Consider the following 282,008-nt stretch of genomic DNA (forward strand, 5'->3'; position numbering starts at 1 on the left):
TTGGGATGTACTAAGGAAAGTACTTGACTTTTGGTGTCTGATGATGTAGGGTTTAAGTGCTGGCTGCACCACTTACTTAGGAAATTTCAAAAAGGTATTAAATTCTTATAAATGGGAATAATGCCTACTTTATAAGGTGTTTCAAAAATTCAGTGATAATGTATGTGATATACACAGCACAAGGTCAGTCTGTTGAGAAGGACCCTGCCGGTCGTGGCTATGAAGATGATAAGTACCCATGGGATGTCATGAACAGAGCAGTCACCTCTACTGACCTCAGCCACAAAACACCAGCCCTTCTAGCTTCCCTGGATCCTTTGCTAACTGTGCTTTTTTCTAGGAGAGTATGTGTTTCTCTATTTGGCTTGAGAACTGAACAATCCTTCAAAGGGTTGAAGTATCTTTATTATATATACGGTCTATGCTTTATCATACTAATTTTTTTTTTTTTTTGAGGCAGGGTCTCACTCTGTGGTTCAGGCTGGAATATAGTGGCATGATCACAGATCACTGCAGCCTTGAACTCATGGGCTCAAGTGACCCTCCCGCCTCAGCCTTCTGAGTAGCTGGGACTTTAGGTGCACACCACCAGGTCTGGCTAATTTTTTTTTTTTTAGAGATGGAGTCTCACTATGTTGCCCAGGCTGGTCTCAAACTCCTGGGCTCAAGTGATCCTCCCGCCTAGGCCTCTCAATGTATTGAGATTACAGATGTAAGCCACCTTGCCCAGCCCTAAATTTTTTTTCTTATGGTAAAATACACAAAAATGTACCATCCTAACCATGTTTAAGTGTGCAATTCAGTGGTGTGAAATACATTCACATTGTTATGTAGCCATCACTACTATCCATCCCCTGAACTTTTAAAAAAGTCATCCCAAACAGAAAGTCTATACCCATTAAACACTAACTCTCTATTCTCCCCTACCACCAGCCCCTGGAAACTACTTTCTGTCTCTATGAACTTGCCTATTCTAGGTTCTTCACATACATGGAATCATATATTTGTGCTTCTGTGACTGGCTTATTTCACTTAGTATAATGTTCTCAAGGTTCATCTATGTTGTAGCATATATAAGAATTGCACTTCTTTTTAGGCTAAATCATAGTCCATTGTACATATATACCTCATTTTGTTTATCCATTCATCTATGGATGAACATTTGGGTTGTTTCCACATTTTGGCTATTGTGACTTTATCCTGTTTTACATTCTGCAGAAATTTACATCTTTATTTTCAGAACTATTAAGTTTCCTCATACTAACAGTCACAGGGAGAGAGTCATGAAAGACTTTTATTTGACTTCATTTTTTGGTCATTTATTCTTTTTTTTTTTTTTTGGCAGCCACAAAGACTGGGATTTCTAATTCTAGTTATGATAAGTAGACAATTTAAGCCATTTATCCTTTTTTCTGTTTCCTTTTCAAGAAAAGAAAATAGTATTTTTATAAAATATGATCGTGTCAGTTTGGTCTATTTTTATATGTGTTAAGGAGAGCAATAATAGTCAAAAGAATAACAATATAACGATTAGGTATTTAGTTTAAAAAAAAAAAGTAGAGGATGGGGCAATAGATAGCCTGCCTCTTCTCTAACCAATTTGTTAACTGTTTAAGAAATTGACAATAAAGAATATGGCATATGGAGGCCAGAATGTTACTTTTATCATGAACAAAGTTGATTTCAGAGAATGCAGCTTATCTCTACTTGCAGGCAGATGGCCATCTTAATTCTATATCCCAGAATTAAACAGGTCTCCCAGCCACTCATACACATGTCTCCTGCAGGGAAGGAAAAATTATCGACTGACAAACAGTCTGATTAAATGCTTGTCTTTTATACCTGCTATGGTTTGAATGTGTCTCCTCCAAAACTTAGGTGTTGCTAATGTGACGGTATTAAGAGGTAGGGCCTTTAAAAGGTGATTAGGCCACAAGGGCTCCTGTCTTGTGAATGGGATTAGATGCCCTTATAAAAGGGCTTCAAAGAGGGAGTCATCCCTTTTTGTCCTTCTGCCTTCTGTTATATGAGCACACAGCATTCTTCCCCCACTCCTCAATACGCAACAGTCAAACTGCTATCTTGGAAGCAAAAAGACCAGACCCTCACCAGATAACTGAACCTGCCAGTGCCTTCATCTTGGATTTCCTGACTTCCAGACCTGTGAGGAAACAAATTCCTGTTCTTTATAAATTACCCAGTCTGTGTTATTCTGTTATAGCAGCTCAAAACAGACTAACACAATGTCCTCACCCCACCTCTCTGCCTTGGTACCCATCACATTGTGTAGCAATGGCCTGCCTTGGCCTGTCTCTTTTCTATGAGCATGTTGCCTTCATCCATTCTTCCACTCACTCAACTGGTTTTACTGAGTGCCTATTTTGGGCCTAGCAATATGCTAGGTCTTGCATTCAAGTCTTCTGTCAACAGAGGTGACAGAAACTGACATAACACCTACCCTTAAGGAAAGCAGCATAGAAAATATTGTAAAGGAGACAGAGTGCAGCATTAGACAATAAGAAGGGCAGAGTGACTTAACAAACTGGGAGAAGGCTTTTCTTGGGAAGTCACATTTTTGATGACACCTCGAGGTCAAGGAGTATACTTCACCTGTATATTATACTCTGGTGTCCAGTAGAGGCATAGTACATAGCAGAGCTCAGTAAATGCTTAACAAATTAATCAATGAGTGATATATGTGAAAACACTTTATATGCAGTCAAAGTACCACACAGATGTTAACTATTATCATATAGTTAATACGGAGAGATCTACTTTTGTTCAGCTTCTCTGGAATACCCAAAAAGATATATGGCAGTGTCTGGAGACATTGTGAGTTGTCACAACTGGAGTTGAGGGGAGATGTGGTAATGGCATCTAGTGAGTAGAGACCACAGTTGCTACTAAACATCCTACAATATACACAGCAATCCCCCAAAATGTCAATAATGCCACTATTAAGAAATCCGATTCTGAAAAAAGGTTCCAAGATGGCCTAATAGGAACAGCTCCAGTCTACAGCTCCCAGCGTGAGTGACGCAGAAGATGGGTGATTTCTGCATTTCCAACTGACCTTTGAAGAGAGTAGTAGTTCTCCCAGCATGGAGTATGAGATCTGAGAATGGACAGACTGCCTCCTCAAGTGGGTCCCTGACCCCTGTGTAGCCTAACTGGGAGGCACCCCTGAGTAGGGGCAGACTGACACTTCACAAGGCCGGGTACCCCTCTGAGACGAAGCTTCCAGAGGAACAATCAGGCAGCAACATTTGCCGTTCTGCAATATTTGCAGTTCTGCAGCCTCTGCTGGTGATACCCAGGCAAACAGCGTCTGGAGTGGACCTCCAGCAAACTCCAACAGATGAGCAGCTGAGGGTCCTGACTGTTAGAAGGAAACCTAACAAACAGAAAAGACATCCACATCAAAACCCCATCTGTACGTCACCATCATCAAAGACCAAAGGTAGATAAAACCACAAAGATGGGGAGAAACCAGAGCAGAAAGGCTGAAAATTCTAAAAATCAGAGTGCCTCTTCTCCTCCAAAGGAATGCAGCTCCTCACCAGCAACGGAACAAAGCTGGATGGAGAATAACTTTGATAAGTTGAGAGAAGAAGGCTTCAGAAGATTGGTAATAACTAACTTCTCTGAGCTAACGGACGATGTTCAAATCAATTGCAAAGAAGCTAAAAACCTTGAAAAAAGATTCGACGACTGGCTAACTAGAATAAACAGCATAGAGAATACCTTAAATGACCTGATGGAGCTGAAAAACACTGGAACAAGAACTACAAGACACATGCACAAGCTTCAGTAGCCGAATCGATCAACTGGAAGAAAGGGTATCAGTGATTGAGATCAAATGAATGAAATAAAGCAAGAAGAGAAGTTTAGAGAAAAAAGAGTAAAAAGAAATGAACAAAGCCTCCAAGAAATATGGGACTATGTGAAAAGACCAAATCTACGTCTGATTGGTGTACCTGAAAGTGACGGGGAGAATGCAACCAAGTTGGAAAACACCCTTCAGGATATAATCCAGGAGAACTTCCCCAACCTAGCAACGCGGGCCAACATTTAAATTCAGGAAATACAGAGAATGCCACAAAAATACTCCTCGAGAAGAGCAACCCCAAGACACATAATTGTGAGATTCACCAACATTGAAATGAAGGAAAAAATGTTAAGGCAGCCAGAGAAAAAGATCGGGCTACCCACAAAGGGAAGCCCATCAGACTAACAGTGGATCTCTCGGCAGAAACTCTACAAGCCAGAAGATAGTGGGGGCCAATATTGAACATTCTTAAAGAAAAGAATTTTCAACCCAGAATTTCATATCCAGCCAAATTAAGCTTCATAAGTGAAGGAGAAATAAAATTCTTTACAGACAAGTGAATGCTGAGAGATTTTGTCACCACCAGGTCTGCCTTACAAGAGCTCCTGAAGGAAGCACTAAACATGGGAAGGAACAACCGGTACCAGCCACTGCAAAAACACACCAAATTGTAAAGACCATTGAGGCTAGGAAGAAACTCCATCAACTAACAAGCAAAATAACCAGCTAACATCATAATGACAGGATCTAATTCACACATAACAATATTAACCTTAAATGTAAATGGCCTAAATGCTCCAATTAAAAGACACAAACTGGCAAATTGGATAAAGAGTCAAGACCCATCAGTGTGCTGTATTCAGGAGACCCATCTCACATGCAGAGACACACATAGGCTCAAAATAAATGGATGGAGGAAGATCTACCAAGCAAATGGAAAACAAAAAAAGCAGGGGTTGCAATCCTAGTCTCTGATAAAACAGACTTTAAACCAACAAAGATCAGAAGAGACAAAGAAGGCCATTACATAATGGTAAAGGGATCAATTCAACAAGAAAAGTTAACTATCCTAAATATATATACACCCAATACAGGAGCACCCAGATTCATAAGCAAGTCCTTAGAGACCTACAAAGAGACTTAGACTCCCACACAATAATAATGGGAGACTTTAACACCCCACTGTCAACATTAGACAGATCAACGAGACAGAAAGTTAACAAGGATATCCAGGAATTGAACTCAGCTCTGCACCAAGTGGACCTAATAGACATCTACAGAACTCTCCACCCCAAATCAACAGAATATACATTCTTCTCAGCACCACACCACACTTATTCCAAAACTGACCACATAGTTGGAAGTAAAGCACTCCTCAGCAAATGTAATAGAACAGAAATTATAACAAACTGTGTCTCAGACCACAGTGCAATCAAACTAGAACTCAGGATTAAGAAACTCACTCAAAACCGCTCAACTACATGGAAACTGAACAACCTGCTCCTGAATGACTACTTGGGTACATAACGAAATGAAGGCAGAAATAAAGATGTTCTTTTAAATCAATGAGAACAAAGACACAACATACCAGAATCTCTGGGACACATTTAAAGCAGTGTGTAGACAGAAATTTACAGCACTAAATGCCCACAAGAGAGAGCAGGAAAGATCTAAAATCGACACCGTAACATCACAATTAAAAGAACTAGAGAAGCAAGAGCAAACACTTCAAAAGCTAGCAGAAGCCGAGAAATAACTGAACTGAAGGAGACAGAGACACAAAAAACCCTTCAAAAAATCAATGAATCCAGAAGCTGGTTTTTTGAAAAGATCAACAAAATTGATAGACTGCTAGCAAGATTAACAAAGAAGACAAGAGAGTAAAATCAAATAGATGCAATAAAAAATGATAAAGGGGATATCACAACCGATCCCACAGAAATACAAACTACCATCAAAGAATACTCTAAACACCTCTATGCAAATAACTAGAAAATCTAGAAGAAATGGATAAATTCCTGGACACATACACCCTCCCAAGACTAAACCAGGAAGAAGTTGAATCCCTGAATAGACCAATAACAGGCTTTAAAATTGAGGCAATAATTAATAGCCTACCAACCAAAAAAAGTCCAGGACCAGACGGATTCACAGCTGAATTCTACCAGAGGTACAAAGAGGAGCTGGTACCATTCCTTCTGAAACTATTCCAATCAATAGAAAAAGAGGGAATCCTCCCTAACTCATTTTATGAAGCCAGCATCATCCTGATACCAAAGCCTGGCAGAGACACAACAAAAAAAAAGAATTTTAGACCAATATCCCTGATAAACACCAACACAAAAATCCTCAATAAAATACTGGCAAACCGAATCCAGCAGCACATCAAAAAGCTTATCCACCATGATCAAGTGGGCTTCATCCCAGGAATGCAAGGCTGGTTCAACATATGCAAATCAATAAATGTAATCCAGCATATAAACAGATCCAAAGACAAAGACCACATGATTATCTCAATAGATGCAGAAAAGGCCTTTGACAAAATTCAACAACACTTCATGCTAACAACTCTCAATAAATTAGGTATTGATGGGATGTATCTCAAAATAATAAGAGCTATTTATGACAAACCCACAGCCAATATCATACTGAATGGGCAAAAACTGGAAGCATTTCCTTTGAAAACTGGCACAAGACAGGGATGCCCTCTCTCACCACTCCTATTCAACATAGTGTTGGAAGTTCTGGCCAGGGTAATCAGGCAGGAGAAAGAAATAAAGGGTATTCAATTAGGAAAAGAGGAAGTCAAATTGTCCCTGTTTGCAGATGACATGATTGTATATTTAGAAAACCCCATCCTCTCAGCCCAAAATCTCCTTAGGCTGATAAGCAACTTCAGCAAAGTCTCAGGATACAAAATCAATGTGCAAAAATCACAAGCATTCCTATACAACAATAACAGACAAACAGAGAGCCAAATCATGAGTGAACTCCCATTCACAATTGCTTCAAAGAGAATAAAATACCTAGGAATCCAACTTACAAGGGATGTGAAGGACTTATTCAAGGAGAATTACAAACCACTGCTCAGCGAAATAAAAGAGGACACAAACAAATGGAAGAACATTCCATGCTCATGGGTAGGAAGAATCAATATTGTGAAAATGGCCATACTGCCCAAGGTAATTTATAGATTCAATGCCATCCCCATCAAGCTAGCAATGACTTTCTTCACAGAATTGGAAAAAACTACTTTAAAGTTCATATGGAACCAAAAAAGAGCCCGCATTCCCAAGACAATCCTAAGCCAAAAGAACAAAGCAAGAGGCATCATGCTACTTGACTTCAAACTATACTACAAGGGTACGGTAACCAAAACAGTATGGTACTGGTACCAAAACAGAGATATAGACCAATGGAACAGAACAGAGCCCTCAGAAGTAATACCACACATCTACAACCATCTGATCTTTGACAAACCTGAGAAAAACAAGAAATGGGGAAAGGATTCCCTATTTAATAAATGGTGCTGGGAAAACTGGCCATATGTAGATAGCTGAAACTGGATCCCTTCCTTACACCTTACACAAAATTTAATTCAAGATGGATTAAAGACTTAAATGTCAGATCTGAAACCATAAAAACCCTAGAAGAAAACCTAGGCAATACCATTCAGGACATAGGCATGGGCAAGGACTTCATGTCTAAAACACCAAAAGCAACGGCAACAGAAGCCAAAATTGACAAATGGGATCTAATTAAACTAAAGAGCTTCTGCACAGCAAAAGAAATTACCATCAGAGTGAACAGGCAACCTACAGAATGGGAGAAAATTTTTGCAATCTATCCATCTCACAAAGGGCTAACATCCAGAATCTATTAAGAACTTAAACAAATTTACAAGAAAAAAATCAAACAATCCCATCAAAAAGTGGGCGAAGGATATGAACAGACACTTCTCAAAAGAAGACATTTATGCAGCCAACAGACACATGAAAAAATGCTCATCATCACTGGTCATCAGAGAAATGCAAATCAAAACCACAATGAGATACCATCTCATACCAGTTAGAATGGCAATCATTAAAAAGTCAGGAAACAACAGGTGCTGGAGAGGATGTGGAGAAATAGGAACACTTTTACACTGTTGGTGGGACTGTAAACTAGTTCAGCCATTGTGGAAGACAGTGTGGCGATTCCTCAAGGATCTAGAACTAGAAATACCATTTTACCCAGCCATCCCATTAGTGGGCATATACCCAAAGGAGTATAAATCATGCTGCTATAAAGACACATGCACATGTATGTTTATTGCAGCACTATTCACAATAGCAAAGACTTGGAACCAACCCAAATGTCCATCAATGATAGATTGGATTAAGAAAACGTGGCACATATACACCATGGAATACTATGCAGTCATAAAAAAGGATGAGTTAATGTCCTTTGTAGGGACATGGATGAAGCTGGAAACCATCATTCTCAGCAAACTATCACAAGGACAAAAAACCAAACACTGCATGCTCTCACTCATAGGTGGGAATTGAACAATAAGAACACTTGGATACAGGGTGGGGAACACCACACACCGGGGCCGGTCGTGGGGTGGGGGGAGTGGGGAGGGATACCATTAGGAGATATACCTAATGTAAATGACGAGTTAATGGGTGCAGCACACCAACATGGCACGTGTATACATATGTAACAAACCTGCATGTTGTGCACATGTACCCTAGAACTTAAAGTATAATAATAAAAGAAATCCAATTCTAAAATAATTACTGCATTTATATGTGCATTCATCTGTTTTACAGTGGAAAAACATTTCACTGTATAAACATAATACAATGAATGCTAACATTTTTGTATTCATTCATTCAACAAATAATTACTAAACACCTATTATAAGATAGTATAGTCCTCAAGACTGTGGGGGATTTTTATTTTATTTGTAGAGAAAAGGGGCTTGCTCTGTCTCCCAGGCTGGAGTGCAGTGGAAGGATCATAGTTCACTGCAGCCTTGAACTTCTAGGCTCAAGTGATCCTCCGGTCTCAGCTTCCCAAGTAGCTGGAACTATAGACATGTGCCACCACTCTCAGCTAATTTTTCTGTTTTTTGTAGAGACAGGGTCTCACTATGTTGCCCAGGCTGGTCTGAAACTCCTGGCCTCAAGCCATTCTCCTACCTCAGCCACCCAAAGTGCTAGGATTACAGGCATGAGCCACCACACCCAGCTGGATTTTTAAAATATTAGACACATCCTCAACCAGTTGGAAGTATGTGAGATACTTTAAGAAAGTTACTAAAGTTCTAAATAAATAAATGTGCTAAAACCTCAGGAGAGACCACACCTGACTGTGAAGAGGAAAGGCTTTATACACCCCTAAGGGCTTTGGACGGTAGAAGCATTTGCAAGAGTGAAGGGGTGGGTCTCCAGAGGCACAGGGAGTGGCCTAACTGGAGCACTGGGGTATGAAAAGACACTGCATAGAGGGGTATGGAGAAGCCCAATTTGCCTCAAGTCCAGGACTTGACTTGAAAAAAAAATCAGAGCAGTGAAAAATACAGATAAAAAAGAAGCAGAGCTGTGCACGGTGGCTTATGCCTGTAATCCCAACAATTTGGGAGACTGAGGCGGGCTGATCACCTGAGGTAGGGAGTTCGAGACCAGCCTGACCAACATGGAGAAACCCTGTCTCTACTAAAAATAGAAAATTAGCTGGGTGTGGTGGTGCATGCCCGTAATCCCAGCTACTCAGGAGGCTGAGGCAGGAGAATCGCTTGAACCCGGGAGGCAGAGGTTGTGGTGAGCCAAGATCGTGCCATTGCACTCCAGCCTGGGGCAACAAGAGCAAAACACTATCTCAAAAAAAAAAAAAAAAAAAAAAGGCCGGGTGCAGTGGCTCACGCCTGTAATCCCAGCACTTTGGGAGGCCGAGGTAGGTGGATCATGAGGTCAAGAGATCAAGACCATCCTGGCCAACATGGTGAATTCCTGTCTGTACTAAAAATACAAAAAATTAGCCAGGCGTGGTGGCAAATACCTGTAATCCCAGCTACTTGGGAGGCTGAGGCAGGAGAATCACTTGAACCCAGGAGGCAGCGGTTGCAGTGAGCCGAGATCGCGCCATTGCACTCCAGCCTGGGCAAAAAGAGCAAAACTCTTGTCACACACACACACACACACACACACACACACACACACACACAAAAGAAGCAGAAGTTAACAACTTCTGAATGCTGGAGTAAGTTCACTTATTAAAATTAAAAATTAATAGTATCCTAATAGCATCTTTTACTCTCTAATCAAGCTTAGTCCCAAGTCTATCCTTACCCCTAAACACACAATCACATAGCATTTATATCTACTTTTTGTTTTCTTTATTCAAATAATGCTCACTTCTATTTTTAAGTGGCTAAAATCAGCATTTTTAATGCAAATATTAAAGTAAGCATCGTAACATTATATAAAAGTTTAAATGAATTGAATTAGAATGTTATATTCTAATTTTTTCTATGAAAAGGATCATTAGTTTTGCAAAGAGAATTTAAAAATCAAAAGGCAGACTTAACAAAAAGAGAAGCCCATTCACCCCTAGGTTCTTTGACTTCTTTTTATCAGATGATTATACCATCTGCCTTTAGCAAAAAACCTTCAAAATTTGCACCTTAAAATACTCTAACAAAGTGCTAACATAGGGAAAACTGCCAACATTTTTAATCAGACATCAAGTGATGGTATATGTATGTGGGGTATGTGGTCTCAAGTGTTTATTTTCTTTAGGAGCAAAGAAATGTGATAATTGTTTCCATAATAAGAAAAATATGAAATCATGTCACTGGGATAAGGGTGGAGTATAGTATCTTTAATGTAATTTACATGTTTAAACTCTACATACATAAAAACAAATATTTCATAAGAATCTCTAGAATTCCCTAAAGTAAACTATGATTTCTTTTTTTTTTTTTTTGAGACAGAGTTTCTGTCATCCAGGCTGGAGTGCAGTGGTGTGAACTCGGCTCACTTCAACCTCTGCCCTCCGGGTTCAAGTGATTCTCCTGCCAGCCTCCTGAGTAGCTAGAATTACAGGCATGAGCCACTGTGCCCAGCTATTTTTTTATAAAATAATATACCACCAATATTTTCTCATACACAGTATTAAGTGATAGTACTCTGGTTACTTTAAGGTGTCACTTCTGGTATATTTATCAAAAGGAGACAGAAATCCAATAGCTGGCAATGACACAGCAACAGTTACTGAAAAGAACTGTTAATATTATCTGAAAGATTAAAATTACATCTTGCTCCTTTAATTTTCAACTCATCTGAAAAATGAGGGCCTGAAAAGTACTGTGTTTATCACCACACTAAACCTGGCCACAGGGCACCCTATATTCACACTTCATGTTCCTGTAACCATTTACACATTGTCTATAAAAAGTTCCTTGTTTCACCTGAAAAGCAGCACAGACTAGCATTCACATCTACTGAAAGCCATCATGACCTATGTAATTGTGCAGCATGAACAAAGAGGCCTTTATAAAGCCAAAGGCAAAGCTCTTAGTAACAACCTGTTTCAGCTGAGACAAGCTGACCTCCGCTTTTGAAATTATACTTAATCATTCACCAAAATAGCTGCATATAATAAACCACTTAAAGCAGCTTTTTAAAAAAAGGTAAAGGGGGTTGGGTGCAGTGGCTCACACCTGTAATCCTGGCACTTTGGGAGGCTGAAGAGGAAGGATCACTTGAGCTCAGGCAGTTGAGACGGCAGTGAGCCATGATAGTGCCACTGCATTCCAGCATAGGCAACAGAGTGAGACCCTGTCTCCCCCAGCAAAAAAAAAAAAAAAAAAAAAAAAAGCGAAAAGAAGGGAGGGGCTAATTTTCTATGAATTCCCTTTTACACTTAATTCACTTTCAATGCTTGTACTTTCAAATGTTTCAATGTTTTTAAAAATGAAGTTTTAAGTCTTGATTCTGGCAGATAGTTCTAGAATTAGCACTAGTCCAATTTCAGAGGTGTTTATTGCAACCATTAAGAAACCATTCTATTTTCATTTAAGTCAAAAATACTTTAAAAGTTAACTTAAAACTTTGGCAGTTTGCTTGCATGTTGTTCTCACATGTACCAGGAAGGATCTCAAGGTGTTAATATCCCAAAAGAGTATTCACAGGTTGTCAATAAGAATCCCTACTGTGCTGGATCATTAGTTCTCAACATTATATGTATTACCATCCACCTCTAAAGTCTCCTCTGCATAGCACAGAGTTTACTTTTTTCCAATGAAAGAAACTTCAAAATTAAAGAGATATCATTACTCTTAGGCAATCGTGATATCCAGACACCACCATCTTAAGTGGTAAGTAAGATCCCACTTACCACCACAGGTTAACATGAAGGGATCTTTCCCAGAGACTAAAGAGCTGGGGCAATTTATTGGCAAACTTTTGAGAACCATATACTTCAAGACTATACTCATTAAATAATTGCTTCCCTGATCTTCAGAATGCAACCTTCCCAACATACTCTTACTGAGCTCTTTGCACATTTAATTGTTACATCAAATTCCTTTGTCTGATAATAGCTCAGTCTTCCTGAGCTCAAACGAATACATCTACCTTCTTTATTTTTAAACTAAAATCTTTTTATAATCATTTTTTAAATGCAAAAAATGGCAAGGAATGGAGAAGACCTCAAAGGTCTTCTCTCAAGCTTCTAACAGCTCATTTCAAATATTTGCTGAGCACCTACTCTGAGCCAGAAACAGTGCTGGTACATAAGGACACAGCCTCTGTTCTTCTTAAAGTAATTAATCAGAAGAGACATTCCCATAAGTAAAAAGATTCCAGTATGTGTCATGTGTAATGATTGACCTATGTATCAGGAAATAATGAGTTATCCTGAGGGAAACATGCCAAAATGTCACCAGTGGTGAGTCTGAGTGATTACTTCCTAAGCTCCTTTATCTTTTCCAGATTTTCTATGAAATGTTATAATATGCATTTACTGCTTTTACAGCCTGAATAAAAATCTAAATAACCAAAATAAAATAATAGGAATAGTACTAGTAACATTTATTGACTTTTATTATATACCCTGTGTGCTACATGCTTCACATACATTATCTCACTTAACAGAATCACCCTATTTAAAAAAAGACTGTTATCCATATTTTAGAGAGGAGGGAGCCAAAATATGAAATAATTTGCTGGAAATGTCTTTTCAGCTAGAATTTTTACTTATTTCCTCAGAAATAAGCAGGGGTTGAGACAAAAACAATCAGTTGTGTAAACAGAAAGAGTTGGAAATAGGTGCCATTTGTTGGATGTATAACCATAAGCAAGCAACTTAATCTCAGCGAGCCTCAGTTTCTCCTACTGTATTGTATTGTAAATGATTTAGTAGGCCCTAACTCATTTAGGGTTCTCAAGAGTAAATGATATTATGTATTAAAAAATAAAGAATTCTGTCTGGCAAATAACTGACAACAGAATGCTAGTATCAGTATCTTCATCAGTATAATCAGCCAAAAAACTTGGGCAAATTATTTAACATCTCTGGGTTCAGTTTCTCTACCTGTAAACTGGGGATAAAAATACCTACACCATGCAGTAACTATGAGAATTACATGAGATAATACACAGTACAGTGCCTGGCATATGATACAACAGTCAAAACAGCTATTGTAATTCTCCACAAGCCAAACAAAATGGGGCTGGCTAAATAAGGTACAGTACATGCATATGATGAAATACTTTGCTGTTGAATATGTAAGGACATGATAAAAATATCGACAATGTATAGCTGTTTAAAAATTATGTAGAGTAAAATTCTTGTTTTAAAAATATATGAATATACATTACAAAATATATGAAAAGTAACAATAATACATTCCAAGATCTATAATTTGTGGATCTTTTTTTTTTTAACTAACCCAGTTAAAAAAAATTAAACAATTCTCACTGTTATCACCACCACTGTATGAAGCAAGACATTAAAACAACAATTTTGGCTGGGCGCAGTGGCTCATGCCTGTAATCCCAGCACTTTGGGAGGCCGAGGCGGGTGGATCACGAGGTCAGGAGATCAAGACCATCCTGGCTAACATGGTGAAACCCTGTCTCTACTAAAAATACAAAAAATTAGCAGGGCATGGTGGCGGGCGCCTGTAGTCCCAGCTACTTGGGAGGCTGAGGCAGGAGAATGGCATAAACCCGGGAGGCAGAGCTTGCAGTGAGCCGAGATCGCGCCACTGCACTCCAGCCTGGGCGAGAGCGAGACTCCATCTCAAAAAAAAAAAAAAAAAAATTTTTAAAATTTCCATATCAATGTATTCAGACAAGCAGGAGCATCATGCCCACATACCCCATTCCATTCCATTCCATTATCACCAGGATTCTCTAACATATATATATTCTTCTCTGAACATTAAAAAAAAGGGATTCACTTTCAAACTTCAAAGTGAAGAGAAAAGGAGGCTATTTTGTTTCTAAGACATACATTTTTATTTCCCACAATTCCAGGCTTTCACATTTTGTATTGTTTAATACAGAAAAATTATTCTGACTAAAAATAGGAATACAACATTTCCACAAGGGCAAATTCACCCCAAAAGACTGAGAATTCTAATTCTTAAAGGGAATAAAAATTAATGCCACGCGCGGTGGCTCATACCTGTAATCCCAAAATTTTGGGAGGCTGAGGCAGGTGGATCATGAGGTCAGGAGTTCGAGACCAGCCTGGCCAGCATGGTGAAACCCCATCTCTACCAAAAATATAAAAAATTAGCCGGGCATGGTGGCATGCACCTGTAGTCCCAGCTACTCAGGAGGCTGAGGCAGGAGAATTGCTTGAACCCGGCAGGCGGAGCTTGCAGTGAGTTGAGATCACACCGATGCACTCCAGCCTGGGAAACAGAGTGAGACTCCATCTCAAAAAAAAATTAATTTTTAAAATGAATATTTCACAATATAGGTGACATTAAAGTCACAATTCTGAGACTGTGACCAGAGAATAGTGTCATTAAATAAACAAAATGAAATAAAAAAATTATAGTTTCTTAATTTCTAAAAAATTAATAGGCTAACATGAAAGGTGATATTCAGTAAAAGGTAGAAATAATTATCAGAGATACTGAAAAAATATGAATCCTGGCTTGGAAAAAACATATTAAATATTATATTGTAAAATAGTTAAGAAATGCTATTTCATTAATTTCAGGGTTTTACCTCTTTCTCTTCCTACTTTCATTGCAAATTATATATCACTCAAATTAATAACAGTTAACCACTGACTACACATGGATATGCAACATTCATTCAGCCTTGAAGGTGGGAAAGAAAAGAGAATTCTCAAAAGCATAGAAATCACCCTTAATTACCCTTGCATCTTTTTTTTTATTATTATACTTTAAGTTTTAGGGTACGTGTGCACATTGTGCAGGTTAGTTACATATGTATACATGTGCCATGCTGGTGCGCTGCACCCACTAACTCATCATCTAGCATTAGGTATATCTCCCGATGCTATCCCTCCCCCCTCCCCCCACCCCACAACAGTCCCCAGAGTGTGATATTCCCCTTCCTGTGTCCATGTGATCTCATTGTTCAATTCCCACCTATGAGTGAGAATATGTGGTGTTTGGTTTTTTGTTCTTGCGATAGTTTACTGAGAATGATGATTTCCAATTTCATCCATGTCCCTACAAAGGACATGAACTCATCATTTTTTATGGCTGCATAGTATTCCATGGTGTATATGTGCCACATTTTCTTAATCCAGTCTCTCATTGTTGGACATTTGGGTTGGTTCCAAGTCTTTGCTATTGTGAATAACGCTGCAATAAACATACGTGTGCATGTGTCTTTATAGCAGCATGATTTATAGTCCTTTGGGTATATACCCAGTAATGAGATGGCTGGGTCAAATGGAAGAACATTCCATGCTCATGGGTAGGAAGAATCAATATCGTGAAAATGGCCATACTGCCCAAGGTAATTTACAGATTCAATGCCATCCCCATCAAGCTACCAATGACTTTCTTCACAGAATTGGAAAAAACTACTTTAAAGTTCATATGGAACCAAAAAAGAGCCCGCATCGCCAAGTCAATCCTAAGCCAAAAGAACAAAGCTGGAAGCATCACACTACCTGACTTCAAACTATACTACAAGGCTACAGTAACCAAAACAGCATGGTACTGGTACCAAAACAGAGATACAGATCAATGGAATAGAACAGAGCCCTCAGAAATAACGCCGCATATCTACAACTATCTGATCTTTGACAAACCTGAGAAAAACAAGCAATGGGGAAAGGATTCCCTATTTAATAAATGGTGCTGGGAAAACTGGCTAGCCATATGTAGAAAGCTGAAACTGGATCCCTTACTTATACCTTATACAAAAATCAATTCAAGATGGATTAAAGACCCTTGCATCTTAAAAGCTGCAAATTTCACAGAATCTCTAATACTGAGCAGATTCTCCCCAGAAAATGCATCTTTTCTCAATTTACAAAGGTTCAAGATATCTGAACAGTGAAATACAATCAAGATATCTGAATATATGAAAAGCAAATTATTTTAGTACTGTTCTCTCTTAGTGTCCACAAAGTAAGCCTCAGTAACTCACAGATTTTATTTTCAGTATTCTAATACTGTCTCCCTCTACTGTATAAAAAGGAAATTGAAAGATTTTTATCATTTATTTCCCTTAAGACATAATTAAGAAAACTTCTTTCAATTTGTTTTCCGCCAAATAGTTTTTAGAGTTCATAATCTAACAAGAATATATTTGTGTGTGTGTGTGTGTATATATATATATACACATAAAATACATAAATATGTACATATATATATACATAAAATACATAAAATATGGAGATTCCAGGGTCAGGACAAGAAAAATAATCATCCTTTAGAACAAATCCTTAGAATCCAAGTTCTTCAATTCAAAATTTAGAAAAAACTAAGCAAAGATGCACTAGCTTGGTTGGGAGTCAGAAATGTTATGTATGTCTCCTGGGCCAGGCTGAGCAATTTAGTTAACTAGGTAAACTTGGGGAAAGATTTAGAGTCCATTAACTTCAGATTTTTTTCCACCTGCAAAACTAAAAATAAAAATACTCTGCCAATGTCACAGGACTAAAACTAGAACCCAATTTTGATTCATTCACTGAATTAAGCACCCACTGCACAATACACACAGCAAGGGCTGCCAAGTTTAGCAAACAAAAATACAATACAGAACATACTTATATAATAAAAAATTAGGCCAGGTGCAATGGCTCACGCCCATAATCCCAACACTTTGGGAGGCCAAAGCAGGCAGATCACTTTAGGTCAGGAGTTCGAGTCTAGCCTGGCCAACATAGTGAAATCCCCGTCTCTACTAAAAATACAAAAATTAGCCAGGCGTGGTGGCATGCGCCTGTAATCCCAGCTACTCAGGAGGCTGAGACAGGAGAATCGCTTGAACCAGACAGGCAGAGGCTGCAGTGAGCCGAGAATGGGCCACTGCACTCCAGCCTGGGCAACAGAGTGAGACTCTGTCTCAAAAAAAATAAAAATAAAAAATTCATTGTTTATCAGAAATACAAACTTAATTAAGCATGTTGTACTTTATCTGGGAACCCTAACTGAGGCACATACAAAAATACAAATAAGACATGCTTCTTATCCTCAAAGACTTACATAGGCACGAGGGATATGAAATGTATATATAAACGAGCTATTATACAAGGAAGAAAAGTAGTTACTTACATTAAAGAGGAAAGGGGAAGAAAAGGCAAATTGAGAACATAGCAAGTAGGACTGAAGAATGGTTAAAATCAACAAATGCAAGATTCAAAACAGAAAAAAGAATGAGAGATGAGAGTGCTTAATTACATCCTCAACTCTAGCCACACAGATCTATGTATTTACCACACATGCTATTCTTCCACCAGTATATGAGATGGCTCAGTAATACAAGTTCTTAAGTCATTTATCATTTATTCACAATGTAATTTACTTCAAATGGACCTGCATTAGCAATCTCTTGATAGACATAAACCAAAAAAATCAAATTCATAACTTTCAGAACTATATCCCTTTCAAATCTACCTAGAGTTTTGTGCTTAATTACTCAAAATTATTTTATTAAGCAAATTCTACACTATGTGGATAAGACCAGGGACAGACCAAAATCCTGATAAGGGCCGAGCATCGTGGCTCATGCCTATAATTTCAGCACTTTGGGAGGCCAAGGTGGGTGGATCACCTAAGGTCAGGAGTTTGAGACCAGCCTGGCCAACATGGTGAAACCCCATCTCTACTAAAAATACAAAAATTAGCCAGGCGTGGTGGCATGTGCCCATAACCCCAGCTACTCAGGAGGCTGAGGCAGGAGAACTGCTTGAACCCGGGAGGTGGAGGTTGCAGTGAGTTGAGATCGTGCCACTGTACTCCAGCCTGGGCAACAAGAACAAAACTCTGTCTCAAAAAAAAAAAAAACTTGATAAGATTTCATCTCTTTTCTCACTTTCTATTGTCCCAAGAGCTATTTCATAAATCTGCCTCATAATTAACCAGCTCTGTTATTGACAATCTTTAAATAAATAAATAGGCAGATCCTTTTTAGCTAGATGCAAAAAACTACTTCACTTTGCACTTCCTGCTCCAACCCTCTGAACCTGTCTCCTTTCTGAAGGCCCAGTTACCATTCTCCATGACACAGAGCAACCTGATCCTATTCCACAATAGGAAATTTCACATGTCCTTAGAACTTCAAGTTAATAAATAGTAACACAGTATGCTACATGACTTTGTATAAAAAAGGAGTACTGGCCAAGCGCCGTGGTCCACACCTGTAATCCCAGCGCTTTGGGAGGCCAAGGCAAGTGGATCACTTTAGGTCAGGAGTTTGAGACCAGCCTGGCCAACAATGGTGAAATCCCATCTCTGCTAAAAGTATATAAATCAGCCGGGCATGGTGGTGGGCTCCTGTAGTCCCAGCTACTCAGAAGGTACCCAATACTCCTGAGGCAGGAGAATTTCTTGATCCCAGGAGGTAGAGGTTGCAGTGAGCTGGGGTTGCACCACTGTACTCCAGCCTGGACAACAGAGCAAGACTCTGTCTCAAAAATAAATAAATAAATAAAACACAAAAAAGGAGTAGTAATGGAAAAAGCCTACCTATACCATTATTCTCATTAACTGATTTATCATTATACCTTCATATAATTTTACAGCTGAAAGGACTCCAGAGCTCATCTGGTCCACGGACTTCCTTTCAAAGGTACTGAAAATTTAGTCATAGTCATTTTGTGCCTAGACTAAATTCACGGGGCAAGCAAAGATCCAGAGTCAGATTTCTTGGTTTTCAGTTCACTACTTTTCTTACTAAACTATTATCTACATTTTTTTTTTTAATTGAGGCAGAGTCTCACTCTGTTACCCAGGCTGGAGTGCACTGGCATGATCTCGGCTCACTGCAACCTCTGTCTCCCGGGCTCAAGTGATTCTTCTGCTTCAGCCACCCGAGTAGCTGGGATTACAGGTACACACCACCACGCCCAGCTAATTCTTATATTTTTAGTAGAGATGGGGTTTCACCATGTTGGGTAGGCTGGTCTCTAACTCCTGACCTCAGGTGATCCACCCAACTTGGCCTCCCAAAGTGCTGGGATTACAGGCATGAGCCACTGTGCCTGGCTATTATCTACGTATTTTGAGTGATAGTTAAATATTATCTGAATATTAATTCTATTGTATATCTTTTATTTCTTTTTGAAAATATAAAGGAATCTAAAACTTAAACTGTAATTTAAATTATTCATTGTTCCCTCATAATAAAGTAACATAAAATTCAGCTTAATTAAAAAACAAAACAAAAAAGCAGATTTGTCTTTATAGTAGTTTGTACTTTTTTTTTTTTTTGAGATGGAGTCTTGCTCTGTTGCCCAGACTAGAGTGCAGTGGCATGATTTTGGATCACTGCAACCTCCACTTCCCAGGCTCCAGGGATTCTTCCACCTCAGCTTCCTGAGTAGCTGGGATTACAGGCACCCACCACCACACCTGGCTAATTTTTGTATTTTTAGTAGAGACAGGGTTTCACTATATTGGCCAGGCTGGTCTTGAACTCCTGACCTCAACTGATCCACCTGTGTCAGCCTCCCAAAGTGTTGGGATTACAGGTGTAAGTCACTGCACCCAGCCTAAAAAGTGTTTTAAAGAAATAGAATATATATTAGCAGCCTTGGTGGGGTGACATGCGCCTGTAGTCCCAGCTACTTGGGAGGCTGAGGTAGGAAGACTGCTTGAGTCCAGGAGTTTGAGGCTGCAGTGAGCTATGATGGCACCACTGCACTCCAGCCTGTGTAACAAAGCAAGACCATGTCTTAAAAAAAAAAAATTAAAAGTTACTTTTATTCAATTCTACCATAATTTTTAATAGTTGAACAGACTCAAAGGTCTTCATGTCCAAAACAATAAACATTACACTGAATTAGGGATAAACATTTCCAATTTTCCTTAACTTTTGTCTTAGCCTATCATAAAAAGCCCTACAAGTGATTCAAACTGTTGGACCTAAATAAATGTAATTTATTTAGGTTTTAGTAAGGAACAGATAAATAATCATTTTGTTCATACTAAAACATACCAAATCAATTTTAACCACACAATAAATTCATTGAAATAGCCCAATAAATTTCATGACTAGAAACTTCTATATTTATCAAAAAATGATTTTATTTCACTTCCTAGAAGAACCAGTACTTAAATGGAATTGCTTAATATTTAACTGACAGAGAGCTCTTCCTGAGTCCTGATTTGGTACTTGAAATTTAATATAAGTAAATAAAAACATGAAGAATGAAAACTCTGGACTTAACATCTCAGATTCTGGGCCTATTAAAACATAAAAAGGAAGCATTTTCAGGTAACAGTACATTTATAGGCAAAAGTATTTATATGATTTTTATTGCACAAACATACTGATTAAGCAAGCCAATTCTCCATACCTTTCAACTAAAGAAAAGTGGTTTCATTTTGCCTCCTGAATTCATTTTAGACTCCTTAGTAATTTCTTTTTTTGAGCCGGAGTCTCATTCTGTCACCCAGGCTGGAGTGCAGTGGCATGATCTCGGCTCACTGCAACCTCCGCCTCCTGGGTTCAAGCCATTCTCCTGCCTCAGCCTCCTGTGTACCTGGGACTACAGGCATGCACCACCACGCCCAGCTATTTTTTTAGTAGAGACGGGGTTTCACCATGTTGGCCAGGATGGTCTTGATCTCCTGACCTCGTGATCCGCCCACCTCAGCCTCCCAAAGTGCTGGGATTACAGGTGTGAGCCACCATGCCCAGCCTAGACTCCTTAGTAATTTCTTACTGATATGCCATACAAGCAAATCCACCCAAATCTCCTTTTCAACATAAGAAGCTAGGCAAAACCAGTGTATTTTTGGAAGTCTATATTTAAGGAAACATGTATTATTTAAAATAAATTATAAAGGTAAAAACAAATTTGCTTAAACCAAAAAATTTCAAGTGCTTACTTCTTTTTAAATTGAAATACCATGGGAGACCTACCTACCATTCTGAGCTTCTTGACACCTTTTAATTCAGTCACTGAAATTAAAATCTGCACCTAGAAAGAAAAAAACTATCACATCACTCATCTGCACAACCTATTAATCAACAAATAATTATTAAATACCTACTGCATCCCAGGCACTGTTCTTGGCACTGGGGAGTCAGCAGTGAATAAAACCTGTCTTAACAGAACTTAATTGCAAACTCTGTTATAGCTATAAATATACCAATAGTTTAACATTTAGTTGTTCATCCTGAAACATTTTGATTTTTTTAAATTAACTATAGTCAACCTTACTAATTTCACAGATATAAATAATGCACATTTTCCTCAACCCCTTTGCCCTTAGAGAAGCTTCCTCATACACACAACAAAGTCAGAACTAAATCAGACTCCCAATATGCCATTAGTTAGGTTGGGGAGGAGGCTTGGTAACTGAGAGCTGAGTTGAGGTCCCTAAGCCTTTCCCAGCCCCAGCTTGCTCTTCAATGCAGCTACCTATTCAGTCTACTATTCTCTCAGTGGCTTTATCTGTTACCATGCCTTTCCTACCAACACCGAGAAGCATCTTTAAATTCTGTGAAGTTTTGTCATATCTCCAAGTTACATGGCAGTTGAGAGGCTACAGGTGATAAATTTTATACTTACAGATAATAGTGTAAATGTATCCATAAACACATTTTTCATTTCTGGGGACACAGAACAATGACTACATTTAAACACAGTGCATAGTAAAATATGTAACTGCAGGCAAGAGCAATCTGGAAATTTTAAATTAAAAATTTCTTAAAACAAAATTTTCTAATTTACTATTTTATAAAAGAAATATAACTACATGGGCCTTAATAAAAAATGTAAATACACTCTCACACACACCATATTCTAGAGAAGAACTATTACATCAAAATCCTAGCTTTGAATAACTTATTATTTTAAATAATCAGTAACTAAAACCAAGCAATATATCACACAGAGAGGGGAAAAGGTAATATTCTGAGTTATAAATGTTTTACCCTGTCTGATAAAAATAGAAGCATAAAAGTTTAACTTAAATTTTTCCTGGATTTAAATTTATAGATAAATTTGTTTTTCAGTGAAATATCCTTAATAGCAATTTTACCAAGGAGGCCTTCTTCTGAAGGCCACCTCTGAAATAATTAGAGAATAAATGTCAATGGCATGATATTAAGATATTATTCGGGTGGGCACAGTGGCTCATGTCTGTAATCTCAGCACTTTGGGAGGCTGAGGCGGGCGGATCACGAGGTCAGGAGTTCAAGACCAGCCTGGCCAACATGGTGAAACCCTGTCTCTACTAAAGATATAAAAAATTAGCCGGGTGTGGTGGCGTGCGCCTGTAATCCCAGCTACTTGGGAGGCTGAGGCAGGAGAATCACTTGAACCCAGGAGGCAGAGGTTGCAGTGAGCTGAGATCGCACCATTGCACTCCAGGCTGGGCGAGACTCCGTGGAAAGAAATAAAGAAAAAAGAAAGAGAAAGGGAAGGAAGGAAGGAAGGAGAGAGAAAGAGAGAGAAAGAAAGAAAGAAAGACAAGAAAGAAAGAAAAAGAAATTATTCATTCAAGAAAAGCATTTAGGGGCCAGGTGCAGTGGCTCCTGTCTGTAATGCCAGCATTTTGGGAAGCCAAGGCAATAGGATCACTTGAGGCCAGGAGTTCAGAGACCAGTCTGGGTAATGTAGCAAGACCTCATCTCTACAAAAAAATATTTAACGAATTAGCTCAGTGTGGTGATGCATGCCTGTAGTCCCAGCTACTCAGGAGGCAGAGGCAGAAGGATGGCTTGAGCCCTGGAATTCAAGGCTGCAGTGAACTATGATGATGCCATTGCACTCAAGCCTGGGTGACAGAGCAAGACTCTGTGCCCCCAGCCCCCAAAAAAAAGAAAAAAAAGAAAAGAATTTAGGCAGGAAACTTTTCTATTGCTCTTAAAAGTAGTAGGGCCTAGAAATGCAGAGGATGAGGCCAGGCACAATGGCTCATGCATGTAACTCCAACACTTTGGGAGGCCGAGGCAGGCAGATTGCTTGAGCCCAGGAGTTCAAGACCAGGCTTTACAACATGGCAAAACCCTGTCTCTGCAAAAAAAAAAAAAAAAAAAAAAAAAAAGCAAAAATTAGTCAGATGTGGTGGCACGTGCCTGTAGCCCCAGTTACTTGGGAGGCTGGGGTGGGTGGATCACCTGAACCCAGCAGGAGGAGGTTGCAATGACCCAAGTTCGCACTATTGCACTCCAGCCTGGGCAAGAGTGGCACCTTGTCCCAAAAAAAAGAAAAAGAAAAAAGAAAATGTAGAGGATGGTATGACTCATGTTTTTTCAGGGTTTTCAAATATGTATCAAGGTACTAGATAACCTGACTCTAGAATTTGCTAAGAGTGTAGATACGCTGTCTTGCTGACTGAATAGCTCTATTATTCACATGCCAAAACTGAAACTGGGATAAGCAAATTTGAGAATAAGTTCTACCACCCAGACCTTTCCTTTCCTAATTTGTAGCTTCCATTTGTGTAATGAGACCTAAAATCCTTTTTTGAACAGGTATACAGCAGAAAAGCAAACCTTTAAAGCAGTACAGAGTAAGAATTTAACATATAATATGTAAGAGCAGAGTTTCTTAACTCAGCACTACTGACACTTTGAACTAGATACTTCTCTGTTGGGCAGGACTGTCCTGGGCATTATAGGATATTTAGTAGCACCCCTGGTTTATATTCATTACATGTCAGTAGCTCATCCCCTATCCAACATTCATGATAACCAAAAATCTCTTCAAACATTGCCTAAAGTTTCCTGGGAAACAAAATTTTTCCAGTTAAGAACCACTGCTTTAGAGAATTGTGATAAAATTCTATCATAACATAAAGATAAAATAATAGTACAAGTAGGATTACGTAGTCTACAATTTTCTGGGATTACTCACAACCTCTATCTTAGTATTTTTCCAATTTTAAAATTCTTGCTCTCACAATTTCTATATATGTCTAGATATCTACAATGCTGTGATAATCTTCATATATTCCCCTAAAAAATATAACATTAAAAACTCACAATACTCTCAAAACTGTGTGTTTCTTCTGTACCCTCTCATAATTTATCAAACTATACACTTCACTTCTCTATAAGTGTTAAGATTTCCCATCTCAGCATTCTGAATAACTTAAAATGAACAGACTTCTGACCAAGAAAGCAAATTAAATTTTCATTTCTCCATTAGAAAAAAACAAAGCCAGACTAACTAGAGAGAGCATGTTAAGTGTTTCCATATGGCTTTTTACTTCTAATGGTAAGTTTATCTGTGGTTTAAATGCTAAAAGGCTGATTTAACCAATTTTAAGTGATCCCATATCTGCAATCAATATGAAGTATAATTAAGATGAGAAAAATAGGTATTGGGTTTCTGTAATTAACTTGAGATTAACATTAACAAAATTCAGCTTTGGTATTTCAGACAGAAATGGATAAGTTTATAAAACTACAATTTAATTCTTACTATCTAATTTTTGTCCTTCTATAAAAGTTTCTAGAGAAGCAGCATAGTTTTTTTTAATGGTATTCACATATCCTGCATGAACATATTTAAAACAAATTAACACACACACAAGATCTGGAAAATAGCCTTCTTTCTAAATAAAAACATTTAGTATTTTCTATTGTTGAAAGAAAAAATTTATTTTAAGTATATGTTAGTAAGCCAAGAGACTTTCTAAAATACTGTTAACATCTAGTATAATTTCCAGTAAAATTCAATTTTAGGACTTACTTCAAAAGGAATTTCACTTTAATTATACATACTTGCTTATTCCAAAATATAATTATACAAAGTAATTAAAGCAGTTTCTTACTTAAAGAATAAAGTTACACTTACCAACAGAAACAAGATGGGATATAAAGCACATAGATACAGAGCTTTCATAGCATTAAATGTAGCCTATTCAGCTTGGTTGAATAATAGGATGTTCACCAGTCAGTTAAATAGAGTAAATTCCAAATGATAAACAAAAAAGGAATGTGAAATGCATCAGTTTCATCTATACCCTGCAGTTATTTCAATCATCACTATTTTAAAATATATTAAGTATATATCTCCTATCACATACTATGGTTAACAAAATAATAGAACTATAACTTTATATTTAAAATTGAATCATATCTCCGCTATAATATGTATAAATAATTTTACTACTTATAAAGCTTACAATGAACTCATTCAACAAATTAAACATCTACTATTTACAGTCCAAGCTCAACAAAAAGAGTAGCTATTGCATACCCTTTTCTCAGCACAGCAGTGGAATTATTTGGATTGCGTTCGCGAGACTTCTTTACATCAGCAACAGCAACTATGTAGAAAAAGATGGGTTTTTGGCCAGGCATGGTGGCTCATGCCTGTAATCCCAGCACTTTGGGAGGCCAAGGCAGGTAGATCACGAGGTCAGCAGATCGAGACTAGTCTGGCTAACATGGTGAAACCCCGTCTCTACTAAAAAAAAATACAAAAAATTAGCCAGGCATGGTGGCACACGCCTGTAGTCCCAGCTACTCAGGAGGCTGAGGCAGGAGAATTACTTGAACCTGGGAGGCGGAGGTTGCAGTGAGCCAAGATTGCGCCACTGCACTCCAGTCTGGGTGACAGAGCAAGACTCCGTCTCAAAAAAAAAAAAAAAAAAGAAAGAAAAAGATGGGTTTTTCATCAGTTATTTACAGATTCTAGCAAATACAAACAGAATATGGATCAGTTTTAGATTTCTAAGTTTTCAAGTTGGTAGAAATGCCAGATGGTTTTAAATTTGGAAAAGCTAATCCAAGACAGAATTCAAATAAATATTACTCTTGTACCTTCCTTTTGGCTGAACATTTAGCTTCCTTCCCAAAGCTCTTCAGTCAATGAATACAACTGTGTCACAAAATTCATCTCCTTTTCTCATTAGCATCATCTATGTAATTTGGCCAGGTGCAGTGGCTCACACCTGTAATCCCAGCACTCTGGGAGGCCAAGGTGGGCAGATCACCTGTGGTCAGGAGTTTGAGACCAGCCTGGCCAACATGGTGAAACCCCGTCTCTGCTAAAAATACAGAATTAGCCGGGCATGGTGGCATGTGCTTGTAGTCCCAGCTACCTGGGAGGCTGAGGCAGGAGAATCGCTTGAACCTGGGAGGCAGAGAGTGCAGTGAGCTGAGATCATGCCACTGCACTCCAGCCTAGGCAACAAGAGCAAAAATTCGTCTAAAAAAAAAAGTCTTCAGTTTTTCCCTATCCAGATTCTTCATCAGAATAATTTTTAAAGTTACACAATACAGAAATACATTTTTTTTTTAGTATAGATAGGGTCTTGCTCTGTTGTCCAGGCTGGACTCGAACTCCTAGGTTCATATGATCCTCCTGCTTTGGCCTCCCAAAGTGCTGGGATTATAGGAGTGAGCCACCATGCCTGGCCACATTCTTTTTTATAAAAAAAAAAAATACAAAGAAGAGCATTTCATTTTAATACTCTGTCAAATAGTAAATATGATACTAATTCTTTATCAGCCTACCCAATAACTACGAATGAAATCTATATACATTATCCACCCACTGAGGAAAAAGAGACATCCATAAAATTTAAATAGGTGTTGTTCAACATGTCTGTCACACTTGAGCTACTTTACCTTGTATGAAAGACCAATTTAAAAATCCTCAAAGACAACCTTTATTTTATTGGATTAATTGGTCATGGGTAAAATGTATAAGTAACTTATTAAAAAGGGACAATATACTTTATAAGAAAAACTACCACAGTAATTCCCAAGAAGAATGTGACAATAAGCTCTTTGACAATAATATTGTGTATCATCTGGTTTCTGTTCCAAAGCCTTAGTCAGCTCCTACAAAAACAAACATGTTGGGTGTCAGTAAAAGTTTTTAAAAAGCCATCAAATTCTAATTAAAACATAATTTTTAAACAAATAACTTATCAGAAACTATTTGGAGGAAAGATAACAGGGATGTAATCTTGGAGTTTTTCCTCATAAGAGGATCTCCCCTTCTCCTGCCCTTCCTCCCAAAAGTAGACAATCTAATATAGTATCTCTGTACTGTAAAGCATTTAGGGGCTGAGCACGGTGGCTCACACCTGTAACCCCAGCACTTTGGGAGGCTGAGGCAGGTGAATCACCTGAGGTCAGGAGTTCAAGACCAGCCTGGCCAACATGGTGAAACCCTGTCTCTACTAAAAATACAAAAATTAGCCAGGCACGGTGGCGCACGCCTGCAATCCCAGCTACTTGGGAGGCTAAGGCAGAAGAATCGCTTGAACCTGGGAGGCGGAGGTTGCAGTGAGCCGAGAACATGCCACTGCACTCCAGCCTGGGTGACAAGAGTGATACTCCATCTCAAAAAAACAACAACAAAAATAGCATTTAGTTCCTGGCCTATGGAACTCAATAAATGGTAATTATTATCATCTCACATATTCTGAAGAGTTTAATTGATACATATTGACCATTACAGATTTTGTCCTTCTAATTTGGAGAAGATTCAAACATCATATAGAATTTGAGTTTCCTAGAAAATGTGAAGCTGTCCAATAGCTGTCCAATAAAAAAAGACTAAAAGTTAAATCTAGAGCTCAGGGAGGTTAAGACAATCAATACATACACCATCAAGCTTACCTGGCCCTCTCTTAACCTCTATCAATAACACACAACTCTAATAAAATGCAATTAAACATTCTGTTCAAAGTCCAGATACAATCTAATAGATGGCTATAGTAACTGATCAAGAGTTAACATTAGACAGATTAAAACTTTTTCACCCTGTGCAGTCACAACATATAGGTGTGGCAGCTATAAAAATAATGATGTAAGAGATTACACAATTAGGGAGATCAAGGACAAGTGCAGGAACACTTTTATTTTCTGCCAACTGCCTACAAACTCTAGGGATTTGGTAGTTTTCTTAAATGGATAGCCACATGTGTCACTGACTTTGCTTTAACCTAGTAGCATAATTATCACAAAGCAATGAATACAGATGCCCTTCAACTCACCTGGGGTCACATTCAATCAACAGAAAGAAAGTGTGGCTCAAACTAAGACAGCAAAGAAACTAAGATGCTACTTCAAGGGCCTCACTTTGTACCTTGCAGGCTGTTATAAGAAATTTGGATCTTAGGTGTGATGGAAAGCCATGGAAAGTTCATTGTTAGTAGGAGAGTGACATGGTCCAGTTTACCCTTTTTAAATGTCTTTCTGGTTGCTATATGGTGAATACATTATAACAAATCAGGACTGGAAACAGAGACTTCTTAGGAAACTTCTACATTAAGTCTAGGCTAGAAAAGGATGTTAGCCACAGAGGTGATGAGAAATACAGTGAGCTGGAATATATTAGAACCAGCAAGACTTGCCAATGTGGGATAAGATAAACTGAAGATCACTCCAGGGTTTTGGGCTTACTTAGATCTATACCTGGCACCCAGTAAGCACTCAGTGAAAAGTACTGATTTCTCTCCTTGCAGACATTTTTCCACCTTTTCCCCAGTCTCTAATTTGACTGTATCTCCTTTGCCACAAAATATAAAAACGTTTGCCTCTCCAGTCTTAATCTTCTCAAAGCCACTAGTAACCCCTTATCAAATCCTACAAGCTGAAAGGTAAGGCCTTTCAGCTTACCATTCTGTTGCTTCTTAAAAACTAATGTTTTCCGGGCTAGGCGAGGTGGCTCACACCTGTAATCCCAGCACTTTGGGAGGCCGTGGCAGGTGGATCACCTGAGGTCAGAAGTTCCAGACCAGCCTGGCCAACATAGTGAAACCACATCTCTACAAAAAATACAAAAATTAGCCAGGCATGGTGGGTGCATGCCTGTAATCACGGCTACTTGGGAGGCTGAGGCAGGAGAATCGCTTGAACCCAGGAGGTGGAGGTTGCAGTGAGCTGAGATCGTGCCATTGCACTCCAGCCTAGGCGACAAGAGCAAAACTCTGTCTCAAAAAATAAAAATAAATAAATAAATAAAAATTAAAAATCTAATGTTTTCCTTGGGCTCAGTACTTAGACTTCCTCCCTTTTAGAAACATTCTTCGACTCTTTAAGTGGTGTCGGGGCTTCACATATGTCTTGAATCATCCTGATGACTCAAGTCTATCTTAAGAGCCTAGACAGTGCTCCTGTGCAATATCAGCATAGTTTTCTCTAGACTTCACCCGAAATGTCCCAGAGGCAATTCACATACAAATATTCAAAATCTAAAACTACTTCCTCTCTGCAAACCTATTCCCCCATGCTGAACGCAATCTTCTAAGTGCTATTATCCTAGGTGCTATTTAAGTGAAAGGCACCAAATCCTACTACATTCTCCCAGCCAGAAACTCAGGAGTCATCCCTTATATTCCAATCATCAAGTCCAGTGAATTTTACATAAAACAGCTCCCCTCCATGCCCTCAATCACTGCCCTACATGCAGATATTCATCTTTGACCTGGTCTGCATCACCATCTTCCTGCGATCCACTATCCCTTGTACCTCCTCCAACTCATTATCTACTCTGCTTTTAAAGTAGGTTTTGTAATTCAGAAAATTTCGTTTCCTTCCTCTAAATTCTTCACAGATCTCCATGATCATATGATAAAACCGAAAACCATCTGCTGAGATTTAATGCCTTTGATGGCCTGGCCTCTCTCCACTTGTTTAGCCTTTATCTCCTAGCACTTGCCTCCTCATATTTTATGTGCTAATACTACTGAACAACTTGTATTATTCCCAAAACAGAACAGTTATGTAGTCTTTACCATGTGCCTGGCATTGTACTAAGCATATAATACACGGTACCTCACTTATCCTCATAATAACACTTTCAAGTAGGTCCTATTTGTTCCCATTTGACAGATGAGAAGTCTGCTCTGGAGTGATGACAGGAACCTTACTGAAGTTACACAGTTATCATGAAACCAGAATTTTGACCCAAGAGTCTCTGACTCCAGAGCCTGGACTCTTAACGACCACACATACTGCGCCTTGAACGATTCTCAAAATTCACACGTTTTCTCTCCCTACTGAATTTTGCAACCTCCTCTGTAAAGTTTTTAAGTCCCTCAGTCAGATTCTATTCTGCTATGCTCTTTTATACACAACCCTATTACAGTAGTTACCTTGTTTGTCTTTCCACTAGACTGAAAACTCTTACTGAAGTTTTTTCATCCTTAGATTCCTGATTTCCAGTACAACATTCACCTCTTAATGTTCATTCTTTGTTCAACGAATGAAAAATGTGAAATAGCATATGTGATAAGAACATTTCCCCTTTATTCCTAATTGGATGACCTTATATAAAATATACATATTTTAACTCACATGATTCCAAGTGACCTGAATCCCAAATGGCGTTAAAGTAGCCCTTGGGAAAATCCAGGAGAAATACCCTCACATTCATCATCAAGGTTTCAGCCCTACTTATCATTACCAATTATTTAATAATTTACATTGATCTGTTCATCTTTGTAAGGTCATCTCACAGTTTAAAAAGAACATTTCTTCTTAACACAGCTGGTTCTTACCATGATCATCCTCCCCACACCCAAGGTTTCTGATTAGGGGTCTGTGGTGGGTCCTGAGAATTTGCCAGGCACGGTGGCTCACGCCTATAATCCCAGCACTTTGGGAGGCTGAGGGGAGTGGATCATTTGAGGCCAAGAGTTTCAGACCAGCCTGGCCAACATGGTGAAACCCCATCTCTACTAAGAATACAAAAATCAGCTGGATGTGGTTACACGTGTCTGTAATCCCAGCTAATTGGGAGGCAGACGCAGGAGAATTGCTTGAACCTGGGAGGTGGAGGTTGCAGTGAGCTGAGATTGCGCCACTGCATTCCAGCCTGGGTGACAGAGCGACACTCCGTCTCAAATAAATAAATAATTTGCATTTCTAATATGTTGATGCTGCAGCTCATCTGAAGCCCACATCTTTGAGGACCACTGTTCTATAGCACTAGACTAAAATTTGGGAAACCTGTGTCCTGAGGTCCCCCTTCTGCGTGTAACTGGTGTGTCTCTATGACAGATCACTTGGATTTACTTGGGTCTCAGTTTTCTTTTTAAGAAATGGGGTCTCTTTATGTTGCCTAGGCTGGTCTTGAACTCCTGATCTCAAACTCCCAGTCTCATGTGATCCTCCCACCTCTGCCTCCCAAAGTGGTAGGATTACAGGCATGAGCCACCACACTCAGTCAGGTCTGCTTTCTTATGTACACTGTGAAAAGGAAGAGTAAGAAGTACTGGACTACATGAGTCATAAGGACTTTTTTTTTTTTGAGGCGGAATCTCACTCTCTCACCCAGGCTGGAGTGCAATGGTGTGATCTCGGCACACTGCAACCTCTGCCTCCCGGGTTCAAGCGATTCTCCTGCCTCAGCCTCCTAAGTAGCTGGGATTTCATGCACCTGCCACCATGGCCCAGCTAATTTTTTGTATTTTTAATAGAGACGGGGTTTCACTATGTTGGCCAGGCTGGTCTCAAACTCCTGACCTCAGGTGATCCACCTGCCTCGGACTCCCAAAGTGCTGGGATTACAGGTGTAAGCCACCAAGCCTGGCCCATAAGGACTTTCAGTAAGAATTTGCACTTCTGATGAATTGCAGGTAATCCTGATACTGCTGGTCCAAGAGCCACACATTAAAAACCAAGGTACTAGTGCTATCCATTAGTGCTATCCACATGACTATTCTATGCAATTCTACTCCTAGGTATATACAATCAAAAGAAAGAAATGCATGTGTTCACCAAAATACACACAAGAGTACTCACAGAAGCTTTATTTATGCTAGCTAACAACTAGAAATAAACAAGATGTCCAATAAGAATAAATTGTGCTATACTTACATTTATACAACATATATTTATACAATTATACAATGGAATATTACACAGCAATGCAAAAGAACTACTGCTTCACACAATATGGATGTATACTCATGTAATGATTAAAGCAAAAACAGACTGCCTACATTGAACGAACCACCTACTGTATGATTCTGTTTATGAGTCAAGAACAAGCAAAATGAGCTGATGGTGATGAAGGTGAAAACAGGAGTCAGCAGGACAGTAAGAAGAATTGCTGGCTGGGAAGGAGCATGAAGGAACTTTATAAATGGAGATGCTCTATATCTTGATCTGGGTGGTGTACATATACGTAAAAACTCATCAAACTGTAGACTTAAAATTTGTGTTATTTACATATTATCATATATGTCTCAATAAAAAATTTAAGGCTGGGCACGGTCATACCTGTAATCCCAGCACTTTGGGAGGCTAAGGTGGGCGGATCACCTGAGATCAGGAGTTTGAGACCAGCCTGGCCAACATGGCGAAACCCCATCTCTACTAAAAAGTACAAAAATTAGTCGGATGTGGTGGTGTGCACCTGTAATTCCAGCTACTTGGGAGGCTGAGGCGGGAGAATCACTTGAACCTGGGAGGCAGAGGTGAGCCGAGATTGTGTCATTGCACTCCAGCCTGGGTGACAGAGTGAGACCCCGTCTCAAAAATAATAATAATAATAATAAGTAAAATAAGATGGAAAATGATAATGAAGTTCATTATATTAATATTCTTTAAAAGCAACTTTTTTTTTTTTGGAGACAGAGTCTCGCTCTGTCACCCAGGCTGGAGTGCAGTGTCATGATCTCAGCTCACCGCAACCTCCGCTTCCCAGGTTCAAGAGATTCTCCTGCCTCAGCCTCCCGAGTAGCTGGGACAACAGGTGCATACCACTACACCTGGCTAATTCTTTTTTTGTATTTTTAGTACAAACAGCGTTTCAACATGTTGGCCAGGCTGCTCTCCAACTCCTAACCTCAAGCGATCCGCCCCCCTCGGCCTCCCAAAGTGCTGGGATTACAGACATGAGCCACTGCGCCCAGCCCAAAAGCAACTTTTATATAAACTAGATTTCCAAAGGAAGCACTAGGCCTAACATGACAATTAAGAAATGTAAATTCAAAGTAATAGCTATCTAATATAAGGAATTATGGAGAAAAATTCTCACTGCTTCCTGTAACATTATCCCAAAACTGATCCCAGAAGACTTATTGCTGGTATCTAAAGGTCTATATATTTAGATTCAAAAAACATACCTGGACCCTAAAAGGCCTTACAGGACCTGGCTCCTAGTTTCCTGTCCAACCTTATCTCCTAATTAAATGGGCCCTCTAATAAAAAAGGGCCTTTTTGCTGCTTCATATACAGGCCCACTTCATTCCTACTTCAGGATCTCTGCACTGGCTCTTGGTCCTGGCCCACTTCATTCCTACTTCAGGATCTCTGCACTGACTCTTGGTCCTGACTGGAATGCTCTCTCCCCAGAGGTTCCAAGCTAATTCTCTTGTTCCTTCAGGTCTCTGCTCAAATATCACCTTAACAGAGCCTCTAGTACCCTGTGGCACATTTCTTATAAAAGCCATAGCTAGAAAAGACGCTGTCTTGCCTCAAATTGTTAACCTTACTTATGTTAGATCATAACAACAAAACAGGGTTTCCTTTTTTTCTGTGCTTTAAAGCAAAAAGAAACAAACAAAACAAAAAACAAAAAAAGATCTCCTGTTAAAATTCTGTGACCCATAGCATCATTTATCTTTAGCTTAGGCTCTTCTTTAACTCTTATTAACTCTTGCTCTTTTACATTCCTTTACAGCTTTATAGTTTGTCTTCACTGCACACCTACAAGCAATGATCTCTAGGTTAGCTAAGTATATAACTAAGACTAACCCATAGCAATGAGCGCCTTTGCATACAGCAACTCCTAAAAAATTTTTTGATAAATAAACAAATGAGTGAATAATGAACTATGACAAGACATCTGGAAAGTTTCCGGGACGTGAGGGAAAAGGTTTTTGTTCCAGTAGACTGACTTCATACCGACACTTTTACATAAGAATGGCAACAATGATTGTCAAAAGAAAAAATTAATTTTCATCGAGCCCAGAGTCCACTTTTCTCTTCTAGTCATTAAAAAAAAAAATCCTTTCAGCCCAACTGCAGATGCCAACCATGCTCCCAATAAATAGAGGAAGTTTTTCTCAGAAGCTTCAGGAATGCAAGAGTCTGGAAGTGGAAAGGGCAAGACAGGAGTCTGAGGTAACGCGGCTACCGTGAGAGAGAGAAAGGAGACGGAGAATCTCAATACTGGGGCTGAGACGCAGCATCACTAGAGCCTGAGTCCTAATCAGGCGGTGCTGGAAGGAGGCGGGTCAGCCGGGAGTGGAGGAAGCAGAAAAGGCTCTCCCACCTCTAACGCCGCCTGGGGGTCCTGGTCGATTAGAGCATCTGAGAAGCTCTGGAAAAACCTGTCAGGAAAACGACTTCAGCAGGGCCCACTAACCAAGGAAAGGGGTATAAAATAAATAGCAAAGGGAAGGAAAAACACGCACCTCTGGGATGCTGCAGGTCCTGCGGCAGCCGCCGCCATTCCTCGTAGTCAATGTTGCTGCCGCCGGAGCTGCTACTATCGCGCTCAGCAGCTCCGCCACCGCCCAAGGGGGAAAACTTCTGCAGAAACATCAACCGAGCTTCCGTCTTAAGCAGCCAACGAGCAGCCACGCAGCGTGCTGCTAGCGGGACGGGAGGCGATACGCGGGCGCGTGGCCGGCTGGGACAGTGGAGGACCGAGTCCTCCCAGCCCGCAACCCGGCCCGGGACCTGCGCTCCCAGTCCCCGCCCATCGTAGCCATGTTTACGGAGGCCTGGGCCTACAGGTTCTCCCTCTTTTCCACCGCGCCCACGTCCGCGGGCACTCCGACCGAGCCTCCAGGAGTAGTAGCTCAGAAGCACTTTTGTAACATACTGTTATCCCTCAAGAACGTGTACGCGCAGGGGCGTTTGCTTGTCCGTTAATAACACAAGCTACAGGCCAAGCGTGGTGGCTCACACCTGTAATCCCAGCACTTTGGGAGGCCGAGACGGGTGGATCACGAGGTCAGGAATTCAAGACCAGCCTGGCCAAGATGCTGAAACCCCGTCTACTAAAAATATAAAAACTAGCCGGGCGTGGTGGCACGCGCCTGTAATCCCAGCTACTCGGGAGGATGAGGCAGGAGAATCCCTTGAACCCGGGCGGCAGAGGTTGCAGTAAGCCGAGATCGCACCACTGTACTCCAGCCTGGGCGACAGAGCAAGACTCCGTCTCAAAAAAAAAAAAAAAAAAAAAAAATATATATATATATATATATATATATATATATAACACAAGCTACTTCGAGCTCCGTTTTCCCTGGGTTTTATCATGGCTTTCGTCTCCGTGATGTCACTGGCGGCTGCGTGGTCTTTTCAGTGAACAGAGGGGCCTGGATGGCGCCTGGATTCCCGTGATCATTGCGCTGGGAATGGAAAAGGGCTGGGACTCGCTAGAAGTCGTTCTGACCTAGCAGCGGCTAAAAGCCTTCTGGTGCCCGGGGAGACGCGCCCGGCGCCCGCGTACTATTCATTCCCTTCCTCATAACTTCACAGCCCAGGCTTTCTTCTTAGTGGGCTTCCCAGATCAAGAAGGAAAACCTTTTCTATACGAAAGCACTGAGGGGCGGAAGGTGGCCTGAAGTGATCTCGGCCGCTTTGTTTCCCAACCCAGTCGGTCAGGTCCTCCCTCAGCGCCCTTTGACCCATGCACATCCCATGGGGAAAGCTGCCAGCGTGTTCCAGGGGTAGGGTCAGATTGGGGAGCTGGAGGGAGTGGTCTTTATCTGACTTTATACCACTACCAAACTGTGTTAATTAACGTAGCTTTATAATAAGTCTTGAAGTCCTTTATTCTCCCAAGATTGCTTTGGCTTATTCTAAGGCCATTGTATTTCTAGGTGATTTTGGAATTAGCTTGTCAGTTTAAAAAAAAACAAAACTGCTGGGACTTGTACTGGGCTTGCATTGGATCTATAGATCTGTTTGGGGATAACTAGTATATTAACAATATTAAGTCCTTCAATCCATTTAAGTGGCCGTTTATTTAAGTGGCCTCTAATTTCTCCTGGCAATGTTTTGTAGATTGTACACATATTTATACCTTAATGCAGCTGTGCTTGGATAGACTGCAGTATAGAGATCAAACATATCTTTCATTAGATTTCTTTTTGAATAGTTTTGAATGCGATGTTAAATAGCATTTTTTAAATATTCTCGTTTGTTGTAAGAATATAGAAACGCTATTGATTTTTACATATTGATGTTACATTCAAGCATCTTGCTAAGTTCCCTTATTATTTGTAATACTGTGTAGAGTCTTTTGGAATTTATGTGATGACAATCTTGCAATCGTGAATAAAGATGGTTTAACTTCTCTGTAATCTTTATACGTTTTAGTTTTGTTGCTGGCTAGTATGTCCACTATTGAATAGAAATAGTGATAATGGACTTCTTTGTCTTGGTTGTAACATCAAGAGGAAAGCATTCAATATCAAGTGCTTTTTCTGCCTTTATTGAAATGTTCATATGTATTTTTTAATAATAATATGTTATATAATAATTTAAAAAATATTTTTAATAATAATGTTACAATGTAACCAATTACATTGGTTAATTTTCACGTGTTATCTAAATGGCCAGTTGTCCTTCCGGATCCCCATTGATTCCGATTGGGATGGTACTATAGGAGAGGTAGAGCCAGCTAAGGAGATATAAGGTTTATTCAGGACTTACATACAGGGGTGGTCCAGTGGTGGTGGGCTGGCCTGGAGAACCGCTACTGTTCATTAAAAAAAGCGTGTAGTCTATATAGCATTTTCACTTAGCACCCTCCTTCTAGCAACCTCCATTTAACCCAAAACAAAGGGCCTTGCTCCACTGTACAGCCTGTGTTCTAAGAGATGCGGCAGGGGTGTGGATGTCCTTCATAGATAAGGAGTGAATCTTAGTGTTGGCTACTCCTGGCTTCCTTAGCCTAGGACTCCAAACACACTTAGAATAGGGTTATTCTCAGTATGCTCCAGTTATGGCTCAGCCATACACCAAGGTGTGTACACCAGCCCCTGCCATGCACCAATATGCATATAAATATGAATAGCCTCTGAAAGGGCGAATTCCAAGATCGACCTATAGGTCCAACATGAAAAGTTCTATATTAATAGGTATATCATGGCCAGGCGCAGTGGCTCACGCCTGTAATTCCAACATTTTGGGAGCTTGAGGTGGGTGGCTCCCTTGAGGCCAGGAGTTGGAGACCAGCCTGGGCAGCATGACAAAACCCCATCTCTACTAAAAATACAAAAATTAACTGGGCATGGTGGTGAGCACCTGTAATCCCAGCTACTAGGGAGGCTGAGGCACAAAATTGCTCGAACCTGGGAGGCGGAGGTTGCAGTGAGCAAGGTGGCACCACTGCACTACAGCCTGGGCAATAGAGTCAGACTGTCTCAAAAAAAAAAAAAATAGCTGTATCATGGACATTGAAATTATGAGATTCCAAAACTACCACCAGAATGGCTTAAATTAAAAGGACTTCCAATACCAAGCATTGACAAGAATATGGAGCAACTATATGTTTCATATATTGTTGATAAGAGTTTAAATTAGTTGATAATTTTGGAAAACTGTGTGACACTGTGTTAGTCTGTTCTTGCATTGCTATAAAGAAATACCTGAGACTGGGTAATTTATAAAGAAAAAATGTTTAATTGGCTCATGGTTCTGCAGACTGCACAGGAAGCATAGCAGCTTCTGCTTTTGGGGAGCCCTCAGGAAGCTTCCAATCATAGCAGAAGGCAAAGGTAGAGCCGGCATCTTACCTGGCAGGAGCAAGAGCAAGTAGGGTGGGGGGAGGTGCCACACACTTTTAAACAACCAGCTTTCCCAAGAACTCATTCACTGTTGTGAGGACAGTACCAAGGGGGATGGTACTTAATCATTCATAAGAAACCCACTCCCATGATCCAATTACCTCCCATCAGGCCCAACCTCCAACATTGGGGATTGTAATTTGACATGAGGTTTGGGTGAGGGCACATACCCAAACTATATCAGACACTATCTACTAAAGCTAGTTATACACATACCATACTACCCAATAATTGTACCACTGGGCATATACCTGGGTATTTATGATCATATACAAGAATATTCATTGCAGCATTATCCACAGTAGCAAAAACTGGAAATAATCTAAATGTCCTCAAATTGGATTAAAAAATTACATAGCAATGAATAAGAATGTACTACTACTATACCAAACAATATGGATGAATCCTATATACATAAGTTGAGGTAAAGAAGCCAGACAGAGTACATCATGATTGATTCCATTTATATGAAGATAAAAAACTGTAGTGAGAGGTATCATAAGGGAATCTCCTGGTTGTCAGGGAGGGTGGGGAGCAGGGGCATGAAGAAACCTTCTTAGATGCAGGAAATGTTACATATCTTGATCTGGCTGGTAATCACAGAAGTGTATTGAGACATAAAATTGTATCAAGTTATACACAAGATTTGTGCAGCCTGGGTGCAGTAGCTCACGCCTGTAATCTCAGCACTTTGGGAGGCCAAGGCAGAAAAATTGCTTGAGCCCAGGAGTTCAAGACCAGCCTGGGCAAGATGGGGAGAACTTGTCTGTACAAAAAATAAATAAATAGAAAGCATTAGCCAAGCATGGTGGCATGTGCCTCAGCTATTTGGGAGGCTGAGTCAGGAGGATCGCTTGAGCCCAAGAAGTTGAGGCTATGATCATGCCACTGCACTCCAGCCTGGACAACAGTGGGAGCCTCTTTGTCTTTAAAAAAACAACAGCAACAACAACAACAACAAAAATTTCTCACTTTATTTATTTTGCAGACTAGCTTGGGGAGAAATCATATCTTTCCCTTGTATTGCCTTTTCCTGTCCATGAACACAATTACTTGCTTCATTCATTCCGTTTCTCATATCTTTTAGTAAACTTTTATAATTTTTTCCATAAATTCTTGGCATCAGTTTATTGAAACCTTGGGAGGAAGGAGAGACAAATACTTAAGAAGTCATTGATAAAATATGTTTTCATATGCGAATGACACAACTAAATATGCCAATGTTCTTCGCTTGGTTAATTTAAAGAAGGTGAAGAATAACCATGCTGGATTAGGGGACATTTGTTGAAGGATAATTGGTCTTCAACTCGAAGAGTGAAAATATTTAGTCACTTATCCTGTGTTACCTAACATCTTCCTATGAAAGGGATCATTTTCATTCATTTGAAAGAGAAAATCTTCCCAATCTAATGTTGAGGCCATCCTTAAGTAAGCGTATTACACTTGATAATTTCCTTTCGAACTGAATCTAACAAGACTAACTTATTTGTATCTTTTTCACAATAAAGCTTTCCCAAAGAGAGGTTTATGGATTTGTACACTTTACAAAGTTTTATGTATGGATTTGTGCACTTTACAAAGTTATACTTTAATAAAATAGAAAAAAGATTTAAAGTAAAATCACTAATAATCAAAATTTAAAATGTAAAAAGCCATGACATTTACAGTAACATAAAAAATATTAAATACTAAAAAGTAAATCTGACAAGAGATATGCAAGACATGTGCACTGGAAACTATAAAACATTGCTGAAAGAAATTAAAGAAGACTTGGGAGGCCGAGATGGGTGGATCGCCTGAGGTTGGGAGCTCAAGACCAGCCTGAACAACATGGAGAAACCCCGCCTCTATTAAAAATACAAAATTAGTCGGTCGTGGTGGCACATGCCTGTAATCCCAGCTCCGCGGGAGGCTGAGGCAGGAGAATCACTTGAACCCAGCAGGCGGAGGTTGCGGTGAACCAAGATTGCGCCACTGCACTCCAGCCTGGGCAACAAGAGTGAAACTCCGTCTCAAAAAGAAAAAAAAAGAAAAGAAAAGAAAAAGAAAAAAAGAAAAGAAAAGAAATTGGCCGGGCGCGGTGGCTCACGCCTGTAATCCCAGCACTTTGGGAGGGCGAGGCGGGCGGATCACGAGGTCAGGAGATGGAGACCATCCCGGCTAACACGGTGAAACCCAGTCTCTACTAAAGAAACACAAAAAAACTAGCCGGGCGTGGTGGCGGGCGCCCGTAGTCCCAGCCACTCGGGAGGCTGAGGCAGGAGAATGGGTGAACCCGGGAGGCGGAGCTTGCAGTGAGCTGAGATTGCGCCACTGCACTCCAGCCTGGGCGAGAGAGCGAGACTCCATTTCAAAAAAAAAAAATTAAAGAAGACTGAAAAATGGAGAGCTCCTCCAAATTGATGAGTGAAAGACTCAATATTGTTGAGATCTTCCGAGACTGACCTATAGACTCAACATGATCCCAATCAAAATCCCAAGTGGGGCTGTAATCTCAGCTACTGGGGCCTGAGATAGGAGGCCAGAAGTTCGCTTGAGGCCAGGAGTCCGAGACCAGCCTAGGCAATATAACAAGACCCCATCTCTGAAATAAAATAAAACTAAAAATCCCAGAGGCTTTTCCCTTTTAGAAGTTGACAAACTGATTGTAAAATTCAAGTAGAGGCCGGGCACGATGGCTCATGCCTGTAATCTCAGCATTTTGAGAGGCCGACGTGGGCGTATCACCTGAGGTCAGGAGTTCGAGACCAGCCTGGGCAACATGGCAAAACCCCGTCTCTACTAAAAATACCAAAATTAGCCGGGCGTGGTGGCAGGCGCCTGTAATCCTAGCTACTTGGGAGGCTGAGACAGGAAAATTGCTTGAACCCGGGAGGCGGAGGTTGCAGTGAGCCGAGATCGTGACACTCCACTCCAGCCTGGGCGACAGAACGAGACTCTGTCTCGGGAGGAAAAAAAAAAAAAAAAAGCAAATTGTACAGCTTTCCCATGAGATGCAAATTCAGTAAGTATGGGGTGGAACCAAAAAATTTGCATTTTAAGAAAAACATCGGCAGGGTACAAGGGCTCACTCCTGTAATCTCAGCACTTTGGGAGGCTAAGGGGGGGGCGGATCTCTTGAGCCCAGGAGTTGGAGACCAGCCTAGGCAACATGGCAAAAACCCCTTTCTACAAAAATACAAAAAAAAAAAAAAAAAAAAAAAAAATAGCCAGGCACAGTACACACCTGTGGTCCCAGCTACTCAGAAGGCTGAGGAACGCTTGAGCCCCAGGAGGCGGTGGTTGCAGTAAGCCAAGATTGTGCCACTGCACTCCAGACTTAGTAACAGAGCGAGAAACTGTCTCAAAGAAAAAAAAAAAAAAGGATAACACTGAAATAGTTGGCCTAGGAACCCAGTTTGACGGAGGAATTTGAATGATAAGCTAAGGATTTTGGACTTTATCCTACAAGTAGAAAGGTATTGAGGGTTTCTATATATGAACATTATGTATTCCCAAGGGATATTTTTATTTGATTTTTTTGAGACAGGGTCTCATTCTGTCACCCAGGCTGGAGTGCAGTGCTGTAATCACAGCTCACTGCAGCCTCAACTTCCCAGGCTCAACAGATCTCCCACTTCAGCCTCCTGAATAGCTGGGACTACAGGCTCTTGCCACCATGCACTGTGATATTTTTACTTTTTCTGGAGATGGGGTCTCACTATGTTGCCCAAACTGCCAAGGGATATTTTAGAAAGACTATTCTGTAAATAGGTGCATGATTGTGATACAATAAAAACATTTTATTTGGCTTTTATCCCTAGGTTCCTGACACCCTAGCTTCTGAAACCTTTGGCATTTAGAAGGGATAAGAGCATCTTTTGTTATTCGTAACAAGCTCCTTTCAACCATACCTGAGTTTATGCTAATAAGGTGGACACTTCATGGGTCCCCAGATAGTTTCAGGATGGGAAATGATTTCCAGAGAAACCAACCATGTAATTAGAATTGGAACTTTCAGTCCCATCCCCAAGGAGAGGAGAGGGTGTAGAGATTGAGTTCAATCACCAATGGCCAATGATTTAATCAGGCATGCCTATGTAATAAAAGCTTCATTTAAAAACTCTTAAAATGATGGTGTCTGGAGAACATCTAGGCTGGTAAACACTTTGAGGTGCTAGTTGGGTGGCACATCGTGAGACAGCAGAGCAGCTCTGTTCACTTCCTCCCATTCATTGCTTTATGCATTTCTTTCATTTGGCTGTTCATGAGCTGTATTCTTTATAATAAATTGACATAAATGTAAACCAATAAATTGGTTCCCTGAGTTTTGTGTGCTCTTTTAGCAAATTATCCAACCTAAGTGGGTGGGGGTCATGGGAACCCTTGATTTATAGCCAGCTGGTCAGAAGTACAAGTGGAAACCTGGGACTTGCAATGGGCATCTGAAGGAGGGGCAGTTTTGAGAGACGAAGCCCCTTAACCTTTGGGGTCTGTGCTAACTCCAAGTGGTTAGGGTCAGAATTGAACTGAATTGTAGGACAAAGACACCCAGTTGGTGTCAGAACTGGGTGTGGGTGTGAAAAAATCCCAAGCTTTTAGTGTCAGAAGTGTGAGTAAAAACAGTTCATATTGATAAACTAAGAGTTCACAAGCAGGAAGTCACTTGGGAGGCTATTGTCTAACTGACCTACCTCCAGCACAGAGAATACTGCCTGCCACAAAATACACACTCATATATGGTTTAAGTGAATAAACTGTGGCAAGAATAACATAGAAAAGACTACAACTAGGATGATAGCTATAGATATAAAAAAGGAATATATGGATACATAAGACATTCTAATGGGGGAAAAACAGCAGGTGGTACTTAGTTAAAACCAAAAGACTAAGCTTTTGAAGTTTTAAGGTTCTTACTATATGACTTTCTTTTCCTTTTTTTTTTTTTTTTTTTTTTGAATACAGGGTCTCCCTCTGTCACCTAGGCTGGAGTGTGGTTGCATGATCATGGCTCACTGCAGCCTCCATCTCCCTGCCTCAAGTGATCCTCCTGCCTTGGCCTCCCAAGTAGCTGGGACCACAGGGATGCATCACTACACCTGGCTAATTTTTTGAATTTTTGTAAAGATGACATCTCACTATGTTGCCCAGGCTGGTCTTAAACTCCTGGGCTCAAGTGATCCTCCCACCTCGGCCTCCAAAAGTGCTGAGATGACAGGCGACAGACACTGCACCCGGACTTCTTTTCCCATCTTTAAAATTTCAGTATTCATGGTAATTGTACACTATTCCAATAACCTTAAATAATAGTGTCTCTAAAAATTCTTATACTATACTTCTTAAAGTAAAAAAAACCCGTACACAATTTAAATGGTGTTACTATTATAAATAAAGAGAGTTTATCTGGTATCTCCTATAAGGATAACTGACTCAAAAATAATGCAAGATTCTTAATTTTTAAAAAACCATTATCCACTGTATGCTATGACTGTGTGTTCCCTCCAAAACTCATATTGAAATTTAATTGCCAAAGTAAAGGTATTGGGAGGTGGGGCCTTTAAGCAGTGATTAGACCAGGAGGGCTCCACCTTCATGGATGGGTTTAATGCCTTCATAAAAAGGCTTGGCTGGGTGCGGTGGCTCATGCCTGTAATCCCAGCACTTTGGGAGGCTGAGGCGGACGGATCACCTGAGGTTGGGAGTTCGAGACCAGCTTGACCAACATGGAGAAACCCCGCCTCTACTAAAAATAGAAAATTAGCCGGGCGTGGTGGCACATGCCTGTAATCCCAGCTACTTGGGAGGCTGAGGTAGAAGAATCACTTGAACCTGGGAGACGGAAGTTGAGGTGAGCTGAGATCACGCCATTGCACTCCAGCCTGGGCATCAAGAGCAAAAATCTGTCTCAAAAAAAATTATAAATAAATAAATAAAAAGTCTTTTGGAAGTGGAAGTGGGCTGTCTTTGCTTTTCTGTCTTTGCCATTTGAAGATGAAGCCTTCTTCCCCTCCAGAGGACACGGTGTTCAGGCACTGTTTGGAATGAGAACCGTCAAACCTGCTGGTGCATTGATATCGGACTTCCCAGACTCCAGAACTGTGGGCAAATCAATTTCTGTTCGTTATAAATTACCCAGTCTCAGGTATTCTGTTATAGCAGCAACAAAGAAAATGAACTAAGACACTGATATTCACTATCTATGTGGTGAAAAAACCATAAAACTAACTTATCTAGTTAAAAAGGTTTTATTTAACTGGATTTTGGTATACTAATATAGTATTACACAGCCTTTAAAATCACATTTTGGAAGAATATTCACAAACATGAAAAAATGAGTAAGTGAAAGTTACTTCTGGATATGGGGTATTGGATTACAGAGATTTTAATTTTCATAAGAAAATTTTTCTACATTTTCCAAGTTTAACTATTAACTGACCTAGTATCTAACTAGAAAACTTGTTTTCAAAAGTGTGCTTAGGTGGGGCATGGTGGCTTACGCCTGTAATCACAGCACTCTGGGAGGCCGAGGCGAGCGGATCACCAGAGATCAGGAGTTCAAGACCAGCCTGGCCAACATGGTGAAACCCTGTCTCTACTAAAAACACAAAAAATTAGCTGGGTGTGATGGTGGGCACCTGTAATCCCAGCTACTTGAGAGGCTGAGGCAGGAGAATAGCTTGAACCTGGGAGGTGGAGGTTGCAGTGAGCCAAGGTCACGCCACTTTACTGCAGCCTGGGTGACAGAGCTAAGACTCTGTCTCAAAAACAAAACAAAACAAAAGTGTGTTTAATATTATTGCTGGGAATATTTTATTGTTGTCTAATTTTTACAACTTGGTAATCCATTGTGTGATGTTTAGAAATTGCCATTTGGCCTGCTAGAAAGGAAAAGTGAAAGGATGATATTCTGCAATTCTGACTAATGAAATTTATTTATAAACATTAAGTAATGCTAATGTTCTAGTAATATTCTCTGCACACTTATTCTTTAAGAAACTTTTGCCTGAAAACAGACACTGAGAATTTTTATATGATTTATTTAATAATAAACCAATTAAAGATACAAAAATGTTTAGAGGATTCCAAAATTTAAATTTTTGTTTAAATACAAATTCACTCTGTAATATGAAAACATAGCATTAGACCTCTAAACATAATGATTTTTTTCATCTACAAAAATTTCTGTTATACTAGAAAATTTGCAGAAGACATTTTTTCTTGTGACATTAAATGTACATTATTTACAGTTGAAAAAGTAATCTAAAAACATTTCATTTCAGAAAGTTGGATATATATGTTATCTTTGTATGCAACCCCCCCCCCAAGTCCACCCCCAGTAAAAAATGATCCAAAATATAAAGCAATTATGCTTTTATAACTGACTACTCAGCCAGATTAGCCCAAGGCTCAAGTTGCTTTCTTGGCCCTTAAGAAAGAGTCTTGACTCTCTCAAAATAGCAGTATTCTGTTTAGCACTTAGCAACACAAGTTTACTAATGGACCACAAAGCACAGTGGCCTAAAGAGTTAGTAAACAAATTATTTAGGAAGAATTTATGGCAGATCTTACCCATAATAGATGAATAAATTTTGTTGGGTCACTTATTTCTCTGCAACATTTTAGCTATTCTTACATTAGGAAATAACCTGATAATGATTTAATTGACATAACTTGAAAATATAGGTATTAGAATTAAAAAAATTAGAACTAGAAGAGAAAGTGGTGATCATCTAGTCTAGTCCAATACATCTCTTCCTTTTATGAGAGGAACTAAAGCCCAAAGAGGTCAAGATTACATAGCTAGTTAGTGGGAGTGCCATTCTTAGGCTGATGCTTTTATACTATCCTGCTTCTGAAACAGGGTCAGCCATACCACCAGCACCTCCAATTTTTCATGTTATTCTACATATTCATAGTTCTATATTATATAGTGCAGTCAACTAAAGTCAATCTAAGTGACACCATAATTTTAACAAAGCATAAAATAGGTTTTTTGCATTTGAAAGAGTCAAGACTTAACTTACACAAGTGGAATGAAAATAGTTCCTATATAAATTTCCTGTTGCCTTCTATTTAAGTTCTGTATTTACAAAAGAATCAGAAAATCTAATACAATGTAAAATTAGAAAAGAAACTCTAAAAATGCTTATGATATAGCAACTGAAATAAAAATCTCAAAAGAATGTCTTCATAGTGTAAAATGCCTGTTCCTTCATGATTGAATTCTGAAACATTTAGATAACAAAGAGAAACAGTTGAGTTTTCCTCCCTCATCTAACAAAGTCAAAATTAACTCTATTTTTAACAATTACAAAATTAGAAACCTCCTTAGAATTTATCTTAGAATCAGTCAGTCTGCATATAATTGAAAATGTTCAATTAACAAACAATTATTCATAAGCTTTGGTATATTAACTAAAAAGAGTTGGGTTCCAGCAGTTCGTTTTGTTTCATAGCTACCTGAGAAGTAAATCCATTGGAACTGGACACTACCATCACATAAGGCTGTGGCTGCTGCTCCGTTTTCTCAGTGTTCTCTTTCAAATGATCTTCAGATTCCTTTTTCTCTACTTCCTGTGTAAGAGTTTTTGTTTCTTGAGTTTTGATAACTGAAGTGATTACAGTGCCAGGTGGGTGAGCAACCAGCTGTGAACTGCGAGGAGAAAAGGTCACCACAGGTGCAGTAGCACTGAAGGATGCAGAGGAAGCCACACTGACGGTTCCATTGCAAATGGTCTGAACATTGCTAGTAAGGACCTGCTGAACCTGGGCAGGGCCCAAGACAATTGAAGGAGGAGAGCCCGCCTTTTGTGACTGCAGCATGACATTTTCTTTCAGTACTGTCATGGGCTGTGATGATGGAATGGCTTGTAAAATAAACTTCTGAGATCCAGTACCTGCTGATGGATCTGTGCTGGCTATAACTGTTGTGAGTGGCACTGTTTGGAGTGTTACTGTATGCAACTGCTGATTCCTAGGAGACACAACCACTGGAACTTGGGTTGGAGCCTGTATAGTCCTATTGAGATGATGAAATTAAAGTGAAATAATTAGCATATTCTACATCATTTAAAACTTTAACACTTGACAAGTCATTTTACAAAATACCGGTTATGTGTTTCAAAATGCTGCTTCCCATATTTTCAACAGAGCATGACCAATATCATGCCAGACTTTGTATTAAACACTACATACAGAGATGCCTAACACAAAACTCTCAGGCCATTAACTATGATACCATCTGCTGAGTGCTATGGAAGAAAGGTCTGTACATGGGGCCACATTAACACAAATGAGGAGCTAATTTTGTTGAGGAAGGAGGAGGGTGTTAAAATGCTTAGCAAGAAGTTTGCATGAGCTTCTTAAAATTAGGAATTTAAAAGCAAATCTGTTTGATTCATTCCTGCCTTTTTTTTTTTTTTTTTAGATGGAGTTTCACTCTTGTTGCCCAGGCTGGAGTACAGTGGCGTGATCTTGGCTCACTGTAACCTCCGCCTCCTGGGTTCAAGCCATTCTCCTGTCAGCCTCCCGAGTAGCTGGGATTATAGTCACGTGCCACCACGCCCAGCTAATTTTTGTATTTTTAATTGAGATGGGGTTTTCTATGTTGGTCAGGCTGGTCTCAAAGTCCTGACCTCAGGTGATCCACCCGCCTCGGCCTCCCAAAGTGCTGGGATTATAGGCATGAGCCACTGTGCCCGGCCTGCTATTTTAATATTTGAGAGATAATGTTACCAACATGCTCATCCACAATAATTACCAAAATTCATATAATTGTATTCAACCTGTTTTTACATATAAAGGGAGAAGTGCTTAATTAACCTAAACAAAAAACCTACCTCAGTCTTAACCATATGACAGAATTCTTAGAATTTTAATAGCTCACATTTCATGTCATATTTAGGTGAAACAAGCCATGATTATAATTAACCTGTCAGGGCTCTTGGACTGGTAGAGAAAATATGGCTAAGCTTTGGAAAAATACATAGAAGCCTGTTTTAGCAGTTTTCCAGGTTCAAATAATTTTCACAAATTTTGGTCATAAAGCTACAGTTTAACATAAAATCCTTTAATGCAAAATCTAGTTTATGTAGGTTGTTAATCCCACTCATTGAAGAGAAAGTTCCATAAATGATATTATGAGTCAATCTAATTTAAAAAGTTCACAGCTCTGAAATTTATAGTTAAGGTTATTGTTAATATAGTATAAAACAAATGCTGTTGAAAAATCTCAGCATCTGGATGTCAACTGTTTCCTTTGAATTCTGTAAAGTTATTCAATGAAAGATACTTGCTATTTCAAACAGCTGACAGCTAGACTAGTCTCCGTAAACCAAGCGTTAAATATTACCACTAGATTATTAAAGCTGCATTTTGAAAGTTAGTTATGCAGTCTGTTTCTCACATATGAGAAATAAAATAGTGGAGGAGAAAAACAAATTGGCTTGGTGGAAAGATGAAACAAAGACCCAGAGCAATTCAGGACACGTTCAAAAGAAGTGGGAATAAAGACACAGGATGACTAGAGCCCGCCCATTCATGCAGGATACAGATTACCAAACTAGATGGCCACCCAAGTTCTCTTGCCCATTTGATTCAGGGAAATCTGGGGTGAGATGGGAGCCTGGGTACAGTACCTGACGCTATAGCCAGATACCATTTTTTTTTTTTTTTGAGATGGAGTCTCGCTCTGTTGCCCAGGCTGGAGTGCAGTGGTGCGATCTCAGCTCACTGCAACCTCCACCTTCCAGGTTCAAGCAATTCTCTGCCTCAGCCTCCTGAGTAGCTGGGATTATAGGCACCCGCCACCATGCCTGGCTAATTTTTTTGTATTTTTAGTAGGAACAGGGTTTCACCACGTTGGCCAGGCTGTTCTTGAACTCCTGACATCATTGGCATCACGTGAGCCATCGTGCCCAGCCCAGATACCATTTTTAAATAAAAAAGGCCTAAGGGCTTCCCATGACAAGAGTTTACATAACATACACATAGATAAAATAGTACTTGGCATATAGTTAGCACAAAGATTACATCAATATGCATAACCTTATAATATGTATAACCTTGCCACCCTACAAATATTATCCCCATCTTACATACGAAAACATGATGCACAAACAGGTTGCAACAGCTTGCATAAGGTGACCAGTTAGAGAAGAAGAGAGGCCATCTGACTGCAGAGCCGATGTGCCACCTTACCATTACAACAGACTGCCGCCACTTAAGTCCTGAGCAACTTCATCTTTAGTAAATACTAAAGATGAGTATTTATTATTCTATCCTTAAACAATAGGCAGTTACAACTCTCTAATATATGCCTCTCTCATTCTTCTTTCCTTCTGTAAGGTATGACACAAGCAATAATGTACTTGGAAATTTTCCATATTGCTAATCAGGGCTACCACTAGGACTTCGCTGCTTCTGTTTAAATTAGAAAAAGATGTCCTTTTCTTGGCCGGGCACAGTGGCTCATGCCTGTAATCCCAGCACTTTGGGAGTCCAAGGTGGGTGGATCACGAGGTACAGAGTTCAAGACAGCCTCGTCAACATGGTGAAACCCCATCTCTATTAAAAATACAAAAATTAGCTGGACATAGTCGGGTGTGGTGGCGGGCGCCTGTAGTCCCAGCTGCTGGGGAGGCTGAGGCAGGAGAATGGCGTGAACCTGGGAGGCGGAGCTTGCAGTGAGCCGAGATCGCGCCACTGCACTCCAGCCTGGTTGACAGAGCAAGACTCCGTCTCAAAAAAAAAAAAGAAAAAAAGAAAAAAAAAATTAGCTGGGCATGGTGGCACGTGCCTATAATCCCAGCTACTCGGGAGGCTGAGGCAGGAGAACTGCTTGAACCAGGAGCTGGGAGGTGAAGGGAGCAGTGTGAGCGAGATCGTGCCACTGCACTCCAGCCTGGGCTACAGAGGGAGACTCAGTCTCAAAAAAAAAAAGTTCTTTTCTTGAGACACCTGACTGCCATCTGTCAGAAAATGCATATACTTATCTATACCATCTACGATGCAAATATATTGGCTTATTGGAACAAATTCTAAAACAATTTTCAAGAATACAAATTCAGAGATTAAATAAAATATTATTAAGTCTTTGCCAACCACAGAATTACTTTCTTCTTAGTTAATGATTAAACTGTCAGTTGCGTCTGGTTGTATTATGTAATACAGATTCTATTACAGCTGACTACTTTTTAAAAATCTCCTAAGCTGCTTGTAAACAACTGGAAAAATATTGGTAATTTACAATTTATCAAAATTTCTGAAACTAACACAGACCATATAACATTTAGCATTTGTTGAGGATCTACTCAGGTGTCAGGTGTCATTTAATTGTCACAGCCAAGTGGAAGGTTAAATATTATCATCTGTGCTTTACAGATAAGGAAACAGACTCAAAATAATTAACGTGATTCAATTTCACATCTAATAATTAGCAAGGCTGAAGAGCTGAAAAATTTTTTTGAGACAGAGTCTCACCCTGTCACTTGGGCTGGAGTGCAGTGGCGCCATCTCAGCTCACTGCAACCTCTGCCTCCCAGGTTCAAGCGATTCTTCTGCCTCAGCCTCCCAAGTAGCTGGGATTACAGGCGCCCGCCACTACGCCTAGCTAATTTTTTGTATTTTTAGTAGAGTCGGGTTTTCACCATGTTGGGAAGGCTGGTCTCGAACTCCTGACCTCGTGATTCACCCGCCTCGGCCTCCCACAGTGCTGGGATTACAGGCATGAGCCACCGCGCCCAGCGTTCTATATGCTTTTAGGATAACCTACACATTATACATTTTCACAGGTTTGTTTGTTTATTTATTTATTTATTTATTTACTTGAGACGGGGTCTCACTCTGTAGCCCCGGCTGGAGTGCAGTGATGCAATGTTGGCTCACTGCAACCTCTGCCCCTCCTGGGTTCAAGTTATTCTCCTGCCTCAGCCTCCTGAGTAGCTAGGATTACAGGTGCCTGCCACCATACCCAGCTAATTTTTGTATTTTTAGTAGAGACGGGGTTTTGCCATATTGGCCAGGCTGGTTTCAAACTCCCGACCTCAGGTGATCCACCCGCCTCGGCCTCCCAAAGTGTTGGGATTACAGGTGTGAGGCACTGCACCTGGCCAGGATAATTTATTTAAAAGATCCTAAGAAAAATTATTAATGCTTGGATAAATAAAAGTTATGCTAGGTAAAATGGTCTCCAATGTTTACCAAGGGGCAATTTTCAGAAAATAGTTTACCAGCAGTTTATTTCTGTTGTTGTTTCTTTGACTACCATGAAGCCAGAATCAAACTGGCTTCTTTTTGTAAATTTGTAAAAACTGAGCATATATACTGTACACCAATTAAGAAAAGCTTAACTGAATCAACATAGATACATGCAATCACATGAAATAAAAAGAAATGAGTGAAGGACAACATTAAGATGTTGCTGTTTTACTGTAAATAACTGACAATTCCTGTGATTTATGTAAATCGGTAGGCAGTGTAGCAAGTCATTAACTTCAATGCTTGCAGCTAAACAGCTAGCATTAAAATACTATCTCCACCATCTGCTACATGTGACCAAGTTCCCTGGTCTCTCCTTGCTTCAGTTTCCACATCTATAAAACGGGGATATTATCTATTCTTCATTGAGCTATGAGGATTCTATGCCTCACTATATGTAAAGTGTATGAAATACAAAGAGTGCTCTGTGTTAGCTCTTGTTGTTATATTAATAATTTATCTAATTATACATATAATCATATACATTCCATCTTCTCTCAACCACAGGGAAAAAAGTTAAAAGCCTCTGATTTTATTAATAAGTCATCAAAAATCAAGAAAGATATAGTCAAAGAGAAAAAAAGGTATAAATAAAGAGAAAACAAATAATGCAAAATGCTATCAATTTGTGAATTTAGGTGGATAGTAAATAAGTGTTCATAGTACTAGCTGAATTTTTCCATACTTTGAAATTTTCCATAGTAAAAGGTTGGGTAATTACAAAAATGCAAACAAAAAATATAAGAAATAACAAAACCAGAACTTGTCCTAATAAAAACCCATTCTAGGCCAGATGCAGTGGCTCACACTTATAATCCCAGCACTTCAGGAGGCCAAGGTGGTAGGATCGCTTGGTTGGTCTTGGTTCAAGACCAACAAAGTAAAACCCCATTTCTACAAAAAATTAAAAAATTAGCTGGACATGCCTGTAGTCCCAGCTATGAGGAAGGCTGAGGTGAGAGGACTGCTTGAGTCCTGGAAGTAGGATGCAGTGAGCTATGATGGTGTCATTACACTCCAGCCTAGGCAACAAAGCTAGCTAGACTTTGTCTCAAAAAAACAAAACAAAACAAAAACCTACTCTATAATATCTACAATTTAGTATCTTTCAAAGCTAGAGTTTTTTGTTTTGGTTTTATTCTCACAGTCTAAAAAGAATATTTTGAATACAGATGCTAAAAAAATTCCATGGAATCAGCTGTGGCCACTGTAGGTCTCCTATCAACACAAATACAAACAACAAACAGCCTAGAAACCAATGGGAGGAACCACACACTCCCAACCAGACACCCAGTCATCACCTGTAACCCACAGGGCCTAGGGAAATATAAAACATTAAGGGGAGAATACAGACAGTAAGAGTTAAATAAGCACCCACCTGAGCATCCCAAATCTGAAAATCTGAAATCTAAAATATGAAACTTTTTGAGCACCAATAAGATGCTCAAAGGAAATGCTCACGGGAGCATTTTGGATCTCAGATTTTTGGATTTGGGATGCTGTGCCGGGTAAGTATAATGCAACGATTCAAAATCTGAAACAATTCTAAATCCAAAATATTTCTGGTCCCAGGCATTTTGGATAAGGGCTACTCAAGATATACTCCTTTAATAACAGTTAAAGATGTAGCATCCAATTAAAAATGTAAAGGTCATCTTTGTACTCCTTGCAAATCAAGTGAAGATTTAAGAGAATATTTTCACAAGGTCAAACATTTTAAATTGTCTATACAAAGAATACTGAATCATCTAAGTCTGCCTTGATTCTAGGTAATGTTACCTTACTCCAAGATCAACTGAGCAAAACCTCCACATTTATATTCTAGAATATAAAAATGTAAGACTGAAGTTTGCTAATTAAAGTAATCAAATAATAATTTTTATTGGCTTTGAAAGGGCTGCTAGATTTTACTATAGTTCATGTTCTAGAAATTCATGACAGTATAAACAGAAAAATGCTACAAATATCCATATAATTTTCTGCCTTCCTCCCATACTCCCATTCTAAATCAGCTGAGACTAGTCCCAAATTTCTGCAGAAGATCAGTCTAAGGCAGACAGATTCTCTCAGTCAATTTGTTGTTTAGCATCTTATCCTGGGGCTCTGAGGCAAATCTGATTTAACTGAGAAAAAAAAAAAAAACCTACTTTTTCAACTTCTGCCACTCTAAAAGAGGACCTTAGATTCTTGGCCTCCTTTCCTATTTGAACTTTAGAATTGTTCGAAGATAGGATCTTCCAAGGAATAACATTTATTGCTTGGAACTCTATGCACTCTCAATGTCCTAATATGTCAATTTATGTTGAATTTTTGAAGCTTCTGACTTGGCCTGAATAAAGATTTGAAATCCTGGATTTTCTCACATCTAGATAATTTCTTATATGGATCAATCCAGTTATACAAAGGTATAGTATTTGACAGAATAATGCCAGTAATGTCAAAATGTAAATAAAGGGACCAGTGGCATAATGAGAGGACTGACATAATATTAACTGCTCCTGAAAAATCTGGTAACCAAGAATTCTAGCTTGAAATCTTTATACTTTTATTTTCATTTCTCAATCTTGACCCACTTAACAAATAATGTCTCTGGTCAGAAACATATTGAAGTGATAAGCATCAGTAGTTTGGTTTTCTCACCTAATACTCTGAACGGAAGAATTTAATGTTTCATCCTGCATGGTACTGGTTCTAGCTGCTTCTCCCTCTGGGACAGCCTGTACTGGCTGTACTACATGAACAGTCCGGAAGAGCTGGGTAGGATATGGAGACTGCGTGGGCTGCACTGTCCTCAAAACTTCTGATGGTTGTGCAACTTCCACAGGATCTTTGGGTTTTGCAGCTTTAGAATTCCCTGGTTTTAGAACTGTAGTGGCTCCTCCTTTTACCCCTGGACTTGAAGATACTCTCGACCGGCTGGTTTGATTCCTATTTGAAGTGGCTGATGAAGATAGCGATGGATCTGAAGACTCTATGCTGGAACTTGGATCCTCATCATTTATATATATAAGATCTTTTGGCATTTCTTTAAACTGATACACCAAGCGCTGACCTTCCACTTTTGCCAGAATACCCCTTTGGTAATAGTACCTATTCAAAGCAGACAATTTCATCAATCAATCAAACATCAATTAAAATATTCAACAAAATCAAATTTCCCTAATCATAAACAAAACTTTAAAGTTGGAATCAAACTAATGAGAAAAGAATTTCTAAATAAAGGGCTGTTATTTTATATAAGATAAACATACATTTATGCACAGATAGAGATAAGTTCTTATTACCAACTAAATATAAAACTAATGCTGATTGGGGGACTGTTGATAAACTATGTGGAATCTTCTGGTCTTTCACTTTTCTTCCTCTTTCTGCTAACTTATTTACTTATTTATTTGGAGACAGAGTCTTGCTCTGTTGCCCAGGCTGGAGTGCAGTGGCATGATCACAGCTCACTGCAGCCTTGAACTCCTGGCCTTAAGCAATCTTTCCACGTCAGCCTCCTAAGTAGCTGGGACCACAGGCGCATGCTACCACACGTGGCTAATTTTTGCATTTTTTGGCAGAGACTGGGTTTTGCTATGTTGCCCAGGCTGATCTGGAACTCCCAGGCTGAAACGATCCTTCCTTCTCAGGCTCCCAAAATGCTGGGATTATAGAAGCGAGCCACCACACTCAGCCCCCCTCTGCCAACCTGCCAGGATAATCAAAACTACCAAAAGCCTCAAGAAATTGTTTCTCCTCCACAGCTTTCTAGAAATGTTCCTACTAGGCAAATTTTATCAGTTTAAATTTGATTCAATAAATTTAAATTGGCAAATGTATCAGTTTAAATTTGATTCAGTAAATTTGATTGACTTTTGTGTATAAAATTTAACCATATGCAATAGAAGTGATCCAACTTTTGTCATCTATTTTAACAAAATCAAGAACTTAAAAAGTGTATGTTAAAAAAAACCCAAAAACTGTAATTAGAGAGTTTTAGTTTAAGACTGCTAAATTTTATATCTATATCTGTCTATCCCCTAAAAGTCATTCAGATCGTTCTTATTTCCAATACATCTTTCTCAAATACATGCGTATCTTGAAGAATAAATGACAGAATCACTGAAAAACGAACTAAAAGTGAGCTTAAGAATGTTACTCTTGTTCAAAATTCTTATGTCTAGTAGTACTCCTGAAGCACTGATTTATTCTACTATAATAACTAACATATTATACTTGCAATTCATGTTTGAGAATGCACCCTCTTTTTTTTTGAGACAGGGTCTCACTCCAGTTGCCCAAGCTGGAGTTCAGTAGTACAATCTGGATCACTGCAGCCTCAACCTCCCGGGCTCAGGTGATTCTCCTACCTCAGCCTGCCGAGTAGCTGGGACCACAGGTGCACACCACCACGCCTGGCTAATTTTTTGTATTTTTAGTAGAGACAGGGTTTTGCCATGTTGCCCAGGCTGGTCTAAACTCCTGGACTCAAGCAATCTACCAGCCTCAGCCTCCCAAAGTGTTGGGATTACAGGCATGAGCCACCGCACCTGACTGAAAATGTACCCTCTTATTATGTATTTGCATTATCACTATTGGTGCTTTGCTGAACTTAAGCTTAATTTTTTTTTTATGATTTAGAAAATGATATTCTTAACACAATAAAATACCAAAACTTCGCATACCTGAGTGCTCTTCCCATGGTCTCATAATTCATATCAGGTTTGTTTTTGTGCTTCCCCCACAACCTGGACACTGCTTTAGAATCCACCAATTTAAAAATGCCTTTCTCTCGCTGGGTCCACTTGATGTATTTAGGACAAGTAGCCTTGTCCTGGAGCAGTGCCAGTAAAAACTCCCAAAGATAAATTGTGTTTCCTGAAACAAAAACAATTTCTTTCTAAATGACCAAAATTTCACTTAAAAGAACCTCAAAAAAGACAACTAAAAGTCTTAGAAGTGCCATTTATATTTATACAAAAATATTACATAATTCAGTTAGTATGGGTGACATAATTTAGTTAGTATGGGTGATATAATGGTCATAATTTTTAGCATCTAATAAAGATCTTTTTATGAGTCCCATATAAAATATGTGAACAAAGCAATCTTGTCATAAGACTTGTGATGATTTAGGAGAAAGTACTTTGAGATAATTTTTTTCTGTCTCTTTGTGAACTCTCTCAACAGTAGTTCTCTTTAGATTAGAGCCAGCAGGTCGGCCATAACAGTTTTCTTCAAATTTGGGCAACAGTTATACAAATGCTTGAATTTCAAGACAACATATTAAAGGGTCTATGAACTGAAAATCTAACCTGGTTAAATTCTTCCAAGAGTCTCTTTATTAAATGAAAAGAATAGATTATTTTGACAGGTAAGTGAAAATCACTCAAACGAGTTTCTTGGTCTACTTTACTATCAGTTTTAAGAATTTGGCAAATGTATCTAATAAGCATGTGGCAGCAATAAGATCCACTGCAGTATATCAAGAAAGCTGGTGGTTTCTAGTTATAATAGGTAGGCACTATAAAGCAATCTGAGTGTTATTTGACCTATAAGTATTACACAGTAGTACCCTTTCCATCTTTGTTTTTCTTCTTCACAGATATATTTGGCGTAGTGGCTGGGGAATCTGGTCGTGGTGGTTTAGTTTTTCTTCCTGAAATAAAAACAGCTCTGCATAAATATTTGCCTTCAAAAGTGAGAGAAAATGGACAATTCAGCTATTTTGTCATTTACCCTAAATTTCAAGTGCCAAATGTTTTTATACATGGGTCACATTTACAGGTCTCTTAAAATGCTGTTTACTAAAAGGAAAACAACTTTAATAAAACTTGGACATTAATGCAGGTTAAACCATAAACACACTTATGTAAGAAATTATACCTTTGACACCTCAGTTTATATCTGTAAAAATGAAGTTAATTTAAATTACTATAGCTTGCCTTTGAAGTACCCATACTGGTAGTGCTTTCTTAAACTTTTGGAGAATGCTCTTGACATTGGTAGAACGTGGGCTCCAAAAATAAGCCATACAGTTTTGTCTGCCTATTGATTATTACAAGCTTTTTAAGGTAGGAGAAGTGGATTTTTAGCTTTTTTCTCTATTAAATAATTTCTGTATACAGTTAGTTCTCAAGTATAAGAAACTTCCCAAACTCTAGAAATACAGAAAATATGTGAGGCAAAATTTTGGTGAACCACATAGTTAAATGCTATCCTCCTGTGTATTTCTAAAAACATCTCGTTTTTCTGTACCTTTCAATTCACAACAAACTTCATAGTTACCTTACCCACCATCAATGTCTAAATAAGTCCATCCCAATAGCCTCAGAGTGGGGTCGATAAACCATTCTAAAGCCGTATTTGTGATCTTCTTTTGCCAAGTATCTAGAACCATGGCCTAGTAGCGCCACTGCCTTGTATTTAGGTTGAGATCATGATCATGCTGTCTGAACATACTACCATTCTATATGTGAGAAACAATGAAGAATTACTACCTCCTACCCAAACATCCTTGAGGCTGCCGCTCTGGTTTAGATTACTGTGGTGAATTACAGGTAAATATAACACAGGGTAGGGCAATAATTTAGAAAAGCAGAATTTTACAGCTAAAAAAAAAAAATCACAAGGTCAGTGACAATTTATCCCCAGAAATGGAATAGGAAAACACTTCTGAAGTCATTTGGGTGAATGAAAGGAAGGGAGAAAAGTGTCAAAAAGCCCGCTCTTCAGTCTCTTAAGACTGCCAAATGTATGCTAGTCAGCCAAGTATCTCGACTTTCATCACTGGAGACATCTGCAGAGAACCCTTCATGAGACAGATTCTTCTGGCTGTGTTCATGACAACCAGTATTAGAAGCCAAGACTTCAGTAACCTCCACCTTATTTTATGCTATTAATATATACCAGCTTAAAAAAAATAGATACCGTCTTTATTTCCACTACTTTCCTCCACTAGCTTTAGTCACAACAGACGCTGCCAGTAAAAACTCCCAACCCAGTATCCATCCTCTCCAACATCTTCCTAATCATTCAAGGTGGTAATGTACAAAGCTTCAGGTGAATTACAGCTTGGTTAGATATAGAATTTTTGTTTGGCAGTGGTTTCTTCTCAGCCCTTTGAAGATGTCTAATTCTTCCAGCCTCTACTGAGAGCTTCTAAACTGCCAATCTAAAAAAAAAAATCAATCCTCTTGAAGTAATGTAGTTTCTCCCCGGTTGGCTTCTTTTTTTTTTTTTTTTTTGAGTGGGGAGAACTTGAAGAGAGGTCTTTGGTGTTCTGCATTTTTACCAACAATGCATTTAGGCCTAGATTTATTGTAGCTGAACTACTCAGGATTCACAATGCTGAGGATTAATGTGATTCTGGAAAATTCTTAGTCACTATCTCTTGAATATTGTCTCTTCCTCACTTTTTATATTCTCTGTTTCTGGAACTTTGATTAAACATGTAGACCTTTTCATTTAATTCTCCATGTCTGTAACTGTTTCATATTTTTTAATCCACACTAAATTTACTGGAGTTTACTAATTCTTTCTTAAGCAGTGACTAGTCTATGTTTTAATCCACACATGATGTTTTCAATTTCATTTCATTTTTTTGTTTTTGAGACACAGTCTCGCTCTGTCGCTCAGGCTGGAGTGCAGTGGTGCGATCTTGGCTCACTGCAACCTCCGCCTCCTGGGTTCAAGCGATTCTCGTGCCTCAGCCTCCCAAGTAGCTGGGATTACAGGCACGTACCACCATGCCTGGCTAATTTTTTTCCATATTTTTAGCAGAGATTGCGTTTCACCATGTTGCTCTCGAATTTCCGACCTCAGGATGTCTGCCCGCCTCAGACTCCCATAAAGTGCTGGGATTACAAGCATGAGCCACTGAGCATGGCCCAATTTCATTTCTTATTTCTATAAATTCCATTTGGTTCTTTATCATACCAATAGTTTTTCAACATTAAGTAGGATATTAGCCTTTTATTTTTTAAGCAGCTTTACTGAGGTATAACTGACATATAATAAACTACATATGTTTGATGTTTACAATTTGACAAGTTTTGACTATGTATACTAACACCACCACTACATTCAAAACAATGAATATATTCATCACCCCAAAAGTACTTTGTGCCCCTTTGTAATCCTTACATCTCGCCCTTCCTCACCCTGCCCAATCCACAGGCAACCACTCATCTGTTTCCTGTCATTATAGATTAGTTGGTAGTTTCTAGAGCTTTATATAAAAATAAAACTGACCCTCAAACAAAACACAGCTTTGAACTGCACAGGCCCACTTATATAGGGATCTTTTTTCAATAAAGTTACATCAAGTGTGCCTGTGTCTCCTGCCTCCCCTTCCACTTCCTCCATCTCTTCCACCTCTGCTACTCCTGAGACAGCAAGACCAAACCCTTTTCTTCCTCCTCCCTCCTCAGCCTAGCCAACATAAACACAACAAGCATGAAGACCTTTGGCCAGGCATGGTGGCTCACACCTGTAATCCCAGCATTTGGGAAGGCCAAACCAGGAGGAATGCTTGAGCCTAGAAGTTTAAGACCAAGCTAGGCAACATAGTGAGACCCACCTCTACAAAAATAAAAATTAAAAATTAGCTGGGTATGGTGGGGCTCGCCTGTAGTTTTACATGGATTTTTGGCTGCAGAGGCTGACGGCCCTAACCCCCACATTGTTTGGGGGTAAACTGTAGAAACATATTTTTTCTTCTGGCTTCCCTCTTTTAGCACAATTATTTTGAGAGATTCATCCATTTTTGTTGAATGTACCAATCGTATATTGTTTTATTGTTGAGTGGTATTTTTACTGTGTTGATAAAAGTGCCACTGCACTCCAGCCTGGGTGAGAGAACGAGACTCCATCTCAAAAAAAAAAAAAAGATACACAAATGTTCTTAGCAGCATTATTTGCAGTTGCCCCAAACTAGAAACAACCCAAATCCCATTAACTGCTGACTGGGTAAACAAATACTACATATTTAAGAAAAATTTGTACATAAATGGCCAGGCAGGGTGGCTCATCCATGTAATCCCAGCACTTGGGAGGTCGAGGCGGTGGACCACTTGAGGTCAGGAGTTCAAGACCAGCCTGGCCAACATGGTGAAACCTCATCTCTACTAAAAATACAAAAATCAGCCAGGTGTGGTGGCACATGCCTTTAATCCCAGCTACCTGGGAGGCAGAGGCAGGAGAATCACCTGAACCCAAGAGGTGGAGGATGCAGTGAGTTGAGATCAGCCATTTATGTACAAATTTTTCTATAAACATAGTTAATCCTGGGCCTGTCTTAACCTGGGTTTACAACTAGATTTTAAACTACCACTAACATTAGGAATTGCCAGCCAAGTAATTAACACAGATGTAGCCCCAGGACTGTAATAACTATGGGGCACCAGGCAGAAGCTCTTATAGAATTGCTCAGGTGGGTTATACATTCAACCTAGGCCATACAAGATTTCCTCAGATAAAGCCCCGTTGAAGGTGAACTCACATTTTGGTATCACAGAATACATGAGGAAGACACTTTCTAAGTGAGAAGCAGTAGACTAGGAAACCCTAGGATTAGTTCTCTAAGAATCACACATAACAGAATTATTAAATAGAAACTTTACATAGTATGATTAGAGTTTTTAAAGCAAAAGAACAAAAAACATGGTCAAAGAATAAGGCTATTAAAAAAGACTAGGTGGGAACTTCCTCTTCTAGTCAAGATGGAATAACAGAACATGGATTTATCTTCCCACCTGAAACAATTAAAAACACAGAAAAAAAGGTATGAAACAATGGTACTGAAGAAATTGGACATCGGTCAACAAAAGCCAGTGATCCCTGAGAGACAGGAAATAAATGAGGCAAGTCCTATGACTGCCCCACCTTAATACATGGAGAAAAAATTTTTTGGAAAGCAGTTTGTGTTTCTGAAAAATATTTAATGTACACTTAACATGTGATCCAGCCATTCCACTACTAAGTATTTACCCAAAAGAAATTAAACCAGAATTTCTCCACTCAGAGGCCTGGCTGAATGGGACCCAAGCTTCCTTGACATCTGTCTGTGCCAATGGGTGGATTTCTTTCCCCCAAGAGGGTATATCCCTTCAAGGGTCCCAGTTACATGCTGAGGTCTCTGTCCGATACCCCATCTTGCGTAGCCCAAGACCTAAGCTTCTGCCTCAACACGGACAATAAAACCAGAGCCCCTTGGCATATCCTTCTCAGCCCTTCTGAGCTGCTGCAGTGTCGGTTCATGTTTACTATTTTTATTTTCCTCTTCATTTTCAGCTCTTGGAATTTCCCTGACTTTCACATGAACTTAGGTTACTGGGTGGGTGGTGATGCTATTAATCAAGACATTATACTCAAAATACTAAGCAAGCATGAGTAGAATCAGAAGGCAATAAAATGGAAAAGGTGTCAGACTTTAGAATGCAAGTGTGGTCCTAATTGGCAAAAAGTTAAAAATTCCCACTCAACACATCCTAAAATACTCCTCTTCAGTTACTTACCTGCTGATTTCCAACCCATTGTATTTTTCCAACTGGAGTCTTATACTGGAATCACTGGTACAGACTGGAGGCTTTCAAACAATAACCCCTGGGAAGGAAGCTGACTAGACCTTACCCAAGGATAAAAGGGTTTAGATAAAAATTTGAGGCTTTAAAAAGTTGGAAAATCCCTTTTCTGTAAGATAGACCAAACTTTTTAAAAGTATAAAATAATTTAATTATTATCATTATTTTTTTGAGATGGAGTTTCGCTCTTGTTGCCCAGGCTAGAGTTCAATGTTGTGGTCTCAGCTCACTGTAACCTCCACTTCCTGGGTTCAAGTGATTCTCCTGCCTCAGCTTCCCAAGTAGCTGGCATTACAGGCACCTGTCAACATACCTGGCTAATTTTCGTATTTTTAGTAGAGACGGAGTTTCACCTTATTGGCCAGGCTGGTCTCAAACTCCTGACCTCAGGTTATCCACCCACCCCCACCTCCCAAAGTGCTGGGATTAAAGGCATGAGCCACCGCACCTGGCCCAATACTTTTTTAAAAGAAATGATTCTACTATGAAGAAATACCTCTTTTTCTTATTTATTTATTTTTATTTTATTTTATTTCTTAGAGATAGGGTCTCACTCTGTTGCCCAGGCTGGAGTGCAGTGGCATGATCTTAGCTCGCTGAAACCTGTAACTCCTGAGCTCAAGGGATCCTCCACCTTGGCCTCCCAAGTATCTAGGACTACAGGTGCCTACCGTGCCCAGCTAATTCTTAAAATTTTTTGTAGAGATGAGGTCTTGCTTTGTTGCCCAGGCTGGTCTCAAACTCCTGGCCTCAAGCAATCTTCCTGCCTCGGCCTCCTAAAGTGCTGGGATTACAGGCATGAATCTCCGTGCCTGGCCAAGAAATACCTCGTAATTTCCATTTTGTGCCTTCAATGTTTCTCTTACATAAGTTTTAACTGCAGTAGGAAAGAACTATATAGAATAAAAATGATATCTAGATTTCACACCAAGACTTGACTATGTGCCCTAAACAAAGTAACCCACCTACCTTTTTTCCTCTTAGGCTGTTCTGGTGATGAGGCTCCCGGTGAGTCTGCATATTTTTCTTGCACCTGCTGTGTTTCCATCACTTCAGGAATCCCATCTAATGTGACGGACACATGGGTGACTGGGGCAACAACCATGTCATCTTCAGGTGAACTAAATATATTATTATCTAATGAAAATAAAATCAACTAATTATAGTCCACTGTGTATTATAAGTTAAAAAACGATTGAGGAAATTTCTTGTTTCTATTATGACTAGAAGATTAAAGTAGAAATAAAATCTTGAAATCTATTCCTGCTTTTAAGTTCCCCTTCCCAAAATCAAATACCCTAAACCAGTCCAGGCACGGCGAGCTATTTCAATGTCTTTCTTACTTGACTTCCTATCACCAGTCTGTCTCATCTCTCCTCTTGATTATTCACATTGCTGTGAGAGTTATTTTCTGAAACCTAAGTCTGACCTGACCATAAAATTAGGGGAATAAAAAACAAAACTGACATATCTTTCCATAGTTCATAGGAAAAACAAAACACAAACAAAAAAAAATCACAACCCATCTCTATAGCATGCCTTACAAAGCTTCTGTAATCTAGTTCCAAACCTACCTTTCCAATCTCATTTCCCACCCACCATGAAGCTTACACTTCAACCACACCAAAACATCTTGATCTCAAAGATTTCATTCATTTTTTTTTTTAACAGATCTGTGTCTTGTATCTTTAACTCCATTCCCTCCAGCTTGAATGACCTTTCATGTCTCTTCTACCTATTAAAAGCTTGTCATTTACAGCCCAGGTCAGAATACTCCTTCAATGACGCCAGTCTCTGATATTCTCAGCTAGAATACCCACTGCTACTAGAGCAATTCGCTATCACTCTTGTGGCCTTTATTCTTGGCTTTGTAGTTATTTACATAAGTAACTGTCTTCAAAATTAAACTGTAAGCTTGAGGAAAGGAACAGTATCTGCTCATTTGTATCTCATGTTATTGCCTAATTATTGCTGCTGTGAATATAGCAAATATTGAATAAACATTTTAGACTGATTTAGCAATAATTTACTTTATGAATTTGATTGCTTGTCAGAAAAGCCCAAAGGAGAACAGGAATTTTAAAGCAGATCAATAATGTGGCAGTGAATTTTATGCCATGATGTGTCAGTAAAATTTTCAATAGATTGTTGCCTATTTGCTGATAACTACAGAGATGACTAAATTATAATCATTTGGGCCCTTGATACCCTAATACTCTCATCAATATGTTAAGAGAAGAAATTCTGCATGATCTTCTATTTGGTAAGTAATAAATTACATTTTTTTGTTCCCAAAGGCTTCATTCTCAAATTAAAATGTCACCTTTAACTCTACATTTTTGCAAAGGCACCTCAATTCCTACTATACCTTAAAAGGTGATTGTAACAAAAAATATATAACATCATTTCTAATCTCTTGATTTTACTAATAAAGAAAGATGGCAAGAGTAACTTAACAAAGTACATAAACATAAACAATCATAACCACTCACTTATTCGTTTTTCATCCAGCATAGGGCCAGGGGAATCCATATTGAGGAGTGCCTCAGCAGCCTCAATAGTTTCAATTGTTTCATCCCCGTCATGACAAGAAGCTTCAACTGCAACACATTTAAAGAGAAAATTAAATTAGCTACGAGACATCTGTTACTCTGAAAGTCATACACCGCTTATCTCTAGAACCAGAATACATCATTTAATATTTTAGTTTATATATATATATAAACTATAAACACACAAAATCATACCAAACCTGGCTGGTGCAGTGGCTCATTCCCGTAATCCCGCACTTTGGGAGGCTGAGGCAAGCAGATTGCTTGAGGTCAGGAGTCTGAGACTGGCCAACATGGAGAAACCCTGTTTCTACTAAAAATACAAAAAATTAGCTGGGCGTGGTGGCACGCACCTGTAGTCCCAGCTACTCAGGAGAGTGAGATAGGAGAATCGCTTGAACCCAGAAGGTGGAGGTTTCAGTGAGCTGAGACTAAACCACTGCACTCCAGTCTGGGTGACAGAGTGAGACTCTGTCTTAAAAAAAAAAACAAACAGAAACTATTACATTAAAAAATCAATATTTCCTTAATATTAAATAGCCAACCAGCATTCAAATGTTCAATTGTGTTAAAAAAATCATAAATGGTGGCAGTGCAAGGAAAGACAAGACAGTTTTTTGCTTAAATCAAATTAAGTCTGCATATTGCAATGGACTGATACATTTCTTAACTTTCTTTACATTTCTGAGTTGCCATTCATCTGTCTAGCTTTTTTTACTTTGCAATTTATTTGTTGAAGAAATCAGGCTGTTTATTCATGTAGAATTTCCCATAGTTTGGATTTTGCCAACTCTATGCCTATTGTGTAGCTTAACATGTTTTTCTATACCCCCTCTAACTGAGTAGTCATATCTGGAGGCTTGATGAAATTCAACTTTAATTTTTTTTGGCAAGACTAAAAAAAAATTTATGTATTTTGATGACAGCTCAAAATATAATCTAAGCCTCAAATTTCATAAAATCATTAAATCTTTTTGGTTTTGCTTTTTTTTTTTTTTTTTGAGACAAGGTCTTACCCTGTCTCCCAGGCTAGAGTGCAGTGGCTCAATTATAGCTCACTGCAACCATAAACTCCTAGGCTCAAGCAATCCTACCACCTCAGCCTCCCGAGTAGACAGGACTACAGTCTCAGGCCACCATGCCCAGCTAATTTTTAAAACTTTTTTAGAGACAGGGTCCCGCTATGTTGCTCACTGGCCTTGAATTCCTGGGCTCAAGTGATCCTCCCTCCTTGGCCTCCCAAAGTTCTGGGATTACAGGTGTGAGCCACTGCATCTGTTCAAATATTTTTATTATGAAAATTTTAAACAAAATAAAAATCGTGGAGTATAGTATATATAATGAATCCCCATGTGCCCATGCCCAGCTTCAACTATTATCACCAAATGGCCAATCTTCTTTCATCCATACCCTACTCACTGCCCTCAAGTCCTTACACTCTGTACAGGATTATTTTGAAGGAATCTAAGATACCATATTTTATCTCTAAATACTTTAGTATGTGTATCTAAAAGATGTCTAACACAATACTACTATCATATCTTAAATATACTAACAATAATTCTTTTTTTTTTTTTTTTTTGAGACAAAGTTTCAATCTTGTTGCCCAGGCTGGAGTGCAATGGTGTGATCTTGGCTCACCGCAACCTCTGCCTCCCAGATTCAAGCGATTCTCCTGCCTCAGCCTCTTGAGTAGCTGGGAATACAGGCATGTGCCACCATGCCCAGCTAATTCTGTATTTTCAGTAGAGACGGGATTTCTCCATGTTGGTCAGGCTGGTCTTGAACTCCTGACCTCAGGTGATCTGCCCGCCTCGGCCTCCCAAAGTGCTGGGATTACAAGTGTCAGCCACCGTGCCCGGCCCACAGTAATTCTTTAATATCATCTATTATAGGCTGAATGGTATCCCCCAAAATTCTATGTTGACATGCTAACCCCCAGTACCTCAGAATGTCTTTAAAGAGATAACTGAGTTAAAACGAGGTTATTAGTGTAGGCCCTAATCCAATATGGTTAGTGTCCCTCTAAGATGAAATATGAACACTGGCAGGTACAAAACGCAAGACCATGTGAAGACACTGGAAGACAAGTCACCTATAAGTCCAGAAAGAAGCCTCAGAAGGAATTAACTCTACCAATATCTTGATCTCAGACTTCTAGCTTCCAGAACTGTGAGAAAATAAATTTCTCATTTGAGCCACTCAGTCTGTGGTACTTTCTTATGGCAGTCCTAGCAAACTAACACATCATCTGAAGTGCCACCTAACACGTGTAAGAACAAAAATGGCCTATCCTTATCTCTTTCTTCCCCTAGAGCTTCTCAAAGGCTCCCCGTCACCCCCACTGTGGAATAACGAAGATTACAAGGTTCTTCCCTTTTTCATGACATTGCTCAGAAAAGGATGGAAGAGTTAAACAAAGCTTTGGTAAGTTGGGAGGTAAGGGAAAGGGAAGAAAAAACACAAACAGAGAATCTGGTTTCCTCTCTGAGAACTACTGCCTTCCCTGATGACTAGAACTAGGAAGAAACACTCCTTCCGGAAAGACATTGGTCCTCAACTTACAAAGACTGTAGCCTTACCCTAAGGCTTTAAAAGTTATATCAGAATACACTGCTAAACCCCCACTAACTACAAGCCCAGATACATGCATAGTGGTGTTTATTCTGTTACACAAACAGATCAGACAGCAATGAATAGAAACTTCTAACCTGATTAGTCCAATTCCCTTACTGGTAAGGGAAAAGTAACTCTAGATTCAACAAAAAACTTTTATTGGTTTGTTCTGAACAAAAAATGTGAATACATGCAAAAAATGCTTTGTTAAAAAAAAGGGAGTGATATGGCTTGGATTTGTCCCCGCTCCAAATCTCATGTTGAATTGTAAACCCCAATGTTGGAGGAGGGGCCTGGTGGGAGGTGACTGGATCGTGGAGATGGATTTTCCCCTTACTGTTCTTGTGACAGTGAATGAGTTCTCATGAGATCTGGTGGTTTGAAAGTGTGTAGCACCCCCTACCACCCTGCCTTCTGTTCCTCCTGCTCCAGCCATGTAGGATGTGCCTGCTTCCCCTTCGCCTTCCACCATGATTGTAAGTTTCCTGAGGTCTCCCCAGCCATGCTTCCTGTACAGCCTGCAGAACCATGAGCCAATTAAACTTCTTTTCTTTATAAGTATTACCCAGTCTCAGGTAGTTCTTTATAGCAATGTGAGAAGTGACTAAAACAGAGGACAACACAAAGATGAGGTATTGACAACCAATGTTAACAGTGGGGCCTCTCCCCCACCAGATGGATACAGTCATTCTACCTTTCCCCAGATTTAAAACATTACTGTATCATATGTTAACTTCCTAAATAGATCAGAACCCGCCTTTAGACTTACTATTCAGTTCTAAGGCATTGTGCTACATGCTAAGGTAAAGCTGAGAACAAGGCAGCCCCAGTACTTGCCACTATGAAATCTACAGATATACCTCATCATGCCTATTTCTGATAAACTTTCTTTTACGAATAAAGATGCAAATATTTGCTTCCAAACAGTTTTCTCAAATATCCACAACATCCCTGGCCAAGATATATGAATGTAAATGAACAAAAAGAGAAAGCATGTACCAATTTCTAAGTGATAAAAGTATTATTACTACAATCTCACATTTATGTAGCCTAATCTTCAAGTTTAAAATATCTTACTAGTTCTGACTGAACCAGAAAATAAATCTATAAATCCCAGGACCTTATCATACATTTGGGTCATGGCCCACCATTTTGCTTCCTGTGGCAGTGGTAAGAAAAGAACATTCCTCTCTCTTTCCCTACAAAACAACTCATTTTGTTCACAGGAATATGGAGGAAGGCATATAAGAAAGTACTCAGTGAGCTGGGTGGGGTGGTGCATGACTGTTGTCCCAGTTACTCAGGAGGCTAAGGCAGGAGCATCACTTTAGCCCAGGAGTCCAAGTCTAGGCTGGGCAATACAGTAAGACCCCATCTCTTTAAAAAAAAAAAAACTGCTCAGTGAAGACTTGATGAATTGAGTAGGTTTGGTTCCTTTTAAATGCCTCTTATTTTGTCACATTCATCTCAATATATTTAGGAAAGGAGAAATGGGAGATGACAAAACAGTACTAAATCCAGCAGATGAAACAGAAAATGTAATTTTCTTCTCCATGTAGGGCTGTAGTTTCTGAAGATAATACAGTTTAAAACCAAGTTAGGGGCGTTTTATGCCCCCACATCCTCAGGATTAGGACACTGCCTAAAGCTGTGCTGCAGCAAGGTCCTACTGGATGGAGACACACGTACCTGTAAGGGTGATGTCATCATCATCATCGTCTATGATTTCTTCTTCAGCAACATCCAGTGAACTCTCAGTAATCATGTCATTGGGCTCTTCCACACAGGCTAGACCGGCATAACTATTGAGAATATCAGCACCAGGAACATGTTCCACAATTACAGCAGGAAAAATAGCTGGATCACCAAGCTGGGAAGGGTTAGGGAGAGGAAAATGAAAACAAAGGATTAACACAGTTTTGCTTTTGTTAAATACTGCTCAAAACTATTTTATACTAGCCATCAATTTAATTTTTAGATCATCAGGCTGTATCTCTACAATCTTTCTAGGCATTAGGTAATTTGTATCTATTACAACCAAATAATGGCATTAAAATTTAAAAATGAAGGCCGGGCGTGGTGACTCACACCTGTAATCCCAGCACTCTGGGAGGCCGAGGTGGGCAGATCACCAGGGTCAGGAAATCAAGACCATCCTGGCTAACATGGTGAAACCCCATCTCTACTAAAAATACAAAAATTAGCTGGGCACGGTGGCACGCACCTGTAGTCTCAGCTACTAGGGAGGCTGAGGCAGGAGAATCACTTGAACCTGGGAGGCGGAGGTTGCAGTGAGCCGAGATTGCACCACTGCACTCCAGCCTGGGTGACACAGTGAGGCTCCGTCTCAAAATAAATAAATAAATAAATAATAATAATAAGATGCCATTAATGCATAAGCATGAACCAAGAAGTGACATAAAAATAAAATGTTAATTGAATAAAATCTCAATAAAAGTTTTTTTGGCAAAACAAAAAAATCTGTGAGCTTAATATTACACTGTCGCTTGGCACAAAGGCCGTGTTTTAACAACAGCTTTTGACTTAAGTGGGAAAATTAACCCTCATTTTCTATTATTGTTATTTTCAAGTATGGCTATATTAAGAGTATAAATTATTACTCCTAATGTCTAGTTATAATATCACAGAATTTTAGAATGGAAAGGACCCATACAATTTAATGTAAGTCAGCTACCTCATTTTATAGATGAGGAAACTGACCCAGAGAGGGTTTTTAACAACCTACTAAAAACTCAGTTAAATAGCGGCAAACCTCATTAAGCTACTACTTCCTTTATCATTTTGAGATAATCGCACTTATAAAAGTTGCAAAAACAGCACAAATAATTCCCATACAACCTTCACCTATATTCCCTCAGTTCTAACATTTAACAACATCTATTTATCATTCTCTACCTATATTGTTTTCTGATGTGTTTGAAAGTGTTAGACATATTGCTTCTTCATCCTACTTTGTGTTAATTTCCTAAATATAAAAATACTATCTAATATAAAGACAGCATAATTATCAAAACTAGGAAAATAACATTAATACAATACTATTATCTAATCTTTAGACATTATCCAAATTCCTAATTGTCCCACTAATGTCCTTTTAAAAAGTTAAAAAAAAAATCTTTTTTGGTTATAGGTTTCCTTTAGTAAATATCATGTTTCTTAATAACTCCTTTAACCTGGAACAATTTCTTTTCCTTTAATCTGAGAAGTTCTTTGCTCTTTGTCTTTCACAATCTTGACACTTTTGAAGAGTACAGGTCATCTGTTTTGTAGAATGTCTACCAATTTGGGTTTGTATATTTCCTTATGATTAGATTCAGTTTGCATTTTTGGTAGGAATACCAAAGAAATAATGTTATGTCCTTTCAAATACATCATGTCAGGGGGTCCAAAATACCTATTTGTCCCCCCATTCCTGGGGATATTAATTTTTAATATATATTTATGTTCATACTATTGAGACAGGGTCTTGCTCTGTTGCCCAGGCTGGACTCGAACTCCTGGGTTCAAGTGATCCTCCCGCCTCTGCCTCCCAAATAGCAGGGACTACAAGTGCATGCCTCCATGCCTAGATTAATTTTGATCACTTAGTTAAGGTAGTATCTACCAGGTTTCTCTATTATCAAGTTACTAATACGTATCTTGTGGGAAGATAACTCAAAACTATGTAAATTTTATGTTTCTGAACTAAACACTTCTCTATAAAGAATCTTCTCTTTTTCTTTGAGATGGAGTCTTGCTTTGCCGCCCAAGCTAGAGGGCAGTGTGGCGATCTTGACTCACTGCAACCTCCGCCTCCCGGGTTCAAGCTATCTTCTTAAATGTAAGAAAAAGTTCCTGCTCATAGATAATAATGCCAGGCACCTTGCTATTTTCCTTAAGTAAGTCTGCTATATTCAAAATATTATTTATGGTTTCATTGCAACTAAGCAGCCTCAATCTTTTAAAATTAATGTTTACAAAACTACACACTGAGGTTAGACATTACTTCTGTCATAATAATTTAATTACCTAAATTAAATATGCATCGTAGGTGCTAAACAGATAATATCCTTGCCTTCAAGAATGCTATGTTCTGAAATTTATGGTTAATAATCCTAAAACACATTTGGATCGTTTTATTTCAAAATGTTTCTTCCTGTTTCAGAAAAGAGGAAGCTAGCTAGAAAAGTAACTGGCTCTTCAAATAGTAAAACAAATTTTAAAACAGAAACTAGGAGGCTCAAAAATTATACTATAGAAGCCAGGCCTGGTGGCATGTGCCTGTAGTCCCAGCTACCTGGAAGGCTGAAACAGGAGGATGGCTTGAGCCCAGGAGTTCAAGGCTGTCCTGTGCTACAATCCCATCTGTGAATACCTACTGTACTTCAGCCTGGGCAACACAGCAAAACCCTGTCACTGAAAAAAAAAAAGAAAGAAAAAAATTATACCGTAACTTACACAAATCCACTTCACACACCTTAAAGAAAAGTGTAGCTAGCCTTCCCTTTCCCTTTTTTGACAGGTAAATTGTAGACATGCAATCCTAGCATAAACATGGACTTGTTAAAACACTTTTCCTTTTCTTCTCTTCTAAAAGCTCAATTAAGCTCCTGGGCTTCTAACAAGGCTTAGTCCAGAATTAAGCACTTTTATGCTGCAAAAACCCATGTACAAGGTAGGAACAGAGCTCATCACTTCATCCGCTGATAAGTCAGAGACAGGCGTGTAAAATGCAATTCACAGGAGCAGTTCTCACCCAAATGAAACCAAAGTATTCCTCCCTAACCAAATCTATTTGGCTCCTGTAGCTTGGGTAGAGAGTGCTAATGTGTACATAACAAGGGATACTTCCAAATTTTTGAATCTATACAGTTCTTGAGTTTTGGTTAACCACAGTTACTTGTTACTACTTTATTCCTTGTCCTGTTCTACTAACCAGTAGTTACTCTATTCTCCAGAATTCTCCTTTATAATCAATGTCACTTCTACCACAGTGCCCTTCCCAGAGGCAATCACTGCTACCAATTTCTTTGTTCCATAACAGACAGTAAATGTACAGTCAGGCATACTCCAAATTGCTTTAAACAATCATAATTAAATTCAGTTTAAATTTAATAATTTTTAAACTATTTAATAAGAAAAATTTCAAACACACAAGCGTCAAGAGAAAAAAATGTTTCCTTTGAAGCAAAAGGTTTATTAAGAATGAAAAGTAGTTTTGAAGTCTTTGGGATTAAAAAAAGAGAGTGGCCAGGCATGGTGGCTCATGTCTGCAATCCCAGCACTTTGGGAGGGCAAGGTGGGTGGATCACTTGAGGTCAGGAGTTCGAGATCAGCCTGGCCAACACGGTGAAACCTTGTCTTTACTAAAAAAATACAAAAAATGAGCCAGTCATGGTGATGGGCACCTGCGATCCCAGCTACTTAGGAGGGTGAGGCAGGGGAATGGCTTGAACCTGGGAGGGGGAGGTTGCAGTGAACCAAGGTGGCACCACTGCACTCTGGCCTGGGTGAAGAAGACTGTCTCAAAAAAAAAAAAAAAAAAAGAAGAAGAAGAAGAATGAAAAGAGACACATGGTTCTGTGATTTAGAAGGCAGCCACATGTAGCAGAAAAGAAAAACTGGGAACCAGGAGACCTAGGGCCTTCTCCAACCCTGATTTCATGACCTTATTTTCTGAAACTTTAAATGAATGAAGAGCACCAGTTGATCCTACAGGCCCTTCCAGGTTTTGCTTTCTTAATATTTTGAATTCATGGATTCTACTGTCTGAGCTTATAACATTTCACGAGAAGAGATTATTCGCTCTTACACACTAAAATGGGAGAGGATTAGCATGCACTGTGGCCACATAGCTGCTGCCATTGCTATTAACCAACATTTTTTAGTACTTAATATGCACGAGACATTTTGCACATTGCTTTACGTGAATTATCACTCTATTTAATCATCACAAAATGCTATGATGGAGACACACTGGACTATCCATTTTACACATGAGAAAACAGAGGCAAGGGAAATAATCTACTCCAAGTCATAAACCTAACTTGAACTGACTCCAGGGTCCATGTCCTTTACTTATACACTACTGTAGTCAGCTTTAAACATAGTAGATTTGTTCTGCTGGCATACTTACTTGGCTCTGTTTAGAAAACCAGAATAATTAAGGAGCTGTGTTTGAGGTGGAGGTATGAGTTTCACTATTATTTCCAAGGCTTCACCAATCAGAGTCTATAACAAAATTTCTCATGGGAATAGCCAGTTCTTCTTGGTCAGCAGGGCACTTCCCAGGATCACTCCTAATTTAGTCCTACAGCCTTCTCCTTCTGAGGTACTTGCTTTTATCATGAAAGGCATGGTCCATTCTTTTCTAGTCCACTGAGATGGGATGTATATTCAAAGTTGTTCATCTCTAGTTTCCCCGGGATGCTATTAATCCATATATAAGAAAGAGACCAACTTCAGATTTTCATAAGAATATGAATAGTTAGGTGCTGGGCGCGGTGGCTCATGCCTGTAATCCCAGCACTTTGGGAGGCCGAGGCGGGCGGACCACGAGGTCATGAGATCGAGACCATCCTGGCCAACATGGTAAAACCCTGCCTCTACTAAAAATACAAAAATTAGCTGGGCATGGTGGCATGAGCCTATAGTCCCAGCTACTCAGGAGGATGAGGCAGGAGAATCACTTAACCCAGGAGGCGGAGGTTGCAGTGAGCCAAGATCGCACCACTGCACTCCAACTTGGGTGACAGAGCGAGACTCTGTCTCAAAAAGAAAAAAAAAAAGAAAGACTATGAATAAGTCAGGTAAGAGGCTTGAATCTGTATATACAAAATACATTTAGGAAACACCTCTCAGGTGACTAGAAAGATTCTTCCCACTCTATTACCATAAATAGAAAAAAAATGCACACTCCTGAAACTCCAGCTGCTGATCTGGGCTCATGATGAACTGCTTTGTAAACTGGATTGACTAGTAACTGGCTAAAGTATGAGTCATCAAGAACCTAAGAACTGTAGAACCACACATTCTACAATTCCTTCTAGAGAACTGGTTCCCTACCTTTTAAAGAAATAGTAAAATTTCAAATGCTGAATTTTCCTAGGTTTACATTTTCAAAACAAATAAAATGTTGGGACTTATATTAGTTTGCTATGGCTGCTGCAACAAAGTACTACAAACTGGGTCCCTTAGCAGAAATTTATTTTCTCACAGTTCTGGAGGCTAAAAGTCTGAAATCAAGGTGTTGGCAGGGCTGGCTCCTTTTGCAGACTGTGGGGGAAGGAACCGTTCCAGGTCTCTCTCTTTGACTTATAGATGGCTGGTCTTCATGTTTACATGGGCTCTGTGTCCAAATCCAACTCCACTCACCCCCCGACTTTTTTTTAATTGAGACAGGATGGAGTGCAGTGGCGTGATCTCAGCTCTCCCTCTGTCACCTAGGCTGGAGTGCAGTGGTGCAATCTCAGCTCACCATAACCTCTGCCTCCCAGGCTCAAGCGATCCTCTCACCTCAGCCTCTCAAGTAGCTGCGACTACAGGCATGCACCATTACGCGTGGCTAATTTTTGGATCTTTTGCACAGATGGGTTTCTCCACGTTCCCCAGGCTGGTCTCGAACTCCTGAGCTCAAGCGATCCACCCAACTCGGCCTCCCAAAGTGTTGGGATTACAGGTGTGAGCCACCGCACCCAGCCCAAATTTCCCCTTTTTATAAGGACACCAGGTAGTGGAGTAAGGGCTCCCCTCTCCTGTAGTGTAACTTCTTTACTAATTACATCTGCCATGACCCTATTTCCAACAACCAAATAAGGTTACACTCTGAGGTACTAGAGGTTAGAACTTCAATATATGAATTGGTGTGTGGGTGTGCACGCAGGCACAATTCAACCAATAATAGGACTTAATTTAATTTAGTTTTAAGTCTGTCATTTAACAATTTGTTCCTTCTGCACGAAATAATTTGTATAAACTAGTCTTTTCATTGTTTCTAAATTGAGATTGGATATTACTCTTCAGGTTTCTTTGCTGAAGATCATCAAATCTTACCCACCTCAATTTTTTCCACACCATTTCAAACAGACCCTTTCCCAAGATTTATTTAAAAGATGGGCTTCAGGAAGATAGCAGATATTCATAAAATAGCCACACTCCTAATAGTAAGCAATAAGATGTTACCTACTTTTAAGAAATGAAGGTGTTGGCCGGGTGCAGTGGCTCACACCTGTAATCCCAGCACTTTGGGAGACTGAAGCGGGTGGATCACCTGAGGTCAGGAGTTCGAGACCAGCCTGGCCAACATGAAGAAACCTCATCTCTACTAAAAAATAAAAAAATTAGCTGGGTGTGGTGGTGTGCACCTGTAATCCTAGCTACTCAGGAGCCTGAGGCATGAGAAGCTTGAATCTGGTAGGCAGAGGCTGCAATGAGCCCAGATTATGCCACTGCACTCCAGCCTGGGTGATAGAGCAAGATTTCATCTCAAAGAAAAAAAAAAGAAATGAAGGTTTCAATGCTTCTTTGATGCCTTAACAAAAACATTACATTCCATGTGACTGGCTGCTACTTTAAAAAATGACCTTCCAAACCTTCCAAACACTTCTAAAAACTCTCATCATTTAAATAATTAGATTAAGCATCTTTTCTTTTATTTGCATCATGAAATCTAATTAAATTCTACTGGTGCTTATCAATTTTCGCTGTACAGTGGGAAACATTTAAGAATATCAATATTTGACCCCACATGGGATAAAATAAATCAGACTATCTGGGGGTGTGACCAGAGCCTAATATTAAAGCTCCCCAGGTGAGTCCAATTTGCATCCAGGCTTCAGGACCACCGCTCTGAAGAATGACAACATTCAAAACTGCATTCCCTAAGTTGAGTCAGCTCTAATTATTCTTGCTAAGATCTGGGATATTAGTAATTCAAACAATTACATTTTTATATTATTAGATCTTTTGCTATTTGTCACTTGCAGATTATTTTCCCCTTTGGTTTTTGAACAGAACCAAAATAAACCACAAACCATGGGAACAAGAGAGGGAAGATCTCCTGGAACTAAAATCTATCAAAGATCAGGGTTTCCAAAGCTTCAATATCTAGAAGCAAATTACTGCAGTGATAAAGTAATTTTCAATTGTTTCATAACTTTCTTGAAGGTCTTAACAGCTCCAAAGAGATTTCCCCTTTCTATTAATTATAGATAAATTTAGGATATATGTTGAAAGCAAAATTTCAGCAAACATTTTTGCAGCAATAATAAAATTCAAACCAAGTTTTAGCAGAAGAGAGTCACAGTTCCCCAAATTTCAACATTGTCTACGATATAGTTTCCACTTGTGGTTGATCACGTATGTGGCAATACCATCAAGTTAAAAAGAGAAGGAAAGCGACCAATGTAAGCAGGACATTATGTGACTCCCCTAACTAGGCTTGCTTGTTCCACATACCACAATCCAAGGTCCTATGTGGATATTTCAGAAACCATGAATCATTATTCCAACTTCATTAATAATTTTGTTCATCAGGTTTTTGGGTATCAAAAAGCACAAGAACTTTCATATAACTTGTTTACCAAGTTTCTCTAATAGCAGAACTCAATCTGGTATATGGTGATTGTGAAACATCCCATCAAAATCCTCTCTAAAATAGCTTAAAATGAAATACCTACAAAATATTTTCCCAAAACAAAAAGCAAGTTAAATTTAGTCTCTAGCATTTTTCCAAAGCAGACACTACTTTTTAAAGACAGGTGCAAAACGAGCACACCTTCGAGTAGTTCACGCAACGTCTTTGCATCAAGGCAAGAAAACACCAAGAGGGGTCTGGTGCCTTACTCCTCCCACAGTCTTCAACAGCTCCCCTGACTCCAAAGCCTGTCCAATAAGCACACAAATTAAACACTGCACTTGCTATGAAAACACATCTTTGAGACAAATCCCTGTGCCCAGCCTTCAAATCAGACTGAGGCCCCAAAGCCTTATCCTATGAAGACACTGCTTTGAGGACTTCTGAATTATTCTTGAAATCACTTCCTTTTACATTTGATTTAAAAAACAAAAACCCAGCACCTCACTCTATTACAACACGATCTGACAGTACTTTACCATGCAGCAAATGCACTACATACACACATGGTGAACAGGGTGTAACAGTAAAAACTCAGGTTCTTATTTAAGGTAGGACTCCACCATGGCCTGGGTATTTGAACTCATGCAAGTTATCCAGCCTCTCTAAGCTTTAGTTCCTACATCTATTCAAAATAAGAATAATAGTATCTTCTGGAATTGTTGTAAGAATAATGTGTAAATAAATCATTTGTGATAATGCATGGCATGTAGTAAGCAATAAATAAAATGTTTTGATGATTAAAGCCCTTCAACATTTGATACGGATAGAAATAAACACTCTCAAAAACTGACTTACTACAATCTCACATGGACAGGCATGGTTTTGTTTTTATTTTTTTGAGACAGGGTCTTGCTCTGTCGCCTCGCTGGAGTGCAGTGGCGTGATCACAGCTCACTGCATCTGTGAACTCCTGGGCTCATGCAATCCTCCTGCCTCAGTCTCCCAAGTAGCTGGGACTATAGGCGTATGCCACCATGTCTGGCTAATTTTTTTTTTTTGTAGAGATGAGGTCTCTCTATGTTGCCCAGGCTGGTCGCAAACTCCTAGGCTCAAGCAATCCTCTCCTGCCTCGGCCTCCCAAAGTGCTGGGATTATAGGTGTGAGCCACCATGCCTTGTCCTTTTTGTTTATTAATTATTTTTTGCTTTATTTATTATTTCTTTTGCTTTCTTTAACCTTTAAGCTTTGTTGGGATTTGATTTTGTTTTATTTTTAATGAGAATAGTCTTTTCAAAACATAGGTGAACAAACCTTAACCATCCACACTTAGCAACAACATTTAGCTTCAACTAAAAGCAAATGTTGATACATATGTGTGTTCACTTTGTGAAAATTCATAAACTGCATGCTTATTACCGACATACATTTTTGTATTAATGCTACACTTCAATAAGAAGTTTAAAAAGCAGAGGTCCATCTGATGGGAGAAACAAAACTTCAAAACATCTTCAAAATACTATGATGGTATTCCTTCATTACCTCATATAAACCATGATAAAATTAAAGGAAATCTCTACACACAGTACATCTACATGGATAAACACACACAAAAAATTAGGGTGACTGGTGAACAAAGTGAAAAGTTGAAATCCTTTCAACAAATCCCCATGGCACATTTTTAATAATTATCTTTGGGAATAAATAATACAGAACATATTTATATTCCAAGAGTATGAAACATCATTGCTTCCTTTCCATATAGTGCCCCTCCTCAATGGTTTCCACTATTTCTAAATTCCAAAGTGTATTTTAAATGATTTCAGGAATTGATGTATTACACAAAGCAAGCTAGGATTGTGCAATAGATTTCCAAAGCCCAGTACAAAGTTTTCTGTGAAGAATTCTTCATAGCCAAATTCTCCACATACTTTAAAAAAATATGCCACTAAAACAGCTCCAAATATTTCTGTTGATTAACTCAAGCTCCCTGTAAACACTTTCTATATTCTTTTTTTTTTTTTTTTTTTTTTAGACAGGGTCTTGCTCCGTTGCCCAGGCTGTAGTACAGTGGCACAATCACAGCTCATTGCAGCCTTGACCTCTGGGGCTCAAGCAATCTTTCCACCTCAGTGACATGAATAGCTGGGAGAACAGGCATGTGCCACCACACCCAGCTAATTTTTGTGTTTTTTGTAGAGATGGGGTTTTGTCATGTTGCCCAGGCTGGTCTCTCAAACTCCTGGGCTTAAGCAGTCCATCTGCCTCAGCCTCCCAAAGTGCTGGGATTACAGACATGAGCCATTGCGCCCAGGGTCCTATTCTTTATTATAAAATAAAAAGCAGTTTTAGCAACCAGGCAGAAAAGTTTATGTCGTTGTAGTACCCACTGCTCAACACATTGGTCTAAATTATAAGAACATCATAGTTTTACTGACTACAGGTGTAGTACATGAGTCTAGTTCTTAAAAATGTTATACATAAATGTATTTGGGAAAAAGTAAAAAATCGCACTAATCCTAGATATAATCAGTATAAAAGACAATTTACTTAATAGTCTTCCATATTCTCTTTTTCCTTTATGGTTCTTTTTCTCTCTTATACCCTAGCATAATGGTTAAGAGTTTGGGCTCTCTCAGGTCAGTCAATTTCAATACAAGTGGCACTTTACAGTTGTGTGTTTCTGGGTAACATGCATTCCTTCAACCTCTTTGAGATTCCTCATTATACATGTTTTCCTTACTTGTAAAATGGGGATAACAAGAGTTATCACACCATACAGGCTTTTAAAGATGAAAATATAAAATGCATATCACGTGCAGGGCCTGGCAAGGGTAAGAGACAATAAGTGTTCATTAATTATTAAACAACACATAAATTTTTAGATTAGCCTAGTGTTTATATGTGTGTATGCAAATTCTGCCAGGTTTTGGTATCAGTGTTATGTCAGTTTTGTAAAACTGAATTAGGAAACTCTCTCTGAACCGAAACTGTTTAAATGAGTTCATTAAATTTTTAAGACAGGGTCTCTGTCAGTGAGACTCCAGGCTAGAGTGCAGTGGCACAATCATGGCTCACTGTAGCCTCTACCTCCTAGGCTTGAGATCCTCCCACTTCCGCTTCCCAAGCAGCTGAGATCAGAGGTACAGGCTGCCACATCATGCTAATTTTTAAATTTTTTTGTAGAGCTAGAGTCTTACTATGTTGCCCGGGCTGGTAAAGTTGAAAATCACTCACTCACGAAACTATCTGGGCCTACTGGTTTTGTGCATGTGGGGATTGTTCCCTGGCAATTTCCTCAGTAGTTTCTTTCATTGTTACTGGCACATTTTCAAAGAAAAAAAAATCTACATTATTACCATTCCAAAAACTTAAAATATTTCAATGCATTAGCTCAAATGATATAGCAAATCCTTATACTGTTCTGCATTATCCCATCATCCCTTAAAATATAAACAAACAAATCAAGTGTCGTCAAGATTAATGAGGAAATTAACGAACAGCTAAAAGACAAATTATCCTCTAGTTGATACTCTAAAAGAGTGTTAGTAAATCAGAACTGGAATCTAGACTTATTTAGTAATTCAGCTAGGTTACTTTGAACAGTAATTACTCTGGATGCCTTTGTAACCCTGCCCTACAAATCTATCATAGGTGAAAGATTCTAATACAGGTCTCCTAGTCACTTAGTAATAAATTCAAGATAACATTATACTATAGAAAACGGGAAGAATACGATCTCTATCATACAGTGACTTGTAAGAATCCAAGTGTATACAGAAAAGACTGTAAACTACAAAGAGCTGTACAAGATGTTAGGCAGTGTTATCTTTACATTGTATTCAAGACTAAGGCAAGTAATGTTTTCTTGGCATGGAGGTTAACATCCAAAGATGCTGCTTTGGATGTTAATCTTCGTGCCAAGTATGTTTGGATGTTAACCTCCGTGCCAAGAAAACATACTTGTCTCTATTAGCCTCCTTACACTTCCCAATGGCGTTTGTTCTCTAATATCCTCATTTTTATGGATTATGTACCTGCTATAAATGTCACATAGATAAACATGTGGTTTAATTAAGGGGAAAAAAGGATTCAAGTGTCTGGTCAATGTACTTTCAACTAAAAAAACTCACTACAGCGCTGTGTAAAAAGTGTTCTCTAGTCTCTGTCTTTGGGAGTCTTTCAATATAATAAACTATAAAATAGAATACAGTGGTACCCCTAATGTAGTGATGACGGAAGCAGCTACTATGTTAAGGACGTCATATAGGCTTTATCCACTCAATCCCCACAACACTAGGCTATATATTATTGACACATACTAGTCACCCAGCCAGAAAAAGCTGAAATCTGAACCCAAGCAATCTGACTCTAGAGTCCACAAGTTTAACCACTAACCAGTACAGGATCCTATAGATAAACTACTTAGAATTTATTACTAAGTCATAATGAAAGTCTCATTTCAATTAACGCTTGGATAAAAAATGTGTATTATGTATAGATTGATAGTTATCTTCTAAATGATCACTGTATTAGACCTACAGCTGAAACAAGTTTGTTTTCTTTTTCTTTTTTTTTGAGACAGGGTCTTACTCTGTCACCCAGGCTACAGTGCAGTGGCAAGATCACAACTCACTGCAGCCCCCACCTCCCAGGCTCAAGTGATCTTCCCACCTCAGCCTCCTGAGTAGATGGGACCACAGGCAGGCACCACAACACCCAGCTATTTTTTTAATAGAAACGGGGTCTCCCTATGTTGCCCAGGCTAGTCTCAAACTCCTGGGCTCAAGCGATCTTTCTGCCTTGGCTTCCCAGAGTGTTGTGATTGCAGGCATGCGCCACTGCGTCTGGCCAGTATTTGAGTGTTTCTGAAAAAATCCTGGCTTCTCTCTTGCACAGCACCATCAAAAACATAAAGGTCTAAGTAAAATGGTCTTTTCTCCAGAATTCCCCAAGATAATGTTTGAAATTCCATTGCAAATCCTTGTGGAGTTACTTTTTAACAAAGTCTAATCCTAGTGTAACTGTGTCATGACAATTGGCTTTCTTTAGTCTTTGCCTAGATTTTTCTTTTTGTAGCCAGGATAAATTACAATTTGGCCATACATCTCAAAAAGTAAGAGTCAATGCGAATGATCTGTTTTCTTATTGGAATGTCCACATTAAAAGCTTAATAGTATTGGTGGGTTGTGTATGTGTGGGTATATGTAAACAGAATCAGTTATGAGGTAAACAAACAGGTAGTTTTTTTGGGGGGAGTATAGTAAATTTTAACCAGATTTAAATGTTTACTTTACTTACAAACTAAGTAGATTAATAAATATCAGAGTAGTCACTACCAGACTGGTAAGTGTTTTAAACATGCAGATTCCATATAACTCAAAGAATTTTAAAAAATCATAAAGGGGCAATTTCTGCTATGAAAAGATGGACTTTGACAAGAATCTTATACAATATGTACACAGCAAAGAATAAAATGAGGTAAGGCATCCTTGAATATAGGCAGTTTAGCTACAATAGAGTCTCTCCCAGAATGCAAAATTCATACTACCTGCTCATAGGTATGGGAGAAATTAGTAGTACTCCAAAAAAACTGAACAACGCCAGGGCAAACTATGTCGAAACAAATGTTAAAGGAAAATGCTCCCTTACAGCATAAGTCCACCAGATTTTTAAAATCCTGAGTCACAAGTTTATTGGCTTATTCTAGAATCAAGACAGCCATTCTGGATTATCAAAGGAAAAATGTGACAACAGAACAAAACAAAACAATCTGAATGAATTTGTATAACTGGTATGCAAGTCACAAAAATCACTTTCATCACCTCACTTACCCAGTTGGATAATAGAGATTATCCAGTGTAAGACAAGAGCTATTAAAGCTTTTTCTTGATTTATCTCAGGTCATTAATATGAGGACTGTTCCATGTGCCATGCTACAGGTAAATGCATTGCATAAACATTTAATGCTCATAACCTTGGGAGGTAATTCTGTTATTTTTGTGAAAGAAATAAAGCTCAATGATATGTAAAAACTTGTCTAAAGTTACACAGCTAGAGCCAGGCTCCCAAATTGATGTTTTTTTAATGCCATATCACACAGACTCTTGATTGACAAACATCAGTTTTCATGATTAAATGTTATGTCAAAGTTGTAGGCAGTGGACTGAACACACACTAATCAATCACTGTTTAAAAAATCATCTCCCACCTAAGTCTTTAAATAATACATTATTTCCGAATGTGTATGTTGAGGTAGGAAAGGGGAGGGAGGAGATTACAGATAGCTGGGCTTCCCAGTAGCTCCTTTCCAACAGAACAATGGAATTTTGTTCTAAATGTTCTTGTTTTTATTTTGCATATGCCACAAAATAAAGTAGAATAGCGCAAATGCAGAAATCATGTAAAACCATAAAATATAATAAATCATTAAACTGTCACCTAAAAGATCACCTTTTAGGAGGGAAGCTTCTTTCCTAACTTTAATCTTTGCATCATCCTGCTGATAAGTTTCCTGGTCTCATATCTTCAGTACTTTCAACATCACATTTAGTGGGAACAGGTTAAATGGGTCAGCTTACAAATGTTTTACCAGTCAAAATATTATAATGTAGCATTTCTAACAATAATTCCTTGGCTATTTTCCAAAAGAAGAATTGCTCTAATATTGAGAATTTTGGTTACTATTTCTAAAACACACACACACAATTATTTTCATCAGTACTCTCTAAATATGTTGAAAATGACCCTCTTTTTTAAAAAAGGCCAGTTACACTATCTGTTTATATAACTGCCTATCTTTTATGTGCTATGTGTTCACTGAAATGGAAAGAAGACAACAATTTTCAAGATCACATAGCAAAACTAAGACACATCAAAGGTATCAAATGTTAGGGGAAATTTTTTTAAGTTATTTTTAGAAGCAACAGAGGTGCTAATTTCCTTTTTTTTTTTTACCCAGGAAGGCTATTCTAGGTGATTCAGTATTTTCTGGGAGAAGACGTTGCCAACTCTATTTCTGACAAGAAACTGACCAACACAAACCTCATTTTAAAAAGTGTTCTTTGAAAACGTGTACAGAATGGATAAATAAAATGTGGTATATCCATATGATACAATATTATTCAGTAATAAAAAGAATGGAGTAATGATACATGGCACAACACAGATGAACCTTGATAACAGGATGCCAAAGTAAAAGAAGCCAGTCGCAAGACAGCACATATTCTATGATTCCATTTACTATAACTGAATTGTCCAGAATAGGCAAACATACAGAGACAGAAAGTAGATTAGTAGTTCCCAGGAGCTAGGAAGAGTGGGGAAGAATAGGTCATGACTGCTAACAGGTACAGATTTCCCTTCGGGGTGATAAACATGTCCTAAAATTGATTATGGAGACAGACATACAATTCTGTATAAACTTAAAACCATTGATTTGTACACTTTAAGTAGATGGATTATATGGTATGTGAATTACATTGCAATAAAGCTGTTTTTTTTTAAAAGGTACGTATACAGGTATGCCAGGCATAAGAACCATCTACCTGTAATTATACTAACTAATTAGCTAGAATTAGTAACACTTTTTTGCTAAAATCATAAATGCAGAATATAATAATTCTTCCATATTTTAAACTACTTTTCACCACTTACATGTTGCAGTGGCTAGCATTATTCAATTAGTGGTTAAAGGCACAGGCTGGGTTACAATTCCTAGCTTTATCACTTAGTAGCTATGAAATTACAGGCAAGTTGCTTCCCTTCGCCGAGCCTCACTTGACTCTTTTGTAGTGGGAATTAGGAGCACCTACTTCTTAGGATTGTTGTAAGAATTAAATAGGATAATCCCTATAAAGCACAGTGCATGGGGCAAGATGCTCACTAAACACTAGCTACTAAAATTCACCACTGAAAGTTTCTGAAGCCCATCTAGTCCATGTTCTACCCTATACAATGATCTTATCTTATTCATTTCAGGACATTATCCCTGGGCCTCTGTGGGATGGCTAGGGGGCAGTTAAAGGAAGATTTTGCAAAAAAGAGTAATAAGTTCCTACTCTCCACACTGACTCCTCTTTCATAACAACTATCAGCTTCCTTGCTGCCAAGAATGGGCAAAGAGATAAGCCAAATGTTAGACCACAGGCAGGGTTGTTCCTTCACTTAACCTGAAGAGGGCCTCAGCCTTTATGCAAAGTCAGATCTCCCCCAGAAGGCAATCAGGCTTGTACCTGGGGGCTCTAAGACATAACTCCTTTGATAAAGACTTTTCCAAGTGTACCAAAAATAAACAAGCAACCTCTGTATATTAGTTTCACAAATGGCCAAGCTTTTAATGGATTTCTTAAGTTTGATATGACAAGATTTAAAAAGAAGGCAACCAAAGCAGATAGAACCTGGAATTTTAGGTAAATAACAGAGGATCCACTAAGTCCATGTACAGATCAGTAGCAACACTCTAGCTTCCTGCCCTTCTCATCACTGGCGCTGAGTAAGTTACACATTAAACACTATCAACTCATTCCTTCTACCTTACTTTATGAGGTACACCTAACCTCTGACCTAACAGAATCTTGCCATTCCAGTTGAAAAATGGCAGGTTGGTGTGACTTATCCTCTTACATACAGGAAATAGCATATAAGGAAAAAGGAAAGTTCTATATGAATGTTAGTTTCTCTGATTTTTTTTTTGAAAAACAATTTTAATATACAACGGAGTAGAGGGAAAAACAAAAGCATCCACATGCCTACAACCAGATTTAATAAATGTGAACAACTGTCATTTAACACATTTTATTTATTTACAATTTCAATGACAATCTTTAAAAGTTATTTGAAGTGTTTTCCACTAAATGTACAACAGATCAGTTCCAAATACTTCAGAAAAAAGATTCCATGAGCATCTGTTTCTGGTCTTAGAACTGTAGTGACATGGCTACATTGTCCCTGCACCAAATGAGAATGTGGACAATAGGTCCTGGGAAAATGTGTTCTGTGGTCAAGACAGCTGTGGGCAAGGTATCACCCTCTCATTATTCAGAGATGCTCTGATATGATAAGAACCATAACCGAACACTTATATATCCCAGATCATCTAGCAACAGGTAAGTTTTATCTATTTTATAGAAGAGATCACTTATTCAACAGATTTTAAAAAGAAAAAGAATCTTTAAGAGGACTCAGTGATATTAAAGGCTTTGGTAATATTAAGGGGAAAAAAGACAATGTCTTACTTCAAATAATTTAACACATTTGAAAAAATTAGTAATGTGTATATGAAAATTTAAGATGGCAAACGTTGAGACTGATAATAAGCAACAGAAATAACAGAATAAAGTTGTTAATTCTTGAAGGAATTATTTTAGGATGAGGTCCTGGAAAAAGTATGCTTTGTTCTAAAATCTTGAAAGATTATTAGACTTAAATATGCAACAGGTATGAATGTTGGAGATCATTTCTGAGCAAACAGTGGGGAAGCAGGAAAGCATTCTGGAAAATTACATAGTGTGAAACAGTCAGGCACACTGTGAAAAGTTTCTAACCGTAAATTAAGATGTTTGGACTGATAATGAAGTCAAGAGAATCTGTTAAAAGTTTTGGTACACTCCGCTGCTCTAGAACACCTCCTCTTCTTCATCTGTCAGATAAACTAGATCCTCCTTTGAGATCCAGTTCAACTTCCATGGTGAAGCATTCCCAAAGTTGCAGTGCAGTCAATGGCTCCATTCTCAGTATCCACAGCACTTTGCATTTATCTGTGTTACATTGAATAGTGTTTCCCAAACACTGCATGAAAAAATCACTGGGCAGCTTGTATAAAAGACAGCAAGGCACTGTTATTCTTTTTGTTTTGTTTTGTTTTAGACGGAGTTTCACTCTTGTTGCCCAGGCTGGAGTGCAATGGTGCGACCTCAGCTCACTGCAACCTCCACCTCCCGGGTTCAAGCAATTCTCCTGCCTCAGCCTCCTGAATAGCTGGGATTACAGGCATGCACCATCACGCCTGCTAATTTTGTATTTTTAGTAGAGATGGGGTTTCTCCATGTTGGTCAGGCTGGTCTCGAACTCCCGCTCTCATGTGATACACCACCCGCCTTGGCCTCCCAAAGTGCTGGGATTACAGGCATGAGCCACCGCACCTGGCACTGTTACTCTTTAACCTCCAGGAATTAGCAGTCGGAGGAAGCCAATTTACACCCTAGAGAGGAAAGTGCTAAGACTACCTTCTTATATTGTGATGAGATTCTATAAAAATTTGTTGTTCCACATGTTCATTTTTTCCATGTCACCAAACTTCTCTCTAGTGACTTAAGTCTATTAAACACAAATATGATTTGCCAGAAATTCTACTTTTAAAACCAATGACTGAAAAAAAACATTCAGTGCTTTTTTCATATAATATATCAAAATTATAAAAAGCATTAAACTATGCCGGCTGTTCTTCATTAAATTAACTCCGGGAACATTTAAGTAAATAGGTTTCCTTCTCTTTAGAAACTTGTATCCATAGACTTCTGCTTGCTTCTTCTTCTCATACATTCACCATGCTAACACGCTTGTTAAGATCAAACCAAAGCACCATTGCATAAAGGGATATTGCATTCAATACTGATGGGGTTGCTCTCCCATAGAAGTGCTTCATTCTCAGCTACAAATATTCCCAGTTTAGAACAGACAGCAACAACAGAGTTTTAAATTGTCAGCATCAACAGCATTGATATTTCCTTTCCAACACCCCCGCCATGACCCCTGCCATCTCCACTCAAGAGTGCCAAGCAATTCTGGAAAATATGAACTGAATAAGGGAAGATGATCAAAATGCTGGCAACCCTATTAATAGTGTCAGTTTCTTTAGACTAATATATATTTATAACCTAGACCATAACTGAAAACAAAAAATATATTCTAATCTGGTGCCTTCAGTGATTTTATAAACAGCCAAAACAGAATACATTATTTTAAAAGTCATAAATACTTTTTAACTTTAAAAAGTTAAAATCCCAACAGGGTTTTCATGTAGCTTAACAAGCTAACTCTAAAATTCATTCAAAATCCTATTCCAATTTGGGGGGAGGAGGATATCCTATCGGATATCAAATCTATAAATTGATTCTAATGAAAACAACGTGATACTGGCACAATATAAAAACAGTTCAACGAAGGAGAATACACTAGGAGGTTCAAAACTGAAGCCTGTACATATGGTAATTTAGTATTAACAAAGGTGGCACTTTAAGTGTGAAAAACATAAAACATTCAATAAATGGTGAAGGGCTAACACCACTATTTGTGGGAGTGGGGGAAGAATCTTCAAATCATGAATACCTCACATCATACAAAAATAAACTGCAGATGGACTGAGGAGCCAAACATATGAAAGATACTAGAAGAAAACGTAGGCCAGGGGCGGTGGCTCACGCCTGAAATCCCAGCACTTTGGGAGGCCGAGGCAGGCAGATCCCGAGGTCAAGAGATGGAGACCATCCTGGGCAACATGGTGAAAGCCTGTCTTTACCAAAAATACAAAAATTAGCTGGGCATGGTGGTGCGTGTCTGTAGTCCCAGCTCCTTGGGAAGCTGAGGCAGAAGAATTGCTTGAACCTGGGAGGTGGAGGTTGCAGTGAGTCAAGATCACACCACGGCACTCCAGCCTGGGTGACGAGGCAAGACTCAGTCTCAAAAAAAAAAAAACAAAGAAGAAAAGAAAATGTAAAGAGAGTATATACTAATTTTAGGAGTGACAGGAGTGAAGAGAATAAAGCTTTCCTAAGCAGAAGGCAAGAAAAGCCCCCAAAACTAATATTATTAATTTGTAATATTGACATATTTTATTAAAAACATTTAAAATTTCTATAGCGCACAAGATATCACATTGTTAAAAGACAATACTAGACTGGGAGAAAATATCAATGATTCTAATGTAGTGACCATAATACTTAAAAAATTCCCACTGGGCAAAAGGATATATTAATAAGTAAATCAAAGAAAACTCTAATTGACAATAAATAAAATTTACAAATAAACCACTTCACCACTAGTAGTCAAGGAAATACAAATTAAAATAGTAAAATGTCATTTCCACCCTAAAAAGACTGGCCAAAAAAAAAAAGGACTTCTGTTGATAATGGTTTGGGAAATACACTATTAGTAGTAGTAGAAATTAATACAGCTCCTCTTCCCCCCCGCAAGTTTTATTTTAGATTCAGGGGGTACATGTGCAGGTTTGTTACATGAGTATATTGCTTGTTACATAGGTGAGGCTGAGATTTGAGGTATGACTGATCCTATCACCCAGGCAGTGAGCACAGCACCCAATAGTTTTTCAACCCTTGCCTGCTTCCTTCCTTCCCCATCTAGTAGTCCCTCTTTATGTCTACGTAACACAGCCTTGTCCATCTTTATGTCCACGTAACACAGCCTTTTAAAAGAATATTTTTATTTATATTTTTAGTAAGCTCAGTAATTCTGTTTTTAATAACCCTACAGATATAATCACATAAGTGTACAAAGATACACTACACACACACACACACACACACACACACGTAATGACAAAATTATAGTGCTCCGTAAATATTAGCTATGAGCCAGACATAGTTCTAAAAGCTTTAGAAACATCAACTCATTTAATTCTCACAGCAATCCTATAACTTAGGTTCTATTATTTTCATCCCCATTTTGCAGATGAGGAAACCAAGGAACAGAAAGGTTGAGTAACTTGCCCAAAGTCACAGAGATAATAAGCAGCGGAGCCAAGATTCAACCCAGGCATTTCAACTTCAGTACCTGAGCTCTTAACCACCGCTACTACTAGGTAGATCTACTGCCTTCCAAACAAGGATGTTCACTGCAATATTGTACATCATAGCAAAATGCTGGTAACAGCCATGTCAGGAACTGCAAAATAAATAATGGGCTGCTCATGATGTAAAATATAAATGATGTAGAATCAACATACACACAAATATTTATAATACATTAAGTGAAAACAAATGAGACACAAAAAAGATTTAGCATAACTTCATTTGTGTCTTAAAAGCAACCTCTGTATGCAGTTTTGTATATATGTATGTTCATTTGTTCATTTTTCTAAAAAAATTACACACAAAATATTAATACTTAATACTAGTTTCTTCTGGGAAGGAAAACAAGATTAGGACTAAGGGTGAAGAGAGATTTTTCACTAGTTATTTTATGTATCTTTGTATTAGGTGACTTCTTTTATTAATACAAATGGCACGTTATTGCTTTTCCATTAAAAACAAATTAACCTAATAAGCAAACAGGGAGGTAGAGCCCCAGGTTAGATAAGATGCTAATATCACCAACAGCACTGGATCTACCCTCCTGCAAAGCAGTTACATTTGCTATGCTGATGGCCACAGACTGAAGACGCCAAAACTCACCAAGAGTTGTAAACATTTTGATGCTGATTATAACACAGTAAGATTGTCACACATTCTTGCAAGAATATATAAAACATCATTAGTGAGAATCAAACTGGCTGAGTTCAAATTGTGGCTCTACTATTTACTGGCTGTATGATTCCAGGAAAGTGACTTAACCTCTTGATATCTCAATTTCCTCATTATAAAATGGGGATCAGTATTTACCTTACATGGTTAATACTTATAAAATCCTTATAACACCTGCACAAAATATAGATTCATTTTGTTAGACAAAAATAAATAACTTAAGAAAATACATATATGTACATGCTGATGTTAAGCTAACAGTACCATCTCCCTTTCCAAAAACATAAATAACCTCTGCAAAACAAAGTATATCATACATAGTAAGTGTATAAGTGTTGTTTTGCAAAACTTTTTTTTAGGCTATGTAGACACATGTATGAATATGGTACCATAATGTAAAATTCACTTCTCTCATGTTCCAAAGAGTGTCAAATCCACTATAACTAGAGCATATTAGTGAGTGGCTTAGGGCTTTGTCCTCTGCTGCTACATCCTGAGATCAAACCTCACCACATCAAGCCTAGCATCTATATACAGCATCTTTCATTTAAGAGGGCTGCATAGTAAACACACTGTTTCAAACCTTAATATACACACAAACATCCTGTCTTAAACCAAATTCAAAACACCTTTCTTCCTAAAATATATTTTCTATTGTCTCTAGATTAAATCCAGATCACTATTAATATATTTTTAATCAAGACTAAGCAATTCTCTCCCTGAACCTGTTATCCTCCCTAGTCAAAGCTCATCCTGATGTTAAGGCAACTTAATCCAAATCCTCACCTTTTGTAGGTTTATTTATAAACTTTTTGTTCTGTCACTTCAATGGACAACACAGCTAAAAAAATTTTAATTTTATAAAAATCATTAAATTCACTCTGCCGAAAGTAGGAATTTTATTATTTGTAGTAACTATGTTTCCAGAATAAAGGCATTACATATTATAATTGGCCTATTAAAATTAGGTGTTGAGCATTAGGCTTATTTCAGTGATAAATCAACTTTAGGTTGGTTCTCAAAATATTTTTCCTAGTACCCTGTCTGAGTCTCTCCAACACGTACACTATTTCTCCCATATCATGTCTTACATTCCCTATATAACTTGTTTAAAATGAAGTTAATTGTAAAGTCCCAAGAAACTCTAGCCTCGTTCCAGTTCTTTTGTGTGTGTGTGTTGTGGGGAGGGGGGAAGGAGACTAAAATTAATCTTAGATCCTTTACTCAGTATCTCCTAGATCTTTTTTATGTACTGAAAACAGTAATTTGCACATCTTATATAAATTCACTGAAAGCTGATTTAGAAATTCTTCAGTTCAATCCCCTCATTCTGCAGATGATGAAATCTAGATCTAGAGAAGTAACTTCCTCAGAGTCACATGCTTTGGACTGAAATGATGTATGATTATGGGACCGCTAACGTTGTCTCATCTACTTGAAGAAGTAGCCCATGATTACAAACATTAATTAACCACATACATTAAAAGGCAGTATATTCTCTAGAACTTTTCAAAGTACTTAAAAATAATTACTTGAGGCATTTAGTGTTAAGTCTCATTTTACAAAAAAACAAGCTGAATCCCAAATGTATTACTTCCTTGTTACCATATCAAAGCTAAGGATAAGACTTATTCTTAATGAATTAACTGGTGCTTAAAACATAGTATCATATTTCCTCCAAATATTTCATTTATAAATTTTTACTTTCAATAAAGTTTCTCTCATTGTCTTTTAAAGGAAATAATTTTCTGATATGAATAGAAAAATCATAATAAAGTCATTAAAATGAAATTTTCTCTGAATCTCATACCTGTCGTTCATCCTCCATGACGTTACTAGCAAATTCAAATACTAGGTCGTTCTGTTGGACAACAGCAGCCATAATAAAGCATTCCCCTTAGATCCACATGAGAAAAATTCCAAGCAGATTCACGTATCAGGCAGCAAAATCCAGTGACTGATTTGGGTAAAAAACCCTCAGCTCTGTCTGTGGAGTAATTGTATACCCAAGTTTTCTTTAGGGAAGGTGCTTCAGTTTTCCTGGTTCATTGATATTCTAGTCAAATTGAGACAATTTTTCTGAAATTTTTCTTCTCTCAAGCTTCTTGGCCTAAAAAACAAAAGCTTAGATTAGTTATGAAAAAGCAATCACCCACTTAGGATATAATAACTGATACAGAGGGCAGTATCACCAAAGCATTTTTTTATTATTAACGTTTTTAAATAAAGTCGACACGACTAATGCACATACGCTCTTTTTAAAAAGTTACATATTTTCTTTGAAGAGTTTGCTCCTGCTAAGATCATCTGTCACTACTGAAAATTATGCCTCTCTCCCCCACTCTCCAGTTAAACTACTGTTAAAGTACTCAATATTTAAAAAAAAAAAAAAAGGTCAAAAAACCCCAGCAATAATGAGGGTTGTAATCGCAATAAAGGATATATAAACAATTTCCTTCTTTTCACCAACTCAGCAAAGCACATACATAGAAACTGCTACCCAATGAGTAATTTCACAACGTATATATTTTCACCTTTAAGAGGATTTATATAAGGATTTAAAATCAAATACATTTAAAGTTTAGTAAGAACTATTTTTAAATCTTTTAAAAATAAGCAGAAATTAAAGCCCACTCTTTCTGTTCTTTAAAAAGGCTTCCGATAAGTAAAATGTTTTAAAAATTACCATGCTTAAGCCTGTCTTCAGTGGCTTCTTTTTTAATGCACTGAAATGTATCCTTATCTCTAGCATAGGCTTGCAAGCAACAGGAAGGAAACAGCACTTGACCACGTCATGGCAAATTAGAACATGCAAAGAACTGCACTTTACAATAGTAGAAAAACAGAAACGCAACTTAGTAGTGAAAACAATTTCACAGCGAAGAGACAAAGGCTTTTAAAATGTCTGCCAAAGATGTTTGCCTATTTAAAAAAAAGTTATCAATACTAACAAAAGGAAAAAATTCTTTAGGTGTTTATCACAATCTTACTACATTTTCATCAAATGATTATGGCCATAAATGTGGCCTGAAAAGAAAGATACAAAAATAATCACATTAAATAACATTAGTTCTTTGAATTAGCATTTACAGTTTTATTACAAACACTTTAAAAAAGAAGTTGACTCCAAGGAAAGGATGGCCAGTAATTTCCTAATAATTTTAAAGAGACAAGTCTGGGGATGAAGCTGATCTAGTGAATCAGTTTCCCTGAAAACGTAAATCCAGCTAGTATGTGTCAGCCAAATCACTTAATCAGTTTCCTAATTTCTGCAAAGCCAAGTCCCTATGTGTCCCGGGCTTTAGGGGTCATCATGGATGACTGTGATTTTCCTAGCAAGAACTCAAAATAAAATAAGAATTAAGAATCCAATTCAGATGATATTTCTACTCACTACACTAAATTCCAACCCAGCAAATTTCCCACTCTCATCCACTCCCTTTTAACAGGAAGTTTAACTCCAACACTGGGAAAGTATTTTTAGCACATTCAGGTGGTTTTTGAGCAATGTACCATATCTAGAAGAGGGAAAAAAAAGTGTTTTGATTTAAATTGATCACAGATAGATACATTTGGCCTTGTACTTATTATAATTTATAATACCTTTTTCCTTAAATTATTATCCAACCCAATTCCTCTATAGTAGACCTGCCTTATGTTCCTCCACACTAACTATTCAATCTTGCCTCTTTTCTCAACTTCTGTTATTTCCCATGCCTGCAACACACCCATCTTCTACTTGCCAGCATTCAATCCCATCTTTTCCATTCCATGCTCAAGCCCCATTTATTTCACAAAGCCTCCCAACATCTATGCCTCAAACTACAAGGACTGCTCCCTTCAAAAACACAGCAATTACTGCCTGTAGAACCAATTTAGCATGAATTGTAGTACATTGTCTTACATTTGAAAACTGTGTCCCCTTAATTCAACTGAATACATGTTTGAGTACCAATTATTTGCAAGGCAATGTGCCAGGCACCAAGACAACTGAAGCAAAACCTCTTCTGGGGAAATAACCATTGTCTAAAATTTCTTCTGTACCTCCCAAACCTGTGTGCCCACAGTGATGACAAAAAGGATTATATTGATGACAAATACTGTTTTAAATATCAGGCCAGGCATGGTGGCTTACACCTGTAACACCAGCATTTTAGGAGGCTGGTGGGGAAGGAGTCACTTGAGACTACACGTTCAAGACCAACCGGGGCAACATAGCAAGACCTCGTCTTTACAAAAAATAAAAAATTAGTTGGCTGTGTTGGTGTGTGTGCATTTGTGATCCTAGCTACTCAGGAGGCTGAGGCAGGAGGATCACTTGAGCCCAGGAGTTCAAGGCCGTAGTGAGCCATGATTGCCACTGTACTCCAGCTTGCATTACAGAATGAGACTCTGTGTTCAATAAATAAATATCATTAGATATTTAAGCTATTTCTACAAATATCCTTTATTTAAAAAAGAATAACTGATGTACTCCTGATAAAGAGGAAACTATTATCATAAGTTTGAAAAACGAGAGCAAGAAAATATAACCAGAATCAAGGGATGTTTGCTGATACAGAAGTTTCTCTGTAAAAGATTGGGTTCCAGAAGGCTATTTCAAAACCCATTTGTTCGTAAATGCAAAATGACATTGTGCCAATGGCCAGTGTGAATACGTCTAGGTAAATTTAAGTTTCACTTTCTTTTCCACTGCTGTCATGTACCTTTTCGTACCAGCACTTCCACACTGCTACTGTGCTTTAACAGTTGTCTTTCAGAAATCTAAAAAATCAGGATAAGCAATCAACATACCCACACCTTATACATACTAACAACTAACAGTAATAAATCAAAACTGAAATGGCTCCCCACAATCACTAAGCCACTTATTGCAGCAGAAAAAGACACTTTTGCTCTGGCATGTAGCTTTTGCTTATTTCTATAGAGAAGTCCATAAACTGAAAATGTGTAAGTAAAGAAAAGCATTTTACTGGCTTAATCATGTCTTTGATTCTCTGTCATCTTTCCTGCTCCTCTTCCTCTCCCCTGTTTACTTATATACCCTTCTGTATCAAGGTGATTCTTGAGAATACATTTTCTGATACCTGATCCAGAGGGAGCACCTGTAGATATCAAAGATTCTTATAATCTTTGATTACAAAGCCCAGGTATCTTACAATTTTTTCAGTAACAGACAAGACTGAAGATCTAAATCAATGATTCCATTTTTAATTAGTAAATTGGGGTGGTCAAGTTCTCACAGTCTACAAGCAAAACAGAACTAAAACTAGAATTCTTGTTTCCTAAATCAGGACTCTCTCTAAAACTGTAATATACAGCTGGGCCTCTAAAATCCACCAAAGTCCTTTCTGCTATAACAGTTTATAACACAGATTAAGTAAACGCATATGTAAAAAAAATTTTTAAATCTCCATCTCTAGGTTCAGCTTCTGAGCTCCAAATCCAGTCACTAAACTATAAGACAAGTCTACATCAGTGCCCCTTGAAGTCGGTGTGTAAAAAACATGTCCAAAACTAAATGCATCATCTAATTCCTCAAATACGGTCTTAGATGGAAAAAAAATATGGGCACTCAGATTAGAAAAAAGGCTTCTGTTCTAACCTAACAAATTGAAAGGTCCTCAGTAAATTTAAAACTTGTTTAAATTTACCCATCCTTAATTATCTATTATAGTCAGGAAGCACTCTGCTGTATTAATAGTTCTCAAACATGTTTTTTTCAAAGTGTCAGTCTTTATAAAGTAACAAGAAAAAACATAAGTGAAACTACTTCTTCATCACACAGACATAAGCGGTCAACTTATGTGCACAGTTTTCAGAGGGCATCTAGGCAGACATCTACCAGATAATAAAAAATCTTAGGCTGGCTCAGATGTCTCTTAATTGGGTGAGGACCATATTCTTATTCTCCAAGGAGACATGCCACAGGAATACTTAGCAACAAGGTTCCTAACCTGTCATCCCCAAAATAAGCTTTGGAGTTAAAGTAAAATAGTAACACAAAGCAGTTCAGAGAACAGGCTCTGGAGTCAGACTGATTGGGTACCAATCTTCTGCAGTGCGACCTTGGACAAGTTACTTGCTTGGTGTCTCAGTCCCCTCTTTCCATAAAATAGGTATCAGTCTCAAGTTTCCTCCTTCTGTAAAACGGGTAAAGTAATACCAAAACCTAGAGCTGTTGTGTAGATGCAAAAATGCATGTGCAGAATACTTGGCACATAACATGCACTGAATTAACATTAGCTTCTTTAGCGCTGTAAGTATATGCAAGAAATATGTAACAGGTGCATGCTAGGTAACTAATAATTCCTTAAGGGTCATTTCTGTACTCCCTGGAAGTCTCTATTACCATAGCTATTTGCTAGACTCCAGAAAAAGAACATTATAGCCCATTGTCAACAAAACTGTAATTCTATTCCAGTGCTTCAAGGTTTGGCGTCTTTTTAACAAATCCTGTTGCTTCAAGGCTAGGACTTCACTCTGTCTGGCAAGCTTCCCTAACACAGAGTCCCATTATGCCTCATTCCAAACAAAATGACTTCACTGATGGTAAACACAAAACCCTCAGCCACACTACTAGCTACTATAACCACTTCAAATGGTTACTTGTTTAATTTATTATAGAAGATTTCAGGTACTAAAAAAAATATGATAGTCAAAATTGATCACTGATTGAATGTAAATTTAAGATTCCTTCAGAAAGGTTTTTAGACACAAGGATATTAAACCCACGAATTCATAAATATATTTTTAGAAAATCATTGCTTTTTTTTTTTTTTTTTTTTTTTTTTTGAGTGGGAGTCTCGCTCTGTCGCCCAGGCTGGAGTGCAGTGGCGCCATCTCGGCTCATTGCAAGCTCCGCCTCCCGGGTTCACGCCATTCTCCTGCCTCAGCCTCCTGAGTAGCTGGGACTACAGGCGCCCGCCACCGCGCCCGGCTAATTTTTTGTATTTTTTAGTAGAGACGGGCTTTCACCGTGTTAGCCAGGATGGTCTCGATCTCCTGACCTTGTGATCCACCCGCCTCGGCCTCCCAAAATGCTGGGATTACAGGCGTGAGCCACAGCACCCGGCCGAAAATCACTGCTCTCCTTTTAAGTTACTATGGTACCAACTGTTTATGGTGAAAATTAATAAATAGTCCGGTGCCGTGGCTCACGCCTGTATCCCAGCACTTTGGGAGGCCGAGGCGGGTAGATTACCTGAGGTCAGGAGTTCGAGACCAGCCTGACCAACATGGTGAAACCCCGTCCCTACCAAAAATACAAAAAAAATTAGCTGGGCATGGTGGTGAGCGCCTGTAATCCCAGCTACTTGGGAGACTGAGGCAGGAGAATTGCTTGAACCCAGGAGGCAGAAGCTGTGGTAAGCCGAGGCACGCCACTGTACTCTAGCCTGGGCAACAGAGCAAGACTCTGTCTCAAAAAAAAAGAAAGAAAGAAAATTAATAAAGAGAATCAATCAAACAAAAAGGTTTTAGATCAGACAATTCTGGGATAAAGAAGGTGAAATATACCAGCTTAAAGCAATGACGTGGTTGAATGACTTCTCTAATAAAGTATGTAATTCAGACTGTGTCTGTTTATGTACATATGGCATGTTTGTAGGTTGGCAGTATCTAAAAAACTGGAATGCTACAGTAACTCTAGACACCAAGAAACTGAACAGAAAGAACTTTCACAAGATGTGGTAACCTAATAAAAGGGCTCTTTTCAGTATATACAGATAGTCATGGTAAGAAATGCAATATTTGGAAAAACCATTGAAAAAATATAACCGAAATGAAAGAAAACAGAGTAAGAAAGTGAGAGAAAAGAAGTGAAGTTATACCAAGTAGAAATGAGAAGCAAGCAATAAACCCATAATCTGTAATGACTGAATTCCTGTGTGATTGACCATAGTTTGGTCTTTTAAAAAATCTGTTTTCTATTATAATATGGTAGAAGGCTCTATATTAGCTCCCAGCAGAAATGAAGTCAGTGGTATGAAGATAAACTGCACACAGTCTTCCAAAGGTTGCCAATTCTCAATCTAAAAAGTGTGAAATCACAGGATATTAGAGCTGAAAAAGATCTAAGGATTACCTAGGACAACATATTCACCGAAAAGATAAAGAATTTAGGCCTAGAGCATTCTGATGTGTCCAAGGACACACAGCCAGTTAGTGGCAAAGAAAGGAAGAAAAGCCCAGATTTCCTACTGATACCTTTATATCTATATTAATAGAACTTCATTAATATTTTTTCCTTAGCAGAATATCTGGAAAAATAAGAAATCCCCTAGACAAATACCTAGCAAAAGTACCTTACCATACCCCAGTACAACTGTCAATTAAAATGCTTTTATATATTATGCAATCTCTTGATATTTGGGATAAATCATTTTCAACCATATTTTTAACTGAAACAACTGGTGCAGAGGGTTTGTAGATTTCCCTATTTACTATTTTAAATCTTAGAGTTTTACTATTATTATCTCCCAAGTTTACTATATCATATCATCTTGCCTTACATTTTCACTCAGCCTAAAAAGTAAAAAGGAAACATGTATAAGCCTTTTTAGAAGACTACCACAATTTAGTAACTCATTAAAATACTTCAAAATAGATTTGTACTGATATTTTTCTCTCTAGTTCTTTTTTTTCTTTTTGAGACAGAGTCTTGCTCTATCGCTTAGGCTGGAGTGCAGTGGCACGATCTCAGCTCACTGCAACCTCCGCCCGGGTTCAAGTGATTCTCATGCCTCAGCCTCCCGAGTAGCTGGGACTACAGGTGTGCACCACCACATCTGGCTAATTTTTGTAATTTCAGTAGAGACAGTGTCTCACTATGTTGCCCAAGGTGGTCTCAAACTCCTGAGCTCAAGTGATCTGCCCACCTCAGCCTCCCAAAGTGCTGGGATTACAGGCATAAGCCACTATGCCTAGCCTTTCTAGCTATTTTAAATACAGAATTATTGCTAGAATTTACATTAAAATATGCGAATATGGAAAAAACAATAAAGAAACATCCCAAAATGTAGGTATAGTTAAGAAACCAGATTCGAACTTTCCCAAAAAAGAATAGTCATACTTTCTCAGTTCCTGCTTTCTCTAAACCAGGTACTCTACACACAAAATTGAAGGGAAAAAACACAAGTTAATGTCACAAGGCAAACAAATCATTTCATTGCACTCAGTGTTCTCATAATTGAAAAAGAAATGTTTCTATACCCCAACTGTTCATTTAAATTTTTTCAAATATTCAACGAATTTAAGAAAGTTGAGAGAAAGTTTAAAACTATGTTTTTGCAATCTAAACAGGTACCATGTATTTACTATGAATATATTTTAGGTAGGTATGCAAGATAGCTACTTAAAATTAAGCATTCTTTTATTTTTTAATTAATTTTTTTATTGTTGAATTCTTTATTAATTCAAAACATTTTAAGTCAGTGTAATGAACATGCATTTTACACTAACATCCATAGATTTCCACAATATAGTAAAATGAAAACAGCTCTATTTTGATTTACTTTGAAAACTCAAAGAAAGCTACCTAGTTTGAGACTTCTGAATTTTTTTACATTATTGTCATGCTCAAATTCTACTACATAGTGAAAATTCTAGCATTTTCCAGAAATATATTATTGTACATAGGTTAAATGATAAAACTGACTCTAGGAAGGGGGAATTAAAAAAACCAGAAAAGCTTAAATTGGAGGAAACATAATCTGGATTAACTATTCAATTTATTGAGTACCCACTGTTATTCTGGCATTGCAAAATAACCAACTGTGGTGTCTCTTAAGTTGTATTCATGCATTTAAAACTTCTTTATTGTCCACTAATAAACATTGGTGGAGTACAATATATGGTTATAGATTAAGTATGATGAACATGGTGGTAAAAATTTATACACATTCGATACATAATTTTACAAAACCAAACACATTATTTAGCAAACATTCAAAAATCATATACAAGAAACATATTTATGACAAATTGGTTAAAGCCGGCGGGAAATACATCAGGTCTTTTACATTATTTCAATATTCAGTGTTCATTGACTAGTGGAGGGCAATATAGAAATGCACTAAGCAAAACTGCCAGTTTAAATTTAAGTTACCTCTTATGACAATTAGTAAGACTAAGATATTTAATATTGAAAGTATATGGAGGATTATTGTAATTATTTACCCAGATAGTTCAAGGGAAAAATTCACTTTCGCCTCTATTAGGTGAATATTCAGGATAAGACTTTTGGACTTTTATTTTTCTACTTTACTGTATTTTCTTTATAGCATGTATTAGTAATCACTTAATGGAACCTAATATCAGGGTTGAAGAATCTGCTCAGAATTTGTTTAGCTCAGTGTAAATGTCCAGAAATTTTACCTTCAATATAATCTCTTTAAAAATGTATTACTTTGGCCAGGTGCAGTGGCTCACACCTGTAATCCCAGCACTTTGGAGGCTGAGGTAGGTGGAATGCCTGAGCTCAGGAGTTCAAGACCAGCCTGGGCAACATAGTGAAATCCCGTCTCTACTAAAAATACAAAAATTAGCCGGGCTTGGTGGTGTGTGCCTGTAGTCCCAGCTACTCGGGAGGCTGGGGCAGGAGAATTGCTTGAACCCGGGAGACGGAGGGTGCAGTGAGCTGAGATCGCACCACTGCACTCCAGCCTGGTGACAGAGCGAGACTCTGTCTCAAAAAAAAAAAAATGTGTTACTTTACAGTGGAGAAACATAATAGATGCTAACTCAGCTAAGTGATCAAGGTTAACATCAACAGCTAAGAGAAGCCTAAAGTTTGAGAGACTGTCACAACTAAGAAGAGTCCTGATGATGGCATATACCTTTGATATCATGTGATAAGCATGGCACTTTACCTTTGTGTTCTTCCAAAAACCAAAAACCCATGTCTAGTCATGAGGAAAACATCAGACAAATCTCCAGAGAGGGACATTCCACGAAATACCAGTTTATTTCTCAAAACTGTCATCAAAAACAAGGAAGCTTTCAGAACTGTCACAACTAAGAGAAGCCTAAGGAAACATGACAACTAAATGTAATGTGGTGGGATCCTGGGACAGAAAAGGGACATCAGGTTAAAAACTAAGGAAATCTGAATAAAGTATGAACTTAATGACCAATACTGGTTTATTAATTTTGACAGATGTCCCATAGGTCTGTAAGGGACCTTTCTATTTACAGTTTTTCTGTAAATATAAAACGACTCTAAAATTAAAGTTTTCATGGACACATTACTATTTTAAATTTTACTTTTATTGTAAACATTTTTATTTTTTCTTAGAGTCAGGGTCTCACTTTGTTGCAAAGACAGATCTGGAACTCCTGGGCTCAAGTGATCCTCTCGCCTTAGCCTCCCAAAGTGCTGGGGTTACAGGTGTGAGCCACCATGCCTGGCCCGTTACCACCTTTTATTAAGTTTTTATTTTCATTGTAAAATTGTTAAAGAAAATCATACTACCTTAATATTGAAAAGTGTTTTCTAATTGTCAATCTCTTATATCTTAGTCTTAGGCCTATAACTCATTTATATATTTAGCAAATAACTTGATATTATTTCTGTCCTTGGGAATGTTGTTTTATTTCCTTTGGAAATAAAATTTTCAAATGACTTCTCTTATTTAAACTTTAATTTTAACCTACAATTGTATATCTATCTATCTATGTATGTCATTGAAAGAAACATTTCTATAGATTTGAGGTGATGGTGAACTGCAAGTAGTGATTTGGGATCACATTATTGAGCAAAGCAATAACATTGATATAGTGTTCCATCTTAAAATATGATTGTATGTTCTGATGAATAGCTAAATCAGATGTTTAATGTATGTTTTGGAAAAAAATAGGGGAAAGTGCATTAAAATGACATTTAATACAAGCATAAAATAACAATTATTGAGTTGAAGAACTCTGATAAAATAATGTCACATTTTATTCTTTCCACGTTTATTTAATGCTCATAGCCATCCTGATAATTATTTTATTTGTCATTTGCAGAAGAGAAAATGAACTCAGAGAAGATAAACGATTTGCCCAAAGTCGCATGAGACAGAAATGTAACTTGAAATCAAATTTGTAATTTTAAGTTCCTGAGGTTTTTACACTACGCTCCCTAAGTGCATCTGTGAACACACATTTCCATTAGTAAGCATTGTATGTGGCATTCTTTTAATACAGCAATAAGAGCTAGATCTTTAGAAAGGAAATGTATCCAAGCTTAGGATAGAAACACAATCTGTTTATTATTCTAAAATGTTTATTTCTAACTGTTTAAAAGCTGTTATGCAGTGATAGCAGTTAGGTATAAGTCAACAGTTTTAAAATTCTAAAATTTCTGAAATGAGATTTAATATGAGAAATAAGGAAGAATGAATTTCACATTGCACATATGACATATTTAAAAATATTACATTTGGTTATTGTCATCAATGCTTGATAGTGTTCCTTTTCCCTACTCATCTTAGAGCTTTTGTCATAGGAATAAAATCAATTCCCAAACTGGGACCTTCTATCAGTTAGGGCAACATTTTCCTTTTGTAGTGTTTTCATTAGAGTCAAAGTCTTGAACATCCCCTGGAATTCATCTGAAAAGATGTTACTTGGGGCTGGAGAGAACTATACATGTGAGGATTAGGAGCCAACAAATTTCTGTTGATCACCTCTCTAACTCAAGAATTCTCTAGCTCGAGCATCAAGACTGACCTCTTTTGGTGATAGTACAGAAATGTAATCTTCATATATCATTCTAGCCTTTTCTCTTTTCTTTGATTACTTTTTTGTTCTGTTCTTTCTTTAAGTCTTCACAGGCAATCCAGAAAAGTAGGTTCTCTTTGTTGTATTCTGTTCAGAGGAACTCTCTGAAAAGGTTTCTTCCTGCTGGGGCCTTCATCATCTTGTCAAAATTTTGAGACCAGGGCAAGACTTCCTCTGCAGTGGGGTTTTGGCATTCCTCTAGGACCTGGATACTCTCCATTTTTGTAGTGTGTGTGGTTCTTCCTGCATTTTCCCCTTTCTTCATTCCTAACAGTGAGGCAGGAGCAGCTGCAACAACAGCACCAACAAAAGCAACAGATGTTGTTGGGCCTCTGGTTTCCAGGTGCTTGAGACACAGCAGGTGTTCCTTCATTTTGGGACTGCTGCCTTTTTCACATTTCAGCTACAAGACCCAATTAGCCAGTTGCCTGCAGGTGTGGGCAGCGCACCGATGGGTCTGGGGGGAGCGGGGCTGGGCGGCTCTGTCCTCTAGTGGAGCCCGTTTGCTACTATCCGCCCAATTTAAGCACCCAGCAGGCAAGGAACTAGTTTTTATTTATTTTTTAGAGACAGGGTCTCGTTGTTGCCCAGGCTGGAGGGCAGTGGCATGATCCTTGCTCACTATGGCCTCAAACTCCTGGCCTCAAGTGATCCTCCCGCTTCAGCCTCCTGAGTAGCTGGGGCTATAGGTGTGTACTACCACACCTGACTAATTTTTTATAATTTCTTTTGTAGAGAAGGGGTCTCATCATCTTGTCGAGGCTGATCTCAAACTTCTGAGCTCAAGCAATCCTCCCGTCTAGGCCTCCCAAAGTGCTCGGATTATAGGCATGAAAACTGCACCTGGCCGGGTTCTTTAATTTAAATTAGGCATTTTTTAATTGAGGGAGAGTAAGCAGAGGGAAGTGCCCAGGACGTTATCAAAAGTATAGTTTTGTTTTTATGTAAATAAAGCACAAATCGATTTTTTTTTGTATAGGATGTCTCAATCAAACTTCTGGTGACTTAAGCAAACCTGAAACAGGTTTTGGCAACTTGATCAAGGTCACCTTAGCTTCAACCATGCTAATAATAAAAAAAAAAAATCAATATGATCAAACTAAACAGACTGACTTTTCTATGTGTTTGCCTTTTTGCTGACAACCAGGTGAAAAGTTCCAGGACTCTGAAGGCAGGGCCACAGTTACTCACTACCCAAACCTGAAATTCCAGTTCTTTCACATAGTTCTTCACTTCCCATCATTGGCCACTTGGGCTAACCTGGTATCAGAATACACTGATACGAGGGTAGCATTTATAGCACCCTGCAAAACAGCCAAACAGACTGAATACCTAGACCTGTCCATACCTGTGGTCTCAAGTTTAACTCTTTTTTTGAGCATGTTCTGAAAACAAAGAGAATTCAAAATCAAAAGAGAAATATCAGCCAGGTGCAGTGGCTCATGCCTGTAATCCCAGGACTCTGGGAAGCCCAAGAGGGCAGATCACTTGAGGTCAGGAGTTCAAGACCAGCCTGGCCTACATGGTGAAACCTCGTCTCTACTAAAAATACAAAAATTACCTAGGCATGGTGGGGGGGTGCCTGTAATCCCAGGTACTTGGAGGCCGAGGCACGAGAATCACTTGAACCCAGGAGGTGGAAATTGCAGTGAGCTGAGATCGCACCACTGCCCTCCAGCCTGGGCAACAGAGCAAGACTCAGTCTCAAAAAGAAATAAATAAACAAACAAGAGAAATATCTAACAGTTATGAGATACTGTTTTAATTCTGTTCATTAAAAAGAAAACATAAACATGCTAAAACGTCTTTATCAGCAAAACCTGTTCAGGCAGTTAAAAAAATTTCTCTCTCCAACAAACAAGATTTAACTTGCAAGTAAACTGTTTCATTTCTGTGACCCTTTATTCTCCCAGTTAATACTTCCATTTTCTTAGAAAAGACATGCCCTAGTGCAATGGTTCCCCCATCTGAGAATACAGCAGATTCCCATTAGTAACTGTTTCATGCTGGCACTGATTGGGGGTGAAAAGCCAGGGATATGTTGTTTCAAAGTTCCCCAGGAGATTTTGCTACATGACACGCCTCCCCCACCTCCAATTCCCACACAGCATAACTCTCTTCTGGTAGAAACTGTATTCTGTTATAAGAAGTTTCACTCTTACACGGAGGCACACCAACAACTGAAAGCAAGATTTAAAGGTCATCTAAATCACTTCATGCTCATTATTAGGTGAACTGCTCTTTCATACATTTATTTGATCGGCCCTTACTACCTCTATTCTAGCCCCACTCCAGTGGCTCTTAAGCCTGGAGTAGGAGTCATTTACCAAAAGTGAAAATATGATCAACTTACTTCTCTGACAATTAATGGCTTCCATCACCTACAGGCAAAACTCCAAATGTATTAACAAGGCTAAAATAGCTCCTCATGATGTGGAAGGTGTGAGGAAATGGTAGTCAGATTTGTAAGACAGGATGTCTGAATACCTAGACTGGAGAAGTGAACGGAAATATTCTATGGATTGAGCTTAAAAGTACACCTATAACCTATAGTAATCAAGACAGTGAGGTACTGGTGAAAGAACAAAATAGATCAATGGAACAGAATAGAGAGCACGGTTAATGGCACCACATAGTCAACCATCTTTGTCAAGGACAAAGGCAATACAATAAAGAAAAGAGTTTTTTCAACCAACAGTGGTAGAAAAACTGGATATCCACATAAAAAAAAAAAAAAAAAAGAATCTAGACACAGACCTTATACCCTTCCCAGATATTAACTCAAAATGGATCGCAAACCTAAATGGAAAATAGGAAACAATAAAACTCCTAGAACATAGCATAGGAGAAAAATCTAGATGCATGTGGGTTTGGTGATGACTTTTTATAGATACCAAATGCAGGATTTATCAAAGGAAGAATTGATAAGCTGGACTTCATTAAAATTAAAAATTTTGCTCTGTGAAAGACAATGTCAAGAGAATGAAAAGACAAACCACAGATTAAAGGACTGTTATGTAAAATATGCAAGGACCTCTCAAAACTCAGAGAAAATAGCCTGATTTTAAAATGGGCCAAAGACCTTAACAGACACCTCAGCAAAGAAGATATACAGATTAGCATATGAAAAGAAGCCCCACACCATATGTCACTGGGGAAATGCAAACTAAAATGACAATGAGGTGCCACTACAAACCTATTAGAATGGCCAAAATCCAGAACACTGACAACACCAAAAGCAGGCAAGGATGTGGAACAATAGGAATTCTCATTCACTGCTGGTAGGAATGCAAAATGGTACACTTTGGAAGACAGTTTGGCAGTTTCTTACAAAACTAAACATACTCTTACACCATAGAGCTGTGCTCCTTGGTATTTACCCAAAGGAAGTAAAAACTTATGTCCACACAAAACCTGCACATGGATGTTTACAGCAGCTTTATTCATAATTGCCAAAACTTGTAAGCAACGAAGACGTCCTTCAGTAGGTGAATTAATAAACTGTAGTGCATCCACATAATGAAATATTATTCAGCACTAAAAAGAAATAAGCTATCAAGCCACAAAAAGACATGTGGAAACTTAAATGCTTATTACTAAGTGACATTTGCCCAAACCCATAAAATGTACACCACCATAAGTGAACCCTAATGTAAACTATGAACTTCAAGTGACAAAGTGTCAGTGTAGGTTCATCAACTGTAACAAGTGCACCGCTCTGGTGCAGGTGATTAGCGAGAGGCTGTTAACGGGGAGGCTATGCATGTGCAGGGGCAGGAGGTATATGGGAAATCTGTACTTTCCTCTCAATTTTACTGTGAATCTAAAATGGCTCTAAAAAATAAAGTCTTTTTTTTTTTTAAACTATAGCTCCAACACAATCTTAATACTCTTCACTATCATCTCAAAAACAACATTCCAGCAGTTCTGCATTTTATAGTTCCCCAACTTCCCCATCCCACAATTGAAGAAGCCGAAGTCAGCCCTGCCTTAATCTCACCAAGAACCCAATATATACTACCTCTTTCCAGGCCTTCTGTCTGTACTCACTGCCACCGAATCCAGACCTTTCCAACTACTCTCTGACAATCACAACCTTTTGTTCCTGTGACATTTTAGGATCCTCTTTCAAGTCACAGTGCAACCAGGTTTAAGGACATAATCTCCAGGGAAATAAACATTTCCATCTTTTCCCAAGTTACCAACACATTTGAAAGACTTTATGATTCCTTGTGCACAAAACTTCCTGCTCCCTGTGTGAGTGAAAAAAAAACCCTGAATGATCTGTTTTCACAGTCTACCTCTTTTCTTCTTCATTTATTATTTTAATCTTTTTTTTTCTTTTGAGACGGAGTCTCACTCTGTTGCCCAGGCTGGAGTGCAGTGGTGCAATCTCGGCTCACTGCAACCTCCACCTCCTAGGTTCAAGCGATTCTTCTGCCTCTGCCTCCCGAGTAGCTGGGACTACAGGCACCCGCCACCACGCCAGGCTAATTTTTGTATTTTTAGTACAGACAGGGTTTCACAATATTGGCCAGGCTGGTCTCAAACTCCTTACCTTGTGATCCACCCACCTCAGCCTCCCAAAGTGCTGGAATTACAGGTGTGAGCCACTGCACCCGGCCATCTTTTTTCTTTTTTTTTAAGAGATGGAGTCTTGATATGTTGCCCAGGCTGGTCTCAAATTCCCAGGCTCAAGCATTCCTCCCACCTTGGCCTCCCAAGTGCTGGCATTACAGGTGTGAGCCACCACGCTCAATATCCTCTTTTCTTCTTTAAATTACATAAAACGATTCTAAGTCAGCTTGGATATCATCAAAGAGTTCTGATGTTTCATGTCAGGATCTTTAAAATGAGATTCTTCCTACAATCATCTTTGTAACTGTCTGGCAATCATCTAAGCTTCTAAACTCAAATGAACCCAAAAAACAAGAAGCAGGCCAGGCGCAGTGGCTCATGCACATAATCCCAGCACTTTGGGAGGCCGAGGTGGTCAGATCACTTGAGGCCAGGAGTTTGAGACCAGCCTGGGCAAAAAGGTGAAACCTCATCTCTACAAAAATAAAAAAATTCGCTGGGTGTGGTGGAGCCTGCAGTCTCAGCTTACTCGTGAGGTTGAGGCGGGAGGATCACTTCAGCCCAAAAGGTGGAGGTTGCAGTTAGCTGAGATAGCATCACTGTACTCCAGCCTGGAAGACAGAGAGACCTTGTCTCAAAAAAACAAAACAAAAGAAGCAGCAAAACCACAAGATGAGAAATGAAAATATGGAAGGCCATGGGCTTATACTGTAAGATATATACAGTCATTTGCCACATGACAACATTCTGGTGAACAATGAAGCAGATATACAACAGTAGTCCCCGTGTTTTTACTGCACCTTTTCTATGTTTGTTTAAACACACAAATACTTGCCATTGTGTTAAAATTACCTATACTATTCAGTACAGTAACATACTGTACAGGTTTGTGGCCTAGGAGAACAGGCTATACCATATAGCTTAGGTGTGTAGTAGGCTATACCATCTAGGTTTGTGTAGGTACATTCTGTGATTTTTTGCAAAAGAATGAAATCACCTAATGATCCATTTCTCAGAATGTATCCCAGTCATTAACTGATGTATGCCTGTATGTGGTATTTATAAATTATACATTAACTTTGTATTTTACTATTGTACAAATCTTAGATAGAAGCAAACTTTAAATACCATTAATAAGTAAAACATATACAGAACAATTAAAGATTTAGACTTTCATCTTTCATAATATAATTTCTCAATCAATTTTTAAATCAGTTGAATCCATTTCAGTTACTATTAACTAAAGTGCATCAAATATCCTGGCATTAGGTTTTCTCTAATAGGAAACTGTTTTATGGAGGCCAAGGCAGGCAGAGCACTTGAGACCAGGAGTTCAAGACCAGCCTGGCCAACATGATGAAATCCTATCTCTACTAAAAAATACAAAAATTAGCTGGGCATGGTGGTGCAAACATGTAGTCACAGGTACTCAGAAAGCTGAGGCACTTCAGCCCGGGCGACTGAGCAAGACTCCGTCTCAAAAACAAACAAAAAAAGAATAGTTTAGTTATGCTTATTTGATGCATCCAGAACTAATCAAAAGATCCCAAATATCTAATTTTAGAGGCACCTGTGCTATTATTGATGGAGTTCGTGGTAAAATGTTGTTAAGTATTTATTGAATTTCCCTTAGGCTCAGCACTGTGGAAAATATAAAGATAATGCGTGGCCCTTGTTCCCATGAAACTTGTTTTTTGCAACAAGACCAAGAGAAGCAACTAAATGCATAAATGCAGCATTTTAGAAGACGAGATGGTCAAACAGGTAAAGAAAACACTTCACAGATAATGTGGGAACTAAACTGAACCTCAGAAGGAAGGTAGGAGTTGGAGAGACTAAAGGGGAAAGGAAAAGATAGTAAAATATATTGTGTGTGTGCGTGTATGCGTACGTGAATGCCGACACAAAAGAATGCAGAGACTCAAAAATGACCAAAGTTTAGAGATAGTTAACAGCCTGATAAGAGCTAAGAGTTCACAATGGGAAACAGAAAGTCAGGCAGTAGAATTTAGGCATGATTTGAGAAGAAGTAAAAGAAGTTGCTGGAGGTTATCAAACTGGGTTGCAACAATAGATGGTGGTCGATGACTATAAAGCCCAATGCAAGTCATGTAAGTGGGATGTGGCAACCACCATCCAAAAACGATGAGGACAGTTTAAACAGACATTCCACAGCTTGACTGCTACATTGAAAACTTCGCATCACCAATGTGTATACTGCCCGCCTTAAATTCTTCATTAATTACTTAAAATAGAGATTCTCAACAGTGCTTTTTATTCTGCTCAGGGTGTGGCAAAACTCTTTAAATCACCTAATTTACTCCATGTTTTTGTTCTTCACCTAAGAATTGGAAGAGGGGAGAAATAGGAAAATAAGATTTTCGAAAACGTATGACTAATTACCACATAATCCTTCTTATTATTCAACTGAACATCAAAACTGCCCATCATTCACTTGAACACCAGTGTAACTTTGAAATATATGAACTGTTGCATCTTTGGATGATTATATCTTCTCAGTATTAAATATTTTGAATAGATGATGCTGACTTAGTTATCCAATGAAGAAATATGTGATATAAATAACAGAACCACCTTTCTTCGTCACTGAAATACAGACTGCTATCACCAGCATTCACAAAATCTTCATTTTCTTACAAGGTGACATTCAGAAGATGCTTTTGTAAAAATAATTAGTTGACCAAATGAGGCTGCATTGAACCTGGCTTTTTTTTTTTTTTTTTTTTTTGAGACAGAGTCTCACTCTGTTTGGCAGGCTAAAGCACAGTGTCATTATCTCCAGCAATTCTCCTGCTGCCTCAGCCTCTGGAGTAGCTGGAACTACAGGCATGCCACCACACCGGGCTAATTTTTGTATTTTTAGCAGAGACGGGGTTTCGCCACATTGGCCAGGCTGGTCTTGAACTCCTGACCTTAATTGATCCGCTTGCCTCGGCCTCCCAAATTGCTGGGATTACAGGCGTGAGCCACCACACTGGGCCGAACCTGGGTCTTTATCAGAGGTGTTTTCTGCTTTATCGCTTTGTTGTACTCTTGGAAAGTTCAAGAATTCAAAGTTGTCTCAGTAGATGTAATGGGCACTTACTAGATTTAAAAAAATACTTTACTATAAAGACACATCCAGGAATTGTACAATATCACAATAAGGTTTATTTATATTATTATTTGCTAGCAATACCTAATGTCTAATAAGTTCTTTATGGTTTACAAAGTAAAACATGTACAGTATACTGCTTTTTATTTAATCCTTAAACATCTCTAATAACTACTGATATCTCTGCATAGATACAAAAATCTGACACGTCCTCAAGGAGATTAGGAAAGAGATGATAAAAATAAATCATAAAATAAATAATTAGATACAACTCAAAGAAATCTACAGATTCAATGCAATCTGTATCAACATACCAATGACATTCTTCACAGAAATAGGAAAAACATTTTTTTTTTTTTTTTCTGAGACAGAGTCTCACTCTGTCGCCCAGGCCAGAGTGCAATGGTGTAGTCTCGGCTCACTGCAACCTCCACCTCCTGGGTTCAAGCGATTCTCCTGCCTCAGCCTCCTAACTAGCTGGGATTACAGGTGCCCACCACCACGCCTGGCTAATTTTTGTATTTTTAGTAGAGATGGGGTTTCACCATGTTGGCCAGGCTGGTCTTGAACTCATGATCTCATGATCCACCCGCCTCGGCCTCCCAAAGTGCTGGGATTACAGGCGTGAGCCACTGTGCCTGGCCAACATTTTTTTAAAATTATTATTTATATGAAGGCTGGGCATGGTGGCTCATGCTTGTAATCCCAACACCTTGAGATGCCAAGATGGGAGGATCACTTGAGCCCAGGAGTTTGAGACCAACCCAGGCAACATAGCAAGACTCCATCTATCTTTTTTTTAAAAAGAGAACCACATCCATCTTTTGTGGAACCACAAAAGATCTCAAATAGCAAATAACAAAGCTGGAAGCACCACACTACAAGTCTTCAAAATAGAATATAAAGCTATAATAACCAAAATAGCGTGGTTGGCATAAGAACAGACATACAATGTGAGAGACCCTGTTCTAAGTGCTGGGAATACAGCAGTGAACAAACCGACCAAAATTTGTGCCCTTATAGAGCTTAGAATCTAGTGATCTTAATCACAACATTCTGTTTCCCCTCAAAATATTCTGCTTTAAAAATGTAAAGCCAGATGCAGTGGCACGCTCCCATAGCAGGGGGCTGAAGCAGGAAGATCACTCCAGCCCAACAGTTCAAGGTTGCCGTGCACTGTGATCACAACTATAGACAGCCACTTACTCCAGGCAGGGCAAAACAGCAAGACCTTGTTTCAAAGAAAAAAAAAAAAAATGGGGATTGTCAGGCAACATAGGCTGTTATCTTAAAACCCATGAAAGAAACTTCTGTCTCTCTCGTTCAATATCTAACTCCTAGTTACAATCCAACCCCTGACAACTGGACACAGAAAATGTGATGTCTCCTACACTAAATGGGGGAATAAGAGTTGTGGGGAGAAGTTTTTTTACCTTTCAGAGACGATCTGTGAGTATATAAGGTGAGGGGAAGGGAAAATCTGGGGGGGAAATAGGTACAGATAAATCCAAAAGGAGGCTGTTCCAGGTAAAGCTGATTTACTTAGGGGTAACCTCAACGCCTTCATTTTGATTTAATTTTGACTTTGAGCCAACTGAAATGTGACACTGTGTACTTGGATTTTTAAAAACATCCCCTTTATAAATAGAAATACCTGGAGAAGAAGAAATAATTCTTCCTATATTGTCTTTTCCTATATATTAATAGTAGATGGCCTGCAGAAATCATATCAGGGCAAGGTGCAGTGGCTCATGCCTGTAATCCCAGCACTTTGGGAGGCCAAAGTGGGTGGATCATTTGAGGCCAAGAATTCGAGACCAGCCTGAGCAACATGGCGAGAACCCATCTCAACACAAATTAAAAATTAGATGGGCATGGTGGCATGAGCTGGTGGTCCCAGCTACTTCGGAGGCTGAGGTTAGAGCCACTGCACTCCACAGAGCAAGACCTTACCTTAAAAAAAAAAAAAAAAGGCAAGTCCCATCTCAAAAAAATAAATAAATAAATAAATCAGTGTCGTCTATATTCTTTTGGACAAGCACTCTTTAGGGACCTATCTGCTAGACACTTGTGGGTAAGGGAGAAGGGTAGGAAAGCAACAAGTAGCTAAGAAGACTTTCCCTACAGGCGATTACAATCTATCAACTAAGGCAAATGCAAATCATAGTAATATGTATGCTATAGCAGAAGTGGGCAAAGTTCATTCTCCCATGTAATTCAGTAATTATTTACTATGTCCCATCTCTTAAGATTATAAGCTACTTGAAAACAAAAGACATATAATAAATTTTTCTATATATTAATAAACACAGTTTAAAAGAATATTAAGTAAAGTGTATATTAAAAAGTCAAACTAGGTCAAGATCAAAGGACCTTTTATTTTCTTAATATTTACTTACTAAAATTCTTCATTAAACAGTAAAAGATTAGTGTTTTCATATGTTTGTTTTAGCATTCTACAGAATTTCACATGATGCATGTACTTGCTTCCCAGAACCAACTGGTGGTAAGCTAAGCTTCACTGACTATTGTCAAAGTGACGTACATATATGTATTTTTCTGATCCAAACTCAGAAATACATCAACACCCCCCAACAAAGAGCACAAAAAAGGGAGGGCTGACATGTAAAAGGACACTCAAAAACCCTATAAACTATTTTCCACATGTCTACCTAAGTTTTAATAAACAAAATAACTATTTGGTTCTTCTAAAACTCCTTAAAAATTAAATTCATATAGCTTCATAATTTTTCCTTCAATCTTAAAAATTAAATCCTTAAATTTGACTTTGATCATTTAGATTTATTGTTTAAAAAGACATAGTAACTTCTATCAATTTTTGGCTGGAAAAACTGTTAATATATAAACTTTATAAGACATTCCTAGAATGGCCAGATCTAAGCTAAAGTCCTATTTGTGAAAATTATTGCTCTGTTGACAAGATGACTGCAATTTATAACCCTCCAAACACTGAGGCACAAAAAACTTGGTGACAACAGAAAATAATACAGGGAGAAGCAAAAAGTAATAAAGAGAATTATTATTTCCATTTATTCAGTGGAGATATCAGGACCACAATGAATGGCTAGACATTTTTTCCAGATTGAAGCCAAAAGTAAGAGATTTTTGATGCTTAGCAAGCTAAAATAATTAAGCTCTTCAGCTACATTTTTTAATGGACCAATATGTTATCTCCACTTTTAACTAGGATGAAAACACTAATAATTTCACTAAGATATCTCATTTCCATAAACAGCAAAAACAAACTGGGGGTGGGTGGAGCTGAAGTACAAAATAACTTTTACAATAAAATTATTTCTTAGAAATAAACCATAAAGGCAACTTGTAGAAAAGATTCACATTATAGTTCTTTAACCAGTTTATGATTCTAGAAAAAAGAAAATAAATATCAGGCATGTATTTATTCCCCCAACAAGTATTTATGAAATCTACTATATGCCATTTACTGGGTATACAAAAATAAAGATAAATAAGATATGATCCTTGTCCCAAAGTGGTTCAACATCTAAAAAGAAAAAATGTAAACAGATAATTACAAAACAATGTAAATAAACAAGTCAACCAAAAGATGACAGAATGAATAGAGAGGGGTAAATACCTGTGAGAACCTGAAAAAACTTCATAAGGAAGTAACATGTTACTTATTTCTAAAGAAATAGCCCACATCTATTTTTTTCCAAGGAGAGAGAACATGAAAGGAAAGGGGGTGGGGGATATTCTGGGAAGAATAAGCAAAGGTGACCCTAAAAGTTAAAATCACTGAGAAATAGGTAGAATAGGAATTTAATGAAAACAAACCTTTTCCCTAACATTAGGGATACAGGATCTACCATCAGAACACCTGCATTCAGGTTGTAGTTGAACATCATTTACTAACTGTATTTTCTTAGATAAGTCAACCTCTGTAACTTTCCATTTCATCTTTCATCTTGAAGTTGTACCAAGTAAGAATTTACTTGGTAAACTACAAAATGCTTTGAAAGTTTTACAGAATCCTGATATACTAATACATAAAAGTTAATAATTAGATACTAAAATTTCAAGATCAAAATATTAGCCTAATATTTCATAGTGAATTTATATCAAATATATGAATTCAAATGCCAATTTTTTATGGCCTAAAAAATGTCACAAAAGTAAATACCTTTTAAATATGTAAAAGATATATGTTCCTATTAGGTGCTGTAGCAAACATCTAATTGCCACCACATGATGCATACAATCCATATAATACCAAACAAGCCTACAACGTCCCTCGAATAAACAAGTGACAAAAGTTTAATAAAACTAGCTTTATGCTTAACTGGTCTCCCCAGTGGCAAATTAAAGCAGCAATTGTACATCTGTGTCTCTGTTCCTCTCATCGTGGTTTAACTGACAGGAAGCACAGAGTAAGATATGGCACACAAATGTCAAGTATTTCCTGCCTTCTCTGTTACATCTTTATGTCTTGTTTTATAAATAGTCCAATAGTTTGTGTGAAAATATATGAAAGTACAGTAGCACAAACATATAAATGGTGAAGAGTGTTTATGCAAACAGAGCCAATAAAAAAGTATTTTGGTCTTGGGATCTAAGATTCAATATGCATGCAAAGACTCATTTATAGTCTTTTGAAGAAGTATTCTTAGGAGCAAACACCACACAAATTAAGATTTGAAAACCACAATGACTGAGTAAAAAACCAAGTGTCTAAACAACAGAACAGGCCCTCAAACTATTTTACCCAACTGTTTACATAAGTAACACTTGACCACCTTGATATATGACCCTCCCCCCAACCTCTGCTATACCTATTCAAAAAAAAAAAAAAAACCTACCACAAAAAAAAAAAAAACCTTTAAGCAACTGACTATCAACAAAGCAGGACTGATAACTTGCATCTTTGATCTTTGGTCATTTTTACCATGGCTTCTTATCAGCACTCTCCTGTACTACAATTTATATCCCCCAACCAAACTATCTCTACTCCCTTCTCACTTCCTGTATACATCCCAAACTTGGCTCATGTTATTTACTCATATATATTCAACTATATACAACCAAATAGAACTCTGTTCTCCATAGGTGAATCCTGCCTGCTTCAAGTCATGTTAACTAACCTTCCAGTTAATTATAACTAAGGGGTGCTCACCTTTCACCATGCCAAGCTGCCTCCCAAACTAATAATCAATCCTTAAGAATGAATTCAATTCATTACTCATATGATTCATATTCTGTATCATAAACTTGGGCAAAATGCAGCTATCTTATCCATTCATATTGGTCAATATTTACCTAGGCTATAATAAGCATAAGTTGCCACAATTACAATTCCACCAGAGTTTAGTGCTATTCCATTCTAGGTCAATGTCCAAAACCACTCTTCATATTTTACTTCACAGAAGTCCATCTTCAGCTTCCTGTGACCTCTCTTTCCTAAAAAGAACTTAACATATACCTAATAATCAGCTGTAAGCATGGTAGTAGGCTCCTGAAATAACATTTCTTAAATGAATGGCTTTGAAAAACGATTTCATTTTTACCCAGTATTTTTCAACCAGAAGGATCTTGCTCATTCTTTATAGGAGTCTAAGAATTATTAGTGCCTTCCTAGCATATCTTTAGTATATCTCTGCTCTCACTTGTAAATGTATTGGCTAAATTGTCCCCAATATCTAGGGAATAAGGAGTAAGTGTTCCCCAAACCATGAAGGAAGAATGAAGGAAGAAGAACATCACCCATTTCCTTACACATTAGCTCCCCTCCCCTATCCTCTGGCTCTGATGCTTAGTGAAACAACCCTAACTGGGGGGCAGGATGGGGAGTGAGTTGGGGAGTCTCAGAGCAGCTGCAGAGAACCTAGTGTCCATCACCTACCCAACAATCAAACACAGTTAACGATGTATAACTGTTCTGTTCTACCAAGGGCAGATAAGTATTACATCTTCCTTTCAGTTTATTCTTAAGACTAACAGGTTGTAAATTATCCTATAACAATATGCAAGTTTTTCTCTGATCTACAGATCAAAGGATCAGGCACGATGTCTAGTTTGCAATGTTCATACCATGAAAACATTTTGAATAAAATAATTTACACAATATACCTTATGTCTAAATACAAACTTTTTAAGTTGCCCTTCAAACTAAAACACATGTAACATTAATTTGAATTAATTATTCAAACTTAAATCTAAAATCTTAATGGTATTTTTCCTTATAATTTAGTACATACGTACATTTTGTATAGTATATTTTAAAACTTTATGTACATAGCATGCTGTATATATTCTTCCAGCATACTTTACCCAAGTTTATCTAAAACATAAAATTTTGAATAAACACAATGGCTATTTGGAAAGGAACTTTAAACATCAAACCCTCCTTAGAACTTGGTGCTTAGGAAAATGTTAAACCTTACTCAAGACAAGTCATGATTATTATTAGGCTTCCACTATAACAGAGAAATATCTCGGATGCACAAAGCATCCTATCTTCAATGATGCCGCTCACAAAAAGTGTTCCTCCCTGCTGCAGAGTACAGATAATACACCTCAGAAACGCCCTGTGTGGAGGTCTTAGCAGGAAGCCCAAGGGGCTCAACTCAACAGTATCCTTCTAACCTGCTTATAACTCATTTCTTTAATTCAGTCTGAAGTTAAATAATATGCAGCAACTGAAAGCTCTTTCAATTAAGAACACAACGGGAAAATGTAAATCAGAAAATGCCTAAAGATAAATTGAGTCTACTGGAGGAACTTCATTTGAAGGCACATTCCACATATTATTATTAAGTATCTAAAAATGATTGATACCACTGCCAATTCCTTTTGCTGTAAAAATAAGGTTGCTATACAAACATCCCTTAGCCTACTGGAGAAGCCAGTAACTGCCGCCTCCTGCTATTCAACTTCCCTTTTCTTAATCACAAAGGCATCAACTAAATGGAGGCACTGAGACTCAGAACCAACGCCTTCACTTTCTTTGACGAATGTTGATTTCCTCATTAGAGAGGTGCCAAAAACAGAAAAATACTGTGTTATAAGCTTGTATTTAACATAAACTTTAATAAAAGTATATTTCTTCCATATAACATTTATTTAATCAACCCCTAATTTTTAGACATTTGTATTATTTCTAATGCTGCATTATTCACAGTGATTCACAAAATGTAATCCTCAGACCCACAAAGGATCCAGAGACCCTTTCAGGGGGCTCCTGAGATCACAACTCTTTTCATAATAATGGCAAGGTATTATTTGGCTTTTCCACTGCGTTGACACTTGCCCTGATGATGCAAAAGCAAAGCGGGATGAAACTGCGAGTGCCTCTGCCCTGACCAAGGCTGCACCCTCAAGCCATGAGTCTACTCCTTACCACTGGGCACTCACATTTTAAAAAGGTGACTTCACTCAAGAATGTCTTTGAAGAAGAGTAAAAACTATTTTCTTGAATCTCAACCATTAAATACATATGTTTTTAATATTCTGAGTGATAAAATTGGAGGTACAAATAAAGTACTACTTCTGGCATAAACAGAAATAGCATTGTTGTCTTGAGAAAAAGCATTTATGCTATTATTCTTCGACCTGTGAGCCAAACTAGCTGCTGCTTTCATGAAATGTAATTTTTACTTAAAAGAACTAATTATTATTCAGAATTGGATATCTGGCAGAAATTTTTCCAAAAGTTAATAAAGCATGCCCATCACTTCAAGGAAAACAACTAACAGCAATTGTCACCAATTATAAAATGCAAGCTTTCAACTGAAAATCAGAATTTTGGAAAACTTGTATGTATCTACCGCTTTGACTCTGTTGGCTTCTCAATACACTTAAAAGGCTTTTCTGATGAGACTGGTGTGATTTTGATACTATGTCAACATTTGCAATACCCAAATGACTCACGGATGATGTTACAAAATCTTGCTTAGGTTAAAAAAAAAAAAAATCAATCCATTCAAAGTACAAGACAGACCTATGGATTTTAATGTTACAGGGGACAAAAAGTTCATTCATAGGTTTTCAGAATCTCATTGTTCTAACCTTTAAAAAACTAGCATTTGTTGATGAGCTTTGGTGTAGTATCAAAGAATATCCACAATTATCTGAAGTGGCCATTAAAATACATCTACTTTTTGTGACTAGACATCTGTGTGAGGCTGAATTTTCTTCATATTCTTCAACAAAAGCAACATATTCCAACAGATTTCGTGGAAAAGCAAATATGAGAATATAGCTGTCTTCTGTGAAGTCAAAGCTAAAAGATTTACACCCTTCTCAGTACAGCTTTTGTTTTGGAAAACATATTTGTCTTTTTTTGCACTGTGTTTTTTTAAAAAAACAGGGTCCTGCTATGTTGCCCGGGTTGGACTTGAACTCCTGGGCTCAAGCAATCCTCCTGCCTCAGGTTCTCAAGTAGCTGGACTACAGGCTTGGGTCACCATACCTGGCTCAAACTTGTCCTTTATAAAAATAATTATGTTAAAATGTAATGGGTGTATTATTTTTAAATAAATATATTAATATTTTTCAAGTTTGTTTTAATTTCTAACATTGGTTAATATTGGTAAATGTAACCTACATGAACCAAAGCTCTTTGGGAGCCTCAATTTTAATAGTATAAAGACGATGCAAAGATCATAAAGCTTGAAAAAAAAAAGTATAAGGTTTGAGAACTGCTACACAATCACAACCAATGATTCAAATATCCTTACAACTAAATCTTTGGTCCCATCCTTAAATTTTCTTTAGGATACCTACACCAAGAACTGAAAGGCACATAGACTTTCAAAGCATTTGATATCATAATGCCAACTGCCCTGCAGAAGATTTTTTCAGTTTATACTGTTAGCAACAGAATACCTGCATGGACATTTAACATCATTTGCAACAACCCACAATGCTTGAACTATTGTCAATATGATGGATAAAAACACAGGGGGGCTATTTGACTTTAATTTGCATTCCTTTGCTAGAAAGTTTAATATATTTTAATTTTAAATGTAATACTTTAATATACTTCCCAATTTTAAAGAATTGGTTATTCTTTGTGGAAAGGGCTGGGAGACACAAGTAAATAAATGGTAAAGGTGACAGTCTATGATTTTTCTCATTGGGAAAAAAAACTTCGAATTAATGTTTTTACTCTAGTTCTGGTTTAGAAAGCTTGTGTTTTTTTTTAAACTTCAATTTAATAATGTAAAACTCTAAGAATGATATTTAAATTACTAGTTGCAATAGTGCAGCAGTTCTCAAACTTTTTGGTGTCAAGATCCCTTTATATTCTTAAAATGTATTGAGGACCACAAAGAGCTTTTGTTTTCCTAGGTCATATTTATCAATATATGTTTTTTACTTATAGGATATTATTACTTATTATATGCCCTTTAAAGGAGTCTTTTCTCAGAATAGCATATTGAAAAAAAAAAAAAACTCCCTGGGATTTTTTTTTCCTTGATTAAAAATAATGCTGTTAAATATACATGCTTTGGGCCAAGCATGGTGGCTCATGCCTGTAATCCCAATATTTTGGGAGGCCAAGATAAGAGGATCGATTGAGCCCAGGAGTTTAAGACCAGCCTGGACAACATAGCCAGACCGCGTATCTACCAATAAAAAAATAAAATAAAAAAGAAAGAAAGAAAGGAAAAAAAAAAACAAACACAGAAAGAAATTTGCATGTCATAGGGGTATGCACTTGTAATTCTACATGGGAGGCTGAGGTGGAGGATTGCTTGAGCCCAGGTGTTTGAGGCTGCAGCAAACTATGATTGTACCACTGTACTCTAGCCTAGGCAAGAGGGCTACACCCCTATCTCCCCCCCACCCCCCCAAAAAAATACATATAGGTATGAGGTGTATGTGTGTGTGTGTGTGTGTGCACACTTTCCTTGCCTTAGATCACATGTAGCACATCGAAAACTAATCTAGTTTATCTATGTTTCTCTAATCTTTATATACATAATACCTTTTAAATGGAGGTTAATTAGTAAAATATATGCATATAATTTATGAATAGTCTTTATGTTTTGTTCATTGCTATATCCCAACATCAAGAATAATATGTAACAGGCAATAATTGTTGAATGAATCAATAATAATATAGATCAAAAGGTATATAATAAAAATTTAAGAGACCTCTAACTACATGACTTTATAGGAACCCTCAGACAATGAAATCTTAAGACTTCTATTTCCATTTGTTCTTTGTCCATGCCACTGCTTATACATACACTATGGGAAGTATTTCAGGAAAGAGAGCCAAGGGATGATGAAAGTAAAAACCTGGGTTAAGATCTATGTTTTCACTTTCTATAGCAGTTTCCACATTTACATTGTTAAATTTTGAAAGCTTTACCTGAAGAATGTATATCTAGTTTATAATGACAACAACAAAAATCACTAAAGATTCAGACATTGCTACCATTACAGTAAGAATTCTAAGGAAGCTACATGAAACACTGATCAGGAAGCAAGATGAAACACTGAATATACCAGTAAATCTGGTTAGATGCAACAATCTATTAGCTACTTAAAAGTTCATGGATGTTAATACTATACTAATTATTTTATGAATGTTTTTGTTTTGAAATGTGTTTTTGAGAAGTATTTGAATGTGGGATAATTCTGAAGATGAAACCTAACTAAATTACTTCTAGGTAACTAAAGCTCCAATTTGTTAATGGATCTCAACTGGAAATTACTATTTATCCATCTAGAAGTATGCCTAGATCTTCTTAGTTATTTGGGACAGACACACAGTCTTATAACACTTACATCTGAATCTACCCAATCCCTCTTGCTGAAATAGGCAGTTAACTTTTTTTTTGAGACAAGGTCTTACTTTGTTGCCCAGGTTGGAGTATAGTGGCATGAACATGCCTCAGTGAAGCCTTGACCTCCTGGGCTCAAGTGATCCTCCCACCTCAGCTCCCCAAGTGGCTGGGACTACAGTCACTCACCACCATGCCTGGCTTATTTTTGTATTTTTAGTAGAGAAGGGGTTTCATCGTATTTTGCAGGCTGGTCTCAAACTCCTGGGCCCAAGTGATCCACCTGCCTTGGCCTTCCAAAGTGCTGGGATTACAGGCTTGAGCCACCATGCCTGATCCCATTTTTAACTGATGCAGAGTTTTCATTTTTTTGAAATAGGAGGGTCTCACTATGTTGCCCAGGTCTCAAACTCCTAGGATCATGCATTCCTTCAACCTCAAGTTCCCAAGTGGCTGGGACTACAGGTGCATCTCAGTACCCCTGCCTCTGATGCAAAGTTTATTGCCACATTTTTTCAAGTCAGCTTTTACTACCGGTCAAATTAAACATTATTCCTCAAGTTACTTATAAATGTGGGGCAAAAATAAACTATAGCTTACAGATAAAAATGTATTATGAGGCCAGGTGCAGTAGCTCCCACCTGTAATGCCAGCACTTTGGGAGGCTAAGGTAGGCGGATCACTTGAGGTCAGGAATTCAAGACCAGCCTGGCCAACATGGCAAAACCTCATCTCTACTAAAAAAATACAAAGATAAATTAGCTAGGCGCCATGGTGGGCACCTGTAATCTCAGCTACTTCGGAGGCTGAGGCAGGAGAATCACTTGAACCCAGGAGCCAGAGGTTGCAGAGAGCCGAGATTGTGCCACTGCACTCCAGCCTGAGCGAAAGAGCAAGACTCTGTCTCAAAAAAAAAAAAAAAAAGAGTATTATGAAACAGTTAAACCAAAGAGGATTCATCTATCTACCACCTAGCTTTATATTTTACCAGTTTGTTTCTGTTTTTGTTTTTCTGTTTTGTTTTTAAGAAAAAAAGGTCATCTACGGTTAAAGCTTCCTCTAATATCCCTCTCCAGTCTCATTTTATTCCTTCTTTGACTATTCTAAGTTTGATTTTTTTTTCTTTCTTTTTTTTTTTTTAAGAGACAGATTCTTGTTTTGTCACTCAGGCTGAAGTGCAGTGGTGCAATCATATTTCACTGTAGCATTAACTCCTGGGCTCAAGCAATCCTCCTGCCTCAGCTTCTCGAGTAGCTGGAGCTACAGGAGTGTGATACCACGCCTGGCCAATTTAAAAAAAAAATTTTTTTTTCTACTTGTAGAGACAGGGTCTTGCTATGTTGCCCAGGCTGGTCTCGAATTTCTGGCCTCAAGTGATCCTCCCACTTAGGCTTTCCAAAGTGCTCAAATTATAGGCATAAGCTACAGTGCCCACTTGTCAACTATTCTAAAATTGGTGTCTTCTCTGTTATATATTTTTATAACTTTACTACATATACATCAAGATAGTAGGATTGCTTTTATATGCATAATTGGGAACATGTATTTATTAAAATTTATTTTTTATTCAAAATTATGTTTGAAATAACTCTAGTTAACAAATGACAAGCATACTGAATTGTTTTAGGGGTCAAATATATTGTTGTCTACAGCTTACCCTGAAATGCATCAACTGTCCATCTGTTTAGGGTCCTGGAGGATTTTACACCCCAGGGCAATATACCATAGAAAGATCCTGAATGGGTTAGAAGTCATCATTGGCAGATATCTGATCCTAGGAAAGATAATGAAGAACTCTAAATTACATTAAACTATCTATACTCTGCAAAGCCTTCACATCCCTCAATGTGAAGATACTGCTCTACAGAACTTCTACATTTATGTCCCGGGGAACCATGTACAAGTGTTCCCAAGCTGAAAATAATCTAATGCCATCAACAAGAGAGAATAAATACATTCTGGTACAGACAAACAATGGAATACTATATTGCAATGAAAAGTAATGTAAGTCACAAAGCTGAAGGAAAGAAGCAAAGTCACTACAGAATATATGGTGTGATTCATGTGTATAAAGTTCAAAGAGGTAAAACTATAAAGAAAAGATTATCCCAAAAGTCAGCATAGTAGTTATTTTTTAAAGGAAACAAACATGAATAGGAGTGGGGGCCTTCTAGGGTAATAGACATACTCTATATTTCTTAACATGGGTTGTTTCTCAAGATACTTATAAATATGAGGCAAAACTGTTTAAATAAAATACAAAATATTTACCCATGTTGTAACACTTTATAATTTTATTTAAACTCTGTTTTATATATATTCTCCTACATGCACATTTCATTTTTAAAGAAAAAATAATGAATTGCCCCATTACAATACTAAACTTCCATTTAGTATTTTGATATAAAAAATAAGATGTACATAAATTGTTACACTTCATTTTAATAGTTTTATTATAAAATTTTATAGTTTTACTATTTATGGGATTGTTTTCTAAACTCAGAAACTAATTTTCTTTAATTATATTTAGATTTTTAAAATTGTACCATGTAACAGCCCAGACATAATGATCATTATATGACTGGGCATCTATCATGTAGATACTGCAGCGTGTAAAGTCATACTGGTGCCTGCTACTTTGAAGAGCTTCTAATATATAGAGTAGAACACAGGACGAGGACAAATCACATGAAAACACAAACTTAAAAAATAAAAACAACTTCTCTAAGTGGTTACCTTTGGACAGCAGGGCTGAGAGTGAGAAGGGGCAGAGGAGGAAGGCTCCTTTTCATTATAGACCTATGAATTAAATTTTGAATGGTGTGCATATATCACTTTGATAGCTTTTAATATAAAAATTGTTAAACCAATCTTCATACAAACTATAGAAGGCAAGAGGGCTCTGACAATGAGGATGATGTTAATACCTGGAAGAGAAGGAATCAAAACATTTCTGCATACAAATTTGTATATCCAAAGCTCAGCTGCGTAATTTCTCCCTCTCTGTCAACGAAGCAAATAGCACACAATGAGTTATTTTTCTCATATAATAACTTAAGGTTCTTAGAACCATGACCAGAAAAGACATTTGTAGTACTGCTCAACAGCCACTTTTATTATAGTGTACAGCTCATTTGACAAGACACAAAAAACTCTTTTGTAGGTTCTCCATACTAATGGAAGGAAGATTGTTCAGATAGTTGGAAACTGTCCTAATCATTGGAGTTGACTCAATAATGGTACTAACTTAATTTCAACCATTTATATGAAGCAGCTCCTAAGTAAAGGAGCAAAATATTCTGGCTAATTTATGGAAGCAATGATTATCTTCAAACAATTCAAATGAGGGGAATTTTCTTCTCATTTATCCAAGTCAGTGAATACCTAACAATGTCCCATTAGATGAGATGTAATGTTAGGCAAAACCTACAAATATGCAATCAAAGATGCAGTTAAGTATCTGAAGAAGCTTCAAAAATCATATCCAAGCATTACAGGGTTAAAAAAAAAGTTACTTCCTCCCAGACTCAAACAAGTACATACTATTGCACTAGTCTTTAAGTCACCCCTGCCCTCCCCCAAAAAAAAGAAAGAAAACAAAAATATTACAAATAATAATAGTGTATTTCTCAAGAGAGAAGAGCTTTCAAAAGGCTGTAAATGCCACCCTAAATCAGTAAGGGGGTGTTTTTCCTAAAGCCCCAGGAGTAAGAGTATGGAGAGGGAAACCAAGAAGCAACAATTGGAACCAAAACAACTAACACTGGAAGAGTTCACTGAGAAATAAAAAATAGGTTAATTACATTAAAAAACAAAGATTATTTATTATGGCCAATATGGCAGTAGGTTTCGGGGGTGGATCAGAGAAAAGGAAAGGCGGATAGCCACATAGTTGAATAACATATAGCACAGCAAAAAAAAACAGACTAGAGAAAGGGATAACTGGGATGGGAAAGGAGCCTAAATGGGTTCTAATACTGATAATAAAGCACTCTAGTTGCTTTCCTTCCTTACTAGAGGCTATGGGCTTCAAAATAGCATTGTTGCCTAAAACTTCAAATATTTAAATGCAAAATAGCTAATTCCTCTTCATAGCCTTAAACCTGTAAACTCTCTTTCTGAAAATGTGGCATATAAGCACCTATGTCATAATCATTTAGGGTACACAGTAAAAAATGCTGATTGTTTAAGCAAATCCTACGCCTAATGAATCAGAATTTCTGAGTTAAAACTGGGTGATTCTTTGTTACACCAAAGGTTGACAATTACAGCTTTAAAGGTAATACTATCATAGTATTACCTACAACATGCAGACACCAGTCAGAGATTAAGCTGAGGGCCACATGCTTTTTAAAGATGTGCCATCTTTAACTTCAGCAAGATGGCCAACTGAATTTGTCACGTAAGATGGCAAAAAAGAGTAGCCAAAGGTTTAATACAACAAATAATACCTGTCTACTCATATGTGCTTGGTACTTTGTCAAAGGTTGAAAAAGACAGAAAAACAGAATAAAACCTTTCTCCTCTCAAACAGCGTATATTCTTATTCTTATTGACGAAGACACTCTTCTTAACATAGGTAAATGCTATTCAACCTTCAGCATTCATCATTCCTTCAAGATAAACTCTCCTGAGTATTCTTTCAGTCATCTTTTATCTCTAGGCAATCTGAATCTGAATTTACCTAGTCAGTGGTTGGTTCTGTTCTTTACTTCACTTGTTAACAAGCCCTGTTTTCCCAACAGGAATTTAAGTTTATGAAGATAAAGCCCATGTTCCTGGCCTTTTGTGCTTTTTGTTGTTTAGGACAATGATGGCCACACTGTGGGCGATTTCACACTGAATTGAGTTAGGGCACTCAGAAATTTAGGAGATTCAGCAGTTATGCATAAACTATTAAAAATCTGAATTTCAGACCTAGAGAATTTCCAACCACCCCAATAAAACACACCAAAAAGTTAACAGACAAAAGATTTTGTATATACCAAACAATTCTCTTATTTCAAAGGAGGAGGAGAAGATGTGACAAAGATAAATAAAATGAGATTACTATCTTATAATAAGGTCAAATTTAAGATAAGTGTAATGTTAAAGCTTAGACACCTCTGGATTTTGTAAATTCACATGCAAAGTTTTACACATACACATACTTTAGTATAACAAGGTATCACATTAAACAATATTTGCCCTCCTAAAAGAATATGAGGCAAGGATGGGCACGGTGGCTTGTGCCTGTAATCACAGGACTTTGGGAGGCCGAGGTGAGTGGATCACCCAAGGTCGGGAGTTCAGGACCAGCCTAACCAACACGGAGAAACCCTGTCTCTACTAAAAATACAAAATTAGCTGGGCGTGGTGGCGCATGCCTGTAATCCCAGCTACTTGGGAGGCTGAGGCAGGAGAATTGCTTGAACCCGGGAGGCGGAAGTTGCAGTGAGCCGAGATTGCACCATTGCACTCCAGCATGGGCAACAAGAGTGAAACTCCGTCTCAAAATATATATATATATATATATATATATGAGCTAAAACTAAAGCAGAAATAAAACTGTCTTTGTATCTAGAAGCTCAAATTTAATTCCCACCTCTTTATACTTCCATCTAAAGCCATCTTAAAATAAGCAGTCATGAACAAAAAAATTCTAAGAGTGAAAAACAAAAAGTTGTTGTAGAAATAAAATGAATGCATCATCTTTCTGATGAAAAAGAAAACTACATTTTCAAAATCATTGGTTGATCCATTTGGTTGCAACTTATCACCAAGATTATCACCAAACATCTTAATTAAGGTTTTATTTACTCTTAAGGAAATATAGAGCATTTGAAACAAAGCATCACTTGTGACTGGCACGAGCAGTTCCAGACTGCGAAGCCCTGCCATTAGGTACTGCATGACCTCAAGCAAATCACAGGACCTCTGTGGGCCACTGTTTCTTCACCTATGAAAGTGAGGCAGTTGGACAATCTTCAGTCACTTTCAGCACTAAAGTTCTGTAAATCACTAATTCTAAATTTAATTCTGATGGGTCAGTTCAAACTTACATTCAATCTTATGGAAGGAAAAACGTGGAGAGGGAAATACTTAGTAAATTGTTCTGGTCTTTTCTTGGTTCTCTTCTTTTTCCCCTCCTTTCTCCCTTCTCCTTGAAGCTCCACTTCAGTCTCTATCATGTAAGAAAATATATAAACAATATCTATTTTACTTTAACTGTACCAGCTTCTTAAATTTAAGAAACCAAATTCCTCTACTTCTCTTTAATAAATAAGATCTTAATTATGCCGCTTATTTGTGTGCCTCTTGATTTTTCTCTTATGGATCACCACCTTAAAAAAGTTAAAAAAAAAAAAATAGAAAAGTCTTCATTAGATTTTTCACACAGACCAGACTAGAAGTAAATACAGCTTTTGCTTACTCAAAGGCTGACTAAACCAGCAATATGCAAACAAAGATGATAGCAAATGGCTCAGCTGAATTGGTAAAATGTCCGCTGTGTCTTTCTTGTAAGACCGCAAAATTGAGATCTGTTAATATCAACAATCCTCACAAAAGAGTAAGAAATAATAACTGATTGCCTTTGTCTCTTCCCTTTAATCTGACAGGCTTTCAAGCATTTAGTAAGTGCATAGCAAATTCTCAAAGAACTAGCTAAATATCATTTTGGTCAACAAGAAATGATTTGGCAAGTTTTATATCCAAAAACTTTATTTTTTGGAATCACTGCATATTCCAATTTTATCTTCATAAATATGTTTCAGAAATAAAATACTACTGCACTCATCTTTACAGAGCACCTAGAACTTTAAGGCACAGTAGGATGTATACTTGCCAGCCAAAATCTCATAACTACAACAACAAGTACTTCAGGTAAAGATTGAGCAATCTTTTCATTTACAGAAGGTTTTTAATTCAAGGCAGGCAAATTTTAAGAACAGTAATACAAAAGGAAGGCCAATACTCATCACTTTTTCTTTTTATACAAAACTGAAATAACTACGTTTCCTTAGAAGACAGCTTTACTTCTAAGGCTGTTACTCAGAACAAGTTTTCAGTGTGAATTATAAAACTTCATTTTTTTCTAATAGTAAATGAATCATTCTAGTCTTTCTTCCTCTATTTAATATTCACTTTTACTTGTTATCTAAATAATCTAATATTCATTTTTACTTATTATCTAAATAACAATTCATTTAAATTTCTATTGGGTTTCCAAAATGAAACATTTAATATAATTTCATTAACTTTAAAAAACAGAGAGGGAGAAAAAAATAAATAACAGTCAATGAGCAACACCTATGGCTGAGTTGTCCCAAAACTTCACCCTTAGCTAAAATGCCAAAACAAAGCCACTGCCCCTGGATTTTTAACATCTATATCACACAGGAATAATACGGTTTACTTAACTGTAACTTCAACTACCCCAAAAAATACAATTAGATTTTTTAAATTAAAATTTGACCTTAGTTTGCTTTGTGATACTTAAAAACAAATAAACAAACAAAAAACCTCTTTTATTCTTAAATTACATAGAAAAAAAATCACAAAGACATACAAAATGCTTTAGCAAGAAGATCTAAAACTTTCCAGAATTTCAGTGCTTTGTTTCCCCCTAGCAATTAAGTTCAATCAGGCATGTGACTGACCACACACATTTTATCAGAGGGTTAAAGAACACATTCAGCCATGTTCTTCAACAGGTAAGAACCACCCTCTGTTTATCAGCTCAAGAAAAAGCCAGAAGCAAACATACAAAATTGTAACAAGTTACCTTCAAGTATTCTTTCTCTATCGTCTTTTGAGCTTGAAAATAAAAAGCAATCCGACAAGTTTTAGCTGTTAAAATGGCTCCTGTAGATTGGGGAAGTGGTGTCTGTGCTTCAGCTTATGAGTCATACATGAAACCAAGTGTTTCTAAGGGAGGCACGCCCATGTTGCTGTGGACCCAATTATTCTGCTAGGTCAAACATGCAAATCTGCAGGTAAAAACGGTATAGGAAAGTGGGGAAGAAGAGGCAAGGAGCAAGATCTACCTTGATTAGACCATTACTAAGCTCATATTAATTGCCATAATTTAAAACTAACAATAAAATAGAGTAAGAACCTACAAGGGAGCAAAATTAAAAACTATATATTGTTTTAAAATATAAAAATCTCAATTTTTAAAAGTTGCTTTACTATATCAAATAAAACTGTGAAAGGAAAAAAGTATGAAAGGGGATGGAAGGGAGATAGCAAACTCTGTGGCTCTTAATGTAACAATGGACTGGTGAGTGTAATCTGGCTACTCATTAACCCTCATATGAAAGAGATATATTGCTATGTAGTCTGGAAAGGCTAGCCAACTACAAAGCCAGATGCAGATCTGTAAGTTCACTAAACAGATAAAATCCACTAGAAAATTCAAAGTTCAGTGGAAAAATAAGTGTGAATTAAACTGGTTTACAGAATTTTAAAAAACCCACACCCCAATGTTAGGAATTTAAAGTCCAACAAAGCAAAATGATTTTAAATAAACTGCAAGCTTGAGAAAACCCTTTTAAAAAAGTATTGGTACGATCATAGTTCATAACTCTACTACTTCCAAATGATAGCCACAGTTTGACTTACCTTTCAAGCAAAATTTTCCACATGTATTTCAAGCCTCTTGTGCCAGGCACCCTGCTACAGCTCCACTGCAATTGTGGCAAGGCCAACCTAAGGGGACAACTGTGGCCAGTGAAGCTCTGCCTTCCAAGTCAGAATACATCTGACAAAGTGCCCAAGCCACTGAAATATTACTACACCTACTTATCCTGGCCTCTGGGTGAATACTTATTAATTTATTCTAAGAGCTTAAATTAATCAAAATGGCTTGAAAGCACTAAGTACTTCCAAAGCGCTTGAAATGATAAATGCAACTCAATAGATAGCCTTCGTCCTGGTATCTTACAAAAAGTAAATAGGATTTAGCAAGGTTTTCTCCCTTTAGTTAATTAGTTGGGAGTTTATTCTGGCTTACCAGAGGCATAGATGAGAGCACAAGCTGTCACTGACTTAGGAACTTTACAAAATGCTGCAAAACAGCAATGATTGTGAACCAACTTTCTGCCTGCTATTTATTCCTTACACTGAAGATTGCTTGGTTTATCCTTTTACTGAAAAATAATCTCCATGGTTTTACAAACTGTTAATTAAAAATTTATTAAAAAGAAATATAGACCATGTTTTCTGCTGTCAAATGTCATATTTAGCTTACTTTAGTTCACTTACACAAAATGACTATTCAGAGCCCATGCACCAAGAAACAAGGTCCGCTGAGCAGTCACGGGAGATTCACTTGTTCCCTGGAAAGTTCCCCCCAAGTAATTTTCCATATCTGAAATTTATTTTAGATAACATGAATGTAAACCTAACAATTTGATTATCTTCTTTTGGCTAATTAGAAATAAAAATTGTAACAGGTAAAAGAGGGCAACAGTATTATAAAAGGATGTCAGAAAAAGTGAAAGAGCTGATAATGACATTAAAAAAACCCACCTTATAAAACTGAAAATAAACATAACTTTAAAAGTATTCAGATATGAAGCCATTATATAAGGTCAGTAAGTTGTAATATTCCCTAAGTATATTACCATACACTAAGTGTCTCCAAGTCAGCATTAGTTTAAGACAGGCCTTCGAAAGCCAAAGTGTGTAACATCAAGTGTGTGAGATGTTTTATGTAGAACAGATATCTAAAAGGATAAGCTTCTGCTATTGAGAAAATCCATTTATATAAAGCACCTCATTACTTAATAATGGCAAATATTCCAAACATAATTTAAAGGAAGTACTCTGGCCACCAGTAATGTGAAGAGAATTAAAGGGAAAATAATTACACCTCTTCAACAGAAACAAATATCTTAGCTGTTCCTAAGGCGATGACTCCAGAGCTGCCATTACAATATATTATCCCTCTGCCCAGGGGTGTCCCTATTAGCATTATTCTATCACCTACAGGAACTGGATCCTTGTTCTATTTACAGCCCCAATAAGTCAATCACTGCATATGAGAGGATCAAAGAGAAAAAAAAAGGCAAACAGTTTGACACAGGTTCTAGTCAATCTACTTGGGTTTCAATCCCAGCTCTGCTACCTATTAGCTATGTAATCTTTGGCAATTACTTAACAATCCTGCATCATAACTTATTTATCTATCATTTAGCCTAATAGTATCTACCACACAGATTATGAGGATTAAAATAATTCCACATACTGCTATCCAGACTACATAAAGCACTTTCACAACTCAAAAATAGGAAAACAATCCAGTTTTTTAAATGGTCAAATCTGAATAGACACTTCACTAAAGAAGTCATACAGATGGCAAAAAAAGTACATGAAAATATCTCAACATCAATACTCAATAGGGAAATGCAAATTAATGTGACAACACCACAACAAAACAAAACAAAAACCACCAATAATACCAAGTGTTGATGAGAACATGGAGCGACTACAACTCTCATATATTGCTGGTGGGAATGCAATAGTTTAGCCACTTTGGAAGATAGTTTAGCAGTTTCTATAAACATACACTTATCACATGATCCAGTAATCCCATTCCTAGGCATTTACCCAAGAGAAATGAAGATATGTGTCTATTTTAAAACTTCTATGCAAATATATATAGCAGTTTTATCATTCACCAAATATTGAAAACCCAAATAATGTCCATCAATGTGTGAATGGATAAATCCATGTAATGGAATGGTATAGTATATCCATATAATGGAATGCTACTCAGCAACAAAAAAGGTCTGAATTTCTGATATATGTGACAACATGGATGAACCTAAAAGCATTAGGCTGAACAAAATAAGACTGACTCTATGACTCTGTATGATTCCATTTATATGTGACATAATGGAAAAGGCAAAACAGAAGGCACAGAAATCCTATCAGTGCTAGGGGCTGGAAATGAGGGGAGAGGGTTGACTACAAAGGAAGACAAGGAACTGTTTAGGGTGACAGAAATATTCTGTATCTTGACTGTGGTACCGGTATATGACTTACGTACATTGTCAAAATTCATAGAGCCATAAAACTAAATACGGCAAATTGTACTGCATATAAACCATACCTCAATAAAACTGATTTTAAAAAAAGAAATCTAGGCCAGGCACGTTGGCTCACGCTTGTAATCCCAGCACTTTGGGAGGCCAAGGCAGGCGGATCACTGAAGTTCAGGAGTTCGAGACCAGGCTGGCCAACATGGTGAAACCGTCTCTACTAAAAATACGGATATTAGCCAGGTGTGGTGGCAGACACCTGTAATCTCAGCTACTCAGGAGGCTGAGGCAGGAGAATCGCTTGAACCTGGGAGGTGGAGGTTGCAGTGAGCCAAGATTGCACCACTGCACTCCAGCCTGGGTGACCAAGCAAGACTCTGTGTCAGACCTCCACATTTGGTAACAAATATCCAAGTTCTGCACATGTACCCCAGAACAGAAAGAAAGAAAGGAAGGGAGGACAGGAGGAAGGGAGGAGGGAAGAAATAAATCTAGTTTAGGTATATGAAATGTACATACTGTGGGTATGTTTATTTATAAAATTAGATATGGATCAAGTCAGTATATACCTTATATAAAGCTTTCATGGCTGCTCATGGAATTGTCAACATGTATATTTGAACTATTAGCTGAGAGAGATTGAGTCAACTGAATGAATTTAAATGCCAACTAAATTTCAGATACTATTTATTTCCTCCACCAAAACAGAATTTATAAAAAGAATTTATTGTGCTAGGGCTCATTTTTCCTTTTTACTGTTACCTCTTCCCTTTGAACTCAAATCTGAAAACTTCTAGTACAAAAATACAGAATACTCTAATTTCCATATCTAGGAAACTTAGGCTAAAAAAAGCTTTGTTTGAATCCGCCCCATAGGTCGGGAGCTAACATGCTATGACTATCAGAGATGGAAAAAGAAAAGATCACACCATTAAAATGGCAAATGACCAAAATCAATGTTCCCCACTATTTAAATAGAAAAATAAAATTCAGAAGACTGAGATTGAGTGTTATGAATCTTTCAATCACACAGAATTTGTTTTGTTGATGTTAATGCCTCTCAAAAATATAATCCCAGGTTCCAAGAATTGTGTAGAATTTCTACATGTGAGCTTAAACGTAAAACACAGTTAATTTTCTATGCTCTATCACTAGCTTTGTTAAACCAAATCCTCTTTCCCACTTCTGCACAGACAGGTAACTAGGTGGTACTTTTTACCACCCACAAAAAGCAGGCCTCTTAGGCAACAGTCTATGTATTTTCAGGGGCTTATCAAAGGCAAAAGGGGCCATGGCTTTTGTCTGCACTATATTCCCATCACCTAGGAAAAGGCCCAAAACTCAGCAGAAACTCAGAGACATGAATGAGTGACTTTCCTAAAACTGCTCACTGAGGGGGAAAATGTAGCATATCAGGATTTTCGTAAACATTGAAATATCTTTAAAGACATGACTTGGCCCCTATGACTTGATATAGACAAATTAAAGGTTCTATTGCAGGTATTATTCTGGGTATTACTGTTTCCTCTGATATTAAAAATAACCAAGAATTGATGGTATGATTATATTCTTTATAAAGCTCCCAGGTAATATGCTGACTGCAATCTCAAGTTGTTTGTATAGACATATTTTATCTCTCATAATTAAATTTTAAATTCAATATTAAAAATAATGTATCTTTTACTTCAGTAGCCTGTAACCAGGAATGTACCCCTGAAGGAGCTTTATGAAGACACATGCCAACTCCTGGAAATGGATTCAGTAGTGCAGGTGGAGGTCAGGCTTATGAGAACCACTGCTGTTTTTGTTTGTTTGTTTGTTTGTTTGTTTTGGGGGGGGATGGCTGTTTTTGTTTTTTGAGACAGAGTTTTGCTCTGTCACCCAGGCTGGAGTGCAGTGGCAGGACCTTGGCACCTCAGCGTACAGCAATTTCTGCCTCCCAGGCGATCCTCCCACCTCAGCCTCCTGAGCAGCTGGGACTACAGGCATGCACCACAATGTGGTTATTTTTTGTATTTTTTTGTATTTCTGGCTAATTTTGTATTTTGTATTTCTGGCTAATTTTTGTATTTTTTTGTAGAGGCAGGGTTTTGCCATGTTGCCAAGGCTGGTCTCAAACTCCTGAGCTCAAGCGATCCGCCTGCCTCGGCCTCCCAATGTGCTTGGATTACAGGCATGAACAACCACACATTGCCACCATTGCTGTGTTTCTATGTAGCCCTAGCATCTACTGTAGTTACTGCTCTTCACACAGCAGCCACTCAAAGACATTTGTTAACCTACTATTCAATAATCTCTAAATGTTGCAGAGAGGAAATCTAATTTTTATACTGAGTTTAAAGTGAAACTTAAGCTCCTCCTTTGCTACTCTTCAGGTAAAAAAGTACTCATCATATCACAGGAAAAGTAACATCACAGTCTCCTCCTAACTGACAGAATCTTTCTCTACCACCAACTGCCTACTTTAAATTCACCCATCACTCTGCTATTAGAGAAGTCTTCCTAAAGAACAACTCTGAGAGTGAAATGATTATCACTTACGGCCCAAAAAACAAAAAGAAATAAAATAACTGATTTCTTAGAGGCAAAATTAAAAGCCAGACTATTATGGCGTTCAAGGCTTTCACAATCCGACTTAATTTCCCTAACTTTTCCAGCCCTATCTTCCTGACTCTCCCTCACTCCCTAGCCCCTGACAGCTGTACGGAAATTTCCTGAATTGCTCCATTCCTATTTGTCTCACTTCCTTATCACTGTTCCCTGGGCCTGAAAAGCACTTACCTTATTTCCTATCCTATGCCCGACCTCTGCCTAATGAACATCCATCCATCAAGTCTCAATTTCAATGCCTCCTCTACAGAAGGATCTCCTCAACAGCCCCACTTACAATTACTGTGAGAACTGGTTATCGCAGAACTGAAAGAGATCTTAGAGACACTTTATCCAGTCCAGTGGTTTCTAAACTTTTTACTTAAGCAGCTGAATTTTTATAAAGGCTTCAAGGAACCTTGACACTCCATACATTTAAGTCTTCACTGTAGGACAGCTTAAAACACGAATCCAATCCAGTCTCATTTTAAAAATAGAGATAAGAGGTCTGTACAAAGTGACTTCCCAATGTCAAGTTAGTGACTGATTTGAGGGACTCTTTGTCATTCATTTAACAAATATTTACTCAGCACTTACTATGTGCCAGGTACTGTTCTAGCCCCTTGCTATACAGCAAACAAAAGAGACATACTGCTGATAAATAAACCCTATTCGGCCTGTGCAGAAGACAGATGAATCTAGGAGAATCACGGTGGATTATCATAAGCTTAACCAAGTGGTGACTCCGATTGCAGCTGCTGTACCAGATGTGAGCTCATTCTTTACCCTCAACAGATCTCCTGGTATCTGTTACATACAGCTATCAATCTGGCAAATGCCTTTTTCCCCCATACCTGTCCATGAGGCCCACCAGAAGCAGTTTCCTTTCAAATGGCAAGGCCAAAAATACCTTCACTGTCCTAACTCAGGGATATATCAACCCCCTAGACCTATGTTCACAGGGATCTTGATCACCTTTCCCCTCAAGGTAACATATTAGTCCATTATATCAATGACATTATGCTTATTGGACCTAATGAGCAACGAGTAGCAACTACTCTAGGCTTAATGATAACACATAGCATGTCAGAGGTTGGGAAATAAATCTGACTAAAATTCAAGGGCCTTCTACTTCAGTGTAATGTCTAGGGGTCTACTGGTGTGAGGCATGTCATGGTATCTCTTCTAGGGTAAAGGATAAATTGTTGCATCTGGCTCCTCCTACTACCAAGAAAACGGCACAACACTTAACTCCTTTATTTAGATTTTGGAGGCAACACATTCCTCATCTGAGTGTTACTCCGGCCCAATTACCAAGTGACCAGAAAAGCTGCTAGTTTTGAGGGGGGCCCAGAATAGAAGGCTCTGTAACAAATCTGTAACAAATCTGCTCTGCAAGCTGCCCTGCCACTTGGGCCATATGACCCAGCAGATCCAATGGTACTTGAGGTATCAGCAGTTGGCAGGCCTCTCTCTATAGGTAAATCACAGCACAGGCCTGTAGGATTTTGGAGCAAGACCTTGCCATCAACTGCAGATAATATTTCCCTTTTGAGAGACAGCTCTTGACCTGCTACTGGACCTTAGTAGAAACTGAACATTCACCACGGGCCACCAAGTTATCATGCAATCTACTTGGAAGTGGGTGTTACCTGACCCACTCCAAGCCACAAAGCTGGGCGTGCATAGCACCATTAAAATCATCAAGTGGAGGTAACATATATGTGATTGGGCCGGCGTAGGTCCTAAAGGCACAAGTTACATGAAATGGCCCAAATGCCCATGGTTCCTGGTGCTACACTGTCTTTTCTCACCCAGATTGTACCTCTGGCCTCGAGGAATATTCTACAATCAGCTGACAGAGCCTTGTTTACAGATGGTTCTGCACGACATGCGAGCACCACCCAAAAGCGGACAGCTGCAGTGCTACAGCCCTTTTTCTGGAACATCCAGTCATGAAATCTTCCCAGTCACGAAATCTTCCCAGTAGGCAGAACTTAGGGCAGCACACCCAGTTACGCACTTTGCTGTGAAGGAGAAATGGCCAGATGTGTGATTATACATCAATGCATAGGCAATAGATAATGGTTTCGCAGGATGCTCAGGGACTTCGAAGGAACATAACTAGTAAATTGGTGACAAAGAAATTTGGGGCAGAACAGATCTCTCCTAACTGGGCAAAGGATGTGAAGATATTTGTCTCATGTGAATGCTCACCAAAGGGTGACCTCAGCAGAGGAGGGCTTTAATAATCAAGTGGATAGCATGACCTGTTTTATGGATACCAGTCAGCCATTTTCCCCAGCCACCTGTCATTGCCCAGGGGGCTCATCCTGGACATGGTGGCAGGGATGGAGGTTATTCACGGGCTTAGCAACATGGATTTCCACTCACTACAGCTCACCTGGGTATGGCCACTGCTGAGTGCCCAATCTGCTAGCAGCAGAGACCAGCAATGAGCCCCCAGTATGGCACCATTCCCTGGAGTGATCCGCCAGCTACCTGGTGGCTGCTTCCATCACAGAAGGGGCAGCAGTTTGTTCTTACTGCAATAGACACTCTAGATACAAATTTGCCTTTCCTGCACACAATGCTTCTCCCAAAACTACCATCCATGAACTCACAGAATGCCTTATCTACCATCATGGCATTCTACACAGCATTGCTTCTGACCATGGAACTTATCTCAGTCACAAAAGTGGGGTAATGGGCTCAAGCTCATGGAATTCATTGGTCTTACCATGTTCCCTGCCATCCTGAAGCAGCTAGCTTGACAGGATGGTGAAATGGCCCTTAGAAGATTCAGTTACAGTGCCAGCTAGGTGATAATACCTTGCAGGTCTAGCACTAGGTTCTCCAGAAGGCTGTACACATTCTGAGTTAGCATCCACTACATGGTACTGTTTTTCCCACAGCCAGGAGTCAATATTCCTTGTTTCCTGAACTAAGGAATACAAATAGGAATGGCACTACTCACCATTACCCACTAGCAAAATTTTTGCTTCCTGTTCCCATAACTTTATGCTGTTTTGGCCTAGAAGTCTTAGTTCCAGAGAGAGAGAAATACTTCCACCAGGAAACACAATAATGATTCCATGGAACTGGAGTCAAAACTACCATCCAGCCACTTTGGGCTCCTCATGCCTCTGAGTCAACATAGCTGGGGGTGATTAATCTAAACTAGGAATGGGAAGCTGGACTACTAACTCACAGTGCAGATAAAGAAGAGTATGTCTGGAATACAGGAGATCCCTTGGGGCATCTCTTTGTATTATCATGCCCTTTAAATAAGTCAACGGGAAACTACAACAACCCAATCCAGGAAGGTCTACTAATAGCCCAGACCCTTTAAGAATGAAGCTTTGGGTCACCCCACCAAATAAAGAACCATGACCAGCTAAGGCATTTGCTGAAGGCAAACAGAATACAGAATGTGTAGTACAAGAAGGCAGTAATCAATGCCAGCTATAACCACCTGACCAGTTAGGGAAATGAGGATTTTAACTGTCATGACTATATTCTCCCTATTTTGTTCAGAATACATTTGTGTGTATATATACATACATATAACAAAGCAAATATCTTTGTGTTCTTTCCTCTTATTCCTTTACTATGTAATATAAGATGTATTTACTTTATATCAGTATTTAAGTATTGCTAATTTATTTTTTATCTTTTTGAGACAGAGTCTCACTCTGTTGCCCAGGCTGGAGTGAAGTGGCACAATCTTGGTTCACTGCAACCTCTGCCTCCCAGGTTCAAGCGATTCTTAAGCCTCAGCCTCCCGAGTAGCTGGGACTACAAGTGCACACCACCATGCCCAGCTAATTTTTCCATTTTTATTATTGTATTTTTAGAGACGGGGTTTCACCATATTGGCCAGGCTGGTCTCAAACTCCTGACCTTGTAATCTGCCTGCCTCGGCCTCCCAAAGTGCTGGGATTACAGGTGTGAGCCACCATGCCCAGCCAAGTATTGTTAATTTTACATCATATAATTAAATTGTGGGACATAAGAGAACAACATTCAAGAGCTTTACCTCCTCTTCTGAGGATAAATCAGTGCATTTTCAATTGTATGCAGGGTAGTTGTATCATTTTAGGCAGAACTACAATTTCGTAATTGTCTCTATTCGGAGATTAAATATGGTTTAAGTAGGTGCACATGGGTGCCACATGGGTGCCAAGTTGACAAGGGGTGGAACTGTGATGGTTAATTTCAGGTGTCAACTTAACTGAATTAAGAGATACCCAGATACCTGGTATAGTATTATTTTTGGGTATGTCTGTGAGGATGAGGGTGTTTCCAGAGAGATTGGCATTTCTTTTTTATTTTTTTTGAAACAGTCCTGATCTCTTGCCCAGGCCTGACTGCAGTGGCCTGATCACAGCCTCAACCTCCCAGGCTCAGGTGATCCTCTCACCTCAGCCTCCCGAGTAGCTGGGACTACAGGCATGCACCACCATGCCTGGCTAATTTTTATGTTTTCTGGAGAGACGAGGTTTTGCCATGTTGCCCAGGCTGGTCCTGAACTCCTGGGCTCAAGTGATCCACCCGCCTCAGCCTCCCAAAGTGCAAGGATTACAGGCGTGAGCCAAAGTGCCCAGGGAGATTAGCATTTCAATCAGTGGACTCCATAAGGAAGATGTGCCCTCATCCAATGTGGGTGGGCACCATCAATTGGCTAAGGGCCTGGATAGAAAGGCGAATTCTCTCTTTCTTGGAGCTGGGGCGCCCTCCTTCTCCAGCAACTGGAAAGACTGCAGTTACCAAAACTGAGACAGGAAAGATGACAAATGGCAATGGTTTGAGGTAGAGGAATATCAGAGTTCAGTTCTGAACACATTAAGCTTCAGATGCTCATTAGTTATCAGACTAGAGACACCAAATTAGATATGCAGTCCTGGAGTTGAATATACAGTCCTAAAGCCCAGGTTAAAGGTATGGGCTAGAGATCATAAACTTGGGAATAATTACCATATATATATATTTATATTTATATTACATTAACATGTATATAATATTAAAGCTATAGGTTAGAAAAGTAACAATGACAGACTCTTGGGACACTCCATCATTTAGAAGTAGAAAAGATGAGGCATAACAACAAAGAAGGCTAAAAGGAATACTCAGAAATGTAGGAAGAAAAAAAGGCATGTGTGTTTCCAAGAATAAGGAATGAGCAACTGTGCCAAATGCTGATGGCAGATCAAGTTAGGTAAGGTCTGAGAAAAAAATGACAGTTGAATTTGGCAACATGGAGGTCACTGTTGGTTTTGAAAGGAAAGTTTTCATGGTACAGCAAAGGTAAAAACAAACAAAAAACCCTGATTAGGTAAAGTTTAAGAGAGAATAAGAGATGAAAAACCGAAAACAGAAGTAATTTTGGGTCAGGTGTGGTGGCTCACATCTGTAAACTCAACATTTTGGGAGACTAAGGTAGGAGGATCACTTGAGCCCAGAAGTTTAAGACCAGCCTGGGCAACACACTGAGAACCTGTCTCTACAAAAAATAAAAATAAATAAAAATTAGCCAGACTTGGTGGTGTGTGCCTGTGGTCCCAGCTACTGGGGAGGCTGAGGTGGGAAGATTGCTTGAGCCCAGGAGATTGAGGCTGCAGTGAACCGTGATCATGCCACTTTACTCCAGCCTGGGTAGGAGTGAGATTCTGTCTCACACACTTAAAAAGAAAGTAATTTTGTTGTGAAAGGGTCAAGAGAAAGCTTTTATGATTTGGGTTGTTTTTTTTGGGGGGGGGGGCACAGTGGGGAGGTGACGAGACTGTTTAAGAAAAGTTGTATCTGGCCAGGCATGGTGGCTCACGTCTATAATCCTAGCACTTCAGGGAACTGAGGCAGGTGAATCACTTGAGCCTAGGAGTTCAACAGTAGCCTGGGCAACATGATGAAACCCCATTTCTACAAAAAAATAAAAGAAATGAGCCAGGCATGGTGGTGCGTGCCTGGGGTCCCAGCTACTCAAGTGGCTAAGGTGGGAGGATTGAAGCCAAGAGGTTGAGGCTGCAGTAAGCCATAATGGCATCACTGCTCTACAGCCTGGGTGAAAGAGTGAGACCCTATTAAAAAAAAAAAAAAAAAAAAAGAAAGAAAGAAAGAAAGAAAGAAAAGAAAAGCAGTACCTTTACTATCTAGAACATTCTATTTTGTATTACTGTCAATTTTGTACAAGTCTGTTTCTACACTGATTAACCAGTAATGTACCTGAGAGCGGGAACTGTATCGTGCAGCTTCTACAACTAACTGTAAGTGTGGACAAGTTATTTCACACTACTATGGGATTTCAGTTTCCTTTTTTGTAAAATATTGGGACAATCTAGAGAGCTGATAATTTTGAAGATCCATTCCAATTCTGACATTTGATTTTATAGCCTCTCCAGGTTCTCAGAATAGTATCTACAGAACTGAGAACAAAAAATCAAACTGAGGCTACACTTAAAACAAGTCTCCTCGGCCAGGCGCAGTGGCTCATGACTGTAATCCCAGCACTTTGAGAGGCTGAGGTGGGTGGATCACGAGGTTGGGAGTTCAAAACCAGCCTGGCCAAGATGGTGAAACCCCGTCTTTACTAAAAATACAAAAAAATTAGCCAGGGGTGGTGGTGGGCGCCTGTAATCCCATCTACTAGGGAGGCTGAGACAGAGAATTGCTTGAACCCGGGAGGCAGAGGTTGCAGTGAGCCAAGATCGCGCCACTGCACTCCAGCCTGGGCAAAAGAGCAAGACTCCGTGTCAAAAAAAAAAAAAAAAAAAAAAAAAGTCTCCTCATCGAATTGTTATATAATTTGCTAAGGTAACACATAAAGTTACCAGATACCCAGAATAACATAGAAGTTTTATAAAATCCATGAAAATGTAATTATACATATCATACTTCACTAATAAAATGTAGAAATACTACACTAACATTCTAGAAACATTCTTTTTATCTTATAGCAGTAGAATATTTCAGCAAATGGGCTGTTAGCACACAAGTTCAAAAAGGGTCATCTTAAATACACCAAAATTTCAGTTCTTAAAAGACAACTACCTTTGTCATTAGTAAAATTTAAAGCAATATCATAGAAGGCAACCCTCTTATTTTAAACCAGGCTGATTTAGAATGCCTCTCCATTTTTATTTAATATTTATTTTTTAATTTATTTAAAATTAATATTTAATATATTAAAATTATATTTAATATATTACTTTTTTTTTTTTTTTGAGATGGAGTTTTGCTCTCGTTGCCCAGGCTGGAGTACAATGGTGCGATCTCAGCTCACTGCAACCTCTGCCTCCCGGGTTCAAGTGATTCTCCTGCCTCAGCCTCCCGAGTAGCTGGGATTACAGGCATGCACCACCATACCCAGCTAATTTTTGTATTTTTAGTAGTGACAGGGTTTTACCATGTTGGCCAAGCTGGTCTCGAACTCCTGACCTCAGGTGATCCTGCTGCCTCAGCCTCCCAAAGTGCTGGGATTACAGGCGTTAGCCCCTGCGCCCAGCGATATTTATTAATTATCTGTAAAACAAATATTCTATTTATAAGGAGATTAAGAAAAAACAGGGCCGGGCACAGTGTCTCATGCCTATAATCCCAGCACTGAGGTGAAAGGATCACTTGAGGCCAGGAGTTCAAGACCAGCCTGGGCAACACAGTGAGACCCTGTCTCTACAAAAAATAAAACAATTAGCCTGGTATGGTGGTGCAAGCCTGTAGTCCCAGCTACTTAGGAGACCAAAGCAGAAGATTCTCCTGAGCCCAGGAGTTTGAGGTCACAGTGAGCTACAGTTGTACCACTGCACCCACCCTGGGTGACAGAGCAAGACCTTGTTTCTAAAAAAAAAAAAAAAAAAACCAAAGAAAAAACTTAGTACTATGGTTACAATGCTCATAAACAGAACCACTCAATGTTAAATGTTAAGTCATAATGTCCTACAGACTGATGACTGACTTGGCTTAACCTTTTGCTTTAGGCCTGAATCACAGAACTCTTAGCCCCCAAAATGATTTTTAAAAAAATTACCCCTGCTATTATTATTTTTGCTCTTTGGTAAAAGAGAAAAGAAAGGGAATTTTAGGACACGTTAAAGAAATGTGAACTTTAACTTCTCTTAGTTACACTTCTGGTCAAAACAGAGAAATGAGGAAACTAACATTAGCAACTAGCTGTGTAGCCTCATGATTAAGAATATGGGGTTTGGAGTGGGTGACCCAGGCTGAGTCCTAACTCTACTATTGACTAGTTTTTAACTTAAAGCTACTTAAACTCTCTAAGCCTCTGTTTTCACATCTGTGAAAGGGACAGTTATAATCCTTATTTCACATAATAATTCACTTAAATTACTTGTTATAGTGCCAGGACACATAATATGTTCTCAAATACATAACGAAAAGAGGCAGATGAACAAGCTGCAGTACATCCATACTTAGCAATAAAATGGAGCTAACTATTGATAAATACAACTTAGATGACAATCAAAAGCATTATGCTGAGTGAAAGAAGCCAGTGTCAAAGGGTTACATACTGCAGGGGTCCTCAACCCCAAGGCAGGCGAGCATCACCACCTGAGTTCTGCCTCCTGTCAGAGCAGCCAGAGAATTAGATTCTCATAGGAGAGGAAACCCTATTGTGAACTGTGCATGCAAACTATCTAGGTTATGTGCTCCTTATGAGAATCTAACGCCCAATGATTTGGGGTGGAACAGTTTCATCCTGAAACCATCCCACCAACTTCTGTGGAAAAATTGTGTTCCATGAAACTGGTCACTGGTGCCAAAAAGGTTAGGGACCACTGAATACTGTATGATTCCATTTATATAACATTTCTTGAAGAGACAAAACTACATTGATGGAGAACAGATCAGTGGTTGCCAGGGATACAGATTTTGGGGAGGGTGTGACTACTGAGAGAGCATGAGGATTTTGGGAAGTGATGAATTGTTCTATATCCTGATTATGGTGATGGTTACACAAACTTAGACATGTCAAAATTCACAGAGCTGTACACAAAAAAGTCAACTTTAATTTATGATAATTTGAAAAATAAAATGAAATTTTAAAAAACCTCCAAGAGCCCCAAAACTCATTACTTCAGGCCATAATCACAAGAAAACAAGAGATACAATCAAATTGAGGGACATTCTACAAAATACCTGACTGGTACTCTTCCAAAGGGTCAAGGTCAAAAAAGAGATTTGGGGGGATAAGAGAGATAACAATTAAGTGCAGTGTGGTATATCTTGGACTAGATCCTGGAACAGAAAAAGGACATTAGTGGAAAAGCTGGGAAAATCCTAATAAAGTCTACAGTTAATAGCACTGTACCAATGTTAGTTTCTTAGTTTTCATCACTATACTATGACTGCATAAGACGTTAACATCAGTGGACACTGGATAAAAAATATACACGACTTCTTTGCGCTATTTAAGAAACTCTTCTCTAAACTTAAAATCATTTCAAAATAAGTTTTAAAAAAATGCCAGAATCTTTAAGAAAGAATACAGTCTGTAATAATTCCATAAAGCAAAAATAAATCTCTTTCAAAAACAAACTGATGACATCATGCATATTTTGATTAAAATGGTTTTACCTGTACTATGATTATATGTTATCTGAAAGGGATAAAACAGATTCCACCATATATTATACGACTTATTAGCCATACTCATTGCCAACATATATGCTTATAACTTTTACAATTCTATCATTTGATTTCCCAATTCAAGAATAATTTATTTTTAAAGGAATGTCTCAAATTCTATCCCTTAATATTCCTATTAAAAAAAAGAAAAACCTTCACTGGCCTATCAGCACCCACAGAATAAATTCCAATACAAAACATTTATCCATCTTGACTTCTGTCTACCTTATCATGCCTTACCTCGGCATTCCACGCCCCCAGCATATACTCTACATCTGAACTTGTTAGTTCAGAGCATTGTCATGCTTTTTCACTCTACCTTTTCAGGCCTTCTCCACCTACTGAATCTCCCAAGAGCCTGTCTCTCCTCACTGTGTCATTAAAAGGAAGAATTGGTCACTTCCTCCTTTGTGCTCTCACAGTATTTTGTAAATGATCTAATCACATTGTTTGAATCATGTTTATTCATTCGTACACACACTTATGGTTACTGCTATGCGCAAAGCACTCTTTGCATTTTGAGCACTCAAGGATGAATAGATTTCCTTCAGAACTCTTCCTACTGGAATACTCTTCCTACTCTGCTAGAATACCTGGTAAAGAACATTATATTCCGTATCATTTGTTTACACGCCTCATTGGTCATTTATTTCAGCATGATAGCATGCCTGTCCTACAGTAGTTAATTAATAAATATCTGCTAAATGAAACATTCAGAAATTGAACTAATTATTGGCTCAATGATAAACCTTTTTTTTTTTTTCCTTTTCCACCCAATTGAACCATTCTCAGGTCATTTAGACCACTGTATAGGTCTAAAGTACACAAAAAGCCAAGGCCACTTTCTCTCTTTCCTGATTTAATCTAAATTCTCTGAACAGCTGGGTTAGGATGGGTATGGTAGCCCTGTTTAGGAATCAAGTCTACAGCAGTAAAGCTCTGCATCTGTAAAGAGAGAATAGCTTCTGGATTTGACCCAGGGTCTATACCTCAACACCCCCATACATTAATAGGTGAAAAATAACACTTTAGAGAGAAAGAGATACAGAGATGAGGAAAAGAACAAAAAGAAAAAAAAAAAAAAAGGAAAATTCCCAAAAGATTAGGGTAAAGTGGCCCTTCCATTCGACTTTTTGTCTTCTGTCCCTTTCAGGCCTTTACTTAACACAACTTCTTGTTAAAACAACAACAACAACAACAAAAATTGACGACAACAAAAAACCTTTTCTTTTTTGTTTTCTTTTTTTTTTTTTTGAGACGGAGTCTTGCTCTGTCACCCAGGCTGAAGTACAGTGCGGTGGCGCAATCTCGGCGCACTGCAAGCTCTGCTTTCCGGGTTCATGCCATTCTCCTGCCTCAGCCTCCCAAGTAGCTGGGACCACAGGTGCCCGCCACCACGCCCGGCTAATTTTTTTTTTTTTCTTTTTTGTATTTTTAGTAGAGACAGGGTTTCACCGTGTTAGCCAGGATGGTTTTGAACTCCTGATCCCGTGATCCACCCGTCTCGGCCTCCCAAAGGGCTGGGATTACACGCATGAGCCACCACGGCCGGCCAAAAAAAATTTTTTTTCTAATTAGAAGCAGGCAGCTAAGTTTCAGCAAAAAGGAATGTTCAAATAAGATTTTAGACTCTGGCTTTATTTATTCATATTTCTTAATGCCATATAGATGAACAATTAATACTTTCTTTGAACTCATGTTTTACTATCATGACAAATGAAACGTTTTGACTATAGCTAAACTACTCTGCTTCTCTCCCTCCATACTTGAAGTCAAATCATTGACACAAATGACACTTTAAAACTTAAAAGTGGAGAAATAGGAACACTTTTACACTGTTGGTGGGACTCTAAACTAGTTCAACCATTGTGGAAGACAGTGTGGCAATTCCTCAGGGATCCAGAACTAGAAATACCATTTGACCCAGCCATTCCATTACTGGGTATATACCCAAAGGATTATAAATCATGCTGCTATGAAGACGCATGCACACATGTTTATTGCGGCACTATTCACAATAGCAAAGACTTGGAACCAACCCAAATGTCCAACAATGATAGACTGGATTAAGAAAATGTGGCACATATACACCATGGAATACTATGCAGCCATAAAAAATGATGAGTTCATGTCCTTTGTACGGATATGGATGAAACTGGAAACCATCATTCTCAGCAAACTATCGCAAGGACAAGAAACCAAACACCACATGTTCTCACTCATAGGTGGGAATTGAACAATGAGAACACTTGGACACAGGAAGGGGAACATCACACACTGGGGCCTGTTGTGGGGTGGGGGAGTGGGGAGGGATAGCATTAGGAGATATACCTAATGTAAATGACGAGTTAATGGGTGCAGCACACCAACATGGCACATGTATACATATGTAACAAACCTGCACGTTGTGCACATGTACCCTAGAACTTAAAGTATAATAATATATATATATATATTTTTAAAAACCTTAAAAGTATTTTAGACTTAGATTCATTTTAGGAAATGTTTCTTGGGCACGCACAATGTGCTAAGTGTCATATACAATGTGCTAAGCGTTTTTAATGTTCTCAAGTTTCTATCTCCAAGTCTCTCTCCTGAAGGCGATTAAGCCTTTAGGCCAAGATGGGTCAGCCTAGATCTCAAGAATCACCCAGTCAAGTAACAGAATAATGAGAAATAATATCTGTGATACATACATTTGGTCAAAAATTACAACTTGCCTATGGCCACATGGTTAGTAAACTTAAAGCCAACATTTAAATCCATTTTCACTCCAGAATCCTATGCCCTTTCTATAACATCCCAAACCTCAAACCTCAAAAATATTTTGAACTTTAGAAATTAGTTTGAGGCTGGGCGCGGTGGCTCATGCCTGTAATCCCAGCACTTTGGGAGACCGAGGCGGATGGATCATGAGGTCAGGAGTTTGAGACCAGCCTGGCCAATATGGTGAAACCCCATCTCTACTAAAAAATACAAAAATTAGCCGGGCATGGTGGCGCATGCCTGTAGTCCCAGCTACTCGGGAGGCTGAGGCAGGAGAATTGCTGGAACCTGGGAGGTGGAGGTTGCAGTGAGCCGAGATCACACCACTGCACTCCAGCCTGGGTGACTAAGTGAGACTCCGTCTCAAAAAAAAAAGAAAAAAAAGAAAAAAAGAAATTAGTTTGAACATCCTCAACAGACATTTCCCAAATTTAAGGATACAAAAATATGCATGTATAATGTGCTACACAGACTAAGAATTCAATTACAAGTTATTGAGGTAAATCTCCAGAGTTTACCAACCTCTCTACTTTCACTCTTGCTACTGTCTCCCCACTATATTTTTTCTCCCCATCCCTCAAGGCTCTGCTAAAGTTCACCCAAAGAAAGACTATGTTAGCAAAGTGAAGAAACCTTAAAAAAAAAAAAAAAAAAAAAAGGAATAGTGAGGAGGAATATGCCACAAATCACCTCAAGCAGCTAAGTACAGGAATAAATAGGACAGGATGTAAAATAAAAAGATCTGATATTACATATAAACTTAGATAATAAAAATGGAATCAGGCCAGGTGAGGTGGCTCATGTCTGTAATCCCAGCACTTTGGGCAGTGATGATAATAAAAATGGTATCAGGCCACCAAGGTGGACAGACAACATGAGCCCAGGAGTTAGAGACCAACCTGGAAATATGTTGAAACCCCATCTCTACAAAAAATACAAAAATTAGCCATGCATGGTGGCTCAAGCCTATGGTCCCAGCTACTGGGGAGGCTGAGGCAGGAGGACTGCTTGAGCCCAGGAGATCGAGGTTGCAACGAGCTGAGATGGCACCACTGCTCTCCAGCCTGGGTGACAGCGAGACCCCGTCTCAAAGAAAAGGTATCTATAAAAACATTAGATTCTATCTTGTCTGAAAAAATTCACAGCAAGGAAGTTTGTTCATCAAATGGCATTAGCTAACAATTTAAAAGCACTGCCAAAAATTGTTAAGTCCCTATATCACATTATTCCAATTAGACATTTAAATGTAATAGTATGGAATAAAATATGGATAAACATGTATACACTAATTGATAAAGAATGACTTTCTGGCCAGGCGCAGTGGCTCACGCCTGTAATCTCAGCATTTTGGGAGGCGGAGGCAGTGGATCACTTGTGGTCAGGAGTTCAAAACCAGCCTGGCCAACATGGTGAAACCCTGTCTCTACTAAAAATACAAAAATAAGCCAGACGTGGTGGTAGACACCTGTAATCCCAGCTACTTGGGAGGCTGAGGCAGAATCGCCTGAACCTAGGAGGCGGAGGCTGCAGTGAACCCAGATTGCACCACTGCACTCAAGTCTGGGTGACAGAGACTTTGTCAAAAAAAAAAAAAAAAAGACTTTCTATGTATGACAAAAAGGCAGAAAAAAAAGTAAAGGAAAAGGACGACATTTTACTACATAAAAATGTAAATGCACTATAACCTAGGCCAGGTACAGTGGCTCACATCTGTAATCCCAGCACTTTGGAAGGCCGAGGTAGGTGGATCGCTTGAGCCCAAGAGATTGAGACCAGCCTGGGTAACACGGCAATACCCCATCTTAAAAAATAAATAAGTAAGTAAATAAATAATTTTTAAAATTACCATAACCAAAGCTAAGGCTAGGAACAAACTAGGGAAAAATATGAAAGTCCTTTTTAAAAAAAAAAAAAAAAACCTATTCTTAAGTTTAGCTTACACAAGCAAATACATTTGTCAAAACTCAGCAAATGCTTTCCAAAATAAATCTCTTGTTTCACTTAAAAAATGAAAACTAGAAATCTTAGGCAATATATTGTGGATGTGCAGTTAAGACGATATAATACAGAACTGCGACAGTGGGCTCACTCTCAAAGAAAATGGTCTTGGACCCTTCATCAAAAGATTGATCAATTAACATCCAATTCTATGTTTTAAGTTAAAATAAAGTGTTTAAGGTAAAGAGATATATGTATTTAGTTCTAAGTCAGTTTTTTATCTCAAAAGAAAAAAACTAAAATACTGAAACACTGTTCAATGACATGCATGCTAAAATATTTAAGTGAAAATGTACTAATATCTGCAATTTAATAAAAATTTAGGTAGTGGGTGTATGAGTACTCATTATAAAATTTCAACTTTGCTGTGTGTTTTAAAACTTTCATAATAAAATATGGAGGGAAAAAGCTATTGTTAATTGAAACAAATACCCTAATAGAAAAACAGGCATAAGGCATGAATAGGCACTTCACAAAAGAAATGTAGTCATACAAGAAATGATGTTCATTCTCACAACCTCAGAGCAGAAAAACAATGCCATTTTTCACCTACTAAATTAAATTAGCAAAGATTCAAATGATTAGAGAGGGTACATGGAAAAAAAGTTTTCATATTTTATTTATGTGAGTCCAAAGAGTATCATTCCAGAAGGCAACTTCACAACCAAAAGACTTTAATGCCTCTATCTTTTTATCTAGCAGTTTCAGTCCTTGGGATTTATTCTAACAAAATAAATACACATGCAAAGATGTAGATATATATTCAGCACGATATTGTTCAAAGTAGTAAGAAACTAGAAACAAACTATTATGTAAATCGGGAAACGTCACAGAAACTATATCCCATTATATGGAATGTACCATACTGCTATTGTCTAAATAAAATGGTACAGGTATGGAAAAATCTCCAGGACATATTTAAGTGAAATATAAAAGTTACAAAACAGTATGTGATCACATAATACTTATATATGCATGATCTACGTTTCAGTATATGCAATGATGGTCAACTAAAACAGCAGTGCCCAACCATTTCGGTACCAGGGACAATTTTGTGGAAGACAATTTTTTCACGGATGGGGGGCAGGGGTTGGGGAGGATGGTTTTGGGATGAAACTGTTCCTCCTCAGATCATCAGGCATTAGATTCTCTTAAGAAGCAGGCAACCTAGATCCCTCACATGTACAGTTCACAATACGGTTCATACTCCTATGAGAATCTAATGCTGCTGCTGATCTGACAGGAGGTGGAGCTTAGACAGTAATGCTCACTCATCTGCCGCTCATCTCTTGCTGTGCCGCCTGGTTCCTAACAGGCCACGGATGGGTACAGGTCTGCAGGCCGGAGGGGGCTGGGGATCCCTGCACAAAGAGTTAACAGTACTTACTCTGGCTAGTAAGATTTCTATGACTCATATTTGTTACTTGGTATTTAAGTAGTTACTATGAGGCAAGCACTGTTCTGCAGACTAAGATAAACAATTCAAACATGGTCCCTGTCCCCATTTGAAGGAAATCAACAAGTGACAAAGAATGACCAGGAAAACCTATTTTAGATAGAGTGATTGGGGATGGCCTTTCTGAAAAGGTGACCGTGGATATGAAACCTGAATGTTAAGCAGCCAGTCATGTAAAGAGGCTGAGGAAGCATACCATCGGGAGAGAAAATTATAGGCACAAACAAAGGCAGTGGGGTAGGAGGAAGCATCATGGCTAGAATGCAGAGAGGAGAGGGAAGAAGTACAAAAAGCAGCTAGAGAAGAACCTATACAGAGCATGAAGCACTTTTACAGTAAGAAAAAAAGGATCAAGCTGGTTTCATCAAAAAAAAAACCTATTACACCATCCTAACTGTATAAGCAGACAACATTTTCAAAGTCTTTCTTTGCTAAGTCCTTGACATACACATCTCATTTAATCCTCAAGACAGAACAATTAAAAATCATCCAGGGCTGGGTGCAGTGGTTCATGACTGTAACCCCAGCACTTTGGGAGGCTGAGGCAGGAAAATCACTGGAGCTCAGGAGACCAGCCTGGGCAACATGGAGAAACCTTGTCTCTACAAACAACACAAAAAGATTAGCCGGGTGTGGTGACACGCACCTGTAGTCCCACCTACTTCAGAGGTTAAGAAGAGAGGATCACTTGAGCTAAGGAGGCAGAGGGTGCAGTGAGCCATTATTGCGCCACTGCACTCCAGCCTGAGCAACAGAGTGAGACCCTTTTTCCAGGGGGAAAAAAAAAGGGCATCCAGAAGACTTCAAAAAGCGAGTCCATAGATCAGATGCACCAGAATCATCTAAAGATGCACACACTCCTGAGTCCTACACCTAAAGATTCAACTGTAAGTCTTAGGTGGACCCAAGATTCTCTATTTTTTACTTTCCAGATGATCAGAAGTTAGTATAGTAACATACAGACCTTCACATCTCAATACCTGTGTGTACACAATCCCGGAATACCATATTTAGACTAAGTCAGTGGGAAGGTCATATTTGTATTCAGTAGATCCTGTTTAAGCAAAGTGTATATTTTTCAAATATTTCCTAAACTCTATAGGAGATATTATTTATTTACTTATGTATTTATATTTTTTCAGACAGTCTTGTTCTGTCACACAGGCTGGAGTGCAGTGGCACGATCTAAGCTCACTGCAACCTCTGCCTCCCAGGTTCAAGGGATCCTCCTACCTCAGCCTCCTCAGTACCTAGGATTACTGCTGCATGCCACCACACCCGGCTAATTTTTGTATTTTTAGTAAAGGCAAAGTTTCACTTTGCACAGTTTTAACTCCTGACCTCAAGTAATTCGCCTGCCTGGGCCTCCCAAAGTGCTGGGGTTACAGCTTTTTCTTTTTTTTTTTTTTATTATTATACTTTAAGTTCTAGCATACATGTGCACAACGTGCAGGTTTGTCACATATGTATACATGTGCCATGTTGGTATGCTGCATCCATTAACTCGTCATTTATATTTGGCATATGTCCTAATGCTATCCCTCCCCACTCCCCCGACCCCACAACAGGCCCCAGTGTGTGATGTTGCCCTTCCTGTGTCCGAGTGTTCTCATTGTTCAATTCCTACCTATGAGTGAGAACATGCGGTGTTTGGTTTTTTGTCCTTGCGATAGTTTGCTGAGAATGATGGTTTCCAGCTTCATCCATGTCCCTACAAAGGACACGAACTCATCCTTTTTTATGGCTGCATAGTATTCCATGGTGTATTTGTGCCACATTTTCTTAATCCAGTCTATCATTGATGGACATTTGGCTTGGTTCCAAGTCTTTGCTATTGTGAATAATGCCACAATAAACATACGTGTGCATGTGTCTTTAGAGCAGCATGATTTATAATCCTTTGGGTATATACCCTGTAATGGGATGGCTGGGTCAAATGGCATTTCTAGTTCTAGATCATTGAGGGATCGCCACATCTTCCACAATGGTTGAACTAGTTTAGAGTCCCACCAACAGTGTAAAAGTGTTCCTATTTCTCCACATCCTCTCCAGCCTGTTCTTTCCTGACTTTTTAATGATTGCCATTCTAACTGGTGTAAGATGGTATCTCATTGTGGTTTTGATTTGCATTTCTCTGATGGCCAGTGATGATGAGCATTTTTTCATGTATCTGTTGGCTGCAAAAATGTCTTCTTTTGAGAAGTGTCTGCTCATATCCTTCGCCCACTTTTTGATGGGGTTGTTTGTTTTTTTCTTGTAAATTTGTTTGAGTTCTTTGTAGATTCTGGATATTAGCCCTTTGTCAGATGAGTAGATTGCAAAAATATTCTCCCATTCTATAGGTTGCCTGTTCACTCTGATGGTAATTTCTTTTGCTGTGAAGAAGCTCTTTAGTTTAATTAGATCCCATTTGTCAATTTTGGCTTTTGTTGCCATTGCTTTTGGTGTTTTAGACATGAAGTCCTTGCCCATGCCTATGTCCTGAATGGTATTGCCTAGGTTTTCTTCTAGGGTTTTTATGGTTTTAGGTCTAACATTTAAGTCTTTAATCCATCTTTAATTAATTTTTTGTAAGGTATAAGGAAGGGATCCAGTTTCAGCTTTCTACATATGGCTAGCCAGTTTTCCCAGCACCATTTATTAAATAGGGAATCCTTTCCCCATTGCTTGTTTTTCTCAGGTTTTTCAAAGATCAGATGGTTGTAGATGTGTGGTGTTATTTCTGAGGGCTCTGTTCTGTTCCATTGGTCTATATCTGTTTTGGTAGCAGTACCATGCTGTTTTGCTTACTGTAGACTTGTAGTATAGTTTGAAGTCAGGTAGCGTGATGCCTCCAGCTTTGTTCTTTTGGCTTAGGATTGACTTGGCAATGTGGGCTCTTTTTTGGTTCCATATGAACTTTAAAGTAGTTTTTTCCAATTCTGTGAAGTCATTGGTAGCTTGATGGTGATGGCACTGAATCTATAAATTATCTTGGGCAGTATGGCCATTTTCGCAATATTGATTCTGCTTATCCATGAGCATGGAATGTTCTTCCATTTGTTTGTGTCCTCTTTTATTTCACTGAGCAGTGGTTTGTAGTTCTCCTTGAAGAGGTCCTTCACATCCCTTAAGTTGGATTCCTAGGTATTTTATTCTCTTTGAAGCAATTGTGAATGGGAGTTCACTCATGATTTGGTTCTCTGTTTGTCTGTTATTGGTGTATAAGAATGCTTGTGATTTTTGCACATTGATTTTGTATCCTGAGACTTTGCAAAAGTTGCTTATCAGCTTAAGGAGATTTTGGGCTGAGACAATGGGGTTTTCTAGACATACAATCATGTCATCTGCAAAGAGGGCCAATTTGATTTCCTCTTTTCCTAATTGAATACCCTTTATTTCTTTCTCCTGCCTAATTGCCCTGGCCAGAACTTCCAACACTATGTGGAATAGGAGTGGTGAGAGACGGCATCCCTGTCTTGTGCCAGTTTTCAAAGAGAATGCTTCCAGTTTTTGCCCATTATGATATTGGCTGTGGGTTTGTCATAAATAGCTCTTACTATTTTGAGATACGTCCCATCAATACAGAATTTATTAAGAGTTTTTAGCATGAAGCGCTGTTGAATTTTGTCAAAGGCCTTCTCTGCATCTATTGAGATAATCATGTGGTTTTTGTCTTTGGTTCTGTTTATATGATGGATTATGTTTATTGATTTGCTTATGTTGAACCAGCCTTGCATTCCCCCGGATGAAGCCCACTTGATCATGGTGGATAAGCTTTTTGATGTGCTGCTGGATTCAGTTTGCCAGTATTTTACTGAGGATTGTTGCATCGATGTTCATCAGGGATATTAATCTAAAATTCTCTTTTTTTGTTGTGTCTCTGCCCGGCTTTGGTATCAGGATGATGCTGGCCTCATAAAATGAGTTAGGGAGGATTCCCTCTTTTCCTATTGACTGGAATAGTTTCAGAAGGAATGGTACCAGCTCCTCCTTGTACCTCTGGTAGAATTCGGCTGTGACTCCGTCTGGTCCTGGACTTTTTTTGGTTGGTAGGCTATTAATTATTTCCTCAATTTCAGAGCCTGTTATTGGTCTATTCAGGGATTCAACTTCTTCCTGGTTTAGTCTTGGGAGGGGGTATGTGTCAAGGAATTTATCCATTTCGTCTAGATTTTCTAGTTTATTTGCATAGAGGTGTTTATAGTATTCTCTGATGGTAGTTTTCATTTCTGTGGTATCAGTTGTGATATCCCCTTTATCATTTTTTATTGCATCTATTTGATTCTTCTCTCTTTTCTTCATTAGTCTTGCTAGTGGTCTATCAATTTTGTTGATCTTTTTAAAAAAAACAGCTCATGGATTCACTGATTTTTTGAAGGGTTTTTTATGTCTCCATCTCCTTCAGTTCTGCTCTTATTTCTTGCCTTCTGCTAGCTTTTGAATTTGTTTGCTCTTGCTTCTCTAGTTCTTTTAACTGTGATGTTAGGGTGTCAATTTTAGATCTTTCCCGCTTTCTCTTGCGGGCATTTAGTACCACAAATTTCCCTCTACACACTGCTTTAAATGTGTCCCAGAGATTCTGGTATGTTGTGTCTTTGTTCTCATTGGTTTCAAAGAACATGTTTATTTCTGCCTTCATTTCGTTATGTACCCAGCAGTCATTCAGGAGCAGGCTGTTCAGTTTCCATGTAGTTTTGAGTGAGTTTCTTAATCCTGAGTTCTAGTTTGATTGCACTGTGGTCTGAGAGACAGTTTGTTATAATTTCTGTTCTTTTACATTTGCTGAGGAGAGCTTTACTTCCAACTATGTGGTCAATTTTGGAATAAGTGCGATATGGTGCTGAGAAGAATGTATATTCTGTTGATTTGGGGTGGAGAGTTCTGTAGATGTCTATTAGGTCCACTTGGTGCAGAGCTGAGTTCAATTCCTGGATATCCTTCCTTATTAACTTTCTGTCTCATTGATCTGTCTAATGTTGACAGTGGGGTGCTAAAGTCTCCCATTATTATTGTGTGGGAGTCTAAGTCTCTCTATAGGTCTCTAAGGACTTGCTTCATGAATCTGGGGGCTCCTGTATTGGGTGCATATATATTTAGGATAGTTAGCTCTTCTTGTTGAATTGATCCCTTTACCATTATGTAATGGCCTTCTTTGTCTCTTTTGATCTTTGCTGGTTTAAAGTCTGTTCTATCAGAGACTAGGATTGCAACCCCTACCTTTTTTTGTTTTCCATTTGCTTAGTAGATCTTCCTCCATCCCTTTATTTTGAGCCTGTGTGTGTCTCTGCACATGAGATGGGTCTCCTGAATACAGCACACTGATGGGTCTTGACTCTTTACCCAATTTGCCAATCTGTGTCTTTTAATTGGAGCATTTAGCCCATTTACATTTAAGGTTAATATTGTTATGTGTGAATTTGATCCTGTCATTATGATGTTAGTTGGTTATTTAGCTTGTTAGTTGATGCAGTTTCTTCCTAGCATCAATGGTCTCTACAATTTGGCATGTTTTTGCAGTGGCTGGTACCAGTTGTTCCTTTCCATGTTTAGTGCTTCCTTCAGGAGCTCTTGCAGGGCAGGCCTGGTGGTGACAAAATCTCTCAGCATTTGCTTGTCTGTAAAGGATTTTATTTCTCCTTCACTTATGAAGCTTAGTTTGGCTGGATATGAAATTCTGGGTTGAAAACTCTTTTCTTTAATAATGTTGAATATTGGCCCCCACTCTCTTCTGGCTTGTAGAGTTTCTGCCGAGAGATCCGCTGTTAGTCTGATGGGCTTCCCTTTGTGGGTAACTCGACCTTTTTCTCTGGCTGCCCTTAACAGTTTTTCCTTCATTTCAACTTTGGTGAATCTGACGATTATGTGTCTTAGAGTTGCTCTTCTCAAGGAGTATCTTTGTGGTGTTCTCTGTATTTCCTGAATTTGAATGTTGGCCTGCCTTGCCAGATTGGGGGAGTTCTCCTGGATTATATCCTGAAGAGTGTTTTCCAACTTGGTTCCATTCTCCCCGTCACTTTCAGGTACACCAATGAGACGCAGATTTGGTCTTTTCACATAGTCCCACATTTCTTGGAGGCTTTGTTCGTTTCTTTTTACTTTTTTCTCTAAACTTCTCTTCTTGCTTCATTTCATTTATTTGATCTTCAATCACTGATACCCTTTCTTCCAGTTGATCAAATCGGCTACTGAAGCTTGTGCATTCGTCACGTAGTTCTCCTGCCATGGTTTTCAGCTCCATCAGGTCGTTTAAGGACTTCTCTACACTGGTTATTCTAGGTAGCCATTTGCCTAATCTTTTTTCAAGGTTTTTAGCTTCTTTGCCATGGGTTCAAACTTCCTGCTTTAGCTTGGAGAAGTTTGATCGTCTGAAGCCTTCTTCTCTCAACTCGTCAAAGTCATTCTCCGTCCAGCTTTGTTCCGTTGCTGGCGAGGAGCTGCATTCCTTTGGAGGGGGAGAAGTGCTCTGATTTTTAGAATTCTTGGTTCTTCTGCTCTGTTTTTCCCCCATCTTTGTGGTTTTATCTACCTTTGGTCTTTGATGATGGTGACGTACAGATGGGCTTTTGGTGTGGATGTCCTTTCTGTTTGTTAGTTTTCCTTCTAAGAGTCAGGACCCTCAGGCTGCAGGTCTGTTGGAGTTTGCTGGAGGTCCATTCCAGACCCTGTGTGCCCGGGTATCAGCAGCAGAGGCTGCAGAACAGCGAATATTGCTGAACAGCAAATGTTGCTGCCTGATCATTCCTCTGGAAGCTTCATCTCAGAGGGATACCTGGCCGTGTGAGCTGTCAGTCTGCCCCTACTAGGGGTGCCTCCCAGTTAGGCTACTTAGGGGTCAGGGACCCACTTGAGGAGGCAGTCTGACTGTTCTCAGATCTCAAACTCTGTGCTGAGAAAACCACTACTCTCTTCGAAGCTGTCAGACCGGGACATTTAAGTCTGCAGAGGTTTCTGCTGCCTTTTGTTTGGCTATGCCCTGCCCCCAGAGGTGGAGTCTACAGAGGCAGGCAGGCCTCCTTGAGCTGCAATGGGCTCCACCCAGTTACAGCTTCAGGCCACTTTGTTTACCTACTCAAGCCTCAGCAATGGCGGGTGCCCCTTCCCCAGCCTCACTGCCACCTTGCAGTTCGATCTCAGACTGCTGTGTTAGCAATGAGCGAGGGTCTGTGGGCATGAGGCCCTCCAAGCCAGGCACGGGATATAATCTCCTGGTGTGCCATTTGCTAAGACCGTTGGAAAAGCACAGTATTAGGGTGGGAGTGACCCGATTTTCTAGGTGCCTTCTGTCACAGCTTCTCTTGGCTAGGAAAGGGAATTCCCTGACCCTTTGCGCTTCCAGGTGAGGCGATGCCTCGCCCTGCTTCGGCTCACGCTCGGTGGCCTGCACCCACTGTCCTGCACACACTGTCCGACAAGCCCCAGTGAGATGAACCCGGTACCTCAGTTGGAAATGCAGAAATCACCCATCTTCTGCGTCGCTCACGCTGAGAGCTGTAGACTGGAGCTGTTCTTATTTGGCCATCTTGGAACTGCCTACAGCCTTTTCTTTGAGACAAGGTCTCCATCTGTCACTCAGGCTGGAGTGCAGTGGTACAAACACAGCTTACTACAGCCTTGACCTCCAGGGCTCAAGTGATCTTACCTCAGCCTCCCGAGTAGCTGGGATTATGGGCACACCACCACGCCCAGCTAATTTTTTAATATTTTATAGTGACAGGATACCAGTATGTTACCCCAGCTAGTCTAAAATTCTGGGCTCAAGCAATCCACCCACCTCAGCCTGCTAAAGTGCTGGGATTACAGGTGTGAGCTACTACGCCTAGCCGAAGGTATTTTTTTAATTCAAGTTTTTCCTTTAAAAAAAAAAAAAAGAACCTGAATTGGCACCCTGTCACACACCGCAACCCCAACTACAACTACTATTCATTCTCACTCCCTGCTTTTCACAGCCAAACTTCCTCAAAAGATGTGTATATACTGTCCTCACCTACTCATTTCTTCATCTCCCGCTCATTCTTCAACCAGCCTAATCTAACTTAATTCTGCCCCTATTATGCCACTAAATCTAACTAAAGTTAATGACCTCCCAGGGCTAAATCCAATGAACACTTTCAGAACTTGTTGTGTTAGACCTATCACATTAAACACTTCTTTGGCTTCTGTGATAACACTCTCCTGATTTTGCCCAATTCTGGACTACTCTTTCTCAGTTTTCTCTGCCCCACCTCCTCACCACTTACCACTAGAGGTCCTAAAAGCTCAAAGTCTTCTTCTTACTCCAGACTCTCCCAAGGCAAGTATCAATTTCTAGGGCTTCAAACTACCAAGTCACAGTATCAAGGTGAAAATCACTTATCCTCAATTACCCTTGACAATTCTCTTAAGTTCACCCTTTAAGTACACTTTACCATATGAACAGCTCACAATGGTGGCCAATATACAATCCCCTCCAACATTCAAGCACCATACTAAACAGGTAGTTTACAGTTAAAGACCAAGTGTACAAAAAAGTACATCATTTTTCTTGCTCCTATGCCATTCCACCTCCATAATCCCTCATTTAAAACCCATCAGTATCTGCCCACTCTGCTGAAGATAAAATTCAAAATATCTAACATGGCCTAGAATGTCTTATATGATTTGATACCTTGCAGCCTCATCTCCCATTGCATCTCACTTTCTACATGACAGCCCACCAGGCCTTTCATTTCCCAAAATACACCCTTTCCTCCTTGCAGACCATTTGCAAAATGCTACTCCCTCAATCTACTCTCTCTTCCCTTTTCTCCCTTTGTCTTACATAAGGCTTAGTCATCCTTTGGATCTCTACAGAAACGTCATGTCCTTAGGGAAGCCTTCTCAATCCAGCCCTTCCCCACACTATGTTAGGGGTCTCCCTGCCATGCGTGTACACTTAAGCACACTTTTTACTTGTTCAATCCATGTCCGTCTCTCCCACCAAACTGTAAGCTTCATGAGGATCTTGTCAGCTTTTATCATTGTTTTATCCCAGCATCTAACACTCACATATTGGTGAAATAAGAAACTTCATCATTACAGATGCTGTTTACATTCATAAATAATGTGCAGAGTATCCACATACAAACTGAAATTTGCTTTTTAAAATTATTTAATTGGGGTAAAGTAGAACAAAACGTATTATCTTAATCCTTTTTAAGTATACAGTTCAATAGTCTTTAGTACATCCACATTGTGGTGCAACAAAACTCTTTTCATCTTTCAAAGCTGAAACTCTATATCCATTAAACAACAACCCCCCTTTCTCCCTTACCCCCAGTTCCTGGCAACCACCATTCTACTTAAGTCTCTATGAGACTATTCTAGGTACCTCATATAAGGTGAATCATGCAGTATATCTTCTTTGTGACTGGCTTATTTCACTTAGCATAATGTCCTCAAGGTTATGTAGCATGTGTCAGAATTTCCTTCCTTTTTAAGGCTGAATCACATTTCACTGTATGTACACACCACACTTTAACCATTCATCCACTGACTGATCTTTGGGTTGCTTCCACCTTTTGGTAACATAATAAATATTTATTATTGTAACGCTGCTAAGAACATACAAATATCTCTGAGACCTTGCTTTCAATTATTTTGAGTATATATCAAGAAGCAGAATTGCTGGATTATGATAATTCTCTTTCAAAAAAAATTTTTTTTGAGACGGAGTCTCGCTCTGTCGCCCAGTCTGGAGTGCAGTGGCACAATCTCGGATCGCTGCAACCTCCCAGGTTCAAGCGATTCTTCTGCTTCAGCCTCTCAAGTAGCTGGGACTACAGGCACCTGCCACCACGCCCAGCTAATTTTTGTATTTTTAGTAGAGACAGGATTTCACCATATTTGCCAGGCTGGTCTCGAACTCCTGACCTCGTGATCCACTTGCCTAAGCCTCCCAAAGTGCTGGGACTACAGGCATGAGCCACCACACCCGGCCTCTTTCAGATTTTTTAGAAAGTGCCATCCTGTTTTCCATTGTGGCCAGAACATTTTACATCCCCACCAACACAGGAATTCTTGTACAAGAGTTTCAGTTTCTTCACATCCTTGCCAATACCTGTTATATTCTGTTTTGTTTTGTTTTAATAGGACCCATCCTAATGAGTATCAGGTTGTGACTGCTTTCATATAAACTTTATGTGCCTTCATTTCCCACACATTTGTGGCAAAAAGCCATCTAAAAATATGTTCCATAAACAAACAACCTTCTAGAAGGTAATGGCAATGCAAAAGAAAAAAGTTTTTAAAAGTAGCACTTTAAGGGACAGTAATATTGTAGTTCATGTGAAATGGCATAAAAACAAAGGGAAAAAAAAACAAATGAAAGGCATTCCCACTCATATCTGAAATTCTCTGATGCCACCTGCCTGCTTGGAGCTCCAAATTCCTTAAGCTTATGTTTTGCCTCCCTTCAGGATACTCCTCCTTCACTACTGCCCCCAATTCATGCACTGGGACACCTTATCCCATTCTCTTTGCCTGTGGCTGTAACCTTCCTTTCTATTTCAGCTCTGTGCACCTTGGCATTAGAGGGTATCGATGATAAACACAGACGTTTGAACAGCTGAGGTAAAATGAATCCCATTAAAACCTTGAAAAGTTGAATTAAATGTTTGATTAAAACTGAAAATGAAAAAAACACACACACACACCTGAAAACGGATAAAAAAAGTTTCATAAAGAGCAATATATCAACACAGTCTAAATCAGAAATGTATCTTGGTCTCTGGACTCTAAATTCAAAAAACTTTAAGTAATAAGATTAAACTGCAAATAAAGATTTACGACAATCTAGAATGACTCTCTGGATCAAAAAGTCACTAGGCTAGGCACCTTCCCACAAATTTAAAATAAAGCACAAAAATGTTTTAAGTCAAAGGTGTGTATTCAATAGTGATTAGTGTGCATTCAAAAATAAAAGATGTTTTAAAGTTTGCATACACACAAAATTTATAGAATAGTTATTGCTTTTTCAAAGTTCAAGTCGTCTATATTAGAATCAATTTTCTTTCTTTCTTTTTCTTTTTTTTTTTTTTTTTTTTTTTTTTTGAGACAGAGTCTCACTCAGTCTGTCGCCCAGGCTAGAGTGCAATGGCATGATATCGACTCACTGCAACCTCCACTTCCCAGGTTCAAGTGATTCTCCTGACACACCCTCCAAGTAGCTGAGATTACAGGTGTGCACCACCATGCCCAGCTAATTTTTGTATTTTTAGTAGAGACGAGGTTTCATCACGTTGGCCAGGCTGGTCTTGAACTCCTGACCTCAAGTGATCTGCCCACCTCAGCCTCCCCAAGTGCTGGGATTATAGGCGTGAGACACTGCGCCTGGCCAGAATTACTTTTCAAAGAACAAAATGTTTTAGTATTTAAATTTGTGAAATGAACTCAGGAGTGAACACTTCCATTAATCCTGAAATAGTAACCATTATAGCATAAAAATGTAGAAAGATATTGTGTGATAAAGTCTCTTAAGTGCTGGTGAAATGTTAAACTAAAAATTTATGTAAGTTCATTGTCATTTACAATTTTAAAAAGGATATCATAGCAAAACCATTAAAGAAGACTAGAAAACAAATATATCTTTAAGTTTATTGACTCTTCATTCAATACCTAGGTGAAGAGTAAATAGATCACCAAGTATTTTGAAAGTTACCTTCCTTGGCCAGGCACAGTCGCTCACGCCTGTAATCCCAGCACTTTAGAAAGCCAAGGCGGGAGGATCACCTGAACCCAGCATTTAGAGGTTGCAGTGAGCCATGATCATGACACAGCACTCCAGCCTGGGAGACAGAGAGACTCCCTGTCTCAATAAATAAATAAATGAGTAAATACTTAAAAATAAATTTAAGAAAGTAAGCTACTTTTCTTAAACTGTATCTAAATAATACTAACCTAATCTAAATGATCTACATTATATGGCAATTTACCTTGTAAACCTACATAAACATGTGCACTTTCATCATAGTCTACTTCACTTACAATTACACAGCACTGTTTGTAGAATGTAAGACATACGTGTTAGCAAAAAATAATTTTGAAAAGTTACCCACAACTCCATATATTTACTTTGAAAAAGTTAAATAAAACCAAACACTTACAGTTTATTGCGTTTGTCACACTACATTTTTCAGAACTGACTCAGAGAAATATTTAAATAATTAAAATCACCAGGCACGGTGGCTCACGCCTGTAATCTCAGCACTTTGGGAGGCTGAGGCAGGAGGATCACTTGAGGTCAAGAGTTCCAGACCAGCCTGGCCAATACAGTGAAATTCCATCTCTACTAAAAATACAAAAATTAGCCAGGTATGGTGGTGCACGCCTGGAATCCCAGCTACTCATGAGGCTGAGGCATGAGAATTGCTTGAACCCGGGAGGCAGAGCTTGTAGTGAGCCGAGATCATGCTACTGCACTCCAGCCTGGGTGACAGACTGAGACTCCGTCTCAAAAAAAAAAAAAAAAAAATTAAGATCATTAACATTATATTTGACCATTAGTACATTACCAAAACGTAAGGTCCTTATGGTAAAGTACCAGGTCTCTATGGTGAAGTATCAGTGGCAGGGGGGTCAATCAATGATTTATCCATTCTCCTCAGTGTGGATATCACCTTCTTAAATAAGGCACAATTGCTGACCTCAGATGGCTGCTTCAACCCACTTCTGCTTTACTGGTGACACAAATTTCAAGCCCTAAATGGCTACCCCATCCCTTCTGACACCTCTGGGAATTCAAGTGTGTAAGACATTTATAACATTATTGGCTGTAAACAGCGCATCTCTTAGGAAAGTTTTATTTGGTCGTGAGTCCAAAACTGAAACATTTCCTGAGTTGCAGTGAGCAAATAAGTATTTCACAATCACCATTTTATTTTGATTCAAGCTAGTTTATGAAACTACCAAACTAGTATAATTTGTGAGCAGAGTGTCCTTCTAAATAAGTAGCGTAATATAAACCAAACTCATTTGTATAAATACAATTAAGGCAATCCATCCAAAACGTAGAGAACTTTTAACAGCTACAACCAAATCCACAAAAAAACGAGGCAAGAAGGCCACTTTCACTTAGCCAAAAAAGGGTGTGGGGGGATGTTTGATGTATTTCTCAAAAAATATAACTCTCAAGGATAATACCATATGTCTTATAAAATGGGATGAAAAAAATCAGTACAACAAAAGGGATAAAAGACCATTTCACAACAGGCCTACATGCCACAATATTTTAAAAAACCAACCCTTCCATATGAAATTTCTAGAGCAAAGAAGTACCATCTAAAAACCACTCTTGAATCATTGCAGCTTTTTAAAACTACTGGTTCCATTTTAGATTCCCTTTATTTAAAAGCCTCAGAAAAAATTCAGAGAAAAAATTAATTTCAAGCTTTCTATTTAATGAGCATCACTGCATGCACCAACGTGGAAGAACCAAAGCCAGTTCTAAAACAGTAAATCGCAAATGAATGAAACTTTAATTCTTGATGGTTTTAGTCCTGATATTTTGTCCACAGGGTGGCAGTCTCACAGTATTAACTTGTTCATGGAGTCAATGCACAATTTCAGAGTTCGAAAGCCACAGACACACGCAGGTATGCAATAAATTTACTAGCTGGCCAACCCTAAGAGTAAAAACTGCCAGTCCGCTGCAATAAAATCTGTGCTTCATAACTTCTCTATTTCTTTTAGAAATATTTACTTTCTGAAGTCGTAGATTTTTTCCTTCAGTGTTATCTCTTGTATCTGATCCTTTCTATTCTGCTGCCACCACCCTATTTAGGGAGAGAGTAGAAGCAAGGAGAGATGTTAGGAGATTATTATTGGACTGCGGGAAGTCCTTGACCTTTGTCAAGGCCTAATGGAGTGGGAACAGGAAAGGGACGGTGGAGATGGAGAGCACAGACATAATCCTTCCATCCTCCAGTTCAACCTGCACGTTACTACCAAATTCATTTCATTAAAACATTCCTCGTATTACCAGAAATCTCTTTTCCTAACTAAACTCCTTAGCTCCAAATCCAAGAGGCTTCCAAAATCTCCTTGTCAAGGGGCTTCGTAAAATAAACTTTGCTTTGCTTTAAATAGACCTTGCCACTTCTTGATTTTCATTCATTCATTCAAATGTTTTCTGAATGTTTACCAGGTGCCAAGCCCTGCTTCAAGTCTGATGATACAGAGGGAAACAAGTCAAAGCCCCTGCTCCAAAGTTACACTCCTGACAGTAGTCTGTGAGTGGGAGGAGGATACGTCCCCAGACACTTCCAGCTCTCTGCAGGTAAGAGGTATCGTTCTTCCTAAGTATGAGCCATTGGAGGCACGCTAGGCATCAGGAGGATAGTAAAAACACATTGTCCACTTCAGACCCTAATCTATTTTCGCAGCCTTATTTCCCATTCCTATCCTACCTGCACCCTCAGCTCCATTAAAATGTGCTAGTAACTGTTGACATGCCTCTGCTCCTGCTTGCTTCCTCTCAATGCCTTGTCCCCATCCCTGTCTCTACCAGCAAAAGCCTAACCAGCCTTCAAAGCTTATCTCGAATGCTGCTTCCTACAGGAGGCCTTTCCTCATTCCCCTCACACAAACTCAGATATGGATTTTGAACACTATCAAACACTTATGACCCCTGGCTTAGTCCCCTCTGAGCATTTATCAAACTATGTATTGTATCATAATTATCTGTATACTTACCTAACCTCCTCCATCAGTTATTTAATGAGCACTTACCACATTTGTGGAACTAACTAGGAGCTGAAGTTTCCCCATTAAATTATTCCATTATTATTTTAATTTTTATTTTCTAGAGAGAGGGTCTCACCCTGTTGCCCAGGCTGGAGTTCAGTGGTGCAATCATAGCTCACTGTAGCCTCAACCCCCCAGGTTCAAGCAATCCTACCACCTCAGCCTCCTGAGGAGCTGGGACTACAGGCACGTACCACCACACCAGCTAATTTTTGTTTGTTTTTTTCTTTGGTAGAGATGAAGTTTCACCATGTTGCCCAGGCTGCTATTATTTTAAAACAGATAATATCCAAATGGTAAATGTAACATCAAGAGAGAAAATATTCTATATGCTTTTTATTGCTTCAATCCTTTTTAAGAGTTTAGTCGAGATAAAACTTACATATCATGAAGTTTATCTATTTAAAGTGTACAATTCAACATTATTTAGTGCGTTTATAGAGTTATAGAACTATCACTGTAATCTATTTCAGGACTTTCAATCACCCTAAATTTACTATCCACATTGGCAGTCCCCTCACCCCAAACCTCCCTATCCCCCTCTAATCCAAGGCAACCACTGATTTTCCCTCTTTCTCTATAGATTTGCCTATTTTGGATATTTCATATAAACGGAGTAAAAACGTGGTCTTTCGTGCCTGGCTCCTTAGTGTAATGTTCTAGTGATTGACCTCATCCCTTTCTAGTCCCAAATATTCCACTGCGCGGATACACTACATTTTACCTATTCACTCATCAGTTGAGGGACATTCAGGTTGTTTCTACTTTTTGCTTATGAATAATGCTGCTATAAACATTTGTATACAAGGTTTGGTGTGGGCATGTTTTCATTTCTACTGAGTACATGCCTAGGAGTGGAAATACTGGATCATATGGTAACTGTTTAACATTTTGAGGAACTGCCAAACTGTTTTCCAAAGCAACTGCACCATTATACATTTCCAGCAGCACTGTATAAGGGTTCCAACTTCTTTACTATTGTTTGAATCTTTACTACGTACATAACAAGAACGATCTCATATGATATCCTTGCCTTCAGGGAACTTATATTGACAGACTAAGACAAGAAATAAACAGAAACAAATAAACAGGTTAATTTCAGATACTAAGAAAATGAAAACAATGTCATAAAGTAACCAGAAAGTAACCAAGGAAGAGGAAGTCTCAAGCTAAAGTGGTCAGAAAAGATCTGAGAAGGTAATGTTGACCTGAGATGTGCAGAGCTACAGGGGGAATATTCCAGGCAAAGGAAAAAGGCAAGTAACAAAACTCCGAGACAAGGATAAGTTTGGCATGGCAAAAAGGAAGCCTACGTAGCCAAGATACAATGAAGTGGCAGATAAGGTAGGACCTGAGGTTAGATGGGTAAAGTCCAGATAATGTTGGACCTATGAGACCATGATAAGGTCTTCGGATTTTAGCTGAAATGCAGTAATTGCTTTAAAATCCCTTCTACTTCTTTAAATACCAGCGTTCATCTCTGCAAACATTTACTGAACTTTCACGTCTTTTTTTTTTTTTTTAAGAGATAAGGTCTTAGGGTCTTGCTCTGTCACCTGGAGTGTAGTGGCAACATCACAGCTCACTGCAGCCTTGAACTCCTGGGCTCAATGGATCCTCCCACCTTAGGCTTGCAAGTAGCTAGGACTACAGGCATGTGGCATCACACCTGGCTAATTTTTTTTTTAATTTTATTTTTGTAGAGACAGGCTCTTGTTATGTTGTCCAGGCTCTCTCACTTTTTCTCTTTTTTTTCCCCCCACCCCGAGATGGAGTCTCCCTCTGTCTCCAAGGCTGGAGTGCAGTGGCACGATCCTGAGATCCTGGCTTACTGCAATCTCTGCCTCCAGGGCTCAAGTGATCCTCCCACCTTGGCCTCCTGAATAGCTGACACAGGTGCAGCGGGTGCCACCACGCCTGGCTAATTTTTTGTATTTTTGGTAGAGATGGGATTTCGCCATGTTGATCCACCTGCCTCAGCCTCCCAAAGTGCTAGGATTACAAGCATAAGCCACCACACCCTGCCTCTTTCATGTATCTTCTAATTACACCTAACAGTAGCAAATATTAAAGAGGTTATTTGGGTAAATCCACAGCACTCAGTGTCACTAATTTATGGCCCAAGAGACAGCACCTAAAATATGCCTGCCAATGGCACAAGCGTAAGAATGAATCCTCACAAACTGATTACCTAGCCTTAATCAATTTAAGATATACGTCTTACTGACAGTAGTGAGCAGCTCTGTCTTCGAATACCAAGGTCACTTTCAACAAAGCAAGACAGATTATTCTCACACTTTAAGCCTAGATTTCATTCCTATAAAGTGAATTCTAATTAATTGATTGCTTTTCTCCATTCTGTTAATTACAAATTAATATTCAACTCCTAAACATAAAATCTACGGACACAAAATATTCTACATGTTTCTTTATTGTTTGAATCTTTTAAAACAAGAATTTTTCACATGCCACTGCTACCTTTGGGTTTTCCAAGAGACAGAAATGGTTTAAAAATTTTTGTGACATAAAATGTCACTCCTTGATAAAAGAACCTGTTACCTAGTCAAAATTTATCAAGTTAAAATTCCTGGCCGGGCGCGGTGGCTCACGCCTGTAATCCTAGCACTTTGGGAGGCCGAGACGGGCGGATCACGAGGTCAGGAGATCGAGACCATCTTGGCTAACACGGTGAAACCCCGTTTCTACTAAAAATACAAAAAATTAGCCGGGCGTGTTGGCGGGCGCCTGTAGTCCCAGCTACTTGGGAGGCTGAGGCAGGAGAATGGCGTGAACCCGGGAGGCGGAGCTTGCAGTGAGCCGAGATCGCGCCACTGCACTCCAACCTGGGAGACAGAGCAAGACTCCGTCTCAAAAAAAAAAAAAAAAAAAAAAATTCCTTTCTACATTCCCAGCTTGGTCTCCCATGGGCTCCCTGCAGGCACTCTGTGCTCCTGCCAAACCGACTACTTGCCAGCCTCATACTTGTTCCCCCTACCTCAGCTTTATGATTCACATTCCCCAACAGGAGAAATCCAATCAGTTCTTCAAGGTCCACTCTCCCCTCTAAGTCTCTTCTCCAGTCCTCTCCCTTGAGCAGAACCGATTCCTCCCCTCTGTTACTCCAGTACCACTTCTACAACTCAGATGTTGCCTTACCATATTCTACGTAATGCACAACTACAGGAAAGATAAATCTGTGTTTTATACAGAGATGACGCAACTACTTCCTTTGTGTTCACCCCCAGGTATATAGTACAACTATTTGCAATTACTGAGTGCACAGTTGAAAATAACATCCATTTTAGCACCATTTGGTACAATGTTGTCAACTCATTACAAAATACAAGGTCAAGGCCTGGTGTGGTGGCTCACACCTGTAATCCTAGCACTTTGGGAGGCCGAGGTGGGTGGATCACCTGAGGTCAGGGGTTCGAGACCAGCCTGGCCAACATGGTGAAACATTGTCTTTACTCAAAATACAAAAATTGGCCACGCGTGGTGGCGGGTGTCTGTAGTCCCAGCTACTTGGGAGGCTGAGGCATGAGAATAGCTTGAATCCGGGAGGCGGAGGTTGCAGTGAGCTGAGATCGCGCCAATGCCCTCCAGCCTGGGTTAACAGAGCGAGACTCCGTCTCAACAAAAAAAAAGAAAAAAAAAAGTCGAAAGTTAAGCCCTCTCTGGGGACAATTAAGGCAGAGTTATCCGAGTTATCTTTCCTTCTTTCCAAATTTTCAACTACTGTAATTCTTTAGTAACTGCTTCTTAATGACACACTATTACTTATTTAAATGAAAATTCCACTTTCATTATCTATTCAGGAATCGCTCAACAATTCTTGTAACTCTATTTAAAATTTGTGAGTGATACGTGTTATCAAAAATGTATGGCTCTAAAGCCAGAGAACAGAGAAGGTGAAAAGTCTCATCACACAGCTAATCACAAAGACCAAAATATTATTCCATTCAGTATTCTATCCACTAGCTAACATAAAGAATACAAACATCAGTAACTTCAAAAGCATGTGGTGGTGCTTGGTGTGTAGCAAACACACAAATATTTGAATTAATGAAGACGATTTAAAATACTTAGGCTTTTTCTTTCTTTTTAACAAGGTAAGCCTAATTAATCCTTAATCACGCAGATCACATTAACAAATTTACTGTGCAGTTAAAGCTACAAAATAGTCTGGGAACACACATACTAACCACCAAAACATCTGCTTTCAGTAACGGCACTGACCAGAAACCCATCTACAAGAGTCACTTTTTCCTTCTTCGTTTGTTCCCAGAGGCCCAATAAACATTATAGCGGACCCTATTTTCTAATTTCAGCTTGCATTTAAGATAACGCTTTTGTTTCATTTACAGCTCACATGCTGCTGACACAGCTGCCCCTTCTTTGTAATAAACACAGGGCTTCTATATTTAAAAATACAGTGAAACTTTGTTTTAACGTCCCCTCCCCAGTCTCCAGCCAATTTTCTCTTTCCCAAGCCCCACCTCCACCCCAGGATGTTTTGCTGTTGTTTTAATCAATTTTTTTCTTTAAATCAACGGCGCTCAAAATGTTAGACCCTTTGGAAAGTCGATATACTTATTCAAAGCCATCTCATCAGAGTGGTATTTTTCTCCTCCATAGCTCGTGGTGTGTATTTTTAAAAGGAAAGAAAAAAGATTCTCGTTCCCAAAGGCCTTTTTTCGAGGGTACTTTCCGTGACTGCGACCAGCACCCCTTAAGTCAAGTTGGGAAGACCTCCCAGGCCAGCCTCGCGCTTGCTCAGGCGCCGCGGGTGGAGACGCGAGCGCACACGCGGCGGAAAGGGGCGCCGGGCAGCTGCGCGGCCGGGAAAGCGCGTCCCCCCGGGAGGGCGCGGAAGGCACACTGTGTTCCGTGGGGCCTCGTAAATACCCTGCGGCCAGAGAACCACTAGAGCTACTGGTCCGGGCGCGGGCTCCGGGGCGCCCAGGGCAGGGGGGTCAGCCCGTCCTGCACAGGAAGAGTCGCAAGAGCGGCTGAAGAGGGTGTGGGCCGGAGGGGGGCGCTGGGAGGAGATAACGCAAGGCCGGAGTTAATCATCACCTCCCGGGCGTCTGGAAAACTACGGGCCGGAGGGGCGGGGGAACAGCCCAGGGGAAAGTGAAACTCCCTCGGGGCCCACCAGCCCCGTGAGCCGGAGGCGGGAGGGAGAAGGATCCGAAGCGCATTCGCTTCTCCAGCAGGCACGGCGTGGCACTCGAGGCTCCAAAAGCCGCAGCCCAGCTCCTGGCGCCACTAACTACAGTAATGCTTATTTTCTACAAACTCACCCAGACAGGGGGACAAGAAAGGAGCCAGAACACAAGATTTAAAAAGTCATCCCTCCAAATCGATAGTTGCAAAAAAAGAAAAATAAGGCAGCGTTCCCATACCGGGAGTCGAACCCGGGCCGCCTGGGTGAAAACCAGGAATCCTAACCGCTAGACCATATGGGAAGTGCTACGAGAAATTGCCGTGACCCACCTGACAAGCATAAGCGCCTCTGCCTCCTTTGCCGCACCTCTCGCCACCGCCGCCGCCTCTGCGCTACTGAAGCTGCTGCCGCCGCCACCGCCGCCGCCGCCGCCGCCGCTGCTGCTGCCCACGCGCTCCCGAGCTAGGGAACAAGCTCCATCCGAGCGCGCGGGCGTCGTAGGGGAGAGGAGGGGCGGGGCCGCTCCGCTGCAACAGCAAAGTTTGAGGCGAAGCCTAGCGACTCGCAGCGCCGGTCCCGCAGTTTCACCTCTTTTTTTTTTTTTAACTCCGCCAGAGGACCCCGACCCACAGGTCCCGGTTGCTCCGCTGGTCAAAGTGCGTGCGGAGTAGTTGGCAAAGTTGAGAGCGGCGACGTCTCTGGGAACAGCTGTTTGCGTTCCGGGCGGAGGCGGCGCGCTGAGCTCCTTGGCCTTGAGCCAGCGAGCCTAGAAGGAGGATGGAGGTTTTGGGCCCCAAGGGAGGACACAGAGACGGCGGGATGGCGCAGGGACTTGAGGCTTGAGATCCTGTCCTTCAGCTCAGGTCCCGTCGCGCTTTTACCCCTTCCCGGTGACCTCAACCCCTTTATACCGACCCCACCTCTTTGGAGCCGGGAGTACCGCCCCTGTAGGGGGAGGGGAGAGGAGGCGATTTCGAACGCGGATTGGATCGTCTGGGCACCCGTAGTTGGGAACAGCGGAACGCTGGTCCCGGGGACTGAGTAAGGTGTCTGGATCGGAGGGAGGTTCGGGTGGGCATCGGGCGGCTGGAAGAGCACGATTCGTCCCGCTGGGAAAGCGCGAGTCTGAGTGGAACCCTGGACGACTTGCAGAGCGGCTGGCGCAGTCATGTGAGTTGGGTCTCAGGCCCTGAACAACGAGGTGTTGTTTCTCTGGGCCGCCCTTTCTCGCCCGGGTCTTCCCCTCCTCTCCTCCCGCCCTTCGGCCGGGGGCGTGACAGACGCGTTCTTAACTCGCTCGGGACCGGCCCCAGACCTGCAGGGCCGGTTCTCAGGGCGGGGTAGAAATGTTACCCCGCTGAACGCCCTGGGGTATGGGGCACGGGCTCTAGGGGGAGGCCGGCGGCCGGTTCAGGGGGCTGGTTGGACGGCCGCGGGTGAAGCGACGCAGTGCTCTCTCTACGACGCTGTCGGGGGTCGCACGCACCCCTTGGGGCTCCGAAGCCCCTGAACCCTAGGGTATTGTGAAACTAGGGCTGGGCTGCGGCCTCCCCCGCCCACTGGAAGCGGCCAGCCCTGGATAGCGTAATGGTTTTTTTTTGTTTTTTGTTTTTTTTGGTCGGCCGTCTACGAAGTCCCATGGCTTTTCCAGTTCTCTCTTGCCTTGAGGCTCAAGAAGAGTTTGTTTTAACTGATAGTCTGGGAGGAACTACAGTTTTCCCCAGAGTAGTCTTGTACGTTGTTCTCTTGGTGGGAATAACTTGATTTAAGGCAAACTTTATGAGTTTCTTCAGGTTTCCATTACAGCAACCTCCCCCAAAGCCAGAAAGGATAAATGTTCTTCTAAGATGTTCCTTAGTTTTTCATAACGATGACGATAACAAGTGAGGAATTTTTGAAAGCCATTTTATTGAAGGGAGTTTTGTAATGAATCAGATACAGACTTTTTCTACTCTGCTGGCAACAGAATTTCAATTGACTGTGCTCCAACCAGATAAATAATAAAACGACTATACATAACAAGACAAGATTCAGTAGCAGGGGCATATATTTCAAACTTTAAAAACTGTAAAGCATGCAGAATTTAACCTTTTTTAAGTTTTACATGAGCTTAGCCTTGTTTTCTCTCTTTTTCAGGGCGGACTACTGGAAGTCACAGCCAAAGAAATTCTGTGATTACTGCAAGTGCTGGATAGCAGACAATAGGCCTGTATGATAATTCCGCTGTTAGAGATTCTAATAATAATTGTGTTGAATGAAGTGCTCCTTTTTGATGTAAACTCAGTTTACAAAGCACTTTTATGTACATTGCTCTTGCATTTTCAAAACATCAGAAGATTTCTGTCTTCTCAGTCCCCTATGAAAGCTGTGAGCCTTCTTCCTTTTCATCAACCGAACTTTGATTATATATTAAATTATTTCTCTGTGGCCTTTTGGGAAATGGGCAATGAGTAGGTCATATCATTCATGTTATGAAGCACCTATATTATAATGGTGGTGTTCATAATACTGTCATACCCAAAGAATTGTGGAAAGCCCTTAAAAAATAAAAGCAACATGTTTAGTTTTTCTTGTATATTTTGTGGTCTAGAAATAATCAAGTGTATTTAATGCAGAGCTGTGTATCTTTAGATGCTTAAATTTGAAAGAATACCATTATTTCCTTTCTCATGAAACAAAGTAACAACTCTGTTAGGTATGTTGTTAGTCTGTCTCATAGTTGAGATCCAGTTTTGAAGATGTAAAGCAAAAAGCACACCGCTGATTTTTCTTCCCTCTTGCATGTCAAAATACTGTGTACATACCACATAAACACTAGGGTATCTGTTAAATATATTTTATGTTGATACCGTTTTTACTTGGCAAAGTTGGATGCACAAAGAATAGTAGTCTCATATTTTAACAATGCTGTGGATTTCTTCTGTAGACATTTATTTCCTGTTACCTGCAAGATGTTTAGGATTTGGATTTTTTTTATGTTTTGGTCTTTTTGGATAGTTGCTAAAGTTCTTCACTATTTTACCTAGGCTATCCTTATAAATAAATACCATGAATTTTTAAAACCACACAGATCACTTAAAGTCTCTCTTTCTTGGAGGTACCTAGGCTGTAAAATGAATTTTGTGAGTTATCTAGAGTAAGTAATCCCTTCCAGTGTAGTCTGTCTTTATCTTCTTGAGTTGGTAATACACATTGATTTAACCTTTAATTAGAAACAAAATTAATTTAATTTTGAATGGTCCTTTAATATTGTATTCTTTGTGTAGTGTAATCAACTTTAGGAAACGCAATATATGAAAAACAGGATTATCTGCTTTACAAAGTCACACTTTAAAGATGAATTCATGGTAGTATTTTAAAATAGCTCAGTTAATGCATCATGTAAGATTTGATTGACAGAACTTATTTTGCAGAGCTTGCGAAGAATTTCTTACTGCATTTAACTAGAAACTTGTAATTTAGGGAGCATTTCTGATTGTTTAAATAGATAATTGCACTCACTCACCAGCCCCTGTCCCCAGTCATCCAGTGGCCATCAATCCCCATAGGTTATCATTTTTTTTTTCATTTTCTTGCCTATCCTTCCATTGTTTCTACATGCATGTAGACACAAGTTCTTATTCCAGCATACATAAAAGGTAATGTACTGTATATATTATTCTGCACTAGTTTTAAAAAATTTAACAGTATGTAACTGGAGCTCCCTTTGTATCCATACATAAAGAGCTTCTTTCTCTCTGTTACAGTAGACTATGAGAATGTACCATAGTTTAACCAGTCAGTCCCTTAGAGATGGATACCGTATTGTTATTGCAAATAGTGCTGCAGTCAGTAAGCTTGTGTATATCATGATTTTCTACATGTGCAGGTATATCTATAGAATAAATTACCAGAAATGAAATTGCTGTGTCAAAGGGTAAATGTATTTGTAGTCTTGATAGATATTGCCAAATTATCCTCCATAGAAGTTGTACATTTTGAACCATTACCACATTGTATAAAAGTGTTTGCTTATAATTTACGAGGAATCTTAAAATACATACTTTTCTCCTAATTTTAAGGAATAAAGCAATAAAATCATTGTTCTCTATGTCCCTCCTTGTGACAAATAGAGCAATAAAATTCTAAAGGCTTTTGATGTTGAAAGTTGTTTAAGATTTTTTTCCCCAGTCTTTTGGCTTCATGTCATGTTTGAGTCCTCATTACAATCATAGTCACTAGATTAGTCATCAAGGGTACCTTGTATTTTTCTCCATTAATAAGGTCATCATGGTTTATTTTAAGAACCAAAGGAAACCTAGTCAGAGGACATAATAATAAACAATGTAGTTCCCTAGCATCATTTGATTAAAAGGGCCAATTTGCATTAAATTAATGTTTTCATCTTTTCTGCCATTCATTTTAATTTTAATTTTCTCATGTTTATGAGAAAATTATGTTTACTATGAATTTTATGATGTTTATGTAGTTTTCTTTTGTATTTTCTCTTTTCATTTTCAAGAGTGTTGAATTTCATGAAAGAGGAAAGAATCATAAGGAAAATGTGGCAAAAAGGATCAGTGAGGTAATTTAGATTGTTTATTTGCTAATTTTTCTATGCAAATGTCAGTCCTTTATCTCACTTTCACTGTTATGTATGTCTTACATAGATTAAACAGAAAAGCCTGGATAAGGCAAAGGAAGAAGAAAAGGCATCAAAGGAGTTTGCTGCAATGGAGGCAGCTGCCCTGAAAGCATACCAAGAGGATTTGAAAAGACTTGGCTTAGAGTCAGGTAAAAAAAAAAAAAAAAAAAGCAGCCAGCATGTTTTAAAAGTAACATCAGAGGTCAAGCTAAGTAAGCTTTGATTGCTTCCATAAAGAGATTATAAACTCAGTGTACTCTCAGTGCTTTTATTATGCATCATAGCCCTGTTTAGACTATGGAAGTTTGCTTATGCCCTTTTGTTGTACTTTTAATGTTTTATCTTTTAACACCTTCATTCATAGCAGCCATACTACTTTTGTGGTCACCTAATCCTAGCTCTGTCCTAGGTAAGTGGTTCATTTCAGAGACACTTTGAGTTTTTTAGGTATTCTAGTTATTTGGCTAAGAGACACTATTCATTTAAAAATAGGCCTTGCATTATAATTGCAATTCACTGTGTCCGTATGGTCAAAATTATGAGTCTTGTATATTTATATGGGTGAATATGTAGTGAATTAGCCTTTTGTGGACAATTAGCAGATTTTACTATTAGAAGGCAGATATTTACTACTAGAAGGAAGTTCCAGATGAAAGACCTTATTTAACTAGACTGCATCTATCTTGTCATTGAATTTAGGTTTTAAACTGGGAAGGTTTTGTGAATAATTCTTCCATATCAAATCCATTTTCCTTAAACCAGGCATATAGCAGATCTCAGTTGTTGATCTTACCTAGTGGTTGCAGTCATCAACATGTGATGGTATTCCTCTAATAAAAACAGCTTTCAATTAAGGTTTTAAGCAGAGTACCAGTTAAGTTAATTGGCATTGTGTTCATTAAATAAGAACAGTTGTAGCCAGACTTTGTTATCCTGGACATTGGTAATTAAAAGGTGGGAAAGTTGTTTGGTTCCTTGAGGATAAAGCCATATGTTCATTTTGAAAGGAAAAAGGATTTAGGCATTCCTGGAGAATTAGGAGTAGATGAGAGTCCAACTATTATCAATTATATGCATTGAGACATTCCATTATGCTGCCCTTTGAGCAAATAAATTTTACCATTTTATATTTAAATGGATTTTTCCTATTAAATATTACCATAGCCTTGTTTTTCCAAATAGGATATATATTCAAACATATACAACAATGCAATACAAAGAAAAGAGTTTTTAAAAACTCACTAACTGTTAAGATTTTTTGCAGACCTCTTCTTTAGATCTTTTTTTAAATTACATATTTTGTGCTGCGGTCTATTTGCCGGTTGTTTTATTTTTTCCCTCAGTGATATATCAAATGTATCTTTTCTTTTAAATAATTAGGGAGATGTATCATTTTTATATGGTAGGAGCAGACTTTGGAGTCAAACAGAATTTCCTCTTGCTAGTTATGACTTTTGATTTTTATTAAAACTAAGTAACACTATGGTATAAATTGCTTATTACGTGACCACACATAACAAATGGTGAATAAATGGTAGCCACTGTTGTTTTGTCTCTGTACTATAATTTATTTAATCTTTTCCTGGTTAACATTTAGGTTGCTTAGCATTTTTCACTGTCATAAAGAGTGCGGCATTAAGCATCTTTATGCATGTATCTTTTTACACTTATTTTTCTCTGTAGGTTCAGTTTCTGAAAGTTACAGTATCAAAGTGTGAATATATTTTATATTGATAGCTAATACCACATTGTCTCCAGAAATGGACTGATGTACATTTTCAGTAGAACAAAAATAAGTTTATTAACCCGTTTTAGGAGTAACTAGCCAATCCTTTGGAAAGTAAAGCCATAAAAACTATTTTTCTCTTTTTTTGAAGACAGGTCTCGCTCTGTCACCTGGCTGGAGTGCAGTGGCAAAATCATGGCTCACTGTAGCCTCGACCTCCTGGGCTCCAGTGGTCCTCCCACCTCAGCTCGTCACCAGTCCCAGCGATTTTTTGGTAGAGACGGGGTCTTGCCATGTTGCCCAGGCTGATCTGGAACTCCTGGCCTCAAGCAATCCACCTGCCTGGGCTTCCCAAAGTGCTGGGATTACAAGCGTGAGCCACTGTCCCCCACCAAAACTACCCATTTTTTCAAACCAATATAAATACCTGATCTATCAAACTAATACTGGATTTGGTCATTCTTTTCACTACTTATTGATCTTCTGCAAAACAACAACAAAACATTTCTTTGAATATTAGCAAAAGTAAATGTTAATTGGCCAGGTGCCGTGGCTCATGCCTGTAATCCCAGCAGTTTAGGAGGCCGGAGTGGGAGGATTGTTTGAGCCCAGGAGTTCAAGACCAACCTAGCAAGATGGTGAGACCCCACCTCTACTACAATATAAAAATAAAAAATTAACTGGGCTTGGTGGTGCGCACCTGTAGACCCAGCTACTTGGGATGCTAAAGTGGGAGGATTGCTTGAGCTGAGAAGTTCAAGGCTACTAATGTGGGCTATGATTGCGCCACTGCACTCCAGCCTGGACAACATAAGAGAAAAAAAAGTAAATGTTAATTATCTGAATTGTCTTTGTTATTGTTGTCCATTTTTCTATTAGAATGTTTGATTTGTAAAGGATCTTTGTTAGGAATATTAACCCTTTGCCATATTTATTGTAAATATTTTTTCATTTGTCTTATATATGTTTTTTCTTTTTATTTTTGTCATACAGAATATCTTAATTTTTATGTAGTCAAATTTAACATTATTTTACTTTGTGTTCTTTTTGTAACTATCTTTGACCTCGTATTTAATAAAAAGGGGGGAAGGGAGCAGGTAGTGGGGAACAGCTTTACTTTTTTCCCAAATAATTAATCAGTTAATCTAAAAACTTTCTTTTTAAGCATGCTTTCTTTATTTCCTTTTTTTTAATATATATATAGATGTAGGGGGTACAAGTGCAGATTTCTCATATGCATATATTGCATAGTGATGGAATCTGGACTTTTAGTATACCCATTGCCCAAATAGTGAACGTTGTACCCAGTAGGTAATTTGAAAACCTCTTTTTTTTAATGATCTGTCTTTTATCCTCTGATATGAAATACCAGCCAACCTGAAGTTGGCTCTGTATCTGGACTATTTTGTTTCAATTATATGCTTGCCTATTTCTATGTCAGTTCCACACTGCTGGCTGTTTTTTTAACCCATAGTTTTAGAATAAGTTTTAACACCTGGTAGAACTAAATTCTCCTTTTTCTTTTTATTATAGTTTTCCTGCCCTTACATGTTTATTTTTCTGAATGAACTTTATAATAATGTGTTAAGTTCTCAAAAGAATCTTATCAGGTTTTTGATTGGAATAACATTAATGTTTTATGCCAGCAACCATAAGAAATAGTAGTTACTATAGCTGCTTTACCCTTCTCTCATCTCTTTAGAAATTTTGGAGCCAAGCATAACACCAGTAACCAGCACTATCCCACCTACCTCGACATCAAATCAACAGAAAGAAAAGAAAGAAAAGAAGAAAAGAAAAAAAGATCCTTCAAAGGGCAGATGGGTAGAAGGCATAACCTCTGAGGGTTACCATTACTATTATGATCTTATCTCAGGAGGTAAGTCATTTAGGCATAAAACTGGTAAAGAACAGTGTCACTAGTAGAATAGAACAATTTATTTTATGTTAGGATTTTTATCTAATATTGGAGCACTTTAAATAATGAAAGACCAGTTTTTCATTTTTGCCCCAAAGGTAAGAAAACTGTGTGCCCTTTAAAAAGGTACCCTTCTCATAGTGACTAAGTGTCATACTTAGTCAAAGCCTTTGATAATGACTTTCTTACAAATAAACTATAGCTTTATATTTTCTCAATAGAAACTTCTGTAAGTATAAACTACATGGAAATAAAGAATTTTGCATAGAAATAAGGAATTTCAAATCCACTTCACAAATTGTAGGGGTACTTGAAATGAAATATTCTACAGTAGAGATTTTCTTCTGGGAGCCAGTAACTGATTTCTTTTTTCTGTAGCTGCCTTGATTGATTTGATATTGTTACTGAAAAATGACATTGTGTATTTTACTGGAAACTGATACCCAACAGAAAAATACACAGTGCCATGGCCAGATGCAGTGGCTCATGCCTGTAATCCCAGCACTTTTGAGGGGCCGAGGAGGGTAGATCACTTGAGGTCAGGAGTTCAAGACCAGCCTGACCAACATGGTGAAACCCCATCTCTACTAAAAATACAAAATTAGGCTAGGCGTGGTGGCTCACACCTGTAATCCCAGCACTTTGGGAGGCTGAGATGGGCGGATCACAAGGTCAGGAGATCAAAACCATCCTAGCTAACATGGTGAAACCCCGTCTCTACTGAAAAAACAAAAAATTAGCCAGGCATGGTGGTGGGCACCTGTAGTCCCAGCTACTTGGGAGGCTGAGGCAGGAGAATGGCGTGAACCCAGGAGGCGGAGCTTGCAGTGAGCCGAGATTGGGCCACTGAACCCAGGAGGTGGAGCTTGCGGTGAGCGTAGATTGGGCCACTGTACTCCAGCTGGGCGACAGAGCGAGACTCTGCCTCAAAAAAAAAAAAAAAAGTAGCCAAGCGAGGTGGCTCATGCCTGTAATCCCAGCTACCTGGGAGGCTGAGGCAGGAGAATCAATTGAACCCAGGAGATGGAGTTTGCAGTGAGCCCAGATCGCGCCATTTCACTCCTGCCTGGGCAACAAGAGCAAAAGTCCATCTCAAAAAAAAAAAAAAAAAAAATACACAGTGTCGTTTTACAGTAACAATATCAAAAACATCTTTTTTTGTTTTTCCTAAAAACTAAATGTATTTGGGGTTTTTACTCCGTATATATTTTGAAATAAATTAATACATTTATTCTACATTTATGTAGCATCTTACTCTCCAGAGTCATAAAATTTAGCGACAAATAAATAAGCTTGATAAAAGGAGGAATTTTAAAGTGCTATAATAGAAGTGTAATTAAGATTATATGGGAACTCATAATAATGTTGAATTCATTGTGATTATGTAGCTTTGAGAGATTACCATAGGAATTACTTTTGAGCTGATCTCTAAATTAAGATAGGGACATCAGGAATGATGCCTTACTCACCATTGTATTCCTAGCGCGTAACATAGTGCCTAGCACAGTGTAGACACTCTGTGTTTTGATTAAAGAAGACTTCAGTAGATAATTAAGAGGTACAGAATCCACACAGAACAATATGAACCCCAAAAAAGGTTTGAAAGTATTGGGAAATAGTGGTCGAGGTAAAACATGCAGTTCTTTGAAGACGTCTTAGTAGAGTTAGACTGGAAGGTAGATTGGAGCCATCTTATGGAGGGCTGAGAGAATGATGGTGCCATTTACTTAGATACGAGATAAGGAACTGAAAATAAGTTTAATGGGGACAATAATGAATTAGATACGTTGAATGTGAGGTACCTACAGAATATTCATATGACAACTTTTGGTAGCTAATTGATGGTTACAGTGTGGAGCTGAGCAAAATTGAGTCTAGGGATGTAGATAATATGTTAACCTTTAGGAGTATATGAGATCACAAGCAGAGAGAATAGAGCAAGAAGTAAAGAAGGTGAGTGTTACATATATTAAAGGAATGGATAGAAGAAAAGCCAGCAAAAGAAGGTTAAGAATGCTAGGAAGGTAGGAAATAAGATCAGAGAGTTAATCATGAAGAAATCCTTGGGCTAACAATCTTACTGTAATGACTATTATCATTAGGATCATAATTACCTTTGGACTATGTAGAAATATTAATCCGTTAGAGTTTGCACTGAGCTTTAAGTGACATGCATATTGTAGTTTAGCAATGAAGATATCGTAAATGATTATGTACTAGCAATTAGAAGTCTTTCTCAAATTTACTTATAAACTGTTATTTCATTTCTCCCTTCCAATGCTTATTGCTTGCTTCTCTTTTTCAGCATCCTACTTTATATACTCTTCCTCTCCATGATACATGTTTTTAATTTCTGCATACTAGTTGTTCCTCTTCTGAGTTCTTATTCAATTTATCTCTCACTCTCCCTTGCCCCAAGATATCAAAAGGCCTTTGAAACTTATCAGACCTGAATTCTGTGAAACCTTTATGAGAAGCCCTGCCTGGCTCTAAAATTCCTGTGGAAGTTCCAGTAACTTCTAATCCCTCGTTCTGTCCTTTCTTCTTGGTTACATAGCATTCACATATATTGTCTGCACAGTACTGGGATGTATGTTCTGTTTTATTTTTCAAATATGTTTTAAATTGTAGACCTGTAGTGTTTCGTACATAATGACTGTAAATTTTGTCCAAATTTTTTGGAAAGTATTTTTTTAAAGCAAAAAGATTTTATAAATGCAATATATTTTGCTTTAAGCATCTCAGTGGGAGAAACCTGAAGGATTTCAAGGAAACTTAAAAAAGGTAATTGAAGCATATTAATAGTGTTTTTGTTTTATTCTTTACAGTGATTCGTTTCTTAGGTTTTTGTAGAGTTTTGCTAAGCAACTTTATTTACAAATACTCCACTCCCTCCACCCCCAAACTGTGTCCTTTTTTTTCCCATAATGCTTTTGTTAGAAGGCTGGATGGGGATGAAATAGTGATATCTGGCCGGGTGCAGTGGCTCATGCCTGTAATCCCAGCACTTTGGGAGGCTGAGGCATGTGGATCACAAGGTCAGGAGTAAAAGACCAGCCTGGCCAAGATGGTGAAACCCTATCTCTACTAAAAACTACAAAAAAATTAGCCAGGCGCGTGGCAGTTGCCTGTAATCCCAGCTACTCAGGAGGCTGAGTCAGTGGAATCACTGGGACCTGGGGCGGCAGAGGTTAACAGTGAGCCGAGATTGCACCACTGCACTCCAGCCTGGATAACAAAGTAAGACTCCGTCTCAAAAAAAAAAAAAAAAAAAAAAAGTACTGATATCTACCCAAAAACTGCATTCAGGGCAAATATTAGTTGGTTTGCCGTCAGTTGCCATTCACATGTTCCTGTCCATTTGGAAGGAATTGTTCCTGGCTTTCAAAGGTGAGACATCCACTGCTTGAAAGTTGGTTCTTTATTAGCAAAAACCAAGCTTCCTGGCCATGATTAGTACTACCACCCCTAATACCCAGGAGTATTAGTCAGTTCTTGCATTGCTATAAAGAAATACTTCTGAAACTAGGTAATTTATCAAGAAAAGAGGTTTAATTGACTCACAGTTACGCAGGCTGTATAGGAAGCATGGTGGCATGAGCTTCTGGAGAGGCTTCAGGAAACTTACAATCATAGCAGAAAGCCAAGGGAAAACAGTCACATCTTACATGGCCAGACCAGGAGCAAAGGGAGGTGCCACACACTTTTCAATGACCAGATCTCAGGGTAGCTTGCTCACTATTTCGACAACAGCACCAAAGGTGGATGGTGTTGAAACCATGAGAAACCACCCGTGTGATGCAGTCACCTCCCACAAGGCCCCATCTCCAACTTGGAGGATTACAATTCTTCATGAGATTTGGGTGGGGATGCAGATCGAGATGATATCACCAGGTGTCAGGAGGAGAGGCAAGGGTGGCTGACTGTCTGAGTTATTCAATAGAAAATCATGGTTATCCTTAGTTTATGCTGGGTTTTTTCCCTCCTATTAGACAGCAGTGAAGACCGTTTGGGTAGAAGGTTTAAGTGAAGATGGTTTTACCTATTACTATAATACAGAAACAGGAGGTAAGTATTACCTTTGATTATCTTAACTGTTTAAAATTGTACCTGGAACTGCTTATTGGCCTGCTGATTAATCATCTGAACTTGGAAATTTTAGTATACAATAAACATATTTGTGTAATAAGCATGAATTATTTTTTGTAATTTAAAAACAATACAGTGGAAAAGCAAAAAGATTTCTATTCGTATTATGTTGTGCTGTTCACCAATGTTAATCTCAGTTGATACTGCATTCACAAACTTAAAAATAGAATCATTTTAGCTTTCTCTGACATTACTATTTTTATAATTATTTTAGAAATATAGTCATTACCTTGGAAGGTAGCTTAGAGATCATCTGGCTCAACTTGCCTTTTCCTTTTTAAAAATAAAACTGTGGCCGGGCACAGTGGCACATGCCTGTAATCCCAGCAGTTTGGGAGGCCAGGACAGGTGGATCACCTGAGGTCAGGAGTTAAGCGACCAACCTGACTAACATGGTGAAACCCTGTCTCTGTTAAATACAAACAAATTAGCCGGGTGTGGTGGCGCATGCCTGTAATCCAAGCTACTTGGGAGGCTGAGACAGGAGAATCTTGTACCTGGGAGGCGGAGGTTGCAGTGACCCGAGTTCGTGCCATTGCACTCCAGCCTGGGCAACAAGAGCAAAAAAAACTCTGTCTCAAAAAAAAAAAAAAAAAAAAAAAAAATTAGGCTGGGCGCAGTGGCTCACACCTGTAATCTCAGCAGTTTGGAAGGCCAAGGCGGGCAGATCATCTGAGGTCAGGAGTTCGAGACCAGCCTGACCAACATGGTGAAACCCCTTCTCTACTAAAAAATTACCCGGGCGTGGTGGTGGGCACCTGTAGTCCCAGCTACTCAGGAGGCTGAGGCAGAGAATCACTTGAACCCAGGAGGCAGAGGTTGCAGTGAGCCAAGATCGCACCACTGCACTCCAGTCTGGGCGACAGAGCAAGACTGTCTCAAAATAAAATAAAAAATAAAACTGAAGCTATTTAGTAGTGTCTAACAAATTAGTAAAAGTGAAAATTTAACAATGTTTCAGTTGCATAAATACTAATTGTTATCTAAAACTTTTTTTTTTTTTTTTTTTTTTTTGAGACGGAGTCTTGCTATCGTCCAGGCTGGAGTGCAGTGGCGCGATCTCGGCTCACTGCAGGCTCTGCCCCCTGGGGTTCATGCCATTCTCCTGCCTCAGCCTCCCAAGTAGCTGGGACTACAGGCGCCAGCCACTTTGCCAGGCTAATTTTTTGTATTTTTAGTAGAGACGGGGTTTCACCATGTTAGTCAGGATGGTCTCGATCTCCTGACCTCGTGATCCCCCCGCCTCGGCCTCCCAAAGTGCTGGGATTACAGGCGTGAGCCACCGCGCCCGGCCCTAAAACTTTCAAATTAATGTTTCATCTAATTTAACATCATAAACAGTTGAATTTATCAGAACAGCTATAACATTAATGTAACTTTAGGAGAGGCTTGTTTTTGTTTTTTTAATTCCTGTTATCATTAGCTCATTGCATAGCATTAAATCTTTTAGGAAGAAAAGGCCCTTTTAACCTCCAAGTAGATATTTAGCCTGCCCAGTTATAGCAATGTTTATATTCCAGTACAATTGAAGGTTGGGATTTTTATACATATAAAATAGTATAGTGATATAGCTTTAGAGTTAGACAGATCTGAGTTCAATGCACAGCTTCTTTCCTTATCAGCGATGTGACTGTGGGCAAGTTACTGAGCCTATAGTCACTCTTCAGTGAAATAGAATAAACATACATGCTCTGTAAGGTCATGAATGTCATATGTCATAAAGTTCCAATAACAGTGCTTGGCACATAGTAGGTGCTAAATAAATTACTCCCTGAACTGGCGTGGTGGCTCACACCTGTAGTCCCAGAACTTTGGGAAGTTGAGGCAGGCGGATCACTTGAGGTCAGGAGCTCGTGACCAGCCTGGGTCTCCAGGCTCTACTAAAAATCCCGTCTCTACTAAAAATACAAAAATTAGCTGGGCGTGGTGGCGCTTGCCTGTGGTCCCAGTTACTCGGGAGGCTGAAGCAGGAGAATCGCTTGAACTGGGGAGGTGGAGGTTACAGTGAGCTGAGATCACGCCAAATAAATAAATAAAAATAAAATAAATAAATTCTTGAAAGTTCTATTGTTAACTTGTGTGAAATGTGGATTAGGAAAAGTAATGTTTTTCATTAATCCTGCCAAGAACTCTATATTAATTAAGGTGCTGTATATATTGATTTGCCTTGAATGATTTTGGTTTATTCCTGGACCAGAATAATTACTAACGGCAGCCCCTTTCACTCTTAAAACTCTCCCAGTTGAAAGTAGGGAATTAATTACAAGGTAATTAGAAATATTATTGTTTTACTAAAAGCCCAATGAACCACTGGATGGCAGTAGAGTTCAGTCAATTGAGATTCCCATTGCTGCCCCCCCACCCACCAAACCACCATAATAAAAATGAGAATTTAATATTCACTTAGTGCTTCACAATGTAATTTCACTCCATGAAAATCTTAGGAATTTTTTCTTTTTTTAAATTGAGACAAGGTCTTGCTCTGTCCCCCAGACTGGAGTGCAGTGGCACAATCATGATTCACTGCAGCCTCTATTTCCTGGGCTCAAGCAGTCTTCCCACCTCAGCCTCCTGAGTAGTGGGTACTGCAGGAACATGGCATGATGCCTGCTAACTTTTTAATTTTTTGTAGAGACAGGTTCTCGCTATGTTGCCCAGGCTGGTCTCAAACTCCTGAGTTCGAGCAGTGCTCCTACCTCGCCTTTTCAAAGGGTTGGAATTACAAGCATAAGCCAGCACACTGGGGCCAGGAAAGGAAATCTCTGTGATAAGTAAGTTTCAGGAAATCTCTTGTTTGCTCATTATCAATATGTTTCCTGAAATTGGTGTCAGATAAATTGTGAACCGTTAGAAATATCACCCAGTTCTTAGGTCTCTCATTCCATTAGAGTTATAGTTTACACATCTAGTAAATCCGGGCTGTTCGAAATCAATTTCTGAAAGATACAAGAGCAAGAGGTTTGAGAACTCTGTTATCTTCTTGATCAAGAGATAGTATGAAATACATACAGTATTGTCATTTAATAATTGTAAATGATAAATGTTATGTTGAAATTACATCTGAATAGAATTAATAACTAAATAACATGACTTTAAAATGTGTTGAGCAGAATCCAGATGGGAGAAACCTGATGATTTCATTCCACACACTAGTGATCTGCCTTCTAGTAAGGTCAATGAAAATTCACTTGGCACCCTAGATGAATCCAAATCATCAGATTCGCATAGTGATTCTGATGGGGAACAGGAAGCAGAAGAAGGAGGGGTCTCTGCAGATACAGAAAAGCCAAAAATAAAGTTTAAGGTAGGTTTTTAAATTTTACTCTTCACATCAATTTTTTTTTTTTTTTTTTTTGAGATGGAGTCTTGCTCTGTCCCCAGGCTGGAGTACAGTGGCACTGTCTTGGCTCACTGCAACCTCCACCTTCCGGGTTCAAGCGATTCTCCTGCCTCAGCCTCCCGAGTAGCTGGGACTACAGGCGTGTGCCACCAAACCCGGCTAATTTTTTGTATTGTTAGTAGAGACGGGGTTTTACCATGTTAATAACCAGGATGGTCTTGATCTCCTGACCTCGTGATCTACTTGCCTCGGCGTCCCAAAGTGCTGGGATTACAGGCGTGAGCCACCACGCCCAGCTGACATCAATTTTTGAAAAGCTCTACAGACCTTAAGTCTTCTGATAGAACATAGAAATTAAGACATATTTTGGCAACTGGATAAATAAAACCGGGAACACTCAGGAGCCTGTGAGTCAAAGCAGAGAAGACACATTATTAGCATTGAGCAATGGTTGCGATTGTTGGCCTGAGAAATGTAGGAAAATCAGAGTTCCTAAATACCTAGGCTACTTGGATCTTGTCATTGCCTGCAGTTTCTCTACCAACTTCACAAATCTTGATGGAACTTAGAGTAAGGGTTATGTGCAGTTTACAGAGGAGCAGCAGCAAAGCCTTCGTTGTAATTGCCATCTCACAATGATTATAGCCAGCCAGATTTAGGTAATCCAGTATCCAACTTAGGATAGAAATGATTAATTTCTTTTCGTCAAAATGAATGTGTTCCAACAACAACAACAAAAAAATACAGGCCAATAACCCTGCTGAACATAGATGCAAAAACCTTCAACAAAATACTGGCAAACTGAATCCAGCAGTACATCAGAAAGATTAATACACCATGATAAAGGGATGCTTTATTCCAGGGATGAAAGGATGGTTCAAAGTATGCAAATCAATAAATGTGATTCACCACATAAACAATTAAAAACAACCATATAATCAGCTCAATAGATAAAAAGCATTTGTTAAAATTCAGCATCCTTTCATGATAAAAACCTTCAGCAAACTAGGCACAGAAGAAACATACCTCATAATAATAAAATAATAAAAGCCATATATGAGGCCGAGTGCGGTGCCTCATGCCTGTAATCTCAGCACTTTGGGAGGCTGAGGCAGGAGAATCTATTGAACCTGGGAGGCAGAGTTTGCAGTGAGCTGAGATAGTGCCACTGCACTCCATGCTGGGTGACAGACCAAGACGCTGTCTCAAAAAAAAAAGAAGAGCCATGTATGATAAACACACAGCCAACGTTATACTGAATGGGGAAGCACTGAAAGTATTCTCCCTAAGAAAGCAAGGATGCTCACTTCAACCACTCCTTTTCAACATAATATTGGAAGTGCTAGCCTGAGCAGTCAGGCAAGAGAAAGAAGTAAAAGGCATCCAAATTGAAAAAGAGGAAGTCAAACTATCTCTGTTTGCTGATTAAATGATCTTACTACCTAGAAAACCCTAAAGACCCCTCCAAAACACACGTGGATTTGATAAGTGACTTCAGTCATGTTTCAGGATACAAAATCACTGTACAAAAATCAGTAGCATTTCTGTATACCTATATCTATATAATAATGGTAAAACTGAGAACCAAATAAAAAACTCAATCCCATTTGTGGTAACTACAAAAAAAAAAAAAATCTTGGAATACATTTAACCAAGGAAGTGAAAGATCCCTACAAAATGAACTACAAAACACTGATTAAAGAAATCATAGATGATACACACAAATGAAAAAACATCTCATGCTTCTGGATTGGAAGAATCAATATCACTAAAATGACATACTGGCCACACCAATCTACAGATTCAACACAATCCCTATCAAATTACCAACTTCATTTTTTACAGAATTAGAAAAGCCAATTCTAAAATTTATGTGAAACCAAAAAAGAGCCTCAATAACCATAGCAGTCCTAAGCAAAAAGAACAAAGGTGGAGGCATCCCATTTCTTGGCCTCAGACTATACTCCAAGGCTGTCATAACCAAAACAGCGCAGTACTGGCATAAAGATAGGCACATAGATTGATGGAACAGAATAGAGAACCCAGAAATAAAGCCACATACCTACAACCAACTGATCTTCAACAAAATCAACAAAAATGTACACTGGGGAAGGGATACCCCATTCAATAAATGATCCTGGGAAAACTGGCTAGCTGTATGCAGAAGAATGAAACTGGACCCCTACCTCTAACCATGTATAAAAGTTAAGATGGATTAAAGACTTAAATGTTTAAAGATCTGAAACTATAAAAACCCTAGAAGGAGGCCAGGCATGGTGGCTCACACCTGTAATCCCTGCACTTTGGGAGGCCGAGGTGGGCGGATCACCTGAGGTCGAGAGTTAAAGACCAGCCTGACCAACATAGAGAAACCCCATCTCTACTAAAAATAGAAAATTAGCTGGGCGTCCTGGCACATGCCTGTAATCCCAGCTACTTGGGAGGCTGAGGCAGGAGAATCGCTTGAACCTGGGAGGCGGAGGTTGCAGTGAGCTAAGATCGTGCCGTTGCATTCCAGCCTGGGCAACAAGAGTGAAACTCTGTCTCAAAAAAAGAAAAAGGAAAAGAAAAAAAAAATCCTAGAAGGAAATCTAGGAAAAACTCATCTGGTCATTGACGTAAGCAAAGAATTTACGACAAAGTCTTCAAAAGTAAACACAAAAATAAAAAGAGACAAATGGGAGGGACTTAATTAAAACGCTTATGCACAGCAAAAGAAACAACAGGGTAAATAAACAGCCCACATATTGGGAAAAACTATTTGCAAACTATGCATCCAACACAGGATTAATATCCAGAATCCCCAAGGGACTCAACAAGAAAAAAACAACTCCATTGAAAAGGGGGAAAAGGACATGAACAGGCATTTTTCAAAAGACACACAGGTGGCCAAAACACATGAATAATGCTCAACATCACTGATCGTCAGAGAAATGCAAATGAAAATCACAAGGAGATACCATCTTACACCAGTCAGAAGGCTGTAATTAAAAAGTCAGAAAATGGCTGGATGCAGTGGCTCACACCTGTAATCCCAACACTTTGGGAGGCTGAGGCTGGCAGATACTTGAGGTCAGAAGTTCAAGACCAGCCTAACCAACATGGTGAAACCCCATCTCTACTAAAAATGCAAAAGAAATTAGCTGGGCATGGTGGCGCATGCAGGAGAATTGCTTGAACCTGGGAGGCGGAGGTTGCAGTAATCCAAGATCATGCCACTGCCCTCCAGCCTGGGTGACAGAGCAAGACTCTGTCTCAAAAAAAAAAAAAAAAAATCAGAAAACAACAGATACTGGCAAGGATGCAGAGAAAGGGAAACACTTATACACTTACTGAGAATGTATGTTGGTATAACCTTTATAGAAAACATTTCTCAGAGAACTAAAAGCAGAACTGTTATTCAATCCAGCAGTCCCACTTCTGAGTATCTACCCAAAGGAAAAGAAATCATTAAACAGAAAAGATACTTGCACTCATACATTTGTAGCAGCATTGTTCACAATAGCAAAAAGTAAATCAACCTAAGTGTCCGTCAGTGGAGGATTGGATAAAAAAAATGCGGTATATATACACATGCACACACACCATGGAATACTACTCAGCCATAAAAAATGAAATGATAGCTTTTGCAGCTATGTGAATGGAACTGGAGGCCATTAACCTAAGTGAAATAACTCAAAGTCAAATACTACATGTTCGCACTTATAAGTGGGAGCTAAACAGTGGGCACACATGGACATACAGAATGGACTAATAGACAGTGGAGACCATAAAAGGTGGGAGGGTGGGAGGGAGGTGAGTTGAACATGTGTCTATTGGGTTTGTTCACTGTTCAGGTTATAGGTACACTAAAAGCCCATACTTCACCATGACATAATATATACGTGTAAGAAATACGCATTTGTGCCCCCTAAGTTATTTTTTAAAAGATAAATTATAGGAAAAGGAAAAAAATTACAAAATACAGGTAAACAAGGACAAACTCCCTATAATCTTGCCACCTCCCAGAAAAATTCAACAGAGCCACAATTATAAAGGGAGTCACTGTTGGGTATGCAAGTAAAGCAAGAAAGCAGAAGAGAGAAGTTAAGAGAGCCCTGTTTATATGTCCTTAATTGTAGAACTTAAGACATTAAGGTGGTGATTTAGGGAGCCTTTGTCATGGTATATCAACATTTCAGACATGGAAAACCTAATCAAGCAGTAAAGTTCTATGTATATTTATTGTGTTATGTGCACATTTGAGTTAGTGAATTATTGTTTATAAATCTGTAACAATACCTTTAAAAGCCTTAAATTTTATTTTTGTCTTGGTAGTTTTGCTTGAACTGTATTATTTCTTGGCTTTTACATTTCAGGAAAAAAATAAAAATAGTGATGGAGGAAGTGACCCAGAAACACAGAAAGAAAAAAGTATTCAGAAACAGAATTCATTAGGTTCAAATGAAGAAAAATCGAAAACTCTTAAGAAATCAAACCCATATGGAGAATGGCAAGAAATTAAACAAGAGGTTGAGTCTCAGTAAGTACCTGGAGCTTTAATCCCACTGTTATTACAAATGATTTTACATCCCAGTACTTCCCTAAATTGCAGTAAGTAATTTCAAGGATGCTGTGCTTATTAAAAGTATAGCTTGAGGCCAGGTGCACCCCTGTAATCCCAGCACTTTGGGAGGCTGAGGTGGGCGGATCACGAGGTCAAGAGATGAGACCATCCTGGCCAACATGGTGAAACCCTGTCTCTACTAAAAATACAAAAATTAGCTGGGTGTGGTGGCATGTAGCTGTGATCCCAGCTACTCAGGAGGTGGAGGCGGGAGAATCGCTTGAATCCAGGAGGTGGAGGTTGCAGTGAGCTGAGATCACGCCACTGGACTCCAGCCTGGCAGCAGAGCAAGACTCCATCTCGAAAAAGAAAAAGTATAGCTTGGCCGGGTGAGGTGGCTCACGCCTGTAATCCCAGCACTTCAGGAGGCCAAGGCAGGCAGATCAACTGAGGTCAGGAGTTCGAGACCAGCCTGGCCAACATGGCAAAACTTTCTCTCTACCAAAAAAAAAAAAAACTTAGCAGGGAATAGTGGCACACATCATGTTCCCAGCTACTTGAGAGGCTGAGGTGGGAGGATTACTTGAGCCCAGGAGGTTGAGACTGCAGTGAGCCATGTTCACACCACTTCACTCCAGCCTGGGCAACAGAGTAGGACCTTGTCTCCAAAAAAAAAAAAAAAAAAAAGTAAAAACTAAATAGATAAGCAAATATTGCAGCAACTCAAGTATTACTCAGCAAAGTACATTTCTATAGGATTCAGTGTTGCTATTTAGTTTTATAACTTAAAACAGCCTATGATAACTGATAGCAAAGAAGGTCCTTGCTGGCCAGGCAGGTGCAGTGGCCCACGCCTATAAGCCCAGTACCTTGGGAGGCTAAGGCAGGAGGTTCACTTGAGCCCAGGAGTTGGAGGCTGCTTTGAGCTATGATGGCACCACTTCACTCCAGCCTGGGAGACAGAGCAAGACTCTGTCCTAAAAAGAAAAAATCCTTGGAATAGATTGCCTTCTGCAGAGCTCCATTCTCCAAATAGGATGATGTGTGTTTTTCAACAGGTTTTATGCTCTCAGCTACTTAAACATAACGATCTTTCTGGTCCATGTTCCAGAGTCTCATAGATGGGACTGATGGGTGTGATGTGACTAATTTACTCTTTCACAGACCAGTTGACTATCTAGGGAGTACGGTACTGTCATAGGCTTTTTTTAATCAGGTGCTGATATCAGGACCACTCAACTGATTATTTATAATTAATCATGTGGATGGTTGAAGGGCTAGTTCTTAGCAAAGGAGTGCTAGGCATACAGCTCCATTCAGTCTTCTACAATAGGAAAATGAGATCTCGACTCGCTGCAACCTCTGCCTCCCAGGCTGAAGTGATCCTCTCACCTCAGCCTCTCGAGTAGCTGGGACTGTAGACACATGACACCATGCCCAGATAATTTTTGTATTTTTTGTAGCAATGGGGTTTTACCATGTTACCCAGGCGCATCTCGAAACTCCTGAGCTCAAGTGATCCTCCTGCCTCGGCCTCTCAAAGTGCTGGGATTACAAGCTTGAGCCACCGCACCCAACCCCCTTATCCCTTTACTTGTACTGCTTATATATAAGCCCAAGCATTTTCTTAGATAATGCATCCTTTGTGCAACAGGAATAAATTAATACATAGAACTTCTCCCAGCATTTATCCACCTGAATAAGTGCTCAGTATCTTAAATAATATTGTAAAGTCAATATTTTAAAGTAGTTCCTACTCCAAAATGAGCAACTTCTAATGTATTGTCATTAGAAAGCTGATCTTGGGGCATTGGTTATATGAAAACGTTTGTCTTACCCTGTCAAATAGAGTTTTATTTTAACTCTATTTCCAGTGAGGAGGTAGATTTGGAACTTCCAAGCACTGAAAATGAGTATGTATCAACTTCAGAAGCTGATGGTGGCGGAGAACCCAAAGTGGTATTTAAAGAAAAAACAGTCACTTCTCTTGGAGTTATGGCAGATGGAGTGGCCCCAGTCTTCAAAAAGAGAAGAACTGAAAATGGAAAATCTAGAAATTTAAGGCAACGAGGTGATGATCAATAGTTGCAGGAGAGCTTTTTGTACATGCTTTTAGGACAGAATGGAGACTTATACACCCAAAGTTTATCTGTGTTTTGATGCTAAAAATTTAGATTTATTCTAAATGTATTTGATGTGAATTAAAATAAATATTTTTTCATGTGAAATTTATTTTGGTTCCTAAAATGGAAGCCTACCACATTGCATTGTAATACAGTGTATTATGTTCAGTGTCTAAAAACTGCTAATTAAGTCATAATGTAAGATGCTATGTATCTGTTATTTAAAACATGGAGAAACAGGGCCTTTATTCCATTCATATTCATATGAGCATATTTATCCTGCATTGAAAATGCATTACTTTTGCACATTGATATTAACTGTTGTCCAACAAATAAGTATCGGAGTATGTGAGAATATTCCCAGCCCAGTGATGATTTGGTTCTGAGGCTGATGTGAGAAAGCTGATGTAAAAAATGTATGCATATTGGCTTACCTTACTCAATTTAAAGTCAAAAGCCAACAGCCAGGAGCAGCTCAGATACTTCAGATGTGCTTAATATGGAGTGAAAACTGGACCAGAGGTGGAAAGGTGTATTTGCCCCAGTTCACTTCAAAGCAGCAAACGTTGTTTAAGCATTTTAGTTTGAACCAGGCATTGTGTTAGGAATCCAGGGATAAAGATGAATGAAATGTATTTCTGTTCTTCAGGAGTTCACATTCTAGCATATGCCTTTTTTCCCCCAGTCATGCACTCTTTTTAGCAGCCTTATATGTACTAGAAAAGATTTTTTAAAGTTTATTTAAAGCTGTGTAGATGAAGGCTTGATCTAAAATAGTATAAGGTCTCCAGCTTCAGTAAAAGTTTTTAGTGTTTACTTAAATTAGTAATTTCTCACTTTCTGTCTGGTTAAAATGTCTTAAAAAGTAGAATTTTCTTCTTTAATCCGTTTAGTAGTTACCTCCCTTTTACTTTTCAAATTCACAAAATTACATTTCTCATAAATTGTATAGTATTTAACTTATAATAGTTAATATATGTCTTTTTAAGATGACTGTACATGAAAAAAATAGCTTATTAAAAACTTGATCAAAGAATAAGTTAAATATTGTTATTCTAATTCCAGTCAGAATCACCTTAGCATTGGTGAGATAGTATTTGGAGATTTGTCTTTGCATTTTTTCAGTCTACTTTTTGGGTATTTTATGAATGTGAAAGCCTAAACTTTCCCCTTCATTAGGAAGAGATACTTTATAATTCTTGATAGCCCATTCATCATCTAGGTGAGCAGTGCATTCTGGTGCTTTACTCTTCTCAGGTGGAAAAAATAATGGACTGTAAATGCAGTGGTCCTATACTTTACCCACATTTAGCTCTTAAAAAATACAACATTGAAGGCATTTTTAAGATTAGACCTCATGTAAAGTTTCTCTTTGATGATTTTTAAAACAATCTCCTTTACTTTTGAAAGTAGTATTCTCAAAAACTGAAAGCAAGGTAAATCTCCGTAAACAGTATGGTTATAAAGATTGCTCAGAAAAGACTTGATAATAACAAACACCAATATTTTAGTAAATCAAGTCATGAAAAATAGTAATATTCCATCTGCTTTGGAGGAATAGAGAACATAACAGCTTTTAACTTACTTGGATGTTTTCATAAGTGTTTGATATCATTTCCACTGTTACCTTTCGATCGATCGATCGATAGATAATGAAAGTAATTTTTTAATAAATATAAAAATCCAAATAATAGAGAAATAAGTTTTTAGAAAATCTCAGTAATCTGTCATCCCCTCTCCATGACCACTATGGGGTTTTCCGTTTTTCTCAACATGTTAACACTGGGTATATATGGGTAACCCTTATGACATCTGGACCTATGAGGTCCACTATCCGAATGAAACCATATTCAAAGAAACATGATCCAAACAACCAAAAGTAGTTTTTGTTTTTTTAATGCAGTTTTTAATACATTCCAAGAACTGTACTAGGGGAATCAACCCTACCAGATATTTATGAATTAAAAATCTATAAGATACAGTAAAGGACAGGAATGGTGGCTTGTGCCTGTAATCCCAGAACTTTGGAAGACCAAGGCAGGCAGATTGCTTGAGTCCAGGAGTTCGAGACCAGCCTGGGCAATAGGGCAAAACCCCATCTCTACTACGAAAAATAGAAAAAGTTAGCTGGACATGGTGGCATGCGCCTGTGGTCCCAGCTACTCAGGAGACTAAGGGAGAATCACCTGGTCCCAAGAAGTCAAGGCTACAGTAAGTCATGAACATGCCACTGCACTCCAGCCTGGGCAGCAAGAGGGAGACTCTTGTCTTAAAAATAAAATACTTGCCACATTTATGTATATTATATATAAACTAGAGTTTGTTTCTGGATTTCTTTTATTGTGCCAGTACCATACTCATTTAATTACTGTGTTTTTATAGTCTGTTTTAACTTCTGGTACAGCACATATCCTTATGTTACTTCATACTTTGAACTACTTTTTCAAGATATTCATAGAAATATTCACTCATTATATCAAATAACTTTTGTCAAGTTGTCTTCCCTACTCCCCTCAAAAGAACTCCTCGTGATTTTGTGCTACACTTGAGTTGATAATAATTTCCATCTTTCTGACATTCATTCTTCTTATCTATCAGCATCTGTGTCTTTTCATTTAGTCAGTTCTTTCATGTCTTTCTGAAGTTATGTAGTTTTCTCCATATGGGCCCTGCACATTACTTGAAATGTAAGCTCCCAGGGCCAGGCGCAGTGGCTCACACCTGTAATCCCAACACTTTGGGAGGCTGAGGTGGTGGATCACGAGGTCAGGAGTTCGAGACCAGCCTATCCAATATGGTGAAACCCCATCTCTACTAAAAATACAAAAAGCCAGGCATGGTGGTGTGTGCCTGTAGTCCCAGCTACTCAGGAGGCTGAAGCAGGAAAATCACTTGAACCCAGGAGGCGGAGGTTGCAGTGAGCCGAGATCATGCCATTGACTGACCTGGGTGACAGAGCCAGACTCCATCTCAAACAAACAAAAAAGAGCTCCCTGAGGGCAAGAGCTTTGTTTTGTTCACTTAATTTCCTGTACTTTGATGTTTTGACATCTTAAAAAGCTTGTTGGCCAGGAAGTGGATGCCTCTCCCGGGGCTAGCCCCTTCTTAGAGATAACTGAGGGCTCCCTAGAGCACTCTTTCTTATGCAAACCAGCTAATCCCTAATCTGTAGCCACACCCACCTGGTCTAATTCACACATCAGGCCAGTATTTCTTCTGCCCTAAATCATCCCAGGGCCAGATACCAGGCAACTAGTGACCATTCCTATAGCCAGCCCAAAGCCTGCCAGAATTATATTAGCCAATCCTAAACAGTTTACTTTGCCCTGCTTTGACTTTCCCATGGAAACCACAATGAAGGCTCTGGGCTAGACTTTCCCCTCTATCCTATCTTACACTACCTGACCAAAACCTGGTGCTTCCTCTGAGGCCCTGCATGGCACATGATGACCCCTTCTTTAGGACCTGTAAGTATAATAAACTTCTTCCTTCCAAGCCTCAATATCATCTCCTTCGGTGGCCAAACTGACTTTACCATACCATATCCAACATTTACATTTTTAGAACAGTATAAATTGATATAACCTCTTTAGAGAGCAATTTTTCAATAGATCAAAATTTAAAAGCACCTATCTGTTGACCTTGCAATACCACTTGGAGAAATATTTCCTATAGATACTCTCACACATGTAAGAGATGATATGTAAGACTAATAAATGTGACATTATTTCTAAATCAAATTGGAAACAACCTTAAGGGCTATCAGTGCAAAACTGGTTACATTAATTATGCTACATCTAGTCAGTGCAATGGTGTACAGCTGTTAAAAGAAAGGAACTTTATATGTACTTACATGGATTGATCTCCAGGATACTTTGTTAGGTCAGAGAAGCAAAATCCAGAAAAGTAAAAATTGTGCATTGGTTAAAACAGAAGTTTTAGTACCAATCATTGCCATTCCCTCTTTTGCTACCTAATAGCTTGTAAGATTGGGCAAGTTATTCCATCTCTGTATGTCTTCCTTTTCTTATTTGTAAAACAGTAAGTGTACCTACCTCCCAGCTTTGTTTTAAGGAGTGAATGACTTAATGTGTATTTAAAGCACTGGTTTATAATGATACTAGCTAAGATTTTGAGTTGTTGCTATGTGACAGGCATTGTAACATAGCAACAACTCAAAATCTTGGTATCATTTATGTAAAAAAAAAAGACAATGTAAAATAAAAACACTAAACAGCATCTAATTTCTAGCCATTAGCACCATGACTCATTCCTTTTTCTCTTCCCAATACTCTGATCTTACACAACTCCAAAGGCCAATTATTGCAATTTAGATATTCTCTAAATGGCTTGATATATTCTGTGTGGTTTCTTTTGTAAATCAAACAAAGCTCTTGATTTTTGATTCTCAGGCTAAAATAGCGTAAAATTAATTCATTGGAGATGGATGATGTGATGGTTATACAACAGTGTGAATGTACTTAATGTCACTCGACAGTACACTTAAAAATTGTTAAGGCCAGGCACAGTGGCTCATGCCTGTAATCCCAGCATTTGGGAAGGCTGAGGTGGGAGGATCGCTTTAGCTTAGGAGTTCACGACCAGCCTGGGCAACAGAGCAAGACCCTGTCTCTACCAAAAAAAATACATATATATATAGTTTTAATACATAAATATATATGAATATATATTTATATATTATATATAATTTATATTTTATACAAATATATAAATATTGATAATATTAAAATTTAAAATTTAAAATTGTTAATATTAAATTGATATATTAATATTAAATCTATTAAATGTATTTTTATATTTTATATACACATACATATATATTTATATGCATGTATGTGTATGCATATATATAATTTGATGTATATTTTACCACCAAAAAAAAAAGCATTCAATTTCACATTGTATCATAAACATCACTTCTGCCTTACAAAATCGTAAAAGAGTTTGTAGAAACTTATTTCTGCCAACCTCCTGTATTTATTCAATATTTTTTGTTTTTGAGACAGGATCTTACTGTCACCCAGGCCAGAGTATAGTGGCGTGATCAGAGCTCCCTGCAACCTCGACCTGCTGGGCTCAAGTGATTTTCCTTCCTCCACCTCCTAAGTAACTGGGACTACAGGCAAACAGGCATGCCACCACACCTGGCTGGTTCTTCTTTTTTTTTTTTTTTCTGTAGAGACGAGTGTCTCATTATGTTGCCCAGGCTGGTCTCGAACTTCTGAGCTAAAGCGATCCTCCTGCCTCAGCCTCCAAAAATGCTGGGATTATATGCATGAGCCACTGCGCCCAGCCTGGTACTCTTTTTTTTTTAATGGTAAACTCACTAGCCTAGTTTAAGCCATCTTCACTTCAAGCCTAGAATACTACTGCACTCCCAATTTTTGCTATTCTAGCTCATCCTTCACAGAACCAACAGAATAATCTTCCATGGTAAACCTCCGCAAATTTCCCTTCTCCACTAATCTCAATATATCAAATCTATTAGCATTTAAGACTTGCATCTCATTTTTCAAAACAGGCTACTTATCTGTCTTTTAATTGGTTATTTATACATTGAAAACATTACATTCTTTTTGTTTGTTTGTTTGTTTGTTTGTTTTATGAGAGAAAGTCTCACTCTTCCCCAGGCTGGAGTGCAGTGGCATGATCTCAGCTCACTGCAACCTCAGCCTCCCGGGTTCAAGCAATTCTCCTGCCCCAGCCTCCCAAGCAGCTGGGACTACAGGCACGCACCATCATGCTTGGCTAATTTTTGTATTTTTAGTGGAGACAGGGTTTCACCATGTTGGCTAGGCTGTTCTCAAACTCCTGACCTCTGAAAACATTACATTCTAATTATAGCAAACTTTAGAAAATATCTTTTTAAAAGAAGGATGATGAAAATTTTTTTTAAAAGAAGGGTGACATAAATGGGAATAATATATCCCCATTAACTGGTAAAATTCATCAGGGGAGCATATGGTCTGGTGCTTTTTTTTTTTTTTGGAAGATTACTAATTATTGATTCAATTTCATTAATAGATATAGGCCTATTCAGAGGATCTATTTCGCATATAAGTTTTGGTAATTGGTGCCTCAAAGAATTGGTCCATTTCATCTAAATTATCAAGTTTGTGTGCATAGAGTTGTTTATAATACTCCTTTATTGTCCTTTTAATGTCCATGGGTAGTACTGACGACCTCTCTTTTATTGCTAACAAAATATTAGTAATTTGTTTCTTTTTTATGGTTAGCTTGCATGAGGTTTATCAGTTTGATTGAATTTTACAAAGAACAAGCTTCGGTTTTGTAGACATGCTCTTGATTTCCTATTTTTAATTTCATTGATTTCTGCTCTAATTTTTTTCTATTCTTCTGCTTGTTTTAGGTTTCTATTGTTTCTCTAGTTCCTAAGTTAGAAGTTTAAATGATTGATTTTACGTCTTTCCTTTTTTTCTAGCACATTCATTCAATGCTTTAAATTTCCCTTTAAGGACTGCTTTCACTGCATCCCACGAGTCTTAAGTTGTATTTTCATTTTTGTTTGATCCAGAACATTTTAAAATTTCTTGAGACTTCTTTTTTTACCCATGTGTTATTTAGAAGTTCCCAAATATTTGGGAATTTTCCGCTTTCTGTTAGGATTTCTAATGTAATTCCATTGTGATCTGAAAGCATGCTTTATATGATTTCTATTCTTTGAAATTTGGTAAGGTGTGTTTCATAGCCCAGAATGTGGCATATTTTGATAAATGTCCAACGTGAATCTGAGAAGAATGTGTATTCTGCTGTTGTTAGAAGAAGTACTTTAAAGTATCAATTAGATCCAGTTAACTGATGGTGCTATTCAGTTTAACTATGTTCTTATGATTTTCTGCCTGTTGGATCTGTCAATTACTGATTAGAGGGTATTGAAGTGTATTTTATATGAGTCCATTTGCTCTCCTCTCTTAGCATATCAATTGTGCCTCATTTTAAAATTTCTTTTTTTTTTTTTTTTTTTTTTGAGACGGAGTCTTGCTCGTTGCCCAGGCTGGAGTGCAGTGGCGCAGTCTCGGCTCACTGCAAGCTCCACCTCCCAGGTTCATGCCATTCTCCTGCCTCAGCCTCCCGAGTAGCTGGGACTACAGGCGCCCGCCACCACGCCCGGCTAACTTTTTGTATTTTTAGTAGAGATGGGGTTTCACCGTGTTAGCCAGGATGGTCTCGATCTCCTGACCTCGTGATCCGCCCGCCTCGGCCTCCCAAAGTGCTGGGATTACAGGCGTGAGCCACGGTGCCCGGCCTTTTTTTTTTCTTTGAGAGAAGTGTCACTCTTGTCCCCCAGGTTTGAGTGCCATGGCTTTATCTTGGCTCACTGCAACCTCCGCCTCCTGGGTTCAAATGATTCTCCTGCCTCTGCCTCCCAAGCAGCTGGGATTAAGGCACCTGCCACCACGCCCAGCTAATTTTTGTATTTTTTAGTAGAGACGGTTTCACCATGTTGGCCAGGCTGGTCTCGAACTCCTGACCTCAGATGATCCACCCGCCTTGGCCTCCCAAAGTGCTGGGATTACAGGTGTGAGCTACCACGCCCGGTCTTAAAATTTCTTTAGTGGTTACCCTAGAGTTTTCAATCTAAATCAGCAAATCTAAATCCTTTTTCAAATACCTATACCACTTCACAATTCCTCCCATCTCTTAGAACATTGTTGCCATTGATTTTACTTATCCATACACTAAAATCACCCATTACATTGTTGCAATTATTACTGTGAACATTTGTCTGCTATATCAATTAAGAATAATCAAAATAGTTTGCCAGGTGCACTGGTCCCCACTGATAGTCCCAGTTACTTGGGAAGCTGAGGCAGAAGGATTTCTTCAGCCCAGGAGATCAACAACAACCTGGGCATCAGAGTGAAAGTCCTACTCAGCTACTCAGGAGGCTGAGGCAGCAGAATCGTTTGACCCTGGGAGGCGGAGGTTGCAGCGAGCCAAGATCGCGCCACTGTATTCCAGCCTGGGTGACAGAGTGAGACTCTGTCTCAAAAAAATTAATTAATTAATTAATTAATTTAAAAGGAACAAAATAATGGCATTTGCAGTAACCTGGATGGAGCTGGAGTCCACTATTCTAAGTGAAGTAACTCAGGAATGGAAAACCAAATACCATACCGTGTGTTCTCACTTATAAGTGGGAGCTAAGCTATGAGGACACAAAGGCATAAGAATGATATAATGGACTTTGGGGATTCAGTGGGGAAGGGTAGGAGGGGGGTGAGGGATAACAGACTACACATTGGGTACAGTGCACTGCTTGGTTGATGGGTGCACCAAAATCTCTGAAATCACCACTGAAGAGCTCTCCATGTAACCAAACCACCTGTTCCCCAAAAAAACCATTGAAAAAAAATTTTTTTAATGTATTTTACATTTATTCCTTCTCTGATATTCTTCCTATCTTTATGTACATCCAAGTTCCTGACCTATATCATTTTTCCTCTTTTTTTTTTTTTTCGAGACTGAGTCTCGTTCTGTCGCCCAGGCTGGAGTACAGTGGCATGATCTCTGCTCACTGCAACCCCGCCTCCTGGGTTCAAGCAATTCTTCTGCCTCAGCCTCCCGAGTAGCTGGGAGTACAGGCACATGCCACCACGCCCAGCTAATTTTTGTATTTTTAGTAGAGACAGGGTTTCAAAATATTGGCCAGGCTGGTCTCAAACTCCTGACCTCGTGATCCACCCACCTTGGCCTCCCAAAGTGCTGGGATTACAGGCATGAGCCACTGCGCCCGGCCATTTTTCCTCTCTCTGAAGAACTTCTTTTAAACATTTCTTGTAAGGCAGGTCTACTGTGAGAAATTCCCTCAGTGTTTGTCTAAGAAAATACTTCACTTTATTTATTTTAGAGACAAGGTCATTCTGTCACCAAGGCTGGAGTGCAGTGGTGCCATCATGGCTCACTGCAGCCTGGACCTCCAGGGCTCAAGAGATCCTCCCACCTCAGCTTCCCAAGTAGTTGGCACTACAGGTCCGTGCCACCATGCCCAGCTAATTTTTTTGATTTTCAATAGAGACAAGGTCTCGAACTCCAGGGTTCAAGTGATCCCCCCACCTTGGCCTCCCAAAATGCTGGGATTACAGGAATAAGCCACCATGCCTGGCCTCTCCTTCACTTTTGAAGGATAATTCTGCAAGACACTGTAAACCAAAAAGTATCTGAGACAGGTCTCAATTAGCTTAGAAGTTTATTTTGCCAAGGTTAAGAATGTGCCTGGAAGAAACAAACAAGGAACCACAGAAACAGTCTGTGGTCTGTGCCTTTCTCCAAAGATGATTTTGAGGGCTTCAATATTTAAAGGGGAAAAGCAGGCTGGAGGGGAAAGAAGGAGGGTGTGATCACATTACTGAATCCACATGTTGCAAGAGAAAAGGAGCAGGTAGGGGAATAGTCAGTTATGTATTATTCATCACACGCTCAGTAAATCGGCACTTTACATGAGATAAGGTGAACATAGAATAACTATCTGTGGAGATATTTAACTTTTTTTTTTTTTTTTTTTTTTTTGAGACAGTCTTGCTCTGTCCATGCTGGAGTACAGTGGCGCAATCTCTGCTCACTGCAGCCTCCACCTCCCAGGTCATACGTGGAGCTTCCAGGTCATATGTGGATTTAAGAATGTTCTGATTAGCAATTGGTTGAAAGAGTTAAGTTATTGCCTAAAGACCTAGAACCAATAGAAGGGACTGTCTGGGTTAAGAATCGTGAAGATGGCCGGGCGCGGTGGCTCACTCCTGTAATCCCAGCACTTTGGGAGGCCGAGGCGGGCAGATCACGAGGTCAGGAGATCGAGGACATCCTGGCTAACACAGTGAAACCCCGTCTCTACTAAAAATACAAAAAAAAAATTTTGCCAGGCATGGTGGCGGGCATCTGTAGTCCCAGCTACTCGGGAGGCTGAGGCAGGAGAATGGCGTGAACCCGGGAGGCGGAGCTGGCAGTGAGCCGAGATCGCGCCACTGCACTCCAGCCTGGGCGACAGAGCGAGACTCCGTCTCAAAAAAAAAAAAAAAAAGATAATACAGCAACAAGCATCATAAATATGGTGAAGATTAGTCATCCAAAAGAGTTATAGTTACAATCATAGGGCTGTAAACAACCTAACCAGCCAAAAATCTCCTGCATGCATCATCATGCTTTTTGATCAGACTGACAATGTCTTTACCCTTCTTATCAAGGGCCACTTAAACCTTATGATAAATCTTATTTGAGGACCATAGGACCAACATCAAATCATAACCCAATAGATTTAATTTCTCTTCTGGCCAACTGGTCTCTGATATAGTTTAGGTATGTGTCTCCACCCAAATCTCATGTCAAATTATGATCCCCAGTGTTGGAGTTGGGGCATGCTGGGAGTTGATTAGGTAATGGGGGTGGATTTCCCCTTTATTGCTGTTCTTGTGCTAGTGAGTGAGTTGCCATAAGATCTGCTTGTTTAGAAGTATGTAGCACCTCCTCTTCTATCTCTTCCTCCTGCTCTAACCATGTAAGATGTGCCTGCTTCCCTTTTGCCTTCCACAATGATTGTAAATTTCCCGAGACTTCCCCAGCCATGCTTCCTGTACAGCCTGTGGAACAGTGAGTCAATTAAACCTCCTTTCTTTATTTTTTTAATTGTATTTATTTATTTATTTAGAGACAGAGTTTCACTCTTGTTGCCCAGGCTGAAGTGCAGTGGCATGATCTCGGCTCACTGCAACCTCTGTCTCCCGGGTTCAAGCGATTCTCCTGCCTCAGCATCTTGAGTAGTTGAGATTTCAGGCGCACGCCACCATGCTTGCCTAATTTTTGTATTTTTAGTAGAGATGGGGTTTCACTATGTTGGCCAGGCTGGTATCGAATTCCTGACCTCTGGTGATCCACCCACCTTGGCCTCCCAAAGTGCTGAGATTACACATGTGAGCCACTGCGCCTGGCCTAAACCTCCTTTTTTTTTTTTTTTTTTTAAATAAATTACCCAGTCTCAGGTATGTATTTATTTATTTTTTGAGACAGTCTTGCTTTGTTGCCCAGGCTGGAATGCAATGGCACGATCTTGGCTCACTGAAATCTCTGCCTCCTGGGTTCGAGCAATTCTCTGCGTCAGCCTCCTGAGTAGCTGAGATTACAGGCACCCACCACCATGCCCAGCTAATTTTTGTATTTTTAGTAGAGATGGGGTTTCACCATATCAGCCAGGCTGGCCTCGAACTCCTGAGCTCAAATGATCCACCTGCCTTGGCCTCCCAAAGTCCTGGGACTACAAATGTGAGCCACCATGCCCAGCCAGGTATTTCTTTATAGCAGTGTGAGAATGGACTAATACAGTCTCCATAGGTATAACATCCTGAGGAGAGTATAAATCAAATTTGAGAAACATCTGGTCCTTAATGTCTAAATTGTCATAAGACTTGTTAATAGACAAATCGGTTTCTCCCACCACTTTTGTATTGCCCCATTGGTATTTGGGAGACAAAAGGAGGTTTTGTTACAGGAGAAATCATATAATTCTATGGTGTCATTTTGTTGTTCCTCTCGACAAAAATGGCTCTTTCCATATACCAAATGTTATGTCCCACGGAGATGGATATTAGTGGTGAAGTTTGGGAAAAATCAAGGTTTCAAGTGGTTTGAAGGCAATCTTTTTTTCTGTTCTCACAATCTGAGAGGGAGCTGTGATGCCATGTGTTACTGTTACAGGTAGTTAGAGACAGGCATGAGTGGGGCAGGAAAGGGATCTCCTCCACTCAGGAGGAATGTCAGGCGATCATCAGTGATGGCTTGAAAATTATCACATTCCCTCTCTAAACTGATAATTTGGCAGCTGGCACCAGGGAGAGACAACCTCCTGATGTTCCACAGCTGCCACGGTAAAGTGTTAATTGAATGCAGGTGCCAGGGAGAGGCAACTTCCCAGTCATGCACATTAAGAGACAAAATTGTGGAGTATGACCTTTAGGGACCCTCCACCGGAAAAGGGAAGAAAGCCTCAGATGGGCATACATACAGCTTCCTAAATACACTGCACGTGCTCACTTCCCAAGGGTAAAGAGGGCACTGCGCATGTGTGCAGCCCACCCTAAGGGAAGAATCATGGTAAGTGGGCCATGCTAAAGAGTCCTAGATTCATGGTTAAACGCCACACTTGTCCTTCAAGTTGCCTGCTTGGGTCTCTTCTATGTGTACTTTATTTCCTGTTCTAAAGCCTTTCTCTTTTCTCTCTCTCTTTTTTTTTTCTTTCAAATTTTATTTTAGCTTCAGGAGTACATGTGCAGGATGTGAAGGTTTGTTGCATAGGTAAACATGTGCCATGGTGATTTACTGCACATATCATCCCATAACCTAGGGTTTTTTGTTTTTGTCTTTGTTTTTGAGATGGAGTCTCACTCTTTTGCCAGGCCAGAGTGCAGTGGCACAATTTTGGCTCACTGCAACCTCCTAGTCCCGGTTCAAGCGGTTCTCCTGCCTCAGCCTCCCGAGTAGCTGGGATTACAGGCACACCCTACCATGCCCAGCTAATTTTTGTATTTTTAGTAGAGACAGGGTTTCACCATATTGGCCAGAATGGTCTTGATCTCGTGACCTCGTGATCCGCCCGCCTTGGCCTCCAAAAGTGCAGGGATTACAGGCGTGAGCCACCGCGCCCAGCCACCATAACCCAGGTATTAAGCCCAACATCCATTAGCTGTTCTTCCTGATGATCTCCCTCCCCACAATCCTCCCCAACAGGTGCCCAGTGTGTGTTGTTTCCCCCATGTGTCCGTGTGTTCTCATCAATCAGCTCCCACTTACAAGTAAGAATATGTGGTGTTTGGTTTTCTGTTCCTGTGTTAGTTTGCTGAGAATAATGGCTTCCAACTCCACCCATGTCCCTGCAAAGAACATGATCTCATTCCTTTTTACGGCTGCATAGTATTCCATGGTGTATAGGTACCACATTTTCTTTAGCCAGTCTATCATTGATGGGCATTTGGGTTGATTCCATGACTTTGCTATTGTAAATAGTGCTGCAATGAACATACATGTGCATGTATCTTTGTAATAGAATGATTTATATTCCTTTGGGCATATACCCAGTAATGGGGTTGCTGGGTCAAATGGTATTTCTGCCTCTAGGTCTTTGAGGAATTGCCACACTGTCTTCCACAATAGTTGACTTAATTTATATTCCCACCAACAGCGTAAAAGTGTTCCTATTTCTCTACAGCCTTGCCAGCATCTGTTGTTTCTTGACTTTTTAATAATCACCATTCTGACTGGTGTGAGATGGTATCTCATTGTGGTTTTGATTTGCATTTCTCTAATGATCAGTGACGTTCAGCTTTTCTTCATGTTTGTTGGCTGCATGGATGTCTTCTTTTCAGAAGTGTCATTTCATGTCCTTTGCCCCCCCCCCTTTTTTTTTTTGAGACTGAGTCTCACTCTGTCGCCCAGGCTGGAGTGCAGTGGCGCGATCTTGGCTCACTGCAAGCTTCGCCTCCTGGGTTCACAACATTCTCCTGCCTCAGCGTCCCAATTAGCTGGGACTACAGGCGCCCGCCACCATGCCCAGCTGATTTTTTGTATTTTTAGTAGAGATGGGGTTTCACCATGTTAGTCAGGATGGTCTCAATCTCCTGACCTCGTGATCTGCCTGCCTCAGCCTCCCAAAGTGCTGGGATTACAGGCGTGAGCCACCACACCCAGCCATCCTTTTTTTTTCTTTTTTTTTTTTTTTTTTGAGATGGAGTCTCAATCTGTTACCAGGCTGGAGTGCAGTGGTGTGATCTTGGCTCACTGCAACCTCCGCCTCCTGGGTTCAAGCAATTCTCCTGCCTCAGCCTCCCAAGTAGCTGGGATTACAGGCATGCGCCACCATGCCCAGCTAATTTTTGTATTTTTAGTAGGGACGGGGTTTCGTCATGTTGGCCAGGGTGGTCTCAAACTCCTGACCTCAGGTGATCTGCCCACCTCAGCCTCCCAAAGTGTTGGGATTACAGGCATGAGCCACCACACCTGGCCCTTTGTCCACTTTTTAATGGGATTTTTTTTTTCTTGTAAATTTGTTTAAGTGCCTTGTAGACTCTGGATATTAGACCTTTATCAGATGGATAGATTGCAAAAAAATTTCTCTCATTCTGTAGGTTGTCTGTTCACTCTGGTGATCCTTTCTTTTGCTATGCAGAAGCTCTTTAGTTTAACTAGATCTCATTTGTCATTTTTTCCTTTTGTTACAATTATTTTTGTTTTTGTAATGAAATCTTTTCCCGTGCCTATATCCTGAATGATGTTGCCTAGATTTTTTTCTAGGGTTTTTATAGTTTTGGGTTTTACATTTAAGTCTTTAATCTGTCGTGAGTTAATTTTTGTATATGGTGTAAGGAAGGGTTCCAGTTTCAATTTTCTGCATATGGCTAGCCAGTTCTCCCAGCACCATTTATTAAATAGGGAATCCTTTCCCATTGCTTGTTTTGGTCAGGATTGTTGAAGATCAGATTGTTGTAGGTGTGTGATCTTATTTCTGGGTTCTCTATTCTGTTTCACTGACGTGTCTGTTCTTGTACCAGTACCATGCTGCTTTGGTTACTGTAGCCTTGTAGCATAGTTTGAAATCAGGTAGCATAATGCTCCAGCTTTGTTCTTTTTGCTTAGGATTGTCTTGGTTATTCAGGCTTTTTTTTTTTTTTTTTTTTTTTTGGTTCCATATGAATTTTAAAATAGTTTTTTCTAATTCTGTGAAGAATGTCAATGGTAGTTTAATGGGAATAGCATTGAATCTATAAATTACTTTGAGCATATGGCCATTTTCATATTGATTCTTCCTATCCATGAGCATGGAATTTTTCTCCATTTGTTTTTATTCCCTCTGATTTATCTGAGCAGTGGTTTGTAGTTCTCCTCAAAGAGGTTCTTCGCTTCCTTGTTAGCTGTATTCCTAGGTATTTTATTCTTTTTGTAGCAATTGCGAATGGGAGTTCATTCATGATTTGGCTCTCTGCTTGCCTGTTGTTGGCGTGTAGGAATGCTAGTGATTTTTGTACATTAATTTTATATCCTGAGACGTTGTTGAAGTTGTTTATCAGCTTAAGAAGCTTTTGGACTGAGACTATGGGGCTTTCTAGATATAAGATCATGTCATCTGCAAACAAAGATAATTTGACTTCCTCTCTTCCTATTTGAATACCCTTTATTTATTCCTCTTGCATGATTGCCCTGGCCATGACTTCTAATACTATGTTGAATATGAGTGGTAAGAGAGGGCATCCTTGTCTTGTGCTGGTTTTCAAAGGGAATGCTTTCACCTTCTAAAGCCTTTTAAAATAAACTTCCACTCCTGCTCTGAAACTTGCCTGTCTCTTTTTCTGCCTTATGCCCCTCAGTTGAATGCTTTCTTCTGAGGAGGCAAGATTGAGGTTGCTGTAGCCGCATAGGGATTTACTGCTGATAACTCAGATACCAACCAGTAACATTATCGTTAGCTAAAATAGTCCACTTGTTTCCCATGAGGAGTAGTCTTGTATTGTTTACAACAGTCCCAATGCCTGCCACTTAGACAACAGAATACTTTTGAGCTTCATTCAACTTTGGTGCCTGTGCTTTGAGAATGTAGTATTTGAGGTCACATTTACCATCCAAAAATTTCCATACATTTGAGGGACCACATACTCTCTATAGGTGTTTGGATTGTGCCTTAGCACTGAGGATTGCAGGTCACTGATTCATAGCTACCTAAGATTCCACTTGTAAAAACATAGACATGAGCCCTTTTGGGTTAGAGTACATGATTGTTCCCACCTTTGCATTTAGGAGTAAGTTTTCATGTTTGGTCTGGTTTCTTCTATCCATTTGATGAGTACTAGATTATCTTTTAAGGCAACTTCCCATCCTTTTCCCTTGTCTTGGAATAGCATTCCTTTTATGTGGCCTATTTTTTACATGGAATTTTTCTCTAAGGAATGCCGCTCTACATTCCTACATTACATTAGCTATAAACTCACCTTGCCCCAGTATACCTAGCGCAGCTTCAATTTTTCCAATGAGGTTGCATTCTAGTCTTTTGGGTGGCCAATTCTGATGTCTCCAGGAATGCTGTTGCCATAATATGCTAATGGAATTAGTGCAATTTGGATAAATGAAGTTAATCCAGAACTGTTGGGTGTCCCAAACAATTGTTAGGTGGGTGGAGGCCTACGAAAGTGCTGGAATCACAAGTTTTTGGGTTTTTTTTGTTTTTTGCTTTTTTTTTTACACAGAGTCACAAGTTTTGTTTTGTTTTGTTTTCACACAGAGTCCTGCCCTGACGCCCAGGCTGGAGTGCAGTGGCACGATCTTGGCTCACTGCAAACTCCGCCTCCCAAGCTCAAGCAATTCTCTTGCCTCTGCCTCACGAGGAGCTGGGACTATAGGAGTGCACCACAACGCGCAGCTAATTTTTTTGTGTGTGTATATATATATATATATACACAATTTGTGTATATATATATTTGTGTATATATATATATATACACACAAATATATATATACAAACACATGCATATATATACACAAATATATATATACAAACACATGCATATATATACATATATATATGTATATATATATATATATATATATATATATAGTTTTTTTGTTGTTTTTGAGACGGAGTCTTGCTCTGTCGCCCAGGCTGGAGTGCAGTGGCGCGATCTCGGCACACTACCAGCTCCTTCTCCCAGGTTCACGCCATTCTCCTGTCTCAGCCTCCCGAGTAGCTGGGACTACAGGCGCCTGCCACTACACCCGGCTAATTTTTTTTTTTATATTTTTAGTAGAGACGGGGTTTCACCGTGTTAGCCAGGATGGTCTCGATCTCCTGACCTCGTGATCTGCCCACCTTGGCCTCCCAAAGTGCTGGGATTACAGGCGTGAACCACCGTGCCCAGCCTTTTTTGTATTTTTTTAGTAGAGAAGGGGTTTCACCATGTTGGCCAGGGTGGCCTGGAACCCCTGACATCTAGTGATCCACCCTCCTTGGCCTTCCAAAGTGCTGGGATTACAATCATGAGCCACCGCGCCTGGCCATCCAGCCACGTTTTTCTTATATAGGGTTCTTGTCAATGTAAAGACTAAGCTCAGTTGTATCTATGTGCAGACGGGCAGACAGCATGACAAAATTTATTATTTTACTGACTTAATGAAAACTATGCTTGACCTTTTAGTGTGTAAGTACATTAAAGCATAACTATAATTATGTAAAAGGATATATTGTTATGGGGATCAGGACATCTGGACTTTCTGTTGTTGTAGGAGTTTGTCCTTACAGGCATTATCAAGCTGCTTTCTTAATTGTAAACATATCAGGACCATGGGTCGTCACTGGCAAGGAATGTGCCTTGCTAGTTTTAAGATGGGGTTGATTTTTCAATGGTGTCACTGGCTCTCCTAGGCTGTTGCTTCCCTAGGCTCCTGCTTCCCTAATAAGAGGACTGCTTGAGGCCAGGAGTTTGATGCCACCCTGGGCAAAATATTGATACCTTGTCACTACAAAAAAAAAATTAGCTAGATGTGGCAGTGTGTGCTTGTGGTCCTGGCTACTGGAAGGCTGAGGCAGGAGGATTGCTTGACCCCAGGTGTTGGAGACTGCAGTGAGCTATGATCGTGCCACTGCACTTCAGCCTCAGAGACAGAATGAGACCCTGTTTCTTTCCCTCTTTTTTTGGCTTCATATTTTGTAATATTTTATTTGAGCACTGAAAAATTCTAGAAGTTACATAAATATAAGTAACTCATTTTACAGATTAAAAATTTGAGATTGAAATATTAGGCAACTTGCATGAGGTCAAAACGTGGCAAGATACAGAACAGAGACTGAACATACGACTCAAGATTTTCTGCATGTTTTACATTGGTGGGCTCAAATTTATTCAAATGACAGAGCCTCTAAGTGTTGTGGTGTCCCTTGAGAAACATCTACTTAATTCACAAGACTACATTATATGTATGTACACAATATGAGAATCATGAGAACATATGTCCTTGTCAAAAACATATGTCCATGTCAAAACTGTCTGCTAAAAGAAATATGAACTATTTATAAGTTTTCCATGAATATTCATATAGCAATTAATAAGCAATTTACTACAACCCTATGAGACAGATACTAGTATTACCCTCCTTTTGCAGATAAGAAAATGGCATAGAGAAGTTAAGTCACTGGCCCAGGGTCACACAGCAAGAAGTGAAGACGAGCCTCTAACTCAGGCTGTCTGACTGTAGAACTCATGATCTTTAAGCATTATTCCATCATTTTGTCATCAATGAGGAGGAACAAAAACATTTACACATTAGTTCGTATGTGTGTTTGTCTGTGAGAGACCCTATTTCTAAAAAAAAAAAAAAAGAATTTGTTGAAAGGATGCCACATGCAAAATTGATTGGAAGGGCAAACAACCAGTTCAGAAAATGTGAAGGAACAAATATTTCTCTGGCAGCCAGAACTAAAGCAAAACTCAAGTCAGTGCAAATATCAATAAGTCTGATAACACATTTCTAGGAGGGATGGGTGAAATGGCACCATTATATATTGCTGGTGGTAGCATAAATGGGCATAACTTCTCCAGAAGGCACTTTTGTAATACCTTGTCAAAATTCCAAGTGCCAAATGTACACACCTTTTGAGAAATTGCTTCTAAAAATATTTTGGCATAGAAGTGAAATAATGTAAGTAGAAGAGTATTCACAACAGCACTGTTTGTAATGGCAAAAGATTATAAGTCACTTAAATGTCCACCAATGGAAACTTAGTGGATTATGATACATTTTTACAATGTCTACTCTGAAGATAAAAAAAAAAAGAGTGAGCAGGTCCTTGATGTACTGATATGGGACATGCTACATAGCATTAGAAGCAGTTTATATACGTAAAATATATATGTATTTTACATACGTACAAAAATACACACATGTAAATGAAAAATAAAACTATAAGCCCTCAAATGACTAAATGGACCCCCTCTTAGCCAAGAAGACACCAGAGAAATCTTAAAAATTAGTTCCTGGCCATGACAGGAAAGGAGGTCAGACAGGCCTCGTGACATCCCCTCCCTTTTGGAATTTAGGCACAACTGACTAGCAATAATGTCACAATAGAAATCAAAAGACTGACAGAACAAACTCTGTGGCAATAAAATACCAAATTATAAACAGGACCTAAAGCCATGCAAGGCAAGGGTTAGGTCACACCTGCAGGCCATCTGTCTTGATAAGTAGGTCATTTTGACCCAGTATATTGAAGCTTGCTCTCACAACCGGACTCTGACACAGCATCCTTATCCCAATTTCAACATTCCTTTCTGCTAACTCCAAGTTTTTAGACAAAGCTTTGTTCCTTTAACCCACTGCAAATTTAAAACATCTCTGAACCCACTGTGACCTGTAAGCCCCTGCTTCAAGATATCCCATGTTTTGGGGCTAAACTAGTGTATAACCTCCATGTATTGATTTACGGTTTTGGCTGTAACTTTTGCTTCCCTAAAATGTATAAAACAAAGTTACATTCTTGAACTCCTGATCTCAAGTGATCCGCCTCCCTAGGCCTCCCATAGCGCTGAAAGTATAGGCTTGAGCCACCACTCACCGCCATAGACAAAGTTACATTCTGACTGCCTCAGGACCACTTACTCAAGGTTTCTTGGGTTTGTGTTTTCCCTGGGCCTCCATCACTCATACTGGCTCAGAATAAACCTTAAAATACTTCACAGGGCCAGGCATGGTGGATCAAGCCTATGATCCCAGTACTTTGGGAGGCCAAGGTGGGGGAATTGCTTGAGCCCAGGAATTTGAGACCAGCCTAGGCAACATAGTGAGACTCCATCTCTTAAAAAAAAAAAAAAAAATATATATATATATATATATATATATATATATAGTGTGTGTGTGTGTGTGTGTATATATATATATATTATATATATATATAATATATATATACACACACACACACACACACACACATAAGCCAGGCACGGTGGCTCATGCCTGTAATCCCAGCACTTTGGGAGGCTGAAGTGGGCAGATCACAAGGTCAGAGTTCAAGACCAGCCTGGCCAATATGGTGAAACCCCGTCTCTACTAAAAATATAAAAATAAGCTGGGTGTGGTGGCACACGCCTGTAGTCCCAGCTACTCGGGAGGCCGAGGCAGAAGAATCGCTTGAACCCAGGAGGCAGAGGTTGCAGTGAGCCAAGATCACACCACTGTACTCCAGCCTGGGTGACAGAGTGAGACTCTGTCTAAAAAAAAAAAAAAAGAAAAAAAAAAATTAAAAATTAGGCTGGTGTGGTGGTGTGTGTCAGTAGTCCCAGCTACAGGAGGCTGAGGTGGGAGGGTCATGTGAGCCCAGAAGTCTGACAGTCTGAGGCTGCAGTGAGCCATGATCATGCCACTGCACTCCAGCCTGGGTGACAGTGAGATTCTGACTCCCAAAAATAAAATACAATATTTTACAGTTTGTTTGTTTGATTTTAGGTCTGGCTCTATACCCCAGGCTGGAGTGCAGTGGTGCCATCTTGGCTCACTGCAACCTCTGCCTCCTAGGTGCAGGCCATCCTCCCACCTCAGCCTCCCAAGTAGCTGGGACTACAGGCACGTGCCACCATGCCAGGCTAATTTTAGTATTTTTTTTGTAGAGACGGGGTTTCTCCATGTTGCCCAGGCTGGTCTTGAACTCATGAGCTCAAGCAATTCGACCATCTCGGCCTCCCAAAGTGCTGGGATTACAGGTGTGAGCCACTGCCCCCAGTGGTTTTTTCTGTTGACATATAGTATGCTGCAATTTTAGTAAAACAAAACATAGGCAGAAAAGATATGTGTACTGTCATATATATGCATAAAATAAGCCTGAAAGGATACACACAAAATTGATAACACTGGAAAACAAAACTAGGAGTATACTCATCAAGGACTTCCAGAGAGACAGAACCAATAGGATGGCTGGATAGATGGATAGATAGATAGACACACAGATGATTGATGGATGGATGGATAGATAGATAGATAGATAGATAGATAGATAGATAGATAGATAGATAGATGAGTGGAACTGGCTTATTAGGGAACTCCCCTTATTAGGGGAACTGGCTCATGAGATTATGGAGGCTGTGAAGTCCCACTGCAGCTGGAAAGTCTGGGATCCTGGTCATGTGGCTCAGTCCAAGTCTAAATGTCTCAAACCAGGGGAGCTGATGGTGTAACTCAACTCTCAGCCTGAGAAGGCAGGAGACTGCCTGCATCAGTCCTGGAGTCCAAAGAGCCTGGAGTTCTGATGTCCAAGGACCAGAGCAGAGCATCCCAGCTTTAGCAGAGAGTGGAAATTGCCCTTCTTCTGCCTTTTTTTTCCATCTGGCTAATTGGACTGTGTCTGCCCACATTGAGGGGAGATCTTCCAATTCAATCAGATTTAGCTGCCAATCTCCTCTGGAAACACCCAGAAATAATGCTTTACCAGTACTCTAGGTATTCCTTAATTCAATTAAGCTGATGCGTAATATTAACTATCATAAGGTGTTTAAGAAACGGGGGACCAGGCACGGTGGCTCACACCTGTAATCCCAGCACTTTGGGAGGCCGAGGCAGGTGGATCACGAGATCAGGAGTTTGAGACCAGCCTGGCCAGAAACCCCATCTCTACTAAAAATAGAAAAATTAGCTGGGTGTGATGGTGTGTGCCTGTAGTCCCAGCTACTCAGGAGGCTGAGGCAGAAGAGTCGCTTGAACCAGGGAGGTAGAGGTTGCAGTGAGCCGAGATCACACCACTGTACTCCAGCCTGGACAACAGAGTGAGACTCCGTCTAAAAAAAAAAAAGGAAAAACAGGGATAAGATGGACAGGAGAGACCTTTTACTGTATATTCTTTATATGCTTTGGATTTTGAACCAACTTTAATACCAATTCGAAACATCAGTAAAAAGTCACATTAAAGATTCTTGTTAATTGGCCAGGCATGGTGGTTCACGCCTATAATCCCAGCACTTTGGGAGGCCAAGGTGTGTGGATGATCACTTGAGGTCAGTGGTTCGAGACCAGCCTGGCCAACATGGTGAAACCCCATCTATACTAAAAATACAAAATCTAGCTGGGTGTGGTGGCACATGCCTGTAATCTCAGCTACTGGGGGCGCTGAGGCAGGAGAATCGCTTGAACCTGGGAGGTGTAGGTTGTAGTGAGCTGAGATTGTGCCACTGCACTATAGCCTGGGCAACAGAGTGAGACTCTGTCTCCAAAAAAAAAAAAAATTATTGTTAATTTGTTAATACACTTCTAATGCAGCTCCAGAACATGGATATTGCTACTGCTGCCATCACCAGAATGAATTCTAAATACCTTGCTTCTTTGTGTCACTTGTTGAGATTCAAAATCCTGGAAAAGACCACACGTGTTCACAACTCATTTCCACAGCCTCCCTGCCAGGAGTGCCTGCTTTTCCTTCTGCAGATAATCCCTGGTCACAAGGAGACACGCCCAATACAAGGTTGTCCAAGCATACAAAAGGATTTCAGATGCCACACAATCCATATAACAACAAATTCTGTGGGAACATCTTTTTATATAAATACACACAGATCCATCTCGTTCTTTTTAATGGCAGCATAAGATTCTGTAGTATAAATGTTTGTTTACTAGATATTTGTTTATATGAAAGAACATTTTGCTTTGAGAGATAAAGCTTTATTGTCTTTGAGTATTTTCCTACTATACATAAAAATAATCCTAATCGGCCGGGGGCAGTGGCTCACGCCTGTAATCCCAGCACTTTGGGAGGCTGAGGTGGGTGAATCATGAGGTTAGGGGTTCAAGACCAGCCTGGCCAACATGGTGAAACCCCCTCTCTACTAAAAAAAAAAAAAAAAATACAAAAAATTAGGTGGGCATAGTGGCGAGCACCTATAATCCCAGCTACTTGGGAGCCTGAGGCAGGAGAATCGCTTAAACCTTGGAGGCAGAGGTTGCAGTGAGCAGAGATCACGCCACTGCACTCCAGCCTGGGTGACTTGACAGATGAGAGTCCGTCTCAAAATAAATAAATAAATAAAACAAAATAAAAAAATCCTAACCATGGCTAAAATTTAAAAGTATATTATAACTTGTTACTCCAAGAAGAATTTATATATTTCTAAATTACAAGACCTTTTCATTCTCTTGAAATTAAACCCATCTTTCCCTCAAGTACAGCATTAAAAAATAAGTTGAAAACTGTTATATAGGCCGGGTGCGGTGGCTTATGCCTGTAATCCCAAAACTTTGGGTGGCCGAGGCAGGTGGATCACCTGAGGTTGGGAGTTTGAGACCAGCCTGACCAACATGGAGAAACCCCATCTCTACTAAAAAAACAAAATTAGCTGGGTGTGGTGGCACATGCTTGTAATCCCAGCTACTTGAGAGGCTGAGGCAGGAGAATTGCTTGAACTCAGGAGGCGGAGGTTGCAGTGAGCCAAGACTATGCCATTGCACTCGAGCCTGGGCAACAAGAGTGAAACTCCATTTCAAAAAAACAAAACAAAACAGGCTGGGTGCGGTGGCTCACGCCTGTAATCCCAGCACGTTGGGAGGCCGAGGCGGCAGGATCACGAGGTCAGGAGATCCAGACCATCCTGGCTGACAGGGTGAAACCCCGTCTCTACTAAAGAAAATACAAAAATTAGCCGGGCATGGTGGTGGGCGCCTGTAATCCCAGCTACTCGGGAGGCTGAGGCAGGAGAACGGCATGAACCCGGGAGGTGGAGCTTGCAGTGAGCTGAGATCCTGCCACTGAACTCCAGCCTGGGTGACAGAGCAAGACTCCATCCAAAAAAACAAAAACAAAAACAAATAAACGAACTGTTATATAAAATTCTTAATTATTCTAACTTGTTCTGATGCAACAATATTTGTTTTATTGCAAAGCACAATATTTTTACTACTTTATTGCCACCTGTGCTACACCTGGGCCCAACCTGAATGCTGAATTATCACAAATAGCCTATCAGTATTATCGTGTTTTTATTTACGTTAAGGCTTATCATTGTTCTACTGTTTAAAATACAGACAAAGGAAGTCTTAAAATTGAAAAAGCAATATCAAATGCAACTGTTTCATGAAATCTTTGCTAACCTGATTTTTCCAATAGATGGTGTGGCTCATATCTGCATATTTTCTAGTAGAGGACATCAACAGTATCCCTTGTGTAAAACAAATAATGAAAAGGTAGGTGGATTGGAGCATAGTCTGAAATTCCGCAAGTAACAGATGGTAAACCTAAATCCAGACGGGTCAATGACCTCATGTGTACGGTGGTGATGGCAGGGGCTGCTGCCATCACGCCTGCTGCAGCAGGGAAGTGCAGCTGGGGTTGCACACTCCATGGAGCAAGGGGGAGCCCGGCCCCTTCTAAGTTGGGATGGGAGCTCCCTGTGCAGCTGCAGCTGCCGAAAACGCACCTGCAGATCCAGGCCTCCTGCTCTACTCCACCGAGCAGGCAGAAGCCCACCCTCCTGGGCAGGGCTGCAGCCGCCCAAAATGCAGCAATGGATCCGATCCTCCCTGTACTCTTGGGAGAGCTGGGAACAAGTAGGATCTGCCCTTCCAGGTGTAGCTGCAGCTGCAGCACCCGCAGCTGCAGGTCTGGGCCTCCGGCTCCAGGAACAGGCAGGAGCCAGGGACAAGCGGGAGCCCCATCCGACACATCCCTACCCCCCACCAACCCCCACCACCTGTCCCTGCAGGCTCAGGGGTGTCTGCTCTCACTGCCTGGCCTCTCTCCACTCCCCACACCCACTCTGATCTCGGAGCAGGGTTGGAACCAAGCCCCAGGACCATGAATGGCAGCAGGAGGAAGATAGAGTCCTGGGCGGAAGGGGGCAGGGTCCCCAGTAAGGCCTCGCCCTCAGGCCAGGGAGCACCTGAAGGCTGGGGGCTGTGCTACCATTTTCTCTGGCGGGAGTGGGAATTCGTGGTGACTCTTCTAGGCCCGCCCATGGCTGTCCATGGACCAATCAGCATGCACTTCCTCCCCACTGAGGTCCATAAAAGCCCTGGGCTCAGCAAGAGCAGGGCAGACTATGGCCAGATGACATAGAGGATGCAGAGAGGGAGCAACTAGCTGCAAAGAGTACTACCTTCTCCATTGAGAGCTGCAGAGACGACCTGCCGGCAGAGGAGCTACCCTCTCTGCTAAGAGCTTCAGAGACCTGCGGAGACGTCCAAATTACTTGCCTGCAGAGAGGAGGCACCCTCTCCAGGGCCTCCTCTCTGCTGAGAGCTGAACACTCCACAGGACGACCTGCCTACAGAGAGGAGCTACCCACTCCTCTGACCTGTTCTAACACTAAATATAACTCTTCTTCTTTGACCAGGCACAGTGGCTCATGCCTGTAATCCCAGCACTTTGGGAGGCCAAGGTGGGCGGATCACGAGGTGAGGAGTTCAAGACCAGCCTGACCCACATAGGGAAACGCCATCTTTACTAAAAATACAAAAATTAGTCAGGCGTGGTGGTGCCTGCCTGTAATCCCAGCTACTTTGGAGGCTGAGACAGGAGAGTCACTTGAGTCCAGGAGGCGGATGTTGCAGTGAGCCGAGATCGCGCCACTGCAGTCCAGCCTGGGCAACAGTGCTAGACTCCATCTCAAAAAAAACAACAACAAAAAACAAAACTCTTCTTTACCTTTCACTTGTCTGCATACCTCATTCTTCCTGGATACAGGACAAGAACTCAGGCAAAGGCGCCATGGCCACAGAGGTTTCCAGCCAAAAAAGTTGATAACCCAGAGATCCCATAACAGTGGTATCCTAAATCCTAGACTCCATCTCCTTTTTCTTTCTTTTTTTTTTTTGAGACCTCCTTGTTCAACTTAAAAAATCATTTTTCCCTTTCTAATCTGAGCAATATGCAGCAAATTTGGAAGCGTAAAATAAATAACTCGATTCTTTATTCAAGCAGAATATGAATGGCCATTTGTCAAAAATGCCGTGTAACTGGCAAAACTGGTTGTTTGATTTTTAGGTAATTTCCAATTCTGTCATTCTGGGTGTCAACAAGTAGAGCCAGACAATAACTTGAAATAAAATATGGAAAAAAATTCAATTTACCTTGATGACTAACTGCAACTAAGTGATGAAGTAAAATAAACATGAAAATCCTAATTTTTGCCAGGTGCAGTGGCTCACGCCTGTAATCCCAACACTTTGGGAGGCTGAGGCGGGCGGATCACCTGACGTCAGGAGTTCAAGACCAGCCTGGCCAACATGGTGAAACCCCGTTTCTACTAAAAATACAAAAATTAGCCAAGCGTGGTAGCATGCGCCTGTAGTCCCAGCTACTCAGGAGGCTGAGGCAGGAGAATCACTTGAACCCAGGAGGTGGAGGTTTGCAGTGAGCCAAGATCGCATCACTATACTCCAGCCTGGGCGACAGAGTGAGACCCTGTTTCAAAATTAAAAAAAAAAAAAAAAAAAAATCTCAATTTTTTAGACTAAAATGTGGAGTAAGCTTGGTGTTATACAACCACATGTCACTTATTGACAGAAATACATTTTGAGAAATGCATCATTAGGTTATTTCATCATTGTGTGAACATCATAGATTTTACTTACACAAATCTATATAGTACAGCCTACTACACCCCTAGGCTATACGGTATAGCCCGTTGCTCTGAACACTATCATATATGCAGTCCATTGTTAACTGAAACGTGGTGCATGACTATATATTAAAACGAGGAAATTCCAAAAACTAGAGAATAATCTGGACCCTGAAGCAGACCTAAAACACATCAGAGTTAGAAATGTCTTTCCATGGGTGATATGCTTTGGTTTTGTGTCCCCACCGAAATCTCATCTCAAATTGTAATCCCCATGTATTGGGGGAGGGACTGGTGGGAAGTGATTAGATCATGGGGGTGTTTTCCCCCCTGTTTTCACAGTTTCCACTGTTCTCACAGTAGCGAGTTCTCACGAGATCTGATGGTTTAAAAGTGTTTGGCAGTTCCTCCACCACCACCGCCATGTAATGTGTGCCCTGCTTCCCCTTGACCTTCCACCATGATTTTACGTTTCCTGAGGACTCCCCAGCCATTCAGAACTGTGAGTCAAATCTCTTTTCTTTATAAATTTTCCAGTCTCAGATATTCTTTATAACAGTGTGAAAATGGACTAATACAATGGGCCAAGCATGGTAGCTCACCCCTCGAATCTCAGGGGTTTGGAAGGCCAAGGTGGAAGAATTGCTTGAGGCCGGGAGTTTAAGACTAGCCTGGGTGGGCCGGGCGCGGTGGCTCACGCCTGTAATCCCAGCACTTTGGGAGGCTGAGGTGGGCAGATCACGAGGTCAGGAGTTCAAGACCAGCATGACCAACATGGTGAAACCCCATCTCTACTAAAAATACAAAAATTAGCCGGGCATGGTGGCACGTGCCTGTAATCCCAGCTACTCAGGAGGCTGAGGCAGGAGAATCACTTGAACCTGGGAGGCAGAGGTTGCAGTGAGCCAAGATCACTCCATTGCACTCCAGCCTGGGTGACAGAGCGAGACTCTGTCTCAAAAAAAAAAAAAAAAAAAAAAAAAAGACCAGCCTGGGCAACACAGTGAGAGTCCATCTCTACAAAACATTTAAAAATTAGCCAGGTGTGGTGGAACGCACCTGTAGCCCTAGCTACTCAGGAGGCTGTGGGGGGAGGATTGCCTGAATCCAGGATTTCAAGGCTGTAGTGAATTATGATTGTGCCACTGCACTACAGCCTGAGCAACACAGCTGTAAGTAAAAAAACAAAAATGTCTTTCAGACCAAGTTCTTTTCCTGCCTGCAGAGAAACCCGAGAAAACAAGACAGAGACCCTGCTCTCATCAAGATTATAATCTAGTGAGGATACAAACAAGTAGACAGGCAATTATAGCACACACGTTGTCAGTGGAAGCTCTGGGAACCATGGGAGCCCATCCAAGGAGCACCAACCAGATGTCAGTATAAGGGAAGGCTTCCTGGAGAAAGTGATAGCTAATCTGGAACCTGCAGAGTGGGCATTAGTGAGGCCACAAGGTGCAATGAGAAAAGGTCTGACAGGGAAGAAGAGACAGTGTATTTTCCAGAATCTGAGAGTAATTTGCTATGACTGAAGTATGCATGTCTTTCTCCTTCTTCTGTTTTTATTTATTTATTTATTTATTTTTACAAAATGACAGCATACTATATAAACTGCTTCTGATCTTACAGCATGTTCTATATTAATATATCAAGTGTGAGGATGAAGGCTGAGGCAGGTGGATCCCCTGAGTCCAGGAATTTGAGACCAGCCTGAGCAACATGTTGAAACCCCATCTCTACAATAAATACATAAAGAATTAGCTGGGCAGCCGGGCATGGTGGCTCATGCCTGTAATCCCAGCACTTTGGGAGGCCAAGGTGGGTGGATTGCCTGAGGTCAGAAGTTCGAGACCAGCTTGGCCAACATGGTGAAACCCCATCTCTACTAAAAATACAAAAATTAGCTGGGCGCAGTAGCACGTGCCTGTAATCCCAGCTACTCAGGAGGCTGAGGCAGGAGAATCACTTGAAACCGGGAGACAGAGGTTGCAGTGAGCCGAGACCATGCCACTTCACTCCAGCCTGGGTGACAGAACAAGACTCCGTCTCAAAAAAAAAAAGAATTAGCTGGGCATGGAGGCACGCACCTGTAGTCCCAGATACTCAGGGAGCTGAGCTGGGAGGATTGCTTGATCCTGAAATGGGGAGGTCGCAGCGAGCCGAGATTGCGCCACTGCACTCCAGCCTCGGCAACAGAGCTGGGATCCTGTTAAAAAAAAAAAAAATTGTGAGGATGAGTCAGAGGTATAAAGATGAGCCAGAAAGGCAAGCAGTGAAAATGTATAAAGAAATTTATAAGCTATTTTAAGTAAATTGGACTTGTACCTGATTGCTATGGCCAGCCAATTAAAGATTTTAATCAGTGAAGAGACATGATCAGATTTGTATTTTATCAAGATCACTCTGGCTGCAACATAAAGCAGGGTCTAAAATATTTTTATTTTTGTTCTTTGGACATAGTTGGTGGTCTGGTAAAGCCTACAGATCCCATCTTGAATAATTATTTAAATGCCTAAAATAAAATGTGTAGGAATACACACAAAAAATGAAATTAGCAAAATAATTTCATTCACAGTATCCTCAAAAAGAAGAAAATACTTGGGAATAAAAGAAGTATAAAATTCATACTCTTGGCTGGACATGGTTGTTCATGCCTGTAATCCCAGCAATTTGGGAGGCCAACTGGGAGGACCGATTGAGCCCAGGTGCTTGAGGCCAGCCTGGGCAACATAGTGGGAACTTGTCTCTACCAAAAAAACAAACAAAAAAATTAGTCAGGTATAGTGGTGTGCACCTGTAGTCCCAGCTACTCAGGAGGCTGAGGCAGGAGGATTGCCTAAGCCCAGGAGGTTAATGCTGCAGTGAGCCAAGATCGTGCCACTGCACTCCAGCCTAGGTGACAGAGTGAGACCTTGTCTCAAATAAATAAATAAAATAAAATTAGTACCCTGAAAATTACAAATTATTGTTGAAAGAAATTAAGGAATACCTAAATTAATGAAGAACAGACCATGTTCATGGATTGGAAGACAATGTTGTTAAAATGGAAATATTCCCCAAATCAATCTACATTCAAAACAATCATGATCAAAATCCTACTTGATCCTAAAATTCATGTGGAAATGCAAGGGATGAAGAATAAGTCACAATAATCCTGAAATAGAAGCACAAATTTAGAGAAGTCGCACTTCCTGATTTCAAACTTTTACAAAGTTACAGTAATCAAGACATTGTGGTGCTTGGGATAAGAGTAGACACATAAATTAATGGAATAGAACTGAGACTCCAGAAATAAACTTTTCTTTTTATGGTCAATTGAATTTTAACAAGGGTGCCAAGACCATTCAATGGGGGAAAGAATAGTCTTTTCAACAAATGGTCCTGGAACAAGTAGATATCCACATGCAAAAGAAATGAAGTTTGACTCCTTCATAACACCATACACAGAAATTAACTCAAAATGAATCATAGACCTAAATGTAAGAGGTAAAACTAGAACACACAGAGAAGTTGTAGGAGAAAATGTCCATGACCTATGTTAGGGAAAGACATGACAATGGGCTGTGTGTTGTATCTCCTGCCTGTAATCCCAGTGCATTGGGAGGCCAAAGCAGGATGATTGCTTGATGCCAGGAGTTTGAGACTAGCTTGAGCTACATGGTGAGCTTGTGTCTACAAATTTTTTTTTTAATTAGCCTTGTGTGGTGGTGCATGACTGTAGACCTAGCTACTTGGGAGGCTGAGGCAGGAGGATCACAGTAGCCCAGGAGTCTGGAGTTACAGTGATCTATGATTGTGCCACTGCACTCTAGCCTGGGTGGCAGAGCAAGACATTGTCTCATAAAAAAGAAAAAAAATTAAAATTAAAAAAGGAGAGGCATGACACCAAAAGCACAAACAATGAAAGCAAAATATATTGGACTTCATCAAAATAAAAAACGTTTGTGCTTCAAAGAACACAATAAAGAAAGTGAAAATGCACGATGTATTAGTCAGCTGGGCCTGCCATAACAAAACGTCACAGACTGGATGGCCTAAATAACAGAAAGTTATTTCCTCACAGTTCTGGAAGCTGGAAGACCAAGACCAAGGTACCAGCAGGTGTGTTTTCCTCTGAGGCCTTTCTCCTTGGCTTGCAGATGGCCACCTTCTCTCTGTGTCCTCACATGGCCTTTCCTCTGTGCCAGTGCATTCCTGGTGTTTCTTGTGTGTCCTAATCTCCTCTACTTTTTTTCTTTTTTTTTTTTTTGAAACGGGGTCTCCCTCTTTCGCCCAGGCTGGAGTGAAGTGGCGCACTGCTCACTGCAACCGCTGCTCCGCCAGTTCAAGCAATTCTGCCTCAGCTTCCTGAGTAGCTGGGATTACAGGCACCCACCATCACACCCAGCTAATTTTTGTGTTTTTAGTAGAGACGGGGTTTTACCATGTTGGCCAGTTGGTCTTGAACTCCTCCCAAAGTGCTGGGATTACAGGCGTGAGCCACCATGACCGGCCTCCTCTTCTTATAAAGACACCCTACTGGCTTCATTTTAACTTAACTACCTCCTTAAAAGTATCTCCTAATACAGTCACATTTGTACTGGGGTTAGGGTTTCCTTCATTTCCACCAAACGAAGATGTGTAAGTTAAATATGGTATATCCATGCAATGGAATATTAGACCATACAAAGGAATGAAATATTGATACATGCCAAAGCATAGATGAACCTTGAAAATATTATGCTAAGTAAAAGAAGCCAGATACAAAAGATCATATATTGTATCATATTCTATAATTCAATTTATATAAAATGTCTATAGAGACAAAGAGTAGATTAGTGGTTGCCTCAGTCTGAGGGAGGGGGTGAAGCTGAGAAGAAATGGGAGGTGACTGCTAATGCATACAGGGTTTCTTTGGGAGTGATGAAAAATAATGTTTAATTGTCATAATGATTGTACAACTCTGTGAATATACAAAACATTGAACTATATACTTTAAATAGGGAATTATATGATAAGTCAATTTTTTTTTTTTTTTTTTTTTTTTTGAGATGGAGTCTTGCTCTGTCGCCCAGGCTGGAGTGCAGTGGTGTGATCTTGGCTCACTGCAAGTTCAGCCTCCCGGGTTCACGCCATTGTCCTGCCTCAGCCTCCCAAGTAGCTGGGACTACAGATGCATGCCACCATGCACAGCTAATTTTTTTGTATTTTTAGTAGAGACGAGGTTTCACTGTGTTAGCCAGGATGGTCTTGATCTTCTGACCTCGTGATCCGCCCGCCTCGGCCTCCCAAAGTGCTGGGATTACAGGCATGAGCCACCGCGCCCAGCCATGATATGTCAATTGTATCTCAATAAAGCTATTAAAAATACATAGGATTACAAACAAATCCAATTATTTTAAAATACAGTTTTCAAAAAAAATTTTTTTTTTTGAGATGGAGTCTCACTCTGTTGCCCTGGCTGGAGTGCAATGGCGCGATCTGGGCTCACTGCAACCTCTGCCTCCAAGCAATTCTCCTGCCTCAGCCTCCCGAGTAGCTGGGATTATAGGTGCCTGCCACCAGGCCTGGCTAATTTTTTTTAATATTTTTTTTTTAGTAGAGATGGGGTTTCACCATGTTGGCCAAGCTGGTCTCAAACTCCTGACCTCAGTTGATCTGCCCACCTCGGCCTCCCAAAGTGCTGGGATTATAGACATGAGCCACTGCGCCAAGCCTAAAATATTTTAAAAGCATAAGATAGTATTGAGCCAGGCGTGGTGGCTCATGGGATTACATGCCTGTAATCCCAGCACTTTGGGAGGCTGAGGCGGGTGGATCACCTGAGGTCAGGAGTTCGAGACCAGCCTGGCCAACGTGGTGAAACCCCATCTGTACTAAAAATACAAAATATTAGCTGGACGTTGTGGTGGGCGCTTGTAATCCCAGCTACTAGGGAGGCTGAGCCAGGAGAATCGCTTGAACCTGGGAGGTGGAGGTTGCAATGAGCCAAGATCGCGTCATTGCACTCCAGCCTGGGCAACAAGAGCGAAACTCTGTCTCAAAAAAAAAAAACGATAATATTATATGTGCTTCTTTATACATAAGAAGATCTAGATCTAGCAGTAGGTCTTATCAATAACTACCGTATTTCAGAGAACCAATGAATATAAATGATAATTTGAGATATTTGCAACAACTGCAACATGATATAAAATATTTACAATTTCTTTCTTTTTTTTGAGATGGAGTCGTACTCTCACCCAGGCTGGAGTGCAGTGGCTTGATCTTGGCTCACTACAGCCTCTGCCTCCACCTCCCAGATTCAAACAATTCTCCTGCCTCAGCTCCCCAAGTAGGGTGGGGTGCTACAGGCACCTGCCACCACACCCAGCTAATTTTTGTATTTTTAGTGGAGATGCGGTTTCACCATGTTGGCCAGGCTTGTCTTGAACTCCTGACCTCAAGTGATCCGCCTGCCTCGGCCTCCCACAGTGCTGGGATTACAGGTGTGAGCCACTGTGCCCAGACTTGAAATATTTATAATTTCTATTGTTAGTAAAGTTACAGGTAGTGCTAATATTATTGTGGCTTATTGCTTACATTCATAAAAAGGAAATACTAAGTTTTAGTTATAGATTAGTGAAAATAAATATACGTTTTTTCTCAACAAAGTTCATGAGCCCTCTGAATTCTACCTACATACTTTGGTGTGTGGGGGAGGTCTTCACACTCCATGTAATAAACCCTGAATTAAAGAAGAAACCAGATAGAAGGTTATTATAGAAGCCCAAGCCAGCATATATGTGGGCTAGCGTGAAGACAGCAGGGATAGAGAAAAGTGGGGAGCATGTAACTGTATTTTGGGAGCCAAGTAAGTAGAGTTTAGTGATTGAATGGATGTGGACGGTGAGGCAGATGGAGGGAAAGATGATGTCTGGGCTCCTGCCATGTATCTGAGTGGACTTCCATCAAAACAGGAATCATGGAAAGAGAAGCAGCTTCTGGGAAGTGAGACTAGGTGAAGAAAAAGAGATCTGTTTGGAATATGCTTATTACAGGCAGAGCTGTGGAACAAGATAACTGAATATATGGTTCTGGAGCTCAGAAGAAAAGATGAACTAGAGATACGGATTTGGGAGACATCAACATTAACCACGCTTGAATGCAGTGGCACAGAGAGAAGGAGAAATATAGAGAAAGAAGATGGCCAAAGCAGGAGCTAGAGGGTCAGAAACGTTCAAGGGAAGAGAAGATTGACTAGAAGGCAGAATAGATGTTGGAGATGGAGCAGAATCAGAGAAGAAGGAAGAAAACCAGGAGAGTTGATTCCTAGCACCAGACAGATGCAGGGCTCACCTACAAAATTATACAATCGTTTTATACACGTAGTTTGTAACATACTGTGCTTTGGGATCATATGATGTGCACTTTTATAATGTGTGCTGTTATACTTAACGAGCTTAAAACTAAAATTTAAAAATAGGCCAGGTGCGGTGGCTCACGCCTGTAATTCCAGCACTTTGGAAGGCTGAGGAGGGCAGATTACTTGAGCTAGGGAGTTGGAGACCAGCCTGGGCAACATGGCGAAACCCCATCTCCACCAAAAATACAAAAAAATTAGCCGGGCGTGGTGGTGTGCACCTGTGGTCCCAGGTTCTCAGGAGGCTGAGGTGGAAGGATCACTGGAGCTCAGGAGGTGGAAGCTGAAGTGAGCTGAGATCGCCTCGCTGTACTCCAGTGACATGACAGAGTGAGACTCTGTCTCAATTAAAAAAACAAAAAATTGCACTCTATTACTGATTCCAAGAAGCTATTTTATCTTATTTCATCTCTGACTTTTAAAAAACACAAAAAGTCTTCATTTAAAAATTACCACTTGACAAATTATTTATTTTTATTGTGGTAAAATATAAATAACATAAAATTTACCATTTTTAATAAAATTTGTATTTATTCATTTATTTATTTGTCTTAGAAATGGGGGTCTTGCTATGTTGCCTAGACTGAACTCGAACTCCCAGGCTCAAGCAATCCTCTTACCTCAGCCTCATGAGTAGCTGGGACCACACTGCACCCAACAATAAAATTGACCATTTTAATAATTTTAAGGGCATATACCCTAAAATTTAGTGGCATTAATTATATTTACAGTGTTATACAACAATCACTACTATTTCCAAAACATCTTTGTTACCGCAAACAGAAGATCTGTAACCATTTGAGGAGTAACTTTCCATTCCTCCCTATCCCCAGCCCCTGAAAACCTCTAATCTACTTTGTCTTTATGAATTTGCCTATTCTAGATATTCATATAATTCATAACAATAGTCATATGACTCCATTTCATACAAGTGGAATCATACAATATTTATCGTTTTGTGTCTGGCTTATTTCACCCAGCATGATGATTACAAGTGTTCTGCAGTGGGCAGGGCTAAGCAAACCTACCCCCAAAGTCTGAGAAAGCTGAGAGGCCAAGGAGGCTGATATAACCAGCTCCTCAGAAAGAAACATTTAATAGGGACTTAAAAACAGAAGCCATAGTCTCTAAGGGCAGCAAGACAAGATGGTGGATCCCTGAGCCATTACTCGCCAGACCCAGGGCTTATGGAAGGGAAAGGGTATAGGTGACTCAGAAGGGATGTATAAGACAATTGCCTATGGGCAGAATTTATAGTAAGTATAATAACATCAAGGTTGTCGGCCTAACAGCAGGATTTATGGTAAGTACATGCTGTTACACAAGGAACAGTAGATAAAATAGAAATCTTAGAGGCATCACAGGAATTGGGTTTAATCAAAAGTCCGCGTGGTGGATTAGCATTCAAGATGGAGTTGCTTTAGCCCTCACAAAAAAGTTCACCCATGTTTTAGCATGTATCAGTACCTCATTTCTTTTTATAGCTGAATAATAGTCCATTGTGAACATATACCATGTTTTCTTTATTTTTATTTATTTATTTATTTTTATTTTTATTTTTTTTTGAGACAGAGTCTTACTCTGTCACCCAGGCTGGAGTGCAGTGAGTGGCGCGATCTTGGCTCACTGCACCTTCCACCTCCTGGGTTCAAGTTATCTTCCCACCTCAGCCTCCTGAGTAGCTGGGACTACAGGCATGTGCTACCATGCCCTGCTAATTTTTGTATTTTTTGGTAGAGACAAGGTTTCACCATGTCGGGCAGGCTGGTCTCAAACTCCTGACGTCATGTGATCCGCCTGCCTCGGCTTCCCAGAGTGCTGGGATTACTGCACCACATTTTCCTTAGCTGTTCACCATTTGATGGACACGGGGTAGTTTCCATCTTTTGGCTATTGTGATTTGCTGAAATGGGCGTTGGAGTACTAGTATCTGAGTCCCTGTTTTCAATTATTTTGGGCATATACTTAGAAGTGGAGTTGCCATATTAACATATGGTAATATTACGTTTAGCTTTTATACAATCTGCCAAACTGTTTGCCACTGCAGCTGCACTGTTTTACATTCCCCCCAACAACATATGAGGGTTCTAATTCCTCACCAACACATGCTCTTTTCCTTTTATTATTATTATTATTACTGCGATCTTAGTAGGTACAAAGTGGTATTTCACTGTGGTTTTGATTTGCATTTCCCTAATGACTAATGATGAGTTGGGCATCTTTTCATGTGTTTCTTGGCCATTTGTATATCTTCTTTGGAGAAATAGACTATTAAATCAGTGTCCAGTGTTATTTTTTCCACCTTCATTCTTTTTTTTTTTTTTTTTTTGAGATGGAGTCTCACTCTATCGCCCAGAATGGAATTCAGTGGCATGATCTCGGCTCATCTCAACCTCTGCCTCCAGGGTTCAAGCGATTCTCCTGCTTCAGCCTCCTGAATAGCTGGGATTACAGGTGCGTACCACCATGCCCAGCTAATTTTTTTGTATTTTTAGTAGAAACGGGGTTTCACCATGTTGGCCAGGCTGGTCTCAAACTCCTGACCTCAAGTGATCCACCTGCCTCAGCTTCCTAAACTGTTGGGATTATGGGCATGAGCCACTGTGCCCGGCCTCCACCTTTATTCTCTTTTTTTTTTTCTTTTCTTTTTTGAGATGGGGTTTCACTCTTGTTGCCCAGGCTGGAGTGCAGTGGCTTGATCTCGGCTCACTGCAACCTCCATCTCCTGGATTCAAGCGACTCTCCTGCCTCAGCCTCCCAAGTAGCTGGGATTACAGGAAAGTGCCACCACCCCTAGTTAATTTTTTGTATTTAGATGGGTGAAACCCATCTAAATGGGTTTCACCATGTTGGTCAGGCTGGTCTTGAACTCCTGACCTCAGGAGATCCACCTGCCTCAGCCTCCCAAAGTGCTGAGATTACAAGCACAAGCAACCGTGCCTGGCCCACCTCATTCTTTTGCATGTGAACGTGCAGTTATCCCAGCACCATCTGCTGAAGAGACTATTTTTTCCCCATTGAATGCCCTGGTGCTCTTACCAAAATCAACTGGCCACAAATCTATGGGTTTATTTCTGGACTAACAGTTCTAGTTTATTGGTCTACATGAAACCTCTTATGACAGTAAGAGGTTATGCTAGTACTACAATATCTGGATTACTATAGTTTTGTAATAAGTTTTAATATCAGGAAATGTGAGATTTTGTCTTTCATGAAGACTGGGCAACAAGAATATGTGATGATCAGGGAAAACCAGCATGTATTTAGTCTGTTTGAAAGTTTTATTTTGGCTGGGCACAGTGGCTCACGCCTGTAATCCCAGCACTTTGGGAGGCTGAGGTGGGCGGATCATGAGGTCAGGAGTTCGAGACCAGCCTGACAAACGCTGTGAAACACTGTCTCTACTAAAAATACAAAAAAAAAAATTAGCCGGGCGTGGTGGCATGTGCCTGTAATCCCAGATACTCAAGAGTTTGAGGCAGGAGAATTGCTTGAACCCAGGAGCCGGAGGTTGCAGTAAGCTGAGACCGCGTCACTGCACTCCAGCCTGGACGACAGAGCGAGACTCTGTCTCAAAAAAAAAGAAAAGAAAAGTTTTATTTTATTTACTCCTGGGGCTAGAGTGCAGTGGTGTGATCTTGGCTTACTGCAACCTCTGCCTCTTGGGTTCAAATGATTCTTGTGCCTCAGCCTCCCAAGTAGCTGGGATTACAGCATGCACCACCATGCCCTAGTAATTTTTGTATTTTTAGTAGAGACAGATTTCACCATGTTGGCCAGGTTGGTCTTGACTCCTGCTCTGAAGTGATCCACCCACCTCGGCCTCCCAAAGTGCTCGGATTACAGACATGAGCCACCGCCTGGCCAAAAGTTGTATTTTGTAACTGTAAATTAATATATCAGTATTATGGCTTTTATATTTTTCATTCTTGATGGTTTGGTTTATATGATTCGGTACTTGAACCCAACCACATCAAGGTGTAGTAGCAATTGGATATCCAAACTTCTAAAGAGAACTAGACCTGAGATACAGTGGCTCTCTGACAGGTAATCTTTCCAAGATCTGTGGGCTAGACACCTGATCTTCCTCTGGCAAACCTTCCATTTCCCTGGACCACTTTCAATCTCTAACAGTGAGCAGATATCTAGATTTAGCTGTCTCAAAAGTTTGATTTCTGACCTAGTGTTGTATAGCATTCAGTGCTTATTTAAAATAATAAAAAGGCATGGAGTTTTCCAGAAGACTAAAATGAAGTTCTCACACATATACAACTCAAAATAGCCAGGGGTTCTGACATTGAAATCTGAAATCTTGATACCACTCTTTATATTGCCCCTTCTTATCTTTCACTTTGTCCTCTTGAGAGTGCCCCCAGTGTATTATTGAAGATGGTTGGATGTATTGAAGTGGATACTAGTTTTATAATGCCAAAACTGTCCATCAAGTAAGCTAATTGCAATATAACTTCTTTTAGATAAGGTTATGGGACTGTTCACTGGTGAGTATTGAATCTGGGTTGTGCCTGACTTTCTTTTTTTTGAGACGGAGTCTCGCTCTGTCATCCAGGTTGGAGTGCAGTGGCACAATCTCAGCTTACTGCAACCTCTGCCTCCCGGGTTTAAGCTATTCTCTTGCCTCAGCCTCCTGAGTAGCTGGGACTACAGGCACCCACCACCACGCCCGGCTAATTTTTGTATTTTTAGTAGAGACGGGGTTTCACCATATTGGCCAGGCTGGTCTTGATCTGCTGACCTTGTGATCTGCCTGCCTCAGCCTCCCAAAGTGCTGGGATTACAGGTGTGAGCCACCGCGCCCAGCCTGCCTAACTTTCTTTAGTATGTATGACCCAAACCTACAGAAAAGAAAATTCATGTAAACTCCATAAACTCCCCATAGGGTATCTACCATTACAAAATAAACTCTGACTTTTAAAAACTATATACATGGTTGATGCATTGGCTCAGATAAATCTTGTTAATTGAACTAATGATGAGTGTTCTATGATAACCTAACCTAGTTTAATAAACCCTTCTGGCTAAGCATGGTGACATGCACCTGTAGTCCCAGCTACTTGGGAGGTTGAGGCAGGAGGATCGCTTGAGTCCAGGAGTTCTGGGCTGTAGTGCACTATGCTGATTGGGTGTCTGCACTAAGTTAGGCATCAATATGGTGATCTTGCAAGAGCAGGAGACCACCAGGTTGCCTAAGGAGGAGTGAACTGGCCCAGCACGGAAATGGAGCAAGTCAAACCTCCCATGCTGATCAGTAGTGGAATCACACCTGTGAATAGCCACTGCACTCCAGCCTAGGCAACATGAGACCCTGTCTCTTAAAAAAAAATAATTTAAAACAATTAGGCTCAGCGTGATAGCTCATACATGTGATCCCAGTACTTTGGGAAGCTGAGACAGTAGTTTGAGACCAGCCTGGGCAACATAGTGAGACCGTGTCTCTACCAAAAAAACAAAACAAAACAAAACAAAAAAACCAACAAAGTTAGCTGGCTATGGTGGGCTGCACCTGTAGTTCCAGTTATTTGGGAGGCTGAGGTGAGAGGATCCCCTGAGTCCAGGAGTTCAAGCCTGCAGTGAGCTACGATTGTGCTACTGCACTCCAGCCTGGGCAACAGAGTGAGATTCTGTCTCTAAAAAAATTTTTTTAATTAATTTAAAAAAATTTCTAAAAAATTCTTCTTAGTTCCTGCCCCTAAAATGTGAGTGGAGGGATGGGGGTGGGCAAGTATGTGATTTGGGGTCTTTTTCAGAGCAAGTCTCAATTTTAGAAAACTATTACCATTTTGCTAATTTAACATGACATTTAAGCAATAGGCAACTAAGAGAAAAAGAGGAAATGTTTAGGCTATAACAGAGCTTTTCAGAGTTTGTTCTGCAGCAATTACCTTTCAAAACTCCTTCAACAACTTGGACAGAAAACCTGACTAAATTCATGCGTGCTCGTGGAAAGGTGGAGAAACTAGCAGGAAACAATGTGTTGGGAGTGGAGGTGTGTGTCACATTGCTTTGTTTTTCCCCCTAGCTTTTATTGGTTTAAACAGATTTGGGTTTCCATTCTAATTCTCCACCATGTTCATAAAAGAGAAAAACATATAGTGTGAGAGAAATGTGATTTATAGTAACATCTTTATTTCATGATTAAAAACACTGTGTGTGTTTGGTTGTCTGGTAGAATATGCACATCAGAAACAACCTGTAGTTCTGGAAGCCTCTGGGTTGCTATAACAACCAGACAAAACAGTTTAATAATAGCTCTACCGCAAAGCTGGAAAACTGACAAAAAGATGAGAGCTATAAATGCAGGTGTTTGTCATATAAATGTGAACAAGTACCAAACACATTTATTTCTTCAACAAATATTCATTGAGTGCCAATGCCGCACCTGGTCCTATTGCTAGGAGCTTCGAAAAAGATAAATATGGTCCATGCCATGACGGCATATACATTCTTCTTTTTTGGTGACAACAGGTGCACACCACATGCCTGGCTAATTTTTGGATTTTTAGTAGATACAGGGTTTTGCCATGTTGTCCAGGTTGGTCTCGAACTCCTGGACTCAAGCCATCCAATGCCTTGGCCTCCCAAAGTGCTGGGATTTACAGGCATGAGCCACTGCACCCAGCCTCATATATATTCTAATGGAGGAGACACATAATAAAGAATGAACAGATCGATAAACTGAATGCTTGCAGCATGAGAAGAGCCCTACCATAAAGCAAGCAATGCGATCATGATACCAAACAAGTACTAACTAGTGTAAAATATGGAGAAGACTCCGGTCATAGCATATATGAAAAATCTTGTCTTCACCGTGACTCACACCTGTAATCCCAGCACTTTGGGAGGTAGAGGCAAGTGGACCACCTGAGGTCAGGAGTTGGAGACCAGCCTGGCCATGATGGGAAACACCATCTCTACTAAAAATACAAAAATTTGCCGGCGTGGTGGCCGGCATCTGTAATCCCAGCAACTTGGAAGGCTGAGGCAGGAGAATCAATTGAACCCGGGAGGCGGAGGTTGCAGTGAGCTGAGGTCACGACACTGTATTCCAGCCTAGGCGACAACAGCAGAACTCCATCTCAAAAAAAAATAATTGTCTTTAAGTTTTTACTTTTAAGTTAAAAACTTTTAAGTGTAAATTAAAACTTTTAAGTTTAAACTAAACTGAACTGGGACTACAGGTGCACACCACGAACCTACTTTTTGTATTTTTGTATTTTTAGTTGAGACAGGGTTTCACCATGTTGGTCAGGCTGGTCTCGAACTCCTGACCTCAGGTGATCCGCCTGCCTCAGCCTCCCAAAGTGCCGGGATTACAGGCGTGAGCCACCGTGCCTAGCCCTTTTTTTTTTTCTTTTTAGTAGAGATAAGGTCTCACTATGTTGCCCAGGCTGAGACTCCCTAGTTCTTTAAATAAGTTCCTTATATAAAAGTCCACTCTGTTATGTGGATCCTAATCTACAAAGTCATCTGAGACCCAGGCATTTCTGTCTTTCTGTTCTGCTATCCTTACTTAGGGTGTTGCCCTGACCAACATGGTCCAAGGTGGTTCATCCTCATGTCCACCCACATCCCAGCCATCAAGAAAGAAAGGGAAGGGGAGGGCACTACTGTCCCTGTGAGAGAAATTGTGCATATTGCTTCGGGTCGCATGAAATTGGCCAGATCTTAACTACATGGCCACATCTAGCTGCAGGGATGCCTGGGAGAGGTAGTCTCTATTCTGGATCAACATGTATCTAGTTAGAATTTAGCCATTGCTCCTTGTAGGATAGGGGAGAAAGGCTATTATTATTATTATTTTTATTTTTATCTTTTATTTTTTTGAGATGGAGTCTCACTCTGTTGCCCAGGCTGGAGTGCAGTGGTGCAATCTCGGCTCACCACAACCTCCACCTCCTGGGTTCAAGTGATTCTCCTGCCTCAGCCTCCCGAGCAGCTGGGACTACAGGTGCATGCCACCATGCCCGGCTAATTTTTGTATTTTTAGTAGAGATGGGGTTTCACTGTTAGCCAGGCTGGTCTTGAACTCCTGACCTCATAATCTGCCTGCCTTGGCCTCCCAAAGTGCTGGAATTACAGGCGTGAGCCACCACACCCGGCCAAAAACTGGAAATTTCTTAGAGCTAACTAGGCTATCTAGCAACATTACAGCATTTTCTGTGCCTGAATCATCTTTGCAGTGCTGTGTGAATGTAATCTACTTATTTCCCCCTTTGTTGAAGTTCAAACCATTAGCCACAATAGTTTATTCAGAACTTAGTTTCTTGCCCATTTCTTGTACTAATTTCAGGTAAATTGTGCTTTAGTCAATATATACATATGGTGTCATTTTTTTTCGGTTTGTGAAAACTTCAAAACAGCTTTCAGAAAACATTTTGGATAACTACTTCTGTCAAGTATGTGACTCCATTCTATATTTCATTTCTACTTATCTCCGATAAACTTAAAAGTACTGGGCGCAGTGGCTCATGTCTGTAATCCCAGCAGTTTGGGAGGCAGAGGCGGGTGAATGGCTTGAGCCCAGGATTTTGAGACCAACCCGGGCATCTGAAATCTTAATGCAGACTTGGGATGCAGCTGTGGAAGACCTTACATGGTTAAAAGAGACCAGCCTGGCCGACATGGTGAAACACCGTCTCTACTAAAAATACAAAAATTAGCTGGGTGTAGTGGCAGGTGCCTATAATCCCAGCTACTCAGGAGGCTGAAGCAGGAGAATTGCTTGAACCCGGGATGGGGAGGGTGCAGTGAGCTGAGATTGCACCACTGCATTCCAGCCTGGGAGACAGAGCAAGACTCTGTCTCAATAAAAATAAAAATAAAAATAAAAATAAAAATAAATAAGGCTGGACATCGTGGCTTATATGTGTAATCCCAGCACTCTGGGAGGATGAGGCTGGAGGATAAAATTTGAGGCCAGGAGTTTATTATTTCAACAAAAAATTTAAAAAATTAGCTGGTAATGGTGGTGTGTGCCTGTAGTCCTAGCTACTCAGGAGGCTAAGGTGGGAGGATGGCTTGAGTCCAGGAGTTCAAGTTTACAGTGAGCTATGATTGTGCCACTGCACTCCAGCCTAGGCAAAATAATAAGACTCTAATATGGTTTGTCTGTGTCCCCACCCAATCTCGAATTGTAGCTCCCATAATTCCCACATCATGGGAGGGACCCGGTGGGAGGTAATTGAATCACGAGGGTGAGTCTTTTCTGTGTTATTCTCCTGATAGTGAATAAGTCTCATGAAATCTGATGGTTTTATAAAGCGAGCTCCCCTGCACTTGCTCTCTTGCTTGCCGCCATGTAAGGTGTGACCCTTTTTTTTTTTTTTTTCTGAAATGGAGTCTCACTCTGTTGCCCAGGCTGGAGTGCAGTGGCATGATCTCAGCTCATTGCAACCTCTGCCTCCTGGGTTCAAGTAATTCTCCTGCCTCAGCCTCCACAGTAGTTGGGACTATAGGTGCCTGTCATCACGCCCAGCTAATTTTTGTATTTTTTAAGTAGAGACAGGGTTTTGCATGTTGGCCAGGCTGGTCTTGAACTGCTCTCATGTGATCCTGCCCACCTTGGCCTCCCAGAGTGCTGGGATTACAGATGTGAGCCACCTTGCTTGGCCTGTAAGACGTGACTTTGCTCCTCCTTTGCCTTCCACCATGATTGTGAGGCCTCCCCAGCCACGTGAACTGTGAGTCCATTAAACCTCCTTTTCCTTATAAATTACCCAGTCTCTGGTATGTCTTTATTAGCAGCATGAGAACAGACTAATACAGACCCAATCTCTATTTAAAAACAAAACAAATCAGGTTATTTAGAATAATAAAAGGGGTGTTGAAATTTTTAAGCAGGTATGGCAAAAGAGATCCTATTACAAGTGCTCTTACCTTGGGTCTGATGAGCTTCAGAAATGTGAAACATCCTTGAAATTATAAATTATGTGCCTTTTGCTTGGGAATGGATCAAAAGCTTTCCTCAGATTCTCAACAAGATATAAAAATTGAAAAATAAATCCCTGCTCAATTAAAAATGATGAAAAAGAGCTATTACAACTTAATTTCAATCTTTAATCCATATTTAGACAAGTTAGTGGCTAAATTTGTTTCTATTTTATCCTTTTGAAAACTCTAATACTACCTATCGTTTGCATTTAAAAGAATTTGCAATAATTTGGGTTCTCAGCTCTTCAGACTACAGGGACAAAAATACAAAAGATAATTAATGTCATTCTAAATCTTACAGATGGTAGTCCGACAAATGACATTATATTAAGCGTTTGCTAAAATATGTGTGGCTTAATTGGAAAATTAGACAGTTACATTTTCTTGTCGTGAAGAGATTTCAGCACTGCTAGTTGTATCATTCACTGCAGTGATCCCCAACCTTTTTGGCACCAGGGACCAGTTTCCACGACTAGGGGTAAGGGGATAGTTTCAGGATGAAACTGTCCCACCTCAGATCATCAAGCGTTAATTAGATTCTCATTAGGAACATGTAACATAGATCCCTTGCACACGCAGTTCACAATAGAGTTTACACTCCTATGAGAACCTAATGCCACTGCTGATCTAATAGGAGGCAGAGCTAATGCTTGCTTGCCTGCAGCTCACTGTGTGAGCCCAGTTCCTAACAGGCCACAGACTGGTACAGGTCTGCAGCCTGGGGGCTGGGAACTCCTGATTAACTGCACACGCAAAAGTTTTATACATTTAGTGGAATCACTGAAGTAAAAAGTCAGGAAGCATAAGTTCTGGTACCAGTTTTATTTATAATTAACCACATACAAATCACTTTTCTACAAAATAATGGTTAACATCTATTCCTTAATTCACAGAAATATCACAAAACCAAAATCCTTCCCACGATATATTACTATTTAGTCTAAGCTTTAATTCAAAGGTTGAGAACAACGAATTTGAGAATTTCTTTCATACATAAATTGCTTTCCTTAGTTCTGCAGATGGGTAATCTGTTTGAGATAAGCACTGTCATGTTTCAACCTTAGAGAACAAAAAGCTATCAACAAGATAGTGGTAAAGAAAATGCTAGCCAAAAAATAACACTATTGAGAAATAGGTGCGTATTAAGTGCAATACTTATAACATCTCTGATGTCAAATGACCAAAATTTAGCCTTAGGGCACTAAAGCACATTTGCCCTTTTGAAGCACATACTAGTACGGCACATTTTATTTCACTAAAAGTGATGTTAAACATGAATGTCTTGTAGACTATTTAAAGAGCCAGTCAAATGGCTAAAAAAACCATTGTTTTTTTGTTATAACTCTTTGTGTCTCCCTCTTTCCATTCTCATCTTATGATATTTCACTCAAAAATTTAGTTACCCACCCCGAAACACATTTCTCTCCCTTCTGCCAGGGTGTAAGAAATGTTAGCATTCTGTCACTAGAAAATAAACACTGAAGAGGAATTAGCATGTTAATGAACAAAGATTAAGGAAGGTAATACTAACAGGATAAAGGAAAATGTAGACCATAAGCATCTGGTCATTCATCATGTACATGTATCATGTCAACCATTATATATTAAATCTTCAAGAGGTAAGTACTTTTGCTTTAGTGTGTTTAACAATGTCAGTTTCGTGGGATTTAGTCTCTGTTCCAGGACTTTCTCTTACATTATGGTAACAGAAAAACAAAGACTGGAGCATGGTTTACAGAGAAATACAAAACACATACAAACATCATAATAAAATAGCCATTTATATCACTATTAGAGAAATATTTTAGAGAAAACATACTTTCACTAGTGGCCTCAAATGCCATCATCCACTTATGTTCTTTAACTATCAACTTTGTTTTTCTGAGATGGGATCTCGTTCTGTTGCCAAAGCTGGAGTGCAGAGACATGATCATAGCTGCAGTGAGCTATGATTATAGCTGCAGATGATAGCTGCAGCCCCCAACTCCTAGACTCAAGTGATCCTACATTCAAGTGATCCTCCCAAGTAACTGGGACTCAGACTTGGGCCACCATGCCCAGACATATTTTTTATTTTTGTAGAGATGGGGTTTTGCTATGTTGCCCAGGCTGGTCTCAAACTCCTGGGCTGAAGCAATCCTCCCACCTCAGCCCCGAGTTGCTAGGATTACAGGCATGAGCCACTACACCCAGCAACTGTCAACTTGTAATACAAAAATACCTTCAAGCTGATAATCAAGAACATTTAGTGACTTTAAAAAGCTGACAGAATATTTCCATGCTACACAAAACAGTTCTATACACAGCTTTACAGTTTTAAAGTTCTTTGCTGGCACTTGACTTTATAGTTAACACAATGACTACTGATATCAACGAAATACTGTTTTTAGCTTATATATATTTTCAAAATCAGTATTACCTCACAAAACAGTAAAGAAATATCACTTCTGCTGAAGAATCCTCTAAGATGAACACCAAAACTGTGCAGCTAAAACATATTGAGAATCATGTAAATGTTTAAGGCAATAGATAAAAATTTATACAATCCAGTGAAATTTATACATGTCCAGCAGAAAAAAGGATTATTCCTGATTAAATGAAGCATGTATCAGGTTTAGATCAACAATACAAACCTACAAAGCAAGTTACTTCTTTTTTAAGGTTTTTTGATGATTTGGTGACACAACTAGAATATAACCTTTTAGATGAAAATTGGTGACTTTGCAAATATACATTCTAAATTCCAAAATTAAAACGAAACTTCTTTTCAAACAGTAGAATCCTGGTTTGTTGTTTTTACTGTCAATGAGCTTATAGCTATTCTCTGTATTATTATAAATGAAGTCACCACTCAGTCACCCTAATACACATATGGTTTTTTTTCTTTTTTTTTTTTCCTTTTTTTTTTTTTTTTTGAGACGGAGTCTCACTCTGTCATCCAGGCTGGAGTGCAGTGGCCCAGTCTCGGCTCTCTGCAGCCTCTGACTCCCGGGTTTCAGCAATTCTCCTGCCTCAGCCTCTTGGGTAGCTGGGATTACAGGCGCATGCCACCACGCCCAGCTAATTTTTGTATTTTTAGTAGAGACGGGGTTTCACCATGTTGGCCAGGCTAGTCTTGAACTGACCTCAGGTGATCCACCTGCCTCGGCCTCCCAAAGTGCTAGGATTACAGGCGTGAGCCACCACGCCCAGCCTGCATTTTTTTCTTCATAGAAGAAAACAAAAGTAAAACTTCCCAAATTATGTTTAACTTATAACACATTTTGTAAAGACCCCTTAGGTTAACCATTTTGGAAGTCTACATTGTTCTGAAGAAAAAGATATGCTTTCAAAACACTATCTAGCAATTCCTAATCATTTTTCTATTATAAAAATTAAAATTCAAAAGTTATTGCCACAGTGCTTGTGGCAGTAAACAGAATGTAAAATGTATCAAAAGACTAAATTAGTGTCATGAAACATAAACATACTAATCAAATAAATATTGGACCCTTAGCACAGAAAATTATTAAAAGGTTGATTTGAGTGTTAAAATTTGTAACATTAAATTACCTTCGTATTTCAAACATTACTTTTTCTAAACCAAACCAGAAGTTAATCAACTTTTCCCCTCCTTTAGGAACAAAAAGGATATTTAAGATATTTTCCAAAACAGTAAAAACAACTTAGTGTTTCAATTTAGTTACAACAAACCCTGTTGATCCTGTGCATTTCACTGAGGCGCTACACGCACCCAAAAATCATCATCAGAAAGAGAACTTGAACTTCCTGACTCAGAGTCTGGCTCACTGAATCCACCTAAGTCCCATTCAGTGCTAGACTCACTTGGTATTTCTTCTTCTTCAGTGAGGAAACTCTGACCAGGTTCAAGGCAGGAAGGATAAACACGAGCAGAGAGGCAAAAAAAGTTAGAATCAAACTGCAAGAGGCCTAATGTGGTACCTATATTAATCCATTGGTCTCCCCTAATATCATATTCATACACAGTCACCCGGTTCTTTTTCCACTGTGGGGTGCGAGAGGTGATGAGCAACAATTTTTGGCCATGCTTGATAATTCTGTAGTTGTTGGTCTCTGAGACCAAGGGAATATTATTCATTTGCCTCCATTCTGCCCTAACTGGGTTGTAGACCTTCATGACTGGGATATCACAGATACAATAGATCTCCTCATTGAAGACGCAGGCTTCCTGAAAGTCATTGCGCTTCAGAGAAACGCACTTCAGCCACATATTATGGCTAGGATCATAACAGAACATGCGCTTACTGTTGAGAGCATAGAGATAGTCTCGAATTACCATTAGGTCAAAGGATAAAAAAGAATGGGGCAGTGGAGCCACCAATGCCCACTGGTTTCTCTTAACATTGTAGCATTCCACTTCCTTCAACTTAACTCCAGTAATAGGGTCTCGCCCCCCCAAAATGTAGATGTAGCCATTGAGATATGCCACATCCATGCCCTCACGACACAGCAAGCGATCTGCAAGTTGCTGCCAACTATTCTGAGCTGGTTTATACACCCAGAGGTCTGTCCTGGGCTGAGCAGCTAGATAGATGTCATGGTCAGGAGAGATACAGACAGCTAAAGTGGTGACAGTCCTAGTGTGAGCCAGACAGGTCAAAGGTGACGGCACTTTGTAAAGGTCCCCCGAATATGGATCACAGCAGAGAAAGGGATCTCTGGGGTGTCCAAAGAAGATCACCATCTCCTTGGCACACATACCCAGTCTCTGGGGTGGATTTTCTGCTGCAGATACAAGAGAGTTGCTGCTGCTACTGCTGCTGCTGCTGTTTGGCACTGGCACCAGAGACTTGTACAACAGGTCACCATAGCGCATCTGCAGGGCCCCTTCAATAACGTCCAGGCAGTACTTCTTCACGATGGGCTTGGTCAGCAGCCCTTCTAAGTAGTCCTGATCTTCTTCAGTGAAGTGCATCCAGCGCACGCACTTGAAGACTTCTGCAGCACTGGGACCCCGCTCTTTGGGAGCAGCCTCCAGCCACTGCACTGCCACATGGCACACTGTCTGCTCACTCTCCACGTCCAGACTATCCAAGCGCAGGACAGCCAGCAGCTGGGCCAGGGTCAGATCTGCTAGAGTCTCCTCCCGAATTGAACCCATGTGGCTGAGTTGCTTGAAGTTCTGAGCTATATAGGACTGGGCCTGGGATCGCAGCTTGCGATGGCCAAAGGCGTCTGCAAACTTGAGGATGGCGGTGCAGTTGGTCAGGTCAAGACGTCGGGCTAAGAAGGAGGCACAGGCTTCCCGCACATATTCCAGCTGTAGCATGTCGGAGGCCGCGTACAGGCGCTCCACGTTGGCCTCACTGAGAGACACACGACCCGTGTAGCAGTAGTCGACCAACACCTCGAAGGACTCGGCGTCCACATCGTGCATGGTCACGCTGGCCTGCTGGCTCTCGTACATGCCACCTGTGAACATGCTCTTGAAGTAGGGACATGCCGCGGCCAGCACATTGCGGTTGCAGGGGAACAGGCGACCCGTGCCAGGCCCGCTGCCAGGCGTCACCACCTCGATGGTCACATCACACAGCAGCCGCGCATCGTAGAAGGACTTGAGCTGTGCCAGCAGGGCTGCAGAATGGGCTGTGTCCTTTAATTCCTCTGGACCCGTGAAAAAGGCCGAAACTGTGGGTTTGTGAATCTTCTTGGGCCGCTTCCCACCACGGGGACTGGCTAGGCGGCGAGAGCGCGGGGCGTCTTCCCGGGACTGCATGGTGGAGATGGCGACGGGCGCTGATGGCGAGAAAGGCTGCAGGACCCGGCTCTGGCTCCTCCTCAACCTTCCCTCGCTGACGCTAAGATAGCAGCGTCTCCGAAGAGACCGCAGCACGAGCCCATTTACTGAATTCAACCCTACCCCGCAGAGCCGCCTCCCGTTATCGTTTAGACAGTGGCTGACTCACCCTCTCTCACTCCCGCGTCCTTTCTCCGCGTCTGCTCGCCTTCACAGGACCCGCTGGCTTGGAGCCGCAGAAGCCGCTACTGCAGCGTGGGCGACAATGCTAGGCGCCCAGGAGAACTACCGCTCCCAGGTTGCCTTTCGCGTCCCGAGGGCTGCTGGGACTCTCGGACTCCCGGGCCGAGACCGAGGGAAAGAATCCGCTTTGCATGTCGGGAGTAGCAGTTTGTGTAATATCGCGATCCTTCTCTGGTGTTCCTTGTTTTAGCTGACGACACTCGAGAGCGCCAATTTTCCTAGATTCGATTTTGTGGTTTGGAACTGTGGTTTTGGAATCCAGAGTAGTCGCCTCGTTCTAGTATGTATTGTTTGACTTGTCTCTTTGAACTGTTTCTTCTTTTGTAAGATGTGAACAGTAGTATTTCATAGGATTGTGTGAAGATTACATGAGTTGGTTATAGGACGCTGTTAATAAATATTTGTTGGTTTGTAGAATAATTACTCAGTTCTTAGAATATAAAGGTTCGATAAGTTTTCTTCCAGCCTTTATAAAAAAAAAAAAGGAAGCACCACTAATTTGAAATTATGAGCCTGTAGGAAAACAAAAAACCCCCCAAAACAGAAAACCTTGCAAGTTCCAGCAGAGATCTCTTTTAGGGGCGTGTGTGTGTGTGTGTGTGTGTGTAAATTACATTTTATTTTTAGGTTTACGGAAAAATTGAGCACCAGGGACAGGGAACTTCCATATATCTCTCCCCACTTCACAGTTCCCTTATTATTAACATCTTGTATTAGTGTATGTATCCATTAGAAGTGATTTTTTTTTTTTTTTTTTTTTTTTACTCACTATGCCTCTCCCTGGTACCAAAAGATAACTCAGGGTTTGTAGGATTGGTTGGCTATCGCTGGAATTAGATCCCTGGCTTTTTCACAATTGCCTGTCCTTATTTGCCATGACTAAAAGGAGACCACCTCCAGTCACCTGACTTTGAGACTTTCCTTCCATATCTGCATTTCAAAACCTGAAGTCCTCTGTAGCCACTTCTCCCACTTGGTCTCTCCAATATTCAGTACCCCTTTCCCTTTTTTACACAAAAGAAGAGACATGCTTTAGGGGGTCCTCACCCCAAAACACAATGGAAGCCAGAGGCCTGGTTGGTAATTTAGCATCCTTTTAGACCCAGTGGCTCAAGCATTTCTCCCCTTGCTTGTATGAAGTTGCTGCTCCATCAGAGCTGACTTTATTTCTAGTCATTCACTCAACCTTTACTTACCCCGTGCAGTTCAGACATTAGAAGTCACTGAGAACACCTAACACGTTTCCACTTCGGACTCACCTCCTGTGAAACCCTGCCACTGTCTTCCTCTCTCATCACTGTCCACCGTAGTCAAAACAATCAAGCCACTCTTCTTCCCATTCCCTCTGAAGGACAATCTTGTGACTGAATCACCGTCACACAGTCATTCACATTTCCTCACTCTGACATCACCAGAACTCCTCTCAGAGACCTTGATATCACCTTTGTAGATGGTTCTTACCTCAGGAGTACAAATGGGGAATTTTAAGCAGGATACACTATTGCAGATTTTCAACAACCTATTAAGTTGAAATCTCCACTTAAGTTAACATGGCCCAAATCATTGAATTCTTAAGCACTCACCCAAACTTGCATGTTAGCACAAGATAAGGGAACTAACATTTATACAGACAGCCAGTTTACTTTTGGAATTGCACGTTATTTTGGTATGCTATGGAAAGAAAGAGGTTTATGACAACTGAGGAGTACCAATCAGAACCCAACTCACTAACTTATTTAAGTCTTTTTTTTTTTTTTTGAGATGGAGTCTCGCTCTTGTCACCCAGGCTGGAGTTGCAGTGGCGCGGTCTTGGCTCACTGCAACCTCCGCCTCCCGGGTTCAAGCGATTCTCCTGCCTCAGCCTCCTGAGTAGCTAGGATTACAGACACCCACCACCATGACCGGCTACTTTTTTTTTTTTTTTTTTTTTTTTTTACTTTTAGTTGAGATGGGGTTTCGCCACGTTGGCCAGGCTGGTCTCAAAATCCTGACCTCAGGTAATCCACCCGCCTCGGCCTCCCAAAGTGCTGGGATTACAAGCGTGAGCCACCGCGCCCAGCCCCCCTATTTAAGTCCTTGCAGCTATCCAGAAATTAGCCATTCTCAAAAATCAAAGTTCACACTAGTGGCTGGACTAACAAAGCTAAAGGAAACTTAACTGGCTGAAAATATGCTAAGGTTGCTGCTTCCCAAGAAAACACCTCCTGAATCACGTGTATACTTCTCCTTGCTCAACCTACTCTAAAGACAGAAACTCTTAAGAAACTTAAGATATAACAGCTGCTAGCACCTGAGGCTGAAAAAGCAAAAAAGCAACAAGCTGGATGTTTTTTCTACTCAGATGGGCTTTGGAGACACCTAGACATCTGTTTGATTTCTCTTGGTCCCTCACCCAAAATTTATTCTGCAGCCTCCATGAGATTACACATTATGGCAAACAAAATCTTTCTCCACAAATATTGTTGGGGATGCCCTAATACTGAGCAGTTGACTTCAACTTGCCCCATCTGCCAGAAACACAATCCTAGTCAACATGTAAAGTGGGACAAGCATGAGAGTCAACTCTCTCTAGTCCTTGTTTTCATTGGAAAATATATCAACTCTCAAAGTCTTATGGGTACAAATATGGTTTAACCATAGTTGGCATGTTTTCAGCATGGTTAAAAGCTTTTCTCTGTAAACAAGCTACTATCACCACTGAAGTTAACCTGATACCAGAAAGAATTTTCCCCTCTTAGGGATCTCTGTTTTTTTTAATAACAGTGGAGGAACTCACTTCAGTAGTAAGGTTATTCAGGATCTTCAACAAGTACTTCCAATGTTACAAAAACTGCAGTCTCCTTACCAGTCCTCTGGAAAATGAAACAAGCAGGCCAGTGGTACCCTTATATTCAAACTAGCCAAACTCTTTAAGGAACTCAACCTGCCCAGAGTCTCATGCCTAATGGCCCTTGACTCTTCTATTATCCCCAATTTCTCAGCATGTACTAAATGAAACTTAATTCTTAACATGATTAATGAGTCTCTTGAAATCTCCAAACTCAATGACTCCACTTTTTCAGGATCAAGTGTAGGAAAAAATGTAGGAGCACTTTTATCCCTAATAATAACCATTTTCTCTTCCACCACTTCCCAACCAGCCTTACAAACTGCGTTCAGTTCCACACAAAGACTCTGCTCTTCTGAGGGATCTACCCAGTTGTTAATCCCAGTAATTGTTAATAATTACTATACCTCAGACCCCACCTGTTTCCCCATAGGATACCACTTTTCATGCCTTCCCCAAGGGCATTTGGACTGATTGTCTGGGACTTCAAAATATTTAAAGCTGCTATCCCACCTGTCAATGGTGTGTCCTTCTGGAATTACCTCCAAATTGAGGCAACTACAGGGAATTGGGGAAAACCTCCCAGGGATATCAATGATTCTCTTTTCATATGCACCATGAGGGCCCTTGACACCCACTATGGCATTAATACAGTTAAAAAGGATAGTTCAAAAAAAAAAGAAAAGGTAGTTCAAGCCTCTCCTTAACCTTTGTAGAAGAAAATTATACCACTTTGGCCCTAGAAGTACAGAAAATAAGTTTAAACGCACAGGTCCAAATTGTTATGGCCAATCCTACAACTTTCAACTTCCTTCTAGCTAGACAAGGAGATATCTGTGCCATAGCCAAAATCTCTTTTTGCACTTGAATAAACACAACAGGACAAGTGAATGCTTAGTTACTAAACTCAAGGAAAAGGCTAGTTGGCTTTCTAAGGTAAATTCAAATAGCCTGAGGCATGTTCTCCTGGGCAAGATTTAGAAATAGAAGACCCGGTTTTGAGCTGTATTACAAACATTACTAATTGACATAGTTTGGATATTTGTCCTCGCTCAAATCTCATGTTGAAGTGTGATCCCCAGTGTTGGAGGTGGGGCCTGGTGGGAGGTGTTTGGATCACGGGGGCGGATCCCTCATGAATGACTTGTGCTGTCTGTCCACTTGGTGATAAGTGAGCTCCCGCTTTGAGTTCCCACAAGATCTGATTGTTTAAAAATATGTGGTACCTCCTCCACCCATTCTCTCTCTCTCTCTCTCTTCTTCCCTCTCTTGCTTCCGCTTTCACCATGTGACATGCCTGCTTCCTCTTCACCTTCCACCATGATTGTAAGCTTCCTGAGGCTTCCCTAGAAACTGAGCAGGTACCAGTACCATGCTTCCTGTAAAGCCTGCAGAACCGTGAGCCAATTAAACCTCTTTTCTTTATAAATTACCCAGTCTCGGGTATTTCTTTATAGCAATGAAAGAATGGCCTAATACACTAATTATTTTCCTGTTTGTAGTCTTATACCTTGCAGTTGGGCAGTACATCATGCCCAGTCTTAAATACTACTACACAGCTATTTGTCTTCACAAATTATTATTCAACAATGTATCATGATCTGGTAGACCAAAGGGTGACTCTGCTTCCAGCTGACTTCCCACACAGAATTTCAATCTGAACTGACAATTTTACCCATGGAGATCAAGATCATGGAATTAAGAAATTCCACAAAGTTTTGTTTTCCTAAATCTCCCAACTCTTTTGTGCTCTGGGAAATGGCTTACACAATGAACCATCCTTCCTGTACGACGTAGATGACTTTCTGTCTACTTTTTCTCATGCCTACTGTAAGACTCACTGATGACCTCCCTACCTTGTTTACCTGTGAAAAGGCCAAACAGCCTTTTCATTTTTGCCTGAACCTGCTGGCAAGACCAGACATGAGTCTCCCACTTCCTGTCATTTATATCATGAATCATTGCTGAAATTAGAGCTATTAGTCCACCACATGCCCCCCTCAACCCCAAACTAGCTACACAGAGAGATAAACATTTTCTGTGCAGCTGACTGAGATGTCCCCTGTTTACAAAAACAATCCCAACTAGAAATCATTCAATTTCAAACAAGTCTACTCCTCCCTATAAACTATAAGGTAAAAGCATCTTGCCAAGCACTCTAATCTTTGAATGTGGGGTGCTCTCCCTATTGCAATAGCCTGAATAAAATCAATTTATTTGCTTGTTTGGTGGATAATGCCAAAACTTTATACCATATGCAAACTTTATACCATATGCAAAAATTAATTCAAGGTGAATATCAGTACTGTGGTGTTATTATACATATATATGTTTTCATCCATGGTCCTGGTTCATAACTTCTATAGCCCTTGTTACAGATTTTGTTATAATCTTGAGTGTGTTAGGCCTCAGGGGCAGGCCTCAGGAGACAGAATCTCTCTGACTTTCTCTAACTTTCCTTTCACCTGCCCCAAGGCAGGACTCTAATTTTCCCTCAACTTTCTGATTGTGGGTCATAAGACCTTCATTCCAGAGAGAATCCTGCCTTGTACTCTGGGGGAAGAAATGCTGATGTCATGAGGCTTCCATAAAAACCCAAGAGGACTGGGTTCAGAGAGCTTCCAGATAGCTGAACTCATGGAATTTCCTAGAGGGTGTCCTGCCTAGAGAGGGCATGGAAGCTCCGCGCCCCTTCCCTTGTACCTTGCTCTGCGTGTCTCTTCATCTGTATCCTTTGTAATATCATTTATAATGAACCAGTAAATGTGTTTATCTGAGTTTTGTGAACTGCTCCAGCAAATTAACCGAACCCAAAGAGAGAGTTGTGGGAACCCCAACTTGAAGCTGATCTGTTCCAGGCCAGGTACAGTGGCTCACGCCTGTAATCCCAGCACTTTGGGAGGCCGAAGCGGGCAGGTCACTTGAGGCCAGGAGTTTGAGACCAGCCTGGCCAACATAGCGAAACCCCATCTCTACTAAAAAAAACAAAAAATTAGCGGGGCGTGGTAGTGCATGTCAGTAATCCCAGCTACTGAGTAATCCCAGGCTGAGGCATGAGAATCACTGGAACCTGGGAGGTGAGGGTTGCAGTGAGCCAAGATCACGCCACTGCACTCCAGCCTGGGTGACAGAGCGAGACTCTGTCTCAAAAAAATAAATTAATTAAAAAGAAGTTCCAGAGGCCTGAACTTGCGGCAGGAGTGAAGGTCGCAGGGGCTGGCAGTGGGCATTCTTGAGGACTGATCCTCAACCTGTGGGATGTGACACTATCTCCAGGTAGACAGTGTCAGAATTGAAATGGAGGACACCCAGCTGGTGTGTGCTGCTTGGCGTGTGGGGGAAAACCTCCACACATTTGGTCACAGATGTTTTCTTCTGTGTTGATGATTGTCGTTGTGGTATGTGAGCAGAGGAAAAACATGGTTTGAGGGTTTTCCCAAAAGAACTACTGAACAGAAAAGCTAAAACTGTGAAGCTTCTAAAAGATAACACAGAAAACTATTTCAGTGACTTCAGGGTAAGCAGAAATTCTGTAGGAAACAAACCAACAAACCACTAATCATAAGAGAAAAAAATTTGATAAACTGAATTTCATCAGAACTAAAGTCTTCTATCAAAAGACACTGATACAAAAGGAAAACATAAATGACAGACTGGGAAAAATTTTTACTCTATATATGCACATGACAAATGACTATCTGGAATATATATTTTGAAATATTTTACCTCAAAGAATATAATATATATTTTAAATATACTTTAAAATATGTATTCCAAATAGCCATTTGTCATGTGAAATGGGCAAAAGACTTGAAAAGACATTTCCTCAAAGAAGGTATATGCACTGCTAAAAAACATGAAAAGGTCTCAACATTGTTAGTCATCAGGGGAAAGCTAATTCAAATCACAATGAAATACCATTTCACTCTCACTAGAATGGGGAAAATTTTAAAGACTAACAATACTACTTGATTATGTGAATAATACTTGATTATGTGAATAATACTTGATTATGTGAAGCAACGGGAATTCTTGTACATTAATAGTCAGAGTATAATTGGTATGTTCACAATAGAAAATGGCCTGGCAGTTCTTTTACAGTTAATTAGTCAACAATTTCAACCTTAGGATTTGCCCAAAGAAAATAAAAATATATGTCCATAAAATGACTCATACAAGAATGTTCACAGTAGCTTTATTCATGATAGCCAGAAACTGGAAACTATTAAATACCCATAAACAGAAGAATGAATAAATAAATTGTGGTATATTCATGCAGTACAATACTATTAAGAAAGAAAATGAAAGAACTTTTGACTCACACGAAATGTAAATGAGCTTCAAACATTTTATGCAAAGCAAAAGAAGCCAGATATACAAGAGTACTTACTGTATGTATGTGAAATTTCAGAACAGGGAAAATAAGGTACGGTAAATAAAAATAATAATAGAGTCTGTCACTATTGGGGCAGCAAGTAGGGGGATGGATTGCTGGATCGACCGGAAGGGAACATGAGGAAACTTTCAGAAGTGATGGGAATGTTCTTTTCTTAATTGGGCTGGCAGTTACATAGTGTATACAATTGCCAAACCAACTGAAATGTATTCTTCATATCTATGCATTTTATTTACTGTAGATTATACCTCAAAAGAATACAACATCAATTTGCAAAAATTGTTCTTAGTGTAAATTTTATTATTTTTCTTAATAGTTTATAATATATATATTGTTAGGGTGATTAGGAATTTAAAGCCAACATTGTTCTTCATATAGCAAATGACAGCAATTCCTAGTGCACAGGATGATTAAAGGGTTAAATGAAATAAATAGAAATTATTTAGAGTAGTGCCTGGCATACAATAAGTTTTTAGTAAATTATTTCCTTTATGATTGATTACACATATGGTCAAAATTAACTATATATACTACCTGTTCTATTTTCTCTGAAATAAACAAGTGCAACCAAGAAGCCTTATTGACTGATCTGCTGCCTAAGGTATTCGAGTACTTTGGTTTAGATCTTACCCTCTACCTCTCAAATTTTTAAACTCTGAATTCCCTCTTCTTTTCTGCATTTAAAAATGAAACTCTGGTCCAGGAATAGAAATAAGCATGTCATTCTGTCCTAATATGTTTTAGAGCAAGGGCTGTGTATAATCTAGAGATGGTATACAAAGTCCCATCTAAATTGAATAGTCTGTTTGATTATCTGAGTGTGGAGTCCTAATACCTCCCCAGACCTACAAACACTGTAAACTAAATCCTGTACCACAGTTAGTGGTATTAAAATGGAAAACTATATATTTTTAAAGAGGGTTAGATGAATTCATTTGTGTCATTGTTTCTGTAGACATGGATATCCACAGTATGGTGATAAGAACCATACATAATGTATAGTAAAGTTTTTCTCATTTCAGTGTTCTATTTTAGATAACATAGATAATTAAAAATATGATTTTATATGTTAAGAACATATCTGAAAAAATGAAAAATGCCAATTTACAAAATTCTACATTGATGATAAAACTTTATTCATTGGTAGTACACTAATGGATATATGTGAGACCATTGGTTTGGAGCAAACAACATGTAAACTAGAGACATGAACACATGCATATTAGGCCATTTTTACATCACTATAAAGGAAGACCTGAGGCTGGGTAATTTATAAAGAAAAGAGTTTTAATTGGCGCACAGTTCTGCAGGCTGTATGAGAAGCATTGTGCCAACATCTGCTTGGCTCCTGCTTGGCTCAGGAAGCCTGCTTGGCTCAGCTTCCTGCTTGGCTCAGGAAGCTTACAGTTATGGTGGAACGTGAAGGGGAGCCAGCATGTCACATGGCTAGAGTGGGAGCAAGAGAATGATGGGGAGGGCCCGACTCTTTTAAACAACCATCTCTCCTGTGGGCTAACGGAGCAAGAACTCACTCATCACCAAGGAGATGGTGCTAAGCCATTCATGAGGGATCCACTCCCATGATCCAATCACATCCCACCAGGCCCCACCTTCAGCATTGGGAATCACATTTCAACATGAGATTTGGAGGGACAAACATCCAGACTATCTCACTGAGTATACTAAACCCCTCATGTAAGTATGAGCATCTGAAGCTTTCAAAATATGAAAGATGTCTTGATTACAATAATCTGATTTTTAAATCAGGTCTTGAAACTGGACAGTCCTCTTTCTCTATAGCCAAAGTGAGTATCCCCACCATAGTCTGCACTTTACTTATTGGCTACCACAAGAGTTTTTATGGGTCCTCTCTCCCTCAGCTGGAGTGCCTAGTGAGTGAGCCTGCCTGCTGAATGACATCTTTTCCATATTATTTAGTGGCAGCTCACCTGTTTAAAACCTGTCATAGAGTTTTGAAAATAATTTATTTTCATAATTCCTTTTAATTGTTTTTGACTGTTAGTACTTTATTGATCCTATAGTGCTCTCAATTTCAATTTAATTTTTTAAATCTAAATTATATTTTTGAAATAAAGTTTTTTCTTCATTGTTATTCTAAAGATTTTGTGTATATGAGGTAATAAACTTGGGTTTTCCAGAAGTTTTATAAAAACCCTGAAATATTTTCAGTTTATATGTCCATTTCTTAACATTTTTCCATTAACATTTAAAAGCTGTAAAATTTATCTTTGTACTTTGGAAGACTAATAGGTCTAGCTGAATGATGTGGTTTCATTGAATCTCACTGTATCAAAGAGTATAACATATGAAATCACTTAATTAGTTGAATAATAGATGTCTGAGATTCTTGCTACTTAAGTGTGGTCTCTGGACCAGCAGCATCTGGCATTGCCTAGGAGCTAGTTAAAAGAAATGGCCCCAGAAATACTGAGTCAAAATCTGCATTTTAAAAAGAGCTCCTGGTGATTCCTATGTATACTAAAGTTTGAGAAAAACTGTCTCACTGTTTGAGATTTTTGATCTACCTTTCTTTTTGAAAGGTAAAATTGTTTCAATGACATATGTTCTTATTCTTGACATACTATGAGAAATAGACTGTCTTCATTTTTCGCTGTTTTGCACAAAGTTTAATATTCACATTTGCTTAAAAATAAAAGCACCCACAGTCCTAACTTTCACATGGTTAATAATACTTTGTTTTTAAACAAGGGATATTAAAGTCATTTATAAGTCTTACATCACTCAATTTTACTACAATTTTTCTGAAGTAGTAGATGAAAAAAATGTTTAACTTTTTTTTTTTTTTTTTGAGACAAAGTCTCGCTCTTGTCCCCCAGGTTGGAGTGCAATGGTGCAATCTTGGCTCACTGCAACCTCTGTTTCCCGGATTCAAGCGATTCTCCTGCCTCAGCCTCCCAAGCAGCTGGGATTACAGGCGCCTGCCACCATGCCCGGCAAATTTTTGTATTTTTAGTAGAGATGGGGTTTCACCATGTTGGCCAGGCTGGTCTTGAACTCCTGACCTCAGGTGATCTGCCTGTCTCAGCCTCCCAAAGCGCTGGCATTACAGGCGTGAGCCACCGCGCCTGGCCAAAAAAAAAAGTGTTTAACTTAATTTGTGTATGGTTTTTTAAAAAGGCTCATAGAAGGATCAAGTGACCAGTCCTAACTCAATCGTCAGTACTGTATTTCTCTTTCCAATGGGATGTGCTTATTTTCTGTTTGGAGAGTTGAACTATCCTTTACAGGAAACCTAATATAAACTGTTCAGGTCAAGAAATGTGGTTTGATTCATCAAAAAAATATACTTGCTAGTCCTATTACCTTTAGCGGCACTTTATCGAAATTCGTAAGGATTGCCATGCCTCAGTCTTAGTATAGGCCCATTTCCTTTGCTTTGTTTCATGGATTTAAGGTTGTCATTTAGAAGTTCACTGATGGCTGCTTCTGTCTGCTGATTGAAGAAGTCTCTGAACTAGCAGATCCTTGTGGCTTCTCACCACAAAAAAAAATTTCCTGACAAAAGAGCTATTAAAAAAACAAGTGTATATTTATTTCATTTGTTTAACTGCTACTACTTAATAGCCACAAAGGATTAATAATAATGTGGGTTTTTAATATAATGAACACAACTGATAATTTGGGAAGGATTCTCTGTTTGTAGAGCCTCTTTATACAAAATAAAAAGGTCAAAAACAACAAATGAAATCATACCCTTTCTTAAATTGTTTAAATTAGCAGTCTGTTTTTTAAATCAGTTTTTTGTAGTTTGATTACCCAAACCTGGTGGAATTCCAACTTGACTATAAACCCAAAGCAGAAATGATAGTTCCTATAATACATAGTACACAGGAGGGGCTCAAAAAACCTGACTAAACAGTAAACCTCCCAACTATTAATACCAGATCCTTCATATATCACTCAGTATTATGTATTTAATTATAGTGTGACCAATCTATCATATGAATACATTGTATATATAATATATAATATTGTGCAATAGAATATTATATAGTATTATACAATATGTATAATATAAATCATAAATTTATATAATTATATGTATTATATAATATATACTATAAATAGAATAGAATGATATAAAAACATAGATATACAATGTATTGCTATATTGATGTACTATATATTTATTATTATATATAATTACATATATAGTCAGTATATTGTTTATGCCGACACTTGACTTTTTTTTTTTTTTGAGGTGGAGATTTGTTCTTGTTGCCCAGGCTGGAGTGCAGTGGCACAATCTTGGCTTACTGTAACCTCTGCCTCCCGGGTTCAAGTGATTCTTCTGCCTTAGCCTCCCAAGTAGCTGGGGATTACAGGTGCGAGCCACCATGCCCAGCACATTTTTGTATTTTTAGTAAAGATGGGGTTTCACCATGTTGGCCAGGCTGGTCTTGAACTCCTGATCTCAGGTGATCTGCCCACCTCAGCCTCCCAAAGTGCTGGGATTACAGGTGTGAGCCATCACACCTGGCCAGTACTTTTACTGGTAGTATCACCCCAGCTTTTTGTGTCTTCCAGGAGTAGCACACACAGAGTACAGATAACCTCCCTGGGATCATGACTTTAAATAAAAGAGACCTTCATCTATTGCTTGGTGTCAACAGAACACTAGAGGAGGACTGGATCATTTCTGTGTGGTTGAAAAATTGCAGTCTGTCTCTAAGAACTTGTCCAACAAAACACTCTTCTCTGCCAAAGTTACTCCTGCCTGGTACCTTTTTCACAAGTGGATCTAGCTTCATTTTCATTTGGTGAGGCAATGGAGTTTGATGGACAGCTGGTTGTAATCCAGTGCACAGGTCATGTGCAATGAATTGAGAAATGCTTTTTTAAAAAACTAGTTTTATCTATCTACAGAGACCAGAGACCAACAGAGAATGAGTAGCAGCTGTTGAAGGTATCTGGGCTAGTTAGTTCCAGTTTTCAGCTATTATTTTAAAATTGCAGGCTGGGTGCAGTGGCTCACACCTGTAATCCTTTGGGAGGCCAAGACCTGTGGATCACTTGAGTCCAGGAGTTCAAGACCAGCCTGGACAACATGGTGAAACCCATCTCTACTGAAAATACAAAAATTAGCTGTGTGTGGTGGCACATGTCTGTAGTCCCAGCTACTTGGGAGGCTGAGGCACAAGAATTGCTTGAACCCAGGAGGTGGAGGTTGCAGTGAGCTGAGATCACACCACTGCATTCCAGCCTGACTCTGTCTTAAAAAGTTGTTATGAAATAACATTCATGTACAAGTTTTTAATGTGAACTTAAGTTTTTATTTCTCTGGGATAAATAACCAAGAGTAGTACATCTGCTGGGTTATATGGTAATTACATGTTTAGTTTTGTAAGAAAATTCCAAACATTTTTTCAGAGTGGTTACATCATTTTACATTCCACCAGCATCGTATAAGTAATGCAGTTTCTGCACGTCTTTGCCAAAATTTGATGTTGTCACTTTTGAAATTTTAGCCATTCAGATAGATGTTTAGTGATATCTATTTGCATTCCCCTGCTGGCTAATGATGTTGAAGATATTTTCATCTGTATATCACCTCTGGTGAAATGTCTCTTCATATGTTTTGCCCATTTCTAATTGTCATAGATGCAGGAGACAGATAAGGGAGGTCCCGGGAGACCCTCCCACTTGCCCCACAAGTGTTTACACCAGATGCTTTTGTGCAGATGAGGGAACCTGACTAGCGTTTTGTCTGGGCATGCCCGCAATGGTCTGTACTCGCCTGTGCACTGGGAAGATGGGGTGGAGCCATAGGAAGTTTGTGCCCTGTGCAGTGAGGAGGAACCTGGCCTCTTGAGCTTATATGTGGTGGCCTGGTATCCAATCTGTGAGGTGGCCTGGTATCCAGTCTGTGAGGTGGCCTGGTATCCAATCTGTGAGGTGGGAGCCTATTGACAAGACTTCCTCTCACTTTGCTGAGTATTTTTTTTTCTTTTTTCCTTTTCGCCCAATACATTCTGCTCCCCTCACCTTTCAGTGTGTCCATGTGCTTAATCTTTCCTGTCATATGACAAGAACACAGTTTTAGCTGAACTAAGGAACAAAAATTCTGCATCAGTTGGATTGTTTGACTCATTGAGTCTTGAGAGTTCTTTATATATTTTAGATATTAGTCCTTTGTCAGATATGTGATTTTAAAATATTCCCCCATCTATAACTTGTCTTTTAATTCTCTTCACATGAGCTTTCACAGAGTAAAGTTTTAAATTTTGATAAGGTCAAATTTATCAATTTTTGCATTTTTGACATGTGTTTTCCATGTTAGGGCTAAGAATTATACCACTAGCCCTAGATGCTAAAGGTTTTTACCTATTTTTGCTAAAATTATTACAGTTTTACATTTTACATTTAAGTCTTTGATTATTTTCAAATTAATTCTTGCATAAGATGTGAAGATTAGATTGAGGTCCATTTTTTTTTTCTCCTGATAGGTATCCAGTTGCTCCAGCACCAACTGGTGAAAAGACCATCATTCTTCTACTCAGTTGCATTTGAAGCTTTGTCAAAAACCAGTTGAGTATATTGGTGTGGATGTGTTTCTATTCTGTGGATCTCTCTTCCGTTCCATTGATCTATGTGTCTGTTCCTTTGCCAGTACTACACTGGGTTGACTACCATAGCAATGAAATAAACCTTAAAATCAAACAGAGTAATTCTTCCCACTTTATTCTTCATTGTCAAGATTGTTTTAGCTATTTTAGTGCATGTGACTTTCCATACAAATTTTAGAATAAAGGTTGTTTATGTCTGCAAAAAATCTTGCTCACATTTTGATAGGCATTGCATTAAAACTATAGATTAACTTGGGGACAATTGAAATCTTTAATACATTGTCTTCCAATCTATGAGCACAGCATGTCCTTCCATTTAATTTTGGTTTTCTTTAATTCATTTCATTACCATTTTGTACTTTTCAGCATAGTTAAAATATTTTATTAAGCTTATACTTATTTTATTTTGTTTGGAGCGATTGTAAATGGCTTTGAAGCCATCTTCACAGGATTACCAAGAATTCTTTTTTTTTTTTTTTTTTGAAATGGAGTCTTGTACTGTCACCCAGGCTGGAGTGCAGTGGTGCCATCTCGGCTCACTGCAACCTCCGCCTTCTGGGTTCAAGCGATTCTCCTGCCTCAGCCTCCTGAGTAGCTGAGGTTACAGGCGTGCACCACCACGCCCGGCTAATTTTTGTATTTTTAGTAGAAACGGGGTTTCACCATGTTGCCCAGGCTAGTCTCAAACTTCTGACCTTGTGATCCGCCCACCTCAGCCTCCAAAAGTGCTGGGATTACAGGCGTGAACCACTGCGCCTGTCCAGGATTACCAAGAATTCTGGACAGAAATATAGTTATAATTAAGCATTAATCACTCTGCACTTTGACCCACTTCCTTGTAACTGAAAGTCACTAGACACTGACCATTTGCATCCCCATTGTTCCTATAGATAGGATTTCTGACCCTAGAATCATAAAGCTTTTGTTTAAGGGTTGCTTAAGATGTTTTTCACATTCTAAACTCCAGCAAAACAGCTGATGCCAACCAGTTTGAAGACCCCCAGAAAGGAAACTAATCAGCATGAAAACACAGTTTCTTCATCTCTCTGTCCCATGACATCACCCTGCACTCTTCAATCTCTACACTTTATCCCACTCTAAAACCCTTAGGAACCCTATCCCCATATGCCCCAGAGAGACAGATTTGAGATTTCCTCTCATCTTCTCATTTGGCAGCCCTAGGATTAAACCTCTTTCTCAGAAGCCACCTGGTGTCTTTGTGTATTGACTTGCTGTGTGCATCTTGCAATATACCTATTAGGATAACAGTTTTGTGTTTTTTATTTTGATTCTGCCTGTCCATTGTTAGTAGATAGAAATGTGATTGATTTTTGTGTGTGACTTTGCTAAATTCATTTATTACTTCTAGGAAATTTTTAAAGATTCCTAGAGATTTTGTATGTAGATAATTATGTCATCTGGAAATAGTTTTATTTTCTGCACTTCAAACTTTATGCCTTATTTATTTTTCTTGATTTGTTACAGTAGTTAGAACTTCCAGTACTGTGTTGAGGCGAGACCCCATCTCTACAAAAAATAAAAATTAAAAAAACTAGCCAGGTGTTTTGATGCACCCCTGTGGTCCCAGCTACTTGAGAGGCTGAGACAGAAGGTTTGCTTGAGCCCAGGAGGTCATGAGGCAGGAAATTAAAGAAAGAAAAATAAAATTAAAAAGAGAAAAACAAGCTTTCTATATTAGGCTGACTCATCCTAAAGGCAGTAACAGGCAAAGCCTGGACCCAGGTGAAGTCTCAATAACATTATCTAAGAAGCCAGAGCTCAAAAGAATGTGATCTGGAGACTCTCTCAGCACTCTCTCAACATAAGGATAAGGAAAATACATTTTCCTGTCTCATTTAGTATAAGGAAACTTCCCCCTTGAATCCTAACCCCCTCCATGTGATTGTACCTTGCTCTGCAAGTTTTATAATGTTATAGATTCCTGCTTTCTGTAACTAATAACTTCAAGTGTTCTGTTTTTATCTGAGCAGCACATTGAAGGTTATAAGACATGCCTCAGCAGGCCTGGGCTGCAGCCATCTAGGCACCATAGTGAGAGTTATGAGATAAGCCCATGCAAGGCACTAGAGCAAGCCTAGATAACAGCCATCTGGGCCGCATAGCAAGAGTCGCATGTAATCCTGAGTTATGCACCTGTCACAATTTGATTAACTGCCTTTGTTCTGCCTCTGTATCCTTGCTTTCATGCCACTATGCTTCATGCCACTGTAAGCTTGTTTCAAGCTAGCCCACCCTCTTTTAGACGTGTGTGTAAAAGTCAAGTGCTGTCTTTGTTCTGGGCCCGAATTTTGGATGTAAATCCACTGGGTCTGAGTGCACTAAAAAAAATCCTCTTGTTCCACCTATCGGTCTCTCCAGTCTCCTGATTCCCACAACAGTCAAGGCTACAGTGTGTGGTGTTTTCACCACTGCACTCCAGCCTGGGTAATAGAGTGAGACCCCATCTCAAAAAGAAAAAAGATGAAAGATAGTAAAGAGAACATTCCTGCCTTGTTCAGGATCATAGAGGAAAAGCATTTGGTCTTTTGTCATTGAGTCTAATGTTAGCTGTAGGATTTTGTTGTAGATGCTCTGTATCAAATTCATCTAGTTGAGATAATTCCCTTCTAATCCTAGTTTGCTAAACATTTTCTTCTTTTTCTTTTGCATTAAAAAAATTGAGTGTGGAGGGAAAAGCCACTTCATCTTGGATGCTTAATCTGCCTTGTTGACTTCTAATTAAACCCACTCCCTGGAATGCTGCCAAGATTTCTATTTTGTCTACTACTCCTTGTGTAACAGCCTGTATTTACCATAAATCCTGCCATTAGATCAAAAGAATCTTGATATTATTGTACTTACCATAAGTTCTGCCCTTAAGCAATTGTCCTACACATCCCTTTTGAATCACATATACCCTTTGCCTATGATATATAACCTAGCAGTATGGGGGGTAATGGTTCAGGGCCCCACCATCTTGTCTTGCTGCTGCCTGAGGCACAGACATGACTTCTTTTCCTAAGTTCCTATTAAATGTTTCTTTCTGAGAAAATTGATATCTTAGCCTTTTTCTTCAGCCTCTCAGTGTCCTTAGACTATTGGGGGCAGGTTTATACAGACCTGCCCACCATGGAACATGTGGTGAGCCAGGCCAGAAGCTGAGAGATCAATAAATGGGAAAAGGGTATGTAGCATCCATGGGGGAAATCCCAGCATGGCCATCCATTCCATGTGGAGTGGTGTGGATCACCTTTTAGACATTTGTGGACCACTGCATGAGAATGAGGATGCCCTGAAAATGCTGGTGAGTTTAGAGCAGTTGTTAACTGATAACCATCTATCATACTGCTGTAAGGAAGGGTGGTGAGTAGCCACTGTAGTAAGATGTCTGCTTCTACAGGCTGCCTGTTTGGTGATGGGAGCCCACCTAGCAGTGTTGCAGTCATTTCGTCTGAGGTATTACCCGGAGTTCTTTGTCTCATGACCAATAAAATTAAGGAGTGTGGACACCAATGGTGAGGTTGGAGCAAAAGTTTAAAAAGCCAAAGAAGAAAGCTCTCCACAGTGGAGAGCGGGACCTGAGAGGGTTGCCAGCTATGAGACTGAGTCCCAGGTTTTTATGGACTGGAAGGGGAGGAATGTGCTGACTGATCTGTAGGCTGTCTTGGAGAACCAGTTGGAGGTAGAGGTGAAGGCTTGGCCCAGGACCAATCAGGGGCTGAAGTGATGATTCACCATATGTAAATGAAGACTTGGCCTGTGGCCAGTCACAGAAAGGTAGGCATATGTAAAGTAGGTGAAAAGTCAGAGCCAAAAAACGAGTGGAATTTGTTCATCTTGTTTCAGAGTAGACATTTCCATTCAAGGATGTGGGGCCTGCAGTGATTTTCAGGCTGTTCTTTGAAGGAGTTTTACCAAGGAGCCACCCTAACTGTCTGCCTGACCAGTTTCTTCCTTCCTCCTCTCTCAGCAGCAGAAGCAAAATAAAACAGCTTGAGGAGGAATTACCATTAGGAGAGAGATATTTTTTAAAAGACCTCTATAGTCAAAAGTCAAAGACTCTATAGTCAAATTGGTTAAACCTGATATTTGGGCAATGTGTGTATGCATATGTATTGTTTTAAGGCTTCTGCTCTCACTTTGTAAAACAACTCAGTTGACTGATTTCTCAGTGTTTGTCCATTTACTTCGGTCTGTCCCTCCTTCTTGCCATCCTTTATGCCACATGAGTAGATCTTAAAAGGATTTCTAACAATCTGGGATCACTTAAGGAAAACAGAAAAGGTATCAAAGACTTCTTTTTGGGGTTGAACCTCTGTTTTTTCTTATGGAACCCCGAGAATTGTAAGCAGACAGATTCCTCTCAGGTATAAAACCCTGTTCTCTTTTGTATTGCATTACTTGATCTCTTTGGATTTTGAGGATACAAGAAATTACTTTGTAAGTTTGAGGACTTGATCTTGCCAAGTGTAATGACTGGTGAGTCACAAGTGAGAGTTACAGCGTTAGAGGTAGCTGAGAGACAGTTCCTTATAGTAACTGGTTATTACTACAGGGGCCTACTCATTTCTTTGGGCATTTGAGAAAAGCAAGGTTTAGGCCCTAAAAACTGCATGCTTTCTTTGCCCTATTCATTAAAGGGCTCCAACCTCAAGTCAGTAATCTAGTTAAACAAGCTAAGTTGAAAAGACACTTTCCCTCAAAATCTTGTCTTCAGATAATGGTGTTTAAGTCTAAGTTCTGGGTCTTTGATATGTAAATTTTCTACCTTGTTTCACCTGAGTCATGTCTTTAAGAATGATTGATAGTCTAAAAGTGGGAAAGAAACGATTTGAAAATTGATGAGTGAAGAATCTTATAAATCTATAAGATCTGCCTCTGTGTGTCTTTATGTCTATATGTATGTATCACTTGTATGAGATATTACACTACCAAAATATATGAAAGTGCTTTAATCAATTGGCTTATAGAAAAGTAAGTGCTTAAATAAAATACTTTGTCAGAAAAATAAAAGCCAGCTCATGTTGGGGCTCAGAAACAAATACCCAAAATATGGTGCATTGCCATGCTGAACTGAAGAAGCCTTGATCAAGGCCTCTCTGACCTCCCCACCACCCATGGTCTCTCTCAAAGAAGCTGAAGTTCCTTTATCTGCCTGAAGTCCAGACCCAGCAGAGAAAAAAATTGTTTTTTCTTTACATGGACATAAAGCATGATGGTAAAAAAAAATTTTTTTTCATCCCTCCCTGTAAGACCAAGAATGCAACCACACCTGAACAGATCTTTCCACTGTCAAAAAGAACTATTTACAAGTAAATCATTCTCCCTAGTAATCCTCTCAACAGCATTTGTTTTCTCTCCCCTTCCATAACTTGTTTTTGCCAGGATGGTATATAAGCTTGTAAAACTCACTGGGGAGTTGGGCCTTCATTCTGAAGGATCCTGTGTATACATGTTAAATAAATGTATATGCCTTTTCTCCCATTCATATACCTCATGTCAGTGATTTTTCGATGAACCTCCAAAGGGCCAAATGGTGTTGGCCACTAGACTCAAATGACTTTTAGTTCACATGACTTTAGTAATCATTGATAAATAAAACTAGTTTTGTTACCATTTAACCAGGTTCTTATCCACTGCCCAGATAGAGCCAAACACTGAGACAGCAGGTGTGGTAGTAAAGAAAGACTTTAATTATCACAAGGGAACTGCGGAAGGAGAATGGGAGATTTCTCAAAGCTGCCTCCCTGAGAATTCAGAGGCTAGGGTTTTAAGGATAATTTGGTGGGAAGAAGGTTAAGGGATGGGTGTTGCTAATTTGGTCTGGGACAAAACCATAGGGGTGTCAGAGCTGTCTTCATGTGCTAAATCAGTTATTGGGCCATGGAGAAGTCACAATACAAGTCAGGTCAGTTCCTTAGTTACCCTCATGGGCCACAGGTACAGTTGGCATCAGTTGGTCCAGGCTGTTAGAGGCAAAGTCTGAAAAATCTCTCAAAGACCAGTCTTAGGTTTCACAATAGTGTTTGTGACTGCTGGTTACTATGGAAAAGCAAGCTGGGAAACAATGGTGGGTTATTATATAGCCATGACTATAGCTTAGTAGAAAAGTTTGCATAAGGTGAAATCCCTGGTGGTCAAAGCTGCTCAGCCTTCTCTCTGGTCAGTCCAACTTCTGGAAGCCATAGGGAGGATCTGCATAATCTAAGGATCATTAGTCTTTGAAGAAAAAACTTCATTAATCTTGTGGGCAGCCTGCCTGGGGTAAGACAAGGAGGTAATAAATTATTAGTGTCTATTGAAGTGACTATATGCAAGCAATCATGCATGGAGGAGGAAGAGATCTGAGAGAAAGATAAATATCTTAAGAAAATTCAGCCCCCTACCATAATTTTAATCTTGTGACCTTTTAAAATTTCATAAAAGTGGTTTCAATTTCAAAATTCTCTTCAGTAATTTAAAATCTTGAAGTCATATTATGTTAAATTAAGTAATCCTAGGTTTTTCACTGAAATTAGGGTTACTAAGAGTTAGAATAGTTGTTAATATATGTAATATTAAAAACTACTATTAGCTGGGTATGGTGGCTTATGCCTGTAGTTCCAGCTACTCAAGAGGCTGAGGTGGAAGGATTGCTTAAGTCTGGGAGATTGAGGTTGCAGTGAGCCATGATTGCACCACTGCACTCCAGTCTGGGTGACAGAGTGAGACCCTGTTTTAAAAATATAAATAAAAATAAAAAATAATAAAACTACTAGATCCAAGAAAAATAATTCTATATACAGAGTGTATAAAAAATATGTGGTTTTGGTCAGGAAGTTTATTTTAAAAAGACGTGAAGATACAGTTTTGGTAAAGGAGAACTAATTTTGTCTAATTTAGAGGTTAAATGTTTCAAAATGAAGGAAATAAATGATGTAGATAAAAGTTAATGCATAAAAAGGAAAAGGATAAACAGGTGAGGAATGAGGAACCTTTGATTCCCGGGTGCCCATGTGATCACCCACGGCATAGAGCTGCTGCACTGCATTCAGTTACTAAATGTAAAAGTTACCAGTGGAATTTACAGATGAATTCAACTCCTAGAGAGTTGGGCCAATGGATACATAAGGAAATGCACACTAATAACCAAAATGTGAAATATTAAATCCCTTGGTTATTGTAAACCAAAAAGTGTCTGAGAAAGACCTCAATCAATTTAGAACTTTATTTTGCAAATGTTGAGGACACACAAGGGAAAAAAAAGACACAAGTCACAGTAGGATCTGTGGCCTGTGCTTTTTCCAAAGAGAGTCTTGAGCACTTCAATATTTAAAGGAAAAAGAGCAAGCAGCAGAGGAAGGAGGGGAAAAGCGGGGAAGGGTGAACAAGGAGGTGAGTGGTTTGTGTCCTGTTACAAGAGAAAACAGATTCTCATTGAATTTATGCAAATAACTGCACTGCCACAAATTAAGAATATTCACAGGTAGCTTCCAAATTTTTTTAGAAATCAGGGAGAAAGAAATATGCTTCAAATTTTGCTTATAAGACTGTACTTTACTCAATTGTTAAAAGCTGTAAATAGCTCAAAAGAAAAAAGTTTTCTTGATTCTGATAAAAAAAATCAGCAATGTTTCAAACAAAAAAATCATTGAAAAATTATTTCAGCCTTCCATTAGTTCAGTCCATGCAGTCCTGCTTGATACTGAGTCAGCAATCCTTGTGAACATATTAGCTCTTTTTAATGAGAGTCCTGGAAGTTTTTTATTCTTTAGTACAATGACACAGTCTCCAAGGTTATCTGAAACCTCCATTTAAGAGCACCCATCAGAGTCCTTTCCATGAATTCCCTTAAAGAAGCAAGTTTTATGCCTTTTTTTTTTTTTTTTCCCTAAAACAAGAGTCTCGCTGTGTCACCCAGGCTGGAGTGCAGTGGCACAATCTTGACTCATGGCAACTTCTGTCACCTGGGTTCAAATGATTCTGGTGCCTCAGCCTCCCGAGTGTCTGGGACTACAGGTGCACGCCGCTGTGCCTAATTTTTGTATTTTCAGTAGAGGCAGGGTTTGCCGTGTTTGCCAGGCTGGTCTCTAACTCCTGGCCTCAAGTGATCCACCTGCCTTGGCCTCCCAAAGTGCTAGGATTATAGGCATGAGTCACTACACCAGGCCAAGAAGCAAATTTTAGATTGTTGCTTTTTAGAAACTACTTTTTGAGAAGAATCAAGGTAAAACAAATAATTGTGGATGACAAAAGTCTTAGAACAGCCGTGGTTAAAGAAACAACTGACCAAGATATTTGGTTAGTTCTGTGGCATAAAACAATTACACATAATGATTATTATTATTGATAATATGTACTAAAACATATCAGAATTATAGGAATCTCATACACTTTTGGAACATTTACTAATAACACATTTATATAAACATAACCCAAAGAAAATTAAACACCACTTTATATTTGACAATGGTTCTTGTATGATTGAGCATATCAAATAAGCCAGATATGTCTCTTTTGGACTGCAGGGGACCTAATGTCTAAAAAGATAATGAGGTTTAATGACTGAATTTGAAACTTGATTTTGGAAAGTTTGTCAAATATCAAAGGTTTAAAACACATAATGTCAGGGCTGGGTGTGGTGGCTCACGCCTGTAATCCCAGCACTTTGGGAGGTCGAGGCAGGTGGATCACAAGGTCAGGAGTTCGAGACCAGCCTGGCCAATATGGTGAAACCCCATCTCTACTAAAAATACAAAAAAATTAGCCAGGCGTGGTGGCACATGCCTGTAATCCCAGCTACTCAGGAGGCTGAGGCAGGAGAATTGCTTGAATCTCGGAGGTGGAGGTTGCAGTAAGCCGAGATCGTGCCACTGCACTGCAGCCTGGGTGACAGAGCAAGACTCCATCTCAAAAAAACCAAAAAAAAACAAAAAAAACACATGATGTCACAAATCCGGATGTCAGGTTACTATAAAATAAGTCATTCATTTAGCCAAAATGATAATTCAAAGATTTTTAAAAAGCAAAAACCTTTACTCTTTGATAGAGAGGAGACTCAGTTTCTCAAACAATAAGACCTAGTAAAGTCAGCATGAGGCCAACTGAATCTAGCTCTCCTCTCCCTCTCTTTTTTCTTTTGCAGTTAATTCAAAAGGCAAACAAAAATATTTCACTGTATCTTTTTTTTTTTCTTTTTTTTGAGACGGAGTTTTGCTCTTGTTGCCCAGGCTGGAGTACAATGGCATGATCTCGGCTCACCGCAACCTCCACCTCCCAGGTTCAAACTATAATCCTGCCTCAGCTCCCGAGTAGCTGGGATTACAGGCATGTGCCACCACATCCGGCTAACTTTGTATTTTTAGTAGAGACGGGGTTTCTTCACGTTGGTCAGGCTGGTCTCGAACTCCCGACCTCAGGTGATCCGCCTGCGCCGGCCTTCCAAAGTGCTGGGATTACAGGTGTAAGCCACTGCTCCCAGCCCATCATATCTTAATATTACATGAAAATCTTATTCAAAAGAGAAAACCAAATTTTACCTTTGCATTCGATATTATTAATGCAAAAGCTACTTTTAATAAAATCTTATAAACAAATTCCTCCTTAGAACTTCTAGACAGAAATTATGTTCCCTTAAAAAAATCCACATTCCCATGCCTTCTTATAAACCATATTTTTAACTGAAACACATTCTGCTTTTAAAATACACTTTGTATCTAGTAGTTTTAATTAAATACATTAATTATAATGTTACCTCTTAGTAACTCTTATTTTTGGTGAAAAACCTAGGAGGTTCATAAGTTTATAGACAAGTAGAAGCAAAGTTTTATGTCTTTAAGCATTTAGCACAGTGTTTAACCTGCCTAACTAGTTTAGATCGAAAGTCTAAATTAAATTCTGGAGATGTTTTTATCAATAACTTAAAAACTAGTTTTATTTACCAAATATTGCTAAAGTTACATGAACTAAAAGGCATTTGAGTTAAAGTTTCTATTTTTCTGATGAAAAATTTTATTTAAGCACTTACTTTTTTCTTTAGGCCAATTAATTAGAGCTCTGTTATATATTTTGGTAGTGAAACATCACATACACATGACTTGTGTAAACACATAGACATGCAGACATAGACAGAAGCAGATCTTATAGATTTATATGATTGTTCATTTGTCAGCTTTCAAAATATCTCTCCCCCACTTTAGATTATCAATTCTCTTGATAATCTGTTTCATTGCCCTGGGCAATTGTCAGCTGGACAGCTCAAAATTTGCATTTCTAAACAGACAACTCTTAGGCGAAGCAAAATAGACAATTTGCATTTTCAAAGCACAGAGCTAACACAGTAGGCCTAAATATTGTACCATCATTTGCTCAAGCCAAGGGAAAAACAATGGTGTAAGTAAATTTTAGTTAAGATGGCCAGGAAAAGTACTTTAAACAAAGGTATGACTTGTGAATTTAAAGCAATGGGAAGAGTTTCTAATGTACATAGGGAGATACCATTACAAATACAAATTTCCTTGAAGATGTAAATTTACTTTATGAAAGAGTTTTCAGATAGCCAGCTACATGCCTGAAAGTTGTATTTTGGCTTTTTAAACTTAACTTGTTCTCAATTAGATTATTGGCTTTAGGGTGGAGCCCTTTAATGAATATGAGAAGGAAAATAAGCAGTTTTTATGGCCTGATATTTAAATACGTGTGAAGCAAGCATAGCTGGAAGGCAGAACAGATCCTCCAAAACCAAGGATAACATTTTTACACTCCATCTGTGGTTCCCAAAGAGAGGGGAACACCATGAGACAAGATAGTTCAAAGCTTTTTCCTCGCTGCAAGGATATTCTGTTCTCCCAAGGATGGTGGGCGACCCAATGCCAATCAGCCGATTCTGTGATCATCTCATCCCCCACAGGAGACTTGTCTCTCAGTCAGGAGTGGGGATGTTTCCATAGCTTCTACATGCCCCAAAGCTCACTTCTCTCATACACATGCACAAGGAAATGAGTAAAACAATGTGGTCATAACTACTCACTGTAAGCCTCTGCCATCAGCCATTTCTAAAAGTGTATTTCTTATCTACCTATTGTATACACCAAAGTTATTTTCTCATGATGCAAAGTAATTTAAGTCCCCCCAAAAGTAAAACAAAATCAGGTAACACAATGCAAAAGAGAATAGAGTTTTATTAGATATGAGTGAATTGGTCTGCTTACAACTCCTGGGATGACATGAAGAAAAACAGATTTCTTTCAAACAGAGAAGTCTTTGGTGCCTTTTCTGTCTCCCCAGTGGATCCCAGGCTGTCAGAAATTCCTTTTTTTCTTCTTCTTCTTTTTTTTTTTTTTTAGGTGCTTCGTGTGGCATTGAGGGTGGCAAGAGAAAGGAGGGACAGGCAGAAGTAAACGGAGAAACAATTTAGCTGACAAAAAGTTTTTACAAAGAGAGAACAGAGGCTTAAAACTAGTGTGTGTGTGTGTGTGTGTGTGTGTGTGTACATATATACCCTAGATATCAGTTTTAGTTAAGTCTACTTTTGACTATTGAGCTCTTTTTAAAAAAACAAAAAACAAACAAACAAAAAAACAACAACTTTGAAACTCTTATCACCAGATTTTTGCCATAACAAACAGCTGGTATTTGAAAAGTCATACAAATATCAAACCAGAAAGGACTCATTCTCTGGCTGGAAAACAAACCCAGGTCACCAAGGTGAAAAGGGAAGAACCTTAGCTACTGAACTACATCATGGGGTGGTGTCCATTGTTTTTCCTAGAGGGAATCTAAAGCAATTTTGAGCTTTCAAAGATTTTAAGCTTTTTTTATGTTAGATTTTGCTCAACCGAATTCTCAAGACTAGCCATGACACTATTATGTGTCCTTTTTAAAATTTGGTTTTCCCTAGCAACTCAATCCAAAAATCTCTCTGTAAAGCCCAGGTCATAATTTTCTAGGTTTAGAAAAAGTTTTTACATTCCTGGAGAGGGCAGAAGGGAGGCAGTCCCCATGATCCCTAAAAATTCACTCTTAGAAATAGATTTAAGATAGCAAAAGATGACAAAAACCCCATAGGGATGAGATCTTTTAAGAAAAAACTTCCCTAAGAAGTTGACACATTTGGAACAAAAAGTGTACTGCTTAAAATATTAGATGTCTTGGATTCCCAGCCTTTGCAGACTGGCTTCCTGATGTGAACCTGAAAATTCCTGCCCTCCAGATAGTGGAGACTAAGAGAGTACCCCCACTTGGTAAGAAAGTCAAGCTTTCAAGGACATAAAACAAAATGAGAAGGACACCTCATCCAATTTTTATTTCAGGGGCCCACAGCAAAATTTGTCTTAACAGGTACTTGGTATAGTCCGAACTGCAGAACTGACCAGTCTGCAGGGCCAGCTTGAACAGTGAGCATATAGGGGTTCTAGGCCCATGTTCTATCCTATGATACTTCATACTTTTTTTTTTAGGTGCTTCGTGTGGCATTGAGGGTTTTAGGGTTATTGAAGGGATATTTATTCTGAGAGATTTGGGGGCCCACAAGGAATTTCCTTGTGAGAAATTTGTGAGGGAGGCTACCTGGAGAGAGATGTGGCCTTCTATCATTGCAGCTTTCTGTTTAGGAACAAAAGGAAGGCCATTTTTGCATGAATCTGTTCCCAAGCTTTATGTTTACCTTTGGCATCGTGATTTGGGGGACTTAAGATTTTATTTTCCTTTTAGTTATTGTTATCTATAAAAGCTAAAATGAAAAGAGAGTGCCTGGTTGGGGCTTGAGCCTGGACCAACCTCAGATATGGGTCTGTCTGAGCTCAGATTCTTAGCCTCAAATCTACCCACAAGGGAGAAAAAGTATGCCAGCACAACAGAAAGTACCTTTGATACTTGTGGGTAGTCAATGTGGCAGAAGGGCAAAAGCAAGCAACAGTTGAAACCATAGGGTATAGTATGAAGGAATCATTCCATTTTGTACAACAGTATCAGCAGCTCCCTGAGGAACTTTTACCAAAATGGATTATGAGAGTAACTAATTTGGAAGCAGTGGCTTTGGTTTGAAATGCTGCACAGTGGAAAAACATGTTTGGGTGATGCAGGACCCACCGGTCACTATAGAACAATTGCAGATTCATATATATGATCCAGACACATAGGTTATTCCTCAGAGAAGAACTGGGCTGGTGGACTGGATAAAAGCCACTGTAAGATCTTTTTACCCCGAAAAGGGGGTCTGTTCAACTCCCCCTATAAATGCCAAGTTGGGTAATTCAGATGAAGCATGTGCAAGCCATGTGGGATTGGCTTTATGAGGACCAGTATATTCACCCACTGAATATGCCTGTTACCCAGGTTATGGTAAATGCTGTGGTTAAGGGGACCCCTTCTACACGGGTACTGTCAGGCCTCTGAGCCCAAGCCAAGCCATCGCATCCCCTGTGACTTGCACGTATACGCCCAGATGGCCTGAAGTAACTGAAGAATCACAAAAGAAGTGAATCTGCCTTGCCCCACCTTAACTGATGACATTCCACCACAAAAGAAGTGTAAATGGCCGGTCCTTGCCTTAACTGATATTACCTTGTGAAAGTCCTTTTCCTGGCTCATCCTGGCTCAAAAAGCACCCCCACTGAGCACCTTGCGACCCCCACTCCTACCCGCCAGAGAACAAACCCCCTTTGACTGTAATTTTCCTTTACCTACCCAAATCCTATAAAACAGCCCCACCCTTATCTCCCTTCGGTGACTCTCTTTTCGGACTCAGCCCGCCTGCACCCAGGTGAAATAAACAGCCATGTTGCTCACACAAAGCCTGTTTGGTGGTCTCTTCACACGGACATGCATGAAATTTGGTGCCGTGACTCAGATCGGGGGACCTCCCTTGGGAGATGAATCCCCTGTCCTCCTGCTCTTTGCTCTGTGAGAAAGATCCACCTACGACCTCAGGTCCTCAGACTGACCAGCCCAAGAAACATCTCACCAATTTCAAATCCGGTAAGCGGCCTCTTTTTACTCTCTTCTCCAACCTCCCTCACTATCCCTCAACCTCTTTCTCCTTTCAATCGTGGCGCCACACTTCAATCTCTCCCTTCTCTTAATTTCAATTCCTTTCATTTTCTGGTAGAGACAAAAGAGACATGTTTTATCCGTGAACCCAAAACTCCGGCGCCGGTCACAGACTGGGAAGGCAGCCTTCCCTTGGTGTTTAATCATTGCAGGGGCGCCTCTCTGAGTATACACTCACGTTTCAAGGGTGTCAGACCATGCAGGGACGCCTGCCTTGGTCCTTCACCCTTAGCGGCAAGTCCCGCTTTCCTGGGGCAGGGGCAAGTACCCCTCAACTCCTTCCCCTAAACCCTTAGCAGCAAGTCCCGCTTTCCTGGGGCAGGGGCAAGTACCCCTCAACCCCTTCCCCTTCACCCTTAGCGGCAAGTCCCGCTTTCCTGGGGCAGGGGCAAGTACCCCTCAACCCCTTCCCCTTCACCCTTAGCGGCAAGTCCCGCTTTCCTGGGGCAGGAGCAAGTACCCCTCAACCCCTTCCCCTTCACCCTTAGCGGCAAGTCCCGCTTTCCTGGGGCAGGGGCAAGTACCCCTCAACCCCTTCCCCTTCACCCTTAGCGGCAAGTCCCGCTTTCCTGGGGCAGGGGCAAGTACCCCTCAACCCCTTCTCGTTTACCCTTAGCGGCAAGTCCCGCTTTCCTGGGGCAGGGGCAAGTACCCCTCAACCCCTTCTCCTTCACCCTTAGCGGCAAGTCCCGCTTTCCTAGGGGGCAAGAAGCCCCCAATCGCTTATTTCCGCACCCCAACCTCTTATCTCTGTGCCCCAATCCCTTATTTCCGCACCCTGACCTCTTATCTCTGTGCCCCAATCCCTTATTTCCGTGCCCCAACCCCTTCTCTGCTTTTCTGGAGGGCAAGAACCCCCCACCCCTTCTCCGTGTCTCTACTCTTTTCTCTGGGCTTGCCTCCTTCACTATGGGTAAGCTTCCACCTTCCATTCCTCCTCCTTCTCCCTTAGCCTGTGTTCTCAAAAACTTAAAACCTCTTCAACTCACACCTGACCTAAAACCTAAATGCCTTATTTTCTTCTGCAATGCCGCTTGACCCCAATACAAACTCGACAGTAGTTCCAAATAGCCAGAAAATGGCACTTTGAATTTTTCCATCCTGCAAAATTCAATAATTCTTGTCGTAAAATAGGCAAACGGTCTGAGGTGCCTGACGTCCAGGCATTCTTTTACACATCAGTCCCTTCCTAGTCTCTGTGACCAGTGCAACTCGTCCCAAATCTTCCTTCTTTCCCTCCCGCCTGTCCCCTCAGTACCAACCCCAAGCGTCGCTGAGTCTTTCTAATCTTCCTTTTCTACAGACCCATCTGACCTCTCCCTTCCTCCCCAGGTTGTTCCTCGCCAGGCCGAGCTAGGTCCCAATTCTTCCTCAGCCTCTGCTCCTCCACCCTATAATCTTTTTATCACCTCCCCTCCTCACACCTGGTCCCGCTTACAGTTTTGTTCCGTGACTAGCCCTCCCCCTCCTGCCCAGCAATTTACTCTTAAAAAGGTGGCTGGAGCTAAAGGCATAGTCAAGGTTAATGTTCCTTTTTCTTTATCCCAAATCAGATAGCGTTTAGGCTCTTTTTCATCAAATATAAAAATCCAGCCCAGTTCATGACTTGTTTGGCAGCAACCCTGAGACACTTTACAGCCCTAGACCCTAAAAGGTTAAAAGGCCGTCTTATTCTCAAAATACATTTTATTACCCAATCTGCTCCCGACATTAAATAAAACTCCAAAAATTAAATTCCAGCCCTCAAACCCCACAACAGGATTTAATTAACCTCACCTTCAAGGTGTACCATAATAGAAAAAAGTTGCAATTCCTTGCCTCCACTGTGAGACAAACCCCAGCCACATCTCCAGCACACAAGAACTTCCAAACGCCTGAACCACAGCGGCCAGGCGTTCCTCCAGAACCTCCTCCCACAGGAGCTTGCTACATGTGCCAGAAATCTGGCCACTGGGCCAAGGAATGCCTGCAGCCCAGGATTCCTCCTAAGCCTTGTCCCATCTGTGTGGGACCCCACTGAAAATCGGACCGTTCAACTCACCTGGCAGCCACTCCCAGAGCCCCTGGAACTCTGGCCCAAGGCTCTCTGACTCACTCCTTCCCAGATCTTCTCGGCTTAGCAGCTGAAGACTGACACTGCCCGATCGCCTCGGAAGCCCCCTAGACCATCACGGACGCCGAGCTTCGGGTAACTCTCACAGTGGAAGGTAAGCCCGTCCCCTTCTTAATCAATACGGAGGCTACTCACTCCACATTACCCTCTTTTCAAGGGCCTGTTTCCCTTGCCTCCATAACTGTTGTGGGTATTGACGACCAGGCTTCTAAACCTCTTAAAACTCCCCAACTCTGGTGCCAACTTAGACAATACTCTTTTAAGCACTCCTTTTTAGTTATCCCCACCTGCCCAGTTCCCTTATTAGGCCGAGACACTTTAACTAAATTATCTGCTTCCCTGACTATTCCTGGACTACAGCTGTATCTCATTGCCGCCCTTCTTCCCAATCCAAAGCCTCCTTTGCGTCCTCCTCTTCTATCCCCCCACCTTAACCCACAAGTATAATATACCTCTACTCCCTCCTTGGCGACCGATCATGCACCCCTTACCATCTCATTAAAACCTAATCACCCTTACCCCACTCAATGCCAATATCCCATCCCACAGCATGCTTTAAAAAGATTAAAGCCTGTTATCACCCGCTTGCTACAGCATGGCCTTTTAAAGCCTATAAACTCGCCTTACAATTCCCCCATTTTACCTGTCCTAAAACCAGACAAGCCTTACAAGTTAGTTCAGGATCTGTGCCTTATCAACCAAATTGTTTTGTCTGTACACCCCGTGGTGCCAAACCCATATACTCTCCTATCCTCGATACCTGCCTCTACAACCCATTATTCTGTTCTAGATCTCAAACATGCTTTCTTTACTATTCCTTTGCACCCTTAATCCCAGCCTCTCTTCGCTTTCACTTGGACTGACCCTGACACCCATCAAGCTCAGCAAATTACCTAGGCTGTACTGCCGCAAAGCTTCACAGACAGCCCCCATTAGTTCAATCAAGCCCAAATTTCTTCCTCATCTGTTACCTATCTCGGCATAATTCTCATAAAAACACACGTGCTCTCCCTGCCAATCGTGTCCGACTGATCTCTCAAACCCAAGCACCTTCTACAAAACAACTCCTTTCCTTCCTAGACATGGTCAGAATTTTTACACGAGAGCCAGGACCACACCCTGTAGCCTTTCTGTCCAAACAACTTGAACTTACTGTTTTAGCCTAGCCCTCATGTCTGCGTGCAGTGGCTGCCGCTGCTTTAATACTTTTAGAGGCCCTCAAAATAAGTAGAGGGCTTTCCTACAGGGTCTGAGAAGGCCACCACAGTCATTTCTTCCGTTCTGTCAGACATAATTCCTCAGTTTAGCCTTCCCACCTCAATACAGTCTGATAACAGACGAGCCTTTATTAGTCAAATCAGCCAAGCAGTTTTTCAGGCTCTTAGTATTCAGTGAAACCTTTATATCCCTTATGGTCCTCCATCTTCAAGAAAAGTAGAATGGACTAAAGGTCTTTTAAAAACACACCTCACCAAGCTCAGCCACCAACTTAAAAAGGACTGGACAATACTTTTACCACTTTCCCTTCTCAGAATTCAGGCCTATCCTCGGAATGCTACAGGGTACAGCCCATTTAAGGTCCTGTATAGACGCTCCTTTTTATTAGGCCCCAGTCTCATTCCAGACACCAGACCAACTTAGACTGTGCCTCAAAAACAAACAAACAAACAAACAAACAAAAAAACTTGTCATCCCTATTTTCTGTCAGTCATACTCCTATTCACCATTCTCAACTACTCATACATGCCCTGCTCTTGTTTACACTGCCAGTTTACACTGTTTTTCCAAGCCATCACAGCTGATATCTCCTGGTGCTATCCCCAAACTGCCACTCTTAACTCTTGAAGTAAATAAATAATCTTTGCTGGCAGGACTATGCCAAATCTCCTTAAGCACTCTCTAATCAGACATCCTGAGTCGTCCCAATTCTTAGACCTTTTATACCTGTTTTTCTCCTCCTGTTATTCCATATAGTTTTTCAATTCATACAAAACCGTATCCAGGCCATCACCAATCATTCTATACGACAAATGTTTCTTCTAACAACCCCACAATATCACCCCTTACCACAAGACCTCCCTTCACCTTAATCTCTCCCACTCTAGGTTCCCACGCCGCCCCTAATCCCGCTCGAAGCAGCCCTGAGAAACATCGCCCATTCTCTCTCCATACCACCCCCCAAAAAATTTTCGCCGCCCCAACACTTCAACACTATTTTGTTTTATTTTTCTTATTAATATAAGAAGACAGGAATGTCAGGCCTCTGAGCCCAAGCCAAGCCATCGCATCCCCTGTGACTTGCACGTATATGCCCAGATGGCCTGAAGTAACTGAAGAATCACAAAAGAAGTGAATATGCCTTGCCCCACCTTAACTGATGACATTTCACCACAAAAGAAGTGTAAATGGCCGGTCCTTGCCTTAACTGATGATATTACCTTGTGAAAGTCCTTTTCCTGGCTCATCCTGGCTCAAAAAGCACCCCCACTGAGCACCTTGCGACCCCCACTCCTGCCCACTGAGCACCTTGTGAACCCCACTCCTACCCGCCAGAGAACAAACCCCCTTTGACTGTAATTTTCCCTTACCTACCCGAATCCTATAAAACGGCGCCACCCTTATCTCCCTTCGCTGACTCTCTTTTCGGACTCAGCCCGCCTGCACCCAGGTGAAATAAACAGCCATGTTGCTCACACAAAGCCTGTTTGGTGGTCTCTTCACACAGACGCGCATGAAAGGTACCATATGTAATGACATCACTCCTGAAAAATGGAACAAGAGTCCTAGAAGCCTTATCAAACTTGTTGTCTCAGCTTTCCTTGATGGGTCTTACAGATATTAATTTTAAAAGTTAGGTTAATTAACAAGAACATGGTGAAGGTTACAGCAGAGAGTCAAAGGACTCCTCCCAGAAGGGTGTAAATTTTTAAATGTTTATTAAGAAATAAGATGAATAGTCCGGGCACAGTGGCTCACGCCTGTAATCCCAGCACTTTGGGAGGCTGAGGCAGGTGGATCACGAGGTCAGGAGTTAGAGACCAGCCTGGCCAACATGGCGAAACCGTGTCTCTACAAAAATACAAAAATTAACCGGGCGTGGTGACGGGCGCCTGTAATCCCAGCTACTCAGGAGGCTGAGGCAGGAGAATCGCTTGAACCTGGGCAGTGGAGGTTGCAGCGAGCCAAGATCACGTCATTGCACTCCAACCTGGGCGACAAGAGCAAGACTCCATGTCAGAAAAAAAAAAAAAAAAAAATACAGAGAGCATTGATAAGGGTGAAACTAAAAGGAAAAAGAAAGGGGAGAGTCATGGGACTCATCCCAGCAGGGTAAACATGTTTAAATAGTTATTAAAAATGGGATAAATAAAACAGAAATTGATGGGGTTAAAACAAAGGTCTTAATACAACACTATCAAAGATTGGGTAGACCAGAGGGAGCCCTGCCTGTCTACAAACATTATAGAACCCAAATCAGTTTCCTGTATTTGCCCCAGATTTGTGAAATTTAAGAAAAAAAAATCAGAAGGTAAAGATTACAATGAGAAAGCTGACCAAAAATTGTCTGGGGCAATGTTGAGGCAGTTAATCAAGATAAGGATTGACCAATGAGCCCAAGTGCCTTGGCTCAGCTCCCTGTTGGGAACTCAAATCCTTTTTCACAAGAAAGGATAAAATGGTCTAGGGTGGAGAAAAAGTTTCCTGGGACTACAACATAAAATGTAAGGGTCGATAGGATTTTAAGAGTTAAAATGTTTGAACAGGCTTTATGTAAAGTAGCTGTGTCTCCTTTACCTAAATGTTTTCTGGGAATGGACATTCTATATGACTGGAGGATGATTCCCCTTCCTAGTACTGTGAAGCAGAAAGCATGTAAATCTTCCCTTTGAGCAATACTAGTTGGACGTGCTCAGTGGGAACCAGTAAGACTGACCAAGCCCACAAAGTATAGAGTAGAAGCTGAAGTGCTGGTAGGGAACAAATTATCCACTGGATAGCTCCTTGTAGAATTTTTATTGGGGCTTATGGCAAAAGTCTATGAGCACCTTCACTAGAGAATTTTCATTTGGGGGTATTTGCTGCCTTGTAATTGGATGTTAGCTGAAGCTACTGCTATGATTGAAGGGCATAAAATGGCCTTGACACCTGAAATAATAATGTCTGAGTGTCAGAGAAACACTCTAATGAGGACAGCAGCACCCAAAAGGGTCCCACCAATAAAATGGGAATGATTTGTGTAGGATCCTGCTATGTGAAGAATGCAAGGAGGAGATAGGAGCAGGGAGTCTCTTTTTCCCTAGGAGTCACTCTGAAACTGTGTGAGGGGCTGCTGGATTCTACAGTGCCCAATAAACAGCTCTCACCTGACTGACAAAGAGCTGCTTGGTTTGTGGATGGCAGTTCCAAGGTGAAAGGACAATATCCTGTTTGGAAGGCTGCTACTCTAATTGTAAAGTATACTATTGTGAACAAAATTTACCTGTCTCTCTACCTGATATCTCCAAAATTGGAAACTATTCATATATTTGTATGACATGGGAATACAGTTATTTGCATAATTTCAGTAAGAATCTGTTTTCTTTTGTAACAGGACACAATTGGAGACACAGGTTCTTTTATCAAGGCCTTGACTGGAATGGCATATTTTCAGATATGACCACATTGCTTTGAGGAAATGAGGTTGATGTTGCAGAGCTGATAAAACCCCCCACAGAAAGGCCAGCCTACCTCTGGTAAGTAAAAAGTGTCGCTTTCTGGCAGGCCCAGGAACCTCAAGTTATTTTTGGGCCTCAAGAAGAGAGGAATACACCCATTCATACAGGTATGACAGGCACAATCGGATAGCGAATCCTTGACTTGGTTAGCCTCAGGGCTTACAGAAGTCTAATCTGAGATTCCTTATGAAAAGTGTCCCAGTGAAGCCATCTTAAAAGGAGCCAATATGGCCAATCCCTGCACTTTATGCAAATAGTCAGGTCAAGTTAATGAGACTAAATTTATTTCACAAGTAAATTGGTCCTACTTTGATTTATCCTTAGTAGAAATGGGAAAACTGTTGAGAAAAACTATGTTTCAGAAGAAAACTATAGTATGCTCATTATTAGACTGTAGCCTTAATGATTGTTTCTGAGTTTTATTATTTGCCTATAATTCAAACTGAATCCTGAATTATTTCCTGGCTACAAATTTCTAAAGAAAAACCGAGATTTAATTGTCTTCATGCCCTTTTTGATTATAATCCTTGTGTGCATTATATTTCTACTATTCAAATTATTAATGTTATATATCTCTCCTTTTACTTCTTCCAAGAAAACCAAAGTCACGGTATTCCAATGACTAGAGATGACAAACCAAAGCCTGTGAATCTCCCTAATTTGGAATGCTACTGGGTCTGATCTGTTTTCCCTGCCAACCCACTGCTGCTAAAGTTGTGCAATATCAAGCACTTTCCCTAAAGGCCCAGAAGAGGAGGGTGTGTGAGATTAAGGGGGATGGAGTGTGGGGGCTAAAGCAACTCCATCTTGGATGTTGATCTGCCATATTGAGTTCTGATTAACCCCATTTCCAAAAAGGCCTCTAAGGTTTTTTTATTATTATTTATTTTGCTTACTGTTTCTTGTGTAAGATCATGTACTTACCTTAAGTCCTGCCCTTGAATAATTTTCCTACACATCACTTCTGTATCACATATACCCTTTCCCTATGGTATATAGGCCTTGGTTCTGGGTGTAATGGTATGGGGATCCACCAACCTGTCTCCACACTACCTGAGACACAGACATGGTTTCTATTCATAAGTCACTATTAAATGTTTCTGTCAGGTGCAGTGGCTCACACCTGTAATCCCAGCACTTTGGGAGGCAAAGTAGGAGGAACACTTGAGGCCAGGAGTTCAAGACCAGCCTGAGCAACATAGTGAGACCCCCCCTCCTCCCTTTACAAAACACAAAAAAGTTAGCTGGGCATGGAGACACATGTCTCTAGTCCTAGCTACAGAGGCTGAGGCATGAGGATTGCTTGAGCCAGGAGTTCAAGGGTGCAGTGAGCTGTGATCATGCCACTGCACTTCAGCCTAGGTGACACAGTGAGAGCCTGTCTGGAAGGAAAGAGAGAAAGAAAGAAAAGAAAGAGAGAGAGGAAGGAAGGAGGGAAGGAAGGCGGGAAGGAAGGGAGGGAGGGAGGGAAAGAAAGAGAGAAAGAAAGAGAGAGAGAAAGAGAGAGAGAAGACAAGACAAGAGGCCGAGCATGGTGGCTCACGCCTGTAATCCCAGCACTTTGGGAGGCCGAGGCGGGCGGATCACGAGGTCAGGAGATCGAGACCATCCTGGCCAACATGGTGCAACCCCGTCTCTACAAAAAATACAAAAATTAGCGGGGCATGGTGGCGCATGCCTGTAATCCCAGCTACTCAGGAGGCTGAGGTAGGAGAATTGCTTGAACTAGGGAATTGGAGGTTGCAGTGAGCTGAGATCATGCCACTGCACTCCAGCCTGGTGACAGAGTGAGACTCTGTCTCAAAAAACAAGAAAGAGAGAGAGAGAGAAGAAGGAGAAGGAGAAGAAGGAGAAGGAGAAGGAGAAAAAGAAAAGGAAGGAAGGGAGGAAGGAAGGAAGGAAGGAAAGTTTCTTCCTGAGAAACTGGATATGTAAGCCTCTTTGAATTCTCCGCTTCCTTGGAATTTTAGTGGTTGGTTTGCATAGGCTTGCTCACTGTGAAATTCCACTGTGTGGAATTGGTGATTGAGGTGAATTTCATATAATGTAAAATTAACAATTTTGAAGTGAACATTTTATTTGCCTTTGAGGTTAATCCTTGTTGTAGAGTGTATCAGTACTTCATTCCTTTTTATGGCTGAATAATATTCTATTGAATAAATATGCCACATTTTGGTTTTTTTCACTCATCAATTGATGGACACTTCGGATGTTTCCACCTCCTTTTGGCTATTGCAAATAGGGCTGCTATGAACATTAATTCGTGTACAAGTATTTGTTAAAATACCTGTTGCCAATTCTTTGGGATATATACTTAGAAGTGAAATTGCTGGGTTATATGGTAATTTTATATGTAATTTACTGAGGAATTAACAAATTGTTTTCCTTAGAGGCTGAACCATTTTACATTCCCACCAGGAAAGTACAAAGGTTTGAATTTCTCGACATCTTCACCAACACTTGCTATTTCCGCATCTCATCCTTTTTAGTAGCCATAGTTGTATAATTATACCCATTTCTAGTGGGTATGAAGCTGTATTTCATTGTGGTTTTGATTTGCATTTCCCCAATGACTAATCATCTTGAGCATCTTTTCATGTACTTGTTGTCCATTTGTTTATCATCTTTGGAAAAATGTCTAAGTCCTTTGCCCATTTTTAAGTTGGGTTGTCTTTTTGTTGTTGAGTTGTAAGAATTCTTTACATATTCTGGATGTTAGACCCTTATGAGATACATAATTTGCAAATATGTTCTTCCATTCTGTTGTTGTCTTTTCACTTTCTTGAGAATATCCTTTGACAAACAAAAGTTTTTAATTTTGAAAAAGTCCAATTTATTTTTTATTTTGTTGCTTGTGTTTTCAGTGTCACATCTAAGACTCCATGGCCAAATTCAAAGTTATGAAGATTTACCTCTAACTCTTCTGAGAGTTTATAGTTTTAGTTCTTATATTTAGGTCATTGGCCAATCATTGCAACTTAATTTTTGTATATGGTATGAGATGGGGGTCTAATTCCATTCTTTTGCATGTGCATATCCAGTTGTCCTGTATCTTTTATTGAAGAGACTGTTCTTTCTAACAGTTTTGTCCTTAGTTTACTCTTCTTTTTCCCCTGTTCTTTAAGGAATAGGGTTAGGTTATTGATTTGTGATCTTTCTTCTTTTTTAATGTAGGCAGTTGCAACTATGATTTCCCTATGAGCACTACTTTTGCTGCATCCTGTAAGTTTTGGTAGGTTGTGTTTTGCATTTAATTTATATAGTACTTTCATATTTCCCTTGTTGATTTTTTCTTTGATCCATTGGTTGTTTAAGAGTGTGTTGTTTAATTTCCATACATTTGTGAATTTTCCATTTTCCTTTGGTTATTGATTTCTAGCTTCCCTTCATCGTGGTCAGAGAAGATACTTTCTATGATTTAAGTATTTTAAATGTATTTATAGTTATTTTGTGGCCTAAAGTATGATCTATTCTGTAGAATGTTTCATGTATGAGAACAGTGAGGACTCTGCTCTGCTGGTAGAGTGTTCTATATGTGTCTAGTAGGTCTAGTTGATTTACAGTGTTCAAGTCCTCTACTTACTTATTCATGTGCTATTTAGATGTTCTGTTATTTTTATTTTTCTCTTTTTTTTGTTTTGTTCTATCTATTATTGAAAGTGGGTTATTAAAATCTCCAATAATTATTGTAGAACTAGTTCTCCTTTATTTCTGTTAATGTTTTCTTCACATATTATGGGGCTCTGCTGTTTGGTGAATATATATTTATAATTGTTACATCTTGGTAGTGAATTGACCCTTTTATGAATATATAATAATATCCCTCATTTTAAAGTCTATTTGGACTGATATTAGCATAGCCACCCCAGTTCTCCTTTTGTTACCATTTGCATGGAATATCTTTTTCCATTATTTTACTTTCAATATATTTTATTTCAATATATTTTACTTTCAATATATTTGTCTCTTTGAACTCAAAATGTATTTTTTGAATCCATTCTGCCAATCTCTTCCTTTTAATGGTGAGTTTAATTTTTTAACATTTAAAGTGATGACTGATAAGAAAGCAATTATTTCTATCATTTGCTATTGTTTTCTACAA

At 39.6% G+C, this 282,008-nt stretch overlaps 3 protein-coding genes, 1 non-coding gene and 1 pseudogene across 7 annotated transcripts; 1 reads left to right on the top strand and 4 right to left on the bottom strand.

The window, feature by feature from the left end:
- Positions 1 to 45,221: 45,221 nt before the first annotated feature.
- Positions 45,222 to 171,812, bottom strand: ELF1 (E74 like ETS transcription factor 1). 4 transcript variants are annotated; one of them, XM_034936626.3, is made up of 10 exons: positions 129,245 to 131,961; positions 127,521 to 127,642; positions 92,057 to 92,356; positions 68,884 to 69,064; positions 64,519 to 64,626; positions 62,996 to 63,163; positions 57,019 to 57,102; positions 56,129 to 56,321; positions 54,102 to 54,551; positions 45,222 to 47,223 (listed from the first exon to the last, which is right to left on the bottom strand). In XM_034936626.3, the coding sequence occupies exons 3-10, from the start codon at positions 92,126 to 92,128 to the stop codon at positions 46,620 to 46,622; spliced, it is 1,860 nt and encodes a 619-aa protein (XP_034792517.1). In that variant the 5' UTR covers positions 92,129 to 92,356; positions 127,521 to 127,642; positions 129,245 to 131,961; the 3' UTR covers positions 45,222 to 46,619. The 4 variants fall into 4 exon arrangements, with proteins under 4 accessions (XP_034792517.1, XP_008957013.1, XP_024781036.1 ...); XM_008958765.5 differs by lacking the exons at positions 127,521 to 127,642; positions 129,245 to 131,961 and adding an exon at positions 171,196 to 171,812; XM_024925268.4 differs by lacking the exon at positions 127,521 to 127,642.
- On the bottom strand, positions 93,680 to 103,409 carry LOC103784154 (regulator of G-protein signaling 17-like; annotated as a pseudogene).
- TRNAK-UUU (transfer RNA lysine (anticodon UUU)) lies at positions 171,096 to 171,167 on the bottom strand. The gene has a single exon. It is a non-coding gene; the product is annotated as a tRNA-Glu (tRNA).
- Positions 171,718 to 193,397, top strand: WBP4 (WW domain binding protein 4). Its single transcript, XM_003806903.7, has 10 exons — positions 171,718 to 172,036; positions 173,003 to 173,075; positions 175,368 to 175,430; positions 175,516 to 175,639; positions 178,919 to 179,095; positions 181,872 to 181,918; positions 183,127 to 183,202; positions 186,394 to 186,587; positions 190,982 to 191,145; positions 193,044 to 193,397. Coding segments are annotated over exons 1-10 (1,131 nt in total). The 5' UTR covers positions 171,718 to 172,034; the 3' UTR covers positions 193,255 to 193,397.
- Positions 193,398 to 238,025: 44,628 nt separating this feature from the next.
- Positions 238,026 to 243,470, bottom strand: KBTBD6 (kelch repeat and BTB domain containing 6). Its single transcript, XM_008958745.5, has one exon. It carries the CDS (start codon positions 242,953 to 242,955, stop codon positions 240,931 to 240,933), a length of 2,025 nt encoding a protein of 674 aa, XP_008956993.2. The 5' UTR covers positions 242,956 to 243,470; the 3' UTR covers positions 238,026 to 240,930.
- Positions 243,471 to 282,008: the final 38,538 nt, after the last annotated feature.

Source organism: Pan paniscus, chromosome 14 (assembly GCF_029289425.2).
Source record: "Pan paniscus chromosome 14, NHGRI_mPanPan1-v2.0_pri, whole genome shotgun sequence".
NCBI classification, from domain to species: domain Eukaryota; kingdom Metazoa; phylum Chordata; class Mammalia; order Primates; family Hominidae; genus Pan; species Pan paniscus.

Bases quoted from the DNA above. Each gene is read 5' to 3' on its own strand.
- ELF1 (XM_008958765.5), bottom strand. From the start codon at position 92,128: ATGGCTGCTGTTGTCCAACAGAACGACCTAGTATTTGAATTTGCTAGT. The intron at 69,065-92,056 runs GTATGAGATTCA...AACCCTTCCCAG, and splicing joins TCATGGAGGATGAACGACAG to CTTGGTGATCCAGCTATTTT. The intron at 54,552-56,128 runs GTATGCGAAGTT...TGCTTTGAATAG, and splicing joins ACCATGGGAAGAGCACTCAG to GTACTATTACCAAAGGGGTA.
- WBP4 (XM_003806903.7), top strand. The intron at 173,076-175,367 runs GTATGATAATTC...TTCATTTTCAAG, and splicing joins GGATAGCAGACAATAGGCCT to AGTGTTGAATTTCATGAAAG. The intron at 186,588-190,981 runs GTAGGTTTTTAA...TTTACATTTCAG, and splicing joins AGCCAAAAATAAAGTTTAAG to GAAAAAAATAAAAATAGTGA.
- KBTBD6 (XM_008958745.5), bottom strand. From the start codon at position 242,955: ATGCAGTCCCGGGAAGACGCCCCGCGCTCTCGCCGCCTAGCCAGTCCC.